Here is a 249,679-nt window from a genome sequence, read left to right on the forward strand (position 1 = left end):
CCGGAGGGCACTGGGACAGTTGACCCGGAGGGCACTGGGACAGTTGACCCGGAGGGCACTGATACAGAAGAGGCTGTGTGTGATGCCTCGTGGCGGCGGCGCTGTGTCTTTGCCTCTGTGAAGGAAAAAAAAAAAAAGGTCTGTCAGCATATATGGCAACACTGGCTGCCGGGGGAGGGGCGGGGGGAGAAAGGAAACCTGCAACCGAATCCAAATCACATAATTGTGGGAACCTACTAGGATCTGTTGTCGTTGACCCGGAGGGCACTGGGACAGTTGACCCGGAGGGCACTGATACAGAAGAGGCTGTGTGGGATGCCTCGTGGCGGCGGCGCTGTCTCTTTGCCTCTGTGAAGGAAAAAAAAAAGTTCGGTCAGCAGATTGCTGTGCCACATAGTGCTCTTCACCGTTCATACTGCCCCATAGCTGTGACACATAGTGGCTCTGCAACGTTCAAACTGCCCCATAGCTGTGACACATAGTGGCTCTGCAACGTTCAAACTGCCCCATAGCTGTGCCACATAGTGGCTCTGCAACGCTCAAACTGCCCCATAGCTGTGACACATAGTGGCTCTGCAACGTTCAAACTACCCCATAGCTGTGACACATAGTGGCTCTGCAACGTTCAAACTACCCCATAGCTGTGACACATAGTGGCTCTGCAACGTTCAAACTGCCCCATAGCTGTGACACATAGTGGCTCTGCAACGTTCAAACTGCCCCATAGCTGTGCCACATAGTGGCTCTGCAACGTTCAAACTGCCCCATAGCTGTGCCACATAGTGGCTCTGCAACGTTCAAACTGCCCCATAGCTGTGACACATAGTGGCTCTGCAACGTTCAAACTGCCCCATAGCTGTGACACATAGTGGCTCTGCAACGTTCAAACTGCCCCATAGCTGTGACACATAGTGGCTCTGCAACGTTCAAACTGCCCCATAGCTGTGACACATTGTGGCTCTGCAACGTTCAAACTGCCCCATAGCTGTGACACATAGTGGCTCTGCAACGTTTAAACTGCCCCATAGCTGTGACACATAGTGGCTCTGCAACGTTCAAACTGCCCCATAGCTGTGACATAGTGGCTCTGCAACGTTCAAACTGCCCCATAGCTGTGACACATTGTGGCTCTGCAACGCTCAAACTGCCCCATAGCTGTGACACATAGTGGCTCTGCAACGTTAAAACTGCCCCACAGCTGTGACACATTGTGGCTCTGCAACGTTCATACTGGCCCAAAGCACTATAAAAATCCATGCAGCGTACCCCCCATTCCCATGAATCACCCAATTAACCCTTCTGCGTGCCATACTTTTGGGTACCTGCGTACTGACCTCTGCGAATCTCCTGGCGAAGCTCCTGCAGGCGCTCGGGGCTTTTGGACTTGAGATCGCCCCATTTTTTAACAATCTGGGCCTTACTGCGAGTTATCCCAAACCGCTTCCTGAGGTCCTCAGACACCACACGGACAACTTCCTCCTTGTGCTGGTTGCGGTGCAGCACCAGCCCTGTGGTTTCGTACTGCATCCGATCCATTGTTCCAATAAGGAACTTGAGCTCTGGGATGCCCATAGGAGGATCACGGCGACTGGCAGCCATTATCAGGATGTCAGGGAACCAAAACAAGCTAGCGCAGGCACGCCGGAACGCTGTAACGTCATCACGCCGTCATAGATCACGAGCGCACATTACGTGCCGCTCCGGCGTTATATAACCATCCTTCGAACGGCATTTACTATGTGCGTTCCTTCCGTACCGCTCAGCCGTCACAAATGTGACCCTGTCCATAAACGGCAACACTATTGCGATGCCGATCGCGCGGCAGGACGGCGGAGTCAAGCTCCTCCTCTGGGCGTTGCCATTCAGGGTCATTCAATCTAAAATGGCGGCGAGATTGCGTTCTGCTCCTCTGGGGCAGACAGAGCTCCTTTTTTTTGTGAGCAAGATGGATGCCCTGGATTATGAGGGTCTGGAGAGTCGCCCTGCCCACCCAAACATCCACAAGCGGGAAGTGCTTGGCCGCATTAGCAGCATGATGAAGAGGAGGTTTGGCGTCCGCCGCAGTCAGCTTCAGCTGCGGAAAAAGTGGGCTGACCTCCGCTACAAAACGCCAAAAATTTTTGCTGAGTTGCGTGCGGAGGCAAGGCGAGGCAAGTACTAGTATGGGGGGATTGGGAGATGCACGCTGTCAGGAGGGGGGGGATTGGGAGGGAGGCTTGCGCTCATGGTTGCCAACTTGACCTCAAATGAATTTAAAAACATGCCCCGTTTTTGTAAAATTTACTTATTGTCCAAGCAGAATATGCGTTGTCCGTGAGAAAACTTGTCCGGTAAGGGGTTCCCTAATCTCAACCACCATCTTGAAATTATTAAGATATCCGTAATTTTTAGTTTCTCAATTGACCAAAAATATTATCTGAGGAGGTTGGCCTACTGATGAAATAATACGTTTTCCAAAGACAGGCAGACCATTGAACACCAGAGCCCACAGACATGTCAGAGTATCGCACCCCTGTAAAGTGTGATCTCCATTTTATGTTTCAGTATATTGTTAGCTTTGATCTGCAGCACTCAACATTTTTGTGTAAACATTGCGATTCTTTACTTTAGGTGTAGAGAGACAGCGGCGGCAAGTGAGACCCACCATTGCCACCAGTACCCCATCTTCTGACACCAGTGGGAGCCCACCGCCCTGGACATCACGTAAGTTAACAATCATTGATTGCATTTTTTTTAACAGCATACGGGACATAAGAGGGTAGCTGAAATATTTGAAGACATTACCGGCGCAGTAATGACCAGGCGGCCTACCACACCTCCACCATCTGTTGCGACCATGCACCCTCGCACCCCTGTGAAGTGTGATATAAATTTTCAGTTTCAGTATATTGTTAGCTTTGATCTGCAGCACTCTACATGTGTTTTTAAAGATTGCGTTTGTTTACTTTATGTGTAGAGAGACAGCGGCGTCAACGGATACCAGCCATAGCCAGCAGTACAACACCTTCCGCCACCAGTGGGAGCCCACAGCCTGGGACGTCACGTAAGTTAACAATCATTGATTGCAATTTTTTTACCTGCATACGTGACATAAGAGGGTAGCGGAAATATTTGAATACATTACAGACGCAGTAATGACCAGGCGGCATACCACGCCTCCACCATCTTTAGAGAGCAGGCGGCCTCGCACCCCTACACCACCCTCAACACCTCCCTTCCGCCACTCCTCTTCCTCCCCCGGGTCGGCGGCATTCTCCCCAGAAGCTACCATACCTAAGTGACCAAAACAGCGAGCGCTTCCCAACGGCGTGTTCCATAGTTAACCAGATCTGTTATTATTTCCTTTTAGGTGCTGGAGCAGTGGCCAGATCTCTGGGATGGGAAAGAAGCAGCTCTGGTTCTGGCAATGAAGAACCGGCGTCCCTTCTCCGTAAGTATCAAGATAATACGAGTGGTTATCTGCGGGATGTCACAATAGACAACTAAAACTGTAAAATTTAATAAAATAAACATCGCCCTGTGGGGCCAGACCAAATTGAAATTTACAACACACTAAATTTGGTCCTGCCTCAGAGGTCGAGATGTATTTTCAGCGGAATCACCGTCAGTTCTCCAACCTCTTCTATCCACAGAACCGCCCACCGTGAGAGAGCTCATGGCGAGACAATTGCGCCTGGAGCGGACAGCAGCGCTCCTGCAGCAGACAGCAGCGCTCCTCCAGGCTCAAGTAGAGCAGCAGGGCGTGACGCTGCGACACCTGTTGGGCCGTGGAAGCAGATAATTTTTTTTTTTTTTTGGTTATGTAATACTTTGTTGTTAAATAGTTAAATACCAAGAAATTGTTACAAAAAATCTTCGCATTCTTTCTTTAATGTTTACCGAGCTATAAGGGTTAACAGCACCATTTTATAGGCATCTCATCTCATTTAAAGTAATTTAGAGAGGTTTATATGATTTAAAATACGATTCTGTGTGGGTAAACCATTGTTTGGGTGCATGCATGGCAGAGCTTGAAATGGAAGGAAGTCGCCATTTGACTTTGGAATGCAATCTAGACCGATCGCTATAACGTACTATCCCGTCAATGGAGATTATCGAGTCACAGGACACCTTGACGGAATAGGACGTCATATGAGTTGACCACTTTATCTAAACTGAGCAACCAAGAATTACGGGAGTAATAAATACAATTTAATTTTATTACACAAAAGACAGTGACCTACTCGCCATATTAAATTGTGGACACGAAAGCATAACCTACATATTGTTGAGTAAACAGCAAAGCAAAAAGAAATATTTTTTTATACGGCGCGATTCTGCCAGGGTACAGCTCCAGAACCATTAAAGTGCTGACAGTATTTTTCTCGACAGTCCCTTGCATCGTCTGCCTGTCTGCCAGATCCAAGTGCTTGAAGAGCTGTTAAATTATCAGGTTGTGTACGCCATTCCCCGGGCACAATATCTCCGGTTCTTGGGTCCACTGCATCAATAAACGAAGGAGGAGAATAGGAGCTCGTATCATGACGTCTCAGGAAATTATGGAGCACACAGCATGCCAAAACCACAAAGTCTATAGACGGCAGCTTCAAGTTGATAGCTGTGTGAAACACTCTAAACCGATTAGCCATAATCCCAAAGGCATTTTCAACCACACGACGGGCCCTCGACAACCGGTAATTATAGATTCGGCGCTCCGGTGTGAGTGTTCTCTGCGCAAATGGCTTCAGCAAATGTGGATGAAGAGGGAAAGCTTCATCAGCGATGAAAACAAAATTGAGGTTTGCTTTTGTGTCTTCATTTATTGGCAACTGCAGTTGATTGTTCCTCAAGCTTTCCCCAAATGAAGTGTGTTCAAAAACACCACCGTCGGAGACTCGACCATTCATGCCAACATCCACATCTACGAACTCAGTTTGCATTGACAAGGGCCATGAGGATCACACTGAAATATCCTTTGTAGTTGAAAAAAAAGGATCCAGAGTTGGCTGGTTGCGTGATGCGCACATGCTTTCCATCTAATGCACCACCGCAGTTTGGAAACTGCCACAGCTGATCAAAATCGGAAGCAATCCTCTTCCAGTCCTCCGCCGTCTTGGGAAACTGCAAGATGAGAAGGAAACATGTACAAATTAGGTCAAATATATTGTTGTGCACATACACTCTCATGTGGACATCCTAGAGTGATTGACGCGCAGTTTTGATTAGTATAACAAAGCCAACAATCCTGAATATGCAGGCAGCCATTTTATTAGACGGCTTCACTGACAGAGGGGGTGCTAAACAATATATCGAAATAATATAACCTATTAAATTACGTTGGGCGCAGCAAATAAAAGAAGGGTGGCGCAGGATTGGAGCAGCACATGTCAGAATGGAGCCGCAAAATGGGAGCAGCACATGTCAGAATGGAGGCGCAGGATCGCAGCAGCACATGTCAGAATGGGGGCGCAGGATGGGAGCAGCTCATGATAGGATGGAGAACAGATACCAATAGAAATGCGCGCCGCCAGGGCGTACAACGGGTTACATAGCTAGTATAATATATCGACATAACACAGCAGCCCAAATAAAATAGTAGTACCTCCATATAATGCCTTAAGCTCAGCACAATGGCCTCGCATGTCTCCGGAATCACAACGCTGAGGAAAGGTCTGGAAACAGCTGCGGAAAACTGCAAATCCTGAAGAGACCTTCCTGTAGCCAGGAACCGCAGTGTCACCGCCAACCTTTCATCCACGGGCACGGCTGCACGCATCGGCGTATCACGCCTTTGTATGAGTGTCGTAACAGCAGACAGTATTATCTTGAAGGATTCCTCTGACATCCTAAGGTAGTTTCGGAAATCATGAGGGTTATTATCACGTAACTCTCTTATGAGACCCATGTGTGACAATGTGGATCTTTTCTGCAGCCAGCTCCGGGTCCACATGCGACGTTTTCGTTTAGGACGTCCCTCCTCTTGGAGACGTGCTGCCTCAAACAACAGGGCAGGAGCAACGACAGAACTCTCATCGGAAGTGAGCATACTTCCTAAAAAGAAAACAAACGTACAATAAATACACGTGCTTACAAAACAATGTTTTGACCATTGATCTAATAACTATATATGTTACTACTGGCATAAACGGGTCAGTCAACCATGCTACAGCTCGATCTGTAAAAGGATTAATTAATTGGGCCACGCTACAGCTGTGTACCTGAGGCTCTCTGGCCTTCTACCCTACTCTCCATAAAGGAACAATCGACCACGCTCCAGCGTTTATCCCCGTTGAAGCGCAACATCTGCTACGCTGTAGCGTTATACATACCTCTTGCGGTAAAAGTCTGTAGTTATAGTAGTTGTAGTTATAGTAGTTATCAAAGTCCAGGGAATCCAGCGAATTTAGGAGTTCTGTTTCCAGCACGTGCTCCAGAGAGAAATGAATAGAGCGCTCGACAGCTCCGGTTTTATCCGCTGGGAACAATAGTCCTTTGTCTGTCGAATGAGCGCACAGTATTGTACCGCCCAATCAGCACACGGGAGGTGGAGAATTTAGCGCTCCTACGTAGCCAGCTCCTCCGCCCTTTACATCGTATACAATATCGTGCACACCTTTGTTACACCATGCGATCATGCCGCCACAGCGGGACATTAGACGACGAAAGAAAGTTTCAAACGATGTGCTACGACGTACGATTCACAGCGGGGTCCCTGATCGCAGGAGCGTGTCACACACTGCGATATCGTAACTATATCGCTCGAACGTCACGAATCGTGCCGTCGTAGCGATCAAAATTGCACTGTGTGACGGTACCCTAACTAGTTGGCTGGGTTTTGGCTTAATCTCCTCTCTATTCCACATGCCCTCTAGCAATCTTATCTTTACTGAACTCAGGGCCAGGATGCAGACAAACACCTGTGTTGTGAATCTTTTCTCTTTTATGAGGGAAGCGCAGAGACTGGGAGTAAAGCCCCCATCACACATAACGAGATCGCCGCTAAGTCACCAGTTTTGTGATGCTACAGTGACCTCGGCAGCGATCTTGCTGTGTTTGACACCTAGTAGCGACCAGACCCCCGTTGTGAGATCGCTGATCGTGACGGAACGACCCGGACCATTTTCTGATCGTTCCACTCCCGCTGGGCGGCATGCATCGGCGTGTTTGACGCCTAAAGGTACCTTCACACTGAGCAACTTTAGAACGATAACGATAGCGATCCGTGACGTTGCAGCGTCCTTGATAGGGATATCGTTGTGTTTGACACGCAGCAGCGATCAGGATCCTGCTGTGACATCGCTGGTCGGCGCTAGAAGGCCAGAACTTTATTTCGTCGCTGGATCACCCGCTGACATCGCTGAATCGGCGTGTGTGACGATGTCTTCACTTAGGGCCGCACTTAGTAACCCGATGTTTACCCTGGTTACCAGTGTAAATGTAAAAAAAAAAAAACACTACATACTTACATTCCGGTGTCTGTCGCGTCCCCCGGCGTCAACTTCCCTGCACTGTGTCAGCGCCGGCCGGCCGTAAAGCAGAGCACAGCGGTGACGTCACCGCTCTGCATTACGGCCGGCGCTTACACAGTGCAGGGAAGCTGATGCCAGGGGACGCCACAGACACCGGAATGTAAGTATGTAGTGTTTTTTTTTTTTTTACATTTACACTGGTAACCAGGGTAAACATCGGGTTACTAAGCGTGGCCCTGCGCTTAGTAACCCGATATTTACCCTGGTTACCCGGGACTTCGGCATCGTTGGTCGCTGGAGAGCTGTCTGTGTGACAGCTCTCCAGCGACCACACAACGACTAAACAGCGACGCTGCAGCGATCGGCATCGTTGTCTATATCGCTGCAGCGTCGCTTAATGTGACAGTATCTTAAGCAACGACCTCCACAGCGATTTCATGGTGCCTGGCTCGTCTAACAGGTCGGCGTATGGGTCGTTACAGCGACCCATATCGTTGCTGTGTCGCTGTGGACGTCGTTTTTGACATCTCACCAGCGATCCCAACGATCATTTCATGATGTTCCAGCGATCCTGGCCAGGTCGGATCGTTGTCGGGATCGCTGGAGAGTCGCTTAGTGTGACGGGACCTTTAAAGTATGATTACAGCTTACTAACTAGTTGGCTGGGTTTTGGCCTAATCTCTTCTCTATTCCACATGCCCTCTAGCAATCTTATCTTTGCTGAATTCTGGGCCAGGATGTAGACTAAAGGTACCTACACACTGAACGATATCGCTAGCGATCCGTGACGTTGCAGCATCCCGGCTAGCGATATCGTTGAGTTTGACAGGCAGCAGCGATCAGGATCCTGCTGTGCCATCGTTGGTCGGAGCAGAAAGTCCAGAAATTTATTTCGTCGCTGGACTCCCGCAGACATCGCTGAATCGGCGTGTGTGACGCCGATTCAGCAATGTCTTCACTGGTAACCAGGGTAAACATCGGGTTACTAAGCGCAGGGCCGCGCTTAGTAACCCGATGTTTACCCTGGTTACCAGCGTAAACATAAAAAAAAAACAAACACTACATACTTACATTCCGGTGTCTGTCCCCCGGCGCTGTGTTTCTCTGCACTGTGTAAGCACCGGCCGGAAAGCAGATTACAGCGGTGACGTCACCGCTGTGCTTTCCGGCTGGCGCTCACAGTCAGTGCAGAGAAGCACAGCACCGGGGGACAGACACCGGAATGTAAGTATGTAGTGTTTTTTTTTTTTACGTTTACGCTGGTAACCAGGGTAAACATCGGGTTACTAAGCGCGGCCCTGCGCTTAGCAACCCGATGTTTACCCTGGTTACCAGGGGACTTCGCATAGTTGGTCGCTGAAGAGCTGTCTGTGTGACAGCTTTCTAGCGACCACACAGCGACGCTGCAGCGATCGGGATCGTTGTCTAGATCGCTGCAGCGTCGCTAAATGTGACTGTACCTTTACACCTGATGTGTTGTGATCCATGTCATGTCAGATCCATCACGGATCACCTTCTGATGGACAGGGGCGCAAGTGGAAACGAAGCCTAGCCCTGTACAGCTGAGTGGGGTATCTTGCCTCAGCAGTCTTTTTAAGTTTACTTATACTGCTGTAGTTTATTTTGTCTTTACTAGTTCTCTATTTACCTGAGACTATATCAGGTATACAGCAGTCCTTTTTTCGTGTATTTGACTCAGGACCCAGTGGATTACGGGTTTTATTATTATTTTTTTAGTTTTACAAGTAAGGTATGGATGCCTTTCTGTGAGTAACAATATTATGTTATAAATAACTAGATTTTACAGAAAAGTTGTTGATCCAGGGATTTAATCTGTCTGCCATATTGGGAGTCGGGAAGGAATTTTTTCCCTATGTGGAAAATTGGCTGCTACCTCATGGGGTTTTTTGCCTTCCTTTGGATCAACACTGCAGGATAGGCACACTAAAATAGGCTGAACTGGATGGACACAGGGCGTTCTTCAGCATAAGGGGTCAAAATAAGAGTGTGTGCAAATTTGTAGGTAAAAATCGAATGCAAGGAGGCGATCTGTGGGGACCTAGCCAAGATTGAGAGAAGATTTATCCCCAATATGTGACATCTAGGGAGATGCGGTATCCCTGGTATGGAACATACAATATACATATGTATGAAGCGGAGTTACGGCTCCTACACACGTGTTTTATTAGTGCGAATTTGCACTTAAAAAAAACGCACCCCATTGATTTCAATGGGTTTACACATACTAGAGATATGGGGGGGGGGGGCTAGAGAGGTAACAGAGCAGTCATATTTTGGTCAGTCAAGTGGGGAACATGTTAACAATCTTTCACCCATCTCTATTACACGTCTATCACCCACATTTATTATACATGTCAATGCCCACCTGTCACACATATCTCTCAAGTCTTCTCGTGTCAATTGTCTGCATGCCTGAAGAAATGCTTCACACTTCTATCAGACACATCGCAGGCGTGCATCACAAGCATGCACACGATATATGCAGCGCAAGCATGCTCAGGATATATGCAGAGCAAACATGTACTGAAGGCATGGGGTGCAAGTGTTTGGACAGAAGGCAGGAAAGTCCGAGCACCCTCACATTAAGTGTATACCGCGACATGCACAAAAGGCAGGAAAGTGCGAGTTGCGTGCACCAAGGTGCACCCCATACACCTTATGTGTGAAGCACAAACATGCACTTGCATGCAAGCACAAGCATGTATCTAATGCATGTAATCGCGGCACCTATATCGTACATATATCACACTGTACTTCTATGATGTAGTGTAGGCATTTACTGAAGGCATGCATGCCACTTGCATGAGATAGTTTTATTGCAAGCGGACGGCTTGCATCCCCACTAGTTGGGTTCTCTGGCTAGCATGGGGAACTGACTCTTCTTTCAAAGAACCTGCACCTATCATCACCAAACTTGGGGAAGGGGTTATAACGGATTTGCTTTGCAGGATCACGTGTGGCATATGTGGGCATGCATCACCACTAGTCGTGTTCTCTGGCTAGCATGAGCTACTACTGACACTTCTTTCATAAAGTTTTCCATTCTGTCGGCTCCATTTCGGGGTCCGTCTCTTTGCAGTTTTCTGTATAGAAGACGGACATCCAAGAGGACAACCAAGATGGCGCCTGCACATGGCGGAAGACAAAACGTGTAAGAACCTGAACTGATCATTACTTTAGATTGTAAGCTTTTAGGAACGGGGTTAGCGCTAGGTAGGAGGATAGATATGATGCAGGGTGATGAAGGCTCCCTTATGTTTCGTTTTTCTGATAGCTTCGTCTCAATGTTTGCCGCTTTGTAGTTTCCTGTAGCTGGACACCCACAGGGCAGAAAAATGAAACATAACAGACCCTGAACAGACGGCCATATTTGGTGTCAGGAAGGAACTTCCCCCATCCCCACCCCCCGAGACTCGGATCTCCGGGGGTTTTTTGTCGCCTTTCTCTGTATCATCGAGTTGTGTCTCTTCTGTCTTACAATAGGAGGATGATTTGTCTCCCGGAGCTCAGGCTCCACCAGGGTCCTGATAATAGAGACGCAGCTCCTGTCCTATAATACACGCCGTTATTAATGGCTCATCTGCTAAATGCAAATAAAAGGAGTAAAATGTAAAAAAATAAATAAATAAAAAAACGGATTTTTTTGCAATAAAACTTTTTTATTCGTAAAGCCAAATGTACATTGGCTACTCTAAATTTTGACCACCCTAGTTTAGATAGTCTCCACTTTTATTTTTTTTAGTTAGGACTCGCAAGAAGAGGAGGAGCCTTGACGTGGCTTGTGAGCTTACGTATTGCTGCACAAATTTTCAGCTACTTAGTGATCTTGAGTAGGGATGAGCCGAACCCGTCTTTTGCCGTTAGTTTGAACCATTTCCGAATACTAACTTTTTTTTATACGAATCTGAATACTAATACACACGAATACGAACATACGCAATAGGGGAAAAAGTGCGTATATACGTACGCATATTCGCTAACATGCATACATATATTCGCTAATATGCTTACACATATTCTCTCATATACGTACGCATATTCTCTTGTGTACGCATATGCATAACGGCATAGGCGGTGGAGTCAATGGGTTACGAACAGGGACTCCAGAGCTCTGGAGGAGTCCCTGCTCTTAACCCATTGACTCCACTGATGCCGGGACCTGCTCTTTCGCTGTCATCTCACCTGCTGCTGATGCCGGGACCTGCTGATGGTGCTGATGCCGGGACCTGCCGATGGTGCTGATGCTGGAAACCTGCTCCGCTGACCCCATGCCGCCGACAGGTAAGATGACAGCAAAAAAAAAATATATATTTTTTTTTGGGAACGAACTTTCAGCGTGTGTTCGTACGCACCTAAAGTGAATACGAACACACAAGGTTCGTTACTAATAACAAACCTCAGTGAACAGTTCAGCTCAACCCTAATCTTGACACATTTAAACTTCACCTTATATGTTATGGGGATCTTCCACATGTTGGCCCGTGTCAGATCTGCAATTTCCATTTTTAATTTGCTCTTACATTTTCTGAAGAACAAAATAAAATGGGCCCTAGGAGGCGCAAGTGGCCTCAGCAGGTCCCCAGGGGTTAAGCTCAACCCTGAGGGGCTACAACTACCAAACCAGAGCCTGAGGGGCACCATTCCAAAGCACTATCTGTAGTTTCTTCAGGAAATACCCATCTAGTTTGTTTTCCAGTTCGTTTGGGGGCATGGGATGGGGGTGGGTTTCACTTCCTTGGGCAAACTCTGTGCTCAGTCTTTATGGGTATAAAGGTTTGCTCGGTGGGACAGACCTTTGCCCATATGTTCTTTTCTTACTATTTCTATTTTCTGGCCTCCATGTGGGATAGGCTAATATGGCTGCATTCAATGATGTAGCTTCTCATATCAATATAGACTCTTTCAAACTTTTATCCTGGAATGTGGTTGGTCTTAATTCGCCGGTAAAGCATAGGAAGGTTTTAAACCATATCACTCGCTTACGCCCGCATATCGTCTTTCTACAGGAAACCCACTGGCTTTGCAGAGGTCACCCAGCGCTCCGTATTAGACATTAGAGTGCTTGGAGGCATCCTTTTCACGCAAGAAGAGTGGGGTGACCATTTTGTTTCATAAAAACCTCGAATACGCTATACAAGATGTGGTGAGAAATAGGGTGGGATATTTACTAGTTAGAGTCCTTATTGAACAGCGGGAATATTTCCTCATTAATGTTTATGCGCCCAGCACAGCCAACCCTTCCTTTTTTGCTAGATTAGTGGAAGTTGTTCATGGCTGGCATCCCACTAATATTTTATTGGGTGTAGATTTAACTAAACTTCATGACATCTTCCTTGATAGATCTACACCTCTGCCTGCATCTCATTCGTCAACTGGAGCTTTCTACCCTACTAGATAGGCTTGATCTAGTTGATGCTTGGAGATGCTGACACCTTACGGAGAGAAAATACACTTTTTATTCTAGAGAACATGATGTTCATACTCATATTGATTAATCTCTGACCCACTTCTTTCCTTCTTAAAAACAGTTGATATCTTTCCATTGGTTATCTCGGACCATTCTCCGGTTTTATTTACTTTGGAACTCCCCACTAGTAAAACTGTATCTTTTCGTTGGCGCTATACGACTGGTTGGTGAGAGACTTTCATAGAGGATAACTTGGAACACTTGGATGATATTAACTAGTTTTGGGCCACAGCTAAGATGGTGTTTAGGGGAAATATTTATCTCCTTTGTGTCTCAAAAAAAAAAAGAAAAAAAGGAAATTGTCCTCCCTGCGGCCTCTCTCGGACCAACTTAAGCATATTCGAATTTTAAAGCTACATAATACTCCCTTCAGAGAGGCTTATCTTTTCAGCTAAACAAAATGTAGACACCTTACTGCACGAACAAGCACACAATCAGTTAGCTCATCAACGTAACTCTAAAAGTGAACCTGGAAATTATAGGCCAAGTAAGTCTAACCTCTATTGTTGGTAAAATATTTGAAGGGTTTCTGAGGGATGTTATTCTGGATTATCTCAATGAGAATAACTGTTTAACTCCATATCAGTATGGGTTTATGAGAAATCGCTCCTGTCAAACCAATCTAATCAGTTTTTATGAAGAGGTAAGCTATAGGCTGGACCACGGTGAGTCATTGGACGTGGTATATCTCGATTTTTCCAAAGCGTTTGATACCGTGCCGCACAAGAGGTTGGTACACAAAATGAGAATGCTTGGTCTGGGGGAAAATGTGTGTAAATGGGTTAGTAACTGGCTTAGTGATAGAAAGCAGAGGGTGGTTATAAATGGTATAGTCTCTAACTGGGTCGCTGTGACCAGTGGGGTACCGCAGGGGTCAGTATTGGGACCTGTTCTCTTCAACATATTCATTAATGATCTGGTAGAAGGTTTACACAGTAAAATATCGATATTTGCAGATGATACAAAACTATGTAAAGCAGTTAATACAAGAGAAGATAGTATTCTGCTACAGATGGATCTGGATAAGTTGGAAACTTGGGCTGAAAGGTGGCAGATGAGGTTTAACAATGATAAATGTAAGGTTATACACATGGGAAGAAGGAATCAATATCACCATTACACACTGAATGGGAAACCACTGGGTAAATCTGACAGGGAGAAGGACTTGGGGATCCTAGTTAATGATAAACTTACCTGGAGCAGCCAGTGCCAGGCAGCAGCTGTCAAGGCAAACAGGATCATGGGGTGCATTAAAAGAGGTCTGGATACACATGATGAGAGCATTATACTGCCTCTGTACAAATCCCTAGTTAGACCGCACATGGAGTACTGTGTCCAGTTTTGGGCACCGGTGCTCAGGAAGGATATAATGAAACTAGAGAGAGTACAAAGGAGGGCAACAAAATTAATAAAGGGGATGGGAGAACTACAATACCCAGATAGATTAGCGAAATTAGGATTATTTAGTCTAGAAAAAAGACGACTGAGGGGCGATCTAATAACCATGTATAAGTATATAAGGGGACAATACAAATATCTCGCTGAGGATCTGTTTATACCAAGGAAGGTGACGGGCACAAGGGGGCATTCTTTGCGTCTGGAGGAGAGAAGGTTTTTCCACCAACATAGAAGAGGATTCTTTACTGTTAGGGCAGTGAGAATCTGGAATTGCTTGCCTGAGGAGGTGGTGATGGCGAACTCAGTCGAGGGGTTCAAGAGAGGCCTGGATGTCTTCCTGGAGCAGAACAATATTGTATCATACAATTAGGTTCTGTAGAAGGACGTAGATCTGGGGATTTATTATGATGGAATATAGGCTGAACTGGAAGGACAAATGTCTTTTTTTGGCCTTACTAACTATGCTACTATGTTACTATGTAACCAATATTTTCTGTGAGGTATTAAACCAGGTCATCTTTTGGTGTCCTTGACAAAGCCATTCAAAGCAGCCACTAGAGTCTCTAATATTACATTACTCAATGGCTCTATTACCCATGATCCAACTCAAAACTGTGCGTTTTTTAGAGATTTTTATGGCCCATCCCCAGACTCCCAAGAGGATGGATACAAATATTTACATAAGGTTGATCTGACAAAACTTTCTGCTTCCCAAAGGGAAACCTTAAATCAACCAATTTCTCCTCGAGAGGTGGGATCAGTCATCAAGTCTTCAAAGTTGCTTAAAGCACCTGGCCCGGATGGGTTCTTGGTTGAATTCTATAAAATACTACAACCTTTACTCATTCCTCACCTAACTTCTCTTTTCAATCATACTATTGACTCGGGTTCCATGCCTGACCGATTCAACAAGGCTCGTTTATCTTTGTTGTGAAAACCAGGCAAGGGCCCACTTCTCCCTGCCTCATACCGCCCGATCTTCCTCTTAAATGTTGATTTTAAATTGATTACCAAAATCATGGCTAATAGACTTCAGTCAATTCTTACTGATATTCTTACCCCATCTTGGTTTTGTCTATGGTCGGTCTATCCCATATAATATTTGGACAGCACTGGCTTTCATTACAGTTACCAGACTAGGGACAAGCAGCATATACTGGTCAGCAGGGCCGGACTGGGACTAAAATTCAGCCCTGGCATTTGAAGTTACACAGGCCCACTTGTCACATGGTGACTGTATAATATCTTTGTACACTTGTAGGCAGGGCCAGTTTTAGGCAAAGTGGGGCCCTACGCCAAGGCAAAGTTTAAAATGGGGCCCCAAATGCTAACATATTGCACATCACAAAAGCATTTCGGTTGTTTTTACATGCGCTGAGTTCAGGCCGCTAAATGAGTTAGATCGACAATACAGAAGTTGTTCAACACTTGTTTCCCGGCCTCTTTCCACCTGCTGAGGAATAATGATGGGACAGAATGATCACTAATAGATCACTATACAGTATCATGTTATCAGCAGCACATTTGCAGTTTACTCTGGCGATGTGCTGCTGAGAAAAATGATTTTTGTTCCAGCAAAAACAATCTGAATATGCAGCATTTTACTTGTTTAGTAAAATACACCCCATAGTCCTCCATATATTATAATGTGCACCACAGTCCTCCATATCGTATAATACTCTCCCTATGGTTCTCCATATATTAAAATACACTGCTCAGTCCTCCATATAGCATAATACACTCCTCATACTGCTCCATATAGTATAATGCACCGCCATAGTCATCCATGTAGTACAATTCACTTTCCATAGTATAATGCGCCCCATAGTTCTTCATATAGTATAACGTATTCCCCATAGTCCTCGATACAGTATAATGCAGCCCACACATAGTATAATGCAGCCTACAGAATATAATGCAGCCACCCTGTTATGACCTGGTGGTTAGGAGCACCCGACCTGATAGTTAAACTCATACAGGACGAGCTCTGGGATGTGGGAGCTCTGCTGACCGCAAGCCCTAATCCTATCGCACACACTAGAAATAGCCGTGGAGCGCTCCTGACGCTCCCTAGGCGCCTCGTCACAGCCTAAGAGCTAGCTAGCCCTAGAGAAGAAAATAAAGCCTACCTTGCCTCAGAGAAATTCCCCAAAGGAATAGGCAGCCCCCCACATGTAATGACTGTGAGTAAAGATGAAAGCCACAAACGCAGAAATGAGATAGGTTTCAGCAAAAGGAGGCACGACTTACTAAATAGACAGAGGATAGGAAAGGAATCTTTGCGGTCAGCACAAAAACCTACAAAAGACCACGCAGAGTGTGCAAAAGGGTCCTCCGCACCGACTCACGGTGCGGGGGTGCCACCCTGCATCCCAGAGCTTCCAGCTAGCAAGACAAAATCAAGATAACCAGCTGGACAAAGAAACAAGAACAATAATAGCAATCAGGAACTTAGCTTCTGCAGGAGAAGACAGGACACCAGACAGATCCAGGAGCGAACTGAACCAATGCTAAAACATTGACAGCTGGCATGGAGAAACGATCTGAGTTGAGTTAAATAGAGAAGCCAACCAAAGGATAAACCACGTCACCTGTGGAAGGAACCTCAGAAGCAGCAGCTCCACTCACAGCCACTAGAGGGAGCCCACGGACCGAACTCACCGAAGTACCATTCATGACCACAGGAGGGAGCTCGACAACAGAATTCACAACACCACCCCATAGAATATAATACAGCCCACCTCCCCATAATATATAATGTAGCCCCCATAGAATATAATGCAGCCCCATAGTATATAACACATCCTTCCCAATAGAATATAATATACCCCCACAATAGTATATAACAGCCACATAGTATAACACGGCCTCCCCCATAGAATATAATATACCCCCCATAGTATATAGCACAACCCGCATAGCAGATAACAGCTCACATAGCAGTATACAGCACAGCCCACGTAGCACTATACAGCACAGCCCACATAGCAGTATACAGCACAGCCCACTTAGTATACAGAAGAGCCCACACAGTAGTATACAGCTGAGCCCACATAGTAGTGTACAGCAGAGCCCACATAGTAGCATATAGCACAGCCCACATAGTAGTATACAGCACAGCCCACATAGTAGTATACAGCACAGCCCACATAGTAGTATACAGCACTGCCCACATAGTAGTATATAGCACAGCTGACATAGTGGTATACAGCAGAGCCCACATAGTAGTATACAGCACAGCCCACATAGTAGTATATAGCACAGCTGACATAGTGGTATACAGCAGAGCCCACATAGTAGTATACAGCACAGCCCACATAGTAGTATATAGCACTGCCAACTTCGTAGTATACAGCACTGCCCACATAGTAGTATACAGCATAGCCCACATAGAAGTATACAGCAATGCCCACATTGTAGTATACAGAATGGCCCCACAGTCCAGTAAAAAATAAAAAAAATATAACAAGCTCCTTAACTCTCCTCCTGCCCGCACTGCTCCCTTTTCCTGCCTAGGCGGCTGCTGCTGCACTGCCTGGGACACAGTAAGTGCGCGCACCCGCAGTGTCAGCGGGGAATGATGGGAGAGGGAGCGACAGCAGACGCTCTCCTCAGTCATTGCATTCAACTGTACCGGCTTCTATGACGCCGGTATAGTTGAATGCGGCGGCGCTGGGGGGTAAAGGGTGCCCACTGCTGGCACCGGCCCTTGTTATGATCTGGTGGCCTTGGAGCAGCATGAGACATACTCTGGAGAAGGTGGAACCTGTACTGACCGCAAACCCTGAAATTAACAGCGCAACTAGAAGTAGCCGTGGGGGGTACCTAACAGTCCCTAGACCCCTCGACACAGCCTAAGAACTAATTACCCCTAAAGACAAACAGAAAACCTATCTTGCCTCAGAGAAAATCCCCAAAGTAAAGACAGCCCCCCACAAATATTGACTGAGAGGAGAGGGAAATAACATACGCAGAAATGAAATCAGGATTTAGCATAGGAGGCCATACTAATGTGGCACCCCTAGGGGTATTTGCCACAAAAATAGTTACTGACAGTAAATGCAAATACTAAAATAGCAAGACTGCACTACCACCTCCGGCCAGAAGGGGGAGCTCCAGAGACTCCCCTTGATCCATTCTGGTCTGAGAGAAGAACTGGCAGTTGGGCTAAGGAGCTGAAAGTGAGAGGTCATACAGTTGAATCTCTAACAGCCCTGTGACTGTTACCAGGCCTAAATCACCGGCCTGAGGAGAAGAGGGATAGAGAAAAAGGACATTGTGAGAACCGGGTAACATTAATCACTACCCAGAACAGGCGCAAAGACGGATACCGGATCCGTGGCTGTATTCGTTACATATAATACAGCAACCGGAAAAACGTGAGGTGATATCAGCTTCACTAGGGTCGGACGCAGCAACAGACACAGAGTTCAGCGGTACTCCTGGAGGGGGTAAGCCGATAAAAGGACTCGGGTTGCCCGTCGAACCAGGACCCGGAGGGGACAGATTGGGCCGGCAGCCAGTTCACATACAGCAGCAGGGCCACACAGATATTGCGTACAATAAGAGGCGAAGACCCCGGCAGGGTCAAAGTAACTCAGAGTTCCCATACAGACTCCGGTGACAGGACTGGTTGTAAATCCTTTTTTGTTAAAGTAAACTGGTTAAACGTTTCAGTGCCTCAGTCTTTCATTTGGACAATAGCCATCTATCCAGGATTGGGATCATCACCGCTGGGAGAACCTGCTGCTGATCAAGTAAGTGCCTGTTCCCTCACAATACCCTTTACACTGTGCATTGCCTGAGGCCACAGCACCGGGTCAAGCCACCCGTGACACCCCCCTCAAGAGACAGACCCCATTGGTCCGGTGCTGGGTACCCCGGTCTCTTGGGCGTCACAATTGGCGTCACGAACAGGATCTAGCCAGCCCGTATACCGGGTATTGTGTGCCGTGATTGGAGCCCAAAACTGTGAAAACTTGGATGAAAAATCTTGAAAATTGACTTTATTAAAGAAAAATCCATTCTCCATTGAAAACTATTGAAAGTGACTTTTCCCCATTGGTTATAATGGAGTAAAGATGGCCGCCATCCCCTGAGGTAATCACTTCATAACCGTTAGGCACGAGACTGTTAATTGAGCTACGCCATCACCTGAGCCCCAGTCTAACTGAAAAACTTCAGAATCCGCCATTACAGAGCGCGGTGGGTGGGAGCAGCAGGGGGCGTGTCATTGTGGGCGGCACCAAGCTGAGCGCTCTGACATCAGAGCAAGGGGAAAATCGATCCTGCTGCACAGCGGAACGAATCTACACTATCCCGACGGAAGCGGAGGACCGGAAGGGTCCGGATTAACTAAGGGGGCACAGTATGTCGCAGCACGGAGACGTCGCAGCACGGAGACGCCGCAGCACCCGGCGACGCTAATGCAGCTGAAAGACAGAGTGTCGATAGAGAGTCCGGTAGCGCAGCGGTGCAAGGAGTGGCGCCCATCATGCCGGTGCTGATGCCATATACCCCGGGTGGCCCATGGCTTCCAATGTATGAAGGTGAGCCTAATACCCTTGACGATTTCAGAGAAAAGATGCTGGCCCATTTTGACATGTTCCCTGTGGGTGAAGTTCAGCGTGTTAGTCTCCTGATGATGCAGTTAAGTGGCCATGCTAAGCGAGAAGTCACAGCATGGGCAGCTGATCTAAAAGGCACTGTTGAACGCATATTTGCTGGATTAAAAGCTACATTTGAAACCACTGCCAGCAGCAAAGCTAAAGTACGATTCTTTAATTGCAAACAAAAAGTTAATGAGGGCGTGAGAGACTTTGCCTTAAACCTGCAGGAAGCCCTTAAATCACTTACACTGGCTGAACCCATTTTTAACACCGGAGCGGATAAACTGCTAAGAGATCAATTTATTGAGGGACTCTACACCCCTTCTCACCGGGGGCATGTGAGCATGCTTGTTTTTAAGAACCCTGAATTGACATTTGCCCAATTAAAGGAGAGCGTTATACGTCTCCAGCTGGCAGAGGCACCTCGGGATCAGGATCCTGCGCAACTCATGGCAGAGGCTCCTCAACAACATGGAGTACCAGTGACATCAGCTATGTCCGGGGCCATTGCTAAGCCCCTGGGGCCCAGTACTAATGAGGCTCTTCAACAAAAGCTTGACTCTTTAACTGATGTTGTTGCTTCAATGGCTAAAACCGTGCAGGAGATGAGAGGACCCAAGATGGAGTTGTCAAACCGTAGAGAAGGTGTTCCATGGATGAGACCCTGGAGATACCCGACATGGAGAGGACGACCCCGCGACCGCTACCAACCGGATGGACAGCCCATTTGCCGCCGTTGCCAGCAGCCAGGCCACTTTGCACGAGATTGTGATTTAAACGGGAATCCCCTGGGAATGCGGGCCGCTTCGCAGGAATGAACTTTCAAGGCCCAACACCCTGGCACGACAGGTACATCGGAGGACGACCCATTATCTCTATCGTGCTGGACGGAATGCCCCTCAACGCTTTGCTGGACACAGGTTCCCAGATTTCATCTATACCGTATATCCTTTATAAGAGGTACTGGGCTGATGCAGATATTGATAAAGGGCCCTCTGATGTTGAACTAGATATATGGGCCAGTAATGGTAAGTTGGTACCGAAACTAGGATTCAGGGAGATGACCATAAAGATTGGTAAAGTAGAATTGAAGAAACAGGGTATAATTGTTGTTGATGTTGACCGGCGGAACTGTGAACCAACTGTATTGATAGGAATGAATGTGTTAGAGAACTGCTTTTCCGAAGTCATTTCTGTCTTACAGCAAATTGCTGAAACTGCCCAATCCTGCCAGCAGAGAGTTCTCCGGAGGGAAATAAAAGTATTGATGTTAAGGCAACAGGTAGAAGTTGCAGGTGGAGAAATCGGCAGTGTGAGGGTAAGTGATCCAACATCTATTGTAATCCCACCAAAAACAGAAATGCTGGTATGGTGTAGAGCAGCCATTGGTACTAAGGGACGAGATTATCAAGCCTTAATAGAACCAGTGTACACCGACAGCAGGCCCACTATACTCACAGCACGAGGGATAGTCGAGGTACACCGGGGACGAGTGCCGGTACGACTTTTGAACTGTGGAGAGGAAGAGGTCACTTTGCCAAGGTATGCTACAATGGCAAAGCTATATACTGTTGACAACAATGCCATCACAACCATTGAGCCCTTAGAACCAACCTGTCAGGTGGAAGGCAATGGCTCAGATGGAGAAATGGAGGATTGGTGCCAACAGCTACACGTGGGCATAAATTCAACACCTACCCATCAAAAACAAGGGGTGTATAGGCTAGTGACGGAATATGAACAAGTCTTCAGTAAACACCCATTGGACTTCGGACGGATAGAAGGGGTAGAACACACAATCCCCACCAGTGACCATCCCCCAATAAAAGAAAGATATAGACCCATACCGCCCGCTCACTATCAATGTGCAAAAGATATGCTGAGGGAGATGAAACAGGCCGGGGTAATAAGAGACAGCTGTAGCCCCTGGGCGGCCCCTCTAGTGATTGTCAAAAAAAAGGACGGAACCATGAGAATGTGCGTAGACTACCGGAAGATTAATAACATCACCCATAAAGACGCCTACCCCTTGCCTAGGATAGAAGAGTCCTTAACTGCTTTGAAATCTGCTAATTATTTTTCCACCTTAGACTTAACAAGCGGGTATTGGCAAGTCCCTGTGGCTGAGCGAGATAAGGAAAAGACGGCATTCACCACACCAATGGGTCTATGTGAATTTAATCGCATGCCGTTCGGACTCTGCAACGCATCCGGTACCTTCCAGCGGCTGATGGAATGCTGCCTCGGACACAAGAACTTCGAGACCGTCCTCCTGTACCTAGATGATGTGATCGTCTACTCAAAGACTTACGAACAACACTTAATAGACCTGGCAGAAGTGTTCGAAGCCTTATCCAGGTATGGCATGAAAGTCAAGCCATCCAAATGTCACCTTCTCAAGCCAAAGGTACAGTAACTGGGACACATCGTGAGTTCGGAGGGAGTAGCACCAGATCCCGAGAAAATAAGCGCCATAAGGGATTGGCCAAGACCTACCAGCGCAAAAGAAGTGAGACAATTCCTGGGATTGGTGGGTTACTATCGCAGATTTATAAAAGGATTTACCAAGTTGGCAGCACCCTTGCAAGACACCTTGGTAGGGCAGACGAAGAAACCTTCAAACCGAAACCCTCCTTTTCAGTGGAACGACGAAAGGGAAGACTCCTTTGAACAACTAAAGAAGGCACTAACCGGAGAAGAGGTTCTGGCATACCCAGATTACCATCAACCTTTCATCCTCTACACCGATGCCAGTAATGTGGGACTAGGAGCGGTGCTGTCACAAAAGCAAGAAGGTCGGGAGAAAGTCATCGCCTTTGCAAGTAGAAAGCTCCGGCCTACTGAAAGAAATTCAGAAAATTACAGCTCCTTCAAATTGGAACTACTGGCAGTAGTTTGGGCTGTGACTGAACGTTTCAAACACTATCTGGCCGCTGCAGAATTTATTGTCTATACTGACAACAATCCGTTGACCCACCTGGACACAGCCAAATTAGGTGCGTTAGAACAGCGATGGATAGCCCGGTTATCTAATTACAACTTCAAGATCAAGTATCGAGCAGGTCGCAAGAATGGAAATGCCGATGCCCTATCCCGGATGCCACACTTGAGAGATGTAGAAGAAGAAATGGGGGAGCTTGAAGAAATTGAACTACCAGCCTTCCATCATCCCAAGGCAAAACATCATCAGTCAAGTATCTATCAGAAACAACAAGAGGTGAATTTAAATCCGTTAGCACACCATAGATGGGCTGACACCCAAGACAGCAATCCGGCTGTGAAGTTGGTGAAGGAACTGTTAACTGAGCAAAGTGCATATCCCGATGAGGATGCCCCAGAAGAGACGCATCAACTCTGGAAAGAGAGAGGCAAAATGTTCCTGTATCAAGGGAAGCTCTGTAGAAGGTACACCAATCCGAAAACACATAAATTGGTTTGGCAGATTATCGTGCCTAAACAAGATGTCAAGATGGTCCTCGAAGCTTACCATAATGGTGCTGGTCACTTCGGTTGGAAAAAGTTAGAAGTACTTCTAAGAGAAAGATTTTATTGGGTCGGGATGAGAAAATCAATCGAACAGTGGTGCAGAAATTGTGGCCCGTGCAACCTCAGAAGAAACGATCAAAAGAACCAAAGAGCACCACTGCAGCCCATAATCACCAAACAACCACTTGAACTTGTAGCCATGGACCACGTGAAGTTGACACCAAGCCGGTCTGGCTATGTCTATGCCTTGACCATCGTGGACCATTATTCACGCTTCTTGGTAGTAGTACCCGTAAAAGATCTGACAGCAAAAACAGCAGCCAAAGCGTTCCAAACGTACTTTTGTAGACCCCATGGATATCCGGAACAGGTTCTCACCGACCAAGGTACAGCCTTTGAATCAGAGATCTTCAGAGAATTCTGTAATATGTATGGTTGCAAAAAGATCCGGACGACGGCCTATCATCCACAAACAAACGGCTTATGCGAGAAGATGAACCATATTGTAATAGAACTACTAAAGACTTTACCTGAGGCAGAAAGGAATCAATGGCCAGAGAAATTGCCTGACTTGGTGGATCTGTATAATCATGTCCCGGTGAGTTCCACCAATTGCACCCCAGCTTACCTTATGCGTGCAAGACCCGGCCAATTACCAATCGATCTAGAAATGGGAATTCTGAAACCAGACGCAGAAGTCCAAGACTCCAATTGGGATATCATACGGCAAAAGCAGTATCGCCAAGTGCAAGAGAGTGTGGAAAGAAGCCTTCAGCAAACTAGAGAAAGACAAGAGCGAACTTTCAACCAGAATGCTCTAGCGACCCCATTAAGACCAGGTGACCAAGTGCTCAAGAGAAATCGTCGAACCAATAAACTGGACAATCAGTGGGAAGCCGTACCCTACACAGTTTTACCAACAAGAGTGGATAATCCTAAAATGTGTCTCATTAGCAAAAACGGAGGCTTAACATCTGTACTAGTGTCAAGAGACAATCTTAAATTATGTCCGGAAGCATTGAAAGAGCCAGACGTTGTCCAGCCAGAACCAGAAGTTATTCAACCCATACAGGTTCAACCAGTAAAGGAAAAAGAAGAGGAAGTGTATCACACCTGTATAGGAGACTTTCCCAAAACCCTACTAACATACCATGGTGCAGTAGTGGTTCCCATGGTGGCCTTTTACCCAACACCAAACCCAATACCAGAAGTCCCAAGACAGGAAGAGGCTGACCCCGTACTACAGGAGGTTCCAGGCCAGGAAGAACAGATTCCTGGTCAGAGTAATCCCATTCACGGTGGACTTGCCAACTCCATAGTCGTGGAATTATCTTTAGCAGAGCGGGCAGATACTACATCCGCAGTAGACAGTAGTACACCACATGAAGAGACACCGCTATTACGTAGATCACAGCGTAGTACCCAGGGTCAATTACCGGCCAGGTATGCAGATTACCAACTATAAAGCTCATAATGTGAATTGTATATATATTATGCCGTATATAGTTAAACAGAAAATGTAGTATAGTCATTGTTATCAGTCTGCAACGTTTAAGCCCAGTGCCTACAGAGACTTGTCTGTATGAACTTCTTGCATATTCTTGAACTTTTTATCAGCCCGGAGGCACTAAATCAAAGCTCCGGAAAGACTGCTTTTTGAACTTTGCTCCTCGCTCTTTTTGAACTTTCTTTAGACTTTATATTGATAACTCCGTTGCAAAAATGGAACTAAATTCCTGGACACTAAGTACAGTGCCTTTCCTAATACCTTCAAGGATAGAACTGTATTAATGGACGCTATTTGAAGTGACTTTGTACAGAACTATATTTTTGTTTCCTCGAGTGGTTTTTGTAACTTTTCATTTTTAAGACTCTGTACATATTAATTGTTATTTCAAAATGTTATTGTCCCACAGTCCCGGAGTACTGTTCTTAACTAAGGGGGGATGTGGCACCCCTAGGGGTATTTGCCACAAAAATAGTTACTGACAGTAAATGCAAATACTAAAATAGCAAGACTGCACTACCACCTCCGGCCAGAAGGGGGAGCTCCAGAGACTCCCCTTGATCCATTCTGGTCTGAGAGAAGAACTGGCAGTTGGGCTAAGGAGCTGAAAGTGAGAGGTCATACAGTTGAATCTCTAACAGCCCTGTGACTGTTACCAGGCCTAAATCACCGGCCTGAGGAGAAGAGGGATAGAGAAAAAGGACATTGTGAGAACCGGGTAGCATTAATCACTACCCAGAACAGGCGCAAAGACGGATACCGGATCCGTGGCTGTATTCATTACATATAATACAGCAACCGGAAAAACGTGAGGTGATATCAGCTTCACTAGGGTCGGACGCAGCAACAGACACAGAGTTCAGCGGTACTCCTGGAGGGGGTAAGCCGATAAAAGGACTCGGGTTGCCCGTCGAACCAGGACCCGGAGGGGACAGATTGGGCCGGCAGCCAGTTCACATACAGCAGCAGGGCCACACAGATATTGCGTACAATAAGAGGCGAAGACCCCGGCAGGGTCAAAGTAACTCAGAGTTCCCATACAGACTCCGGTGACAGGACTGGTTGTAAATCCTTTTTTGTTAAAGTAAACTGGTTAAACGTTTCAGTGCCTCAGTCTTTCATTTGGACAATAGCCATCTATCCAGGATTGGGATCATCACCGCTGGGAGAACCTGCTGCTGATCAAGTAAGTGCCTGTTCCCTCACGATACCCTTTACACTGTGCATTGCCTGAGGCCACAGCACCGGGTCAAGCCACCCGTGACACCCCCCTCAAGAGACAGACCCCATTGGTCCGGTGCTGGGTACCCCGGTCTCTTGGGCGTCACACTAGCTAAAAAGAAAGAATAGAACAGAGTACTATGCGGTCCGTATTAGAACACTAGAAAATATCCACCACAGAAAATACAAAACACCACATCTGACTAAAGACATGGAGGGTATATCTGCATCTCCAGAGAAATAGCTAGGCTGCAAAAAAATCCTTCACCGACTAAGCTGGACAAGACAAAAACATGAAAATGCACAGAACTATAAGGTCCACAGCAGGTGGACAGCAAAAACAAAGCCAGGACTTATCTTTGAAGAAAAGCACAGCAAACAGGAGAGACCAGAAGAGATGTGAATCCTCCAAAAACAATGGACAACTGGCACTGACTAAAAGGATCAAGCACGGCTATATAGCACAGCCCAAATTGCAAAAAATAGATACACCTGATAATTGCTGCGATCCAACTACCGCAGCACTACCACTCATAACCACCGGAGGGAGCCCAAGAGCAGAATTCACAACAGGCCCTTCTGGCATTTGCCAGAACTGCCCGATGGCCAGTCAGGCCCTGCTGGTCAGCCTTGATGCTGATAAACCTTTTGAGTGTCCTGGTCTCACCTCATTCGAACACTTAAGTATAGATTGTTTGGCTCTACCTTCTTTAACTTTGTAAGGACAATCTACACCAACCCCCAATCTTCAATTTGGCTTATTGGCATTCAGTCAACATCTTTTTCCATCTTCAGGGGTAAGAGGCAGGGATGTCCCCTGTTACCTCTATTAATATTGCCCAGGATCCTTTGCTAAGATAGCTGGAGATGATCTCTTCCTTTGGGGTATTGGGATCGGCCACCATACACTTCAGCCATTGGCTTTTGCTGATATTTTACTCATGATAGCCAATCATAAGGAATCTATTCCTTCTATAATGGATGCTTTTAATGAGTTTGGAGCAGTTTCAGGATTTCGCATAAATTATGATGAATCTCATGCTTTGGCAATCTTCAAAGCTGCTCAGAAATGGTGGTCGTTCCCTTTAGTTTTTCAATGGAGGAGAGATTCCTTGTGTTATCTTTGGGTATATTTTCCCTCAAATCCTTATCACATTTATAAACTAAATGTTCGACCCCTCATTTCTGCGGTTAAAGAAGAAATACAATCCTTGAAATCTCTTAAAAACTATCCTTTGCGGGCAAGGCCCACCTGATTAAAACGATCCCTTTCCCTAAAATACTTTTTTCCTTACAGACACTACCAGTTCTACTATCTAAAACTGATGACAGGGCTTTTCACAAAAGTCTTCCATCAATTTATCTGGGACTCAAAAATACTAATTATAGAGCCCCAGTTTAAGTTGCAACAAACTAAATCCCTAGGTTGCCTTAATCTCCCTAATCTACGCCTATATAGTATAGTTTATGTTTTTCGCCACTCCCTGGACTGGATCTATGCCTTTATCCGCTTCACTAATACTACAAAAGATGAAGCGATGTGTAAACCTTTTAGTCTTCCTGGCCTGCTTCACTTATAACAAGCCGAGGTTAGGAATAACCCCCAACTGTGGTCAGCAATCTCGGGATGGCGAGGCTAGACGAATTAGTAGACTAGACCCCCATATCTCAGTGTTTTTTCCCATCTGAGGCAATCCCTTTTTTTTCCAGGGCAGGCCACCTCCCATTTATCGTGTGCTTGAGAATAATGGTTGTCGATTGTCTGTTAACGTCTCTAACCAATCAGTAAAGGCACAGATGATTGGCCTCGGGGAGACCAAAACATCCAACACCGCGGAGACACCATCACGTGTTTCTCAACGCAGTGATTCCAGAACACTGCCCCCATCCCTTATGGGAAATATGCAGATGCATGTAAAGAAGCTGCGGAGACACCATCATGTGTTTCTCGACGCAAGCAGTGAATAGCCAGGCCTTTCCCCGGGAAGGAACAACCACGGGAAGGGCAGCATCCTATGAAGGAAAGCCACCTATGTCAAGCATGGTATCCATCCACAGACAGCTGTTTCGTGGTTTTTGCCCCTCACCAGTGTGGCGTAGGAATCTGGCTATTAGGAGCAGTGCCTAGTAAAAAGGCTATAAAGGCACAGATGATTGGCCTCGAGGAGACCAAAACATCCAACACCGCGGAGACACCATCACGTGTTTCTCAAGTTCCAGAACACTGCCTTTATAGCCTTTTTACTAGGCACTGCTCCTAATAGCCAGATTCCTACTCCACACTGATGAGGGGCAAAAAACCCGAAACAGCTGTCTGTGGATGGATACCATGCTTGGCATAGGTGGCTTTCCTTCATAGGATGCTGCCCTTCCCGTGGTTGTTCCTTCCCGGGGAACAACCACGGCAAAAGGGGAGGTATACGTTTGTTTCGAGGTGCCTTTAGGGGCTCATTTGAAACTCGAGATAAAAGAAAAAATATGAAAGGGGGAGTATGTCAAAATATTTTCACTACTCCCATTAGACTGTTTCAATTTGGATAAAGCTCGTAAAGTCTACGGGGGACAGGGTTGGCATACATATGATGAGCAATTTCGGCAACGTAAGGCGATCCGGCCGAGCATTCGCTGGGATCATAAAGATATTGCTTTATGGATGAGGGTAACAGCTCCGGTTAGGTCAGGTCAGAGATCTCCACAGAGAGAGAGAATTTTAGTCTAGGAAGAGGTTTCACATGCACCCATTTAGATGGAGACGTTTATTCTCAGCGAGGTAAGGCAAGTGTAGGACCTGGTATAAGAGAGATGCCGTAAAGGGGCTACCAGGTACACATAAAATTGGCCATTTTTATGCGCTAAACGCTCTCATTTTTCATATTTCTAGTGCAGTAATGCAGTTCAATTTTCGTGTTTCACATTTGCATGTTTCAGCGCTACAGTGTGCTGCCTTATTTACTTAATTATTTACTTATTTGGTCTCAGTCTACCACCCTACCCGTGCCCTCCGCTCCGCTGATGACCTCAGGTTAGCATCCTCAATAATCAGAACCTCCCACTCCCGTCTCCAAGACTTTACACGTGCTGCGCCGATTCTTTGGAATGCACTACCTAGGATAATACGATTAATCCCCAATCCCCCCAGTTTTAAGCGTGCCCTAAAAACTCATTTGTTCAGACTGGCCTACCGCCTCAATGCATTAACCTAACGATCCCTGTGTGGCCTATATTAAAAAAAAAAAAAAAAATTAATTAACTGGTTCATGCAGCTTTACATGAACACCCAAGCCTTACACTATGGCTGGTCCGAATAACTATAGCAATTGTTACCATCCACCTCTCGTGTCTCCCCTTTTCCTCATAGTTTGTAAGCTTACGAGCAGGGCCCTCACTCCTCTTGGTATCTGTTTTGAACTGTATTTCTGTTATGCTGTAATGTCTATTGTATGTACAAGTCCCCTCTATAATTTGTAAAGCGCTGCGGAATATGTTGGCGCTATATAAATAAAAATTATTATTAATATTATTATTATTATTTACTTAAGGTCAGAGATCTCAGACATTTCTCGGGGCACCGGGGGTTCAGGACAGTCAGGGCACTCTGTGGTCATGCAAAAAGGACTGTGTTTTGCCTTTAACGAAGGGCTTGCAGGTTTGGGGCAAAATGTAAATTTAAACACGAATGCTTATCGTGCGGAGGTAATCATGGGGCAACGAGATGTTTCAGGGGAGGAAAGCAAAAAGGATCGGATGGGTGTGAAAAAAGGAGTGACGTCAGTGCGTCTGGCAGAGATAGAGCAGTTTCTAAGTAGGTACCCCGATAGGGAGGCGGCCATTTTACAGGATGGTTTTACGATTCCTTTTGTGGATGTTAAAGTGCAGTTATCAACAAAAAAATTAAAAAAAAAAAAAAAAATCAGCCTACGAATTTCCAGAGGTGGTTACTGAAAAAATGAGCAAAGAAGTGGCTTTAGGAAGAATGGCTGGTCCATTTCGGTCTATCCCCATCGAAAATTTGAGAGTCTCACCTTTGGGGGTAGTTCCCAAAAAAGAGGCGAATAAATTTAGGTTGATTCACCACCTTTCTTTTCCAAAAGGTTTATCGGTTAATGATGGCATTGATCCACAATTGTGTTCGGTTTTATATAGGTCATTCGATGCGGCCATGAATTGGATTAGACATTGTGGGCAGGGGGCTGGGTTGGCAAAAACAGACATCGAGGCTGAGTTTCGTTTGCTACCAGTTAACCCAGATAGCTTGCATTTGTTAGGGTGTTTTTGGAACGAGGGTTTTTACGTTGATCGTTGCCTGCCGATGGGGTGTTCATTGTCATGTGCGTAATTAGAAATGTTCAGCAAATTTTTGGCGTGGACAGTGAAAGACATATCTGGACTTCGGTCTTGCATTCATTATCTTGATGATTTTTTGTTTGTTGGTTCGGCGCAGTCCGCAGATTGTTCGGTTTTGCTTCACACGATGGAGGGAGTGGCGAAGAAGTTCGGAGTTCCGTTGGCAGCTGAAAAAACCGTGGGTCCGGTAATGTCATTGGGCTTTTTGGGTATCGAGATAGATACGGTCGCGATGGAGTGTAGGTTGCCAGAAGACAAATTGGTCGATATGAGAATGGAAGTAAAACGAGTTATTGGGCAGAAAAAGGTAACGTTGCGTGAGATTCAATCATTGCTGGGAAAGCTGAATTTCGCATGCCGGATCATGCCAATGGGCAGAGCATTTTGTCGAAGGCTGTCCTTGGCTACGGCAGGGAATTAAGTACATTTTATTAGACTTCGGAAGGCTTTGAAAGATGATTTGTAGGTATGGGCACTTTTCTTGGACTTATACAATGGGAAGTCGTTGTGGATTGCACCAGTGGTGCTAACCGAGTCTTTGGGCATTCTGGTTGGTCTGGCTGGCGAGCAAGGTTTTAGTTTTTGTTTTTTTTAAGAACAGCTGGCTGGTGTGTCACTGGCCGCGATTATGGGTCGAGAGAGGTTTATCATCCAATCAGGTGTTGTGTTCGGTGTTCCCTATCGCTGTTGCGCTATCATTGTTGGGAACGAACGTTCAGAACACAAAGATTTGTTTTGGCTGTGGAACAGAAAGGGCTGTGAGAGCCATAAATTCGCTGCAATCATCCGATCCGGCGCTGCTGAAAGTGTTACAACATTTGGTGTGGATAGGCTTGCAGTGTAACCTATGGGTCACGGCGGAATTCCGGCCTAATACCAACTATCCCTTTCTTGATGCTCTTTCTTGTTCGCAGTGGGATAGTGTTCGAGAATTGGTGCCTCAAGCGGAACTGACAGGACTGGCATTCCCAGAACTCGTGGAATCTTCCGTTGGGGCAGTAAGAGATCTATTATCCAGATCCCTAGCAGCAGGGACATGGTCACATTATGTTAAGTCGTGGAACATATGGGAGGATTGGAAGACAACATTGGGGACGGGCATAGAGGATGAGGGCAAGTTGCTGTTGCTAATGGGGCATAATTGGGAATCAGGATGGTCGGTCCCGACAGCCAATAATTTTTTTATCAGGATTAGCGTTTGGCTTCAGGTTTAGAGGGTTACACGATTTAACCAAGTTGTTTATGGTCCTTCAAGTGAGAAGAGGTTGGCAAAAAGGTTGGAAGGTCATGGATGGGAGGCGTCCTGTGTCTTACGAAGTACTATTGATTTTAGGGGAGCAATTGTGGGGGGTTTGTTCTACGCCATCAGAGGTAACTCTGTTCAAACTAGCGTTTTCTTTGGCGTTTTTGGCGCATTTCGTTTGGGTGAGTTGGTTAGCCCCTCCAGACATTGTAAAGGAGGTCTGCTTAGTCGAGATGTGGATATGTATGGAGACAGGTTGGAGATATTTTTACAGTATTCGAAAACAGATATGGCTGGAAAAGGTTGTAGGGTTGTTTTTTTTCTAGGTATCCGGTTCCCCTCTATGTCCTTTACTCTGTTTTAAACAAATCTCAAGGCGTTCGTTTTTGGGAAATGATCCGTTGTTAAGATAAGAATGAACCATCCTCGTGTATTATCAGTTCATAACGGTATTCAAGCGCTGTCTAGAACGAGGGGGTATTTCGACAAATAATTTTAGTGGGCATTCATTTCGAATTGGGGTGGCTACGGAGGCAGGCAGATGAGGTTTGGAGGATGAATTAGTGCAAAAAAATGGCAGTTGGGAATCCACGAGATTCCGGTCATACATTCGCCCGTCCCTGATCTAAGGGGCATTGTTTGGCTGTTGACGGGATTTGCAGTTATGGTTGTGTTTTGTTTTCGCTTTCTATTTCAGTGACGAGGCCATTGCTCACGTGGATTATGGGTCACTCCTTCGCCTTTTGGGCAGCGCTGCGAGCGGACGTTTGTCCAGAAGGGAGGCAACTGGGTGTGAAGAAGACATTGGCAGTCTTGAGATGGATCGGAAAGTGTGGAATGTCATGGAAGCAGCTGTTGCCCGAGTTTCACAGATTTAGTCGTTTGGATCGGGTGCCGGACTTGTTGGTGATCCATTTAGGGGGCAATGACCTGGGAAAGCGTCCGAGTAGGGAATTGATTAATGATATCAAGTTTGACTTGCTGAGGCTGTGGTCTATGTTTCCACGTCTGATGGTGATCTGGTCTGATATCGTCCCCAGAAAGGTGTGGTATGGGGCACGATCCGTGCAAGGTTTAAACAGGGCTAGGATAAAGGTGAATAGAGCGGTTTCCCGTTTTATGGTAAGGAATGGGGCTATCGTGGTTCAGCATGTGGATTTGGAGTCGGGCATGGGCGAGTACTGGAGGAAGGACGGTATCCACTTAAATGCAATTGGCCTGGATCTATGATGCTTGGCGATACAAGAAGGCATTGAAAAGGGGTTGCTGGTGTGGCGGGACATAAATGTTTGAGGGGTCAGAACATTTATGCTGCTGGTGGCGGGGAGGGGGAGGTCCTCAAAGTTGGTGGTGCCAATAAATGGCGGTTCGGAGGGGGGGTTAATTTAAAGATCCTGGTCTCCCCCTGGTGTGGTTTAAAATGGAAGGGAATATAGTGGTCACACGGATAAGATGACTGGGTCTGTGGGTACTTTGACGGATATTGGCCGGGCGAGTCTCCTAGCGTCTCTGAGCTGGTGCCTAGCGGCTAGAGGCAAGACGCGACCTGGAGGCCAAATTTATGGACATTTGACCTGAGTGGATTGCTTTTTGGGGCTTCGAGGACCGCCCTCTCCAGGGTTAATGTTAAACAAATAAACTGTTTTGTTAAAATTTTAATAAAGGCTGCTGTGGCCAATTTATCCAAATGAATGTTTGACGAGAAGTCATTTGGGCGGGGTGTGCGATTTTGTTTTGGGGTGGGCTTTATAGGTTTTAAAGATATTGATTTGTATAAGTGAAACTCACAGTCATCACGAATACCTTATGTCAAGTGAGGACGTACTGGGCTGCAGGCATTTCAAGGGAGGACGACATGACAGGGTTGAGAGGGACTATAGAGAGTGAACAAAAGAAGTGGGTTAGTAAAAGGAGGGGTAGAAGATTTGAATTATGGGTCTAGGATTGGGCTACAGGGAAAGTAGGTGGGAAATAGGGCGGAGCTGGGGGGGCTAGTATAAATGGGATCATCCATCTTAGTGGAGCAACCATTTTGGTGCCCCCTTAGCAGAGAAGCAAGCTCCCCCCCCTTATTTTGAGGAGGTTTTCGGTTATTTGTAGAAATTGTAAATTGTAGCAAGGTCTTCATGGGAAGCTTGGTAAGAATTTGGTTTCGTTTTCATATGCGATTTTTGGGTGTGCTTTGTCGCGTCAGCAAGGCGGGGGGGAGGAGGTCCTCGAAGTTGGTGGTGCCAATAAATGGCGGCTCGGAGGGGGGGGGGGAATTTAAAGATCCTGGACTCCCCCTGGTGTGGTTTAAAATGGAAGGGAATATAGTGGTCACACGGATGAGATGACTGGGTCCGTGGGTACTTTGGCGGATATTGGCCGGGCGAGTCTCGCACCTTCTCTTAGTTCCATAAACTCTTCCAGTTCGGGTGCCGATCAGGATTACGACTGTCTCCAAGAATGGGGTCCTCGTTTCCGGAAACTAGCAGATATGTACGGAGGAGATATGAGCTAGTGCCTAGCGGCAAGACGCAACCTGGAGGCCAAATTTATGGACATTTGACCTGAGTGGGTTACTTATTGGGGCTTCGAGGACCGCCCTCTCCGGGGTTAATGTTAAATAAACATATGTTAAAATGTTAATAAAAGCTGCTGTGACCAATTTATCCAAATGAATGTTTGACGAGTAGTCATTTGGGCGGGGTGTGGGATTTTGTTTTGGGGTGGGCTTTATAGGTTTTAAAGATATTGGTTTGTATAACTACTACAGTAAAGCCAACATTAAGGGTGCTGAAAGAGAAAGTCCTGATGCGTGTTTAAGTGTCATGTCTCACGACTTGAGAAATCATTTAATATTTGCATTGCTTGTGTTCGTTCCTTCTTTCTAGGCAGAAGTTTGCCTTTCCCTGTATTTTGTCCCAACTCTCTCACTGTAGTCTTGTGATGTATGTTTGTTCACGCCCTTATTCTCCATTTTGTCATCATTCCTCCATCTGTATGCATCCTACTACATGTCCTCTGTTGAATATTCCTTTTTACCTGCTACTTTCATCATAATACAAGAATTTCAGTTAAAGCAACCCTCTTTTCCTGGAGTCTTCTTACATGAGATCGTGGCTGAGTTAAGCTGTCTGATTAATCGGTATGAACGTGAGTACAGGTGAATACGGAAGCGCCTAAAAAGAAGGGTCTATCCAGGCACCACTACGTTCTACATATCCATGAGTCAGAATAGTAAAAAGGAATAGCCTGCCTTCAGAGACAGTAACTCAAGGTCTGTGCTGAACCTCAGTGGAATAGGACATTTCCCAGATAGATGGTATCCCAGTTCCCAGCCAGACCCCAGCGTGCATAGAAGCACACACTGCAGATAAACAGGGAGAAGTATAACCCTCATCCTCCACTCTTCCTGCCTGCAATCAAATCATGTCTGAAGCAAGGAATACAATGTCCCTACCAGACTTACAAACACAGGAAAGAGACCCAGATCCCCATCCACCAGCTAGTGAAAGGGGAAAACGTACAGTCAAACCTACATGGAAAGTCATGGAGAATTTAGAGACTGCAAAATGTGTCGTATATAGTGATGTGTCTTCACTGTGGGAGAAAGTGCTGAATCACATAGACACTGTATCAAGGCCTGCTTCTCATGAGTTACCACTTGAGGGAGTCCTAGAACAATTATGCACAGCATACCAAATGTATATGGAGAAGACTGACCAATACATTATTCTCCTGAAAAAACTGAATCTGCCAGAGACTTTAATCGAATTGCAAAGTTTCCAGCAGCTTAATTCTGAAAGAGACTGCACCGTACGTGACATTAAAACCAAGTTAGAGGCTAAAATTGCACGGACACCAGATGCATCAACTCGCTCATCCAAATTGTCTAAGCACTCAAAACGCTCATCTAGGTCAAGTTCATCAAAATATTCCACTCTCAGCGAGCAGCTTATAAGAGCACGTGCTAAGGCTGAAACATCTAAGATACAAGCTGCCTTTGCGCAAAGGAGAGCAGAAATGGATGCAGCCACAGCACAAAGGAGAGCAGAAATGGATGCAGCCGCAGCACAAAGGAGAGTAGAAATGGATGCAGCCGCAGCACAAAAGAGAGCAGAAATGGATGCGGATGCAGCACGCAAGGAAGCTCTGGAGAAGGAATGCGAGCACGCGACAGCCATGGCAGAGTTAAGGATCCTGGAGCGAGCTATCAGTGGGAGTCAAAAAGACAGCATCAGTTTGTGTGAAGTGGAGGCAGAAGACCCTATTGAACGCACAAGAGACTACGTGCTAAGCCAAAATGGCGAACCGCAGATCATTACTAACACTCCTGGTGGCGTTCATGCTTCTCCAGGGCACCAGGATGCCGATCCACTTACAGAACCCTGCAATCAAGGTCAGTACAATGCTCCCAAACTTGAACTTCCTTTGTATTCCAGTATGCGCCAAGACCCCGCATCTCACCAAACTCCACAGGCTATTATCTACACGCAACCCAATATGCCGGTAGGTCATTATACTCTCGACAACCGCGCAGTGCCAGCTCCGCATGTAGCAGAGACTATACCCACCAAACCGGTTGCTGGACTAAATGAATATGCCACTCCATACTTACCCACGTTTCAAGGTCAGGACGTCTCCACCCCTATGTACAACACTGCTCAGCCTACATTTGTGCATCCTAAGTCAGAAAGAACAGACATGTCCGACTTCGCAAGGTACATGATTCGCCGCGAACTTACTAAAACCGGTCTCACAAGGTTTGACGACCAACCTGAAAATTACAGAGGTTGGAAAAATGCCTTTAGAACCGTAACTAGTGACCTCGGCATCACTGCTACCGAAGAGCTGGACCTGCTAATCAGATGGCTAGGACCACAATCCACAGAGCGTGTCAAGAGACTCAGGTCTGTACATATCAGTAATCCAATGGCTGGTCTCATGGCTGCATGGGAAAGACTAGAGAAAAACTTTGGCAGTCCAGAAGCCATAGAGGATGCACTGTTCAAGCGATTACAGAGTTTTCCAAAGATATCAAGCAAAGACAGTTCAAAGTTCCTAGAGCTCAGTGACTTGCTGTTAGAGCTCCAGCTGGCCAAGGCAGACACCCACCTACCTGGCCTCAGCTACCTGGACACTGCTCGTGGAGTAAATCCCATTATCTCCAAGCTACCGTACAATGTACAAGAAAGGTGGACTACACTAGGGTCAAAATACAAGAAAGACCATCAAGTGTCATTTCCTCCATTCTCCTACTTCTGTGAGTTTATAAAAGACGTGGCAGAGCGTAAGAACGACCCAAGCTTTTCCTACGAAGAATCCAGTGGCCCAGCTTCACCTCCTTCTAAATACGTCAGCGCACGCTCAAATGACAGAAACCGCAGGGGTCCAGTGTCAGTGAAGAAGACGGATATTCTTCCCTTACTAACATCAGCCCCAGGCAACAGTAACAAGGGTGAAAAGATAGAGAACCCAAATCGTGAATGTCCCATCCACAAGAAGCCACATCCCTTAAAAAAGTGCATCGGCTTCAGGAAGAAACCGCTCGAAGAACGCAAGGAGCTTCTAAAGAAGTTCGGGGTATGCTACAGATGTTGTGCTTCTACTGAACACCTTGCTAAAGACTGTAAAACTACAATTAAGTGCATGGAGTGTGACAGTGAGGACCACGTACAAGCACTCCACCCATTCCGTCCTGACTCTACACTTACTCCTTCCCTCACCATGAGCCATGGCGGGGAGGACGCAGCTCAAACTGCAAGCCATACCACAATATCTTCTTCATGCACAGAAGTCTGCGGAGAAGACCTCTGGGACAAGTCCTGTGCGAAGATTTGCCTGGTGAACGTGTATCCCAACGGTCACCCAGAGAAAGCCGTGAAGGTGTATGTCCTTCTGGATGATCAGAGCAACCGATCACTTGCAAGGTCAGAACTCTTTGATATGTTTAACTTAAAGGGAAATGCTTACCCTTACACCTTAGGTACCTGCAGTGGTGTTACAGAGGTTTCTGGGAGAAGGGCCAGTGGCCTTACAGCGACATCTCTCGAGAACACCGTCGAGATACCGTTACCTACACTGGTCGAGTGCAACCAGATTCCATCCAATCGAGAAGAGATCCCAACGCCAGAGGCTGCTCTTCATCATCAACATCTCAAGAGGATAGCAAACAAGATACCAGCCCTCAACAACAAAGCAGATATCCTGATTCTGCTGGGCAGAGACATTCTCCGGCTGCACAAGGTACGTCAGCAAATTAACGGACCACACGATGCACCATTTGCCCAACGCTTAGATCTAGGCTGGGTAATCATAGGCAATGTTTGCATACATAAGATGAAGAGACCTAACAACATCTCCTCTTACAAAACACACATCTTGTCAAATGGTCGCAGCACCCATTTCCAACCATGCCCACATCACTACTGGGTGAAAGAGAAAGTGAGCAACACCAAGTGGCAACAGGAATCCTTCAACAACATGAACACGCACCAGCCCAGGGATGAAAACCTCGGGTCATCAGTGTTCGACTCTACAAGTAGTGACAACAAGTTGGCACCCACAAGGGAAGATAAAGAATTCATAAAGGTTATGGATAAAGAATTTGCTCAAGATGACTCCAACAGTTGGGTAGCTCCTTTACCCTTTCGTTTCCCAAGAGTGAGGTTGCCGAACAACCTGCAACAAGCTACTGCAAGGTTCTCATCCTTAAAGAGTACCCTAAAGAGGAAACCAGAGATGGAGAAGCATTTCATTGACTTTATGCAGAACATCTTTGACAGAGATCATGCCGAACCTGCGCCACCACTGAGGGAGGGAGAAGAATGTTGGCATCTTCCATCCTTTGGTGTCTATCACCCTCACAAGCCTAATCAGATCAGAGTGGTGTTTGACTCCAGTGCTCAGTTTGAAGGCCTCTCTCTCAATAACCTGCTCCTAACTGGGCCCAACCTGAACAACAGCCTCCTTGGAGTATTGATCCGCTTCAGACAAGAACCTGTCGCCATAATGGCCGACATTCAGCAGATGTTTCATTGCTTCATTGTGAAAGAAGACAACAGAAACTATCTTAGGTTCCTATGGCACAAAGACAATAATGTCAACAATCAGGTCATAGACTACCGGATGAAGGTCCATGTCTTCGGCAATAGTCCCTCACCTGCTGTGGCGATCTATGGTCTGAGACGGACAGCCCAGGAAGGTGAGAGAGAGTACGGATCCGATGCTCGGCAATTTGTAGAGAAGAACTTCTACGTGGACGATGGGCTCAAGTCCTTGCCCACAAGTGAAGATGCAATCGACCTACTCTCCAGGACACAGGAAATGCTATCCACATCAAACCTCAGACTCCACAAGATTATCTCTAACAGTCAAGAGGTAATGAACGCGTTTCCATCTGAAGACCATGCCACAAACCTAAAAGACCTCGACTTGGGTTCTGATGTTCCTGCAACACAGCGCAGCCTTGGTCTACTGTGGGATATCAAACGGGACACCTTCACCTTCCAAGTGTCAGCCATAATAAATGCTAGACCTTTGGTTCCAGTATCATCCGACCCCGATGCTCCAACGATCCTTACTCCAGCTACACTTCTTACACAGAAGACTGGAGCTGCTACAGTTCCGCCTGGGAATTTCGATAACAAGGACATTTACAAACGTCAGTGGAGGCAAGTACAACATCCGGCTAACGTGTTTTGGCATCGCTGGAAGACTAAATATTTGCACTTGCTTCAAAACCGTCACAAATGGCAGACGCCCAGTCCCACTCTCCCAGAAGGAGACCTCGTTCTCTTAATGGACAAAGAGGCTCATCGCAATGACTGGCCAATGGGACTTATCGCCAAGGTCCTACCAAGTGAGGACGGAAAGACTCGTAAGGTATAAGATAAGGTGACAAAAGGGGGCTCTACCCGAATCTTCTTCCGCCCGGTCACTGAACTCGTGCTGCTTCTACGAAAGGAGGACATCACATGAACTGAACATGCTCCTGGACGTTGCTCACGGCGGGGAGCATTCCTCCTCGTCTCCCAGTTTATTGAATATTGACATTTTCCATTGGATTGAACTGTTAACATTCCCATTGGATTCTGGGTTGGTGGAAGAGTTGGCATGTTTGCGGCTTCCCCAATCTGAAGATGGGTTTAATATATTTGGACTTATCTTTCGGTTTGATCTACAGGTCGACAACAACGAGTTTGGACTTTAAAATCTTAGATGTTTATTATTGCATGCATGTTTTCTTTCCTCTTGTTTTTCATTTTCAGCTTCGAACGACTTCGAAGAATTACGGACATCGTGAAATCCAAGGACTTCAGACGGGGAGTGTCATGTCTCACGACTTGAGAAATCATTTAATATTTGCATTGCTTGTGTTCGTTCCTTCTTTCTAGGCAGAAGTTTGCCTTTCCCTGTATTTTGTCCCAACTCTCTCACTGTAGTCTTGTGATGTATGTTTGTTCACGCCCTTATTCTCCATTTTGTCATCATTCCTCCATCTGTATGCATCCTACTACATGTCCTCTGTTGAATATTCCTTTTTACCTGCTACTTTCATCATAATACAAGAATTTCAGTTAAAGCAACCCTCTTTTCCTGGAGTCTTCTTACACGAGATCGTGGCTGAGTTAAGCTGTCTGATTAATCGGTATGAACGTGAGTACAGGTGAATACGGAAGCGCCTAAAAAGAAGGGTCTATCCAGGCACCACTACGTTCTACATATCCATGAGTCAGAATATTAAGCTTTCAATATTGTACAGCTATTTGATTTTCTGACAACACGATCATGACAAATTTTGAACAAAGGATCATCACTGTTCTCAGTAAAAGAACTATAAATGTTATTTCATTCCAGAACTATAAAGTGACAATTTAATTGTAACACACATTTCCGATGACAAACATAGTATGAAAAATTCAACATCTGGCTATGAATATGTTGTAAACATGTTGACAGGCACATGTTTCTGTCCAATAGGATCCAATGGGGCTCCCTGCAAACATCAGTTTGCTGCAGCAAATTCAATATTTCTACTTCCCAGTTTCTCAGAGTTACAGATGAACGGTGCTAAGCTTACACTGCATAAGATCTTGGTGGTCTCCATAGATCTTCCAGAAGGCACGGAAGCGGAGGAGTTCCAGAAGGCTGGCATGATAAACTGCAAGGAACTACAGTTCCGTTATCACAAGAATACAAACACACCGTCATGGTAGTTGAATTAGACCTGAATGAAATCCAACGGTGGCAAGGACTGGTAGAGATCAGAATAATGAATGCAACAGGTACCTGAAGGTCATGTTCCAGGTTTTGGAAGAAAAATTAGCTGAAAGATGATATTTTTTGGCCCGCCGTGGCTACATTATATAAGAATTTTTTGTCAGTGGAGAAGCGAGATGCCTCTTTGGTTTCTGCCCTCCAAAGTTTTGGAAAATGGAATGGTCCTCCTCTTCAGACTTCAAGGAGAATTCCTGTGCAGCCCACAGCAGTGGCAAGGAGGACTACATACTTAGGTGGTCATCTGTGCAGCAAACAGGTCATCCTGCAAAAAGGACATTCACTGCAGAACATCTAAAAAAAAAAATCTGTACCAGATTGGGTAATAATGCCTGTTGGTAAATTGCAGCATGCAGCCCCACACAGTCTCTCTCACAGTGTGGAAAATGTCAAAATGATTGGAAAAAATAAGCATGAGAAAAGTCAGGCTATGTGCCCACGTTGCGGACTGGTGTGCAGATTTTTCTGCACCGTTTTTGAAAAATCTGCAGATACAAAATGCACTGCGTTTTACTGTGATTTTTGTGCAGATTTCACCTGGAGATTCCTACTGAGGAGCAGGTATAAAACCCTGCGGAATCCGCACAAAATTGACATGCTGCGGAAAATACAAAGCGTTTCCGCGCGGTATTTTCCGCACCATGGGCACTGCGGATTTGGTTTTCCATAGTGTAGCATTTCACTTACTACGTGTCTTGGGGGACACTCGCTTTGCACTCAGAGACACTGAACTTAGCAGAGTTAGGAGAGCTCATTAGTTGGGAACCCTACTTCAGATAGAGGAAGCCAGATAAAGTATTTTACACTGTCCTAGCCAGTGTTCAGGAGCATTAAACCGGAGCTTGCTAAGGGTATGTGCACACGTAGAATGGTCCACTGCGGATTTTTCCGAAGCGGATTTGATAAATCCGCAGGGTAAAAACACTGCGTTTTTCCTGTGGATTCACCGCGGTTTTTGTGCGGATTCCACTGCGGTTTTACACCTGCGATTTTTTTTATTATGGAGCAGGTGTAAAATCGCTACGGATTCTGCACAAAGAATTGACATGCTGCGGAATGTAAACCGCTGCGTTTCCACGTGTTTTTTTCCGCAGCATGTGCACTGCGGATTGTGTTTCCCATAGGTTTACATTGTACTGTAAACACATGGGAAACTGCTGCGGACCCGCAGCGTGTGAACATAGCCTAAATCTGAAAGAAAAAAAACAAAAAAAAAACAAATGAGTTACTCTTTAAAATTCCACCCTAATTGCTTATTGTTCACACAGAGGACACATGATCATTCTTATGTGTGCTTGTTGCCTAATGTATATAAAAGGCATGTCACAGTTATAATGGTTGGCACATGTAATATGATAAGGTTTTAATATTTAAAAATAAAAAATTTTAAATACAGTTTTTATTTCAGACACTTTCAAAAAATAGGTGTGGCATTGCCTGAGGGAGAGAAAGTTATTTCTGTGTGGCCCGTCTGCATGGAAATTCAACGGCAAATTCAGTAGCTAGCAAAGTGGATGGGATTGCAGGCAATCTCGTCCCCATGCTGCGGAAAATTTTCGTACAGAATCCACGCGGAATTTGACCTGCAGAAAATTTTAATTCAGAGCATGTCAATTTCTAGTGCGGAATTCACCTCTTCAAATGAGCAGAATGAATTCCGAATCAAATTCTGATGCTATATATAAGGGGGTGGGGTTGGGGGAATTATGTATGGGGGAGGAGGGAATTAGTGCTGTCGTGGAAGGTTCCTAGAAACCGCATTACCAGTAAGTCCAATTCTATTTTCTCTAGTCACGACGGCATATGGAGGAATACCAACTAATGTTGATGTTAGATGCAGCAATGTTTATTTGAAACTAGACATATACCTAGCTTATCCATTTGTTTTCCTATTTTTGCTTTTAGATGCCATGAAAACCCTCTATTGATAGGCATTTAAAAAAAAGACACATTAAAATCTTATCCTGGCATTTTCAATGCTAAAGGAAAGTTAAAGTGAGCCTCTGACCCTATCTGGAGGGAGCATGTTCTCATCCCTCCTTGCAGAAATATAGCTCCTTGATGGAAGAATCAGAAACTTCTCAGGCTATATTTTGTTGTGAATTCTGTTGTCGGGCTCCCTCCTGTGGTCATGAATGGTACTTCGGCTGGTTCTGTCCATGGACTTCCTCTGGTGGGTGTTTCTGAGTTTCACAGGTGACAAGGTTAATTCGTTAGCTGCTGCTCTATTTAACTCCACTTAGATCTTTGCTCCATGCCACCTGTCAATGTTCCAGTATTGGTCTGTGTTGTGAGTTCTATTTTTGGGCTCCCTCTGGTGGTTACTGATGGTACTGGGTGACTTGTCTTTCCTGGGTCTCTGGGTTCCACCTGTTCCATCAGGATATGGGAGTTTCCTATTTAACCTGGCTTTGCTGGCATTTCCTCGCCGGTTATCAATGTATCCAGTGTGTCTTGTTACCTCTGCTCCCTGCTCCTGGAACCTTCTGGTCAAGCTAAGTTTGGATTTTCCTGTTTTGGTGTTTTGCTTTATTTGGTTTTTAGTCCAGCCTGCAGATATGTGATTCTTGCTGCTGGTTGCTCTAGTGGGCTGAAATTGCTCCTCATGTACCATGAGTTGGCACATGAGTTCAAGTAATTTCAGGATGGTTTTTTGAAGGGTTTCTCGCTGACCGCGCAGTTCACTTTTGTATCCTCTGCTATCTAGCTTTAGCGGGCCTCATTTTGCTGAAACTGTTTTCATACTGCGTATGTGCTTTCTTCTCATTTCACCGTCATTATATGTGGGGGGCTGCTATTTCTGTGGGGAATTTCTCTGGAGGCAAGAGAGGTCTGTGTTTCTTCTAATAGGGGAAGTTAGATCTTCGGCTGGAGCGAGACGTCTAGGATCATCGTAGGCACGTTCCCCGGCTACTTTTATTTGTGTGTTAGGTTCAGGGTCGCGGTCAGCTCAGGTTCCATCGCCCTAGAGCTTGTTTGTATCTGTGCTTGTCCTTTAGTGATCCCCTGCCATTGGGATCATGACAGTATAACCGGCCCACAAAGTGTTAATTGTATTGGCTGAAGTAGGAGGATAAGTAGTCTGAGGAAGTTTTTTTTTTTTTTTTCTTTCTTTTTCCCTCAGAGTTTGCTGCCTAGCCTTATTGCAGCCTGGCTACTTCCTCCTCCTCTTAATCTTTGAATGGCTCTGATCCCAGCTGTTTATCATGGACGTCCAGGGTTTGGCTTCCAGCCTGAATAATCTTGCCACTAAGGTTCAAAATATACAGGATTTTGTTGTACATGCTCCTATGTCTGAACCTAGAATTCCTGTCCCAGAGTTTTTTTTCTGGAGATAGATCTCGTTTTCTGAATTTTAGGAACAATTGCAAGTTGTTTCTTTCTTTGAAATCTCGCTCCTCTGGAGACCCTGCTCAGCAAGTCAAGATAATTATATCTTTCCTGCGGGGTGACCCTCAGGATTGGGCATTTGCATTGGCACCAGGGGACCCTGCGTTGCTTAATGCGGATGCGTTTTTTCTGGCATTGGGTTTGCTCTATGAGGAACCTAACCAAGAGATTCAGGCTGAAAAAGCTTTGTTGGCCCTCTCTCAGGGGCAAGATGAAGCAGAAATTTATTGTCAAAAATTTCGGAAGTGGTCGGTGCTTACTCAGTGGAATGAGTGCGCTCTGGCTGCAAAGTTCAGAGATGGCCTTTCTGAGGCCATTAAAGATGTTATGGTGGGGTTCCCTGCGCCTGCTGGTCTGAATGAGTCTATGACTATGGCTGTTCAGATTGATCGGCGTTTACGGGAGCGCAAACCTGTGCATCATTTGGCGGTGTCGTCTGAACCGTCACCTGAGATAATGCAATGTGATAGAATTCAGTCCAGAAGTGAACGGCAAAAGTATAGGCGGAAAAAAGGGTTGTGCTTTTATTGTGGTGATTCAGCTCATGTTATATCAGCATGCTCTAAACGCACAAAAAAGGTTGATAAGTCTGTTGCCATTAGTACTTTACAGTCTAAGTTCATTCTGTCTGTGACTCTGATTTGTTCATTATCATCCATTTCCGTCGATGCCTATGTGGATTCAGGCGCTGCCCTGAGTCTTATGGATTGGTCATTTGCCAATCGCTGTGGGTTTAGTCTGGAGCCTCTGGAAGTCCCTATTCCTTTGAAGGGAATTGACTCTACACCTTTGGCTATGAATAAACCTCAGTACTGGACACAAGTGACCATGCGTATGACTCCCGTTCATCAGGAGGTGATTCGCTTCCTGGTACTGTATAATTTGCATGATGTTCTAGTACTTGGTCTGCCATGGTTACAAACTCATAATCCAGTCCTTGACTGGAAATCAATGTCTGTGTTAAGCTGGGGTTGTCAGGGGGTTCATGATGATGCACCTCCGATTTCTATCGCTTCATCGACTCCTTCTGAGATTCCTGTGTTTTTGTCTGACTATCGGGATGTTTTTGAGGAGCCTAAGCTCAGTTCGCTTCCTCCTCACAGGGATTGCGATTGTGCTATAAATTTAATTCCAGGCAGTAAATTTCCTAAAGGTCATTTGTTCAATCTGTCAGTGCCAGAGCATACTGCTATGCGGGATTATGTTAAGGAGTCCTTGGAAAAGGGACATATCCGTCCATCTTTGTCCCCTTTGGGAGCAGGTTTTTTTTTCGTGGCCAAAAAAGATGGTTCCTTGAGGCCTTGTATAGATTATCGTCTTTTGAATAAGATTACCGTAAAATATCAGTATCCTTTGCCATTGTTGACTGATTTGTTTGCTCGCATTAAGGGGGCTAAATGGTTCACTAAGATTGATCTTCGGGGTGCGTATAATCTTATACGAATAAAGCAAGGTGATGAGTGGAGGCCTTTCAGGAACTTAAGCGCCGGTTTTCTTCTGCTCCTGTGTTGCGTCAGCCAGATGTTTCGCTCCCTTTTCAGGTTGAGGTTGATGCTTCCGAGATTGGAGCGGGGGCGGTTTTGTCACAGAGAAGCTCCGATGGCTCAGTGATGAAGCCATGCGCGTTTTTTTCTAGAAAGTTTTCGCCGGCTGAGCGGAATTATGATGTTGGTAATCGGGAACTTTTGGCCATGAAGTGGGCATTTGAGGAGTGGCGTCATTGGCTAGAGGGTGCTAGACATCGTGTGGTGGTCTTGACTGATCACAAAAATTTGATTTACCTTGAGTCTGCCAGGCGTCTGAATCCTAGACAGGCTCGTTGGTCACTGTTTTTCTCTCGTTTCAATTTTGTGGTTTCATACCTGCCAGGTTCAAAGAATGTGAAGGCGGATGCTCTTTCTAGGAGTTTTGTGCCTGACTCCCTTGGAAATTCTGAGCCCTCTGGTATCCTTAGGGATGGGGTGATTTTGTCTGCTGTCTCCCCAGACTTGCGACGTGCTTTGCAGGAGTTTCAGGCGGGTAAACCTGATCGTTGTCCGCCTGAGAGACTGTTTGTTCCGGATAATTGGACCAGTAGAGTCATCTCCGAGGTCCATTCTTCTGCGTTGGCAGGTCATCCTGGAATATTTGGTACTAGAGACTTGGTGGCCAGGTCTTTTTGGTGGCCTTCCTTGTCGAGGGATGTGCGTTCTTTAGTGCAGTCTTGTGAGGTTTGTGCTCGGGCTAAGCCTTGCTGTTCTCGGGCCAGTGGATTGTTGTCACCTTTGCCTATCCCGAAGAGGCCTTGGACGCACATTTCCATGGACTTTATTTCGGATCTCCCTGTCTCTCAAAAAATGTCCGTCATCTGGGTTGTGTGTGATCGCTTTTCTAAAATGGTTCATCTGGTACCCTTGCCTAAGTTGCCTTCCTCCTCTGAGTTGGTCCCTCTGTTTTTTCAGAATGTGGTTCGTTTGCATGGGATTCCTGAGAACATCGTTTCTGACAGGGTATCCCAGTTTGTGTCTAGATTTTGGCGGACGTTCTGTGCTAAGATGGGCATTGATTTGTCCTTTTCGTCTGCATTCCATCCTCAGACGAATGGCCAGACTGAACGAACTAATCAGACCTTGGAAACTTATTTAAGGTGTTTTGTTTCTGCTGATCAGGATGACTGGGTTACCTTTTTGCCGCTGGCCGAGTTTGCCCTTAATAATCGGGCTAGTTCTGCTACCTTGGTTTCTCCTTTCTTTTGTAATTCGGGGTTTCATCCTCGTTTTTCCTCTGGTCAGGTGGAACCTTCTGATTGTCCTGGAGTGGACATGGTGGTGGATAGGTTGCATCGGATTTGGAGTCATGTGGTGGACAATTTGAAGTTGTCCCAGGAGAAGGCTCAGCAGTTTGCTAATCGCCGTCGCCGCGTGGGTCCTCGACTTCTTGTTGGTGACTTGGTGTGGTTGTCTTCTCGTTTTGTTCCTATGAAGGTCTCTTCTCCTAAGTTCAAGCCTCGGTTCATCGGTCCCTATAGGATCTTGGAAATTCTTAACCCTGTGTCGTTTCGTTTGGATCTCCCGGCATCGTTTGCTATTCATAATGTGTTCCATCGGTCGTTGTTGCGGAAGTATGAGGTACCTGTTGTTCCTTCGCTTGAGCCTCCTGCTCCAGTGCTGGTGGAGGGAGAATTGGAGTATGTTGTGGAGAAGATCTTGGATTCTCGTGTTTCCAGACGGAAACTCCAGTATTTGGTCAAGTGGAAGGGTTATGGTCAGGAGGATAATTCTTGGGTGGTTGCCTCGGATGTTCATGCTGATGATTTGGTTCGCGCTTTTCATAGGGCTCATCCTGGTCGCCCTGGTGGTTCTCGTGAGGGTTCGGTGACCCCTCCTCAAGGGGGGGATACTGTTGTGAGTTCTATTTTTGGGCTCCCTCTGGTGGTTACTGATGGTACTGGGTGACTTGTCTTTCCTGGGTCTCTGGGTTCCACCTGTTCCATCAGGATATGGGAGTTTCCTATTTAACCTGGCTTTGCTGGCATTTTCTCGCCGGTTATCAATGTATCCAGTGTGTCTTGTTACCTCTGCTCCCTGCTCCTGGAACCTTCTGGTCAAGCTAAGTTTGGATTTTCCTGTTTTGGTGTTTTGCTTTATTTGGTTTTTAGTCCAGCCTGCAGATATGTGATTCTTGCTGCTGGTTGCTCTAGTGGGCTGAAATTGCTCCTCATGTACCATGAGTTGGCACATGAGTTCAAGTAATTTCAGGATGGTTTTTTGAAGGGTTTTTCGCTGACCGCGCAGTTCACTTTTGTATCCTCTGCTATCTAGCTTTAGCGGGCCTCATTTTGCTGAAACTGTTTTCATACTGCGTATGTGCTTTCTTCTCATTTCACCGTCATTATATGTGGGGGGCTGCTATTTCTGTGGGGAATTTCTCTGGAGGCAAGAGAGGTCTGTGTTTCTTCTAATAGGGGAAGTTAGATCTTCGGCTGGAGCGAGACGTCTAGGATCATCGTAGGCACGTTCCCCGGCTACTTTTATTTGTGTGTTAGGTTCAGGGTCGCGGTCAGCTCAGGTTCCATCGCCCTAGAGCTTGTTTGTATCTGTGCTTGTCCTTTAGTGATCCCCTGCCATTGGGATCATGACAGGTCTGTTCACTCCTGGATCGTTCTTGTGACCTGTCTTCCCATCAGAAGCTAAGTTCCAGCTTGTATTTCTTTGGTTTGGTCTTTTTGCGACCTCTGCGTGGTCTTTTTGTTGGTTTTTGTGCTGACCGCAAAGTAACCTTTCCTATCCTCGGTCTGTTCAGTAAGTCGGGCCTCACTTTGTTAACTCTATTTCATCTCTGTGTTTGTATTTTCATCTTTACTCACAGTCATTATATGTGGGGGGCTGCCTTTTCCTTTTGGGAATTTCTCTGAGGCAAGGTAGGCTTTAGTTTTCTATCTTCAGGGCTAGCTAGTTTCTTAGGCTGTGCCGAGTTGCATAGGGAGCGTTAGGCGCAATCCACGGCTATTTCTAGTGTGTTTGATAGGTTTAGGGATTGCGGTCAGCAGAGTTCCCACGTCCCAAAGCTCGTCCTTATTATCAGTAACTATCAGGTCATTCCGTGTGCTCTTAACCACCAGGTCCATTATTGTCCTGACCACCAGGTCATAACAATATTTAAACCCAAACAGATGCATGACTATGTATTTCAAAATGGGTATGATTTGCAGACGTTCTTATGTATGGAACATAACATCTTGCCTCAATCAAGATACAGAAATTAAGGAGTTGTGGCCTGACAAGCACATCTGATGAAAACTCTTCAGAGGAACACTCTTCAGAGGGTGGCTTTGTGCGCACACAGGGACAAGAACCAACACTTCTAAGGCATGTATTAAACTCTTATGACCAATACTTGGGCTATGTTCACATTAGCGTTTTGCGGGACTGCGTCGGGCGCAGCCGCGGCGACGTATGCGTCATACGCCCCTATATTTAACATGGGGGCGCATGGACATGTGTTGTCATGCGTTTTGTGACGCATGCGTCTTTTTTGGCGCAAGCGTCAAGGCGCAGAGGACGCAAGTTGCATTTTTTTGCGTCCAAAATCATGCCAAAAAAGGACGCATGCGTCACAAAATGATGTTTGTGTTGTGCGTTGCGTCCCCGACGCAACACCGCACAACGCAAATGTGAACGTAGCCTTAGAGATCAAGCCCAAAACAGTGTTCTATAATGAGGGTGACAGCAAAAAGAGGTGCAGGGTGCTCAAAAAACCCGCATGGACTTCTATTATAAAACAGAGGTTCTTTATAAACAGCATGGACTCCCATGTGACTTCTCCTTTAGGAGGAACAAAGTTTGTATGGGTGAAAACAAAACAAGAAAGTTCTTAACTGCAGATGGGCATTGCACAGATTTCTGCAGAAGAGGAACCTGATCTGGGAAACCCTTTAATTCTTCATGTTCGAGCCCCTGACACAAGACCCATACCACATTCCAAAAAAAAAAAATCAGTTGAGAGTTGAGAAGAGAAGGAAACTTGGAGAAGAAATGTTAAAAACTTTACCCTCCAATTGGAGACGAGAAATAATTGATTCCGAAATAGCATTTGGAGAAAAGGAACCACCAGCCATGCCATCACTAAGAATTTGTCAAGATGCTAGGCAAGAAGCTATGGATAGGATGTTTGGTACACTAAAGTTGAAAGATCCAGTTTTATCACTGTCTCAGATGAAGAGCACTCATAAGTATGCAGGAGATATTCATGCTGTCATATGATGTTTTTTTTGTTCATTATTGGTCAAAGGAACAAATACATATTTTTAAAGAAGTATTGTTCAAAGCATTGCTTATCTCGCATTCAAGTAGATGCCACAGGGAGTTTGGTATTCAAAATAAAAAGAGAAAATAAATTTTCTGCTCATATTTTTTTTTTTTTTATACGAGATTGTTATTAACTTTGAGAATACACAAATGAGTGTATCTCAAATGTTGAGTGAAACTCAAGATACTCCAACTATACCTTTTTGGCTGGAAAAATGGATAAAGGATGTACAGAAATTGCCTAAAGAATGTGCCTGTGACTTTTCTCAAGCATTACTTGGTGTATTGCCATGAGCTCTAAATGACTGTAGCCTTAACACATACTTGAGGACTTGCTTGTTCCTCCTACTTGGCAATAAAAGTGAAAAACCGAAATGCTATATACGAAATGTTGCCCACCTGATTAAAACTGTATGTCGGTGGAAGTGCTTTACAAAAAATGCAAGACTTGTGAGGAAGTTCTATATACGATGTGTTGGACTTCTGGTCAAGTGTGAATCATTTGACATTCTTAAACAGCTTGTTCTCAGTACCTTTATTCTTTGTGTATCTGAGACAACAGGTAAAGTCAGTGATCGAGAAACATCAAAATATAAAACATCAAAGGCATACCTTTGCCATTGCATCGAGACTGGGAATTTGAGAATTATTGATGAGTATATGGAGAATTGTCAGGAGACTGCAATACTCAGTGATGAAAATGAAAAGAACTATAGTGAGCCACTGTCAGGTTGGCTAAATGACATTGTGCAAGAAGCAGAAACTGCAAGTCTAGAACAGGGGGGAACAGCCATACCTTACTTCTGTCCAGATTTTTCTCATAAACTAGTTCACCTTATGAAGTATTTTCCTATTTGGACAACCAGTTTTTAAATTACTAAATAAAAAAGCCTCTTCTGCATCAGTTGAGGGAGATTTGGGCCTTTTGAAGAACTCCATTCTCCAGCATATTCAAATTCCAATGCGCGTTGACAAATTTGTTGCATTGCATTTAAGTGCTCTGTGTGGGCACTCAAAAATAGCAGCTGCTGTACATGTCAAAGAAAGTAACAGTTTAGTAACACTGCAAAAGGAAGAGGTCATCGATGAATCTGCCATAGACAAACATGGGCAGCAGGAAAAAAAGTAATGAAAAAGAAGTGGTTAGTGAACACATAGAAACTGACAGACACTCTCCTGCCTCTTCAACAATCTATGAGAGAAACAAGTGTTTTAGAAAGTAGGAACACAGAACAGAGTGTGGTAGAGCTTAGGGAAGAAGAATGTTGGCAGGGTAAAACCAACTCTCAATTGAAAATTGTACATACTCCCATAGCACAAAATGAAGGTGATAAATCGTTGAAGTCCAAGGATTTACTTTCCCCACTGAACATACCTTTCAAGAAGAGACCAATATATTTAACGCCGTATCCAAATATACCGTATTTTCCGGCATATAAGACGACTGGGTGTATAAGATGCATGTAGAAAGCCGCGGAGACACCATCACGTGTTTCTCAACGCAAGCAATAAATAGCCAGATCTTTCACCGGGAAGGAACAACCACGGATGAATGACCTTGGGGAGATCAAAACATCCAACACCGCGGTGTTTATAGTCCTTTTACCAGGCACTGCTCCTAATAGCCAGTTTCCTACTCCACACTGATGAGGGGCAAATATCCCGAAACAGCTGTCTGTGGATGGATACCATGTTTTGGCATAGGTGGTTTAGGCCATGTTCACACAGTGCGTTTTTTACCGCGGAACCGCGGCGGTTTTGCCGCTGCGGTTCCGCAGCTGTTTTCCATGCAGGGTACAGTACACTGTACCCTATGGAAAACAGGACACACTGTGCACATGGTCCAGAAATTGTAAAAAAAAAAGCCGCGCTGAATAGCTCCCGGAAAAAAAGAAGGAGCATGTCAATTCTTCTTCCTGAACCGCAGCGGTTCTGCACCCATAGACCTCCATTGTGAGGTCAAAATCGCAGTAAAACACGCAGATCAAAAATATATCTGCGTGTTTTACTGCGGTTTGATGTGCAGAACCGCTGCTGCAGGAAGTTCGGGGAAGCGGGAGGAAGTGCGTGGGCGGAAGTCCGTGGGCGGCGTGTGTGGTCCCGACTGTATCACGAAGAGACTGTCACTATGGAGGCATACCGTCGCATGGGGATCGATGTCGGGCGTCTGATTGATTTGGTAAGTCTGTGTGTCCGTCCCCATGCGACGATATGCCTCTATTGTGCTAAGTCGCCGTATCGGACTACTACTCCCATCCGGTATTTAGGATGGGAGAGTTGTCCCTGTGTCCGGCGACTTAGCACAATACTAAAGTTCACACCAAACACACAATACACAAACATGACACACAGTACAGTACATACAACACATAACATAGAGTATATACTCACCATACACCACACTTGTAGGCGAAGCCCTCGATCCTCAATGAAAAAATCCCAAAATAATAAAGCAAATCCATACTCCCTGTCCGCAGAATCCATAACCGAGTGTCCCACGCCGATCTCCTGCTCTCCGGTGATACACTGCCAGGAGCGAAGCTCCTAGCAGTGTATCGCGTACTGTCCCGGAGCTCAATGGCGCCGGCGTCTCGGTTAACGGCAGTACAGCTGCGTTGAACTTTCCCACGCAGCACTGCCGTTAAGCGAGAGTACCGGGGTCAATGACCGCCGGTAAACTCGCTCGCGCATGCGCAGTGACACACCGACAGGAACTATGGCTCCTGTCAGTGTGTTGCTGCAGCCGTGGAGAGCAGACACATCTCTGGATGTGTCTGTTCTCCATGGAAGATCTTCGTGGGACCCTCGATGGATTTCTGCGGACAGGGCCAGGGAGTATGAATTTGTTTTTTTGTTTTGCCTTTTTTTCAGGTCGAGGGTCTTCAGGATGGATTGAGCGTGCAATAAAAGAATTGTCAAAAAGTGTGTATCTTTATTTCATTAAAATATTTTTTCTAGTGTTTGTGTTTTTTTTTTTAACCCTTTCATTGGCTTAATAATGGATAGGCGTCTCATTGACGCCTCTCCATTATTAACCGGGCTTAATGCCACCTTACAATAGCAAGGTGGCATTAACCCCTCATTACCCCATATCCCACCGCTACACGGGAGTGGGAAGAGAGGGGCTAAGTGCCGGAATTGGCGCATCTTTTTGATGCGCCTTTTCCGGGGCGGCTGCGGGCTTATATTTGTAGCCAGGGGGGGGCAAATATCCATGGCCCCTTTCCTAGGCTATGAATATAAGCCCACGGCTGTCTGCGTAGCCTTTCTGGCCTAAAAATATAGGGGGACCCCAACACGTTTTTTTTTCGGGGCCCCCTATATTTTAGTGCCAGAAAGGCTACGCAGACAGCCGTGGGCTTATATTCATAGCCTGGGAACAGCCATGGGTATTTTAACCCCTTCCCGGGCGTCAAATATTGGCCCACAGCTGTCTGCTTAGCCTTTCTGGCCTAAAAATATAGGGGGACCCCAACACGTTTTTTTTTTCGGGTCACCCTATATTTTAGTGCCAGAAAGGCTACGCAGACAGCTGTGGGTTAATATTCATAGCCTGGGAACAGCCATGGGTATTTTAACCCCTTCCCGGGCGTCAAATATTGGCCCACAGCTGTCTGCTTAGCCTTTCTGGCCTAAAAATATAGGGGGACCCCAACACATTTTTTTTTTTTTAGGGGGGTCCACATATATTATAGTAAACCTTATTAGGATTAATAATTGATCGGCGTCTTATTGACGCCTCGCCATTACTAACCGTGCTTAATGCCACCTTACAATAGCTTTAGGGGTAGGGTTAGGATCCCTGTAGGGTTAGGGTTAGGATCCCTGTAGGGTTAGGGTTAGGATCCCTGTAGGGTTAGGGTTAGGATCCCTGTAGGGTTAGGGTTAGGATCCCTTTAGGGTTAGGATCCCTGTAGGGTTAGGGTTAGGATCCCTGTAGGGTTAGGGTTAGGATCCCTGTAGGGTTAGGGTTAGGATCCCTGTAGGGTTAGGGTTAGGATCCCTGTAGGGTTAGGGTTAGGATCCCTGTAGGGTTAGGGTTAGGATCCCTGTAGGGTTAGGGTTAGGATCCCTTTAGGGTTAGGATCCCTGTAGGGTTAGGGTTAGGATCCCTGTAGGGTTAGGGTTAGGATCCCTTTTGTGGTTGTGTTATGTTTAGGATCCCTTTTGGGGTAGAGTGCTTAGGGTTATGAGCCCTAACCCTACCCTAACTATTTCAGTTTATAGTGTGTTTTTTAATGAATGTTGTTGATTGTCGCACGAACCACTCAGGATTGACGGCGACAGAGCTAGTGGTAAAACAACTGCACACAAGCGTTTTTATTGGTGTTTGTGTTTTCAGTTTGTGCTTGTGTTCAGTTATTAGGGGTTACTTTGAAATATTTCCAGCAATTGTGTAACATTACTTGGTCGCGCTATAGATTATGAGATGACACTATTGTATTTATTGTAGGTTCGGGATTATCCGGCCTTGTGGGACCCAGCCGATGAATCCTACAAGGATAAATATTTCCGGGAACTAGCCTGGACCAAAATTGTACGAGACCTTATCCCAGATTGGGACAAGTATCCAGGGAGTACACAGCAGCAAATTGGTAATTTTAATTAAATTTATTTAGTAAACCTTGAGTATATTAAAAATATAATTTGTTTAGATCTCACAAAAAATGTTGTTGTATTTTGTAACCTTTTTTTGGTAGATAACGATGTGAGGAAACGTTGGCGCTCAATCAGAGACCGTTTCACGAAGTTCCTGAACGAATGTTCTAAGAGTGGCTCTTCGCCGAGCAAAAGTAAATTTCCATTTAGCGAAGAGCTGCAGTTTCTTGTGTCCAGTAGGACATTGAGAAAGTTAAAATCCACTCCACATGATTATTTAAATATAATATGTTGTGCGAAAAATTGATGTTTTTTTTTTCTCCAACAGGACGGAAGGAAACATGTCGGTAGCTGATTTGGAGGACAGCGACAAAGAGGATGGAGCAGGCAGTTCCTCTGGAGTGGGAGGGACCATCTCTACCTCCACTCCCACAGCTTCTGCTGAATCAGCATCCACTTCAGCAGCTGCTGCATCAACATCTAGTTCAGCAGCTGCTGAAGCATCTGATTCCGCAGAAGCTGTGAGAGTGGAGAAGAGAGCTGTCTATCCGGTGGCAGCAGAGAAAAAAAAAAAAAAAACAAAGAAAAACCAAGATGACCAAACTGTCCAAATCGCTTGCGACACGTTAGATCTATTAAAAAAATCTAGTTCTGATGACCACTGCGACTCCTTCGCACTAACTGTGGCAAGAAAAACACGCTCCCTGCCACCGGATAGACAATCTCTTTTCATGTCCATGGTCCAGATGTCCCTCACTGCTCTGGAGGACCCTGCTCCGATATCTCCATACAATGAAGTTCTGATGGGGGTGTTGGGACTTTTCAGGCCCCGACACCGAACACCGGAAACACCAGCTACCAGACCCCAGTATTTGGCCCACAGCCAAGTTACTTCTGGAGATAGAGGAAGTTCGCAGCATATGGGGGGAGCACCATATCAATCAGAGGGATCAAATTTCCTCTATTCTCCAGAATATACTTTTCTGAATTGAACATGGGCAAAAATTTTCAGTGGCACCGAGTTTTTTTTGGTTTGTTTTTTAGCTCCAGTTGCCGGTTGGCTTTGAAAGGGGCTTTTTTTTGGTTTTTTCTAATTGAAAAATCTTTTGTAAATATTGCAAAGAATTTGTGTTCTTTTAAATATATTATATTTCAAACATAATATTCTCTTCTTTATTACAATGCGGTCAAGGCCGCTATCCTGGGTTTATGGGCTATCAATTAGTGGTTTATGTGTTGATGTGTTAACAATTGTATACGTCATACTGCTATTATTTTCATAAAACACCAAATTTTTTGTAGCCAAAAAAAACAAAAAAAAACTAATTACACCCAAATAGATTTTTTATTGATATTACAATCAATTATTTAACACAGTTTTTTTGGTAACATGAAACAAAAAATTTTTTTTTCAAACTTTTGTGTTGGTTGCTGGCGTTTCTCATTCTTCGGGATGTTGTCAAAACTGTTATCAGCGATGTCGGCAACATTTCTGGGGGGGTCAGTGTAGATGCATCCTTCTCTGCTGGTCAGGCTGCTCAACACCAGCACAGGAGTATTGCCAGTGCACGGCACCTTCAGGACTCATAAAGTAGTCAGTGAAGGATTCTCTCACACGCACACCAGAGTTGGACGGCCTACCCAGACCCCCGTTGTCAACTGGATTAAATACTGGCTGCTGGTACTCCACATCAACGTCAGTGTTGTATTCACGAGCATAGTTGTGGAGTACACAGCAAGCCTTTATCACAGCATCAACGGTGTCTGTGTCCAACTGAATGGCAGTGTGAAAGATCCTCCACTGACTAGTCATGATCCCAAAGGTGCATTCCACATATCTGCGTGCACGACTCAGCCGATAATTAAAAATCCTCCGTCGGGCATCCAGTCCCCTTCGTGGGTATGGGCGCAGCAGGGTTGTCGTTAAGGGAAACGCCTCATCCGATACCATCACGAACGGCACTGGATGTGTGGAACCCGGCAAAGGTCGTGGGGCTGGGAGCGTGCCGCCATCTCGAAGAATTTGCATCCCAATCTGTGACGTTCGCAACACCCGAGAATCCCCAGTACTACCATAGGCACCAACGTCAATGGCAACAAATTTGTAATGGGCATCAGCCACCGCCATCAGGACCACTGAAAAATACTTCTTATAATTAAAGAAGCGTGATCCTGATCGTGGTGGCTGCTGAACCCGAACATGTTTACCATCGACTGCACCTATGCAGTTTGGGAAATTGGCCACAGACTGAAAGCCTGCTGCAACCTGCAGCCAAGTCTCCTCGGTTGGGGAAGGCATCACCATGGGCTGCAACTTCTGCCAGATGACGGTACATGTACACCTCACAATGTTAGAGATGGTAGATTTACCAACTCTAAATTGGAGGTGCAGGGATGTATAGCTCTCTCCTGTGGCCAAAAATCTGAAAAGAAACAAAAAAGAAAATTAGAAATGTCACACAAAAAGGTAATTACAACATGTCACAAGTTAAGGCCGCTATTATATGCGTCCAGCACCATTCAATAATGCTGGCATTAACACCCAGCACAACACAAAGGGTGTAAAAAACATTAATAAAAGGCCTGATGGGACTTGTGCACACACGCATGCGAGATATGACCAAGTGTTGCATGGTAATCCCCGGACCTGCTGCATGCACTCCGTTGTGGAGCGTGCGGCTCCATGTATTGGTATGTGGGTGCAGACTCCGCTCCAGAGTGCAGGCGGCAGAGCCGGGGTTTACCATGCAACACTCGCCCGTATCTCACGTGTGTGTGTGTGTATGTGTGCCCCCTGTCCAACAAGATGACTGGGTGGGTTTAATCACACATACTGGACACACACACAAGTAAAATACAGACCTAACAACATTCCCCCAAAAAATTGTTACTTACCGCAAGGTGATGAGCAGCCTTTCTTCAGCAGAGATGGACTTCCTCATTACCGTGTCTTGCAGTGTTAAATGGGGTGCCAGGATGGTAAGCAGTCTGTCAAAGGCAATAATTGGTAACCGACAAAACGATATAAATTTTTCAGGATATCTGAAAATTGCAAAAGAACAACAAAAAAGGGTTACTTCACAAGTATTGCTAGCCAAAAAAGGTAAATTAGTCATTCTATATATTTCTACTTACCTCCTCAAATCATTGTACAGCACATGAAAGTGCCCCTTCTCAGTTCGGTCTTCTACAAGCGGGTGCACCCACAATCGTTTCTGCACACGTCTTCTCTACCGCCGCTAAATAGAAAAATAAAAAAATATTTCGTAAACACAACAATTAGAAAAATATATCAAACATGCAAGGAAAACAATGTCGATTATGTAAGGATACGTGTCCACATTCAGGAAGGCCCACCCCATTCTAGTACGCAATGATGCCAGATGTGTTCATTGTACAAATCCAGCATCATCACACCCGACGTATAGGGTCCTCTTTTATTCATTGCGGAGCCGCAGTTTCACAACAAGGAACACAGACATGCTGTGATCATAAAAGACGCGCAGCATGTCCGGAGTCGCAGGGCTGACGGATGACACACAGTGGACACGTGATTTCATGACATCACCTCCAGTATGCTGACATGTGGACGCTGCATGTTTGGCGCTGCGGCCACACGCAGCGCCAAACATACAACGTTTCCAGAATGTGGACAAGTACCCATAACCCAATATATAAAACAAACAGACATCTGCTTACCTGACATGCATGTCGATTCAAAATTAGAAGCATCAACCCCAGGATCGCAATCCGGTGTGGCGCGCGGAGCTGAATCCGTGGGCTGTCATCTGGACGACGCTCTGCACGTCCACTCATTTTGATGTGTAAGTTCCAAAATGGAGGATGGAAGAAGAAAAGGGTTGGACAAGGAAATGACATCATTTTTTTTTTTTCCCCCCCACTGCAGTAAACTTTATTTCTGTCAAACACAGACAATCTGCAGACAAAACTGCATCAAAAAACGCACTAAAAAACGCACCAAAAAACGCACCAAAAACGCACCAAAAAACGCACCTGCGTTTTCTGCAGAGACCTGCGGTTTCAGTCAGGAAAAAAAAAGGATGGAAATCCTGAACGTGTGAACATAGCCTTAACCTTTTGGGATGCTGCCCTTCCCGTGGTTGTTCTTTCTCGGTGAAAAACCTGGCTATTTATTGCTTGTGTTGAGAAACACGTGATGGTGTCTCGGCGGCTTTCTACATGCATTTGCATATTTCCCATAAGGGATGGGGCAGTGTCCTGGATCACTGCATTGAGAAACACGTGGTGGTGTCTCTGCGGTGTTGGATGTTTTGATCTCACCGAGGTCATTCATCCTTATGTTTATGGACGTATAAGATGACCCCCCAACGGTGACTAATGTGCCATTTGGGGGGGGGGGAGGGGAGTGGTACCAATGACGAAGAGGAGGCGTCTCACAGGAAAGTGTGAGTGGAGTGTCCCCCATTACCTCATTGCAGCTGCAGCGTGGGGTCTCTGTGCTGGGGAGCGGCGGCGGCTGCTCCTTTGTGCTGCGTGGGTGCTGTGGCAGCTCCTCTTCGTGCAGCGTCAGGGCTCTGTGCTGTGGGGCGGCGTATCTTCGTGCAGAGTCAGGGCTCCTCCGGCATTTCCCAATTCCTCAAAGCCCGGAGGCACCGGCAGCTCCATTGCTGCGATGCGTTGGCCTCCGGGAAAATGGCCACTGGGGGCGGGCGCATGCTCAGATTCAGATCTAGACTCCCGAGATCTTCCAACGCGGCACAAAAAGGAGCAGCCGCCGCTCCCCAGCACAGAGACCCCACGCTGCAGCTACAATGAGGTAATGGGGGATACTCCACTCACACTTTCCTGTGAGACGCCCCCTCTTCGTCATCGGGACCACTCCCCCCCCATCCACCATATACACATTTGTCTGCACCCGGCGTACAAGACGACCCCGGACTTTTAAGAAGATTTTCAGGGGTTAAAAAGTCATTTTATACGTCAGAAAATACGGTATGTCAAATAATTGATGATCCTTGTACACGAAAACTTTTAGGTATCCTGCGCAATGGGAATCTCTTGAACACCATTAATATAAATAATAACGTGTATAAGGTCAATAATACTTGTCCATTTGACTTTCTGCTGCATAGATTGTCGACTATGTTTGTTGATTAGGACTCATACAGAAACTTCATAACCAACTCAGACAACCCATTTTTGGGTGTTAAGTATTTTGTGGAATTTGGGGCAAATCAAAAACATGTACAGAAAGAGCTCATTTGATACTGGAAAATTACACAAGCCACACACTTGTAGGTGGAATTACGAGTTTGGCTGCAGAAGATTACATTGACCATACAGTAGAAGTGTTTTTAAAAGACATCCCCAGTTCAACAGAAATATCTACATGTCAAAATGTCATGTTAAAAAAAACGATGCAATATCTTTTGGCCAATCAACACTAATGATGTAAAACATGGTTTGGAGCGTGCTATGCAAATTTCATCTAAGGTAATTAACCCCTTTACCCCCAAGGGTGGTTTGCACGTTATGGACCGGGCCAATTTTTACAATTCTGACCACTGTCCCTTTATGAGGTTATAACTCTGGAACACTTCAACGGATCCCGGTGATTCTGACATTGTTTTCTCGTGACATTGTACTTCATGATAGTGGTAAAATGTTTTTGATATTAGCTGCATTTATTTGTGAAAAAAACGGAAATTTGGCAAAAATTTTGAAAATTTCGCAATTTTCAAACTTAAAATTTTTATGCAATTAAATGACAGAGATATGTCACACAAAATGCTTAATAAGTAACATTTCCCACATGTCTACTTTACATCAGCACAATTTTGGAACCACATTTTTTTTTGTTAGGGAGTTATAAGGGTTAAAATTGACCAGCAATTTCTCATTTTTCCAACAACATTTTATTTTAGGGACCACATCTCATTTGAAGTCATTTTGAGGGGTCTATATGATAGAAAATAACCAAGTGTGACACCATTCTAAAAACTGAACCCCTCAAGGTGCTCAAAGCCACATTCAAGAAGTTTATTAACCCTTCAAGTGCTTCACAGGAATTTTTGGAATGTTTAAATAAAAATTTACATTTAACTTTTTTTTCACAAAAAATTTACTTCAGCTCCAATTTGTTTTATTTTACCAAGGGTAACAGGAGAAAATGGACCCCAAACGTTGTTGTACAATTTATCCTGAGTACGCCGATACCCCATATGTGGTAGTAAACCACTGTTTGGGCGCATGGGAGAGCCTGGAAGAGAAGGAGCGCCATTTGACTTTTCAATGCAAAATTGACAGGAATTGAGATGGGACGCCATGTTGCGTTTGGAGAGCCACTGATGTGCCTAAACATTGAAACCCCCAAGTGACACCATTTTTGAAAGTAGACCCCCTAAGGAACTTATCTAGATGTGTGGTGAGCACTTTGACCCATTAAGTGCTTTACAGAAGTTTATAATGCAGAGCCGTAAAAAGAAAACAAAAATTTTTTCCCACAAAAATTATTTTTTAGCCCCCAGTTCTGTATTTTTCCGAGGGTAACATGAGAAATTGGACCCCAAAAGTTGTTGTCCAATTTGTCCTGCGTGCACTGATACCCCATATTTGGGGGAAACCATCGTTTGGGCGCATGGGAGGGCTCGGAAGGGAAGGAGTGCCATTTGGAATGCAGACTTAGATGGAATGGTCTGCAGGCGTCACATTGCGTCTGCAGAGCCCCTAATGTACCTAAACAGTAGAAACCCCCCACAAGTGACCCCATATTGGAAACTAGACCCCCCAAGGAACTTATCTAGATGTGTTGTGAGAACTTTGAGCCCCCAAGTGTTTCACTACAGTTTATAACGCAGAGCCGTGAAAATAAAAATTATTTTTTTTCCCCACAAAAATTCTTTTTTAGCCCCCAGTTTTGTATTTTCCCAATGGTAACAGGAGAAATTGGACCCCAAAAGTTGTTGTCCAATTTGTCCTGAGTACGCTGATACCCCATATGTTGGGGTAAACTCCTGTTTGGGCACACGGGAGAGTTCGGAAGGGAAGGAGCACAGTTTTACTTTTTCAACGCAGAATTAGCTGGAATTGAGATCGGACGCCATGTCGCGTTTGGAGAGCCCCTGATGTGCCTAAACAGTGGAAACCCCCCAATTATAACTGAAACCCTAATCCCAACGGTAACCCTAACCACACCTCTAACCCAGACACACCCCTAACCCTAATCCCAACCGTATTCCCAACCGTAAATGTAATCTAAACCCTAACCCTAACTTTAGCCCCAACCCTAACTGTAGCCTTAACCCTAGCCCCAACCCTAACCCTAATGGGAAAATGGAAATACATTTTTTTAATTTTTTAATTTTTCCCTAACTAAAGGGGAGATGAAGGGGGGTTTGGTTTACTTTTATAGTGTGTTTTTTAGCGGATTTTTATGATTGGCAGCCGTCTCACACTGAAAGATGCTTTTTATTGCAAAAAAATATTTTTTGCGTTACCACATTTTGAGAGCTATAATTTTTCCATATTTGAGTCCACAGAGTCATGTGAGGTCTTGTTTTTTGTGGGACGATTTGTTGTTTTTATTGGTAACAATTTCGGGCACGTGACCTTTTTTGATCGCTTTTTATTACGATTTTTGTGAGGCAGAATTACCAAAAACCAGCTATTCATGAATTTCTTTTGGGGGAGGCGTTTATACCGTTCCACGTTTGGCAAAATTGATAAAGCAGTTTTATTCTTCGGGTCAGTACGATTACAGCGATACCTCATTTATATCATTTTTTTATGTTTTGGTGCTTTTATACGATAAAAACTATTTTATAAAAAAAATAATTATTTTTGCATCGCTTTATTCTGAGGTCTATAACTTTTTTATTTTTTTTGCTGATGATGCTGTATGGCCGCTCGTTTTTTGCGGGACAAGATGACGTTTTCAGCGGTACCATGGTTATTTATATGTCTTTTTGATTGCGTGTTATTCCACTTTTGTTCGGCGGTATGATAATAAAGCTTTGTTTTTTGCCTCTTTTTTTTTTCTTACGGTGTTTACTGAAGGGGTTAACTAACTAGTGGGACAGTTTTATAGGTTGGGTCGTTACGGACGCGGCGATACTAAATATGTGTATTTTACTTTTATTGTTTTTTTTATTTAGATAAACAAATGTATTTATGGGAATAATATTTTTTTTTCTTTATTTAGGAATTTTTTTTATTTTTATTTTTTTTTACACGTGGGAATTATTATTATTTTTTTTTACTTTGTCCCTGGGGGGAGGGAGGGGGGGGGGAACGTCACAGATCACAGATCTGAGTTTGCACAGCACTCTGTCAGATCAGTGATTTGACTTTGAGCACTGCAGGCTTACGAAACGCCTGCTCTGAGCAGGCACTTGGTAAGCCACCTCCCTCCCTGCAGGACCCAGATGCTGCGGCCATCTTGGATCCGGGCCTGCTACAGGGAGGGAGGTAAGGAGACCCTCGCAGCAACGCGATCACATTGCGTTGCTGCGGGGGTCTCAGGGAAGCCCGCAGGGAGCCCCCTCCCTCCCTGCACGATGCTTCCCTATACCGCCGGGGGTTAATGTGCCGGGGGCAGTCCGTGATCGCTCCTGGCGCATAGCGCCGGATGTCCGCTGCGATAGGCAGCTGACACCCGGCCGCGATCGGCCGCGCTCCCCCCGTGAGCGTGGCCGATCGCGCTGGACGTATTATTCCGTCCTTGGGAATTAGGGCCCACCCCACATGGACGGAATAGTACGTCCGATGGCAGAAAGGGGTTAATAAACCATGTACACCCAACGGACTACGATTATCTACAAACCAGGACCACATCTTATAATAGAGCCACGTGTTGGTTTACCGATAAAGCGACGAATCTTTGAATTCCCCACTCAAGTGATCATATCAGATATACGTTATACATTAGGAGCCATTATAATGCATGTTCAAGGAAACCATTACATTTCATATTGTAGAAGAAAGGACAGTTGTTGGGAAGTTTACGACGACATGAGCTACTCTGTAAAAACGGTAGACCCAAATAAACTATGTGGAAATGCAGAAGTTCAAATATATGTTAAAATGTAGCTTTTCCTGTTTACAGGTATAACAAATGAGTAAAGACAATCGCTCTTTAAAGAGTAGCTAAACTTTTAAGCAAGTTTATCTCTATTGTTTCCTCGGGCCTTGTTGTTATGACTTTACTTAGTCCACTGAGAAGAAAATGGTATACCTGCACTGCTGCCTACGCGATCACCTATCTGCGTGCTGTAAAATGCTGTACCAGTGCCTTTACCTCCTACTCAATTGCATGGGCACTAGGGGTGCATAACCAAGAGAGTGCATGACATCCAAAAAAGAAGAAAAAAAAGTAGTTAGCACTCCCCAAGCCTGTTGCTGTAAAAGTCTTTATTAGGACATGGACAGGGAGAACATGATGGTCCAGGGATGACAGCTGTTTTGCGCTACATGCGCTTCCACAGATCCCGATGTCTGAGGGGGGGGGGGGGAGTGAGGCAGCGAATAACACTGACCTAGCTCCTCCCCCACTCTGACACCACACCTGACGACTCCCATTATACTGACTATGAAAGAAAAAAAACTTTTCACAAAATAAATCAACAAACAAAATGTATAATACAACATAAACCATAGACCACGAACACAGATAATAAAATAAGCAAAATATACAGAGATAACACTGTTAGCAGGAAAAAAAATTCATAAAAAGTCAATCTTTTCATTAAGACCCAGTGGTCCCTGAGCATTCGTGCGTATAATCCACATCGCTTCTCTCCTGAGGAGGATCCTATTCAAATCACCACCACTAGGTGGCAGTGAAACCTTTTCTAAGCCTGCAAAAGAAAGCAACCTCGTATCGGCATTATGAACCTGCCTTACGTGACGAATGAAACGAGGGACACCCTTGCCAGTACGTACTGAATTAAAATGTTCACGTATACGTACAAATAAAGGGCGAAAAGTCTTACCTACATAGTAAAAGCCACAAGGGCAAAAAATTGCGTAAACTATGTGTGCTTCTGCAGGAAATAAAATCACGCACCAGGTGATCGATGGGACCTATTTTGCATGACCTGCCGGTCTGATGGTAAGAACAAAAACCACAGTGCCCGCACCTAAAATTACCTTTGGGGGCGCCCTTGGATAGCCAATTCTGACTCTGAAAGCATATCCGATTACGTACCAATAGATCCTTTATATTTTTACCACGACGGCTAGCAAATAAAGGACCGCTACTTATTTTATCCAACAAATCACTGTCCCTACTCAAGATATCCCAGTTTCTTCTAATAACTGACCTGATCTCTCTGTCCATGGGACCAAATTTGAGAGAAAATACAAACCGCTCATTGCCTCCATTAGCCTTCTTTTTTTCAGAATGTACACTAGGGGCCATTACATCCACCCTTTTCAGTGCTGTATCCAAGACAGGGGATGGGTACCCTCGATTCTGGAATCGCTTATACATTTCCGAAGACTGTTGTTTATATCCCCCTTGCGTACTATTAAGCCTCCTCACTCTGAGAAACTGGCTATACGGTAAGGCGTGCTTGGTATATTGAGGATGTGCACTATCGTAATGGAGTAAAGAGTTTGTGGAGGTCGGCTTGCGGAAAACACTGGTATGTACAGTGCCCTCCTTTATTTCAACTTTGACGTCCAAAATCTCTAATACTTCACCTCCATAGTGGGATGTAAATCTCATTCATTGTGTTGATCTGTCCCAAATATTGTACGAATTGTGCAAAAATATCCTGATCGCCATCCCATACTATCATGATGTCATCGACATACCTTATAATGAGTGTAATATGTTTCAAATACGGATTAGAGACCGAATAAACAAACTTTTCTTCAAGGACAGCCAAAAAAAGATTGGCGAATGTACAAGAGACCGATGTGCCCATGGCAGTCCCTTCCTCTTGTGTGTACCATGCGTTATCAAACTGGAAGGCATTATGTTTCAAAACAAACAATAAAGTGTCACAAATGAAGTCCGTGGTGTTTGTATCCGTGGGTGTATGTACCAGAACCTCCCTAATTGCCTCCACCCCCAAAGTCTGAGGAATCCGAGTGTACAGGCTCTCGACATCTATTGAGGTTAAATTAAATCCTTCCTGCCACTGGAAGCCTCTCAATATGCGTAAAAAATGGTTAGTGTCCTTCATAAGACGGTACAATCTGCAACAAAGGTCTCAACAACCAAGGGGGGGGGCGCAATAAACGCATCACGCAAAAGGAAACAGGTCTCGTGGAGACCAATGAAATAGACCTCTTGCCTGTTCATACTGTGATGAATCTAACGGACCATGTCCTTACTCAAGCTCATTACCTGGTTCTATCAAAAGGTCTCAATTACTGTTTACCTGAACCCTTTGATTTTGCACAGTTTAAGGTGGATCTTTACAAAGCGGTGAGGAAGATTCACCTATACAAAGCATTCAAAACTACTACTACACCGGGGGGCGTGGCTAGAGCCTGAAGCATGAGGATGTAATTTCAGGAGCTCCAGAGACAATCATCCCAATCCGACTAAAAAGCGACATTAATCAAGCCATCCAGCCCCAAAAGTATGTGGGATTGATCCAAGACAGTCTAGCCCCTTTTGGGATGTTTATTTTTCATTTCTGAGGACTTTGGAAGCTGAGGCCTACAAAGCTGATGCAACACTGAGGCCGGGACCTAGATTTCCCCAGCCGGCCGGCTGCAGCAAAACCACACCTCCTCACACACAGTGAGGCGCTTCCAGGACTAAGAAAACCTAAGCGGACTAACCGGGTCCCCCCTGGTACTGGGACCGCCGAGACCGAGGTGAGACAGCCGCTGCTACAACATTTCCCTCCCTCCCTCGCAGCACCCGGCGGGAGATCAAAGGCCCCAAAGCCTGTGCCGCGGCCGAGCGCTGCAAAATCAGCAGCGACACAGAGCCTCTCAACCTGAGCTGTGGCTGGACACGGTGAAGAGGCAGAAAACCGGAGCCACCGATCGCAGCAAGAAGCCCTGCTGGGCCCCTGTCTCACCGGAGTTCCCGCTTACAGCAGGAAACAACCGCTGCGGAGAGCGCCGCTTCCCTCCTCCACTTACTTTGACAGGCAGCGCGACACAGACTCTTGCAGCCCGCGCCGTCACCAGGCACAACGAGGAGACCGAGCACCGGAGCTCCGACCGAAGCAAGAAGCAGGTGTGGCTGATAGCTCCATTTCCCCCTCCCTCCGCTGTGACTGATCCGGTGAACAAGTTACCGGAGGACATCCAACGCGGGAGAGCCTCGTCCAGGACTCAGACTGCACCACACCGGAGGCACAGACATCACTGAAGCCATCTGAACCGGAGGTAAGAGCCTCTCGTCCCAGTCCCAGCACTCGAATAACAAACTCTCCTTAGACAAGTGGCCGCAGCGTCGCGCCTGCAGTTACTGTTTACGACGCTCCAGCGCCCAACGACGCCCCGGCGATCTAATACGCTCCAGCGCTTTACAACGCTCCTGCGTCTTATCTACAACGCATCAGCGAATCATTCACGACGCTCCAGCGGACCATTTACGACGCTTCAGCGATTCATTTACAACGCACCTGCGCTCTATTCACGACGTTCCCGTGCTCTAAGACACTTTAGTGCTTTATCCATTACACCACCAACGTTCAACTAGAGGTCTTCCTCCCCTCTCTCTGCAGGCACATATATAAGTGCCATTGAGCCACATTATAACCGCTAGAAGGGCAGTAATAGCGGCGGCTCCCACACCGGGTCATCCGGTACCAACTTGTTGCTTCACAGCATCTGTAGCAGTGAATATACAATAACTGAGGCAGGATTGCCCATAAGTTCATTCCTACAATATAAGAAGAAACCTACTGGTGAAGTTAACCACTATGAGTTTCTCTAAAACAAAAGGAGGCTCCCAACCTCAACAATCACCAAAATCACAAAGCGCTGGTAAACAAAATAACTCTACAGCAGCTATAAGCCACACAGGGACCAAGCAAACATTATCAGTCCTCTCAAATCCAGATCACCCCCAAGAGACCTAAACCATCGTCCTGAAATTAAAAGGAAAACTAAATTGGATGAAAATCCCCACCAATCAGATAAAATGGATTCATCCTTTTCTTCAAAAAGAAACATGCCAGGAGCAACGGGTGAAAAATATGAGGTCCTAAAAGATCTTAGTGAGTCAGAGGACTCCTCAAACGACTATAGCCCTAATAGGAGCCCGGAGAAACAAAGAGCCCTGTAAGATTTCAATCTGCTATGAATCCGCAGAACCAAGACACCCAAGCAGATCTCATCGACAGGTTCAGTACAATGCTAGATAAAAAATTTCAAATACAAAAACAAGAAATTAATGAACAATTTGTGAAGTTCTGTGAGAAAGTCGACAAACAATTGGAAAGCCATGAAAAAAGGATTCAAAATTAGAAAAAGGAGGTGCTGAATCTTCAGTTGACTTAGAATATATCTCGGCAGAAGTCCATAAACGGAGATTAAAAATGGCAGACATCGAAGATAGGGGACACCGGAACAATATAAAGATCAGAGGGCTTCCGGAGACAATAACACAGGAAGATCTTTCTAACCATATCCAAGATATCTTCAAAACTGCAATTCCGGACTTGCCTCCCTCTGACCTCATCATTGATAGGGCACACAGACTCCCTCGACCTCCTAGAATAGCACCGGACATCCCAAGGGATACCATCTTAAGAATCCACTTTTATCATACTAAGGAGAAAATTCTTAACTATCTGAGAATAAATAAATTCTTCCCTGAACCGTACAAGGACTTAAAAGTTTTCCTGGACTTGTCTAAAGATACGTTAGAAGGCCGAAAGGAGTTCAACAGAGTTACCTCGATCCTCAGGGAGGAACAGATACCCTACAAGTGGGGCTTCCCCCTAAAACTATTGGTGAACTTTAGAGGACGGATCATCCCAATCCATTCCCCAGGAGATGGAATGGACTTTATTCATTTGATTAAAGAAACCTTCACCAAAGCCAAAGAATGAAAAAACTGTTTGTATCGCCACAATTGGGGATATGCTGGCTTTGATTTTCAGCTATTTGGATGTTGTCTCTGTTTTCCTTTTACAGGAGCTCCTTGCTGAGAGGCGGTAGTACCTCTTTGGGTCTACCTGGGCATTTGTTTCATATTATTATACATTGTTAACTATTTTTGCTTTGTAGGTTACAAGTTAAATCGTTATATTCAGAACATCAAGACAGCGGTTACTGTTTATTTTAACCTACTAATCTAAGCAACTTTACTACTGTTTATTTTTCAGTTATTTTTCTGTTATTTCACAGAAAAGATAATGGAGCTGAACGTAGTTTCATATAACGTCAGGGGTCTTAATAATCCAAGGAAAAGACACGCCCTCTGGAAAGAGCTGATCAGGTCCAAGGCTAACATCATATGCATTAAGGAATCCAAATTTCTTGAAGGTAATCATCCATACTTCTCCCACCACAAATTCCCTCATATTTTTGAGGCATGCAATACAAAGAAAAGAGCAGGGGTACTTACAATAATAGATAGTTCCATCCCATTCGAAACAATAGAAGAATACAAAGAAAATAAAGGTCGTTTTCACATCCTGACATGCAAAATTAATGACCAGGAATGTACAATAGCCAACATCTACGCACCGAACACGGGTCAAATACCTTTTTGGAATAAGGTCATGAGGTTAATTGAGGAAGTCAGGAGAGGGTACTTGTTTCTGATGGGTGATTTTAATATTACCCCAGACAACAAATTGGATTCATCTTCAAAAAATAGGCCTATCGCGGATTGCCTTAATGCTTGGCTGGATAAGAATGAGGTATTTGACACCTTCAGGTGCCTAAATTCAAATTCTAGAGAGTACACCCACTTCTCAGATGTACACCAGACAGCCTCGCGAATTGACTTGATTCTTACCGACATTTATTCCTTGACCAGAATTAAAGAGGTCTCAATCGGGGATAGAACAATTTCTGATCATGCCCCAGTCACCGGTAAAACTATAATAGGCCCCCCTCTTCTAAATAATAAACTCTGGAGATGCAGTTCAAAAATCCTACACAATCCAGTAAGCAAAACAATAATACAAAAAGTCATAACTAACTACTTTGATGACAACAAACTTGAAATGACAAACCCCTGCAATAACTGGTGTGCCCATAAGGCAGTGATTAGAGGAGTGATTATGGGTTTAGCCTCAAAAGAGAAAAAAGAGTCCAGAAAAAAAATTCAAAACTTATCAAACAAAATCCGAGAAATGGAAAACAAATTACTTAAATTTACCACACCCCCCCAAAACTTTCAGACTGAATTATCTACGCTGAGAACGGAACTTAGAGAGATACTTGTTGTGGATTCTGTTTTTGGGCTCCCTCTGGTGGTTACAGATGGTACTGGGTGACTTGTGTTCTCTGCGGTCTCTGGTGTCCACCTGTTCTATCAGGATATGGGAGTTTCCTATTTAACCTGGCTTTCTTGTCATTTCCTCGCCGGCGATCAATGTAATCAGTGTGTCTTGTTACCTCTGCTTTCCGCTTCTGTAATCTTCAGGACTAGCTAAGTTTTTGATTTTCCTGTTCCACGTTTTGCTTTATTTTCGTTTTAGTCCAGCTTGCAGTTATGTGATTCCTTGTTGCTGGTTGCTCTAGTGGGCTGATATTACTCCTCATGTTCCATGAGTTGGCACATGAGTTCAAGTAATTTCAGGATGGTTTTTTGTAGGGTTTTTCGCTGACCGCGCAGTTCACTTTTGTATCCTCTGCTATCTAGCTTTAGCGGGCCTCATTTTGCTGAATCTGTTTTCATAAATACGTATGTGCTTTCCTCTCATTTCACCGTCATTACATGTGGGGGGCTGCTATTTCTGTGGGGTGATTCTCTGGAGGCAAGAGAGGTCTGTGTTTCTTCTAATAGTGGAAGCTAGTTCTTCGGCTGGCGCGAGACGTCTAGGACTCATCGTAGGCACGTTCCCCGGCTACTGCTAGTTGTGTGAATAAGGTTCAGGATCGCGGTCAGCTCAGTTTCCATCGCCCTAGAGCTTGTTCTGTTTTCTGTGCTTGTCCTTTTGTGATCCCCTGCCATTGGGATCATGACAGTATCGCCGGCACGAAAAGTGGTAATCGTATTGCCTGAAGTAGGAGGAAAAGTAGTCTGAGGAAGTTTTTTTTTTTTCCTCCCCTCAGAGTTTGCTGCCTAGCCTTAATTGCAGCCTGGCTGCGTCTTACCTCCTCTTAATCCTTGAATGGCTCTGACCTCAGCTGTTTATCATGGACGTCCAGAGTTTGGCTTCCAGCCTGAATAATCTTGCTGCTAAGGTTCAAAATATACAAGATTTTGTTGTACATGCTCCTATGTCTGAACCTAGAATTCCTATCCCAGAGTTTTTTTCTGGAGATAGATCTAGTTTTCTGAATTTTAGGAACAATTGCAAGTTGTTTCTTTCTTTGACATCTCGCTCCTCTAGAGACCCTGCTCAGCAAGTCAAGATTGTTATATCTTTCCTGCGGGGTGACCCTCAGAATTGGGCATTTGCATTGGCACCAGGGGATCCTGCGTTGCTCAATGTGGATGCGTTTTTTCTGGCATTGGGTTTGCTCTATGAGGAACTTAATCTAGAGATTCAGGCTGAAAAAGCTTTATTGGCTCTCTCTCAGGGGCAAGATGAAGCAGATATATATTGTCAGAAATTTCGGAAATGGTCGGTGCTTACTCAGTGGAATGAGTGCGCCCTGGCTGCAAAAGTCAGAGATGGCCTTTCTGAGGCCATTAAAGATGTTATGGTGGGGTTCCCTGCGCCTACAGGTCTGAATGAGTCTATGACTATGGCTATTCAGATTGATCGGCGTTTACGGGAGCGCAAACCTGTGCACCATTTGGCGGTGTCTTCTGAACAGGCACCTGAGACAATGCAATGTGATAGAATTCAGTCCAGAAGTGAACGGCAAAACTATAGGTGGAAAAATGGGTTGTGTTTTTATTGTGGTGATTCAGCTCATGTTATATCAGCATGCTCTAAACGCACAAAAAAGGTTGATAAGTCTGTTGCCATTAGTACTTTACAGTCTAAGTTCATTCTGTCTGTGACTCTGATTTGTTCATTATCAGCCATTTCCGTCGATGCCTATGTGGATTCAGGCGCTGCCCTGAGTCTTATGGATTGGTCATTTGCCAACCGCTGTGGGTTTAGTCTGGAGCCTCTGGAAGTCCCTATTCCTTTGAAAGGAATTGACTCTACACCTTTGGCTATGAATAAACCTCAGTACTGGACACACGTGACCATGTGTATGACTCCCGTTCATCAGGAGGTGATTCGCTTCCTGGTACTGTATAATTTACATGATGTCTTAGTGCTTGGTCTGCCATGGTTACAAACTCATAACCCAGTCTTGGACTGGAAAACGATGTCTGTGTTAAGCTGGGGATGTCATGGGGTTCATGATGATGTACCTCCGATTTCAATCGCTTCATCTACTCCTTCTGAGGTTCCTGTATTTTTGTCTGATTATCGGGATGTTTTTGAGGAACCTAAGCTCAATTCGCTTCCTCCTCACAGGGATTGCGATTGTGCTATAGATTTGATTCCTGGCAGTAAATTTCCTAAAGGTCGTTTATTCAATCTGTCAGTGCCAGAGCATACTGCTATGCGGGATTATGTTAAGGAGTCCTTGGAAAAGGGACATATCCGTCCATCTTCGTCTCCTTTGGGAGCAGGTTTTTTTTTTTCGTGGCCAAAAAAGATGGTTCCTTGAGGCCTTGTATAGATTACCGTCTTTTGAATAAGATTACGGTCAAATATCAGTATCCTTTGCCATTGTTGACTGATTTGTTCGCTCGCATTAAGGGGGCTAAATGGTTCACTAAGATTGATCTTCGGGGTGCGTATAATCTTGTGCGGATAAAGCAGGGTGATGAGTGGAAAACCGCATTTAATACGCCTGAGGGCCATTTTGAGTATTTGGTGATGCCTTTTGGACTTTCTAATGCTTCTTCTGTCTTCCAGTCCTTTATGCACGATATTTTCCGTGAATATCTGGATAAATTTATGATTGTGTATTTGGATGATGTTTTGGTTTTTTCTGATGACTGGGAGTCCCATGTTCAGCAGGTCAGGAAGGTGTTTCAGGTCCTGCGGGCCAATTCTTTGTTTGTAAAAGGTTCAAAGTGTCTCTTTGGAGTCCAGAAGATTTCTTTTTTGGGGTATATTTTTTCCCCTTCTACTATTGAGATGGATCCCGTCAAGGTTCAAGCTATTTGTGACTGGACGCAGCCTACATCTCTTAAGAGTCTACAGAAGTTCTTGGGCTTTGCTAATTTTTATCGTCGTTTCATAACTAATTTTTCTAGTGTTGTTAAGCCTTTGACGGATCTGACTAAGAAGGGTGCTGATGTTGCTGATTGGTCTCCTGCGGCTGTGGAGGCCTTTCAGGAACTTAAGCGCCGGTTTTCTTCTGCTCCTGTGTTGCGTCAGCCAGATGTTTCGCTTCCTTTTCAGGTTGAGGTTGATGCTTCTGAGATTGGAGCGGGGGCGGTTTTGTCACAGAGAAGCTCCGATTGCTCGGTGATGAAGCCATGTGCGTTCTTTTCTAGAAAGTTTTCGCCCACTGAGCGGAATTATGATGTTGGTAATCGGGAGCTTTTGGCCATGAAGTGGGCATTTGAGGAGTGGCGTCATTGGCTTGAGGGTGCTAGACATCGTGTGGTGGTCTTGACTGATCACAAAAATCTGATTTACCTTGAGTCTGCCAAGCGTCTGAATCCTAGACAGGCTCGTTGGTCACTGTTTTTCTCCCGTTTCGATTTTGTGGTTTCATACCTGCCAGGTTCAAAGAATGTGAAGGCGGATGCTCTTTCTAGGAGTTTTGTGCCTGATTCCCCTGGAAATTCTGAGCCCACTGGTATCCTTAGGGATGGGGTGATTTTGTCGGCTGTCTTCCCAGACTTGCGACGTGCTTTGCAGGAGTTTCAGGCGGATAAACCTGATCGTTGTCCGCCTGAAAGACTGTTTGTTCCGGATAATTGGACCAGTAGAGTCATCTCCGAGGTCCATTCTTCTGCGTTGGCAGGTCATCCTGGAATATTTGGTACTAGAGACTTGGTGGCCAGGTCTTTTTGGTGGCCTTCCTTGTCGAGGGATGTGCGTTCTTTTGTGCAGTCTTGTGAATTTTGCGCTCGGGCTAAGCCTTGCTGTTCTCAGGCCAGTGGATTGTTGTCACCTTTGCCTATCCCGAAGAGGCCTTGGACGCACATTTCCATGGACTTTGTTTCGGATCTCCCTGTCTCTCAAGGAATGTCCGTCATCTGGGTTGTGTGTGACCGCTTTTCTAAGATGGTTCATCTGGTACCCTTGCCTAAGTTACCTTCCTCCTCTGAGTTGGTCCCTCTGTTTTTTCAGAACGTGGTTCGTTTGCATGGGATTCCGGAGAACATTGTTTCTGACAGGGGATCCCAGTTTGTGTCTAGATTTTGGCGGACGTTCTGTGCTAAGATGGGCATTGATTTGTCCTTTTCGTCTGCATTCCATCCTCAGACGAATGGCCAGACGGAACGAACTAATCAGACCTTGGAAACTTATTTAAGGTGTTTTGTTTCTGCTGATCAAGATGACTGGGTTACCTTTTTGCCGCTTGCCGAATTTGCCCTTAATAATCGGGCTAATTCTGCTACCTTGGTTTCTCCTTTCTTTTGTAATTCGGGGTTTCATCCTCGTTTTTCCTCTGGTCAAGTGGAGCCTTCTGATTGTCCTGGAGTGGACATGGTGGTGGATAGGTTGCATCAGATTTGGAGTCATGTGGTGGACAATTTGAAGTTGTCCCAGGAGAGGGCTCAGCAGTTTGCTAATCGCCGTCGCCGCGTGGGTCCTCGACTTCGTGTTGGGGACTTGGTGTGGTTGTCTTCTCGTTTTGTTCCTATGAAGGTCTCTTCTCCTAAGTTCAAGCCTCGGTTCATCGGTCCCTATAGGATCTTGGAAATTCTTAACCCTGTGTCGTTTCGTTTGGATCTCCCGGCATCGTTTGCTATTCATAATGTGTTCCATCGGTCGTTGTTGCGGAAGTATGAGGTACCTGTTGTTCCTTCGCTTGAGCCTCCTGCTCCGGTGCTGGTGGAGGGAGAATTGGAGTATGTTGTGGAGAAGATCTTGGATTCTCGTGTTTCCAGACGGAAACTTCAGTATTTGGTCAAGTGGAAGGGTTATGGTCAGGAGGATAATTCTTGGGTGGTTGCCTCTGATGTTCATGCTGCTGATTTGGTCCGTGCATTTCATAGGGCTCATCCTGGTCGCCCTGGTGGTTCTCGTGAGGGTTCGGTGACCCCTCCTCAAGGGGGGGGTACTGTTGTGGATTCTGTTTTTGGGCTCCCTCTGGTGGTTACAGATGGTACTGGGTGACTTGTGTTCTCTGCGGTCTCTGGTGTCCACCTGTTCTATCAGGATATGGGAGTTTCCTATTTAACCTGGCTTTCTTGTCATTTCCTCGCCGGCGATCAATGTAATCAGTGTGTCTTGTTACCTCTGCTTTCCGCTTCTGTAATCTTCAGGACTAGCTAAGTTTTTGATTTTCCTGTTCCACGTTTTGCTTTATTTTCGTTTTAGTCCAGCTTGCAGTTATGTGATTCCTTGTTGCTGGTTGCTCTAGTGGGCTGATATTACTCCTCATGTTCCATGAGTTGGCACATGAGTTCAAGTAATTTCAGGATGGTTTTTTGTAGGGTTTTTCGCTGACCGCGCAGTTCACTTTTGTATCCTCTGCTATCTAGCTTTAGCGGGCCTCATTTTGCTGAATCTGTTTTCATAAATACGTATGTGCTTTCCTCTCATTTCACCGTCATTACATGTGGGGGGCTGCTATTTCTGTGGGGTGATTCTCTGGAGGCAAGAGAGGTCTGTGTTTCTTCTAATAGTGGAAGCTAGTTCTTCGGCTGGCGCGAGACGTCTAGGACTCATCGTAGGCACGTTACCCGGCTACTGCTAGTTGTGTGAATAAGGTTCAGGATCGCGGTCAGCTCAGTTTCCATCGCCCTAGAGCTTGTTCTGTTTTCTGTGCTTGTCCTTTTGTGATCCCCTGCCATTGGGATCATGACAGTATCGCCGGCACGAAAAGTGGTAATCGTATTGCCTGAAGTAGGAGGAAAAGTAGTCTGAGGAAGTTTTTTTTTTTTCCTCCCCTCAGAGTTTGCTGCCTAGCCTTAATTGCAGCCTGGCTGCGTCTTACCTCCTCTTAATCCTTGAATGGCTCTGACCTCAGCTGTTTATCATGGACGTCCAGAGTTTGGCTTCCAGCCTGAATAATCTTGCTGCTAAGGTTCAAAATATACAAGATTTTGTTGTACATGCTCCTATGTCTGAACCTAGAATTCCTATCCCAGAGTTTTTTTCTGGAGATAGATCTAGTTTTCTGAATTTTAGGAACAATTGCAAGTTGTTTCTTTCTTTGACATCTCGCTCCTCTGGAGACCCTGCTCAGCAAGTCAAGATTGTTATATCTTTCCTGCGGGGTGACCCTCAGAATTGGGCATTTGCATTGGCACCAGGGGATCCTGCGTTGCTCAATGTGGATGCGTTTTTTCTGGCATTGGGTTTGCTCTATGAGGAACCTAATCTAGAGATTCAGGCTGAAAAAGCTTTATTGGCTCTCTCTCAGGGGCAAGATGAAGCAGATATATATTGTCAGAAATTTCGGAAATGGTCGGTGCTTACTCAGTGGAATGAGTGCGCCCTGGCTGCAAAAGTCAGAGATGGCCTTTCTGAGGCCATTAAAGATGTTATGGTGGGGTTCCCTGCGCCTACAGGTCTGAATGAGTCTATGACTATGGCTATTCAAATTGATCGGCGTTTACGGGAGCGCAAACCTGTGCACCATTTGGCGGTGTCTTCTGAACAGGCACCTGAGACAATGCAATGTGATAGAATTCAGTCCAGAAGTGAACGGCAAAACTATAGGTGGAAAAATGGGTTGTGTTTTTATTGTGGTGATTCAGCTCATGTTATATCAGCATGCTCTAAACGCACAAAAAAGGTTGATAAGTCTGTTGCCATTAGTACTTTACAGTCTAAGTTCATTCTGTCTGTGACTCTGATTTGTTCATTATCAGCCATTTCCGTCGATGCCTATGTGGATTCAGGCGCTGCCCTGAGTCTTATGGATTGGTCATTTGCCAACCGCTGTGGGTTTAGTCTGGAGCCTCTGGAAGTCCCTATTCCTTTGAAAGGAATTGACTCTACACCTTTGGCTATGAATAAACCTCAGTACTGGACACACGTGACCATGTGTATGACTCCCGTTCATCAGGAGGTGATTCGCTTCCTGGTACTGTATAATTTACATGATGTCTTAGTGCTTGGTCTGCCATGGTTACAAACTCATAACCCAGTCTTGGACTGGAAAACGATGTCTGTGTTAAGCTGGGGATGTCATGGGGTTCATGATGATGTACCTCCGATTTCAATCGCTTCATCTACTCCTTCTGAGGTTCCTGTATTTTTGTCTGATTATCGGGATGTTTTTGAGGAACCTAAGCTCAATTCGCTTCCTCCTCACAGGGATTGCGATTGTGCTATAGATTTGATTCCTGGCAGTAAATTTCCTAAAGGTCGTTTATTCAATCTGTCAGTGCCAGAGCATACTGCTATGCGGGATTATGTTAAGGAGTCCTTGGAAAAGGGACATATCCGTCCATCTTCGTCTCCTTTGGGAGCAGGTTTTTTTTTCGTGGCCAAAAAAGATGGTTCCTTGAGGCCTTGTATAGATTACCGTCTTTTGAATAAGATTACGGTCAAATATCAGTATCCTTTGCCATTGTTGACTGATTTGTTCGCTCGCATTAAGGGGGCTAAATGGTTCACTAAGATTGATCTTCGGGGTGCGTATAATCTTGTGCGGATAAAGCAGGGTGATGAGTGGAAAACCGCATTTAATACGCCTGAGGGCCATTTTGAGTATTTGGTGATGCCTTTTGGACTTTCTAATGCTCCTTCTGTCTTCCAGTCCTTTATGCACGATATTTTCCGTGAATATCTGGATAAATTTATGATTGTGTATTTGGATGATGTTTTGGTTTTTTCTGATGACTGGGAGTCCCATGTTCAGCAGGTCAGGAAGGTGTTTCAGGTCCTGCGGGCCAATTCTTTGTTTGTAAAAGGTTCAAAGTGTCTCTTTGGAGTCCAGAAGATTTCTTTTTTGGGGTATATTTTTTCCCCTTCTACTATTGAGATGGATCCCGTCAAGGTTCAAGCTATTTGTGACTGGACGCAGCCTACATCTCTTAAGAGTCTACAGAAGTTCTTGGGCTTTGCTAATTTTTATCGTCGTTTCATAACTAATTTTTCTAGTGTTGTTAAGCCTTTGACGGATCTGACTAAGAAGGGTGCTGATGTTGCTGATTGGTCTCCTGCGGCTGTGGAGGCCTTTCAGGAACTTAAGCGCCGGTTTTCTTCTGCTCCTGTGTTGCGTCAGCCAGATGTTTCGCTTCCTTTTCAGGTTGAGGTTGATGCTTCTGAGATTGGAGCGGGGGCGGTTTTGTCACAGAGAAGCTCCGATTGCTCGGTGATGAAGCCATGTGCGTTCTTTTCTAGAAAGTTTTCGCCCACTGAGCGGAATTATGATGTTGGTAATCGGGAGCTTTTGGCCATGAAGTGGGCATTTGAGGAGTGGCGTCATTGGCTTGAGGGTGCTAGACATCGTGTGGTGGTCTTGACTGATCACAAAAATCTGATTTACCTTGAGTCTGCCAAGCGTCTGAATCCTAGACAGGCTCGTTGGTCACTGTTTTTCTCCCGTTTCGATTTTGTGGTTTCATACCTGCCAGGTTCAAAGAATGTGAAGGCGGATGCTCTTTCTAGGAGTTTTGTGCCTGATTCCCCTGGAAATTCTGAGCCCACTGGTATCCTTAGGGATGGGGTGATTTTGTCGGCTGTCTTCCCAGACTTGCGACGTGCTTTGCAGGAGTTTCAGGCGGATAAACCTGATCGTTGTCCGCCTGAAAGACTGTTTGTTCCGGATAATTGGACCAGTAGAGTCATCTCCGAGGTCCATTCTTCTGCGTTGGCAGGTCATCCTGGAATATTTGGTACTAGAGACTTGGTGGCCAGGTCTTTTTGGTGGCCTTCCTTGTCGAGGGATGTGCGTTCTTTTGTGCAGTCTTGTGAATTTTGCGCTCGGGCTAAGCCTTGCTGTTCTCAGGCCAGTGGATTGTTGTCACCTTTGCCTATCCCGAAGAGGCCTTGGACGCACATTTCCATGGACTTTGTTTCGGATCTCCCTGTCTCTCAAGGAATGTCCGTCATCTGGGTTGTGTGTGACCGCTTTTCTAAGATGGTTCATCTGGTACCCTTGCCTAAGTTACCTTCCTCCTCTGAGTTGGTCCCTCTGTTTTTTCAGAACGTGGTTCGTTTGCATGGGATTCCGGAGAACATTGTTTCTGACAGGGGATCCCAGTTTGTGTCTAGATTTTGGCGGACGTTCTGTGCTAAGATGGGCATTGATTTGTCCTTTTCGTCTGCATTCCATCCTCAGACGAATGGCCAGACGGAACGAACTAATCAGACCTTGGAAACTTATTTAAGGTGTTTTGTTTCTGCTGATCAAGATGACTGGGTTACCTTTTTGCCGCTTGCCGAATTTGCCCTTAATAATCGGGCTAATTCTGCTACCTTGGTTTCTCCTTTCTTTTGTAATTCGGGGTTTCATCCTCGTTTTTCCTCTGGTCAAGTGGAGCCTTCTGATTGTCCTGGAGTGGACATGGTGGTGGATAGGTTGCATCAGATTTGGAGTCATGTGGTGGACAATTTGAAGTTGTCCCAGGAGAGGGCTCAGCAGTTTGCTAATCGCCGTCGCCGCGTGGGTCCTCGACTTCGTGTTGGGGACTTGGTGTGGTTGTCTTCTCGTTTTGTTCCTATGAAGGTCTCTTCTCCTAAGTTCAAGCCTCGGTTCATCGGTCCCTATAGGATCTTGGAAATTCTTAACCCTGTGTCGTTTCGTTTGGATCTCCCGGCATCGTTTGCTATTCATAATGTGTTCCATCGGTCGTTGTTGCGGAAGTATGAGGTACCTGTTGTTCCTTCGCTTGAGCCTCCTGCTCCGGTGCTGGTGGAGGGAGAATTGGAGTATGTTGTGGAGAAGATCTTGGATTCTCGTGTTTCCAGACGGAAACTTCAGTATTTGGTCAAGTGGAAGGGTTATGGTCAGGAGGATAATTCTTGGGTGGTTGCCTCTGATGTTCATGCTGCTGATTTGGTCCGTGCATTTCATAGGGCTCATCCTGGTCGCCCTGGTGGTTCTCGTGAGGGTTCGGTGACCCCTCCTCAAGGGGGGGGTACTGTTGTGGATTCTGTTTTTGGGCTCCCTCTGGTGGTTACAGATGGTACTGGGTGACTTGTGTTCTCTGCGGTCTCTGGTGTCCACCTGTTCTATCAGGATATGGGAGTTTCCTATTTAACCTGGCTTTCTTGTCATTTCCTCGCCGGCGATCAATGTAATCAGTGTGTCTTGTTACCTCTGCTTTCCGCTTCTGTAATCTTCAGGACTAGCTAAGTTTTTGATTTTCCTGTTCCACGTTTTGCATTATTTTTGTTTTAGTCCAGCTTGCAGTTATGTGATTCCTTGTTGCTGGTTGCTTTAGTGGGCTGATATTACTCCTCATGTTCCATGAGTTGGCACATGAGTTCAAGTAATTTCAGGATGGTTTTTTGTAGGGTTTTTCGCTGACCGCGCAGTTCACTTTTGTATCCTCTGCTATCTAGCTTTAGCGGGCCTCATTTTGCTGAATCTGTTTTCATAACTACGTATGTGCTTTCCTCTCATTTCACCGTCATTACATGTGGGGGGATTTTGGAGCCATAAATTTATTTATAATAACTTCAACTCAGACTTTAATTTATCCAAAAGCCCCCCAATGATTAAGTGGGAACAAGATTTAAAGGATACATACAAAATTGAGGATTGGGAGGAAGCTTTCACCACTTCCTATCAATCAACTCTTTCCATGTCTCTCCAAGAAACCCATTTTAAGGTGATCTCGCGGTGGTACTACACCCCAAACAGGCTGGCACACATGGGATCAGCAAACTCCTCCCAATGTTGAAGAGGATGCGGTCAAAAAGGAGACATGATGCACCTATTCTGGAGCTGCCCAATAGTAAACCCTCTCTGGAAAAAACTTTCTAGAGAAGTCATCAGCAAACTTACCAATGCTCCCTTCACTTTACAACCTCAAAATACTCTGCTGTCTATTGGACTTGATCAGCTCGACCATAACTTAAAATTAACTATAATTCATATATGTCTGGTGGTGAAAAATTATATTGCTTTTCATTGGAAGAGTCAACAGATACCATCATTAAAAGATATCATACTAAGAGTTTCTCAGCACAGATCCCATGAGTTTCATTTTTCAATAGCAAATAACCAGTGTCTAAAATTCATGAAAAAATGGTCCAGATGGGACGAAATATTCCCTACCCCGATTACTTGAAGTGTTAGTCAAGTTCAGGCACCATTTATTAATCATAAAGTGATTACCTTGATTCCTGTTTTATGTGGTCCTAATTTACACTCTTGGTTTCATTTCAAGACGTTTATTAACATGCTTGTAAAAATCTGTATATAGTTCTTGTTATCATACTTGTCCTATGCAATATTACTGTATGATCATGATTATACCCCATTGTTAGGGGTTTGTCTCTCCCTACCTCCATACTCCTCCCCCTCCTGATTTATCCCTCCCGGTTAAAGTTTAAAATTTAATAAAATATTTTGAAAGCAAAACTACTACACCAGGGGGTACCCACACGCACCAGGGGGTACCCACACGCACCCGTTGGAGCTTCCGTGCCATGTGGGCCCTTTGGGTTTCATGGTGGCGGATGTTGAGGGAACAGGGTTACGGGAGGATGTAAATCTGTTATTGGGTCTTATGGATACTAAGTCAGGGGAAAACCGACCTTGTTTAACCCCTTCGCAGAGACTCTCACCTGAGGTGAGCATGCGCAGGCCTAGGAGTCCCTCCAGGGACCCTGCGGAGGCTGAGGGCAGCGGTGCGGCGTTCCCCCGCTGTTCACGCTCCGGCAGGAATCCTCCTTGCCGGGCGGTGCAGGTATCAGGAGCGGCGTTCATGGAGGCAGAGCCGCACCAGAAGTGAGGCCTGCAGCGACGCGGCAGGCTGTAGCGAGGGCCAGGAGTGTAGCGGTAGGAAGACCGGAGCCCAGGTGTCGCGGCGACCAGGGCAGGAGGGAGCTCGTCCGGGGCGGCAGACAACGGCGGTACAGATGGCGGCGCGGCGGGCACCAGAGGAAAAGCCGCAGGAGCAGGGCCCGTCAGAGGGCGCGTGGGAGGACGGATTTCGGCGGGCGCTGCGGTGCAGGTGGCGTCCAGGCAGCGTAAAGCAGAAGACGTGCATCGGACGGGAGGTGCGGCGGGCAGTGGGGACTCACTTCCTGTCAGGCGTGTTGGACGTGAGCCAGATATGGAGCCGCGGATTACGGAGCAAGTACGGTCCAGGTCCAGGAGAAGGTCAGTCGGCCGAGGTTCGGCAGACGCTCCGGTCCCCCCTGGTGACGTGGAGGCCAGGGGCGCGGGCCGGGAGCAGAGCAGTGGTGCAGAAGATTCGTTTTCCGACAACGAGCCAGAGGTGGTGGATGAGCGGCGGGATTCAGGACGCACGGCTGGCAGGGACACAGCACCTGCGCAGCTCGGTGAGTGCCAATCTATGTCTAGTTTGTTGCCCATGGGGGGTTTTTGGAGCGGAGATTAGGGGTGATAAGGCGTCAGGTGGGCGGGCGACGGATATTGGAGGGAGCAGCGGGTCGGCAGAGCCTGGGCTGCGTGATGTATTGTTGATCGTGTCGCAACTGTTGAGCAGTTTGCAGAGTGGGGCAGTGAGAGTCTGGGGTCTTGCCGGCCCGGGCATGGCTTCCAGGGGCGGGGATTTCGGTGCAGTCTATACCTGACTTGGGTAGTTTGTTAGTGGGCAAGCAGTCGCCATCGGTGTCCGGAGTGTCCGTATCCGTACAAACGGAGAAGGATAAAGGGGACACGGTGATGTTGGATGACAGAGCTAAAGCCGAGGTGTACGTTTGTTTTGAGGGGCCGTTGGGGGCTCATTTGAAGGAGGTCAAGGAAAAGATTTGGCACGACGATTATGTGGAGATATTTTCCCTACTCCCGTTAGAGAAGTTTAATCTTGATAAGGGAAAAAAGGACGATAGCAAGAAGGAGGAAGAGGAGAGGAGGAGGTGGCGACTTATACCGCAGAGGTTTGTTAATTGGTTACAGGCGTTTGCAATCCTAGCTTCGGAGGTTGATAGCCTTGGCCTGGGATCCGAAGTGATAAAGCGGATTGGACGCTGGAGTTCAGGCCGTTATTTGTCTTACGTTCGGCACTAAATTTGGTAGTTGTGTAGTGTAGGGGGCCTTATGTTAACGGTTACTGTTATATTTCAGGTCAGGATCTATACCTTGTCTGGATTTTTGGACATTCCTTTGTTTATTGGGGGGGGGGTGCTTCAGGGGGGGGGGTGGCTCGGTATTCGGGGCATGGTTTGGAGCAGGGCGATTTCTTATTTTTCACGCTGCCCGCTTGGATAGTAACATAGTAACATAGTAACATAGTTAGTAAGGCCGAAAAAAGACATTTGTCCATCCAGTTCAGCCTATATTCCATCATAATAAATACCCAGATCTACGTCCTTCTACAGAACCTAATAATTGTATGATACAATATTGTTCCGCTCCAGGAAGACATCCAGGCCTCTCTTGAACCCCTCGACTGAGTTCGCCATCACCACCTCCTCAGGCAAGCAATTCCAGATTCTCACTGCCCTAACAGTAAAGAATCCTCTTCTATGTTGGTGGAAAAACCTTCTCTCCTCCAGACGCAAAGAATGCCCCCTTGTGCCCGTCACCTTCCTTGGTATAAACAGATCCTCAGCGAGATATTTGTATTGTCCCCTTATATACTTATACATGGTTATTAGATCGCCCCTCAGTCGTCTTTTTTCTAGACTAAATAATCCTAATTTCGCTAATCTATCTGGGTATTGTAGTTCTCCCATCCCCTTTATTAATTTTGTTGCCCTCCTTTGTACTCTCTCTAGTTCCATTATATCCTTCCTGAGCACCGGTGCCCAAAACTGGACACAGTACTCCATGTGCGGTCTAACTAGGGATTTGTACAGAGGCAGTATAATGCTCTCATCATGTGTATCCAGACCTCTTTTAATGCACCCCATGATCCTGTTTGCCTTGGCAGCTGCTGCCTGGCACTGGCTGCTCCAGGTAAGTTTATCATTAACTAGGATCCCCAAGTCCTTCTCCCTGTCAGATTTACCCAGTGGTTTCCCGTTCAGTGTGTAATGGTGATATTGATTCCCTCTTCCCATGTGTATAACCTTACATTTATCATTGTTAAACCTCATCTGCCACCTTTCAGCCCAAGTTTCCAACTTATCCAGATCCATCTGTAGCAGAATACTATCTTCTCTTGTATTAACTGCTTTACATAGTTTTGTATCATCTGCAAATATCGATATTTTACTGTGTAAACCTTCTACCAGATCATTAATGAATATGTTGAAGAGAACAGGTCCCAATACTGACCCCTGCGGTACCCCACTGGTCACAGCGACCCAGTTAGAGACTATACCATTTATAACCACCCTCTGCTTTCTATCACTAAGCCAGTTACTAACCCATTTACACACATTTTCCCCCAGACCAAGCATTCTCATTTTGTGTACCAACCTCTTGTGCGGCACGGTATCAAACGCTTTGGAAAAATCGAGATATACCACGTCCAATGACTCACCGTGGTCCAGCCTATAGCTTACCGCTTCATAAAAACTGATTAGATTGGTTTGACAGGAGCGATTTCTCATAAACCCATGCTGATATGGAGTTAAACAGTTATTCTCATTGAGATAATCCAGAATAACATCCCTCAGAAACCCTTCAAATATTTTACCAACAATAGAGGTTAGACTTACTGGCCTATAATTTCCAGGTTCACTTTTAGAGCCCTTTTTGAATATTGGCACCACATTTGCTATGCGCCAATCCTGCGGAACAGACCCTGTCGCTATAGAGTCCCTAAAAATAAGAAATAATGGTTTATCTATTACATTACTTAGTTCTCTTAGTACTCGTGGGTGTATGCCATCCGGACCCGGAGATTTATCTATTTTAATCTTATTTAGCCGGTTTCGGATAGAGCTTAGGTTCCAAGCTGGTAAGGGATTTGATAAGGGATATTCGTTCTGATTTTCTCCGGTTGTGGACGGCTTTCCCGGGGGTGTTAACGGTCTGGTCGGACATTGTCCCTCGTAAAAAATGGAGATGGGCGCGATCCGTTAAAGGGATCAACAGGGCTCATGTGAAATTGAATAGGGCGGTTACCAGGTTCGTATCCAGAAATGGAGGTATAAGTGTTTGGCACTTTGATTTGGAGGCAGGTGTTACGAATTTTGGAGGGAAGACGGGGTGCACCTGAACGAGATTGGTATTGATTTATGGGCCCTGTCCATTCAGGAAGGAATTGAGAAAGCGTTGGTGGCGTGGGGGCACTCACAGGCCTGAGGTGTTCAGGGCTGTGAGTTTGTGGTGGGGGTGGGGTTCTTGGAGTTGATGCGGATTAAGCGGCGAAGGAATTTGAAGGAAATTCCGGACAGTTAAACGGGTTTGGTGTTCTGGCATTTTGGTTACAGGCTCTGGACGGGGTGTTTACCCTGGGAGCTGGTGGTGGTTAATTGTTCCCAAAACGGGAATTATGGTGCCCTCGAGCTGGTGGTACGGCTGAGGGTAAGTTGAGGTGTTGGAGTTATGTTTTTTATTTGGTTTTGCCAAAATATTTTAAGCCAGAACTTTCCCGGTGTGGCTCCAAGAACCCTCCCCTCGAATTTTTGCATAAATTATGCTAATGTTTAAAGAGAATGTTTTGTTTGTTAATAAACTGGCCGCTGTGGCCATAATTATCCAAAAAGAAGTTTTTGTGTTACGTTTTTATTTGTAGTTTTGGTGTTTGTTTACTCAGTGGTGGGTGGTGTTTTGGGCGAGAAGGGAGCCATATTGGCCATACACTGTCATGTCAGTATTTTAGGATCTTGACCTGTATATTGTTTTCTGCTCACTTCTATTTTTTTTCCTTGCCATAGTTAGCATACACAAGCAATTCAGCAAAGTTCAATTTTGAGATTTCAGAATTGTGAGACATACACCCGTTTTCATTATCAATAATGTTCATTCCATGTTTTATTATATATGGGATAGATGCAGATTGGGATAAGTGTGGTAAATATCTGCGCTGCTGAATCACTAAAATTCCAGAGATTATTAGTACATGTGGTTTTATTATTCTACGCGTTTCAGAGTTCAAGACTCGGGGGGGCGTGGCTTCAGTGCTGATGAGGAAAGACACGTGAAGAGGGAGCTCCAGGGGAAAGATCCCAAAAAGCAACTTCCACCGCATTTTAAGGAGACCCCCAGCCACATAATCCCCTTTTATCAATCCCTGATACCTCTGGGAACATTCCCAACCAGGGATTTGACCAGCTTCATCGCATTTTGGGCCCCAAAGAAGCTCCAAAATAGTACCAGCCTAACTAGGCCATGAGGCCTCCTAACCGGAAGATCCAGCACACAGGAGGATCCCTCAGCTTTTCCCTACACTCCCTGGGATTAAGCCTGACTCCGAATCCCCTCCGGGAAGGCTGGGAAGCCGAAATCAAAGATTTCCCTGGCCCTCCGTCCTCGGTAAACGGGCACAGAGGACAGAAGCAGGAGTAGCGGATCCTTCCGCCGACCGCGGCACAGGATACCCCCCCGGAGCGCAGCTCCACTGAGGACCAGCTCCAGAAAGCTGCGGGAGGCAGTCGCGACGCTGCAGTGGCACCTCCCGCTCATCAAAGACCCACCGAACACCGACAGTGCTCCGCGGCGCAGGATATCTCCCGGACCGCGGAACTCCAGAAGACCGGCTCCTGAAGGCTGACAGCGGCAGGAGGCGGACAGCGGCAGGAGGCGGACAGCGGCAGGAGGCGGACAGCGGCAGGAGGCGGACAGCGGCAGGAGGCGGACAGCGGCAGGAGGCGGACAGCGGCAGGAGGCGGACAGCGGCAGGAGGCGGACAGCGGCAGGAGGCGGACAGCGGCAGGAGGCGGACAGCGGCAGGAGGCGGACAGCGGCAGGAGGCGGACAGCGGCAGGAGGCGGACAGCGGCAGGAGGCGGACAGCGGCAGGAGGCGGACGCGGCAGGAGGCGGACAGCGGCAGGAGGCGGACGCGGCAGGAGGCGGACGCGGCAGGAGGCGGACGCGGCAGGAGGCGGACGCGGCAGGAGGCGGAGGCGGACGCGGCAGGAGGCGGAGGCGGACGCGGCAGGAGGCGGACGCGGCAGGAGGCGGACGCGGCAGGAGGCAGACGCGGCAGGAGGCGGACGCGGCAGGAGGCGGACGCGGCAGGAGGCGGACGCGGCAGGAGGCGGACGCGGCAGGAGGCGGACGCGGCAGGAGGCGGACGCGGCAGGAGGCGGACGGGACACAGCGGCGGAGGCGCTCATATGGTAAGGACTCACCGAAACTCCCCGTCCGCCTACTAGACTCTGAGGTGTGGGGTGGGGTGGGACGGTGGGACCCCCCCCGGTGGGGCGGGACTCCCCCCCCGGTGGGACCCCCCCCGGTGGGGCGGGACTCCCCCCCCGGTGGGACCCCCCCCCCCAATTACAGCACCGCTAAACTAAGGCTTTGATCGGCTGACAGCCGCGGGCATCAGGTGCGGCTCTGCAGCGGCGCTGCTTAACCAGGAGATACCACCGCAGCTCCATAGACGCCGGCACCTAAGGTCTGCCTAATTCCGGACCCTCCCTCACCTGATAGCGGCTCAGCTAGAGAGCAGCCGGGGACCACCCACTGTCCCACCATACCCTCTGCAACAGCCCTGGTCTACATGGGAAGAATTTCTCCAGCGCTAAACAGCAAGGTTGGTTACTTCTATAACCAGATTCCCAGCTCCATAATAGCGTTCTCCAGAGAGACCTGGGAACAAAAATAGTCCCCTAAAAACGTTTATTTTACAACTGAAAACGCAATTATAAGGGGGAAAGTACTAGCAGCAATCACCCCTTATACCGCTAACACAATAGCCCCAGGGGAAGGGTGCATAAATATAACTATAAAGAAAATTCCAAGCCCTCAGTACAATTGCTTATAGGAAGTAGTTCCGGCCGCCCCAAACTATTATCTCTCAGCCGGCTCCATTTTGCTTCATACTACAAGAAGCTGATAACAGAGAGCAGAGGACGAAAGTCCGGGACACTGCACTCAAAATAAAAGAGAACTAAGGAGTAACCCCTCTCATATTGCCTCTACTACAACCATAAAGAGGGAAAGAACGTAAGCACTGTTTTATAAAATAACACCAGACTCTTATTACAAGTGTCTATGGGAAGAAGTACCGGCCACCTTGAATAGGAATCACTCCACCCGTGCCATCTTGCATTCTACTATAAGCTGCAGATAATAGAGGCTGAAAATCCCGGGCCACTGCACTCAATATAAAAATTACCTGACAACTAAACTATTGAAAAGACTAAATATCCCAGGCGTGCCGACCCATTATTCCTCACAGAGACTTTGTCCTGGAAAGGTATAAAATATAGACAAAGGTATTCTCTCTTTACCCTAGCTGCTCACAACTTAACAGGGAAATTCATCCACACTTACTCAGCCCCACTAGGGATCCAGTGTCCATTATCTGCCACTATGAATAACACAAGACTTAAAGGGAAAGTAGTCCCTTCCACCTTAATGAAATCCCAATATAGCCAAAAACAAGACAAAACCCAAAGCCGCAGGGATCAAGAAAGAGCCAGTCATCATACCTTCTCCTCTCCTAAACGCAGATCTAGATCCCCCAGGAGAGACTTACCTAGCCTACTGGAATGAGTCATTCACCAAATCTCCAGTTAACAAATCCTCTCCTGTAAAAATGGACTCAACTTCTAGTTTAAAGAGACCGAACCCAGGGGCTTCAAGTGAAAAATCTCTCTCTTCCGGGACCTATTCAGAAGCAGAGGAGGAGGTTGATTCCAGCGACACCCCCCCAACCCAACACCACTTTAAAGAGTAAAACAAAATATGATAGCAATGAACTACACGCAGGTTCAAATCCGCCAGATTTCGACGACTTGCTAAATAAACTAACGATCAAATGGACGAAAAACTAAACCTCTTTGTCAAAACACTGAAAACGGAAATGGATTCCAATTTCCAAAGATATTGCGACAAACTGGACAGGATCGATAGACAAATGTCAAAGCACGAGGAAAGGATCAATAGACTCGAGCACAGATCATCTACTGTATCTCTTTCGCCGAACTAGATCGGGTCAATATTGAGATGAAACATCTTCGTTCCAAAATGGCCGACCTTGAGGACAGAAGCAGGCGCAACAACCTGAAAATAAGGGGCATTCCGGAGGATGTGTCCCAAGACCAACCTTCAATGCATATCAAAAACATATTTAAATCAGCTCTGCCTGACCTCTCAGATTTAGATTTAACAATAGACAGGGCTCACCGGCTGCCCAAGCCTCCTAAGGTCCCCACAGATCTACCAAGAGACACTATTTTAAAGCTCCACTTTTTCAAAACTAAGGAATCCATACTTTCCTACCTAAAGGATAGGAAATCTTTCCCAGAGCCCTATAACGACCTAAAAGTTTTTCCTGATTTCTCAAAGGAAACTTTGGAAGGTCGCAGAGAATTCAGGCCAGTGACTTCGGCCCTAAGGGACAAAGGTATCAATTACAAATGGGGCTTCCCGCTGAAGCTATTAATCTCCCACGGGGGAAAAATCACTCCGATCTTTTCTGTTGAGGATGGTATGAACTTCATCAGATCACTGGACTGCTGAATAACAACATATCCATCATACGGATATATCTCTTTTTTCTTTACCTACACATAATGTTGGGGGGGGTCTTCCTTTCAATTTATACTTGGCATGTCCCCCCTATTCCCGTCCACTTGTATTAACCCCTATTATCCTTTCCAGGTAGTTCAATAGACCTACTTGTGTTGTTATTGTAACTTTTTATCGTTAAGGTTTCAACAAAAAATTTGTTAAGCCAGGAGTTTGCAGGAAGAAAGTCATAATACACTTCACAGGTTCTTGTTTTACTTTGTTCCAACCATTTAACTTTTCCTTTCTAGGCTACTGTGACTACAGGGCTTTCAGCATAATATTGACATTAGATTAACTAAAATGTCGTTTAAAATTTTATCATATAACATCAGAGGTCTAAATAGCCCCCAAAAGAGACATGCTCTATGGAGAGAGCTTCTTAAATCCCAAGCAGACATTGCATGTATACAGGAGACAAAGTTTTTGGCAGGAAATCACCCCTACTTTACACACCACAGCTTTCCTCACAGCTTTGAAGCCTGCAACTCTAGTAAAAAAAGCAGAGGTGATCACTCTGGTCAGAAATACAGTACCCTTTGAGACCATTGAGGAACACACAGACACCAGAGGCAGATACCACATACTGATTTGCAACATCAATGGCCAAACGTGCACCCTGGTTAACGTATACGCCCCAAATAGGAATCAAGTCAGATTTTTGTCTAAACTACTGAGAAAGGTAAATAAGGTTAAAAGAGGAATACTCATTTTCATGGGAGATTTCAATATCACCCCAGACAGGGTACTAGACTCCTCTTCTGGTTCCAGACCAGCTTCGGACAACCTAAATTGGTGGCTGGACAGAAGTGAACTATACGACACCTTTAGATGCCTGAATTCCTCTTCCAGAGAATTCACCCACTTCTCTTCAGTCCACCAATCAGCATCCAGGATCGACTTAATACTGACATTTTTTCTCTCGAGAAATTTAAAAAAGTATTCATTGGTGATAGGACACTATCGGACCATTCCCCTGTAATCGGAGAGATCCTCATTGGACCTTCTTTAAAAAATGCAAAGATGTGGAAGTGTAGTTCCTCCATTATTCACAGGGCCACAATCCAAAGCGCCATAATCACCAACCCATCAACTAATTGGTGTGCACATAAGGCAGTCATCAGAGGTACCTTAATAAAAATCTCCTCAAATATCAAAAAAGAAGAGGGAAAAAATACAAAAACTCCAAAAATCTATACGCGACCTAGAGAAAACCTTAATTAGTCTCCCCTCTCCCACACCAAAAGTCCAGTCTGACTTAAGTTCTTTCAGACAAGACTTAAAATCCTTACTTTTCTCCCCGTATGAGGCAGCCCTTAACTCCTCTAAATATAAAGTATACTCTTCCTTGAATAAGCCTACCAGATACATGGCAAATAGAATAAAAAAATTAAGGACCCAAAACAAAATTAATAGAATATCCTCCCTGTCAGATAATACCCCACTATCTCATCCTCAGGACATAGCCAACGAGTTCGCCAAATACTACACCAAGCTTTATAATCTAAACCTGGACCCCTCTTCTCCCCCCGCAAAAGAATTGGACATTAAAGCCTACCTAGCCAATATTAAACTCCCTTCCCTTTCAAAAGAAGAGGCAGAATCCCTGTCAGCTCCCTTTACCACCCTAGAAGTAGAAGAAACCATCAATCATCTTAAAACTCAAAAATCTCCGGGGCCAGATGGCTTTAGTAACGCTTACTATAAGGCCTTCTGCAAAAATCTATCCCCTCACTTGGTAAAACTTTTTAACTTCGCCTCTGAATCAGGATTTTTCCCACCAGAAATGCTAGAAGCATCAATTGTTCTGATTCCAAAACAATCAGGTGATCCCACATCTCCTAGTAACTATAGACCGATCTCCCTTCTGAACACTGACTTAAAAAATTTTTCAAAAATTCTGACCAACAGGCTTAGTCATTTCCTACCCAACCTAATAGCAAATGACTAGATGGGCTTCATTAAAAATAGACAAACAGCTGATGCTACTAGAAGGTTAATAAACTCTCAAACTCACTAATTTATCTAGGTCCCCAACAGTACTCATATCACTTGACGCTGAGAAAGCCTTTGACCGCATAGACTGGTGCTTTCTCAGACAAGACCTAATAAAATTCGGCTTTGATAACCTCATCTCCATATTTGTCACTTTACAAAGGCCCCACAGCCAGAATTATCTGTAATAACCACATCTCAACTGCATTTGACATCAACAACGGTACAAGACAGGGTTGCCCCCTATCCCCATTACTTTTTAACTTGGCACTTGAACCCCTAGTAGAACACAGACAAAATAATAATATCTCTGGTATAATCACCAACAAGCGCCAACATAAGCTCAGTCTATTCGCTGATGATATAATTTTGACACTCACCAACCCGATTACCTCCACATTGGAAACCTTTAAGGAACTGGAATATTTTGCGGCCCTCTCTAAATTTAAGATTAATAATCTAAAATCCAACATTTTACCCATACATGTTAACCAAAAAGAAATCAATCTTTTGAAAAAAAATCAACATCACTCATTTGGTGTAGTGAGGAATTTTCATACTTGGGGATTATCATCAACAAAAATTTAGAAAAAAAACTGTCTCATCAAATTTAAAAAAGCTAACTGATTCAATTTCAAAAGATAGCATTTCCTTTAAAGATAGAGACCTTTCCTGGTGGGGGAGAAATCTGGCAGTTAGAATGTTCACTCTCCTCAAAATCCTATATACTCTAAGATGCATCCCACTTCCCATCTCTACGTCCTACCTGTCGGCGATCCAATCCCAATAGAACAACATTATTTGGATTAACAAAAAACCCAGAACGGACACTAGATCCCTCTACAAAAAGAAAATCCATGGCGGAATGCATATTCCGAATGTACATGCCCATTATCACACGCTTTTATTAAAACAAAGTTCATCTTGGCTTTCAGATCAAAACATCCCTGCATGGTACGACGTGGAGATGGAAATCAACAAGGGCAAACCCCTTAAATCTCTGATTTTCCAGGCCATAACTAACTCCTCCCCCAAACCCCCCCCCCCCCCGCACCCACTATTCCAAGCAATCTCCCTTGCATGGTCAAAAATTTCTAAATTAGGAGGTAGCAGCCAAATCGGCCCTACACTTCACAAGATATCTTTATCTTTCATTTACTCAATTTTGAACAAAAACTTACACCCCTTGTGGGCAGACTTAAAAATTCAAACCCTAGGGGACATCTCAATTGGACCTAAACTTCTAGACTTTAGCTCACTAAAAAATAAATACAAAGCCCCATCATCCTCCTTGTTAGATTACATGGTCCTGAGGGAAGATATAAAACTTTTCCTAAGCCTCAAGTTGAGTTTTTCTGAGACATCACTAAAAATCTTATCCAACCCAAACCATCGAATTTTCTGGAGCCATAAATTTATATACGACAGTTTTAACAAAGATGCATCCTTTGCAAAAAGCGCATATATAATAACCTGGGAGAAATCCCTCAATCACTATGCCTCCACAGACGAATGGGAAGAGGCATTCTCAGCCTCTTACAAATCAACAATTTCTATGTCCCTTCTAGAATCTCATTTTAAAGTATGCTCCAGATGGTACTACACCCCAGCGAGGTTGTCCCACTTCACTCCATCCAATTCCCCCCTATGTTGGAGGGGCTGTGGCCATAGAGGAGACTTATTACACATCTTTTGAAACTGCCCAATCGTTGTTTCCTTTTGGTTAAACATTTCCTCAATTATTTCCAAATTAATAGGATCTACCTTCTCCCTCTCTCCACAATTAGCCCTCCTTTCTCTGGATACTAACCTTATTGATAGGTCCCTGATTCACATAATCCTTCATTTATGCATGGTAGCCAAAAACTCCATTGCCTATCATTGGAAAAAATCAATTCTTCCTAACGCTGACTCAATTATTAATTTGATGTCTCAACATAGAGAACTTGAACTTAAATTCGCCCTGTTCAACGGATTTAGCAAGTTTTATCAAAAATAGTACAAATGGGAACAGTGTTTTAAACCCTGACCTCTCAATACCCTATTCTCATGGTCTGACTGAGCTTCTTTTAGACTTCACAGCCCCCTAAACTTCTCATTGCCACCTCTTTTCCTGCCTACCTAGTCTAGACACTCTCCCTCTATTGACCTCTGCTATTTAGTTGCCAATTATAGATAAGTTCACCTCAAGGGCTGCGTCCCTAGTTCATTCTGGCAAAAATGTAGCCAAATGTTATACCTTGATGTGATAATTGCATTACAGTCGCCATCATAATGTGGCTAGTTCCAAGGGCTGCGTCCCTTGCTTTATTCATGTAAAACTGTTATGTAAAACTGTTATTATTCTCACTATTATGTGAGATCTGTTTGTTATACTTCCCTATTTCCCATTGCTCATATCCCTTCCCCCTCCTCCCCTCCCCTACCTCCTCCTCCCGGTTAAAATAAAAACCCCAATAAAGTCTTTGGGAAAACAGAGTTCAAGACTCCATCAGGAAACACCACAGGAACAGATGTGGAAAGTACGGTATGTGTCCTGTGTGGTGTAGCATATAGAGGATGTGTCCCGTGTAGTATATAATATAATCTCTGGAATTTTAGGGATTCAGCAGCGCAGATATTTACAACACTTATCCCAATCTGCATCTTAACAACTGGTCTCTCCTGGACTCGTGGATCTGCTGCAGGGAATCTTTTCAATATTTCAAATTTAACCATGTCTGGTGAGTGCAATCCTATGGATTAATCATTTAACCTTCTGAGATGACACTTTTTGAACTCTACAAATTGCCTCTTCAGAGAAAAAAAAAAAAGAGGACTTAACTTTATAGCGCCACCTGTTGGTAGTAGTGATCCTACAAGTCACAATCAACCATTCAGCGAGTCGTGCAATATGACTAAATCAGTATCACAATTCGCAGACACGGTGTTTCGGGCTGTTGGCCCTCGTCAGTGCGAAGCATGAGAACTAATTTGGCTAGTCCTCTTTTTTTTCTGAAGAGGCAATTTGTATATTAAATTCCCAGAGGAGCATTGCACGGCGAATAAGCCTCCTTACCTTGACAAGCCAGAGCTGGTATGTCACTCTCCATAAGGAGAAACGTTACCTATTTGAACTCTTTCCTTCAACAGAGTTTATGGGATTATATATGGGATTTCATTGTGTTTTTGTAAAGGCCAGGCTTCATGTTCGCATTTAGTACTGTGCATTTTGAATAATGTGAGTTTTAAAATGTAATTCCTGTTCTGTGTGGTGAGCTGCTTATTAGACCTCATCTACACTGTCATTTTGGTCAGTAGTTTGAAGAATATTGTATCTGTGTGGGTTCAGCTATGGAATTTGTCTCACAAGTACTGTTACTAGATGTTGAACAAACTACAAAAGTGTGAATGAGACCTAACTCTACATTAATTTTGTGTCCTGCTCTGTCTTTTACGTTTCCGTATCAGCCATTCCTGTAGAATTACATTGTACAGTGTTGGAAATTGGGAGTTTAGCCGAGCTATAAGCAGCATGGACTCTGGAAGTCTATGCAAATATATGCAAGTCCTGCAGAATGATAGTTTATGTAAATTACTCTTCACTTTAATAAGCTTTACATATTAAAGCATTGCATAATTATGACAAATTACAATACTTGCATATATCAGTTCCCTTAAATTATCACTCCTGGTTATTTTTTATTTTACCATCGAAGAGTTAACAAAATCGAAGGCGAGCTAAGCCCATCAGCATCAGCATTCTGGAATGCTGTAGATAAGCCCCCGATGTATAATTATAATAATATTTATTTTTATATAGCGCTAACATATTCCGCAGCGCTTTACAGTTTTGCACATATTATCACTGTCCCCCGATGGGGCTCACAATCTAAATTCCCTATCAGTATGTCTTTGGAATGTGGGAGGAAACCGGAGTGCCCGGAGGAAACCCACGCAAACACGGGGAGAACATACAAACTACTTGCAGAAGGTGTCCAAGGTGGGATTAGAACCCAGGACTCCAGCGCTGCAAGGCTGCAGTGCTAACCACTGAGCCACCGTGCTTGCCCATCCTGAAAGATGAGAAAAAGAGGTTAGATTATACTCACCCAGGGCCGGTCCGATGGGTGTCGTGGTCCCGTCCAGCGTCTCCCATCTTCTTACGATGATGACCTTTTCTTGTTTTCACGCTACGGCCCGGCGCAGGCGTACTTTGTCTGCCCTGTTGAGGGCAGAGCAAAGTACTGCAGTGCGCAGGGAAAGGTCAGAGAGGTTGGCGCCTGCGCACTGCAGTACTTTTCCCTGCCCTCAACAGGGCAGACAAAGTACGCCTGTGCCGCAGCGTTAAGACAAGAAGAGGACGTCATTTGATGAAGATAGAAGGAGCCGGACCAGACTGCGACACCCATCGGACCAGACCGGGACCGCTCCTAGGTGAGTATAATCTAACCTCTTTTTCTCATCTTTTAGGATACATCCGGGGCTTATCTACAGCATTCCAGAATGCTGTAGATAAGCCCCTGATGCCAGTGGGCTTAGCTCACCTTCGATTTTGGGGGTGACAGGTTCCCTTTAAGTAAACTAAGCTAAAATACTTAGGGGTTGTTGTCTTCTGGCACTGTGTCGTTGCTTCGGTCCTCTTCATTGCCAAAAGCAGTAGAATATGGCCACCGGTACATACAAAGAGAATACATTACAGATTCCATTCTGGTGGTTAAATAAAAAAATACTCTGGCGTGGTATTTTAAACAAGATGATATGTCAGTACTTCTGTGTGGTGTAATATATAGAATATGTGTCCTATGTGATGCAGTATATAGGGGATGTGTCCTGTGTGATGCAGTATATAGGGGGATGTGTCCTGTGTGATGTAGCACAGAGGATGTGTCCTGTGTGGTGTAGTATATATAGGCCATGTCCTGTGTGTGTAGTGTAGTGTATAGAGAACCTGTTAGCTCTCCTGTGTGGTGCAGTATATAGAGGGTGTGTCCTGTGTGGTGTAATGTATAGCAGATCTGTCGGCTCTCATGTGCGGTTCTCCAAGCAGGACCCATTTTCTCACCTGACACCATACACAAGCCAACAGGTCCCCCTTATTGATAGAACATTCTTCTTTAGTTGCAATACAGTATCTTATGTAGGACCAATTTTGTGGCCCTTGAAGTAAGCTTTGTTGCATATTCTGCATCCACTGATTCTATATGCTGCAATATAAGTTTTGCATGGCTAAGTAGAAGTACATAGTTATATGCAAAGGTTGCAGTGAAGTTTTATTAAGAGAGCAAGCACCAACTTTAATAAGCTAACATTTAGATTACATTGTTATATATATAGGAAGGAGACCACACAATGGCTACTAAAATAAATTCATATTTAAAAGACAAGCCAGAAGAAACTGCTGCTGCAAAAAGAAAAAATATAAGTCTGATGCAGTAAGGAGACTAGCGACATCAAGAATGAGGGTAGCCAAAGCCAGTTCAGCATCATGTGAGCAAAAATTATGTTAACCAGTGAATGATTTGTGCAGCTAACAGCCTCAACTTCAGAAACTGCTACTCGACCTGAGTTAGTGCCAGATGAAGCTGCATCTGTATATATAACACGTGATGCCAGGGAACCTTACACATCACATACCGTTGAACAGGATTATACAGATCAAACTTGTGAGTCAGAGAAAATAATTTACTCAGATTCAGAAAGTTCTTCAACACCTGACATTTCCATTCCTTTTAGAGCACCAGATCTGATGTACAATTTAGCTACAAAGTTGGACTTTATGAAAAAAACAATTCAACCATCATCTGATGCTACCCACAACTTGCCATTTCATGCACACAAAGTTTACTTCAGGGCTCTACAAAGTGGTAGTGCCATTCAAGAAAAAAAATGCCTACAGTTTTGCTCTAGATGCATGGCTTTTCAAAGTAAAAGAAGAAGCCATCTTATTAATGGCTGGACAGCTGGTTAAATACATGTGTATGATCACATAAAAGGAACCTGAGGAATCGATCCTACATCGATCATCTACAACAGCTTATTTGTGTGCTGTACAAAAGACATTAAAACAAATATGAAAGTAAATGTAGCCAATAAAAAATATATATATAAAAAAACAAAACAAAAAAAAACACCACACTACATAACTGTACTGTTAAAAGAGTAATTGACATTATAGTGACTGTTTACATGAGGTTGAGGCAATTAGTGAGAAAAAAAATAAAGCACTCACATAGCAAAGGACATAATGGTTTGGTGATATTTTTAAGTCAATCTTCAAATTGTAATAATGGGGAAAGTGGTGAAAGGCCAAAACTCCAGAAGGAAAAATGCTGTTCAGTGTGTAAATGACAAGCTCACACACTGTTTCTATTCAATAACAGTGCAGTATAAATTTGCGTTATGTAACGGACAGGACTGTCTATGAAACTCTTCTCAGGAATGAAAGAGCATTTAGATAGATTTTTTCTGAGTGTTAGTTCTTTTCATGGGGCTTCCAATATGAATGGGTGCTACTGGAGGGGGGGTAGAATATGTCGGGTCAAGAAAAGTTCATGTGGGGGGGCGTGGCTTCAGTGTCAATGGAGAGATACACTTGAAGAGGGAGCTCCGGGGAAAAATCCCACAAAACAGCTACTAACGCATTCTAAAAGGGGGCCACCTGCCACATAACCCATCTATATCAACCCCTTATACCATAGGGAGCACTCCCAACTAAAAATTAGCTGGCTAAACGGCGCTATAGGCCACAATCCAGCACCTGCCTGACGGGGCCTATGAGGCCTCTTAAGCCTGAAAGGCCTAACACCACAAACAAGAGACTTTCTCCCCGCTTCTCCCTGTTCCCTGCAAAACGAACCCCCACAGTGACCCTACAGGGAGTTCGGCAGGTCACAAGCAGAAGGATCTCTCGTCAGACGGATACCGGAGAGCAGGTGCAGCAGGCCTTGCGAGTCCAGAATAGGCCGCAGGCTGCGGCTCCAGGAGACCTGCGGAGGACAGCGTAGCTGAAGCGCCACATAAAGCGGCGGATAACAGAAAGCAGGAGCTGCGGTGCAGCGTCTCATCGGACGCAAGCCTTACCACAACTCCCCAGGCGCAGGCGTCATCCAACCGGCAGGTTCCGAGACTGTCAGAAGACCAGCGGCCACGGAGACTGTTGGATCGCCGCCAGAAAATCATCCCGCCTTCTCCCTGCCTTCCGACGAGGGACACGATCTTCTCGGGGAGTTCCGTAGAGGCAAACCGCAAGGTCAGTCCACAGATAAATTGAGGCCCCGGATCCAACCCGGTGGTTTATGGAGGCCTGCAAAAAAAGTCCCCTGAAAAACAAACCTATATACTGCGGGAAGCTCTACAAAAGGGGGGTAATTACAAGAGAGTGTCCTCCTCTCATCGGCCCTATAGGAAATTACTCCTGGAGAGGAGTATAAGTGTGTTTTATTATAATACAGACACGTACAGCACTTGTCTATGGGAAGTAGTTCCGGCCGTTCCACAACATTAGGAATCACTCCTCCTCTGACTGACATCATGAACAACTCAAAATTTAAGAGGAAAGCTAACCCCACTACCCCAATTAAGTCTCAATACAATCTAAAACAAGACAAACCTCAAGGCCGTAGAGACCAAGAAAGAAACAGTGCAAACTCTACTTCTCCTAGGCGTAGGTCTAGATCTCCTCGAAGAGAAATGTCTCGGTTACTTGATTACGGGCCTAATATTAAATCCTTTGGCAGTAAATCTTCTACTAAAATGGACTCTTCTACTAGTTTGAAGAGAATGAACCCAAGATGACCTAATAAACAAGTTAATGAACAAAATGGATGAAAAGCTAGACTCTCTTGTAAAGAAAATGAAAATCGAAATGGACTCCAACTGACAAGATCGAAAAACAACTGTCAAAACATGAGGAGAGGCTAAATAGGCTCGAGCATAGATCGTCAATTTCTTTTGATGAACTGGACCGGCTCAACCTAGAGATGAAACATCTACGCTCCAAAACGGCAGTTCTTGAAGACAAAGGTCGACAAAACAATCTGAAAATAAGGGGCATATCAGAGGATGTGACTCAGGAACAGCTGTCGACACACCTCAAGAATATCTTTAAATCGGCCTTGCCTGACCTTTCGGATCTGGACCCAACGATTGATAGAGCCCACCGGTTGCCTAAACCTCCCAAGGTCTCTGCGGAATTACCAAGAGACACTATCCTCAAACTTCACTTTTTCAAAACCAAAGAGATACTTGCCTACCTAAAAGGACAAGAAAACCTTCCCAGAGCCTTATAAGGAACTAAAGGTTTTCCCCGACTTTTCAAAAGAAACTCTGGAAGGCTGAATGGAATTCAGGCCCGTGACTACAGCTCTTCGCGATAAAGGAATCAGTTACAAATGGGGCTTTTCGTTGAAACTGCTAATTTCATACCGGGGAAGAACCATACCAATCTTTTCCATGGAAGACGGACTGAACTTCGTTAGATTGTTAGATCGCTGAATAGAGACTAACCAGATGATGGTTGTAGGGAAGCACTTTTTCAGCCATCCCCTAGTGGTGGGGGTCTCCATCTCAACCGCTATTTGGGATTTTTCCCTTATTCCCACCCACTCTTAACCCCATTTTTCTTTTCAGGTAGTTCTGCGGACCTACTTGTGTAGACATTGTAGACGTTCTTATCTTTCAGGTTTCAACTAAAGATCCGCCGAGACTGCGGTTCGCAAGAAGAAAGCTATAATATGCTATAACACGAGTTATCACTATATCTCGCCTCTCAGTGCAATTTTTCCTTTTCAGACTATAGAAATCCTAAAGTTTAAAGTATTATTTCCTATCATAGCGAACTGGTTAAAATTGTAGTTATTTACCGATAACGGTATTTCTCTGATCCAATGATGGCACCACGGAGAGAGGGGTCCGCCTCCAGGGACATGAAACCTACAGGTGAAAGAGGGCGTACCTCTCTCCCACATCAGTTGGTTTACAGAGCCTTAGGGTACTGTCACACAGTGGCATTTTGATCGCTACGACGGCACGATCCGTGACGCTCCAGCATCGTAACAATATCGCTCCAGCGTCGTAGACTTCTGTCACACTTTGCAATGTACGACGCTGGAGCGATAATTTCATGACGTATGTGCGATGTAGAAGCCGTTGGTTACTATGCTCACATCGTATACAATATCGTGCACACCTTTGTTACATCATGCGATCATGCCGCCACAGCGGGACACTAAACGACGTAAGTTTCAAACGATCTGCTACGACGTACGATTCTCAGCGGGGTCCCTGATCGCAGGAGCGTGTGAGACACAGCGAGATCGCAGGAGCGTGTGAGACACAGCGAGATCGCAGGAGCGTGTGAGACACAGCGAGATCGCAGGAGCGTGTGAGACACAGCGAGATCGCAGGAGCGTGTGAGACACAGCGAGATCGCAGGAGCGTGTGAGACACAGCGAGATCGCAGGAGCGTGTGAGACACAGCGAGATCGCAGGAGCGTGTGAGACACAGCGAGATCGCAGGAGCGTGTGAGACACAGCGAGATCGCTGGAACGTCACGGATATATCGCTGGAACGTCACAAATCGTGCCGCTGGAACGTCACAAATCGTGCCGTCGTAGCGATCAAAATGCCACTGTGTGACGGTACCCTTATACAGAACTTCAGCTGCAACTCAATATTTGCACAAATTAAACTTAACCAATTTAACTTAACAGAGGCACCGTGACTAAAGCTAATTACTAGTACATTATAATGTGCACACCTGTGTGTGAAAAGGGACGGAATATACGGGTGCCATCATGGGATCAGAGAAATACCGTTATCGGTAAGTAACTACAATTTTCTCTATCCCCATGATGGCACCACAGAGAGATTTGCATAGATTGTAACTCTTAGGGAGGGACCACTGCCTCTAGAACCTTTCGCCCAAAGGTGAGATCAGAGGAGGTCAAGTCTAAACGGTAATGTTTGAAAAATGTAGACTGGGAAGACCAAGTGGCCGCTCTACATATCTGTTGTATCGAAGCGCCAGCTCTCTCCGCCCAGGATGATGCTACTGCTCTGGTTGAATGAGCTTTTATGTTCGGGATGGCTGTCCCACAGGATGAGTAGGATAGGGCGATGGCGTCTCTTATCCATCTCGCCAACGTGGCTTTCGATGCTTTCTGTCCCTTCCGAGGACCCTGGAAGCAGACAAACAGAGCCCTATCCTTCCTGTACTCCCTAGTGGCTGATAGATATTGGACCAGACATCTTTTTACGTCTAGGGTATGCAGTGTTTTTCCCCCCTCATTTTTGGGGCTGGGACAAAAAGGAGGGCAAAGAGATCTCTTGTGTTCTATGAAATTGTGACGCGATTTTAGGGAGGTAAGCCGGGTCAGTTTTAAGAATGACTCGGTCTTCAAGTATTTGAGTAAAGGGTGGGCATGCAGATCACGCTTGTATATCGCTGACGCGGCGGGCCGAGGTTAGGGCCACTAGGAGTGTGGTTTTTAGAGATAAGATCTTTAAAGGAGAGTCCGCCAGGGGCTCAAAGGGAGGTTTGGTTAGGGCATTTAAAACAAGGTTTAGATCCCATGGAGGAGTGTTATGGAGAGGAATAGGCCTGGACCTACTTGAGGCCTTAATGAATATCATGATCCAGCGATTTCTGGCTAGATCATGATTATACAAAGCTCCCAAGGCTGCTACCTGAACCTTTAAAGTACTTGTAGCTAGACCCTTTTCCAATCCCTTCTGCAGGAACTCAAGAATTTTTCCTATTGGGATTTCCCCGGATGGGTCTGCACCAGATACCGACATAAATTTTTTCCACACTCCCATATATTTTGGTGGTTACGAATTTTCTACTCTGTAATAGAGTGGATACTAGATTGGGTGAGAAACCTTTATCACCTAGTAGCTTCCTTTCAAAAGCCAGGCTGTCATGTGTAGGTTCTTTACACTGGGGTGAAACACCGGACCCAGGGATAAAAGTTTCGGCGTGTCTGGTAGAACCCAAGGGCTTGATATGGACATTTTTCTTAGCCAAGAAAACCATATTCTGCGGGGCCAGAATGGAGCTATTACTATCACTGTTGCTCCCTCCTCTGGAATTTTCCTCAGCACTAAGGGGATGAGGGATATCGGAGGGAACGCATAGGTGAGACGATAGTTCCAGGGAATTGTAAAGGCGTCTATAGCTACTGGGCCCCCCCGGGGATCGATTGAGCAGAATGTTCTTACTTTCTGGTTTTGACTGTTCGCGAATAGGTCTATTTCTGGCTGTCACCTAAGTTTTACAATCTGGTTGAATACTGATTGTTTTAGCTCCCACTCCCCCTGTTTTAAGCATGTCCTGCTCAAGAAGTCTGCAGTTTGGTTTTCTGAGCCTTTTATGTGGAGAGCTGTTAAGGACTTCAAATTGTGTTCTGCTATGTGGAAGATGGATTGGGTTACCTCCATTAGTGCTCGAGACCTGGTGCCCCCTTGGTGGTTTAGATATGCTACCACTACCTGGTTGTCTTAAAAGATTTTTACGTGATGCAGTGAAGGAGTTTTAGAAAGTGCGTTAGAACTGTTAGCGGTAAAATTGGCCCTTTCATGTTTGAAGAGACTAGCTCTTGACTTTTGCTCCAATTCCCCTGTGCCACTTGATCCTCTATGTGTGCTCCCCACCCCCAGGGGCTTGCATCCGTCGTTAGGATTTTTTCCGTCGGTAGTGCCCATGGAACCCCCTTGGTTAAATTCACTGGGTCTGCCCACCAAACTAGGGAGTGTATCGTGCTTGATGAGATACTTAATTGCCCGTCTAAATTTCCACGCAGAGATAGACTTTAGATTTAAGCCTCCCATTGTAGGTCCCGGGTATGACATTGTGCCCACTGCACGGCCGGGATACAGGCCGTCATGGAGCCCAGCAGGGACATCGCTTTTCTTAGAGTAGTGACTGGAGATATCGTCAACTATAACACAGCCTGTGTCATTTTTTTAATCTTTCCCTGAGGAAGGTAGCACTTCTGCGTGATCGAGTCTAGGACTATCCCTAAGTACTCCTGTACCTGGGTTGGCACTACTCTGGATTTGGGTATGTTCAGCCAACCTAGACTCGACAGTGAAGCCATGACCAAATCCAACTGTTGTTTGCAATGTTGGAATGAGGTCCCTACCACAAGGAGGTCGTCCAGATAGGGAACTATTAGAACATTCTGTTCCCGTATGTGGGCCATCACTTCTGACATTATTTTAGTGAACACCCGAGCTGCGATGGCTAACCCGAAGTGGAGAGCCCGGAATTGGTAGTGTTTCACTTCCCCCTGGATATTCACTGCTAGTCTGAGATACTTTTGATGATCCCTGTGGATAGGCACATGGTAATATGCGTCTCATAAGTCTAGAACAGTCATGAAACACAAGGGAAAGAGTATTTTCACGCAAGATTTTATGGTCTCCATTTTGAAGTGTTGATTCTCGAGGAAACTGTTTAATCTTTTGAGATTTACGATCGCCCTGTACGATCCGTCCGGTTTCCTGCGAAGGAAGAGGGGAGAGTAGAAGCCCATGCCTTTTTCCTGGTATGGGACTTCTTGCAACACTCCCTTCTGAATTAAGTTCAAGATTTCTTCCTGGAGAGCTGACTGTTCGTGTGATTGTCTCTGCGGTGTTACCATGAAGGAATTGCCAGGAGGAATGCGGAATTTCAGTTTGAGACCTTCTCGTATTATGCCTAATATCCAGGGACTGTTTGAAATTTTTTCCCAGGCTGTAAGAAACCTGGCTAGTCTCCCTCCGGCCCGGGGAATACCTTGTGTGTTCTTATTATCGGGGGGGGGGGGGGGGGGGGGGGGGGAGGAGGGTTTATTAAACAAAAAAACTCTGTTCTTATTTCTTTTGTCTTCCCATCCATCTTTATTCCCTTCTGGGGGTCTCCTCCGCATGAACTTTCTGTTCCGAAAGGGACGCCTGTAAGACTGGTTGGGGAACCCGGGGAAAGATTTCTTCTTATCCCCGGCTTTGTCGAGGATGTCGTCTAATGTTGACCCAAATAAAAATTCGCCTTCACAAGGTATTGAGCATAGTTTGGTTTTTGTTTGCAAGTCCCCTGGCCAGCACTTTAGCCACAGGGCACGTCTTGCGGCGTTCGAGAAGGAGGCTGACCTGGCTGCTAATCTAGCTGAAGCTGCCGCACCTTTCATCACAGACACTGACTTTTGGATTGTCTCCCTTGAGACTTTTTCCTTTAACTGGGAATCCAAGTGCTCGAGCCACACCATTAAGGAGCGGGCCGTACAGGTGGCCACGATGGCTGGTTTTAGTCCACCCCCTGCCGCTTCCCAGGAGCTTTTCAAGAAAGTCTCAGTTTTTTTATCCATAGGGTCTTTTAAGGTACCCATGTCCTCGAAGGGCAGGGCGAATTTTTTAGAGGCCTTCGCTATGGCCACATCCAATTTTGGTGCCTTGCTCCAGGTTGAGTAGGCTGGGTCATCGAAAGGGTATTTTCTCTTGGGAGTCAAAAGGACTCTGTCTGTTTTTTTCCATTCTCTCTTGATTAGAGAGTAAATTTTTTCATTAATTGGGAACGCTCTTTTCTTTTGTTCCAACCCGCCAAACATGATATCCTGCGCCTTTTTTTAGGGCGTTCATCTACCAGACCCATTGTTGTCCTGACGGCTTTTATTAGGGTGTCTGTCTCTTCGATAGGGAAGCAACTGCGTCCCCCTTCTGAGGATAGCAAAGAGGTGTCAGATATTGATGAATCACTAGCATCAGATGTTTCGCTTTCCGACTCGTCAACACTAGACTCAGGAGACCTATGACTTGTTTTGCGTTTTTTCTTTGAGGTTTTAATGCCTTTGAGGGCACTCTCCACCTGACTCCTTATTAATGACTTTAGGTCTGAGGCAAATGCCGGGGACTCCTCCTGAATCGTTTTCTCTATGCAAGTGTTGCATAGCTTTTTCTCCCAGGAGGAAGGAAGCTCCTCTGAACATATAGCACATACTGTGTGCTTTGATTTGCCTGTACATTTTCTTCCCTAGGAAAAAAAGAGTAACCCCGTATTAAACTCAGCACTTTCACGTAGATCACTTACCACCTGTGGATAAGAGATACAGTCTCAGGCCTGGGGACTATATCCACCACTGGATTCGTCTCTGGTCGTGTGGTTTTCGCAGAACCCCGGCTGCGTTGTGACCCGGCTGCGTTGTGACCCTGAGCGTCCACTGCTGCTGCGCTGTTGAGAGGAAGTATTTCCCTTGCGCTGATGCTGTGAGCGCTGGAGCCGCTGTACCTGCTCTTGCTTAGGAGATAACAGTGCAATCTCCTGTGCATCCTGCTGCTCCTTGTTGCTCATAGTGGCCTCCGCACTGCGTTTAGTGCAAAGGAGGTTTGAATTGTCCACATTTTCCCGCCTGGAAGCGCTCATTATATTCACTTGCGCCGCTGGCGGAAGTGGCGATCTGCGCATGCGCCTGCCTGACTTCCGGTTTTCCGGATCACGGGTGCCCACATGGGGGAAGATATAAGCGGAGAAGATATAAGCGGGGACGCCCGCGGGGACGCCCGCGGGGACGCCCGCGCGCACGCCTTAGCGTTCCATCTGCCGGCGCCTGCCCACACACGTTTGGAGCTTCCGGTTCGGGCGGTAATGGCGCCGGCGTTTCAGCGGTCCCATATGATGCTGCGGTCCCATAAGATGCTGCGGCCCCCGGCCTCTGCCCACCATGCCGGCTTTGTCTGGGACCTCATGGAGAAATAGCCGCCGCTATCTCCATGTACCTCTGTGTCTCGTTACGGAGGCTATTTCGGTGACCGCCGCCACCTGCCTCCTTCCTCCCTTTCCCCCCCCCCTTTATTTTTTTCTTCAGGCTTGATCCTTTTCACTACCTCCCCCATCACTCACCCATAAGGCCCGCCGACCCCAGCGGTGGTGCTTCAGGGAAGGGAAAAAGGGGAGAGAAAACCCACTCGACCCAGCCGTGACAGGGCGCCCCGTCAGGAACCGACTGGACCAGCCCCTGGAATCCCACGAAGTATCCTCAGGTACGTGCTGTAGGTTCCACATCAGGGACAGGAAACCAACTGATGTGGGAGAGAGGTACGCCCTTTTTCACCTGTAGGTTTCCTATCCCTGGGGGCGGACCCCTCTCTCCATGGTGCCATCATGGGGCTAGAGAAAATGACTTTTAAAATTCTCTCTTACAACATCAGAGGGCTGAACAGCCCCCAAAAGAGGCACACTATAGGGAGAGAGTTACTCAAATCTCAGGCAGATATTGCTTGCATTCAGGAGACGAAGTTTTTGGCAGGAAATCACCCCTACTTCAAACATCACAGCTTCCCTCACATTTTTGAAGCTTGCAATTCCAGTAAAAGAGCTGGGGTGATCACTTTGGTCAAAAATACCGTTCCCTTTGAGGTCCTTCAGGAGTTTGGCGATGCCAAAGGCAGATACCATATCTTCATTTGTGTCATCAATGGTCAAACATGTACTCTGGCGAATGTGTACGCACCTAATAGGAATCTAACCTGGTTTCTATCAAAATTACTGAAGAAGGTAAATGAGGTTAAAAAAAAAAAAAAAAAAAAAGGGACTCTCATTTTTGGGAGATTTCAACATTACACCTGACAGGATTCTAGACTCTTCCTCAGGCTCTAGACCAGCCTCAGACAACATAAATTGGTGGCTGGATAGAAACGAACTCTACGACACTTTTAGATGTTTGAATTCCTTATCTAAGGAATTCACTCATTTCTCTACAGCCCACCAATCGGCTTCTAGGATAGACCTGATCCTAACAGACATTTTCTCTCTGGAGAGGTTCAAAAAGGTATACATTGGAGATAGCACGATATCGGATCATTCCCCAGTCATTGGTGAGATTCTTCTTGGTCCGTTACTAAAGAATGCGAGGATGTGGAAATGCAACTCCTCCATTACCCATGATCCCATTCATATGGCTACGATCCAAAAAGCTATTGACAACTATTTTACTGAAAATACTCCAAAATCCACTAACCCATCCATTAACTGGTGTGCCCACAAGGCAGTTATCAGAGGCACCATAATGAGCATTTCTTCCAAAATCAAAAAAGAAAACGGAGAAAATACGCAAATTACAAAAAGTCCATATGTGAATTAGAAAAGACTCTACTAGGCCTTCCCTCCCCCTCCCCTAAAAAACAGTCTGACTTAACATCTCTAAGGCAAGAATTAAGATCCTCACTTTACTCACCATACGAAGCCGCTCTTAATTCTTCAAAATATAAGTTCTATTCTTCATTAAATAAGCCTACCCTGTATATGGCAAACAGAACCAAAAAATTAAGAACCCAAAATTAAATAAATAGAATCTCCTCTATGGAGGGAAATACTACGTTAACCCACCCCTAGGAAATAGCCAATAAATTCTCCAAATATTATACCACCTAAACTCAGACCCATCTTCCCCTCCCCCTAATGAACTCGATATCAAAACTTACCTAGCAAACATTGAATTGCCATCCCTAACTAAAGACGACTTGGACTCCCTATCTACGCCTTTTTCCACCTATGAGGTGGAAGATACTATCAACTACCTCCACCTTCATAAGTCTCCTGGGCCGGACGGCTACAACAATGCCTATTATAAAGCCTTTGGCAAAAGCTTATCTCCACATCTTGTGAGGCTTTTTAACTACGCCACAAAGTCAGGATCCTTCCCACCAGAGATGTTGGAGGCATCCATTACACTAATCCCAAAACAATCAGGTAATCCCGCATCCCTTAGTAGCTACAGACCGATATCCCTTTTAAACACGGATATAAAATTTTTCAAAAATCCTGGCCAATAGGCTTAGCTACATTTTACCCAATTTAATAGCTAATGACCAAATGGGATTTGTTAAGGACAGACAACCAGATGACGCTACAAGAAGAATACTGGACTCCATTAAACTCACCAATTTAACTAGGACCCCAACAGTCTTTATATCACTAGATGCTGAGAAAGCATTCGACCGTATTGATTGGTGCTTTCTCAGACAGGCTTTAATCAAATTCGGATTTAACAGTAATCTTATCACCACATTTATGACACTATATAATGGCCCCACAGCTAGAATTACCTGTAATAACCACGTTTCGGGCGCATTTGTCATTAACAACGGTACGAGACAGGGATGCCCCCTCTCACCATTACTCTTTAACTTAACATTGGAACCCTTAGTCGAACACAAGACAAAATCCCAAAATATCTGGTATACGCACTAATAGGCGCCAGCATAAGCTTAGCCTATTCGCAGATGACATAATTCTGACCCTCACAAATGCTGTAGCTTCTACTCTGGAGACCCTTAACGAGTTAGAGATATTTGCAGTTCTTTCCAAATTTAAAATTAATAATTTAAAACCTAAAATCTTGCCCATTCATGTTAACTTAGAAGAAATCTGTTATCTAAAAGCTTCTACTTCATTTAAATGGTGTAGAGGAATTTCCATACCTAGGTGTTATAATCAATACAAAATTAGACATGACCGCGATATCAAGCATGAAAAAACTGACAATTGATTTTTAAAGACAGTATCATCTTCAAAGATAGAGATTTGTCCTGGTGGGGGAGAAACTTGGCGATTAAACTATTCACACTGCCCAAAATCTTATGTATTTTTAGGTGTATCCCACTTCCCATCTCCACGGCCTACCTGACGGCCATTCAATCTCAATTGGACAACATTGTCTGGAATAACAAAAAACCCAGAACTGACACTAGATCACTGTTTAAAATGAAAACCCATGGTGGAATTAACCTTCCTAATATATATGCTCCTTACTTTACGCTATTACTCAGAGTACATCTTGGTTTTCAGACCAAAATGTCCCCACATGGTATGATATGGAGATGGAAATTAACAAAGGCAAACACCCTAAATCTCTGGTTTTTAAAGCTATATCTAGTTCGATTCCAAACACTTCTATGCACCCAATATTTCAAGCAATCTCCTTGGCTTGGTCCAGAATCTCCAGAGTAGATGGTCGCAGCCAGAAAGGGTCCACGCTACATAATGAGTAAACAAAAGTTAGAGGCACATTTTTGGACCAAACTATGCCCCCCATTGGGTGGATTTTAAAATTCACACCCTGGGCGATATCTCAGATGGACCCAACCATCTGAATTTCAGCACTCTAAAAAATAAATTCAAGGTCCCATTATCCTCCTTTCTTGATTACATGTTACTGAGGGAACACGTTAAGTTGTTTCTAGGTTTCAAGTTGAGATTCTCGGAGGCATCTCTAAAAATATTGGTCAATCCAAACCACCAAATTTTTTGGAGTCATAAGTTTGTCTATGATAGCTTTAACAAAGACACGTCGTTTGTCAAAAGCGCTTTTTCATACTAGCTTGGGAGAAATCCATTAATTACACTGCTTCTATAGACGACTGGGAAGAGGCGTTCTCAACGTCTTACCACTTCACAATATCTATGACTCTTCTGGAGTCGCACTTCAAGGTGTGCTCCAGATGGTACTATACACCATCTAGGCTGTCACACAGATACTTCTAATTCTCCACTTTGTTGGGAGTGTGGCCACAAAAGGAGATCTACTACATATTTTCTGGAATTGTCCCATTGTCGTTGCCTTTTGGTCAGAAATCTCAATAAATCACTAAACTATCGGGTTCTACATTTACTCCCACACCCCAATTAGCTTTACTTTCTTTAGATACTAAACTCCTATATAGCTCTCTGCAACACATAGTTTTACACATATGCATGGTTGCCAAGAATTCCATCGCCTATTATTGGAAAAAAAAAAACTTACTCTACCCAACTCTGGCTTCATCAAACTTATGTCACAGCATAGAGAACTTGAGCTTAAATTTGCCTTGTCCAATAACGGATTTGATAAGTTCTATCGGAAATGGTACAAATGGGATCAACTTGGGGGGCGTGGCCTATGCCTGAAGCATGAAGACGTAGGTTCTGGAGGTCTAGGGATAAACATCCCAATCCGACTTAAAAAGCTACTTCAATCGAGCCATCCGGCCCCTAAAATGTGTGGGAAAGGTCCAGGACTCAGTTTAATCCCTTTCTAGACGCTTATTGATTAAATTGGGGACTTTAGAGGCCTAAACTGAGCTGAGGCCTACAACATTGGTGTCATAGGTCCCGACATAGGTCGGGACATTGATTAACACAGTATGCCGGCTGCAGTGAAACCACGCCCCTTTCTACACAGCGCAGCGCTCCAAGGCTGAAGACCAGGACAAAAGCGACCGAGAAGGCACACCGGAGCAAGAGACCTCGCCGGGTACTTCTGGTGCTGGAGCCGCCAGGACTGAGGTGAGACGGGCACCGCTGAGAGCGTCCCCTCCCCCCTTCGCGGCGCTCGGCAGCGGCGAGCAGGAGATCAAGGGCCTCCCAGTCCGTGCCGCAGCCAGGCGCGGTGAAGAGGCTGAAGAAGCAGACACCCTCCAGAGAATCCAAAGCTCCGACCGGAGCAAGAAGCCCTGCCAAACCCTTGCCGCGCCGGAGCCTCCTAGCACAAGAGGAGACAGGCGCTGCAGAGAGCGCCGCCTCCCCCTCCCTTCGCTGTGACCGGCGGCTCGGCGCGGAGATCAAAGAGCCTCTCAGCCCGTGCCGTATCCAGGCACGGTGAAGCGGCTGAAGAGCGGAGGCAGCGGAGACATCGATGGTGAGGTGAGGGAGCTTGCCGGAAGGCACCCGCCACGAGAGAGCTACACCAGAGGCCCAGAATGAACCCGATCGGAGCCGCAGCCATCGCCGGAGCCTCCTAGTACCGGAGGTAAGAGCCCCCCCTGTCCCAGCACTCGGCAAATAGACTCTCCATAACTAAGCGGTTGCAGCGTCGTGCCTGCAGCGTCGTGCCTGCAGCGTCGTGCCTGCAGCCGCTGTTTCCGGCGCCTCTGCGCTTTATCCACCATATCACCACCACACAATTGGAGGACTCCCTCCTCCCCCTGCAGGCATGTACATAAATGCCACTGAGCCACATTAAAGCCGCTTCAAGTGCAGCAGCAGCGGCGGCTCCCACACTGGATAATCCGGTATTAAAACCATACATTCACCTGGGGGCAGAGTGTGACGTTTCCCATCTGGGCTACTCATTGGGAAGGGTACGCCTACCTCACACTGTGCTGCTGAAATCCTGCCTAAGCAGCAAGAAATACAAACCGCACAGCTTTGGGCCTAACTAGAGAGGCTGCCCACAATCGCAAGTGAGAGAGCCCAGAAATAGCAGAACAACTGCAGCTTAAGAGGGCTGAGATACTAGACCTTCGGTGTGAAACATAACGGATTAACTGCGCACACCACATACCGTGCTACTTCACAGCAGCGTTTGTAGCAGGAAAACTATACTAACTGCTGCAGGGCTGATCCTAGGATCATCCTTATAACACAAGAAGAAATCTACTGCTGACGACAATCATTATGAGTTTCTCAAAAACAAAAGGAGGAACTCAACACCAATACTCACCAAAATCTCAAAGCACTGTAGAGCAGAGTAAACTCTATAGCAGTTACAAGCCACATAGGGACCAAGAGAACCTTATCAGCCCTGTCAAATCTAGGTCTCCTCCAAGATATTTAAACCATCGTCCGGAAATAAATAAGAAAATAAGAATGGACGGAAATCCCCACTCAGACAAGATGTACTCAACTTTCTCTTCTAAAAGAAGTATGCCAGGAGCAGCGGGTGAAAAATATGAGAACATAAAAGATCTACTTGAATCAGAAGACTCCTCAAATGACTATAGTCCTAACCAAAGTCCAGACAAACAGAGAGCTAGAAAAGAGAGCCATAAAAGAACCCAACCTGCTACAAGCCTGCAGAATCAAGGTCACTCAGAGGACATCCTTAATAAGATTAGCTTAATGTTAGACAAGAGATTCGAACTGCAAAACCAAAAAAAAAATCGACAACGCCCATCAACAATTTGTGAAGTTTTGTGACAAGGTCGAAAAACAACTGACAAATCACGAGGACAGGATCCAGAAATTAGAAAGAGGCGCTGTAGAATCGTCAGTTGACCTGGAATACATCTCAGCGGAAGTCCATAAGTTGAGAGTAAAAATGGCGGATATTGAGGACAGGGGGCACCGAAATAATATTAAGATCAGAGGACTACCGGAAACAATAACCCAAGAGGAACTCTCAAACCACATTCAAGGAATTTTTAAAACAGCTATTCCGGACTTGACACCCTCGGACCTCATTATTGACAGAGTTCACAGACTCCCACGACCTCCCAGAATTGCATCGGATGTACCAAGAGACACTATCTTGAGAATCCACTTCTATCAAACTAAAGAAAGAATTCTAAAGTACCTGAGAAAAAATAAAACTTTCCCTGACCCTCATAAGGAATTGAAAGTGTTCCCGGACCTCTCTAAGGACACACTAGAAGGTCGAAAAGAATTCTCCAAGGTTACCTCCATTCTCAGAGAGGAAAAAATACCTTACAAATGGGGCTTTCCCTTAAAACTTGAATCATCTACGAGAGCACAGCTGACCGCACCACCGCTGCAGCTGACTACCTCCGCTTCAGGCTAATTAGCCTCAGCTGATCCCCCCGATCTCGGGTGCTATAGCCAGAAAACCAGATAGCGTGGATATGAAGAAAAAGAAAGTGGCAGCACTCACCGATCTTCTTATGCAGGTGTATTTATTTGGAAAAAGTCTTCACGGCACAGGGGTGTGTAACATAGGGATGCGGGAGCAGAACGACGGCCGTTTCGCGCCGGTCTGGCGCTTCAACGGGTTCCGTTAGCGGTAGGCAATTATGTAGCGTTTGTTTTTTTACTTTAACGATGGTTACCAGGGTAAACATCGGGTTACTAAGCGCGGCCCTGCGCTTAGTAACCCGATGTTTACCCTGGTTACCAGCGAAGACATCGCTGAATCGGTGTCACACACGCCGATTCAGCGATGTCAGCGGGGAGTCCAGCGACGAAATAAAGTTCTGGCCTTTCTTCCCCGACCAGCGACATCACAGCAGGATTCTGATCGCTGCTGCGTGTCACACTGGACGATATCGCTAGCCAGGACGCTGCAACGTCACGGATCGCTAACGATATCGTCTAGTGTGACGGTACCTTACCCACTTTGACATCAGACGAACTCACAACCCTTAAAGCCCCAATTACACCTGCTGAGATAGATAAGGTGATTAAAGATACTAGTCTTCACAAATCTCCTGGCCCTGATGGGTTCACTAACGTTTATTTTAAAGCTTTCTCAAATATTCTTTCCCCACACCTGGCTGAGGTCTTTAACCATATTTTTCAAGGAGGCTCGTTTCTCCCAGAAATGCTGTTGGCTACAGTCTCGGTAATACCTAAATCTAAAGGGGACCCGGAAGCCATAGGTAACTTCAGACCTATATCCCTAATAAATGTAGACATAAAGATCTACTCCAAAATCTTGGCGGACAGGATCAGTCTAATTCTACCAAGACTAATCCTTAACAACCAGATGGGATTCATAAAAGGTAGGCAGCCAGCAGATGCGACTAGGAGGATCCTTGATATCATGAGCTGGGCGAGGCAAAACAGAACACCCTTAGCTCTAATATCATTAGATGCCGAAAAGGCTTTTGATAGAATCGATTGGCATTTTTTGAGAGCAAGCCTGGCAAAATTTGGTTTCGACGATACTTTGGTGGCTCATATTATGGCTTTATATACGGAGCCTAGAGCCAGCATCTGTTGCAACTGCCAAATATCAGACCCTTTCAAAAATTAAAAATGGCACCAGGCAAGGGTGCCCCCTATCACCCATTCTGTTCAATTTAGTTATAGAACCTTTGGCTGAACTGATTAGAACCAATAATAAAATTACAGGAATCTCCCCTAATTCACGGCACCACAAAATAACATTGTTCGCAGATGACATAATTCTTACCTTATCTAACCCAGAAATTTCAATCCCTGACACACTCCATACCATAAAAAGATTCTCCTTACTTTCAAATTTTAAACTCAACGAAGCCAAATACAATATCCTGTCAATGGGCCTAAATAAAGACCAAATTCGAGACATAAAAAATTCAACATCATTTAATTGGTGTGAGAAAGAGTTCACCTATCTAGGTACCTCAATAAACAAGACTATGAAGGGGACAATAAAATTCAACTTTAAACTTCTAAGGCTACGTTCACATTAGCGTTACGCTAATGTGCGTCGCTGTTGCGTTGGCGACGCAGCGGCGACGCGCCCCTATGTTTGACATAGGGGACGCGTGCGTTTTTTTGTTTGCGTTTTTCGACATGTGCGTCGTTTTCGACGCTAGCGTCGGACGCACGAAAATGCAACAAGTTGCATTTTTCGTGCGTCCGATTTTCGTCAAAAAACGACGCACGCGTCGCAAAACGCAGCATTTTTGCGCGCGTTTTTGGTGCGTCGTGCGTTGCGTCGCCGACGCACCGGCGCGCAACGCTAATGTGAACGTAGCCTTAGTGAAATACTAAACAAGGAAAGTATGACACACAAAGATAACTCCCTATCATGGTGGGGTAAAACCCTCACAATGGGGTTGTTCATTGTCCCTAAGCTTCTCTACATCCTCAGATGTACACCCTAACCAATCTTAGACATTGGCTTTTCTCACCTACAAGCACAGATTAACGCCTTCATCTGGAACTATAAGAAGCCAAGAACAGCTACAAAAACACTATACAAAAAGAAAATCAATGGAGGGATCAATATTCCAAATCTTAAAGCACACTACTACTCCTTACTTATTAAACAAAGTCTACACTGGCTTCAAAACTCAAATCCCCCAGTATGGCTAGACTTAGAGATAGCAATTAATCGTAACTGTCATCCAAGATCAATCATCTACAAAACTTTATTTAATAACCTACCAGATTCTGTAACATACCCCCTTTTTCAGGCGGTGGCCAAGGCATGGCATAAATTATCTCACCCTAAAAAAGGTCCAAAAAAAAAATCAGATATTATAAAAGAAATACCCATTCCACTTGCATACACCATAATTAATCAAACTCTTCCGAAACTATGGTCAGACTCTAGAATTAAAAAAAATAGGGGACATTTATATGGGACAGAAATTTTTGAGCTTTCAAACCATAAAAAACAAATTTGACATTCATCCATCCTCCTTTATGGATTTCCTGATTCTCAAAAAGAACATCGGGTCATTTATCGGAGATAAACCAAAACTTTCAGAAACATCAATTAAACTGTTAAACAATGTTGGACACCGCATATTCTGGAGTCATAATTTTATTTACAATAACTTTAATTCAGACTTTAACCTCTCCAAAAGCCCCCCTATGTTAAAATGGGAACAAGACATGAAAGACTCCTTTAGCATCGAAGATTGGGAAGAAGCCTTATCCCTCTTGTACCAATCCACTCTCTCTATGTCTCTCCAAGAGACACATTTTAAGGTGTTGTCAAGATGGTACTATACCCCAAGCAGGCTGGCGCACATTAAATCTATAAACTCTCCGCTATGCTGGAGAGGCTGTGGCCAAAGAGGAGATATGATACACGTTTTCTGGGAGTTGCCCAATGGTGAACCCTCTCTGGGCCCAAATTTCCAAAGACATTCTTAGCAAACTCATTAAGGCTCCTTTCATTTTACGACCCCAGACTGCCCTACTCTCATTAGGACTTGAACGACTTGAACAAGTAAACCATACATTGAAACTAATCATAATTCACATCTGCCTAGTGGTAAAAAACAGTATCGCTTTCCATTGGAAGAGTCAACACATACCATCTACAAAAGATATAATACAAAAAGTTTCCCAACATAGATCACATGAATCTCAATTCGCAATAACAACCAGGTCATAAAATTCTCGAAAAAATGGTCAAGATGGGATCAAATATTCCCTACCCCAATTACTTGAACTGTTATACAAGTTCATGCTTCATTTAACCCCTTTCTGCCATTGGACGTAATATTCCGTCCATGTGGGGTGGGCCTTAATTCCCAAGGACGGAATATTACGTCCAGCGCGATCGGCCGCGCTCACGGGGGGAGCGCCGCCGATCGCGGCCGGGTGTCAGCTGCTTATTGCAGCTGACATCCGGCACTATGTGCCAGGAGCGGTCACGGACCGCACCCGGCACATTAACCCCCGGCACACCGCGATCAAAGATGATCGCGATGTGCCGGCGGTGCAGGGAAGCATCGCGCAGGGAGGGGGCTCCCTGCGGGCTTCCCTGAGACCCCCGCAGCAACGCGATGTGATCGCGTTGCTCCGGGGGTCTCCTACCTCCCTCCCTGCAGTAAGTCCCGGATCCAAAATGGCCGCGGATCCGGGTCCTGCAGGGAGGGAGGTGGCTTACCAAGTGCCTGCTCAGAGCAGGCACTTGGTAACGCTGCACTGCTCTCAGACAGATCGGTGATCTGTCAGAGTGCTGTGCAAACTGGCAGATCACCGATCTGTATTGTCCCCCCCTGGGGCAAAGTAAAAAAGTAAAAAAAAAAATTTCCAAGTGTGTAAAAAAAAAAAAAAAAAAAAAAATCCTAAATAATGAAAAAAAAAATATATATATTATTCCCATAAATACATTTCTTTATCTAAATAAAAAAAACAAAACAATAAAAGTACACATATTTAGTATCTCCGCGTCCGTAACGACCCGACCTATAAAACTGGCCCACTAGTTAACCCCTTCAGTAAACACCGTAAGAAAAAAAAAAAAAAAACGAGGCAAAAAACAACGCTTTATTATCATACCGCCAAACATAAAGTGGAATAACACGCGATCAAAAAGACGGATATAAATAACCATGGTACCGCTGAAAGCGTCATCTTGTCCCGCAAAAAACGAGCCACCATACAGCGACAACAGCAAAAAAATAAAAAAGTTATAGTCCTCAGAATAAAGCGATGCAAAAATAATTATTTTTTTCTATAAAATAGTTTTTATCGTATAAAAGCGCCAAAACATAAAAAAATGATATAAATGAGGTGTCGCTGTAATTGTACTGAACCGAAGATTAAAACTGCTTTATCAATTTTATCAAACGCGGAACGGTATAAACGCCTCCCCCAAAAGAAATTCATGAATAGCTGGTTTTTGGTCATTCTGCCTCACAAAAATCAGAATAAAAAGCGATCAAAAAATGTCACGTGCCCGAAAATGTTACCAATAAAAACATCAACTCGTCCCGCAAAAAACAAGACCTCACATGACTCTGTGGACTCAAATATGGAAAAATTATAGCTCTCAAAATGTGGTAACGCAAAAAATATTTTTTGCAATAAAAAGCGTCTTTCAGTGTGTGACGGCTGCCAATCATAAAAATCCGCTAAAAAACCCGCTATAAAAGTAAATGAAAAATATGTATTTATTTCCATTTTCCCATTAGGGTTAGGGCTAGGGTTAGGGTTAGGGCTAGGGCTAGGGTTAGGGCTAGGGTTAGGGCTAGGGTTAGGGCTAGGGTTAGGGCTAGGGCTAGGGTTAGGGCTAGGGCTAGGGTTAGGGCTAGGATTAGGGCTAGGGTTAGGGCTAGGGTTAGGGCTAGGGTTAGGGCTAGGGTTAGGGCTAGGGTTAGGGCTAGGGTTAGGGTTGGGACTAGGGTTAGGGTTAGGGTTAGGGCTAGGGCTAGGGTTAGGGTTGGGGCTAGGGTTAGGGCTAGGGTAAGGGCTAGGGTTAGGGTTAAGGCTACAGTTAGGGTTGGGGCTAAAGTTAGGGTTTGGATTACATTTGCGATTGGGATTAGGATTAGGGGTGTGTCTGGGTTAGAGGTGTGGTTAGGGTTACCGTTGGGATTAGGGTTAGGGGTGTGTTTGGATTAGGGTTTCAGTTATAATTGGGGGGTTTCCACTATTTAGGCACATCAGGGGGATCTCCAAACGCGACATGGCGACCGATCTCAATTCCATCCAATTCTGCATTGAAAAAGTAAAACAGTGCTCCTTCCCTTCCGAGCTCTCCCGTGTGCCCAAACAGGAGTTTACCCCAACATATGGGGTATCAGCGTACTCAGGACAAATTGGACAACAACTTTTGGGGTCCAATTTCTCCTGTTACCCTTGGGAAAATACAAAACTGGGGGCTAAAAAATAATTTTTGTGGGAAAAAAAGAGATTTTTTATTTTCACGGCTCTGCGTTATAAACTGTAGTGAAACACTTGGGGGCTCAAAGTTCTCACAACACATCTAGATAAGTTCGTGGGGGGGTCTAGTTTCCAACATGGGGTCACTTGTGGGGGTTTCTACTGTTTAGGTATATTAGGGGCTCTGCAAACGCAATGTGACGCCTGCAGACCATTCCATTTAAGTCTGCATTCCAAATGGCGCTCCTTCCCTTCCGAGCCCTCCCATGCGCCCAAACGCTGGTTCATCCCACATATGGGGTATCAACGCACTCAGGACAAATTGGACAACAACTTTTGGGGTCCAATTTCTCCTTTTACCCTCGAGAAAATACAAAACTGGGGGCTAAAAAATAATTTTGAGGGGAAATTTTTTATTTTATTTTCACGGCTCTGCGTTATAAACTGTAGTGAAATACTTGGGGGCTCAAAGTTCTCACAACACATCTAAATAAGTTCCTTGGGGGGTCTAGTTTCCAATATGGGGTCACTTGTGGGGGGTTTCTACTGTTTAGGTACATTAGGGGCTCTGCAAACACAATGTGACGCCTGCAGACCATTCCATCTAAGTCTGTATTCCAAATGGCTCTCCTTCCCTTCCGAGCCCTCCCATGCGCCCAAACGCTGGTTCTCCCCCACATATAGGGTATCAGCGCACTCAGGACAAATTGCACAACAACTTTTGGGGTCCAATTTCTCCTGTTACCCTCAGGAAAATACAAAACTGGGGGCTAAAAAATTATTTTTGTGGGAAAAAAATTTTGTTTTATTTTTACGGCTCTGCATTATAAACTTCTGTGAAGCTCTTATTGGGTCAAAGTGCTCACCACACATCTAGATAAGTTCCTTAGGGGGTCTACTTTTCAAAATGGTGTCACTTGTGGGGGGTTTCAATGTTTAGGTACATCAGTGGCTCTCCAAACGCAACATGGCGTCCAATCTCAATTCCTGTCAATTTTGCATTGAAAGGTCAAACGGCGCTCCTTCCCTTCCGAGCTCTCCCATGCGCCCAAACAATGGTTTACCCCCACATATGGGGTATCAGAGTACTCAGGACAAATTGTGCCACAACTTTTGTGGTCCAATTTCTTCTCTTACCATTGGGAAAATAAAAAATTGGGGGCGAAAAGATAATTTTTGTGAAAAAAAAATGATTTTTTATTTTTACGGTTCTGCATTATAAACTTCTGTGAAGCACTTGGTGGGTCAAAGTGCTCACCACACCTCTAGATAAGTTCCTTAGGGGGTCTACTTTCCAAAATGGTGTCACTTGTGGGGGGTTTCAATGTTTAGGCACATCAGTGGCTCTCCAAACGCAACATGGCGTCTCATCTCAATTCCTGTCAATTTTGCATTGAAAGGTCAAACGGCGCTCCTTCCCTTCCGAGCTCTCCCATGCGCCCAAACAATGGTTTACCCCCACATATGGGGTATCAGAGTACTCAGGACAAATTGTGCCACAACTTTTGTGGTCCAATTTCTTCTCTTACCATTGGGAAAATAAAAAATTTGGGGCGAAAAGATAATGTTTGTGAAAAAAAATGATTTTTTATTTTTACGGTTCTGCATTATTAACTTCTGTGAAGCACTTGGTGGGTCAAAGTGCTCACCACACCTCTAGATAAGTTCCTTAGGGGGTCTACTTTCCAAAATGGTGTCACTTGTGGGGGGTTTCAATGTTTAGGCACATCAGTGGCTCTCCAAACGCAACATGGCGTCCCATCTCAATTCCAGTCAACTTTGCATTGAAAAGTCAAATGGCGCTCCTTCCCTTCCGAGCTCTGCCATGCGCACAAACTGTGGTTAACCCCCACATATGGGGTATCAGCGTACTCAGGACAAATTGTACAACAACTTTTGGGGTCCATTTTCTCCTGTTACCCTTGGCAAAATAAAACAAATTGGAGCTGAAGTAAATTTTTTGTGAAAAAAAGTTAAATGTTAATTTTTATTTAAACATTCCAAAAATTCCTGTGAAGCACCTGAAGGGTTAATAAACTTCTTGAATGTGGTTTTGAGAACCTTGAGGGGTGCAGTTTTTAGAATGGTGTCACACTTGGGTATTTTCTATCATATAGACCCCTCAAAATGACTTCAAATGAGATGTGGTCCCTAAAATAAAATGGTGTTGTAAAAATGAGAAATTGCTGGTCAACTTTTAACCCTTATAACTCCCTAACAAAAAAAAATTTTTGGTTCCAAAATTGTGCTGATGTAAAGTAGACATGTGGGAAATGTTACTTATTAAGTATTTTGTGTGACATATCTCTGTGATTTAATTGCATAAAAATTCAAAGTTGGAAAATTGCGAAATTTTCAAAATTTTCGCCAAATTTCCGTTTTTTTCACAAATAAACGCAGGTAATATCAAAGAAATTTTACCACTATCATGAAGTACAATATGTCACGAGAAAACAATGTCAGAATCACCGGGATCCGTTGAAGCGTTCCAGAGTTATAACCTCATAAAGGGACAGTGGTCAGAATTGTAAAAATTGACCCGGTCCATAACGTGCAAACCACCCTTGGGGGTAAAGGGGTTAACCATTATACTGTTAAAATTTCTTGCATGTTTCCAACTTGCTTTAATTCCCTTTCTAGGTTCTCACCAAGATGTTTAGTGTTTTCTTTAAACACTTACGATATCAACAATATGTATGATTGTACTATTTGTTTATTATTTCATTTTCCCTCCACTCCCTTCCCCCCCCCCCTTCCTCCCCTGCCTCCCACCACCCTCCATTTGATTTTGTCCGTTTAAATAAAATTCAATAAAATGTTTTGAAAACAAATGGGATCAACTTTTCACGTATTGGTCACTTACTCTATTGCCTCACTATCCTTCTTCATCCAGTTCGCTCTTTATCAAGGCCTCAATTACGTCTTATCAATGTACTCTTTGTTTTTTGACTTCTACACTATTGTTATTTACTATAAGGCTGTTTTTCCAAGGGCTGCGTCCCTTGCTTCATTCAGGCTAAAATGTAGCCAATTCGCATTCTTACGTTGTGTTTTGTTCTCCTTTCCTCACCTTCCTAACATTTCCCTGACCCACTTTATATTTCCTTCCCCCCCCCCCTTTACCCCTGTTGAAACAAATAAAAATATTGGGAAAAGAAAAGTTCATGTGAACAGTGATGTATATGATTGTTTTATAGTTTTTATAAAGTTTTGCATTTTATCCTTATGGCCGGTTTGTGTCTTGGTTTTCCTAGAGGTTTGCCTCAAGGCCGTTCCTGAAAATTGAGAAGTCTGTCCACTAGATGAACCATTACATGGTATAGGGATATAGTTTACATCACTCAAGTTAGTATATACTACCCTAGAATGCATAACCCGGGCCTAGGGCCTTTTAGGCCTGGTAGCGTATTTGCTATTTCCTGCAAAATTACTTTAGCTAGAATTTTGAAACTCTAGGTATTCCTCAAGTATCATATAATTTTATTTGATAGGCATTATGGTTTTTGTGGAAACCCCATATTTACAGAACCAGTATTATGTTTATCTTGTACTCATCAGTGTTTGTGTCTCAAGTTACGGCGTTATTGTAGAGGGCTTGCTGTGGGTGGGGGGGATGGATAATTCCTGTGTGTTGAAAGACCTGTGATGATGTAGCAGTCTTTTTCCAAAAGTTTGACTGACCAAGAAATTGAAGTAATCATCTTTGAAAGTGATTATGAAAGTGAACTTTGTCTGATGAAGAGTACCTGCCACCAGTAAATCACTCTGCTTTGATTCTTCTGATGAAGATGTGGATCCAGAGGAATTGATAAGTAGAATATCCAAAACTAAAGAATTTTGGGACAGTGCAACCCCTTCAGTACTTGGATATACCCCAATACATAATATTGTGAGCCAAGCTCAAGGAGCTGTGGGAAGTCCCCAATAGTTGTCCCCTAAAGATATTTTCTGTACTTTTTTCTGAAGATATTGTAGATGAGGTGTTTTTATATACAAACCAATAAGGAAGGAGTATTGCTTATGGAGAAAAAAAAATGGCAAAATATCCCAAAAAGAAGAATTGTATGCTTATATTGGACTAACACTTCTGGCAAGGTATAGAAAAAAAAAATCTTATGATGTTCCTATCACAGAGTTATTTTTGGACCTACTTTCTGATCCAGACTACAAAGTAACAATGTCAGTGGATAGATATGAGGAAATTTGGAGAAGCCTTTGATATAAGCGAACTCGTCCTGCAAGGTTGGAAACGGATCAATTAGCACCTATCAGATACATCTGTAATATTTTTAGCAAGAATTGCACCCCAAGCTCTATAATCTAAAGGTACCTTCACACTAAAAGACGCTGCAGCGATCCAGACAACGATCCGGATCGCTGCAGCGTCGCTGTTTGGTCGCTGGAGAGCTGTCACACAGACCGCTCTCCAGCAACCAACGATGCCGGTAACCAGGGTAAACATCGGGTTACTAAGCGCAGGGCCGCGCTTAGTAACCCAATGTTTACCCTGGTTACCATCCTAAAAGTAAAAAAAACAACCACTACATACTTACCTACCGCTGTCTGTCCCCGGCGCTTTGCTTCTCTGCTCTGGCTGTGAGCGCCGGGCAGCCGGAAAGCAGAGCGGTGACGTCACCGCTCTGCTTTCCGGCCGCTGTGCTCACAGCCATGCTCTGCTTTCCGGCCGCTGTGCTCACAGCCAGAGCAGAGAAGCACAGCGCCGGGGACAGACAGCGGTAGGTAAGTATGTAGTGGTTGTTTTTTTTACTTTTAGGATGGTAACCAGGGTAAACATCGGGTTACTAAGCGCGGCCCTGCGCTTAGTAACCCGATGTTTACCCTGGTTACCAGCGAAGACATCGCTGAATCGGTGTCACACACGCCGATTCAGCGATCTCAGCGGGAGAGCCAGCGACCAAAGAAAGGTCTGGCCCTCTAGCCCTGACCAACGACATCACAGCAGGATTCTGATCGCTGCTGCGTGTCAAACTAAACAATATCGCTAGCGAGGACGCTGTAACGTCACGGATTGCTAGCGACATCGTTTAGTGTGAAGGTACCTTTAGTGCTAATGTAACAGTGTATGAGCAACTTGTAGCTACAGAGGATGTTACAAGTTCATTCAATATACAGTTAGGGCCAGAAATATTTGGACAGTGACACAAGTTTTGTTATTTTAGCTGTTTACAAAAACATGTTCAGAAATACAATTAGGGTATGTTCACACGTTCAGGATTTCCATCCTTTTTTTTTCAGGACAGTTTTTTTAAAAAACTGCAGCTCTTGGCAGAAAACGCAGGTCCTTTTTTGATGCGTTTTTTTATCCTTTTTTTATGCAGTTTTCTATGCAGAGACTGTGTGTTTCCTAGGAAGCTTTTTAGGGCTAAAATGGCTGAAAATACCCTAACCCTACCCCTAACCCTACCCTACCCCTAACCCTACCCCTAACCCTACCCCTATTCTAACCTTAGTGAAAAAAAAAAAAAAAAATTCTTAATTTTTTTATTGTCCCTACCAATGGGGGTGACAAAGTGGGGGGGGTGTCATTTACTATTTTTTTATTTTGATCACTGAGATAGGTTATATCTCAGTGATCAAAATGCACTTTGGAGCGAATCTGCCGGCCGGCAGATTCGGCGGGCGCACTACGCATGCGCCCGCCATTTTGCAAGATGGCGGCGCCCAGGGAGAAGACGGCCGGACGGACACCGGGTAAGTATAAGGGGGGGAGATTAGGGCACGGGGGGGAGATTAGGGCACGGGGGGAAGATTAGGGCACGGGGGGAAGATTAGGGCACGGGGGGAGATTAGGGCACGGGGGGAGATTAGGGCACGGGGGGGGCATCGGAGCACTGGGGGGGGGCATCGGAGCACTGGGGGGGGGCATCGGAGCACTGGGGGGGGGGCATCGGAGCACTGGGGGGGGGGCATCGGAGCACTGGGGGGGGGGCATCGGAGCACTGGGGGGGGGCATCGGAGCACTGGGGGGGGGCATCGGAGCACTGGGGGGGGGCATCGGAGCACTGGGGGGGGCATCGGAGCACTGGGGGGGGGCATCGGAGCACTGGGGGGGGGCATCGGAGCACTGGGGGGGGGCATCGGAGCACTGGGGGGGGCATCGGGGCACGGGGGGCATCGGAGCACTGGGGGGGGCATCGGAGCACTGGGGGGGGGCATCGGAGCACTGGGGGGGGCATCGGAGCACTGGGGGGGGGGCATCGGAGCACTGGGGGGGGGCATCGGAGCACTGGGGGGGGGCATCGGAGCACTGGGGGGGCATCGGAGCACTGGGGGGGGCATCGGAGCACTGGGGGGGGCATCGGAGCACTGGGGGGGGGCATCGGAGCACGGGGCGGCATCGGAGCACGGGGCGGCATCGGAGCACGGGGCGGCATCGGAGCACGGGGCGGCATCGGAGCACGGGGCGGCATCGGAGCACGGGGCGGCATCGGAGCACGGGGGCGGGATCGGAGCACGGGGGCGGGATCGGAGCACGGGGGCGGGATCGGAGCACGGGGCGGGATCGGAGCACGGGGCGGGATCGGAGCAGGGGGCGGGATCGGAGCACGGGGGCGGGATCGGAGCACGGGGGCGGGATCGGAGCACGGGGGCGGGATCGGAGCACGGGGCGGGATCGGAGCACGGGGGCGGGATCGGAGCACGGGGGCGGGATCGGAGCACGGGGGCGGGATCGGAGCACGGGGGCGGGATCGGAGCACGGGGGCGGGATCGGAGCACGGGGGCGGGATCGGAGCACGGGGGCGGGATCGGAGCACGGGGGCGGGATCGGAGCACGGGGGCGGGATCGGAGCACGGGGGCGGGATCGGAGCACGGGGGCGGGATCGGAGCACGGGGGCGGGATCGGAGCACGGGGGCGGGATCGGAGCACGGGGGCGGGATCGGAGCACGGGGGCGGGATCGGAGCACGGGGGCGGGATCGGAGCACGGGGGCGGGATCGGAGCACGGGGGGGCAGCCACACTCCGCCCACGCACTTCCGCCCGCTCCCCCGCACTTCCTGCTGCAGCGGTTCTGCACATCAAATCGCAGTAAAACCCGCAGATATATTTTTGATCTGCGGGTTTTACTGCGATTTTGACCTCACAATGGAGGTCTATGGGTGCAGAACCGCTGCGGTTCAGGAAAAAGAAGTTACATGCTCCTTCTTTTTTGCCGCAGCTATTCTGCGCGGCTTTTTAAACGAAATTACGGATCATGTGCACAGCAGTGACTGTTTTCCATAGGGTTACATTGTTATGTACCCTGCATGGAAAACAGCTGCGGAACCGCAGCGGCAAAACCGCTGCGGTTCCGCAGTAAAAAACGCACTGTGTGAACATGGCCTTATATATATAATATGGGCTGAAAGTGCACACTCCCAGCTGCAATATGATAGTTTCCACATCCAAATCGGAGAAAGGGTTTAGGAATCATAGCTCTGTAATGCATAGCGTCCTCTTTTTCAAGGGACCAAAAGTAATTGGACAATGGACTCTAAGGGCTGCAATTAACTCTGAAGGCGTCTCCCTCGTTAACCTGTAATCAATGAAGTAGTTAAAAGGTCAGGGGTGGATTCCAGGTGTGTGGTTTTTACATTTGGAAGCTGTTGCTGTGAGCAGACAACATGCGGTCAAAGGAACTCTCAATTGAGGTGAAGCAGAACATCCTGAGGCTGAAAAAAAAGAAAAAATCCATCAGAGAGATAGCAGACATGCTTGGAGTAGCAAAATCAACAGTTGGGTACATTCTGAGAAAAAAGGAATTGACTGGTGAGCTTGGGAACTCAAAAAGGCCTGGGCGTCCACGGATGACAACAGTGGTGGATGATCGCCGCATACTTAATTTGGTGAAGAAGAACCCGTTCACAACATCAACTGAAGTCCAGAACACTCTCAGTGAAGTAGGTGTATCTGTCTCTAAGTCAACAGTAAAGAGAAGACTCCATGACAGTAAATACAAAGGGTTCACATCTAGATGCAAACCATTCATCAATACCAAAAATAGACAGGCCAGAGTTAAATTTGCAGAAAAACACCTCAAGAAGCCAGCTCAGTTCTGGAAAAGTATTCTATGGACAGATGAGACAAAGATCAACCTGTACCAGAATGATGGGAAGAAAAAAGTTTGGAGAAGAAAGGGAACGGCACATGATCCAAGGCACACCACATCCTCTGTAAAACATGGTGGAGGCAACGTGATGGCATGGGCATGCATGGCTTTCAATGGCACTGGGTCACTTGTGTTTATTGATGACATAAGAGCAGACAAGAGTAGCCGGATGAATTCTGAAGTGTACCGGGATATACTTTCAGCCCAGATTCAGCCAAATGCTGCAAAGTTGATTGGACGGCGCTTCATAGTACAGATGGACAATGACCCCAAGCATACAGCCAAAGCTACCCAGGAGTTCATGAGTGCCAAAAAGTGGAACATTCTGCAATGGCCAAGTCAATCTCCAGATCTAAACCCAATTGAGCATGCATTTCACTTGCTCAAATCCAGACTTAAGACGGAAAGACCCACAAACAAGCAAGACCTGAAGGCTGCGGCTGTAAAGGCCTGGCAAAGCATTAAGAAGGAGGAAACCCAGCGTTTGGTGATGTCCATGGGTTCCAGACTTAAGGCAGTGATTGCCTCCAAAGGATTTGCAACAAAATATTGAAAATAAAAATATTTTGTTTGGGTTATGTTTATTTGTCCAATTACTTTTGACCTCCTAAAATGTGGAGTGTTTGTAAAAAAATGTGTACAATTCCTACATTTTCTATCAGATATTTTTGTTCAACCCTTCAAATTAAACGTTACAATCTGCACTTGAATTCTGTTGTAGAGGTTTCATTTCAAATCCAATGTGGTGGCATGCAGAGCCCAACTCGCGAAAATTGTGTCACTGTCCAAATATTTCTGGCCCTAACTGTAGGTATCTCAAGAAATCAGTTTCCCTTCATCCCCATACAATCACTTGGTATTTTATAAGGACTTGTCAAAACTCACTCTCCAAAATAGGAAAGTCTTTTCGCAGATCACACGTGAACTACTACGAGCCGGTCTTTCTTACACCTGGACTAGATTATCGACTCTCCGGGTGAGACTCCCGTCGGGATTATTTCATGTTTCATCTCCGGACGAGGGATTTGAACTTTTTAAACGTGTTGGAATCAAGTCCTCTGTAGCCGCTTTCAGTCCATCCTCCACAGCAGGGAGGGGTATTTGCACTAGTTGACCAATCTACAAATAATCAATGATTAGTTACTTGAATAACTGCAACAACTCAATTCCACTTCAAATTTTACTTTTATTTCTTTTTTGTTTGTTTCTTGGATCAAAACCGAACTTTCCTCCACGAGTCCTTAGGGCTGCCATGGGCATCCCAGGACGTCGCAGGCATTATAACATATACTATACGACATTACAATCTACTTTTACTTCATAGGTTCAAGCGTATTAACTTTACTGAACAACATATAAAACTGAGTGGTCAGACGCTATTCAGTATTCTACTTATAGGATTTATAATAAGGTATCATATACTTAGAGTGTACTCTACGCTTAAGCTACTCTGATTTATGTTAGCAGTATTGACTCATCTATTTCTAGGTCTAGTTTAAAAGCAACACTTAATATTGTTAAAATTTCCTGTTGTTCTACTAAATTGAAAGAATGCTTTAATTTTGAAGGCTAATACGAAGTGACAGATATTTAGAGTGAATTTAAGCTACTGTGCTTTTGTTTTCTAATGCCTGCTTTACACTCCCTATAACATTTGGGGAATTCTTTCCTTTCCATATTCCCTTCCTTTCCCCTTTTTTCATATATTAAAATGTTAAAAGTTCAATAAAAATACTTGAATAAGAAAACCTCAGTTTTGTTGACAAATCTAAGCAGAAATAAAAGTGACAAATCTGCATCCAATGTGCAATGTGTGCAAAGGCCACAAATATTCACAATAAGAATAGCGGTACAGACCCTCTATTCCCACTGTCAGATGTGACTGGAATATGGGAAATAAAATTGGACATTAATGTAAACAGGATTAATGATGGACGAGCACTAAAATGCTCAAGTGCTCATTGTTCGGGTCGAGCAAATTGGAATGCTATGGGCAATGAGCCCAATGTAAGTGTATGGGAAACTCGAGCATTTTTGCCGCGGCCCCACCCAAGGGGTCATTTTAGGGTCTAAAAACAGTGGAAATCGATGGAAACAGTGCTCAGATTACATGAGAACATCATGGGAAGACCCCTGGAAGCATTTCTGACTCCAAGGTCACTGTTGTGAACAATTTGTCAGTGTCTTACGCCACTTTTACAGGTGCACAATAAAACATACAAAAACAAAAGCAAAAAGCATTTTCCTGGGAAATATGTTATGGAACATCCTTTCCAGGCTAATGCTTTATATATAAGGCAAAATAAATAACCCAAAACAAAAACGCTCCTCCACCACTTGGGCTATATTCACAAGTAGCGTTTTTGATGCGTTTTTCAACTTTAGCATTGCTTTCAACCAAGACAAATGAATTCACTAGGAAATGTCATTTTAACATTTTACAACCTTATCTAGCCATGTGGTGTGTGACACACCGTTTCATTTACGAAGGAGGGACATATTTTTATAGGGCAATCAGGCAGCCTTTACTATTCATCCACCAGCCAGCTATGCTTTGTTGTTCCCATTATTAAACAGTGGGTCTCCTATACTGTTATTGCCTATGAATTGATTGCAAGGACTGCCCCAAATTTGGATGCACCCCAATAACCCTTTGAATAGACACCCTGGATGGCCACAAGAAACTAAAGTTCCCATTATTACTCATTTGTTCCTCCTATACTGTTTTCCTATGCATTGAATGCAAGGCCTGCCCTGCCCCAAAGTTACATGAATCCCAATAACCCTTTGAACAGACATCCTGGATGGCCACATGAAATCAAAGTTCCCATTAGTACTCATTTGGTACTCCCATACTGTTTGCCAATGCATTGAATGTAAGGTCTGCTCCACCCAAAGTTACACACACCCCAATAACCATTTGAACAGACGTCCAGGATGGCAACATGTAACTAAAGTTCCCATTATTACTAATTTGTCACTCCCATACTGTTTGCCTATGCAGTGAATTGCAGTGTTCATGATCAAGAACCTGTAATGGAGCATTGCAGTGTTGAGGCTGGAGAACCTGTAATGGAGCATTGCAGTGTTGAGGCTGGAGAACCTGCATTGGTGAATTGCAGTCGTGAGCCTGAAGGACCTGCAGTGGACAATAGCAGTGTTGAGGCTGAAGAGACGGGAGTGGAGCATTGCAGTGTTGAGGCTGAACACCAGGCAGTAGAACATTGCAGTGCTGAGGCTGAAGAAACTGCAGTGGAGAATTGCAGTGTTGAGGGCAATCTTCTCGAGGCTTTTGAGTTCATCTACAGCTGTTCTTTGAACAGATGTAAGATTATCACTTAGTTCTCTTTTTTTGTAATCTGTTCAAATTCCTTTGTTACCAGTTTTAAAAACATTTAAATATTGGGGTATAAATTTAAATGGAGAAATTTTGGGGGGACCGGAGGAAATTTTTTTTTTACCTACACTGGTGGTCTCTTCTTGCTCATCACCCAAATCTTCCAATATTAAAATGGCCTGCAATTCTTTCTCAGTCCAATTTTCTCCTACATTAGATTTTTTATGAAGTTTTTTCAACACCAGCTTGGGTGCGAATAACTGCAGGTCTTTTATAGCTAAAAAAGAATCAAAGGGGGAGACTGGTGAAAATGAGAGGCCTAAGCTCAAAACCTCCAACTGAGGTTGTGAAAATTCAATCTCTGAAAGATTGATCACCTGAAGTTTAGACGTTGAAGGGGACTCGGTACGTTTATCTCGTTTCCTGGTAGCATCTCCTTTTTTCTGTTGTTATTTTTCCGCAAACTGTACATCCGTTTAGTTGTTTCGTAGTCTCCTTACCTTGCTAACAAGGATGAAAAAGAGGATCTGGAGGAATTAGATTCACCCTTTTAAGAGGCTTGCCATCTATAGATGGTACAGCTTTTAAAGTCATGAAGATCCATCTGGAACTTCTGCGCCTGTTTCTTTTACTTCTTTTTTTTTTAAATTTAATATCGCTTTATTTAAAGCTTCTACCTCCACTGCAGATAAATTCTTCAATAGTTTTTGACGCGCATTCTCTATATCTGAATCTAGTTTGTTAAGGTTTTTTTTTTTGTTATTTCCAATAAGAAGTTCCATCAGGGATTTGGAGCATGTGGTACATGCATCCTCCCACCTAGTCCTAAACGTGCTGTCCTCGACCAGAAAAGATGGCATAATGAGCACCCGTAATCCTCTAGGAATCAATCCCTTGGCTAGGTAGGTTTCTAAAAGGCTATGTTCCACCATGTGCGTGTTCTTCTTTTTAATAGATATTTCATAGAATTACTCAATTGTTTTTTTTCCCACTTTCTGTTGAACCTTGTTGCCTAGTGTTCCCACTGAAATCCGTGTCTATACAAGTTAGCCATGTTTTATCTCTTGCTTTAATATCCATCCTGGCAGACAAAAAATGTAAAGAGTACAGGAAATAATATAATACACCAAAAAAATAACCTAGATAGATGGCACTTCCAAAACTGGAGAAACCAAAAAGAAAAAGGAAGCAAAATGCCATAAAAATTGATAAATTAAAAATGAATAAAAACATGATAAAGCGGGGATAAAGATGCAAAAATAAGCTGCTTAAAAAAAGGAATACACCAATAGTAGACCAAATGTAGGTAAAGGAGTCACCCTTAATGCTTAACTCAGTTTGGGCTCCAAAAAAGTTTATAAAAAAAGGTAGTTATAAAGAACTTCAACAAGAAATGTGTAAAAGCCTATAGACTATAATAATTCATTGACAAAGCCTCTAAAAAAGATGAAAAATCAACATTCACATTAGATATCCAAATAACCCTCCACAATGCTTAGTGAGGGCTGCCTGCTGGGCCTCTAACAATTGTAAGGGCCACCTGAAGGCCCTGAAAAAATTCTGACTTTCAGAGTCCCTCCTTCATAATTTAAATAGGATGTATGTGATCATGTCTCACACACCACATGAATAGATAAGGTAGTAAAATGCTAAAATTACATTTCCTGTCCAATGTTTTTTTCACCATTAAAAGCAATGTAAATTTGCAAAACCACTACGTGTGAACGTAGTCCAAGGTATGGATGAGTATTTTTTTTTCTCTTATTTATGTTGCCGTAAATACAAGTCATTATCCTGGAAAAAAATGTTTCTTAACATTTTTTCCAATCAAATTCATTTTAGCTGCAGTTTTGCATATTTTATTATCACTCTGAAAAAATGGAGTAATACTCTGACAACATGGTTCACAGCAGCGACCTGGGATTCAGAGATGCTGCCAGGGGTCTTCCCAATCCTGTTCCCATGCCACTTCAGTGCTGTTTCCATTATTTTCAGCATTTTTTTAGACCCCCCCCCCCCCTCCAGACCTCGGAATGGGGGGGATGATCGAGTTTCCCATTGACTTCCATTATACTAATTTCTTGGGTCGAGCACCTGAGTATTATAATTTTAGTGCTTGCTCATCACTAGTTATGTACTCCAAACTGGTACCAAGAGAAGCTTCAACTCAACCCACAAAAAAACAAGCCCTCACTCAGGTCCATCATCTTGGAGTCGAAATATATGGAATTTCCACATTACAGATAGGACAAAGGCTCTGGAAAGCAACATAACTTTCACCCAAATAAAATCTGTGCTCCCAATGGCCTAATCCATGTGGAACTAAATTGTACCTAAGCTGTAGTTAGCTTCTCCAATGTTTGTCATTACTGTTGCAGGGAGAGGTCACATAGCAGTTGGCATGATGCGAGTCTACAGAAGCACAAGCTTGGCACAACATATTGGGCACTAAAATGGGATATTTGCAATTCTCACTCTGCAGCACCAATTGCATGCCGGTTTCTGGAAAATACCTGTGCGGTCATAATTGTTACAACCGTAACTGAGAGGAGTGTAATTTCCAAAATGTCTTCACTTGCAGTGGGTTTCCGCTGTTTTGGCATCCTCGAGGCTGCTCAAATGTTACATGGCACCTTCAAAGCATTTTGGCAAAAATTGCGTTTCAAAAGTCAAGTAGCCCTACTTTTCTTTCCGAGCCCTACGGTTTGCCCAAACAGTAGTTTCTGACTACATATAAGGCATGGCATATGCAGGAGAAATTTTGCTGTTACCCTTGTGAAAATGAAAATATGAGGCTATGGTAACATTTTAGTAAAAGAAAAATATAATTTTTCATGTTTTAATCCATTTTGTGCTAATTCGTGAAGTACTTGAAGGGTTAACAAATGTTTGAATGTGGTTTCAAATACCTTGAAAGGTGCCATTTTTAAAATGTGGTCTTATTAGTGGGTTCTCTGAAATCTAGGCCCCTCAGAGTCACTTCAGAACTGAAGTGGTTCATTCTAAAAGAAAAAAGGTTTGTACGTCTTATTGAAAAATTGCTGCTGAATGTTTGAACGTTTTAACATGCTAAAAAGGGATTTCAGGAATGTTGCTGATATAAATTAGACATGTAGCAAATGTCAGTAGCTATATTTAACATTTATTCTGTCCTGGCAGTTTTGAAGATATACAAAATTTACAATTTCCCAGGCGCAGTGCACGCCTGAGAAACAGAAACCGAATTACATTTTTAAAAAGGTCTTTCCAGGCTTTTAGTATAAATCATTTTATTGGTCACAGCAATAAAGATTAAAGGTAAAGATTACAAACTGGTAAATCTGTGCAATGGTAGGCGGTAATTACAAGTCGAACAAGAAGAGCATTGTTGTAACAATTAAATCTTATACTTTAACTGTCTGGTTAATAATGCTATTGGCTGACCCGAGAATATGAGATAATAATAATAGAAAACATCCGGGATAGCTGGTAACCGTTGATATGTTCTTTTGTATTCATTTAAAATACTATATATATATAATCAAACTGGATATGGGGAAGACAAACATAGAAAGTCAGAAAAGGGGAAAGGAAGAAGGACAAGAAGAAGGGAGGAATGGAAGAGGGTGGGGGAAATTCGGGGAAGGAGTGTGGCTGCCTCCGTATCCTAGCGGACAGAACACACGTCAAGAAACGGCCCGGATGTACACGAGAACAAGCTATACAATGTGTCGGGTTCTGGAAACCCAGAGATCCAGTTCAGGAGTTTCCCTAAAAGCGATCCAGGGGGCCCAAATGTTGTAGGTTTTTTCTGCGTTACCTGGTGACTGGTTTATCAGCTGCTCCATTCTATAGATGTTATTAAGTTCTGCCACAAATTCTGTACGGGAAGGAAATTTTTCTTGTTTCCAAAACCGAGGAATTAGATTTCTGACTGCAGTAAGAAAGTGTCTAAGGATACCCTTCTTGAACCTAGATATTGACAAGTCGCATAGAGACAACAATGCTATACTTGGTGAAGGTTGGATCTGTATGATAGACAGCTTGTTATGAAGTTCAAAAACAGCCAACCACAAATCCTTTATGGGGGGGCAGTCCCACCAGATATGCATGTAAGAGCCTATCTCCTTTAGACATCTCCAGCAGGTGTCAGGGGTCGTGGGGAACACCGCATGCACCATGGAGGGGCATCTGTACCATCTTGCTAGAATCTTATAGCTCCTCTCCTGTGATACCGCGCATAATGACGATCTAGATGAGAAGAGAAGAATTTTTCCCCTATCTTCAGATCACAAGGACCTTCCCAGATCGTCCTCCCACTTCGAGAAAAACAATGGCCAACCCTGCAGTGGAGCCCTCCCCTCTTGGAAGATTTTATACAGCAGCGAGACAGTATGATCCGGGGGATTTGCTGATATACAAAGCTTCTCAAAGGGAGTTAGCGGTCTGCTGATATTGGCTTGTTTAGAGATTGAGTGGATATAACTTTTTAGTTGTTCATAGAAGAACCAATCAACAGAGTGTGATTCCTCCTCTGGGAATAATTCCCGAAGGGTCTTCATACCAGTTTCTTTTAAGTAGTCATGGATGATGGGATTGGAATCTTTTCTCTTATGTAGAAATGTCTCTCTATTCAGCCCCGCCGGAAAAGCAGAATTGTCATAAATTGGAATTAAGGGGCCCGGGAGAGTTGTGATCTGAAGGTCTTTGTTTCGGTTTTTAATAAGAAGCAGTATGTTTCGTGTGAGGAAGGGTATGTAAGTGCCTGGTCCTGGCCCCCTGTCTCCTGTCCAAAGAACAACTCGGGAGTCGCATCCGTTAAGATCGTTTTCTAGGTTTACCCATTTTTTGTTGTTTTTACTGTGATAAAGGTCTAGAATACAAGTTCCCATTGATGCGTAGCTATAAATTGCGAGATCCGGGAGACCCAATCCACCCGTCAGTTTAGATCTACTTAATGTTGTATATGAAATACGCGCCCGGTTATGAGACCAAATAAAACGAGTAATCATTTGTTTGAGGCGGGAAAAGAAAGAAGCTGGTAGGTATAGGGGGATTGTTTGGAAAAAATACAAGAGGCGAGGCAGGAGGTCCATCTGAACTGCGTTGATCCTACCCAGCCAGGACAATTGGAGCCTGTGCCATTTCTCTAAATCTGAGTTTGTTTTCTGTAGGGTTGGTGCTAGGTTGGTTTCGAACAACTTAGATGTTTTGCTTGTAATTTTAATACCTAAATAAGTAAGGGAATCAAAGCACCATTTAAATGGGAAGGTCTTCCTAAGATGATTTACCAAAGGGAGTTGGAGTGAAATGTTTAGGATTTCGGATTTATGGGAATTTATTTTGAAGTTGCTTAGAAATCCGAATTTATGTAGCTCCGAAATGATGTTTGGTAGACTCGTAGAGGGGGCCGTAATATATAACAGGATGTCATCTGCAAAAAGCGCTAGCTTATGTTCTTCGGAACGAAGTTTTATACCAGTGATTGATGGGTTGTTTCTCAAGGCCACAGCTAAATGCTCCATTGTTAGAATATATAAGAGGGGAGAGAGAGGGCACCCCTGTCTTGTACCATTCCTGATCGGGAACATTTCCGATAGTGTGCCATTTACCTTGACCTGAGCACTAGGGGAAGAATACAGGGCGGAGATCCTACGCAGCATGTTCTCTTTTAGGCCAATTTCCTCTAGAGTCTGAGAAATAAATTCCCAATGGACCCGGTCAAAGGCCTTTTCAGCGTCAATTGACATGATACACAGGGGGTCCCCCTCTCTGCCCGCTCTGTCAATTAGAGAGATGGTTCGGATTGTATTATCCCTTGCCTCTCGCCCTGGGACGAAGCCCACCTGATCCTGGTTTATTAATTTCGGTAAAAGGGTACATAGTCTATTGGCTAACATTTTTGCATATATTTTAATGTCTAGGTGTATTAAGGAAATCGGACGGTAATTGTCGCAAGTAGAAGGATCCTTGCCCGGCTTAGGGAGAACTGTTATGTGAGCGATGAGTGCCTGTGTAGGGAACGAGCCCCCAAGAGAGACATAATTACATGCCTTCAGGAATATTGGGCTAAGCAGTGAGTTGAATGACTTGTAAAAGCCTGCTGAGTACCCATCAGGGCCCGGGCTCTTGCCCTGTTTCAGGGCGCTGATGGTTTCAGACACCTCCTCCACTGAGAATTCCTTTTCAAGATCAAGTAGATCACCTTCAGGCAGAGTGGGTAGTTTATGTTCCTGTAAATATGATTTGATTTTATTACGGAGAGAATGTAATGGAGCCTCTTTATAGTGTCCTGCTATGTTATATAGAGATTTGTAGTATTCGCTGAAGTTGGAGAGAATATCTCTGGTATTAAAAACTTTCTTCCCCTCTTTGTTTTTAATAAAAGGGATGTAAGTGTTGGGATTGCGTTGATTGAGAGCTCTGGCCAAGAGTCTACCACTTTTATTGCCGAGCTGGTAGAAGCGGCTCTTAAGTCTTTCTCTGAGGCATTTGGATTTTTGGTCTATTATAGATAGCAGTTTTTGTCTGGCCGAGGAGAGCCTAGCAAATGTGCTAGCCTCAAGATCTCGTTTGTGTTTGTTTTCTAATTGGTGTATTTGTTCTGTTAAGCTAAGTATTTCCGCCGCTCTTTCTTTTTTTAGCCTAGCGCCATGAGAAATGAGGACGCCTCTTATTACACTTTTCAACGCCTCCCATTTTACAGTGGGGGACGTGGTGTCTTCCTCGTGGTCAGTCAGGAAATCTGTGATTGTTTGATCAATCTTGGATTTACATATGGGATGTTGTAACAGATTTTCATTCAAGCGCCAAGAGAAACCTGGTCTTGAGGCAGAATGAAGTGAGATTGTTAAGTAAATAGGAGCATGATCTGACCACAGTATCGACCCCACATCCGCCTTTACCTGCATGTCAAGCAACCTATGAGAAACAAAAAAGTAATCTATTCTACTGTAGGTGTTATGTATTTTTGAGAAGAAGCTATAGTCCTTGGTTGTTGGATTAAGAACCCTCCAGACATCTACCAGTCTCATGCTGCGCAGCTGGGATCTTATTTTTTTAATAGAAGATGCAGGATATGAAGACTTACCCGAAGAGACATCCACCGCAGGGTTCATAGGAATATTAAAGTCGCCCCCAAGTATCACAGGAGAGGAACCGGCAAACTCCTCAAGGCGTCTTTTGCATTCGGCTCCAAACTTCTGTTGCCCTTGGTTTGGAAAATAAACGTTAGCGATTACAAGTTTATGAGCTGCCCATGTGATGAGTAGGAAGATATATCTGCCATTTTTGTCAATTTGTGAATCTAAGATCTCAGGCACAAAGGATTTGTGGAAGGCTATTGAGACACCTTTTGACTTTGAAAATGGATTTGGGCAGTGATACCATTTAGGGTAATTTTTCGTAATACAGTGTGGCACCACACCAGTTTTGAAATGTGTCTCTTGGAGCAGTAATACAGATACCCCCTGTTTGTGACTATCAAATAGGACCTGTCTTCTTTTTTCCGGTATGTTTAGCCCCTTAACGTTGAAGGAGCAAAATTTAATTTCATCCATTATCAAATACCTTTACGTCATTCCGTAATACCATGCGCCCCATCCGCCAGAACACGCGACAGCCAGGGGTAGTAGGGAAGAAACAATAGGAAGGAAGGGAAAAAGGCGGGGTAGAGAAGAAATAATAGAACATGGAAAGTATAAAAGAAGGTGCGTTGGGATTGACGCACCGGGTCATACATTACATCTGTGTAGTTAGGGCAAAAGAATGGAGGAGAGGTCTCCTCCCCTCCATTCACCCGCGCACCTTAGGTGAGTAAGGGAAGCCAAGGGAAACACTGACCCCCCCAGCCCCCCCGAACCTGGTAGGTCCCATAAACGAGAACTTATAAACACATAACGTTTGGTTAAACATGGTAATAGTCCCTGCACCGGCGAAATGTCCCGCATGCCATCAGCGAATACAAAAAAAAAAGGGGGGGGGGGAAGAGGGAGGGGAGGGAGGGAAGGGGTGGGAATTTAGGGGGGAGGGAAGAAGGACAAATTCACCGATGACAGGCAGGACACCACGTGCCCAGGTGCTTAAAAAATAGAATCAAACCTCCAAGGCGAGCCCATGGTAAGACAGGCCGCCCCACCAGGAGACTCATCTGTTTAACAATAAGTGTTCATGAGACTACTCAACTGCAGTAGAGTATCTAAATGCATTGCAGCAATGAATAAAAACTACTTGGAACTAAGAAGAGATTGAAACAAGAAAAGAGAAAAAAAAAAAACTTCATGGAGGCTCTGAGGAGCCTTCGGTAGTATGGCGATTCTTGGAACGGGGAACCTTGAGCCACTTTGGAGGAGCATCTGGGAGTGTCGGAGCCAGAGGCCAATCCGGAAGATTTATTAATGGAAGTTCAAACGTGCCCAGGAAGTTAGCCAGGTCCCCAATCCGGCGGAAATATGCGCTTTTGCCACCTTTGGATGCTGATAGTTGGAATGGGAACCCCCACCTGTATGGGATGTCTCTTTCCTTGAGAACCTCCAGCAAGGGCTTCAGAGCTTTGCGCAAAAATAGAGTGCGCCTGGATAGATCTGATAGGAGTAGGATTGGCTGACCTTCAAACTGGAGGGATCCCTTTTTCCTAGAAGCCATCATGATGGCCTCCTTAACTCTGAAGTAATGTACCCTACAGATGACGTCTCTGGGGCGTGACTCAGACGTGGGTTTAGGACCAAGGGATCTATGAATCCTATCGAACTCGATGGTGTTGTCCTCGTGGTCGCCGAGAATGTCCAGAAATATTCTCTGGACTGTACGATCTAGGTCCTGAGGACTGACAGATTCTGGTAGGCCACGTATACGGATATTGTTACGCCTATTGCGATTTTCCAGGTCCTCAAGACCAGATGACATTTCCTCCAATTTCATGGTGTGGTCCATTAAGATTTCTCTGTGGGCCTGAAGTTCCTGTGAGATATTCTCCTGGGTCTTTTCCACATCTTCTATACGCGATGTGAATTCTGTCTGCAAATTATGTATCTCCTTTTTGTACGAGTTCTCAAGCCTACACGCAAAACTGGAAGAGCTTTAATGTATTTACTCAATTCAGCTATATTCATGTCCTCCGGCATGTCTTCATCTCCGCCACTGTTGTCTGCTGATTTTTTAGGGGAGATATGTGCGGTCTGTGGCTCTTTTGAGGAGGAACTATTTTTATGCGGTGTTTGCGACATTGCTGATCTGGTGTTCCTTGTTTGGAGTGGCTGGTTTAAGAACCGTTCCATGTCCTCAATAGGAGGCTCCTTGTGTAAGCTTATGGGTTGCCCAGAAGTCTTCTTAGTTTTACCCATATATGTCTGCTGCTATTAATCGCCTGTGGTAGAGTTCAGGGGAACATGGGGGTGCAGCGATCACCGCATCAGGCAGAGCCCCCCATTAGCAAGCCCCCTCCGAGGTGCATTTAATTATAATCTTTAAATTAGTGGGGCATATACAATGTCCTGAGCCAGAAAAAGGGAACCTCTAGATGTGATAAACAGTTCCAACACTAGGTGTCACCAGAGGTCTAAGTTTGTAAATTATAAGCTTGTTAGGTAGAGTGCTGAGGCTCTGCTTTCTGATGTAATGTAGATAAGGCACGATGACAGCCCAGTAAGGGGCTATGGTAGAGTGACTGCTCTGCTTCTACAGCAAGGATGGGAGTGCCTGCCCTGATATGGTGCTTCTCTATGAGGTGCTCCGTCCCCAAGATGGCGTCTATCCCTCCAGTGGCGGGAAAACAGTCGGCACCGACGGAGCAAAGGCGCACTCGCGGCAATCTCACCGATGGAGCCCCAGGGGATCAAAGGATGAGACCGTCTCTCCCTCAACACCTCCGTGGCTCGGCGGGGGGTCTGCAGACTCCTCACTGCCGCCGCTCTCCTCACCACGTGCTGCCTGCCTGCAGGGGTTCCGGGTAAGCACGCCTGCGATGCTCTCTCCGTGGGTGTCGCGGGGAATACAGGGGCGGGATGGTCTCCCCTTCACTACCCCCTTAGCTTGGTGGGGGATCCGCGGGCTTTATGCTGCCGCCGCTCTCCTCTCCATGCGCCGCCTGCCTGCAGGGGATCCGGGTGTGCACGCTCGCGGTGCTCTCTGCGGGTGCCGCGGGGAATACAGGGGCGGGAGGGTCTCCTCTTCACTACCCCCTTAGCTCAGCGGGGGTCCGCAAGCTTCTTGCTGCCGCCGCTCACCTTGTCACACGCCGCCTGCCGGGCCTCCCTGTGCCGGTAGCTGTGCCTGAGAAGTCTTCTTTGTGCCGGCCTATGCTCGATGCGCTGTGCTGCAGAGCCTCTCTGTGCCTACGGATCCGGTATAACTTCTCCGGGGCACAGTTGGGGGTCTCCCTTAATCCAGGCTCGCTGCTAGGGAATTTCGGGTGGTCTGTGATGGTTTAAGACCTTTTATCTCCTATTTACTGGAGGAGCTCTCCACCATGCGTCCTTCTTCTCCGGCTGCTAGACACGCCCCCCGTCTTTCCAGGCTTTTATTTCTGAAGAGACGGTAAAGTGTATATTTGTGTGTGCTTGTTGTACATGTTTGTACGTATGATTTCTTGTATATGTTCTTAGATTTTGTTCTAGATCGCAGCATTAGATGGTGTTCTACTTTTGTGCATGAATTTGACTTTGGATACAGAATAACCTGCCTGGGATCCCACTTTAGTACTTAGTGTCAGCCTCCTCGTGGCAGCAGCATACACCCACAGTTTGTGTCCCCCAATGAATGGCTGGGAGAAAACGATTTTACGGTTGTTATTTTTCCATAAATTGTACATCCATTTGGTTGTTTCGTTGTTTCCTTCCCTTAATGACAATGATGAAAAAGAGGATGATCTGGTGGTATTAGTTTCAACCTTTTAAGTGGATTGTCATCTATAGATGGTACCGCTTTTAAAGTCATGAAGATCCCTCTGGAACTTCTGCGCCTATGTTTCTTTTACTTCTTTTTCCCAGACTTGAAATTTAATATCAATCTTTTTATTTAAAGCTTCTACCTCCACTGCAGATAAATTCTCCAATAGTTTTTGATGCGTATTCTCTATATCTCAATCTAGTTTGTCATGTCTTTTTTTTAGTTATTTACAACAAAAAGTTCCATAAGGGATTTGGAGAATGTGGTACATGCATCCTCCCACCTAGACCTAAACATGCTCTCCTCGACCGGAAAGGATGGCATAATGCGCACTTGTAATCCTCTACGAATCAATCTTTTGGCTAGGTCGTTTTCTAAAGAGGCTTTATTCCACCATGTGCGTGTTCTTTTTTTTAATAGATATTTCATAGAATTACTCAATTCTGTTTTTTGCCTACTTTGCCCACCAAAAAAGAATAACCTAGATAGATGGCACTTCCAAAAAGAAACAGCAAAATGCCAAAAAATACACATTTTATTGAAACATATTGATAAATTAAAAATTAATAAAACATGATAAAGTGGGGACAAAGATGCAAAAATAAGCCGCTTACAAAAAGGAATACACCAATAATAGACCAAATGTAGGTAAAAGAGTCACCATTAATGCTTAACTCAGTTTGGGCTCCAAAAAAAGGCTTATATAAAAGGTAGTTAAAGAACTTCAACAAGAAATGTGTAAAAGCCTATGGACGATAATAATTCATTGACAAAGCCCCAAAAAAGGTGAAAAATCAACATACACATTAGATATCCAAAAGAATTGGTATACAAAAAATGGAGGTAACAGATTACACAAATGCCTAAAAAGAGGCTCCCTATAAAAAAGGATGCACTAATTAATGTCCATATAAGCTATATAAATATAATAGACGAGTCACCTTCAAGTATAATATGGAAACAGAACCATTTGAAAAAAAAAGCAATATATAATCTCCATTAGTGCAACTGTATGATGTAGTCAATAGAAAGGCCCATATTAAATGCACAGGAAGTAATAGTAGAACAAGAAGTCAATAAGACATAGTGTTTAAAGAGCAGGAAGGGTTAATTGTGACGGCATGACAGACCCCGACGCACGTTTTGGTGGCAGTGACTTGTCTGAGGAGCGTCCGGTGGCAGGACCTGCGCGACATCACCGCAGACCAACATCATGTGATGCTGGGCCACTCCCCCATTCGACGCATCATAACAGGGGCCGAACAGGGGCCGGACAGGCAGCAACCGAGACGCATCTCGAGGGTGACGCCAAGCAGGAAGCAGTGAGGAGCGCACCCGACCGTGCAAATACACTGAAGACTTAGCCACAAACTCACAAAGGTGAGTCCATGGTTAGGAAAGCAAACAAAAAAGGTGTGAACTGGGAGAAGGGAAAACACATTGTCAGTGAACCAAAACTACAAGGGGAACCATCTGATGTGTATTAACATGACATCTGAATCAAATAAGTTAATTATTAAAATGGCTGTGTATACAATGCAGTTTAAAGTGACAATGTGCATAATGAAAAGTGAATAAAGGGAATTGGATTGAAAATGGTGCAATAATGGCTGATAAGTATAATTACAAATAGATTTAAAAAATAATATAAGCAGGCGTCAAAAATGGCTAATAAATCCTCTATAAAGGTATATATAAAAACGAAGTGCATTACAAAAAGTGATATGAATTGGCCAATTTATGTGCTAAACGCTCTCATTTTTTCATATTTCTAGTGCAGAAATGCAGTTCAATTTTCATGTTTGAATGTTTTAGCGCCGCAGTGTGCCGCCTTATTTATTTGACAATAACTAGGCTAATGTGTTCCAACCATAAAGAAGAGAAAATCCGCACCGCTGCTGCACTTACACCCCTTATAGATTTCCACAGTTCATAATGCTGTTACTCCCTTGTCTCAAAAAATGGGCCTTCTGGTGTGCACCATCCATGAATAAAAAAATAAAAAATATATATCCACAATAGAAGAGAAATTGGTGTGCACTCACCGGTCCCATAAAAATAGTTTTCTTTATTTGGAAAAAAACAGCAAAACACGGCAGAGGTTCTTACCTGCCTAGGCCTCCAAACAGGATGCAGTGGACCCATGTGGTTAAAATAGAAACAACATAGGTGCAGCATAACCGATGAGGCAGCCACTCACCAGCTACCAAACTAATGGAGGGGGTGGCTGCTTGGCACATTGCTGCACATAAAAACTTGTATGTGGCGCTGTTCACACAATGGAGATGCACAGCATCCAGGCTGAATATAAACTAATACCTCACATAATTTTTTATGTGTTTTTTGCACTTTTTTTCGGGGTGCAGTTGGGCCCATTTTCTGCTTGTAAACTGTGGTGTCTGTGCACATGGGGAGCATTTGGATAGGACTGGGCAGGTCCGCCTGATCTAATAGAAGGGTGTCACTACTAGGCCTGCCTGGATGCTGTGCATCTCCATTGTGTGAACAGCGCCACATACAAGTTTTTATGTGCAGCAATGTGCCAAGCAGCCACCCCCTCCATTAGTTTGGTAGCTGGTGAGTGGCTGCCTCATCGGTTATGCTGCACCTGTGTTGTTTCTATTTTAACCACATGGGTCCACTGCATCCTGTTAGGGCATTTGTTTGGAGGCCTAGGCAGGTAAGAACCTCTGCCGTGTTTTGCTGTTTTTTTCTAATTTTTGCAGGATCTCTGAATCCTCTTTTTGTGCTTTTCCTTTATTTGGACATATGCGCGGTTACAGACAGAGAAATGACATGCTGGATAAAGGACGACAGCTGGATAAAGGACGACAGCTGTTTCGCGCTAGTGCGCTTCTACAGGTCCCAATGACTGAAGGAAATGGGGGGAGTTGGATTTATACTCAATCCGACACCAATACCCTCCCCCTTTACCTCCATCATCAGTGCAATAACACACCTACTTACAAAACGTGAAACTTTCTATAACAAACATATACTGAATTGTTTAAAAACATGTGATGTCTGAACAGTTACCATAAGCAATAGAAACACAAAAGAACACAAAAAAAAAAAAGTAACAAGGAATAATTAGCAAAGGGGAATTTTTCTACAACCCTTGCTTCTGGGGAATCTTATAGAAAGACTGACATGTCTATTCTTTCATTCAGGCCAAGTGGCCCTGTTGCGCATGTGCGCAGTATCCATCTTGCTTATCGTCTCAGGAGTAGCTGATTCAGATTCCCTCCTTGCTGTGGTGGATTCACCCTTTTAATGCCTGCAAAGTGAAGTGTTACCTGCATGATATTGCCTTACGTGATTTATCAGGCGAGGAACTCCCTTCCCTGTTCGTATCGAATTGAAGTATTCCCTTATTTGCACGAACAGGGGGCGAATGGTTTTGCCTATGTAGTAAAAACCACAAGGGCAAAAAATGACGTATACCACGTATGTTGTTTTACAAGAGATTAATTCCCGAACTACATGATTGATGGACCCAATTTTTAAAGTATTACCTATCAGGTGATAGGAACAAAAATTGCAATGCCCACACTTAAAATTCCCTTTTGGGATACTTCTATCTAACCAGCTTGTGTGGTCATTGCTGACACGATTACGCACTATCAAATCTTTTATATTTTTGCCATGCCGACTAGCAAACAATGGGCCTTTCTTAAATCTCTCAATTAGATCACTATCTTTCCCCAAAATATGCCAGTTTTTCCTAATTATAGATCTAATATATGTGTCCATAGGACCATACTAAACACAAACTGTTTTTCTTCGTTTGTTTTTTTATCTGTTTTTTTGGGGGGAAAATCTTCTTTTTCTGCCCTTGCTAGAGCCGCATTCAGTAAGGGACGTGGATAACCCCAATTTTCAAAACGTTTATAAAGCTCCTGTGATTGTTTTAAAAAACCACTCTCGCTGCTAACTCTTTTTACTCTCAAAAATTGGCTGTATGGTATAGCCTGCTTTGTGTAATGTGGATGAGCGCTATTATAGTGGAGGACCGTGCTAGAGGAAGTGGGTTTTCGAAAAACCTCAGTATACAGTATGCCTTCTTGTATTTCCAATCTCACATCTAAGAATTCTAATTTTTGACCACCATATTGAGGTAAATTTCATGTTCATCTTATTAGTTCTCCCCAAAAAATCTACAAATTGTGTAAAGCCATCTTGTGTACCGTCCCATATTACCAGGACATCCTCCACAAATCTTATGAACAATTTGATACGTTTTTAAAAAGGATTAGTTATTGAGTAAACAAATTTTTTTTCCAAAAGCGCCAAAAAGAGGTTTGCCAGGGTACACGCGACTGGCGTACCTATGGCAGTACCCTCGCATTGTGTGTACCATTGGTCATCAAATTTAAAGGCATTGTGTTTCAGGACAAATGTCAGGCCATCGCAAATGAAATCAATAGTGTTACTATCTGTTGGTGTATTTGATAGAAGTTCTCTTATTGCTGTTACCCCTAGATCCTGCGGGATCCTTGTATATAGGCTTTCCACGTCTATTGACGCTAGACTGAAATTATCTTGCCAAGTGAAACCTTTAATTATACGTAAAAAATCATTCGTGTCCTTGACATATGACGGAATGTAAGAGTGGTCGTAATAACCAATCTAAGTATCGGGATATGGGCTCCGTTAAGGAACCTATCCCTGACACAACTCCCAGAAATTGTCAAAGACATGTTGCTTCAATTTGGTCTGTAATCACCCCAAAATTCTATTTTTTCATCCAGATTCTCTTGAGAAATTTAACTTTTGAACCAGAACACATTGACATAAGGGAGGTACTCCCACATTCTCTTATGTAATTTATCTCATATCCCAGGATGTGTTTGACAACCTATTGTATAACTCACATTTCTGCCAGTTTATTTTAATGCTTTATTTCCTTTGATCTTGTACTATAAAAGAACACCCTAACCCTCCCATTAAACAGAGACTATTTGGAAAGACAACAAGCAGTTGCTTCATCGCTTGGGTACCTAAGACAGAGAACACCTGAGTAGGTTATAAATCCCTCCACTAACAACGAAGATACCCCCACTTTCAAATATCTGGCCTGTATCTTTTTTCCAGCAAATGGGTGTCAATAACTAGGCTAAGATACAGCAAAAAAAATAAAATGGAGCCCTGAAATGGCACAATTTTGAGCACACCGATATGCGACCCGTGTGGCGGCCAAAACCCAGTGTAAAATATCTGCCCTGCAGTTAACTTCTCTTTTTTTCACCACACTGATCTCAATAAATTGTATGACACACTCCAACAAAATTTTACAGTTGCACAGAAATGGCAGGATCAGATGTGATCGCTGTGACGGCCAAACCCGTTTAAAATAGCTGAATTTTCACGCTGTACTATGTTAAGGATCTGGCTGTATTCTGCAGTGTCAACAAGCTAGGGCTACTTTCACACTAGCGTCGTACGAAGCAATGCGTCGTTTTGCAGAAAAACGCATCCTGTAAAGTTGTTTGCAGGATGCGTTTTTTCTCCATAGGCTTGTATTAGCGACGCATTGCCACACGTCGCAACCGGTTGCGACGTGGTGTGGCGGACCGTCGGCACCAAAAAACGTTGCTTGTAACGTTTTTTGGTGCGTTATGTTTGCACACCACATCGTCGGCGTAGAGGCCAATTTTGTGTTCCTGACTTCCCACCATTACCCCCCTAATGTCAGGGCATTGCCTCACCGCAGCCGCCAGGGGCTCCATGACTAAAGCAAAGATGATGGGGGAGAGGGGGCAACCCTGCCGGGTCCCATTTGAAATAGAAAATATACGGGATTTAAAGCTGGCTGAGCGAACTGAGGCACAAGGATTGGAATACAAAGCCATAATAGCTGAAAAAATCTGGCCAGTAAGACCAAATTTGTGCAAAGTAGATGCTATATAACCCCAGTGCACCCGATCGAACGCCTTTTCCGCGTCGAGAGACAGGAACACACTGGGGAGGCTCCCCCTCTCCACCACATCGAGCAGGTCGATCAAGCGTCTCGTACCATCTCTAGTTTGCAGGATGGTACCTACCCGGGACAAACCCAACCTGGTCTGAGTGAACCAAGGATGGGAGCACCGACAATAACCTATTGGCCCAGACCTTAGCATATATCTTTACATCACAATTTAGAAGGGCGATGGGACGAAAATTGCCAGGAGAGGTCATAGGTTTCCCAGGTTTAGGAAGTGTCGAAATACAAGCCTCCAAACCCTCTCTCTCAATAGTACCCATAGAGCGCCAGTAGTTAAATAAACGAATGAGAAAAGGAGAGAGGATAGTGAGAAAATGAGAGTAGTATGAGAAGGAAAAGCCATCCGGACCCGGGGCAGAGCGTTTTTTGGCCTCTTTGATTATTTGGGAGATTTCAATTGCTTCTATAGGGTCGTTAAGGAGCGACAACTGCTCCGGATTAACAGTAGGGAGATTCGCTTTATTCAAAAAAGCGTTAATTGAGTCCTGAGAAGGTTGAGGAGTATTTACGTCAGAATCTAGGTTATATAATGAGGAGTAGTATGAGGCAAATTCTTCAGTGATATGGATTGGGTTATAAATCCGAGAACCATCCGACTTAAGAAGATAAGCAATTTTGGTTTGGGCTTCTTTTTTTTTAACGCGTTTAGCTAGTAAGGCGCCTGCCCTGTCACCCATGGAGTAGAATTTGGCTTTCGATTTCCTGAGCGAATTTTCTGCTCTATGGAGGAGGAGCTGGCGAAGGCGCAGGCGTGCATCAGAAAGATTGGAAAATAATTGAAGGGAGGGGCAGGCTTTGTGGCAAGACTCCTGCCGGGCCACTTCGGCCAAGGCAGATTGAAGGCTTAGGTTATACTTGCGTTTCGCTGTCGCAGCCATCTTAATGAAAAGGCCACGAGCCACTGCCTTGTGAGCGAACCAGAGGGAGTCCTCACGCACATCCGCCGAGTCATTAAAGGCAAAGAATTCCTGCAAAGAGTTTTCAATTAGTGTAGAGTTTGCTTGCTCAGAGAGAAGGTGGTCATTAAGGCGCCAGTGTGAAGGTCTGATTGCAAGAGGGTCTTCTAGGGAGACTGACACAGGAGCATGATCAGACCAAGTAATATTCCCTATATTTGCAGATATGCAGTGGGGAAGGGCGACGTCATCTACTAAGATATAATCAATTCTACTCTAAGAACCGTGACGAGGGGACCAAAATGTGTAGTCTCTCTCATTACAATGGAGATATCTCCAAAAATCGTGTAAATTGTAGGAGCTAATCAGCTGGGCCGCATCACCCCTAGCCACAGCAGCCGACAAACAGTCCAGATTCTTGGATACTGGAATGTTAAAGTCTCCAGCAACTAATTTATGACCATGCTGATAATTACCTAAGATTTGAAATAAATTATTTAGAAATTTAACCTGACCAAAATTTGGGCCATACACAGAGGCAATGGTGTAAGGGGTATTATTGATTAAACATAAAATTATAATGTATCTGCCCGCGGGGTCGGCTGTAGAGCTAATTAGCTGGAAAGAGTTAGCCTTGCTAAAAAAAATTGCCACCCCAGCCTTTTTGATCTTCCCATTCGCAAAAAATTGGTGGGGGTATAGATTCGAATACATTTTTATATTATCCCGTTCTAGTAAATGAGTCTCCTGTAAACATATAATATCGTGTTTGGATTTAGCGAGCTGACGCCAGACAATCGATCTCTTACCGGGGGAGTTAAGGCCGTTAACATTAATAGAATATAAAGAAACACTCATTGTAAAATGTTATACAATTTGCGGAAGAAGATATGCAAACCCATTACCCACAAAAAAAGCACAAACATGTCGTGGGATACCTCGCAAACTCAATCTGCAACGAGGAAGGGGGAAGAGGGAAAGGAGGGGGGAGAGGGAAAGGAGGGGGGAGAGGGAAAGGAGGGGGGAGAGGGAAAGGAGGGGGGAGAGGGAAAGGAGGGGGGAGAGGGAGGGAAGGGGGGGGAGAGGGAAAGGAGGGGGGAGAGGGAGGGAAGGGGGGGGAGAGGGAAAGGAGGGGGGAGAGGGAGGGAAGGGGGGGGAGAGGGAGGGAAGGGGGGGAAGGGAAAAACAAACATACAAAATCCAAACATTTAAACAAGGGAACATCCAGGGAAATCCTGAGTCCGAGGTGAAAATAGAAAACAGTTCACCAATGGGGCAATATGCTGAGGGGAGTCCTGCCAGGAACCAGCCTCAGCAAAAAAATCAGCAAGCAAAAAAAAGAAGAGAGAAGAAAAAAAGAGAAATAGAACTGAGCGGGAAAAAGGAAAAAATAAATTCTTCCAGCCAGGAAATGGACAATAGAGACACTTCAGGCGACCTTCCAGTCAGGGGTAATACGGCGCCTCCGGGGACCAGATCCTCCAGGTTTGGTGGAAGCAGAGGCAGGCGTGGGCGCAGGAGGGTCAAAACCCCATTGGGACAGGGTCTTGGCTGCTTGCGACGGGGATAGGCACGTGGTAAACGAACCGTCTTTACGAATGCAAAACTTGGTGGGGAAACCCCAGCGGTATAATATACCCTTTTCCCTCAGGATTGAGGTGTATGGTGCAAAAGCCCTGCGGAGGGCTAGAGTTCCTGGAGACAGATCAGGGAAAACTGCAATGGTAGCAAATCGTTCAGGTAGCGACGGTTTCAATCTTAGTGCTTGCAGAAATTCCTCCTTCATAACAAAAAAATGGATGCGAGCTAGTACATCTCTGGGTACCGCAGGGTCAAGGCCTGAGGGTTTAGGGATCCGATGAATACGGTCGATCACAACGTCATCTTTGGAATAAAGTGGGAGAACAGATATGACAAAGTCTTGTAGAAAGGCTCTGAGATCACCAGCCCCAATTGATTCAGCAATGCCTCTTAGTTTCACATTATTTCTCCTGGATCTGTCTTCCAAATCCAGGGTTTTAGCATGAGTTTTGGTAACAAGCAGCTGCAGGTTATCATGAGCTTCCCACAAATCATGGTGAGAAGCTACCAGTTCAGACATTTCATTTTCAAGATGATCCGTGCGGCCTCCCAGCTCCTCCACCTCCCCCCTGAGCTCTGCCATCATGGAACGCATATCCTCCTGCAGGGAGGTACGGAGGTCACCAAGCATGTCCTTAAGCAGCGCTGCTGTAACTGGAGCCTCTGAGAGATCAGCCGCTGCTGTGCTTGAGGCAGAAGACTGAGAGCCTCGGCGTGCAGCTCTGGAGGATCTTGGAGAAAGCGGCGCCATCTTGGACCTCTGAGGCTGCTGAGGGGTGGCTGCAAAGAAGTCCACAATGCACCTGGAAGGGTCCCCTGCGCCGGCTTTAGATTTCCCCATACACTCACCGAACGGTAAGGAGCAGGAGTGGGGCGTTCTGGAGGAGAAAGCGCCGTCTGTGCGCTGCTGTGTGCCGCTTTATGAGTCCTGGGAACGGAGCTCCCGCACTATGCGACCTGCACCATCAGAAGTCAGGCCACGCCCCCCAGGTTTTGATTTTTTTACATTCAAACAAACTAATTCAAATTAATTAGTTTTCATGTGTAATGACCATACGTACAGTGGGTAAAATATGTATTTTTATGTGTTGCAGATTTTCCTCTTTCCACACCTACAAAGAATGGAGTGATCTGTAGTAATTTTCATATTAGCTTCACTTCTAATGTGAGAAATAGAATTAAAAAAATCGAGAAACTACCATTGTAAGATTTGTAAATAATTATTTAGCATTTTATTGGATTAAATAAGTATTTGATACAATAGAAAAATATAAATTAATATTTGGTACAGAAACCTTTTTTTGCAATTGCAGATGTATTATGTACTTCTTGACCAAGTTAGCTCCCAAGGCAGCAGGGATTTTGAACCACTTCGCCATACAGATCTTTCAGGTTTCCTGGCTGTTACAGGGAAACATTGAGTTGCAGCTCTCTCAAAATATTTTCTATTGGGTTCAGGTCTGGAGACTGGCTAGGCCACTCCAGGATATTCAAATGCTTCTTACGGAGCTACTCCTTAGTTGCCAGGGTGGTGTGTTTCGGGTCTTTGTCATGCTGGAAGATCCAGCCACGACCCACCTTCAATGATCTTGCTAAGGGAAGGAGCTTGCTGGCCAAAAGCGTGGGACATATGACACCAACCATCCTCCCTTCAATACGATGCATTTGTCCTGTCCCCTTTGCAGAAAAGCACCCCCAAAAGCATGATGCTTCCCCCACCATGCATCATTGTGGGGATGGTGTTATTACAGTTAATAGCCCTCTGTGTCTGTACTGTTACATACTTAGGCAGTTAACTGGTTCATGCAGCTTTACATGAACACCCGAGCCATACACTATGGCTGGTCCGAATAACTATAGCATTTGTTACCATCCACCTCTCGTGTCTCCCCTTTTCCTCATAGTTTGTAAGCTTGCGAGCAGGGCCCTCATTCCTCCTGGTATCTGTTTTGAACTGTATTCCTGTTATGCTGTAATGTCTATTGTCTGTGCAAGTCCCCTCTATAATTTGTAAAGCGCTGCGGAATATGTTGGCGCTATATAAATAAAAAAAATTATTATTATTGTTACAGTTGTGTTCATCCTCCTTCCCCCAAACATGGAGAGTGGAGTTAATACCAAAAAGGTCTATTTTGGTCTCATCTGACCACATGACCTTCTTCCATGCCTCCTTTGGATCTTCCAAATGGTCATTGATAAACAACCCACGGGCCTGGACATGTACTGGCATCAGCAGGGGGGCACTGCGTGCCCTGCAGGATTTTAAGCCATGACAGCGTACTGTGTAACTAATGGTAATCTTTGACAAAGTGGTCCCACTTCTCTTCAGGTCATTAACCAGATCTTCTTGTGTAGTTCTTGGCTAATTCCTGACCTTCCTCTGAATAATCCTTACCCACAAAGCGAAATCTTACATGGAGCCCCAGACCAGGAATTATTGAGTCATTATAGTGTTTCTTCCATTTTCTAATAATTGAGCCAACAGTTGTTGCTATCTCACCTGCTTGCCTATTGTACTGCAGCCCATCCCAGCTTTGTGCAGATCTACAATTTTGTCCCTGGTGTCTTTAGACAGCTGTCTAACAAATGGTGGAGAGGTGGGAGTGTGATTGATTGAGCATGTGGACAGGTGTCTTTTATACAGGTAATGAGTTCAAAAAGGTGCAATTAATAAAGGTAGTGAGTGCAGAGTAGAAGGGCTTCTTAAAGGAAAACTAACAGGTCTGTGAGAGTCAGAATTCCTGCCCATTGGTAGGGATGAAATACTTATTTTATGCATTAAAATGCAAATTAATTATTTTAAATCTTTTTCACAATCCCCCTTGCTAACCAAACTGTGTCTGCACCCATACCTCTCAACCCCCCTCTCAACCTCTTGTAACCACCGATTGACCAAACCGCTGCACGGCCAGCTCTACCCTCACCTACTGTATCCTCACCCATCCCTTGTAGATTGTGAGCCCTCGCGGGCAGGGTCCTCTCTCCTCCTGTACCAGTTGTGACTTGTATTTTTCAAGATTATTGTACTTGTTTTATTATGTATACCCCTCCTCACATGTAAAGCGCCATGGAATAAATGGCGCTATAATAATAAATAATAATAATAATAATAATAATAATAATAACCCCCATACTGTGTCTGCATCCATAACATACATATTTTGTCCACACACGCATCATCTCTATTACAATTAAACTTTGGTGTCTTCATCTCCTCCGGAACATTTACTACTAATGCTGTTATGATCCGGTTCAGGTTGGAGTCAGAATTACTGCAACCCCTAGGGGGAGCAGAGGAAGGTAACATAGAGGATTGCGGGAGTTGGTGTACAGGAGAAGCGATACGCTAGTAGAGGATAAGGAGGGTAGCGTAGTCAGATGGAAGCCAGAGGTCGGTACACAGAAGTGATACGTTAGCAAAGAAGCAGGAGGTTAGCGTAGTCAGATGGCAGCCAGAGGTCGGTACACAGGAGAAGCGATTATTTTAGAAGAGGAGCAGGTGGTTAGCATAGTCAGATGGCAGCCATAGGTCGGTACACAGGAGAAGCGATACGTTAACAGAGGAGCAGGCGGTTAGCTTAGTCAGATGGCAGCTAGGGGTCAGTACACAGGAAACAGCAGTATTCATATAAGGAGCAGCAGGAGGGGAAAAAGCTTGACTGGAGGCTAGGGGCACAATAATCTCACAATGCATGACTCATAAGGCCAGGTTTATATAGGGCGTGTAATTATCAATCAGTGGGCCAATTAGGAGAGCACAGGGTGGAGCTGATCAGAAACATTAGTCACTGGTATCTGGGTTTATCAAGGATTTGTCCAGTGAGGCTACTTTCACACTAGCGTCGTTCGACGCACGTCACAATGCGTCGTTTTGGAGAAAAAACTGCAAAGTTGCCCGCAGAATGCGCTTTTTCTCCATAGACTTGCATTAGCGACGCATTGCCACACTTTCGCAGTCCGTCGGGACAAATAAAGTTGCATGCAACGTTTTTTTGTCCGTCGGTTCCGCTTTTTCAAACCGCACATGCGCGGCCGGAACTCCGCCCCCTCCTCCCCGGACCTTACAATGGGGCAGCAGATGCGTTGAAAAACTGCATCCGCTGCCCCGTTGTGATTTTATTTCACAGTATGCGTCGGTGCGTCGTACCGACGCTAGTAATAGATCAGGAGGCAGGGCTGATGGCTGGTGGACAGTAGTTACTGGGTTTGATCCCTGAGAAACGCTGTATGGGGGTGCTGGAAAGTGATCAGATCATCTGGCAATCAGAACTTAAATTTTACTCGTGTCTTACAGTCATGATGTCCAAAACTTGTTTGGACCAGGCTGGATTAACCTGAATTTGATGTGTGGAATTACTGTGTATGTAATGGTGCTGTGAGATCAGTGGCCCAACATCATTTAACCCTTTAAAAAGATCAGTTACTTATCCAAATCTGTGAAAAATTGGCTGTTTGCCCACTTTGATGTCATTTCTGATGCCCAATATCTGTGTATTTTTATAGTGAGATCAGTGACCCCAAGTAATTTAACCCCTTAACCGCTTTACCCCCAAGGGTGGTTTGCACGTTAATGACCGGGCCAATTTTTACAATTCTGACCACTGTTCCTTTATGAGGTTATAACTCTGGAACGCTTAAACGGAGCCCAGTGATTATGACACTGTTTTCTCGTGACATATTGTACTTCATGATAGTGGTAAAACATTTTTGATAGTACCTGTGTTTATTTGTGAAAAAAACAAAAATTTCGAGAAAATTTTGAAAATTTCGCAATTTTCCAACTTTGAATTTTTATGCAATTACATCACAGAGATATGTCACACAAAATACTTAATAAGTAACATTTCCCACATGTCTACTTTACATCAGCACAATTTTGGAACCAAATTTTTTTTTTGTTAGGGAGTTATAAGGGTTAAAAGTTGACGAGCAATTTCTCATTTTTACAACACCATTTTTTTTTAGGGACCACATCTCATTTGAAGTCATTTTGAGGGGCCTATATATGATAGAAAATACCCAAGTGTAACACCATTCTAAAAACTGCACCCCTCAAGGTGCTCAAAACCATATACAAGAAGTTTATTAACCCTTCTGGCGCTTCACAGGAATTTTTGGAATATTTAAATAAAAATGAACATATAACTTTTTTTCACAAAAAATTTACTTCAGCTCCAATTTGTTTTATTTTACCAAGGGTAACAGGAGAAAATGGACCCCAAAAGTTGTTTTACAATTTGTCCTGAGTACACCGATACCCCATATGTGGGGGTAAACCACTGTTTGGGCGCATGACAGAGCTCGGAAGCGAAGGAGCGCCATTTGACTTTTCAATGCAAAATTGACTGGAATCGAGATGGGACACCATGTTGCGTTTGGAGAGCCCCTGATGTGCCTAAACATTGAAACCCCCCATAAGTGACACCATTTTGGAAAGTAGACCCCCTAAGGAACTTATCTAGAGGTGTGGTGAGCACTTCGACCCACCAAGTGCTTCACAGAAGTTTATAATGCATAACCGTAAAAATAAAAAATCATACATTTTCACAAAAATTATCTTTTCACCCCTAATTTTTTATTTTCCCAAGGGTAAGAGAAGAAATTGGACCCCAAAAGTTGTTGTACAATTTGTCCTGAGTACGCCGATACCCCATATGTGGGGGTGAACCACTGTTTGGGCGCATGGGAGAGCTCGGAAGGGAAGGAACGCCATTTGACTTTTCAATGCAAAATTGACTGGAATCGAGATGGGACACCATGTTGCATTTGGAGAGCCCCTGATGTGTCTAAACATTGAAACCCCCCACAAGTGACACCATTTTGGAAAGTAGACCCCCTAAGGAACTTATCTAGATGTGTGGTGAGCACTTTGACCCACCAAGTGCTTCACAGAAGTTTATAATGCAGAAACGTAAAAATAAAAAATCATTTTTTCACAAAAATTATCTTTTCGCCCCCAATTTTTTATTTTCCCATGGGTAAGAGAAGAAATTGGACCCCAAAAGTTGTTGTACAATTTGTCCTGAGTACGCTGATACCCCATATGTGGGGGTAAACCACTGTGGGCGCATGGGAGAGCTCGGAAGGGAAAGAGCGCCGTTTGACTTTTCAATGCAAAATTGACAGGAATTGAGAAGGGACGCTATGTTGCGTTTGGAGAGCCACTGATGTGCCTAAACATTGAAACCCCCCACAAGTGACACCATATTGGAAAGTAGACCACCTAAGGAACTTATCTAGAGGTGTGGTGAGCACTTTGACCCACCAATTGCTTCACAGAAGTTTATAATGCTGAACCGTAAAAATAAAAAAAATCATATTTTTTCACAAAAATTATCTTTTCACCCCTAATTTTTTATTTTCCCAAGGGTAAGAGAAGAAATTGGACCCCAATAGTTGTTGTACAATTTGTCCTGAGTACGCTGATACCCCATATGTGGAGGTAAACCACTGTTTGGGCGCATGGGAGAGCTCGGAAAGGAAGTAGCATATTTTGACTTTTCAATGCAAAGTTGACAGGAATTGAGATGGGACGCCATGTTGCGTTTGGAGAGCCACCGATGTGTTTAAACATTGAAACCCCCCACAAGTGACACCATTTTGGTTTATAATGCAGAGCCGTAAAAATAAAACAAAAATTTTTCCCACAAAAATTATTTTTTTAGCCCCCAGTTTTGTATTTTCCCGAGGGTAACAGGAGAAATTGGACCCCAAAATTTGTTGTCCAATTTGCCCTGAGTGCGGTGATACACCATATGTGGGGGGAACCATTGTTTGGACGCATGGAGGGCTCGGAAGGGAAGGAGCGCCATTTGGAATGCAGACTTAGATGGAATGGTCTGCAGGTGTCACATTGCGTTTGCAGAACCCCTAATGTACCTAAACAGTAGAAACCCCCCACAAGTGACACCATTTTGGAAACTAGACCCCCTAAGGAACTCATCGAGATGTGTTGTGAGAGCTTTGAACCCCCAAGTGTTTCACTACAGTTTGTAACGCAGAGCCGTGAAAAAAAAAAAAAAACTTTCCCCCAAAAATTATTTTTTAGCCCCCAGTTTTGTATTTTCCCGAGGGTAAGAGGAGAAATTAGACCCCAAAAGTTGTTGTCCAATTTGTCCTGAGTACGCTGATACCCCATATGTAAGGGAAAAAACCATCGTTTGGGCGCATGGGAGGGCTCGGAAGGGAAGGAGCGCCATTTGGAATGCAGACTTAGATGGAATGGTCTGCAGGCGTCACATTGCGTTTGCAGAGCCCCTAATATACCTAAACAGTAGAAACCTCCCACAAGTGACCCCATATTGGAAACTAGACCCCCCCAAGGAACTTATCTAGATGTGTTGTGAGAACTTTGAAGCCCCAAGTGTTTCACTACAGTTTATAACGCAGAGCCGTGAAAATAAAAAATCTTTTTTTTTCCCACAAAAATTATTTTTTAGCCCCTAGTTTTTGTATTTTCCCAAGGGTAACAGGAGAAATTGGACCCCAAAAGTTGTTGTCCTATTTGTCCTGAGTACGCTGATACCCCATATGTTAGGGTAAACCCGTTTGGGCACACGGGAGAGCTCGGAAGGGAAGGAGCACTGTTTTACTTTTTCAACGCAGAATTGGCTGGAATTGAGATCGGACGCCATGTCGCGTTTGGAGAGCCCCTGATGTGCCTAAACAGTGGAAACCCCCCAATTATAACTGAAACCCTAATCCAAACACACCCCTAACCCTAATCCCAACAGTAACCCTAACCACACCTCTAACCCTGACACACCCCTAACCCTAATCCCAATCCTATTCCCAACTGTAAATGTAATCTAAACCCTAACCGTAACTTTAGCCCAAACCCTAACTTTAGCCCCAACCCTAACTGTAGCCTTAACCCTAGCCCTAATGGGAAAATGGAAATAAATACATTTTTTTAATTTTTCCCTAACTAAGGGGGTGATGAAGAGGGGTTTGATTTACTTTTATAGCGGGGTTTTTAGCGGATTTTTATGATTCGCAGCCGTCACACACTGAAAGACGCTTTTTATTGCAAAAAATATTTTTTTCGTTACCACATTTTGAGAGCTATAATTTTTCCATATTTTGGTCCATAGAGTCATGTGAGGTCTTGTTTTTTGCGGGACGAGTTGACGTTTTTATTGGTAGCATTTTCGGGCACGTGACTTTTTTGATCGCTTTTTATTCCAATTTTTGTGGGGCAGAATGACCAAAAACCAGCTAATCATGAATTTCTTTTGGGGGAGGCGTTTATACCGTTCCGCGTTTGGTAAAATTGATAAAGCAGTTTTATTCTTCGGCTCAGTACGATTACAGCGACACCTCATTTATATCATTTTTTTATGTTTTGGCGCTTTTATACGATAAAAACTATTTTATAGAAAAAATAATTATTTTTGCATCGCTTTATTCTCAGGACTATAACTTTATTTTTTTGCTGATGATGCTGTATGGCGGCTCGTTTTTTGCGGGACAAGATGACGTTTTCAGCGGTACCATGGTTATGTATATGTCTTTTTGATCGCGTGTTATTCCACTTTTTGTTCGGCGGTATGATAATAAAGCGTTGTTTTTTGCCTCGTTTTTTTTTTCTTACGGTGTTTACTGAAGTGGTTAACTAGTGGGCCAGTTTTATAGGTCGGGCCGTTACGGACGCGGCAATACTAAATATGTGTACTTTTATTGTTTTTTTTTATTTAAATAAAGAAATGTATTTATGGGAATAATATTTTTTTTTTTTTCATTATTTAGGTTTTTTTTTTTTACTATTTTCCTTTGTCCCGGGGGGAAGGGACACATCACAGATCGTTGATCTGACAGTTTGCACAGCACTCTGTCAGATCAGCGATCTGTCTCAGAGCACTGCAGCCTTACCAAGCGCCTGCTCTGAGCAGGCACTTGGTAAGACACCTCCCTCCCTGCAGGACCCGGATGCCACGGCCATCTTGGATCCAGGCCTGCTACAGGGAGGGAGGTAAGAGACCCTCGCAGCAATGCGATCACGTCGCGTTGCTGCAGGGGGCTCAGGGAAGCCCGCAGGGAGCCCCCTCCCTGCGCGATGCTTCTCTATACTGCCGGCACATCGCGATCATGTTTGATCGCGGTGTGCCGGGGTTAATGTGCCGGGAGCGGTCCGTGACGGCTCCTGGCACATAGTGCCGGATGTCAGCTGCGATAGGCAGCTGACACCCGGCCGCGCTCCCCCCGTGAGCGCGGCCGATCGCGTATGACGTACTATCCCGTCGGTGGTCATACGGGCCCACCCCACCTCGACGGGATAGTACGTCTGTCAGAAAGGGGTTAAAAACAAGTTATTCAAATTTGTGACAATTGGCTGTTTGTCCACTTTGATGCCAATTCTGATGCCCAGAACCCATTTGGTCCAGGTTGTAAGGACCCAAGTTTGATGTGGGGGATCAGTATCTGTGTATTTTTAGAGTGAGATCGGTGGCCCAAAGTAATTTAACCCCTTAAAAACATGTTACTTATTCAAATCTGTGAATGTGGGCTGTTTGCCCACTTTGATGCCAATTCTGATTCCCAGAACCCATTTGGGCCAGGCTGGAGAGACCTGGATTTGATGCGGGGCACCACTAGCTGTGAATTCTTAGTGTGAGATCAGTGGCCCAAAGTCATTTAATCCCTTAATAACATCACTTATTCAAATCTGTGAAAATTGGCTGTTTGCCCACTTTGATGCCAATTCCGATGCCCAGAACCCATTTGGGCCAGGCTGGAGAGACCTGAATTTGATGTGGGGCTCCCTGTTCTCTATATCTGCAGTGTGATATCACTTGCCCAAAGTCATTTAACCCTTTCATTAAAACCCGTCGGTTTGATGCCCAATTTTGTGCCAGTTTTATAATTTTTGTAGCTGTTTTTATGTGTATTCCCATCAGGGCACCTCGCTGCATTGCATGTTATTATTGTGATGCTTATTTTTTGTTGTTAAACCTATAAAAAAAACAGAAAATTGCTGAATAAGAAACTGACGAATAAGAAACCAACTTCAGCATCATGATAACAACCGTATGGGAAAAAATTGAGTCCAAATGAGCACTTTCATTAAATTTAACTAGAAGTCTTGACCATACAATCGCTCTGATAATACATTCCAGTACTTCTATATTGTAAAGCCTCAGGCTGCATTAAAAACTTATCAGCACGCCTGTGATGGGGGTAATGGATCACAGAGGTAATAACACAACTTTTCTATCAAACATGAAGATACCCAATTTCTGATTTTACCTAGAATAATGCAGCATGTTACTGTCCTAAGTAAATGAGATTTCTAAGCTCTCATGCACACACTGCCTATTTTTTCTGACAGATTTTGAGCAGTTTCAAATCTTCAGGATGTTAATTCTTTCAGCATTTTCACCCATTCTAACAAATAGCAATATTTCTGGAATTCAGTTTCCTGGAATAATTTACTCTTCATTAGTGGTTTTAGTAGTTCCACATTTCTCTTTCTCTACATTTATTAAGTTGTCTTCCTTTTAAGTCACATTTTCTGCTTCTTCTCACTTCAGTCCCTCCTGTAGCGAGGTTTCTGGTAGACTTTTTATTTTGGAGATCAGTCTTACAAAGTGATAGCTTAAGGGATTATGGATCTTTCTGAGCTTACAGTGATTAAAAACATAAATAGCTTATTATAGCTCACATTTTTTCATCTGTTAAATTCAACCACGTGCCCCATTTTTTTTGTATTTGACGCCAAAAAAAATAGTAATTGAATGCCACAAAATAAAAAATGGCATCTTTAAAAAAAAAAAAAGCACATCATGCTGCCTGTTCTGTCAGCTGCTGCAGCACCACACAGGTACAATGGCCGGCGCTTTATATTACTGACGTGGCCACAGCCGCCTCATCCTGAGCACATTGTGTGGTGCACAGCACGGAATTACTGATTCTTTGCTGCTGAAATTGGAAGTTGCCGCTAATCCGGGCAATACACATAACATGGCGCTTATAGCTGAGGTGAAAGTGTGCGGGTCACTGCTGCCATAACAGAACGTCCTTTCCAGCACATAACCCCCGCTGTGAACTAAACACTATGCACAGACACGGTGCCGCCGGTCTGAAGCGGAGAACGAGACGAAAAGATAAACGTTCCCTAGCCCTACGAGAGCAGAGCGAGCACTGAGTATCTGACGGGAGAACAGTCACCACAGGCGCAGTGCGCGCTCACAGCACAGACACCGCGTGACCAAGCGGGGTCACATGACTCTTCCCGCCAGAAGCAAGGCGGAAACTAGCAGCGCTGGTCACGTGTGCGAGGTAAGGGGCTGCAGCACGTACTGTCCAAGGGACACCGCTGAGGAAGGGGGCGTGGCCATACGGACGTAAGGCGAAGTGTCGTGTAAGTACCCCATACATAGTCTCTGAACAACCATAAACATTGTCAGAACTTTCTTCAGCTATTTGGGGCGGGGCTTTTATCTGTTTATTTGCATATTTGTGTGTTTACCAGGTGCCATTTGACAGTAATTATTTGAGGGAGGGGGTGTCTGATACTGTATACAGGGAAATGCAGGCTGAGCAGTTTATGGGGCACTAAGGTGCTGCTGAGTAGTTTTTGGGGCACCTTACTGCTTGTCAGTACTTCCAGTTACGCTCGCTGACACTATGAAAAGGGCTTCTGAATGTCCCCCCCATCCCCGCTGTGGGGTACACTCCCACGTTCATTAATTGTTGCTGGCTTGACGCTGCGTATTTATGCAGCGTCAAACCCACAGCGGCCAGATATTACAATATATTGCACCCAATTGGGATTCGTGTGCCACTTACTGAATTACAGAAAAAAAAAACAAGATTCTACATCGATGAAAAATGAGGTATGTATAAAATGTCACATTTATTTACAAAATTCAAAATCCGGCATTTTCAACAAACCACAGATAATCCAATAAACCAACACGTTTCGCCTTAATCATGGCATGTTCTAAAAGAATAAAGCAGTCTTAAATATCTAATAATACAAATCATATGTGCAACTATTGAGCAATCACAATATATCTCTGAGTGCCATGCACCTGTTGCTGCAAAACATAAACTCAATTAAACACAAGAAACATGCAGTGTAAATTGTAGAATAAGATCTTGTATGACATTAGTTCCTGTAAGGATTCTACACCTGCTGCCGCTAATAACAGCGAGAGCAGGTAGCGACTCGGAGAAGTATTCATCAGCCGGCGCCTGCGCTCTAAATTAATACCGTATATACTCGAGTATAAGCCGACCCCCCACTAATTTTGCCACAAAAAAATGGGAAAACTTAATGACTCGAGTATAAGCCTAGGGTGGGAAATGCAGCAGCTACCGGTAAATTTCAAAAGTAAAAATAGATACCAATAAAAGTAAAATTAATTGAGACATCAGTGGGTTAAGTGTTTTTGAATATCCATATTGAATCAGGAGCCCCATATAATGCTCCATAAAGTTTGATGGGCCCCATTAGATGCTCCATATTAAAATATGCCCCATATAATCCTGCATAAAAGGTAATAAGGGCCCCATAAGTTGCTCCATACAGCCACTTGACCCATATAGTGCTGCACAAGTGTTATGGCCCCATAAGATGCTCCGTACAGTCACTTGCCCCATATAGTGCTGCACAAGTGTTATGGCCCCATAAGATGCTCCGTACAGCCACTTGCCCCATATAGTGCTGCACAAGTGTTATGGCCCCATATAGTGCTCCGTACAGCCACTTGCCCCATAAGATGCTCCGTACAGTCACTTGCCCCATATAGTGCTGCACAAATGTTATGGCCCCATAAGATGCTCCGTACAGTCACTTGCCCCATATAGTGCTGCACAAGCGTTATGGCCCCATAAGATGCTCCGTACAGACACTGCCCATTATAGTGCTGCACAAGCGTTATGGCCCCATAAGATGCTCCGTACAGCCACTTGCCCCTTATAGTGCTGTGCAGCGCCCCAGAGACCTGGTCGTTGCATTAGTGTCGCTCTGCCACTAAGGGGAGTGATGGTACGTCTGATGGCACTAAAGGAGTTCACCTGACCAGGTATCACAAGCACACATTATACTTCACACTCCGGCCACTAGGGGGAGCAAAAGGTTTTATTTATTAGGTGACTCCTCACACTGGTAAAACTTTGTCCAGGCAACATCCCGTGGCAGGGGGTGTTGCGGGGAAGATTCAGAGGGGTCCCTGTCAGGCGTGGGAACCTGGCAGTGACTTAGCGACAAGGACAGATCGTTACAGAGCCGCGCCTGCACTACCTTGCGGCGGCATCTAAAGAAAGTACGCGAAGCGAAGGATATTGTGGACAGTGAAAAACGAGATCAAGCACAAAGAAGAGCCAGTAGGAGTCGTGCCCCGAGAACGGCAACATCCTACTGAGGCACGTAGCCGGTGACCGGAACACCGAGGAAGTAACTGACTTTATGCCTTACTTCAAATACCGCAGGGCAGTTAATTATAGGTTGGCTGTCTACCTTACATCACCTAAGCAGACATAGGGGGCAAGCGTGGAGAGGGGCGTCTCTAGGGTCCCAGAATAGTTCCGAGCCTTCCCGTCAAAACGGGTGCATCCTAGCCATAACAAACTTGGGGGACGGAGAATAGAAAGAATGAGAAAGAACGAGAACAGAAGTTGTGAGGACTATCCCGAATGCTCAGCAGGGAAGCACTACAACACACAGGCGCTAGTGGTAGGCAACGATTTCCACCTGCAAAGGGAACTCTGGATGTGCCTTTGGACCGGCCGGTCTCAGACAGCCCTGTTGACAGTGCTCTGGATTGAGGATCCTGGAGTCACCAGTAAAGAGACTGCAAACCTGTGTCCTCGTTATTGACTGCACCTCACACCATCGCCGCCTACACCACTGGGAAGCCCTGGGGACTCACTTCACCTGTGGGAAGGAATACCATCTAGCTGCCATCACATCACCCCAGTGGACCACGAGCAGCGTCGGTCGACCTGACCGAATACCACAGGTGGCGTCACGAAACCTTAGCCGACTTTCATCACCCCTTTTATTGAACGCCCTTTAGCAGGGTCACGGACCGGGTCCAGCCACTGTGACGACCCCAGAACTGAGACAGAGAGGACCGGTACCGAGTAACCCGCGGCCCTGCGTCTGGGGGTGCTCCAGCTGCACAAGCGTTATGGCCCCATAAGATGCTCCATACAGTCACTTGCCCCTTATAGTGCTGCACAAGTGTTATGGCCCCATAAGATGCTCCATACAGTCACTTGCCCCTTATAGTGCTGCACAAGTGTTATGGCCCCATAAAATGCTCCGTACAGTCACTTGCCCCATATAGTGCTGCACAAGCGTTATGGCCCCATAAGATGCTCCGTACAGCCACTTGCCCCATATGCTTTTGCTGTGATAAAAAAAAAAAAAAATCACATACTCGCCTCTCTTCGCTCGGGACCCCCGGCACTGGCAATATTTACCTGCTCCTCGTGCGGCTCTGTCTTCGGCACTGATGTTCAGCAGAGGGCGCGCACTGACAACGTCACCGCGCCCTCTGACCTGAGCGTCACAGCCAGAGGACGCTGAAGACTGAGCCGCACTGGAACGAGGAGAGGTAAATATCGCGCAGCGCTGCGCTCCCCCTCCCCGTATACTCGCCTACTGCTGGCGCTGCGTCCGTGCTTCTTCCACCGCTGCATCTTCTTCCTGTATTAAGCAGTCACAGTTACCGCACATTACAGTAATGAATATGCGGCTCCACCTCTATGGGAGGTGGAGCCGCATATTCATTACTGTAATGAGCGGTACCATGTGACCGCACAGTACAGGAAGAATCTGCAGCGCTGGAAGAAGCAGGGACCGCACCAGCAGTAGGTGAGTAAAATTAGCCCCCGCTCCCCCTCCCCTGCCGACCCCTGGGTATGACTCGAGTATAAGCCGAGAGGGGGACATTCAGCCCAAAAAATGGGCTGAAAATCTCGGCTTATACTTGAGTATATACGGTAATAAAAAAAAAAAACACTGTGGGTGTCTCTGTACTTTTGATAACCAGCCAGTCAAAACTGACATATGCTGGCTGCAACCCTCAACAGTCAGTATTAGCAAAACTGGTTATTAAGAATAGAGGGGTCCTACGCAGTTTTTTTTTCAATTATTTAAATAATTAAAACTGGCATAGGGTCCCCCCATTTTTGACAACCAAGCTAAAGCAGACAGCTGGGGGCTGGTATTCTCAGGCTGGTAAGGAGCCATGGATATTGCCTCCCCCCAGTCTGAAAATGGCAACCTGGACTAGCCCAGAAAAGGTCGCATCTATTTGCCAGACTCTTTCCACTTGCCCTGTGTCGGTGGCAAGTAAGGTTCATATTTGTGATGTTGATGTCACCTTTGTATTGTCCGGTGACCTTAAACCCACAGCTTAGTAATTGAGAAGCGCCTATAAGATACTCATCCATTACTAATTCTATAGTTATACTGTAACTAAACACACAGTATAAAGTCCTTTATTTGAAATAAAAAAAGTCACTTTTATTTTTTATTTAAAAATAATAAACAATTATACTCGCCTTACGCCCAATTCCACTGAAGCCTTGGTCTCCTGTAAAAAACAAAAATAAAAAACAACCACATCCCACACCTGTCCGTCATTCTGTCCCACGCCGTAATCCACGTCTGGGGATCAAACAGTTTTCAACCTGAATGATACCAAGATGCGACCGTCCAATCTGAGAACCACTGAGGAATGAGCTGCTGCAAGCATAGCGTCAGTGACTTGCGGTGACATCATCGAGGTTACCGCAGGCCACTGAAGCTGCATTCCCTGCTAGGCCCCTGAACTTCGTTGATCTCAGTGAGACCCCACTAGCACAGAAAGAAAAGGTCTCACGGTGCGGCGGTGAGTTCCCCCTGTGAAAACGTTCCACCGTGAGACGTTTTCTCAATGTGCTAGCAGGAATTTCACTGAGTTCACCATAGTTCAGGAGCCCGTCTGTGAACACAGCCTCAGTAACCTGGATATCACCACTAGTTACTGAGGTTGCAGCTCATTCTTCAATGGTGTTCAGTTTGGACGGTTGCATCTTGCTACCGCCAAGGTTGAAAACTGTTTTATCTCCAGACATGGATGCCGGCTTGGGACAGAACGACGGACAGGTGAAGGGATATGGTTGTTTTTTATTTTGTTTTGTTTTTTTTACAGGAGATCATGGCCTCAATGGAATGTCATTAGGCAACTATAAGGGTAAGTTCACACTGGACGTTTTTGCTGCGTATTTTTACTTCATCTTTTATGTTAATTTTCAGCTGCTTTTTACAGTACCAGCAAAGCCTATGAGATTTCAGAAATCTCATGCACACACATTGGTTTTTTATTTGATCAGTATTTTGTGCTTTGCTGCGTTTTTTTGACATAGGGCATGTCACTTCTTTCAGCGTTTTTGCTGCATTTTTTCACCCATTGACTTGAGTGGGTGTTGAAAAAAACGCAGCAAAAATGCAGGTATCATTATTTGCTGCATTTTTGCTGCTGAAAATCCAAGGACATTAGCCTGGACAAAGAGGAGAAAAAAAAACGCACCTAAACCTGCGTTTTTGACGCAGCTTCTTTCCTGCCAAGATGATCGGCAGGAAAGTTGTATTTACAATACAACTATAGGATTAGTAATGGAGAGGCGTCTTATAGACTTGGCTCTCTGACCGGTGGTATTAATCTTACTGTCGATCAGAGAAACACCTGGTGCTGAACCCAAACAGTAAGGCCGGGGACACTCACAACGTATAAAAAAACGGTCCGTATATTACGGCCGTAATACGCTGAAAAGTCCCGAAAATAGTGGTCCGTAGCTCCTCCGTAGGCAGGGTGTGTCACCGTTTTTTGCGCATGGCATCCTCCGTATGGCATCCGTACTGCGTGTTTTTATCGCAGGCTTGCAAAACCGACATACGGCTGGCTATACAAGGGATCCATGTTTTAAAAAAAAAAAAAAACATATATACTGTCTCTCTCTATCTCTCTCTCTCTCTCTCTCTCTATATATATATATATGTCAGTAGACACATATATGTATATATATTAATATTTCATCCAGCGCGATATAGCAGAAAGCCAGTAATTCAATTACCGGCTTTTGCTTTCTCCTTCCTAAAACCCGACATGATATGAGACATGGTTTACATACAGTAAACCATCTCATATCACCATTTTTTTTTTGCATATTCCATACTACTAATGTTAGTAGTGTGTCTATGCAAAATTTGGGCATTCTAGCTATTAAATTAAGGGGTTAAATGGCGGAAAAAATTGGCGTGGGCTCCCGCACAATTTTCTCCGCCAGAGTAGTAAAGCCAGTGACTGAGGGCAGATATTAATAGCCTGGAGAGGGTCCATGGTTATTGGCCCCTCCCTGGCTAAAAATATCTGCCCCTAGCCACCCCAGAAAAGGCACATCTGGAAGATGCGTCTATTCTGGCACTTGGCCACTCTCTTCCCATTCCCGTGTAGCGGTGGGATATGGGGTAATGAAGGGTTATTGCCACCTTGCTATTGTAAGGTGACATTAAGCCTAATTAATAATGGAGAGGCGTCAATTATGACACCTATCCATTATTAATCCAATACTAGTAAAGGGTTAAAAAAATACACAAACACATTATTAAAAATTATTTTAATGAAAGAAAAACAAAGGTTGTTGTAATATTTTATTTAACGCCCAATCCAATCCCTGAAGACCCTCGTTCTGTAACCAAAAAAACATAATAAACCAACAATATCCTTACCTTCCGCAGATCTGTAAAGTCCAACAATGTAAATCCTTCTGAAGGGGTTAAAATATTTTGCAGACACGAGCTTTCCTAATGCAACGTTGCTCATGGCTGCAAAACCCCGGCGAATGAAGGTAAATATAGGTCAATGACCTATATTTACCTGCATTTGCGGTGAGGCGCCCTCTGCTGGCTGTTCCTAGATCGTGGGAACTTTCCTAGAAAGCTCCATGGCTCGAGTTCATATGAGGACAACCAGCAGAGGGCGCCCTCTTATGATCTCGAGCCAGGGAGCTTTCTAGGAAAGTTCCCACGATCTAGGAACAGCCAGCAGAGGGCGCCTCACCGCAAATGCAGGTAAATATAGGTTATTGACCTATATTTACCTTCATTCGCCGGGGTTTTGCAGCCATGAGCAACGTTGCATTAGCAAAGCTCGTGTCTGCAAAATATTTTAACCCCTTCAGAAGGATTTATATCGTTGGACTTTACAGATCTGCGGAAGGTAAGGATATTGTTGGTTTATTATGTTTTTTTGGTTACAGAACGAGGGTCTTCAGTGATTGGATTGGGTGTTAAATAAAATATTACAACAACCTTTGTTTTTCTTTCATTAAAATAATTTTTAATAATGTGTTTGTGTATTTTTTTAACCCTTTACTAGTATTGGATTAATAATGGATAGGTGTCATAATTGACGCCTCTCCATTATTAATCTGGCTTAATGTCACCTTACAATAGCAAGGTGGCATTAACCCTTCATTACCCCATATCCCACCGCTACACGGGAATGGGAAGAGAGTGGCCAAGTGCCAGAATAGGCGCATCTTCCAGATGTGCCTTTTCTGGGGTGGCTGGGGGCAGGTGTTTTTAGCCGGGGGGGGAGGGGGGCAATAACCATGGACCCTCTCCAGGCTATTAATATCTGCCCTCAGTCACTGGCTTTACTACTCTGGCGGAGAAAATTGTGCGGGAGCCCACACTAATTTTTTCCGCCATTTAACCCCTTAATTTACTAGCTAGAATGCCCAAATTTTGCATATACACACTACTAACATTAGTAGTGTGGAATATGCAAAAAAAATGGGGATATGAGTTGGTTTACTGTATGTAAACCAGGTCTCATATCATGTCGGGTTTAGGAAGGAGAAAGCAAAAGCCGGTAATTGAATTACCGCCTTTAAAGCTGTCTAGCGCTGGAAGAAATATTAATAAATAAATATATATATATATATATATATATATATATATATATATATATATATATATATATATATATATATATGTGTCTCACTGACATATATATATATATATATATATATACAGTGGGGCAAAAAAGTATTTAGTCAGTCAGCAATAGTGCAAGTTCCACCACTTAAAAAGATGAGAGGCGTCTGTAATTTACATCATAGGTAGACCTCAACTATGGGAGACAAACTGAGAAAAAAAAATCCAGAAAATCACATTGTCTGTTTTTTTATCATTTTATTTGCATATTATGGTGGAAAATAAGTATTTGGTCAGAAACAAACAATCAAGATTTCTGGCTCTCACAGACCTGTAACTTCTTCTTTAAGAGTCTCCTCTTTCCTCCACTCATTACCTGTAGTAATGGCACCGGTTTAAACTTGTTATCAGTATAAAAAGACACCTGTGCACACCCTCAAACAGTCTGACTCCAAACTCAACTATGGTGAAGACCAAAGAGCTGTCAAAGGACACCAGAAACAAAATTGTAGCCCTGCACCAGGTTGGGAAGACTGAATCTGCAATAGCCAACCAGCTTAGAGTGAAGAAATCAACAGTGGGAGCAATAATTAGAAAATGGAAGACATACAAGACCACTGATAATCTCCCTCGATCTGGGGCTCCAAGAAAAATCCCACCCCGTGGGGTCAGAATGATCACAAGAACGGTGAGCAAAAATAACAGAACCACGCGGGGGGACCTAGTGAATGAACTGCAGAGAGCTGGGACCAATGTAACAAGGCCTACCATAAGTAACATACTACGCCACCATGGACTCAGATCCTGCAGTGCCAGACGTGTCCCACTGCTTAAGCCAGTACATGTCCGGGCCCGTCTGAAGTTTGCTAGAGAGCATTTGGATGATCCAGAGGAGTTTTGGGAGAATGTCCTATGGTCTGATGAAACCAAACTGGAACTGTTTGGTAGAAACACAACTTGTCGTGTTTGGAGGAAAAAGAATACTGAGTTGCATCCATCAAACACCATACCTACTGTAAAGCATGGTGGTGGAAACATCATGCTTTGGGGCTGTTTCTCTGCAAAGGGGCCAGGACGACTGATCCGGGTACATGAAAGAATGAATGGGGCCATGTATCGTGAGCTTTTGAGTGCAAACCTCCTTCCATCAGCAAGGGCATTGAAGATGAAACGTGGCTGGGTCTTTCAACATGACAATGATCCAAAGCACACCGCCAGGGCAACGAAGGAGTGGCTTCGTAAGAAGCATTTCAAGGTCCTGGAGTGGCCTAGCCAGTCTCCAGATCTCAACCCTATAGAAAACCTTTGGAGGGAGATGAAAGTCCGTGTTGCCAAGCGAAAAGCCAAAAACATCACTGCTCTAGAGGAGATCTGCATGGAGGAATGGGCCAACATACCAACAACAGTGTGTGGCAACCTTGTGAAGACTTACAGATAACGTTTGACCTCTGTCATTGCCAACAAAGGATATATTACAAAGTATTGAGATGAAATTTTGTTTCTGACCAAATACTTATTTTCCACCATAATATGCAAATAAAATGTTAAAAAAACAGACAATGTGATTTTCTGGATTTTTTTTTCTCAGTTTGTCTCCCATAGTTGAGGTCTACCTATGATGTAAATTACAGACGCCTCTCATCTTTTTAAGTGGTGGAACTTGTACTATTGCTGACTGACTAAATACTTTTTTGCCCCACTGTATATATATATATCTATTCTATGTGTACACATTTATTCTACCTATTCTACTGGAAGCTGTCAGTGTGATTTTACTGTACACCGCACTGAATTGCCGGCTTTTCTGTCTAACAGCGCTGCGTATTTCTCGCAAGTCACACTGCTGGTCCGTGTGCTGTGCTATTTTTTCTCACCCCCATAGACTTTCATTGGCGATTCTCGGCCGAGAAACGCTGACAATCGCAGCATGCTGTGATTTCACTCGGATCCTGAATACGGCCGAGAAAATATCGGATGATGGGAGCTGCCCCATAGATTAACATTGGGACGAGTGCTATGCGATTTTTTAGCGCATTGCACTCGTCCGTATTACGGTCTAGTGTGACCCCGGCCTAACACAGATTTCCTGGTGAAGTCCGTGTTCAGGGTCCGTACCCGAAAAGTAGGTGTTCAGTACGGACCCCAAACTTTATTGTTCGGGTTCACCCATCTCTAGTCACGGTTTCTCATGTGGCCCCTTGGGAAAATTAATTGCCCACCCCTGGTCTAACAAGCTTGTGTGTCAGTGCAGAACTGACAGTTATAAAGAATTGCAATGCTCGTTCATTGCAATACTTCATAACACCTGTGGTAGATCGACAACCTCGGCTTGACATGGAGGTAGACACATGTCCACTGTCTCTTTAAATCTTCTGTTGGTTTATTATGCATGTAGAATAAGCCAACACAAAGTGAAAATAAACACTGCCCTTTGGGTCATTTCCACATCAATCCCTAATAGGTTGGCTCCATGCGATGTTTCCTGTTTCAAACCAGGTGCAACCAGATCTGGTGAACTGACTCTCCTGTTTACTGACTGAAGTAGGTGCTTCTTACAAGCGCCATGCGCCACCACTAGGGCTGTGGCTCCAGCTAGGATCTGGCACACAGTTTTAGCCTAATTAGTTCATTTTATGGTGTTAATTATAATAAACTTGTCAGAGGTGCTTGGTCACATCACAGCTTTTCCCACTTTACAAAATGTTCCCAGCATTGTCAAGGACTGGAGAGAAAATGACAAAATTCACAATTTTGAGTTGTCCAAAAATGTCACATTTCAAGTAGTTCTACGAACTATGACTGGAGATTTTGGGCCTATATGTGGAATCCATGAAGGACCCTGCCCCCGTTTTTAGGTTGAACAAGTAACATGTTTTCGAACAAACCCTTTTTATGTAACACCTTAGACAAGTTGATTATTGTTGAATTTATTATTATTTACATGTACAGAAAATCGATTGGGTTGAGAAAAATGTTCATGATAGAAGCCTTTAATCAAGTATCCCACAAAGTGATTTCCGTGTATATTCCAGGTAACCCAATTGACAGAAAGATGGCCCCGAAACGAGAAAGGACTGTGAAGTTGAGCAGTGATACACGAGTAAGCCTTTCTCTGTTACTTTGGAAGCAGTGCTAACATGTTGTACATAAAGGTCTGCAATGAGTTCAGTGTGAGATATCTGGGCTCAGAAATGCCCCTCTAAATTTAACATTCAGGCAGGACTGTGAAAGATTGTGACAAATGATGTGTGCAGTGTAATGTAAATTCTGCTTAGGTGCCCAAATAAAAGCGGCTTTAGTAAATTATTGTTCTTTTGCTGATACAACTGTCATTTTTCACACTAAACTACAAGTTATAAGGTATGCTTTCCTGGTGATATGGCTTATAACTAGGCAACCTTAGAGAGGGACCTCTGGGACACTTTAAAGGGGTTGTCTCAAGTTCATAAATGGGTAAAATTGCAAACTGCTTGTGAAAACAAGCAATTAACCCCTTATTAAAAATCGTTTCTGTTCCCAAAAATAAAGCAATTTTAATGTACATGAATCTCATTGCCTAAGTTACTGTCTATCATCCAGTGCCAGTGTGGCTGGTTACCTAATCAAGGAGCGCATTGCACAAGCAGGCTCTATGCTTTACAGCAATGAAGCTGTGCAGATTGTTAGATCTGTTCTGCTTCAACCGTCCTGTACTTTACCCAAAGACAAAATTTACAGAGCAAAGAGCACAGTTTGAACCACCGGCGCAACCATTCAACTGGTCTAAACTGTGATTCTTCAGGAGAATACAAACCTGGGAGCGGTGTGCTGCTGAAGATTTATCTTGGCAGTCTTCCTAAGCTGTCTGTATGGGTATGCAGGCCATAGGAAGCTGAATACAGTGATACCTTGATATCTGTAATCCGATGTCTTATTTCAGAGAAACTTATTTATTCCGGTGCCAGTAGTGGGGCCCATCGTGCCAGTAGTGGGCCCCCAGCTCGTCATCACAGGTTCAACTGTCGGCTAGATGTCGATACAGCTGACCGCATTGATGAGAAAAGGAGCATTACTCTCCTCCTATCATCCCTCTCTCAGCGTCTGACGACACTGACAGGGGTCGCAATGACGTAGCTGTGGGGGATTGCATTATACAATATAGAGTCTGCTTATGGGGAATGCAGAATACTTTAGAGTCTATCTATGGGGGTGCATTATACCCTATAGAGTCTGCTTATAGGGAGTGCATTATACCAAATAGAGTATGCCCATGGGGAATGCATTATGCTATAGAGGCCTATGGGGAGTACATTATACTATATGGAGGCCTATAGGGAGTACATTATGCTATATGGAGACCTATGAGGAGTGTATTGTACTATATTGAGAACTATCTGGTGCATTATAGTATATGGAGGCTATCTACGGGGTCATCATACAGTGTGGAGATTACAATTAGGGAGCCATCATAGTGTTGCAGCCATTAAACAGTTTGGTGGCTATTAAGGGGTTAATATACTGTGTGGGTGGTACTATACAGCAAAGGGTCATTATACTGTGTATGGGGAGCTAACTATATGGCAGGAACAGTATCAGTGTTGGCTTTTGTATAAAGATTATTTTCAGCAACATCTGCTGTCATCTGCTGAGGTTCTCCTAGGAGACCCTCGGAGCAACGCGATCACATCGCATTGCTCCGAGGGTCTCAGGGAAACACACAGGGAGCCCCCTCCCTGCGCAATGCATCCCTGTGCTGCCAGAACGCTGCGATCATGTTTGATCGCAGTGTTTCAGGAGTTAATGTGCCAGGAGCGGTCCGTGACCGCTCCTGGCACATAGTACCAGATGTCAGCTGTGTTAATCAGCTGACACCTGGCGGAGATCAGCCGCGCTCCCCCCGTGAGTGCGGCTGATAGCATATGACGTACTATCTCGTCGAGGTCAGATAGGCCCAGGTCACCTCAACGGGTCTAAGGTCAGAGAGGGGTTAACCTGCATACCAAAGAGTGCCAAGTCTTTCACCAGAGGCATAGCTAGGGTTTTGGTTCGGTGTGACGCACCCTAATAGAGGATGTAGGAAAACCTTTTTTTGTGAGGTAATAGTTTTTACTTTGGCCAAAATACGCAAGCTCGTAACCCGCGTCAAGGGTCCCCACGCTTGCAAGTCCTAATTCTAGATAGCAAGAGCACAAGAAGAGGATTCGGAGATCTAATAGAAGGGTGTCACTACTAGGCTTGCCTGGATGCTGTGCATCTCCATTGTGTGAACAGCGCCACATACAAGTCTATTATGTGCAGCAATGTGCCAAGCTGCCACCCCCTCCATTAGTTTGGTAGGTTGAGAGTGGCTGCCTCATCGGTTATGCTGCACCTGTGTAGTCTCCATGTTAACCACATGCGTCCACTGCATCCTGATGCCATTTGAAATGACTTTAGTTTTGTGCCATGTCTGCGATCTTTTTTTTTCTACAAAACGAAACAACTGAATGAACATCCTCCAAGGCCGGTGATTACATAATTTTTGCCGCACCTTCTACTGTATGAGCGGTCACGTGGGGCCACTCATTTACAGTAATGAATATGCGGCTCCACCCCTATGGGAGGTGGAGCCACATATTCATGACTGTAATCGGCGGCCCCACGTGACCGCTCATACAGTAGAAGGTGCGGCCACGACAGGAAGCAGCGCCAGCCCGCGAGGGAGCCGGGTGAGTATTTTAATTACAGTGGGCGGGCGCACAGGGGGTGGGGTCATGGATCTTCATTTTAAACACGAGAAACAAAAAAAAAAAAAGAATATTCATATCTTCTCTACAGCAAACGCTGCTGCAGGGAAGATATGAATGGGGCTTCAGCACCATTGGGGGGGGACAGCGCTTACTGTAGCGCTGTCTCCTGCACGGCATACGGACTGCACACGGACAACGTCCGTGTGCGGTACGTGTTTTACACGGACCCATTGACTTTAATGGGTCCGTGTAATCCGTGCGCTCCCACGAACACTGACGTGTCTCCGTGTTTGGCACACGGAGACACGGTCCGCAAAATATCAATGACATCTGCACAGATGCATTGATTTCAATGTGTCTACGTGTGTCAGTGGCTCTGGTACATGAGGAAACTGTCACCTCACGTACCGGAGCCACTGACGTGTGAAACCGGCCTTAAGGGTATGTGCACATGTCAGGATTTCTTGCAGAAATTTTCCTGACAAAAACCGGACATTTCTGCCAGAAATCCACATGCGGGTTTTTTTCGCGTTTTTTCATGCGTTTTTGGTGTTTTTTCCCAAATGCATAGAATAGCGGGAAAAACGCAGAAAATCCGCAAAATTAATGAACATGCTGCTTTTTTTTACCGCGATGCGTTTTTTTTCGCGGAAAAAAATGCATCATATGCACAAAACATGCAGACTGCATTCTAAATGATAGGATGCATAATGTTTTTAATGCGTTTTTAATGAGTTTTTACCGCGAAAAAACCTGAACGTGTGCACATAGCCTTAGTGTTTTTCTCTGAAACACTGCATTGTTTTTGAGTGAAACATACTTGGCTGAAATCATACAGCCAGTGCATGATAAATTCTGCCTATTCATCTGGCAGTACGTATCCACTGTCTAGCTCCCTTTAGACTGTGTGCACACGTTCAGGATTATTTGCGTTTTTTTTTTTCGTGATAAAATGCATACATTAAGCATTCCATCATTTTTAATGCATTCTGCAATTTTTGTGCACATGATGCGTTTTTTTTGCGCAAAAAAACCGCATTGCGGTAAAAAACGGAGCATGTTCATTAATTTTGCGCATTTTTTGCGTTTTTCCCGCTATTTAATGCATTGGGAAGCTCCGGGGGAAAAAAGTGTGCAAAAAACTCGAAAAAACCGCATGCGGATTTCCTGCAGAAAAAGTCCAGTTTTGTTCAGGAAAATTCTGCAGAAAATCCTGAACGTGTGCACATAGCCTTAAGAGGACAATTGCTTTCACCTGGTATTCTTGCACACAGTGCCCCCCTGCTGTGGTTGTTGATTCTGTCACTGGGCTGTATCTCGCTACACTGGACTGATTAATAGGTGATCGTATTTCATTAAGTCAGTGAAATCAGAACTTATTTTTTGTCCACAGGTCAAAAATCGTAAGATGCAAGGCTCAGGAGAACAAACATCTGGGAAAAGACAAAGTAAATGACAAAACACGTCATTATTTCTGGCACATCAACTTAGGTTGTATGTATTCACTGGTGTTAAGATTAGGTTTCACACTGACATATGTGATCTGCCTACAGGTAGTAATTCAACTAATGACAAGGATGTGTGGCTGTTAAAAAGACAAAATGCAGGTCCCCTTCACACTGCCGTTTTAGAGCATATTGAGGCTTGTTTGACCGTTGCAGAGATGTAAGTTATATTTGTTTATAAATATTCTATACTGTGCACTTTGCCATATGTTCTAAAGATGGTTATAGGTCTGACAATAATTTGATTGATGCAATTACACCGTATTTTCCGGACAATATGATTCACCAGACCATAAGACACATCTAAGTTTTAGAGGAGGAAAATAGGGAAAAGAAAATTTAAAGCAAGAAAAAATGTGGTAAAATATTTCATAACATGTCTGCTGTCACTTTTATGGCAGATATGTTGCTGGAGGGCCACATCAGCTGTCGTGCCCATGGGAATTGCAGCTTCATTGACCGGCGGAAACCTTTTATGATGTCTCCACTCGTCACTAGTGTTGAGCGGTACCTTCCGATATCGGAAAGTATCGGTATCGGATAGGATCGGCCGATATTCAAAAAATATCGGATATCGCCGATACCGATACCCGATCCCAATGCAAGTCAATGGGACCAAAATATCGGAATTAAAATAAACCCTTTCTTGCCTTGTAGGTTCATTCTACATGAAGGAAAACAACTAAGAATAATGTAGGATGTATTGTGGGAGGTGGCGGAGACATTAAAGGCAATGAGGTTTAGCCCAATCAAATAGAATAGCATGTTTTGTTTTTTTTTAAGACGTTCGGAGTGAAAAAGATATTGACTATGTAAATTTTTTTTTATTTTGTCAGATATTGATGTTTCACTATTCCACGCCCTTCCCCTTCTTTTTTTTTCTTTTTTTTTTTTACTTTTCCCACACTTTCATCTTCATCATCATCAGCATCTTTGACATCAACTTCTTCTTCTTCACCTTATTCATCTTCTTCTTCATCTTCTACCTATTTTTTTTTTTTATTACACTCTTCATATTCATTTTATTCAACTATTATTATTCTTCCTATTCTACATATTCTTTTTATTCCACTGTTATTATTCTTCCTATTCTACTTCTTCATCATATTCTCATTTGTGACAGGCATTCCCGTAGTTGTTATCTATAAAAGTTGGAAGATTACACCTTCCGTTCTGCCAGTCACAAAAGTTACATTTGTCCGCGTTCAGTTTGGCCTGCAGCATCAGGCTTTATCCAGGGGCACCACGAGGAGGAACGGACTCACCCCCATACACTGCTTAGTCTTCTTCTGCATATAATTTAGATAATATCTTTTGCTCTGATATTAAGTCTTATGCTTAACCCCTTCCCGACCCATGACGCCACGTAGGCGTCATGAAAGTCGGTGCCATTCCGACCCATGACGCCTATGCGGCGTCATGGAAAGATCGCGTCCCTGCAGATCGGGTGAAAGGGTTAACTCCCATTTCACCCGATCTGCAGGGACAGGGGGAGTGGTAGTTTAGCCCAGGGGGGGTGGCTTCACCCCCTCGTGGCTCCGATCGCTCTGATTGGCAGTTTCACTTTCAACAGCCAATCAGAGCGATTTGTAATATTTCACCTATTATAACGGGTGAAATATTACAATCCAGCCATGGCCGATGCTGAAATATCATCGGCCATGGCTGGAAATACTAGTGTGCCCCCACCCCACCCCACCGATCGCCCCCCCAGCCCTCCGATCTGGCCGGTACACTGCTCCGGCTCCCCTCCGTCCAGTGCTCCGCTCCCCCCCGTGCTCTTGTCCGCTCCCCCCGTGCTCCAATCACCCCCCCTGCACTCCGATCCACCCCCCCCGTTGCTCCGTTCCACGCCCCCCGTGCTCCGTTCCACCCCTCCCGCACTCCGATTCCCCCCCCCCCCCCCCCCCCCGTGCTCCGATCCCCCCCCGTGGTCCCCCCCCACCCCATCATACTTACCGATCCAGCCGGGGTCCCGTCCGTCTTCTCCCTGGGCGCCGCCATCTTCCAAAATGGCGGGCGCATGCGCAGTGCGCCCGCCGAATCTGCCGGCCGGCAGATTCGTTCCAAAGTGCATTTTGATCACTGAGATAGATTATATCTCAGTGATCAAAATAAAAAAAAATAATAAATGACCCCCCCCCTTTGTCACCCCCATAGGTAGGGACAATAAAAAAATAAAGAAAATTTTTTTTTTCCACTAATGTTAGAATAGGGTTAGGGGTAGGGGTAGGGTTAGGGGTAGGGTTAGGGCTAGGGGTAGGGTTAGGGTTAGGGTTTCGGTATGTGCACACGTATTCTGGTCCTCTGCGGATTTTTCCGCTGCGGATTTGATAAATCCGCAGTGCTAAACCGCTGCGGATTTATGGCGGATTTACCGCGGTTTTTTTGCGCATTTCACTGCAGTTTTACAACTGCGATTTTCTATTTGAGCAGTTGTAAAACCGCTGCGGAATCCGCACAAAGAAGTGACATGCTGCGGAATGTAAACCGCTGCGTTTCCGTGCAGTTTTTCCGCAGCATGGGCACAGCGATTTTTGTTTCCCGTAGGTTTACATTGAACTGTAAACTCATGGGAAACTGCTGCGGATCCGCAGCGTTTTCCGCAGCGTGTGCACATACCTTTAGAATTAGGCTATGTGCACACGGTGCGGATTTGGCTGCGGATCCGCAGCAGTGTTCAATCAGGTTTACAGTACCATGTAAACATATGAAAAACCAAATCCGCTGTGCCCATGGTGCGGAAAATACCGCGCGGAAAAGCTGCGTTGTATTTTCCGCAGCATGTCAATTCTTTGTGCGGATTCCGCAGCGTTTTACACCTGTTCCTCAATAGGAATCCACAGGTGAAATCCGCACAAAAAACACTGGAAATCCGCGGAAAATCCGCAGGTAAAACGCAGTGCCTTTTACCCGCGGATTTTTCAAAAATGGTGCGAAAATATCTCACACGAATCCGCAACGTGGGCACATAGCCTTAGGGTTAGGGTTGGAATTAGGGTTGTGGTTAGGGTTAGGGGTGTGTTGGGGTTAGTGTTGTGGTTAGGGGTGTGTTGGGGTTAGGGTTGTGATTAGGATTATGGCTACAGTTGGGATTAGGGTTAGGGGTGTGTTGGGGTTAGTGTTGGAGGTAGAATTGAGGGGTTACCACTGTTTAGGCACATCAGGGGTCTCCAAACGCAACATGGCGCCACCATTGATTCCAGCCAATCTCGTATTCAAAAAGTCAAATGGTGCTCCCTCACTTCCGAGCCCTGAGGTGTGCCCAAACAGTGGTTTACCCCCACATATGGGGTACCAGCATACTCAGGACAAACTGCGCAACAATTACTGGGGTCCAATTTCTCCTGTTACCCTTGTGAATCAAAAAAAATGCTTGCTAAAACATAATTTTTGAGGAAAGAAAAATGATTTTTTATTTTCACGGCTCTGCGTTGTAAACGTCTGTGAAGCACTTGGGGGTTCAAAGTGCTCACCACATATCTAGGTAAGTTCCTTGGGGGGTCTAATTTCTAAAATGGGGTCACTTGTGGGGGTTTCTACTGTTTAGGCACACCAGGGGCTCTGCAAACGCAACGTGACACCCGCAGACCATTCCATCAAAGTCTGCATTTCAAAAGTCACTACTTCCCTTCTGAGCCCCGACGTGTGCCCAAACAGTGGTTTACCCCCACTCATGGGGTATCAGCGTACTCAGGAGAAACTGGACAACAACTTGTGGGGTCCAATTTCTCCTGTAACCCTTGGGAAAATAAAAAATTCTGGGCTAAATAATTATTTTTGAGGAAAGAAAACGTATTTATTATTTTCACGGCTCTGCATTATAAACTTCTATGAAGCACTTGGGGGTTCAAAGTGCTCACCACACATCTAGATAAGTTCCTTTCAGGGTCTAGTTTCCAAAATGGGGTCACTTGTGGGGGGTTTCTACTGTTTAGGCACATCAGGGGCTCTGCAAACGCAGCGTGACGCCCGCAGAGCATTCCATCAAAGTCTGCATTTCAAAACGTCACTACTTCAATTCCAAGCCCCGGCATGTGCCCAAACAGTAGTTTACCCCCACATATGGGGTATCACCATACTCAGGAGAAACTGGACAACAAATATTGGGGTCAAATTTCTCCTGTTACCCTTGGGAAAATTAAAAAATTCTGGGCTAAATAATTATTTTTGAGGAAAGAAAACGTATTTATTATTTTCACGGCTCTGCATTATAAACTTCTATGAAGCGCTTGGGGGTTCAAAGTGCTCACCACACATCTAGATAAGTTCCTTTCGGGGTCTAGTTTCTAAAATGCGGTCACTTGTGGGGGGTTTCTACTGTTAAGCCACATCAGGGGCTCTGCAAACGCAACGTGACGCCCACAGAGCATTCCATCAAAGTCTGCATTTCAAAACGTCACTACTTCACTTCCGAGCCTCGGCATGTGCCCAAACAGTGGTTTACCCCCACATATTGGGTATCAGCGTACTCAGGAGAAACTGGACAACAACTTTTGGGGTCCAATTTCTTCTGTAACCCTTGGGAAAATAAAAAATTCTGGGCTAAATAATTATTTTTGAGGAAAGAAAACGTATTTATTATTTTCACGGCTCTGCATTATAAACTTCTATGAAGCACTTGGGGGTTCAAAGTGCTCACCACACATCTAGATAAGTTCCTTTGGGGGTCTAGTTTCCAAAATGGGATCACTTGTGGGGGGGTTTTTACTGTTAAGCCACATCAGGGGCTCTGCAAACGCAACGTGACGCCCACAGAGCATTCCATCAAAGTCTGCATTTCAAAACGTCACTACTTCACTTCCGAGCCCCGGCATGTGCCCAAACAGTGATTTACCCCCACATATGGGGTATCATCGTACTCAGGAGAAAATGGACAACAACTTTTGGGGTCAAATTTCTCCTGTTACCCTTGGGAAAATAAAAAATTGCAGGCTAAAAGATCATTTTTGAGAAAATAATTTTTTTTTTTTTCATGGCTCTGCGTTATAATCTTCTGTGAAGCACTTGGGGGTTCAAAGTCCTCACCACACATCTAGATTAGTTCCTTTGGGGGTCTAGTTTCCAAAATGGTGTCATTTCTGGGGGATCTCCAATGTTTAGGCACACAGGGGCTCTCCAAACGTGACATGGTGTCCGCTAATGATTGGAGCTAATTTTCCATTTAAAAAGCCAAATGGCGTGCCATCCCTTCCGAGCCCTGCCGTGCGCCCAAACAGTGGTTTACCCCCACATATTGGGTATCTGCGTACTCAGGACAAACAGGACAACGATATTTGGGGTCCAATTTCTCCTATTATCCTTGGCAAAATAGGAAATTCCAGGCTAAAAAATCATTTTTGAGGAAAGAAAAATTATTTTTTATTTTCATGGCTCTGCGTTATAATCTTCTGTGAAGCACCTGGGGGTTTAAAGTGCTCAATATGCATCTAGATAAGTTCCTTGGGGGGTCTAGTTTCCAAAATGGGGTCACTTGTGGGGGAGCTCCAATGTTTAGGCACACAGGGGCTCTCCAAACGCGACATGGTGTCCGCTAACAATTGGAGCTAATTTTCCATTCAAAAAGTCAAATGGCGCGCCTTCCCTTCCGAGCCCTGCCGAGTGCCCAAACAGTGGTTTACCCCCACATATGAGGTATCGACGTACTCGGGAGAAATTGCCCAACAAATTTTATGATCCATTTTACCCTACTGCCCATGTGAAAATGAAAAAATTGAGGCGAAAAGAATTTTTTTGTGAAAAAAAAGTACTTTTTCATTTTTACAGATCAATTTGTGAAGCACCTGAGGGTTTAAAGTGCTCACTAGGCATCTAAATAAGTTCCTTGGGGGGTCTAGTTTCCAAAATGGGGTCACTTGTGGGGGAGCGCCAATGTTTAGGCACACAGGAGCTCGTCAAAAAAAACGCGACATGGTGTCCGCTAACGATGGAAATAATTTTTCATTCAAAAAGTCAAATGGCGCTCCTTCCCTTCCGAGCCTTACCATGTGCCCAAACAGTGGTTTACCCCCACATGTGAGGTATTGGTGTCATCAGGAGAAATTGCCCAACACATTTTAGGATCCATTTTATCCTGTTGCCCATGTGAAAATGAAAAAATTGAGGCTAAAAGAATTTTTTTGTGAAAAAAAAGTACTTTTTCATTTTTACGGATTAATTTGTGAAGCACCTGGGGGTTCAAAGTGCTCACTATGCATCTAGATAAGTTCCTTGGGGCGTCTAGTTTCCAAAATGGGGTCACTTGTGGGGGAGCTCCAATTTTTAGGCACACGGGGGCTCTCCAAACGTGACATGGTGTCCGCTAAAGAGTGGAGCCAATTTTTGATTCAAAAAGTCAAATGGCGCTCCTTCCCTTCCAAGCCCTGCCGTGCGCCCAAACAGTGGTTTACCCCCACATATGAGGTATCAGCGTACTCAGGACAAATTGGACAACAACTTTCGTGGTTCAGTTTCTCCTTTTACCATTGGGAAAATAAAAAAATTGTTGCTAAAAGATAATTTTTGTGACTAAAAAGTTAAATGTTCATTTTTTCCTTCCATGTTGCTTCTGCTGCTGTGAAGCACCTGAAGGGTTAATAAACTTCTTGAATGTGGTTTTGAGTACCTTGAGGGGTGCAGTTTTTAGAATGGTGTCACTTTTGGGTATTTTCAGCCACATAGACCCCTCAAACTGACTTCAAATGTGAGGTGGTCCCTAAAAAAAATGGTATTGTAAATTTCGTTGTAAAAATGACATATCGCTGGTCACATTTTAACCCTTATAACTTCCTAACAAAAAAAAATTTTGTTTCCAAAATTGTGCTGATGTAAAGTAAACATGTGGGAAATGTTATTTATTAACTATTTTGTGTCACATATCTCTCTGGTTTAACAGAATAAAAATTCAAAATGTGAAAATTGCGAAATTTTCAAAATTTTCGCCAAATTTCCGATTTTATCACAAATAAACGCAGAATTTATTGACCTAAATTTACCACTAACATGAAGCCCAATATGTCACGAAAAAACAATCTCAGAACCGCTAGGATCCGTTGAAGCGTTCCTGAGTTATTACCTCATAAAGGGACACTGGTCAGAATTGCAAAAAACGGCAAGGTCTTTAAGGTCAAAATAGGCTGGGTCATGAAGGGGTTAATGTTCTTCTGCTCTTTGTTCTGCAGCCTCTTGTTCTTCTGCTTCTCGGTCTTCCATGTCGTCGTCTCCAGGGTCGTCGTCTCCAGTGTCGTCATCTCCGCCGTCGTCGTCTCAGCCGTCGTCGTCTCCGCCGTCGTCGTCGTCGTCATCGGGGTGGTCTTCCGGGTCGTCGTCATCGGGGTGGTCTTCCGGGTCGTCGACTTTAGGGTCTTCAACTTGGAAATGTAGCAGAAGGTACAAGAAGGCTGAGAAAATGCCAAGAACCAGCTGATGGAACTGGAACTCGGATGGCTACCCGAAGGTTCAAGAGCCTATGGAACTACCGAGGACCAGCTGACGTTACTGGAACCCGGTTACTAAGCAGGAGGTACCCGTGCTAAAAAGCACTACCAAGGACCGCCTGACGTTGGCGGAACTCGGATACCCAGAAGGAGGCACCTAAGCCAATGGCTCTGCCCGGAACCAGCTGACGGTACTGGAACCAGGATGGGGAGCAGAAGGTACAAGAGCAAAAGACACTGCCGAGAACCAGCTGACGGTACTGGAACCCGGATGGGTAGCCGAAGGTCCAAGAGCCAATGGAACTACCGAGGACCAGCTGACGTTACTGGAACCCGGTTACTAAGCAGGAGGTACCCGTGCCCGAAAGCACTACCAAGGACCACCTGACGTTGGTGGAACTTGGATACTCAGAAGGAGGCACCTAAGCCAAAGGCTCTGCCCGGAACCAGCTGACGGTACTGGAACCAGGATGGGGAGCAGAAGGTACAAGAGCAAAAGACACTGCCGAGAACCAGCTGACGGTGCTGGAACCAGGTGGTGGACCTGAAGGTCCACAGGAGAGGAGAGAACAGCTAGGCCGCGAGGCAGCCGCAGTTACCGAACCCCAACAGTCCTACAGGGGGAGCTGGGCCTACTGGCACTACAGAACCAGCCTTGACTACCAGTTCACGCAGCCCACATAGGAAGCTCCTAAACTGGAGGCACCCTGGAGTTGGCTAACCCGACCGCACCACGACGGGGCAAGCATAGGCGTCTCAGTGAGCTTGACACAACCCGGAAACAGCTGGCGGTGCTGAAACCAGGCTTGGCACGAGGGAGTACCTGTGTCAAGAACACTGCCGAGAACCAGCTGGCGGTGCTGGAACCCAGATGCGTTGCCCCAGTGTGCAAGAGCCAATGGCACGACCGAGGATCAGCTGGCGGTGCTGGAACCCGGTTACTAAGCTGTAGGTGCCCGCGCTTAAAAGCACTACCAAGGACCGCCTGACGTTGGCGGAACTCGGATACCCAGGAGGAGGCACCTAAGCCAAAGGCTCGGCCTGGAACCAGCTGACGGTGCTGGAACCAGGTGGTGGACCTGAAGGTCCACAGGAGAGGAGAGAACAGCTAGGCCGCGAGGCAGCCGCAGTTACCGAACCCCAACAGTCCTACAGGGGGAGCTGGGCCTACTGGCACTACAGAACCAGCCTTGACTGCCAGTTCACACAGCCCACATAGGAAGCTCCTAAACTGGAGGCACCCTGGAGTTGGCTAACCCGACCGCACCACGACGGGGCAAGCATAGGCGTCTCAGTGAGCTTGACACAACCCGGAAACAGCTGGCGGTGCTGAAACCAGGCTTGGCACGAGGGAGTACCTGTGTCAAGAACACTGCCGAGAACCAGCTGACGGTGCTGGAACCCAGATGCGTTGCCCCAGTGTGCAAGAGCCAATGGCACGACCGAGGACCAGCTGACGGTGCTGGAACACGGTTACTAAGCTGTAGGTGCCCGCGCTTAAAAGCACTACCAAGGACCGCCTGACGTTGGCGGAACTCGGATACCCAGGAGGAGGCACCTAAGCCAAAGGCTCGGCCCGGAACCAGCTGACGGTGCTGGAACCAGGTGGTGGACCCCAAGGCCCACAGGAGAGGAGAGAACAGCTAGGCCGCGAGGCAGCCGCAGTTACCGAACCCCAACAGTCCTACAGGGGGAGCTGGGCCTACTGGCACTACAGAACCAGCCTTGACTACCAGTTCACGCAGCCCACATAGGAAGCTCCTAAACTGGAGGCACCCTGGAGTTGGCTAACCCGACCGCACCACGACGGGGCAAGCATAGGCGTCTCAGTGAGCTTGACACAACCCGGAAACAGCTGACGGTGCTGAAACTAGGCTTGGCACGAGGGAGTACCTGTGACAAGAACACTGCCGAGAACCAGCTGACGGTGCTGGAACCCAGATGCGTTGCCCCAGTGTGCAAGAGCCAATGGCACGACCGAGGACCAGCTGACGGTGCTGGAACACGGTTACTAAGCTGTAGGTGCCCGCGCTTAAAAGCACTACCAAGGACCGCCTGACGTTGGCGGAACTCGGATACCCAGGAGGAGGCACCTAAGCCAAAGGCTCGGCCTGGAACCAGCTGACGGTGCTGGAACCAGGTGGTGGACCCCAAGGCCCACAGGAGAGGAGAGAACAGCTAGGCCGCGAGGCAGCCGCAGTTACCGAACCCCAACAGTCCTACAGGGGGAGCTGGGCCTACTGGCACTACAGAACCAGCCTTGACTACCAGTTCACGCAGCCCACATAGGAAGCTCCTAAACTGGAGGCACCCTGGAGTTGGCTAACCCGACCGCACCATGACGGGGCAAGCATAGGCGTCTCAGTGAGCTTGACACAACCCGGAAACAGCTGACGGTGCTGAAACCAGGCTTGGCACGAGGGAGTACCTGTGACAAGAACACTGCCGAGAACCAGCTGGCGGTGCTGGAACCCAGATGCGTTGCCCCAGTGTGCAAGAGCCAATGGCACGACCGAGGACCAGCTGGCGGTGCTGGAACCCGGTTACTAAGCTGTAGGTGCCCGCGCTTAAAAGCACTACCAAGGACCGCCTGACGTTGGCGGAACTCGGATACCCAGGAGGAGGCACCTAAGCCAAAGGCTCGGCCTGGAACCGGCTGACGGTGCTGGAACCAGGTGGTGGACCCCAAGGCCCACAGGAGAGGAGAGAACAGCTAGGCCGCGAGGCAGCCGCAGTTACCGAACCCCAACAGTCCTACAGGGGGAGCTGGGCCTACTGGCACTACAGAACCAGCCTTGACTACCAGTTCACGCAGCCCACATAGGAAGCTCCTAAACTGGAGGCACCCTGGAGTTGGCTAACCCGACCGCACCACGACGGGGCAAGCATAGGCGTCTCAGTGAGCTTGACACAACCCGGAAACAGCTGACGGTGCTGAAACCAGGCTTGGCACGAGGGAGTACCTGTGACAAGAACACTGCCGAGAACCAGCTGGCGGTGCTGGAACCCAGATGCGTTGCCCCAGTGTGCAAGAGCCAATGGCACGACCGAGGACCAGCTGGCGGTGCTGGAACCCGGTTACTAAGCTGTAGGTGCCCGCGCTTAAAAGCACTACCAAGGACCGCCTGACGTTGGCGGAACTCGGATACCCAGGAGGAGGCACCTAAGCCAAAGGCTCGGCCTGGAACCAGCTGACGGTGCTGGAACCAGGTGGTGGACCCCAAGGCCCACAGGAGAGGAGAGAACAGCTAGGCCGCGAGGCAGCCGCAGTTACCGAACCCCAACAGTCCTACAGGGGGAGCTGGGCCTACTGGCACTACAGAACCAGCCTTGACTACCAGTTCACGCAGCCCACATAGGAAGCTCCTAAACTGGAGGCACCCTGGAGTTGGCTAACCCGACCGCACCACGATGGGGCAAGCATAGGCGTCTCAGTGAGCTTGACACAACCTGGAAACAGCTGACGGTGCTGAAACCAGGCTTGGCACGAGGGAGTACCTGTGACAAGAACACTGCCGAGAACCAGCTGGCGGTGCTGGAACCCAGATGCGTTGCCCCAGTGTGCAAGAGCCAATGGCAGGACCGAGGACCAGCTGGCGGTGCTGGAACACGGTTACTAAGCTGTAGGTGCCCGCGCTTAAAAGCACTACCAAGGACCGCCTGACGTTGGCGGAACTCGGATACCCAGGAGGAGGCACCTAAGCCAAAGGCTCGGCCCGGAACCAGCTGACGGTGCTGGAACCAGGTGGTGGACCCCAAGGCCCACAGGAGAGGAGAGAACAGCTAGGCCGCGAGGCAGCCGCAGTTACCGAACCCCAACAGTCCTACAGGGGGAGCTGGGCCTACTGGCACTACAGAACCAGCCTTGACTACCAGTTCACGCAGCCCACATAGGAAGCTCCTAAACTGGAGGCACCCTGGAGTTGGCTAACCCGACCGCACCACGACGGGGCAAGCATAGGCGTCTCAGCGAGCTTGACACAACCCGGAAACAGCTGACGGTGCTGAAACCAGGCTTGGCACGAGGGAGTACCTGTGACAAGAACACTGCCGAGAACCAGCTGGCGGTGCTGGAACCCAGATGCGTTGCCTATTAAAGATTGTCTTCCTAGAGCCCCAACTAGCGGTGTTGGAGCTAAGGGTAAGCAGGGGGAGCAGAGTGTAGGCCGAAGCCTGCACTGGAGGCAGCTTTGTGTCTGCGTTGCGTTTGCAGGACACTTTGCCGGCTACACAGTGGGGGAACAGCTGGCGTTGCTGAACCCCACTAACACAATGGCGTGTGTTTTTCTCTGTGCAGCTAGCACTTGCGGTCAAAAACTAGCGATGTTAGAGCCCGTGTTGAAGCAGGAGGAGGAGGAGAGGAGCAGAGTGTAGGCCGAAGCCTATTTGAACCAATTTCAAAGGAAACCTTTAACCCCCCCTCAGGTGTTACAAAGTACAAGAGACACACCTTGTGCAGTATTAATGCTGCACAAGTGAAAGGTTGCTCTATTAATTTGTCTACTTGCACACGCTGAATGAAAGACGTACACAATTTAGCCCATTCTACAGTCAAACTGTAGTGGATGCGTGACTTGGCTTTTTAAGGAGACGCAGCACAGGTGTCCCAAATAACGCCTTGGTGCTTGGCGCAGCTTCCTGAGCGTTGTTATTTGCTGTACAGGAGTCTGCGCTCTTGTTATCCCTTGGCAATGCCCTGTTAGAGCTGCCCGTCTTATGACCTCATTTCATGTTGGCCGGTGCGGTTAACGATGGCCATAAATCCCAGACCCACAGTGGCTTTTCCTAAAGTCACACTGCGGTGCTGGGATTCGTGGCCTTGTGCAGTAAATATGTTCGCCGCTCACACATGTCCTTACACCTGCTTCAGACTGGGCGGCCTCAGCTGATCCCTTATCGCATGCCGCGGCCATGAGGCCGCACAGTCAAAAGAAGGCGGAAGGAGGGGAGTGAAGACAGGGGAACATATGCACTGCTCGTGCCCATCAATCACACCCTCGCAGTCAAAATATATGAGACAACGGGGGGCGTTGTGTCGGGCAGGGGGGACGCACAGGCACAGCCAGCCAACCAATGATGTCAGGAGACGGGCAGCGCTAACAATGGGGGTGCTGCGTGTCATTAAAAAGGAAAGTCACACCTCAGGGACATTGTAATGGTCTGTAATGAGACACATTTTGTACTTGTTGAGTTCCACGTGTGCAAGGAGAAAAAGTCAGCCACCTTGTACAAATGCAGCAGTACTGCTGTACAAGGTGGCTGTTATACATAGAAACACCTGGGGGGGTGGGGGGCAGGCTCCCTTCAATTTCAGTTCATGTGCCTGCGTGGCGTTTGCAGGACACGTTGCCAGCTACACAGCAGGGGAACAGCTGGCGGTGCTGAACCCCACTAACACATTGGCTGGTGTTTTTCTCTGTGCAGCCAGCATGTCCGGGCAGAAACTGGCGTTGTTTGAGCCCAGGGTCAGCAGGAGGAGGAGAGGAGCAAAGTGTAGGCCGAAGCCTGCACTGGTGGCAGCTTTTGGCCAGTTGTGCCAGCGTGGCTTGTGCTGGACACGATGCCGACTACACAGCAGGGGAACAGCTGGCGGTGCTGAACCCCACTAACACATTGACTGGTGTTTTTCTCTGTGCAGCTAGCAGTTCCGGGCAGAAACTAGCGGTGTTTGAGCCCAGGGTCAGCAGGAGGAGTAGAGGAGCAGAGTGTAGGCCGAAGCCTAGTTGAACCAATTTCAAAGGTTACCTTTAACCCCCCCCTCAGGTGTTGCAAGGTACAAGAGCCACACCTTGAACAGCATTAATGATGCACAAGTCAAAGGTTGCTCTATTTAATTTTGCTCCTTGCACACGCTGAATTAAACACGTACACATTATTTAGCCCATTATACTGTCAAACAGTAGTGGAGGCGTGACTACTAGTCTTTTTAAGGAGACGCAGCACAGGTGTACAAATTTACACCTAGGTGCTGTGCGCAGATTCCTTACCGTTGTTATTTGCAGTACAGGAAACTGCGCTCTTGTGTTATCCCTTGGCAATACCCTGTTAGTGCAGGCCGTCTCATGACCTCATTTCATGTTGGCCGTTGCGGTTAACGATGGCCATAAATCCCAGACCCACAGTGGCTTTTCCTAAAGTCACACTGCGGTGCTGGGATTCGTGGCCTTGTGCAGTAAATATGTTCGCCGCTCACACATGTCCTTACACCTGCTTCAGACTGGGCGGCCTCAGCTGATCCCTTATCGCATGCCGCGGCCATGAGGCCGCACAGTCAGAAGAAGGCGGAAGGAGGGGAGTGAAGACAGGGGAACATATGCACTGCTCGTGCCCATCAATCACACCCTCGCAGTCAAAATATATGAGACAACGGGGGGCGTTGTGTCGGGCAGGGGGGACGCACAGGCACAGCCAGCCAACCAATGATGTCAGGAGACGGGCAGCGCTAACAATGGGGGTGCTGCGTGTCATTAAAAAGGAAAGTCACACCTCAGGGACATTGTAATGGTCTGTAATGAGACACATTTTGTACTTGTTGAGTTCCACGTGTGCAAGGAGAAAAAGTCAGCCACCTTGTACAAATGCAGCAGTACTGCTGTACAAGGTGGCTGTTATACATAGAAACACCTGGGGGGGTGGGGGGCAGGCTCCCTTCAATTTCAGTTCATGTGCCTGCGTGGCGTTTGCAGGACACGTTGCCAGCTACACAGCAGGGGAACAGCTGGCGGTGCTGAACCCCACTAACACATTGGCTGGTGTTTTTCTCTGTGCAGCCAGCATGTCCGGGCAGAAACTGGCGTTGTTTGAGCCCAGGGTCAGCAGGAGGAGGAGAGGAGCAAAGTGTAGGCCGAAGCCTGCACTGGTGGCAGCTTTTGGTCAGTTGTGCCAGCGTGGCTTGTGCTGGACACGATGCCGACTACACAGCAGGGGAACAGCTGGCGGTGCTGAACCCCACTAACACATTGGCTGGTGTTTTTCTCTGTGCAGCTAGCATGTCCGGGCGGAAACTGGCGTTGTTTGAGCCCAGGGTCAGCAGGAGGAGGAGAGGAGCAGAGTGTAGGCCGAAGCCTAGTTGAACCAATTTCAAAGGTTACCTTTAACCCCCCCCTCAGGTGTTGCAAGGTACAAGAGCCACACCTTGAACAGCATTAATGATGCACAAGTCAAAGGTTGCTCTATTTAATTTTGCTCCTTGCACACACTGAATAAAACACGTACACTATTTAGCCCATTATACTGTCAAACAGTAGTGGAGGTGTGACTACTAGTCTTTTTAAGGAGATGCAGCACAGGTGTCAAAATTTACACCTAGCTGCTGTGCGCAGATTCCTGAGCGTTGTTATTTGCTGTACAGGAGTCTGCGCTATTGGGATCCCTTGGCCATGCGCTGTGAGCGCTTCCTGTCTTCTGACCTCATTTAATGTCGGCCGTTACGGTTAGCGATGGACATGAATCCCAGACCCACAGTGTGTTTTCAAAAAATCACACTGCGTGGCTGGGATTCGTGGCCTTGTTCAGTAAATATGTTTGACGCTCACACATGTCCTTACACCTGCTTCAGACTGGGCGGCCTCATCTGATCCCTTATCGCCTGCCGCGGCCATGAGGACACCCAGTCTGAAGAAGGCGGAAGGAGATGAGTGAACACAGGCAAACATATGCACTGCACATGCCCATCAATCACACCCTCTCTGTTCAAAAAAATAAGACACCGAGGGGCGTTGTTTCGAGCAGGGCAGACGCACAGGCGCAGCCAGCTAACCAATGATGTCAAAAGACGGGCAGCGCTAACAAGGGTGGTGCTGCGTATCATTAGAAAGGAAAGTCACACCTCAGGGACAGTGGAATGGTCTCAATGAGACACATTTTGTACGTGTTGAGTTCCACGTGGGCAAGGAGAAAAAGTCAGCCACCTTGTACAAATGCAGCAGTACTGCTGTACAAGGTGGCTGTTATACATAGAAACACCTGGGGGTGGGGGGCAGGCTCCCTTCAATTTCAGTTCATGTGCCTGCGTGGCGTTTGCAGGACACGTTGCCAGCTACACAGCAGGGGAACAGCTGGCGGTGCTGAACCCCACTAACACATTGGCTGGTGTTTTTCTCTGTGCAGCTAGCACTTCCGGGCAGAAACTGGCGGTGTTTGAGCCCAGGGTCAGCAGGAGGAGGAGAGGAGCAGAGTGTAGGCCGAAGCCTGCACTGGTGGCAGCTTTTGGTCAGTTGTGCCAGCGTGGCTTGTGCTGGACACGATGCCGACTACACAGCAGGGGAACAGCTGGCGGTGCTGAACCTCACTAACACATTGACTGGTGTTTTTCTCTGTGCAGCTAGCAGTTCCGGGCAAAAACTAGCGGTGTTTGAGCCCAGGGTCAGCAGGAGAGGAGCAGAGTGTAGGCCGAAGCCTAGTTGAACCAATTTCAAAGGTTACCTTTAACCCCCCTCAGGTGTTGCAAGGTACAAGAGCCACACCTTGTGCAGCATTAATGCTGCATAAGTAAAAGGTTGCTCTATTTGTTTTGCTCCTTGCACACGCTGACTAAAACACGTACACTATTTAGCCCATTATACTGTCAAACAGTTGTGGAGGCGTGACTTGTCTTTTTAAGGAGACGCAGCACAGGTGTCAAAATTTGCACCTAGGTACTGGGCGCAGATTCCTGAGCGTTGTTATTTGCTGTACAGGAGTCTGCGCTATTGTGATCCCTTGGCCATGCGCTGTGAGCGCTTCCTGTCTTCTGACCTCATTTCATTTCGGCCGTTGCGGTTAGCGATGGACATGAATCCCAGACCCACAGTGTGTTTTCAAAAAATCACACTGCGTGGCTGGGATTCGTGGCCTTGTGCAGTAAATAGGTTTGCCGCTTACACATGTCCTTACACCTGCTCCAGACTGGGCGGCCTCAGCTGATCCCTTATCGCCTACCACGGCCAGGAGGCCGCACAGTCTGAAGAAGGCGGAAGGAGATGAGTTAAGACAGGCGAACATATGCACTGCTCGTGCCCATAAACCACACCCTCGCTGACAAAATAAATATGACAACGAGGGGCGTTGTTTCTAGCAGGGCGGATGCACAGGCGTAGCCAGCTAACCATGATGACAAAAGACGGGAAACGCTACCAAGGGGGGTGCTGCGTATCATTAGAAAGGAAAGTCACACCTCAGGGACAGTGGAATGGTCTCAATGAGACACATTTTGTACGTGTTGAGTTCCACGTGGGCAAGGAGAAAAAGTCAGCCACCTTGTACAAATGCAGCAGTACTGCTGTACTAGGTGGCTGTTATACATAGAAACACCTGGGGGGGTGGGGCCAGGTTCCCTTTAATTTCAGTTCATGTGCCTGCGTGGCGTTTGCAGGTCACGTTGCCGGCTACACAGCAGGGGAACAGCTGGCGTTGCTGAACCCCACTAACACATTGGCTGGTGTTTTTCTCTGTGCAGCTAGCACTTCCGGGCAAAAACTAGCGGTGTTTGAGCCCAGGGTCAGCAGGAGGAGGAGAGGAGCAGAGTGTAGGCCGAAGCCTGCACTGGTGGCAGCTTTTGTTCTGTTGTGCCAGCGTGGCTTGTGCTGGACACGTTGCCGACTACACAGCAGGGGAACAGCTGGCGGTGCTGAACCCCACTGACACATCACCTAGTGTTTTTTCTGTGTAGACAACACTTCCAGGTGGCAACTGACAGTGTTGAAACCCAGGGAATCAAAGAGGAGCAGAGTGTAGGCCGAAGCCTGCAGTGGAGCAAGTTGAAAGGGAACCTTTAACCCCCCCCAGGCATTTGTTGCTGAAAGAGCCATCTTGTACAGCAGTAATACTGCACATGGAAAATGGTGGCTCCAAAAATCATGCTCCTTGCAAACGCTGAAGTACACACTCATATAATGTGTCCCCTCACACCGTCAAACCATCCCGGAAGTGGGACTTTCCTTTGTAATGTGACACAGCACAGCCGTCATTCCAACCCCCTTGGTGCCGGGCGCCACCTCCTCAACGTTGTTTGGTTCTGTCACGGAGCCCGCGCTGTAATGTTATCCCTTAGCCATGCACAGTTAGCGGTGCCCGTCTTCTGACATCATGTAGGTGTCAGGCTGGCAGTGCCTGTGCGTCCAAGCTGCCCGAGATCCAACCTTGCAGTGTCATCTAATGTAGTCCCACTGCGGGCCAGGGATCCATGGGCATGCGCAGTGCATATCATCGCCTCTCACTCACCTCCTTCCTGCTTCTTCAGACTGTGCGGCGTCACGGCCGTGGCATGCTATTAGGGATCAGCTGACGCCGCCTAGTCTGAAGAAGCGTGAAGAAGGGGAGTGAGAGGCTAGTATATGCACTGCGCATGGCCATGGATACCAGGCCCACTGTGGGATCACATTAGACGACACTGCGAGGTGGGATTTCGGGCAGCGTGGACGCACAGGCGCAGCCAGGACGACAACAAATGATGTCAGAGGACGGGCAGCGCAAACTGTGCATGGCCAAGGGATAACATAACAGCGCAGGGTCCATGACGGAATCAAACAACGCTAAGGAGGCAGCGCACGGTGACAAGGGGGTAGCAATGACGGCTGTGCTGCGTCACATTACAAAGGAAAGTCCCACCTCCGGGACGGTTGGACGGTGTGAGGGGACACATTACATGAGTGTGTAGTTCAGCGTTTGCAAGGAGCATAATTTCAAGAGCGACCTTTCCCTTGTGCAGTATTAGTGCTGCACATGGTGGCTCTTTCAGTAACAAACGCCTGCGGGGGGGGGGGGGGGGGGGGGGACAGGTCCCCTTACATTTTAGTTGTGCCAGCGTGGCGGTCGCATGACACGTTGCCGGATACACAGCTGGGGATCAGCTGACGTTACTGAACCCCAATAACAGAGGAGCGACTGTTTACTGTGCACACAGCACTTCCAGGCACCAACTGGCGGTGTTAGAGCCCAGGGACAGCAGGAGGAGCAGATTGGAGGTATTGCCGCACACACAGCTGGGGATCAGCTGACGTTACTGAACCCCAATAACAGAGGAGCGACTGTTGACTGTGCACACAGCACTTCCAGGCACCAACTGGCGGTGTTAGAGCCCAGGGACAGCAGGAGGAGCAGATTGGAGGTATTGCCGCACACACAGCTGGGGATCAGCTGACGTTACTGAACCCCAATAACAGAGGAGCGACTGTTGACTGTGCACACAGCACTTCCAGGCACCAACTGGCGGTGTTAGAGCCCAGGGACAGCAGGAGGAGCAGAGGAACAGAGTGTAGGCCGAAGCCTGATTGGAGCAAGTTGAAAGGAAACCTTTAAACCCCCCCCCCCACCCCAAGACGTTTGTAGCTGAAAGAGCCATCTTGTGCAGCACTAAGGATGCAAAAGGAAAAGGTTGCTCTTTTAATTATGCGCCTTGCAAACACCGAAGTAAACACTAAAAATGTGTCCCTTTATACCGTTAAACCATTCCGGAAGTGCGAATTTCCTTCGTAATGGGACACAGCACAGCTGTCATTCCTATCCCCTTGATGCCGTGCGCTGCCTCCTCAGCGTTGTTTTAAGCTGTCACGGAGCCTGCGCTGTTCTGTTAGCCCTTGGCCATGCCCAATTAGCGCTGCCTGTCTTCTGACATAATTTGGTGTCAGGCTGTCAGTGCCTGTGCGTCCACGCTGCTCCAGATCCCACCTCGCAGTCTCGTCTAACGTAATCCCACTGCGGGCCTTGGAACCATGGGCATGCACAGTGCATAACCTCGACTCTCACTCCCCTCCTTCCCTCTTCTTCAGACTGTGCGGTGTCACGGCCGTGGCATGCTAGGGATCAGCTGACGGCGCACAGTCTAAAGAAGGCGGAGGGAAATGAGCGAGAGCCCGAGGGGAAGATATGCACTGCGCATGCCCATGGATCCCAGGCCCGCAGTGTGACTCAATCAGAAGACACTGAGAGGCGGGATCTCGGGCAGCGCGGCCGCACAGGCGCAGCCAGCCTGACACCAAATTATGTCAGAAGACAGGCAGCGCAAATAGGGCATGCCCAAGGGATAACAGAACAGCGCAGGCTCCGTGACAGCTTAAAACAACGCTGAGGAGGCAGCGCATGGCACCAAGGGGGTAGGAATGACGGCTGTGCTGCGTCACATTACGAAGGAAAGTCCCAGCTCCGGGACGGTATAACGGTATCAGTGAACACATTTTATAAGTGTTAAGTTCTTCGCAGCAGGCACAGAATCACCACGTCCTCTCCCTGCTCCTCTCCCTGCTCCGCGCCCACGCCCACGTGCCTTACTCCCTGCCCTCTTCATCTTGGTTGACAGATAAAGATAAGCAGAAAAGTACTAAGGCCTTAGTGTGCTTATTCCTGAAATGCTCCTCCTAACAGGTGTAAGAAACACTAATGTTGTAAATTGTGGACTAAACTTTATTATTTTTCAAATGTGGCCTACACAAGTGTTAAGTTGTGTTTGGTGAACTTAACTTTTTTTTTGGTGCAGATCGGGCTACAGAGCTAGTTTAAATCACACGGAGACCGTGTAGACAGCCGTAAACGGCGCTGCAAGGCCAACAAACCCTCCTCTAGGTTATCCTATATAGTGTTTTTCCACTATTTAGCTGGATACGAGTGGAAAGACACTAATAGGAATTTTTTTTTTCAAATTTTAATCAGGCTGCACTATTTGAAAAAAAGTAAAATTTTTCTCAAGGTATGAGGCAGTAACGAACCCTGAGCTGAATCCAACCGGCTATGGCTGCACACAGACTACAGGGCGAGCTGGGCTCACACGGAGACCGTGCAGACAGCCGTAAACGGCGCTGCAAGGCCAAAAAAACCTCCTCTAGGTTATCCTATATAGTGTTTTTCCACTATTTAGCTGGATACGAGTGGAAAGACACTAATAGGAATTTTTTTTTTCAAATTTTAAACTGGCTGCACTATTTGAAAAAAAGGAAATTGTTTTTCAAGGTATGAGGCAGTAACGCACCCTGAGCTGAATCCAACCGGCTATGGCTGCACACAGACTACAGGGCGAGCTGGGCTCACACGGAGACCGTGCAGACAGCCGTAAACGGCGCTGCAAGGCCCAAAAACCCCCCTCTAGGTTATCCTATGTAGTGTTTTTCCACAATAGAGCTGGAGACTGGTGGAAAAACACTAATAGGAAATTTGAGAAAAAATGTGCAGCAGGCTGCACTAAGAGCAAAAAAGGACAACTGTGTGAGGCAGTGTGAACCCCCCCCTGAGCTGAATACAACCGGGTATATGGCTGCACACAGACTACAGAGTGAGCTGCACACACACACACACACAGAGACCTTGCAGAACGTTGTTAAAACAGCGCTGCAAGGCAAGAGCAAGGTGAACAGTGAAGAACACACAGCGTTTTGCTAAATTAGCCTTTGGAAAGGAAAATAAAGCAATTAGCTAGCTCGACTGGCCCTCAGTTAGAACACAGCGTCCTGTCCCTAACTGAAATCACAGCAGAGTGAGCGCAAAATGGCGGCAGCGTTTTTTATAGTGCAGAGTGACATCATTTCAGCAGCCAATCCAAGCCTTGCCAGTACTTACATGCCCACCATGCTAAACAGGATGTGCCCACACTTCCAATCATTCCTCATTGGCTGCTGCGTTCAGTTTGAATTCTGGGAACTTCCGATTCCGGTATCCGATACGCGGGAAGTATCGGAATTCGGTATCGGAATTCCGATACCGCAAATATCGGCCGATACCCGATACTTGCGGTATCGGAATGCTCAACACTACTCGTCACTGAAGATGCACTCTCAGTGTCTCCAGGGTTTCAGCCTGAACGGTCGCATCATGCCACCGTTCAGTTTCAAAATCCGATGTCGCACAGATGGATTACGGCGTGGGACAGTATGAATTATCTTTACGTCGGACAGGGGACAGGGATATGGTTGTTTATTTTTTTATTTTTTATTTTTACTGGGGACATGGGCTTCAATGGGTTTTAAGTGTAAAGGTTAGTATAACTTTGTTTTTTATTTTTAAAATGTGTAAAACAGTGCGAGTTTCATTTCAAATACAGGATTTTATTCTTGCTGTTTATTTCCAAACTTACTATGGGGGTAGATAGTAGTCTTTATAGATGGGTTTCCATTACTAACCCCTTGGTTTGATGTCAGCTGCCGATACAAAGCTGACATCAACCCCAACTCCATTACCTCACTTGCCACCGCCACAGGGCAAGTGGGAAGAGCAAGGCCAAGTGCCAGATTTGTTGCATCTTATGGATGCATCATTTCTGGGGCGGCTGAGGGCTGATGTTGGTAGCCTGGGAGGGGGGCAATGTCTCTGGCCCCTTCCCAGGCTATTAACCTCTTTACCCCCAAGGGTGGTTTGCACGTTAATGACCGGGCCAATTTTTACATTTCTGACCACTGTCCCTTTATGAGGTTATAACTCTGGAATGCTTCAACGGATCCCAGTGATTCTGACAATGTTTTCTCGTGACATATTGTACTTCATGATAGTGGTAACATTTCTTTGATATTACCTGCGTTTATTTGTGAAAAAAACGAAAATTTTGAAAATTTTGCAATTTTCCAACTTTCAATTTTTATGCCCTTAAATCACAGAGATATGTCACACAAAATACTTAATAAGTAATATTTCCCACATGTCTACTTTACATCAGCACAATTTTCGAAACAATTTTTTTTTTGTTAGGGAGTTATAAGGGTTAAAAATTAACCAGCAATTTCTCATTTTTACAACACCATTTTTGTTTTAGGGACCACGTCACATTTGAAGTCATTTTGAGGGGTTTATATGAAAGAAAAACCCAAGTGTGACACAATTCTAAAAACTGCACCCCTCAGGGTGCTCAAAACCACATTCAAGAAGTTTATTAACCTTTCAGGTGTTTTACAGGGATTTTTTTAATGTTTTAAAAAAAGATCATTTTTTTTTTCACAAAAAATTTACTTCAGCTCCAATTTGTTTTGTTTTCCCAATGTTACCAGAAGAAATTGTACCCCAAACGTTGTTGTGCAATTTGCACGGAGTACACTGATACCCCATATGTGGGGGTAAACCACTGTTTGGGTGCATGGCAGAGCTCGTAAGGGAAGGAGCGCCGTTTGACTTTTCAATGCAAAATTGGCTGGAATTGAGATGGGACGCCATGTTGCGTTGGGGAGCCCCTGATGTGCCTAAACATTGAAACCCCCCACAAGTGACATCATTTTGGAAAGTAGACCCCCTAAGGATCTTATGTAGATGTGTTGTGACAGCTTTGAACCCCCAAGTGTTTCACTGCAGTTTATAACGCAGAACCGTGAAAATAAAAAAAATTTCCACAAAAATTATATTTTGGCCCCCAGTTTTGTATTTTCCCAAGGGTAACAGGAGAAATTGGACCCCAAAAGTTGTTGTCCAATTTGTCCTGAGTACGCTGATACCCCATATGTGGGGGGTAACCACCGTTTGGGTGCATGGCAGAGCTCGGAAGGGAAGGAGCGCCATTTGGAATGCAGACTTAGATACTTAGATGGATTGGTCTGCAGGCGTCACATTGCATTTGCAGAGCCCCTGAGGAACCTAAACAGTAGAAACCCCCCAAAAGTGACCCCATATTGGAAACAAGACCCCCCCAAGGAACTTATCTAGATGTGTTGTGAGAACTTTATACCGTTTTGCGTTTGGTAAAATGGATGTTTTGGCGCTTTTATGCGATAAAAACTATTTTCTAGAAAGATTTTTTTTTTTTTTTTGCATCGCTTTATTCTGAGGACTAACTTTTTTATTTTTTCACTGATGACGCTGTATGGCGGCTCGTTTTTTGCGGGACAAGATGTTTTCAGTGGTACCATTATTTATATCCGTCTTTTTGATCGCGTGCTATTCCACTTTTGTTTGGCGGTATGATAATAAAGGGTTGTTTTGTGCCTTTTTTACGGTGTTCACTGAAAGGGTTAACTAGTGGGACAGTTTTATGGGTCGGGTCGTTACGGATGCGGCGATACTAAATATGTGTACTTTGATTGTTTTTTTTTATTATTATTTAGATAAAGGAATGTATTTAGTGGAAACCCCCCAATTCTAACTCCAACACACCCCTAATCCTAACTTTAGCCCCAACCCTAACTTTAGCCCCAACCCTAATGGGAAAATGGAAATACTTTTTTTTATTTTTCCCTAACTAAGGGGGTCATAAAGGGGGTTTGATTTACTATTTATAGCAGGTTTTTATAGCGGGTTTTTGTTTGGCAGCTGTCACATTAAAAGACGCTTTTATTGCAAAAAATAGTTTTTGCATCACCACATTTTGAGAGCTATAATTTTTCCATTTTTTTGGCCCACAGAGTCATGTGAGGTCTTTTTTTGCAGGACGAGATGACGTTTTTATTCGTACCATTTTTGAGCACATGACATTTTTTGATCTCTTTCTATTCCAATTTTTGGGAGGCAGAATGAACAAAAACCAGCAATTCATAAATTTCTTTTTTTTTTGTTAGTGGGGGGGGGGGGCGGGGGTTTGCATTTACACCGTTCCGCGTGTGGTAAAATTGATAAAGCAGTTTTATTAATCGGGTCAGTACGATTACAGCAATTCCTCATTTATATCATTCTTTTTATGTTTTGGTGCTTTTATACAATAAAAACAATTTTATATAAAAAAAAAAAAAATTATTATTTTTGCATGGCTTTATTCTGAGAGCTATAACTTTTTTATTTTTCTGCTGATGGAGCTGTATGGTAACTTGTTTTTTTGCGGGGCAAGATGTCGTTTTCAGCGGTACCATGTTTATTTATATCCGTCTTTTTAATCGTGTTATTCCACTTTTTGTTCGGCGGTAATTCAAATATTTATTGATGGAATAAATAGGTTTTTTTTATTTCATAATTTTTAAAATATTTTCACAATTTTTATTTATTTTTATTTTTTTTATTTAATTTTTACTTTTACACTGTATCCCACTATGGGACACTCATTTCCTGCAGGTTAATCGCTTCTATAGCATGTAGATCTGCATGCTATAGAAGCTGTCAGCACTGCAGCTTTTGTTCACTAATCTGAGAGACTTGCTGACATGCACTGCACATGACAGGATGTCTCTCAGCTCTGGAGAGCCGGATGTTGTCATGGCGACATCGGTTCTCCATGGCAGCGATCGGGACCCTGTGGTGTGCCGTGGGGTCTCCGATCCAAAGGCAGAGGTGCTGTCAGCCCCTGTGCCCGCTCCGGAACACTGCGATCATGTTTGATCACAGTGTTCCGGGGGTTAAAGGGAACCTGTCACCCCGTTTTTTCAAGGAGAGTAAAACTAATCCCAAACTGTTCTTCAACTATATCAATAGTAAAAGAATAAAAACTGAAAATGTAGGCCCCTTAAAAAATAGTGAGGAAAGAATGGTTGTAGATGACGAGGAAAAAGCTAACATATTAAACACCTTCTTCTCCACGGTATTCACGGTGGAAAATGAAATGCTAGGTGAAATCCCAAGAAACAATGAAAACCCTATATTAAGGGTCACCAATCTAACCCAAGAAGAGGTGCGAAACCGGCTAAATAAGATTAAAATAGATAAATCTCCGGGTCCGGATGGCATACACCCACGAGTACTAAGAGAACTAAGTAATGTAATAGATAAACCATTATTTCTTATTTTTAGTGACTCTATAGCGACAGGGTCTGTTCCGCAGGACTGGCGCATAGCAAATGTGGTGCCAATATTCAAAAAGGGCTCTAAAAGTGAACCTGGAAATTATAGGCCAGTAAGTCTAACCTCTATTGTTGGTAAAATATTTGAAGGGTTTCTGAGGGATGTTATTCTGGATTATCTCAATGAGAATAACTGTTTAACTCCATATCAGCATGGGTTTATGAGAAATCGCTCCTGTCAAACCAATCTAATCAGTTTTTATGAAGAGGTAAGCTATAGACTGGACCACGGTGAGTCATTGGACGTGGTATATCTCGATTTTTCCAAAGCGTTTGATACCGTGCCGCACAAGAGGTTGGTACACAAAATGAGAATGCTTGGTCTGGGGGAAAATGTGTGTAAATGGGTTAGTAACTGGCTTAGTGATAGAAAGCAGAGGGTGGTTATAAATGGTATAGTCTCTAACTGGGTCGCTGTGACCAGTGGGGTACCGCAGGGGTCAGTATTGGGACCTGTTCTCTTCAACATATTCATTAATGATCTGGTAGAAGGTTTACACAGTAAAATATCGATATTTGCAGATGATACAAAACTATGTAAAGCAGTTAATACAAGAGAAGATAGTATTCTGCTACAGATGGATCTGGATAAGTTGGAAACTTGGGCTGAAAGGTGGCAGATGAGGTTTAACAATGATAAATGTAAGGTTATACACATGGGAAGAGGGAATCAATATCACCATTACACACTGAACGGGAAACCACTGGGTAAATCTGACAGGGAGAAGGACTTGGGGATCCTAGTTAATGATAAACTTACCTGGAGCAGCCAGTGCCAGGCAGCAGCTGCCAAGGCAAACAGGATCATGGGGTGCATTAAAAGAGGTCTGGATACACATGATGAGAGCATTATACTGCCTCTGTACAAATCCCTAGTTAGACCGCACATGGAGTACTGTGTCCAGTTTTGGGCACCGGTGCTCAGGAAGGATATAATGGAACTAGAGAGAGTACAAAGGAGGGCAACAAAATTAATAAAGGGGATGGGAGAACTACAATACCCAGATAGATTAGCAAAATTAGGATTATTTAGTCTAGAAAAAAGACGACAGAGGGGCGATCTAATAACCATGTATAAGTATATAAGGGGACAATACAAATATCTCGCTGAGGATCTGTTTATACCAAGGACGGTGACGGGCACAAGGGGGCATTCTTTGCGTCTGGAGGAGAGAAGGTTTTTCCACCAACATAGAAGAGGATTCTTTACTGTTAGGGCAGTGAGAATCTGGAATTGCTTGCCTGAGGAGGTGGTGATGGCGAACTCAGTCGAGGGGTTCAAGAGAGGCCTGGATGTCTTCCTGGAGCAGAACAATATTGTATCATACAATTATTAGGTTCTGTAGAAGGACGTAGATCTGGGTATTTATTATGATGGAATATAGGCTGAACTGGATGGACAAATGTCTTTTTTCGGCCTTACTAACTATGTTACTATGTTGCTAATATGAGCTAAAAATAGCGTTCAATAGGGTCTGAGCTGTGCTTTACAATAGTGCCTTTATTATCCCTTGATTCGCCACCTTTGCTGCCAAAATACCTTAGTAAACTCACCGTTTTCGGCTGTCAATCACCCTGGTCTGGTCCGATGGGCGTTGACAAATCGCTGTTTCTCCCCACCTCAGGCTTTTCACTAAGAAACTTCTTCCCGTCATTGGCGTTGTATTTCACGCCTGCGCATTAAAGTCTAATCTCACTCCTGCGCATTATGCTTTGCCCAACTGTGGGCATAGCATAGAGCACCTCATTGCGCTTGCGCGGCTCTTCACTGTAACTGTGTGCCGCGGAAGTCTGGATATGCAAATTGTTGTCCTGGACGCCAGTAAACTTTTCCCATCCAGGACTGCTAGCGTAAGTTTTGTGACAAAATCGCCTATCTAATCTATCTATCTTTCTATTTCTTTACATCTATCTCATTCTGTCTATGGTATTCCGTCTAACTTTCTCATTCCTTCTTTCTATCTATTAATCTATCTAAGAGCAGATTACATACAATATACACCCTGCGACATACACCCTGCGACATACACCCTGCGACATACACACTGTGACATACACCCTGCGATATACGACTTGCAACCTACCACATGTGACATGCAACATGTAATATACCACATGCAACATACCAAATGCGACATGCAAAACACGTGATATGATACATGCGACATCATGCAACATTCGATGACATGTGACATGCAGCAACAAGCTACATGCAACAACATGCAACATCATGCGGCAACATGCTACGACATGCACCATGTGACAACATGCGACCACATGCAACATGTGACCATATGCAACATGCGACGACATGCGACATTCAACAACATGCTACATGAATCAACATGCGACATGCAATGCGCAACATGCGACGACATGTAACATGTAACATGTGACTTGCAACAACATGCTACATGCGACAGCATGCGACGACATGCAACATACTACGTGCAACATACTACGTGCAACATACACCATACAACACATACATACAATACATACCTATAGACATACAGTGCATATAACATAGAGTACATTCTCACCATCACTTGTCACTTTGATCCCCGAACCCAGTGTCATCTGTAAAAAATATTAAAAAACAACCAATATACTCCCTGTCTGCAGAAATCCAATGTAAACAAGTGTCCCTCGACGATCCCCCGTGGAGTACAGCTGATGTGACCGCTCTCCAGGGGCTCCAGGAATACAATGATGGAAGGTATGCTTCCACACTGTATTCCCCACAACGTAATCCTACGCCCCTGTGAGAAAATAGTCGCTAGTCTCACTTCTGGCACTGCTGTTCAGGCAGCTTTGCCAGAAAGTGAGACTGAACTAAGGTTAACCTCTTCAGTGATTCACTGCAGGAGCCATTTTCTCCCGTCAGTGTGTCACTGAAGGTCCTATAGAGCAGTGACATCACCCGATGTCACTGTTCTATAGGGGAGATCGTCGTGGGACACTCGTTATTAATTGAACTACGGCAGACAGGTAGTATACGGTTTATTTTACGTTTTTTGCTGGCGCTGAAGAATAAAATGAAGAATATTAAAATACTTTTTTCCTAATGTGTGTGCTTTATTAACCCTTTAATAGTATTGGATTAATAATGGATATTTATTAACGCCCCTCCGTTATTAACCCGGCTTAATGTCCCCTTACAATAGCAGGGTGACATTAACCCCTTATTACCCCATATCCCACCGCTACACGGCAGTGGGAAAAGGAGGGCTAAGTGACGGAATTGGCGCATTTTTGGGGCGGCTGCGGACTGGTATTTGTAGCTGGGGGGGGGGGGGCAATATCCATGGCCCCTCTCTAAGCTGTGAATATCAGCCCACAGCTGTCTGCGTAGCCTTTCTGGCTATAAAATATAGGGGGACCCCACGTCATTTTTTGGGGGTCCCCCTATTTTAATAGCCAGTAAAGGCTACGCAAACAGCTGCGGGCTGATATTCATAGCAGGCTACAAATATTGGCCCCTGGCTTTCCCCCTGTGGTGCAGAAAATTGCGTGGGAGCCGTGCAGTTTTTTCTTCAACACTCATTAAGGCCTCTTTCACACTTGCATCGGGCCGACATACCGACACACGTTGTGAAATTTGTGCACGACGTGCTGCCCATTCTGAAGTCCAGGGAGGAGGGGGCGGAGTTTCGGCCATGCATGCCTGGTAGAAAATAGCGGGTGCGACGGACAAAAAACCTTCACTTGAATGTTTTTTCATGCCGACGGTCCGTTGCACGATGGACGCGACATGTGGCCATCCGTCGCGAATACAAGTCTATGGGTAAAAAACGCATCCTGCGAGCACATTTGGAGGATCCGTTTTTTTCCCAAAACGACAGAATACAACGGATTGCTAAAAACGCAAGTGTGAAAGTAGCCTTGGAAACATCGGCCTTTCTATTATATATCTATCCATAGATATATTTATAGATCTATGTATCTATAGATACATAGATGTATCTATCCATATATCTGGCTGCTTTCACACATCAGGTTTTTGCCGTAAGGCACAATCCGTCGCGTTTTGAAAAAAACGGATCCAGCGGGGGAAAAACCGGATCCGACGAAGAAGAAAAAACTGATCCGGTGGGAAAAAAACGGATCCGGTGGGGAAAAAAAGGATCTTTTTTTTTTTTTTTCAAAACTCGCTGGATTGTGCCTGACGGCAAAAACCTGATGTGTGAAAGCAGCCAGATATATGGATAGATACATCTATATCTATAGATATATCTATCTATAAATATATCGATAGATAGATAAATAATAGAAATGGCGATGTTTCTAAGGCTACCTTCACACTTGCGTTTTTAGCAATCCGTCGTTTTGGGAAAAAAATGGATCCTGCAAACGTGCCTGCAGGATGCGTTTTTTACCCATAGACTTGTATTAGTGACGGATGGCCACACGTCGCGTCCGTCGTGCAACGGATCCATCGTGTTTTGGCGGACCGTCGGCATGAAAAAACATTCAAGTGAAGGTGTTTTTTTTTCATTGCGTCCACCATTTTCTACTGCGCATGCGTGGCCGAAACTCCGCCCCAAATTTCACGTGTGTCGGTACGTCGGCCGACTCATAGCGACGGACCCGTACCGACGCAAGTGTGAAAGAGGCCTTAATGAGCGTTGAATTTTTAAAAAACGGAAAAACTGCGCCAGAGGGGGAAAGCCGGGGGCCAATATTTGTAGCCTGCTATGAATATCAGCTCGCAGCTGTCTGCATAGCCTTTACTGGCTATTTAAAATAGGGGAACCCCCCCAAAAAAATGATGTGGGGTCCCCCTATATTTTATAGCCAGAAAGGCTATGCAGACAGCTGCGGGCTGATATTCATAGCCTAGAGAGGGGCCATGGATATCGGGTGATGTCACTGCTCTATAGGACCTTCAGTGACACACTGACTGGAGAAAATGGCTCCTGCAGTGCATCACTGAAGAGGTTAACCTTAGTTCAGTCTCACTTTCTGGCAAAGCTGCCTGAACAGCAGTGCCAGAAATGAGACTAGGGACTATTTTCTCACAGGGGCGTAAAAATACATTGTGGGGAATACAGTGTGGAAGCATAGCATCCATCATTGTATTCCTGGAGCCCCTGGAGAGTGGTCACATCAGCTGATGCTGCTGCTCTCCACGGGAGATCGAGGGACACTCGTTTACATTGGATTTCTGCGGACCAGGGAGTATATTGGTTGTTTGTTATTTAAATATGTTTTACAGATGACACTGGCTTTGGGGATCAAAGTGACAAGTGATGGTGAGTATGTACTGTATGTCTATATGTGTGTATGGTGCATGTCGCATGCTGTAGCAAGTCGTCGCATGCTGTCGCATGTTGACGCATGTCACATGTCGCATGGTGCATGTTGTCGCATGCAGCTTGTTGCATGTCGTCGCATGTAGCTTGCGTGTGGTCGCGTGTTGCATGTTGTTGCATGTCGCATGTTGCTGCATGTTGTGTCATGGAGCATGTTGTTGCATGTTGTGTCAAGGAGCATGTTGTTGCATTTTGACGCATGTGACACGCATGTCGCCGCATGTTGCTTGTAGCATATTTTCGCATGCTGTCGCATGTTGCATGTAGCTTGTTGCATGTCACATGTCGTCGCATGTGACATGTCGCATGCTGTTGCATGTCACATGTTGTTGCATGTCGCATGGTGCATGTCGTCGCATGTAGCTTGTTGCATTTTGACGCATATTGGATGTTGCATGTCGCATGTTGTTGCATGTTGCATGCTGTCGCATGTTGCATGTTTCATATACCATGTTGTGTTTTGCATGTGGTATATTGCATGTCGCATGTAGTATGTTGCATGTCACATGTGGTAGGTTGCAAGTCGTATTTCGCAGGGTGTATGTTGTAGGGTGTATGTTATCGGCTCTTAGATAGATGAGATAGATATAGATAGAAAGAAGGAATGAGAAAGTTAGAAGGAATACCATAGAACGAGATAGATAGCTGTAAAGAAATAGATAGATAAGCGATTTTGTTACAAAACGTACGCTAGCAGTTCTGGATGGGAAAAGTTTACCGGCGTCCAGGACAACACAATTTGCATATGATGACTTCCGGGGCACAAAGGTTACAGTGGAAAATCGCGCATGCGCAATGATGTATTGTATACTTTGCCAACAGTTGGGCAATGCATACTGCGCATGCGCTAGTGCCTAATGTACTGCACAACTGCAAAAGATGAGCGCGATCCGTGCTATTCACAGATCGAGTTATTTCTGACACGCCGAGGAGCGGGGGGAGAAACAGCGATTTGGCAACGCCCATCGGACCGGACCGGGGTGATTGACAGCCAAAAACGGCGAGGTTACTAAGGTATTTTAGCAGCAAAGGTGGCGAATCGGGGATAATAAAGGCACTATTGTAAAGCACAGCTCAGGCCCTATTGAACGCTATTTTTAGCTCATATTGAAAAAACGGGGTGACAGGTTCCCTTTAAAGTAACGGGAGTGGTCCGGGACCGCTCATGGCACTTAGTGCTGGGTGTTAGCTGTGAGAATCAGCTGACACCCGACCTCGATCGGCCGCACACCACTCGTTTGCGCGGCCGATCGGCTATGACGTACTATCCCGTCCATGGTCAGACAGGCCCAGGGCACATGTACTGGATAGTACATCTACTGTCAGAAAGGGGTTAATAGCCTGTGAACTTTTTGGGATATTGTCCCTTTTCCCAGATAATTAAAATCAGCCACGAGCCATGGGCTTTCCCTCTGCTGGTTTTAAAAATTGCACTAGAGCCCATGCCGTTTTTATTTTTTTTTTTTAATTTACCGTAATTTTTATTTTTACACAGAATGTACACAGCGGGTGCTGATTACAACTAATACAACTCCCATCATTGTTGCCTGGCTGCACTGATCTCAGGGAGACCAAATCAAAATTATGAGAGCTCTTTATAGCAGCCGGCGCCTGGGAACAGTGCAAACTATACCTCTTCTTCCCAGGCGATGGTATGTAACACATGGATAGCAAATGGATACATGGATGTCACATACATACATACGGATGGCACATGGACCACAGATCTCATTTTCCTGTACAAGAATCACCAGGGCGTGTGTAAGAGGCCTAAGAGAATTTTTAGCTGTACTTTCTACTGAAAAAAGTTTTCTGAACTGCATGACTCCTACCAAGACGACTTTCCACCTTACCATTTTAGAACATTCTTGTCGTATTTGAGAAATGTGGTGTTGGGTCTGTTAGTTGTGGTAAAGTTTGGTAGGACTGCCTTAGGCTAAGTTCACACTGGGCGTTTTTTGATGCGTTTTTTTTAATGTAAATTTTCAGGTGCGTTTTACAGTACCACCAATGTCTGAGATTTCAGAAATCTCATGAACACAGCTTGTTTTGTTTTTTTGTCATCAGGATTTTTTGCTTTGCTGCGTTTCTGGAACAATAGAGCCTGTCACTTCTTTCAGCGTTTTTTCAGCATTTTTCACCCATTGAAATGAATGGGTGGTGAAAAAAGCATGTATCAGGTTTTGCTGCGTTTTTCATGCCAAAACCTGATTCTATAGAATAGGACTTTTTTTTTCAATACTAAACTTTATCAGCATGCACAAGAGACAAATCTAGCATGCTATAATCGCAGCAAAAAACGCAAGAAAAACATGCCTTTCTTCTCCATCTTCTTTCCTGTCGCAAGATCAGGTTTTGTTGCAGAAAAAAAACCTGGTGTGAACTTACCCTTAAAGTGCACCTGTCACCAGATTTCACAATGAAAATGTTACAAAGGGACAGTACCATCCAAGTTTTTGCTTTGGATGCAAGATTATCTTCTTATCCTACAGGAGGAAGAGGAGGTGGTGGTCCTGTAGCCCGCATTGCTGAAATATTAAACACAGATTGTGGCCAAATTAGAATTGGCCCATGGAGCAATAGAAAAAGGTGTCTTGGTCTGATAAACCATTTAACTCTAGTTTTCCCAATAAAGGGAATCTGTCAGCAAGTTTCTGCTATGTAATCAGACCGAACCATGATGTAGGAGCTGAGAATGACTCCAGTGATGTCACTTACTGGGCTGTTTAAATAAAATCAGTGGTTTTATTGCAGGAGATTCACCACAGGACAAGCTGCCTACTAGTCCAACCACTCCCTCAGCACTGATTAGCACCATTCTGTCAATATACAGTGTACACAAAAATCTGCCAGTTAGTGGTGTGGCCAGGGATACACAAGGCTTCGTATTCTTAGCTCTCCTATATCTGCAGCAGAGAAAACTATAATTCTATCACAAGTGCTGCACCTAAGTGATACAACACTGGAATCATTCTGCTGTCAGATTACTTAGTAAAATCCTTCTGACGGATTCTCTTTAAAATCATAACCACTATGACAGAACCAGACCGCATTGTAAGTTGATAGAGAATGTTGATATGTGTTATATGAAGGAAATGACACTGCATCAACTGTGTGACATAATGTGTTCAACTAGTAGTTCCTACAATTTTAAATTCCACTAAAGAATTCTTTGGCTTCATGGAAGGTTCTTGATGATTCTTATACAGTTAGGTCCATATATATTTGGACAGAGACAACATTTTTCTAATTTTGATTATAGACATTACCACAATGAATTTTAAACAAAACAATTCAGATGCAGTTGAAGTTCAGACTTTCAGCTTTCATTTGAGGGTATCCACATTAAAATTGGATGAAGGGTTTAGGAGTTTCAGCTCCTTAACATGTGCCACCCTGTTTCTAAAGGGACCAAAAGTAATTGGACAATTGACTCCAAGGCTATTTCATGGAGAGGTGTGGGCAATCCCTTCGTTATGTCATTCTCAATTAAGCAGATAAAAAGCCTGGAGTTGATTTGAGGTGTGGTGCTTGCATTTGGAAGGATTTGGTGTGAAGTAAACATGTGGTCAAAGGCGCTCTCCATGCAGGTGAAACAAGCCATCCGTAAGCTGCGGAAACAGAAAAAAAAACATCCGAGAAATTGCTACAATATTAGGAGTAGCAAAATCTACCATTTGGTACATCCTGAGAAAGAAAGCAAGCACTGGTGAACTCATCAATGCAAAAAGACCTGGGCGCCCACGGAAGACAACAGTGATGGATGAGCGCAGAATAATCTCCATGGTGAAGAGAAACCCCTTCACAACAGCCAACCAAGTGAATAACACTCTCCAGGAGGTAGGCGTATCAATATCCAAATCTACCGTAAAGAGAAGACTGCATGAAAGTAAATACAGAGGGTTCACTGCACAGTGCAAGCCACTCATAAGCATCAAGAATAAAAAGGCTAGACTGGACTTTGCTAAAAAAAAATCTAAAAAAGCCAGCGCAGTTCTGGAAGAACATTCTTTGGACAGATGAAACCATGATCAACCTCTACCAGAATGATGGAAAGCGAAAAGTATGGCGAAGGCGTGGTACAGCTCATGATCCAAAGCATACCACATCATCTGTAAAACATGGCTGAGGCAGCGTGATGGCTTGGGCATGCATGGCTGCCAGTGGCACTGGGTCACTAGTGTTTATTGATGATGTGACGCAGGACAGAAGCAACCAAATGAATTCTGAGGTATTCAGAGCCATACTGTGTGCTCAGATCCAGCCAAATGCAGCCAAACTGATTGGTCGTTGTTTCATACTACAGATTGACAATGACCCAAAACATAAAGCCAAAACAACCCAGGAGTTTATTGAAGCAAAGAAGTGGAATATTCTTGAATGGCCAAGTCAGTCACCTGATCTCAACCCAATTGAGCATGCATTTCACTTGTTAAAGACTAAACTTCAGACAGAGAGACCCACAAACAAACAGAAACTGAAAACCACCGCAGTGAAGGCCTGGCAGAGCATCAAAAAAGAGGAAACACAGCATCTGGTGATGTCCATGAGTTCAAGACTTTAGGCAGTCATTGCCAACAAAGGGTTTTCAACCAAGTACTAAAAATGAACATTTTATTTAAAATTATTTAATCTGTCCAATTACTTTTGGTCCCTTTAAAAACAGGGTGGCACATGTTAAGGAGCTGAAACTCCTAAACCCTTCATCCAATTTTAATGTGGATACCCTCAAATGAAAGCTGAAAGTCTGAACTTCAACTGCATCTGAATTGTTTTGTTTAAAATTCATTGTGGTAATGTCTATAACCAAAATTAGAAAAATGTTGTCTCTGTCCAAATATATATGGACCTAACTGTATATTCTGGATGGCCTATTGACATGTTTTTACAAAACTAATTGCCTTTTACAAAGGCCGTTTTAATTGCAAATTTTACTTATTGTGTCCTAGGTCCGTATTGAGCAGGAAAAGATTTTCAGCCATTAAATATCGACAACATCCTCTCTCTAATCTTAAGCAAAGGTAATTTCCATTGTGCTCCTTGGTACAAGTCAGTCATGCTGCCATCCGTCTAACCTGTGTTTTAAAGGATGCTGTTAATCATTGGTGCCTGATTCTGCTAACCTCACTATGATCATTGAGGTGTATGTATATATACATACAGTACAGACCAAACGTTTGGACACACCTTCTAATTTAAAGATTTTTCTGTATTTTCATGACTGTGAAAATTGTACATTCACACTGAAGGCATCAAAACTATGAATTAACACATGTGGAATTATATACTTAACAAAAAAGTGTGAAACAACTGAAATTGTCTTATATTCTAGGTTCTTCAAAGTAGCCACCTTTTTGCTTTGATGACTGCTTTGCACACTCTTGGCATTCTATTGATGAACTTCAAGAGGTAGTCACCTGGGAATGGTCTTCCAACAATCTTGAAGGAGTTCCCAGAGATGCTTAGCACTTTTTGGCACTTTTACCTTCACTCTGCGGTCCAGCTCACCCCAAACCATCTCGATTGGGTTCAGGTCTGGCGACTGTGGAGGCCAGGCCATCTGGCGTGTTTGGGGTCATTGTCCTGTTGAAAAATAAATGACGGTCCAACTAAACCCAAACCGGATGCAATAGCATGCCACTGCAAGATGCTGTGGTAGCCATGCTGGTTCAGTATGCCTTCAATTTTGAATAAATCCCCAACAGTGTCACCAGCAAAGCACCCCCACACCATCACACCTCCTCCTCCATGCTTCACGGTGGGAATCGGGCATGTAGAGTCCATCCATTCACCTTTTCTGCGTAACACAAAGACATGGTGGTTGGAACCAAAGATCTCAAATTTGGACTCATCAGACCAAAGCACAGATTTCCACTGGTCTAATGTCCATTCCTTGTGTTCTTTGGCCCAAACAATTCTCTTCTGCTTGTTGCCTGTCCTTAGCAGTGTTTTCCTAGCAGCTATTTTACCATGAAGGCCTGCTACACAAAGTCTCCTCTTAAGGCCGGAGTCACACATGCGAGAAACACGTCCGTGTCTCGCATGTGAAAAGCAAGCTCTGGCGCCGGTACTTTGGAGCGGAGCGTGCGGCCACATAGCAACACATGGAGCCGCACGCTCCGCTCCGAAGTGCCAGCGCCAGAGCTTGCTTTTCACATGCGAGACACGGACGTGCTTCTTGCATGTGTGACTCCGGCCTTACAGTTGTTGTGGAGATGTGTCTGCTGCTAGAACTCTGTGTGGCATTGACCTGGTCTCTAATCTGAGCTACTGATAACCTGCGATTTCTGAGGCTGGTGACTCAGATAAACTTATCCTCAGAAGCAGAGGTGACTCTTGGTCTTCCTTTCCTGGGGCGGTCCTCATGAGAGCCAGTTTCTTTGTGGCATTTGATGGTTTTTGCCACTGCACTTGGGGACACTTTCAAAGTTTTCCCAATTTTTTGGACTGACTGACCTTACAGTAATGATGGCCACTCGTTTTTCTTTACTTAGCTGCTTTTTTCTTGCCATAATACAAATTCTAACAGTCTATTCAGTATGACTATCAGCTGTGTATCCACCAGACTTCTGCACAGCACAACTGATGGTCCCAACACCATTTATAAGGCAAGAAATCCCACTTATTAAACCTGACAGGGCACACCTGTGAAGTGAAAACCATTCCCGGTGACTACCTTTTGAAGCTCATCAATAGAATGCCAAGAGTGTGCAAAGCAGTCATTAAAGCAAAAGGTGGTTACTTTAAAGAACTTAGAATATAAGACATAATTTCAGTTGTTTCACACTTTTTTGTTAAGTATATAATTCCATGTGTGTTAATTCATAGTTTTGATGCCTTCAGTGTGAATCTACAATTTTCATAGTCCTAGTCATGAAAATACAGAAAAATCTTTAAATGAGAAGGTGGATACACAGCTGATAGTCCTACTGAATAGACTGTTAGAATTTGTATTATGGCGAGAAAAAAGCAGCTAAGTAAAGAAAAACGAGTGGCCATCATTACTTTAAGAAATGAAGGTCAGTCAGTCCGAAAATTGGGAAAACTTTGAAAGTGTTCCCAAGTGCAGTGGCAAAAACCATCAAGAGCTACAAATAAACTGGCTCACATGAGGATCTGCTTCTAAAGATAAGTTTATCTGAATCACCAGCCTCAAAAATTTCAGGTTAACAGCAGCTCAGATTAGAGACCAGGTCAATGCCACACAGGGTTCTAGCATCAGACACATCTCTACAACTGTTAAAGGGACTCTGTCACCTGAATTTGGCGGGACTGGTTTTGGGTCATAGGGGCGGAGTTTTCGGGTGTTTGATTCACGCTTTCCTTACCCGCTGGCTGCATGCTGGCTGCAATATTGGATTGAAGTTCATTCTCTGTCCTCCGTAGTACATGCCTGCACAAGGCAATCTTTCCTTGCGCAGGCGTGTACTATGGAGGACAGAGAATGAACTTCAATCCAATATTGCAGCCAGCATGCAGCCAGCGGGTAAGGAAAGGGTGAATCAAACACCCAAAAACTCCGCCCATATGACCCAAAACCAGTCCCGCCAAATTCAGGTGACAGGAGGTTCCCTTTAAGGGGAGACTTTGTGCAGCAGGCCCTCATGGTAAAATAGCTGCTAGGAAACCACTGCTAAGGACAGGCAACAAGCAGAAGAGACTTGTTTGGGCCAAAGAACACAAGTAATGGACATTAGACCAGTGGAAATCTATGCTTTGGTCTGTTGAGTCCAAATTTGAGATCTTTGGTTCCAACCACCGTGTCTGTGTGACCCAGCAAAGGTGATCGGATGGACTCTACATGCCTGGTTAGCACCGTGAAGCATGGATGAGGAGGTGTGATGGTGTGGAGGTGCTTTGCTAGTGACGCTGTTGGGGATTTATTCAAAATTAAAGGCATACTGAACCAGCATGGCTACCACAGCATCTTACAGTGGCATGCTATTCTATCCGGTTTGGGTTTAGTCGGACCATCATTTATTTTTCAACAGGACAATGACCCCAAACACACCTCCAGGCTGTGTAAGGGCTATTTGACCAAGAAGGAGAGTGATGGGATGCTACGCCAGATGACCTGGCCTCCACAGTCACCAGACCCTGAACCCAATCGAGATGATTTGGGGTGAGCTGGACCGCAGAGTGAAGGCAAAAGGGCCAACAAGTGCCAAGCATCTCTGGGAACTCCTTCAAGATTGCTGGAAGACCATTCCCGGTGACTAAAGGTACCGTCTCACAGTGGCACTTTGGTCGCTACGACGGCATGAACCGTGACGTTCCAGCGTCGCTCTATTATCGCTCCAGCGTTGTAGACTGCGGTCACACTTCGCAATGCACGGCGCTGGAGCGATAATTTCATGACGTATTTGCAATGTTGAAGTCGTGCACTCCTACGTATCAAGCTCCTCCACCCATTACATCGTATACAATATCGTGCACACCTTTGTTACACGATGCGATCATGCCGCCACAGCGGGACACTTGACGACGAAAGAAAGTTTCAAACGATCTGCTACGACATACAATTCTCAGCGGGGTCCCTGATCGCAGGAGCGTGTCAGACACAGCGAGATCGTAAGTATATCGCTGGAACGTCACGGATCGTGCCGTCGTAGCGACCAAAGTGCCACTGTGAGACGGTACCCTAACTCTTGAAGCTCAGCAAGAGTGTGTAAAGCAGTCATCAAAGCAAAAAGTGGCTACTTTTTAGAACTTAGAATATAAGACATATTTTCAGTTGTTTCACACTTTAAGTATATAATTCAACATGTGTTATTTCATAGTCTTGATGCCTCCAGTGTGAACGTACAATTTTCATTGTCCTGAAAATACAGGAAAATCTTTAAATGAGAAGGTGTCCAAACTTTTGGTATGTACTGTATGTGTGTGTGTGTATGTGTGTGTGTGTGTGTGTATATATATATATATATATATATATATATCCAAAAATGAGGCAGCACTCCATAATTCAGTATAAAAACGTGCAGGGTTTAATATACCCACATATTGTGGCAACGTTTCAGCTCGCAATGAGCTTTTCTCAAGCAGTGAGTAAGTCTTAGTGCCCTATATTTATACATAGCTTAATCATCCTTAATTGTGTGCCGCTTAGTACATTCAATGCAGTGCTTCTCAAATTCTAAAGTGCATGTGTGCAATATGTCATGTGCAAATTCATACATACATATGGTACATAACTATATAATGCCTGTTACTTTACCCTGTGGACGCATGTTCCGTGTGGAGGACGCCATTCCTTCGGCGTCTCTTAGCGCCTACTGCGCATGTCTCATTACGTCACTACTATGTGATAGATGGCCGGCCAATCCCCTAGACTGTGCGGCACACTTTCAGCGCGCCTGCGCGAGTCGGCGCCATATTTGTTGTGGCTTCTTTCTCTTCTCATGGTGCTCCTTGTAAGAGAGCACTCAGACCACGCATGCGCGACTCAGCGCCCCGTTTACTGGGGATTCTAAAACCCTCCCATAGAGTTCTTTACCTCTCATTCACTCCTCACAGAGGAACATGAGTCGGGTGCCCATTCATTGTATTATGGCATGCCATATGGACCAACATATATGGGAGCAGTTTCCCACCCTGACCCTCCGGATGGCACCTTACTCAGGCTGTCTCCGGGGGTCATGCGTTATAGCGACCCAGCACCTAACCCTCTCAGGTCCAAGCGCTGCAGCCACACTCGCAAAGGGTGATAGCGCCCTAGTCCTGGCTAATCCTTAACTTCCCTGCATGCACCCACATAAATAAACACTCTAAGTGTTAAAAGTAACATGTTCTTAGTATTGCGCTTGATTGGCTTGCCATCTATTCACCTATGTAAATAAAGATCAAAATGCATTTGTTTCATTTCGCAGTGATTTATTATAATAGTAGTATAATTTTAATTATAGTATAATTTTAATTGTCCTCTACACAGTCACGTTCCACTTGGTATCAATCTTCACAATTTGGTGCATCTAAAAAGTAAAGAATACAGCAATAAATAAAAAATAATAAAAGTGCAATACATAAAAATTGGGTCCATACCCATAAATAGGCAAAAACACCAATACAGTACCAACAGAGCTTCATATTATGCTGTTAGACTAGGTATCCATACTGTACTATTCTTTTATATTGTCCCATGTATACTAAAATCTACATTTAACCCCTTAGGTTTGAGGGTGCTCAACTCGTAGATCCACATGAGCTCTTTTTTCTTAAACATCTGTTCCCTATCCCCCCCTCTCCTTTGGGGAGGCACTGCATCTATTATTTTAAATTTAAGTTCTTTCTCAGTGTGATTATGTTCAGTGAAGTGTTTTGGTACAGGGAGGTCCATTCTTTGCTTCCTAATAGTGTACCTATGCTGGTTCATCCTTTACTTTAAATGCACACGTCGTTTCCCCAATGTACCACAAATTACAAGGGCACATCAGTAGGTAAACGACGTAATCTGAGTTGCATGTAAGGTAATGTTTAATCTGATACACTTTATTAGTTTCCGGGTGTTGGAATGTGGATCCTTTTATTATGTGTCCACAGTTGACACATCCTAAGCAGGGGAAACACCCCTTTTGTTTTCTACCAGTTAAGGTTGCCTGCATGTTCTTCCTAATCGGTCCTATGTCTGATTTAACAAGATAGTCTTTGATGTTTCTATTTTTTCTATAGGAAAATAGTGGTGACATTTTGAATTCTTTAATATTCGGGAGACATTTTCCCAACATTCCCCAATGCTTTTTAATTATATTGGCCACTTCTCTACTTTCTTCCACATACGTTGTTACAATAGGGATACGTTCAGGGTATTTTCTCTTACTTGTGTTTGTTTTATTTCTAATTAATTCACTCCTTTCTAGTTTTAACACCTTTTCTTTAGTGTCTAGCAAGAGTTCCTTTGGATACCCCCTATCCTTGAATTTTTTAATAAGGGAGTCCATAACTATATCCACTTCTTCCTCATTCTGAACCACTCGTCGCACTCTGAGTAGCTGTCCCAGAGGTATTGACCTAATCATTCTCCGTGGATGTTGACTATCATATGTCAATAGATTGTTCCTATCGGTACTCTTTACAAACAAAGTAGTGTCCAGCCCACATTCTCTCTGTCTAATTAGTACATCCAAAAATTGTAGTTCTGTTTTAGATGACACTAGTGTGAACTTGATCGTTAAGTCAATGGTATTAAGGTACCCCAAAAAGTTCTCCGATGCTATTTGTGTCCCGGTCCAGAGGAGGAACACATCGTCCACATATCTCCACCATACCAGCACTTGCTGGAAATGGCAAGACGGGTAGATGTGTTCCTCCTCTAGGATTTCCATTACGAGATTAGCATATGAGGGGGCCAATATGGCCCCCATGGCAGTCCCCCGTTTTTGTGCATAAAACACATCTCCAAACAGGAAATAATTACGTTTAAGTATGATCTCCAATAGTTGTAATATGAACATCTTGCTTTCATCTGTGTATTTAGCTCCATTTAATTTCTTCCCAACTGCCTCCAGTCCCCGTTCATGATCAATGAATGTATACAGTGATATGGTGGAGATATGTGGACGATGTGTTCCTCCTCTGGACCGGGACACAAATAGCATCGGAGAACTTTTTGGGGTACCTTAATACCATTGACTTAACGATCAAGTTCACACTAGTGTCATCTAAAACAGAACTACAATTTTTGGATGTACTAATTAGACAGAGAGAATGTGGGCTGGACACTACTTTGTTTGTAAAGAGTACCGATAGGAACAATCTATTGACATATGATAGTCAACATCCACGGAGAATGATTAGGTCAATACCTCTGGGACAGCTACTCAGAGTGCGACGAGTGGTTCAGAATGAGGAAGAAGTGGATATAGTTATGGACTCCCTTATTAAAAAATTCAAGGATAGGGGGTATCCAAAGGAACTCTTGCTAGACACTAAAGAAAAGGTGTTAAAACTAGAAAGGAGTGAATTAATTAGAAATAAAACAAACACAAGTAAGAGAAAATACCCTGAACGTATCCCTATTGTAACAACGTATGTGGAAGAAAGTAGAGAAGTGGCCAATATAATTAAAAAGCATTGGGGAATGTTGGGAAAATGTCTCCCGAATATTAAAGAATTCAAAATGCCACCACTATTTTCCTATAGAAAAAATAGAAACATCAAAGACTATCTTGTTAAATCAGACATAGGACCGATTAGGAAGAACATGCAGGCAACCTTAACTGGTAGAAAACAAAAGGGGTGTTTCCCCTGCTTAGGATGTGTCAACTGTGGACACATAATAAAAGGATCCACATTCCAACACCAGGAAACTAATAAAGTGTATCAGATTAAACATTACCTTACATGCAACTCAGATTACGTCGTTTACCTACTGATGTGCCCTTGTAATTTGTGGTACATTGGGGAAACGACGTGTGCATTTAAAGTAAGGATGAACCAGCATAGGTACACTATTAGGAAGCAAAGAATGGACCTCCCTGTACCAAAACACTTCACTGAACATAATCACACTGAGAAAGAACTTAAATTTAAAATAATAGATGCAGTGCCTCCCCAAAGGAGAGGGGGGGATAGGGAACAGATGTTGAAGAAAAAAGAGCTCATGTGGATCTACGAGTTGAGCACCCTCAAACCTAAGGGGTTAAATGTAGATTTTAGTATACATGGGACAATATAAAAGAATAGTACAGTATGGATACCTAGTCTAACAGCATGTTATGAAGCTCTGTTGGTACTGTATTGGTGTTTTGCCTATTTATGGGTATGGACCCAATTTTTATGTATTGCACTTTTATTATTTTTTATTTATTGCTGTATTCTTTACTTTTTAGATGCACCAAATTGTGAAGATTGATACCAAGAGGAACGTGACTGTGTGGAGGACAATTAAAATTATACTATAATTAAAATTATACTACTATTATAATAAATCACTGCGAAATGAAACAAATGCATTTTGATCTTTATTTACATAGGTGAATAGATGGCAAGCCAATCAAGCGCAATACTAAGAACATGTTACTTTTAACACTTAGAGTGTTTATTTATGTGGGTGCATGCAGGGAAGTTAAGGATTAGCCAGGACTAGGGCGCTATCATCCTTTGCGTGTGTGGCTGCAGCGCTTGGACCTGAGAGGGTTAGGTGCTGGGTCGCTATAACGCATGACCCCCGGAGACAGCCTGAGTAAGGTGCCATCCGGAGGGTCAGGGTGGGAAACTGCGCCCATATATGTTGGTCCATATGGCATGCCATAATACAATGAATGGGCACCCGACTCATGTTCCTCTGTGAGGAGTGAATGAGAGGTAAAGAACTCTATGGGAGGGTTTTAGAATCCCCAGTAAACGGGGCGCTGAGTCGCGCATGCATGGTCTGAGTGCTCTCTTACAATGAGCACCATGAGAAGAGAAAGAAGCCACAACAAATATGGCGCCGACTCGCGCACGCGCGCTGAAAGTGTGCCGCACAGTCTAGGGGATTGGCCGGCCATCTATCACATAGTAGTGACGTAATGAGACATGCGCAGTAGGCGCTAAGAGACGCCGAAGGAATGGCGTCCTCCACACGGAACATGCGTCCACAGGGTAAAGTAACAGGCATTATATAGTTATGTACCATATGTATGTATGAATTTGCACATGACATATTGCACATATGCACTTTAGAATTTGAGAAGCACTGCATTGAATGTACTAAGCGGCACACAATTAAGGATGATTAAGCTATGTATAAATATAGGGCACTAAGACTTACTCACTGCTTGAGAAAAGCTCATTGCGAGCTGAAACGTTGCCACAATATGTGGGTATATTAAACCCTGCACGTTTTTATACTGAATTATGGAGTGCTGCCCCATTTTTGGATACCTATAAATGTGGATGATCGCTGGACTGATTGTCTTGGGGCTCAAGCAGTGAGTAAGTCTTAGTGCCCTATATTTATACATAGCTTAATCATCCTTAATTGTGTGCCGCTTAGTACATAGATGCCGCATATATATATATATATATATATATATATATATATATATATATATATATATATATATATATATATATATACACATAAGAGAGTAAAGCAAAACATTGATCATTTCACACAAAACTCCAAAAATGGGCCAGACAAAAGTATTGGCACCCTCAGCCTAATACTTGGTTGCACAACCTTTAGCCAAAATAACTGCGATCAACCGCTTCCGGTAACCATCAATGATTTTGTTACAATGCTCTGCTGGAATTTTAGACCATTCTTCTTTAGCAAACTGCTCCACATCCCTGATATTTGAAGGGTGCCTTCTCCAAACTGCCATTTTTAGATCTCTCCACAGGTGTTCTATGGGATTCAGGCTGGACTCATTGCTGGCCACCTTAGAAGTCTCCAGTGCTTTCTCTCAAACCATTTTCTAGTGCTTTTTGAAGTGTGTTTTGGGTCATTGTCCTGCTGGAAGACCCATGACCTCTGAGGGAGACCCAGCTTTCTCACACTGGGCCCTACATTATGCTGCAAAATTTGTTGGTAGTCTTCAGACTTCATAATGCCATGCACACTGGCAAGCAGTCCAGTGCCAGAGGCAGCAAAGCAACCCCAAAACATCAGGGAACCTCCGCCATGTTTGACTGTAGGGACCGTGTTCTTTTCTTTGAATGCATTTTTTTTCTCCTGTAAACTCTATGTTGATGCCTTTGCCCCAAAAGCTTTACTTTTTTCTCATCTGACCAGAGAACATTCTTCCAAAACGTTTTAGGCTTTCTCAGGTAAGTTTTGGCAAACTCCAGCCTGGCTTTTTTTATGTCTCGGGGTAAGAAGTGGGGTCTTCCTGGGTCTCCTACCATACAGTCCCTTTTCATTCAGACGCTGACGGATAGTACGGGTTGACACTGTTGTACCCTCGGACTGCAGGGCAGCTTGAACTTGTTTGGATGTTAGTCGAGGTTCTTTATCCACCATCCGCACAATCTTGCATTGAAATCTCTTGTCAATTTTTCTTTTCCGTCAACATCTAGGTAGGTTAGCCACAGTGCCATGGGCGATAAACTTCTTAATGACACTGCACACGGTAGATACAGGAACATTCAGGTCTTTGGAGATGGACTTGTAGCCTTGAGATTGCTCATGCTTCCTCACAATTTGGTTTCTCAAGTCCTCAGACAGTTCTTTGATCTTCTTTCTTTTCGCCATGCTCAATGTGGTACACACAAGGACACAGGACAGAGGTTGAGTCAATGTCAACTGGCTGCAAGTGTGATTTAGTTTTTCTTTCTCGCCTCATTTGGGGACACAGGTAACCATGGGTGTATGCTGCTGTCACTAGGAGGCTGACACTATGCAAATGAAGAAGTAACTCCTCCCCGGCAGTATACACCCTCCGACAGGCACCAGGCAACTCGGGTTTTGCTTAGTGTCTGTAGGAGGCGGACCTGGATCTAACCCCAGATCCGCATTTCTTTTACAGGATTTTGTTGTGTGTTATTCAATCATTTCTCCTTTCTTTTTCAGATACTTTCTTCAGGGTAACAGGGTGCAGTTTTTCTCACCCTGTTTTCCTCACTTTGAGCGATGAGAGAGCAGTGTGGTTTCACCCACATCGCACTCTCTCGGGCCCGCTGGGCAGGACTTTGTCCCCTGTCACCCATTCAGGTGTTCAGGGAGACTTCTTCTTTGGTGGCCAGTCCTGCCCGCTTTCCCCTCCTCATCCCTCTCCTCGGAGTGGGCTGAGAGGAAGACGGCGGTCACTTCCAGTGACGCTCTCCCCTTGTTTAGGGGTCGACGCCGTCTTCTGCGCCGGAGTTCGTGGCGCGGGAAGAAGGACTTCTTCCAGGACCCTCCATCCTACAAGGGATCCTGATGTGTTCCTCAACCCCAGGTAGGGGATCTTTAAGCAACAGTACGAAACATCTAATCACCCCAGCCCGCCCGCCCAGCGATCTTCTAAGGGGGGTCATCACATGGGGGGTCATCACATCTCCAGGCCAGCAGTTTATTAGGGGAGTGGGTTGCATCAGGGAAGAAGGGTCGCTACCTTTTTGTTCTGGCGCCTTTTTTTTCTATTTCTGTTTCTCAGTCCCTGGTCCAAGCACTTGAACGTATCCCACTTCTCTCTCATGCCACCAGTGCCACGAACGCCTCACACGGCGATTCGCTCGCACCTCTCCAAGACCCTCACAGAGGCAGACCGGACAAAAGAGACAGAAAAAGGACCTTATCTAGTTCCTCTTCCATTTTGGCTCCTGCTGAGGAACTGTCTGATTTGGCGGATCAGATTTCTCTTGCGGGAAAATACCTCATGAATGCTTCCCATGATGCAGCGGCCTGCTCCACCAGGGCTAATAGCAATATTGTAGCCATTCGCCGGATTCTCTGGCTAAAAGCGTGGAACGCTGACCCAGCTTCTAAGAAATCTCTCACTGGTCTGCCCTTCCAGGGTTCTAGGCTCTTCGGCACGCAGTTGGATCAAATGATCTCGGACGCTACAGGGTGTAAGAGTACCTCCTTACCCCTGTCCAAGCCCAAACGTCACTTCAACAGGAAAGGCCCCCAGTCCTTTCGCCCTTTTCGGTCCTTCGCCTAAGGAAACTCCAAACAGGACCGTTCTTCCTCGCAAGGAGACCAAAGAAAACCTTCTTTCAGGCCTCCACCACGCTGGAGGGCTAAGAGCCACCCTGCAAAACCATCGGGATCTCGGGGCCATAGGTTTTCTAATAAATGACGGGTCGCCCCCACCTGGAAATCCCTCCAGGGTGGAAGGCCGGCTTCTTCTGTTCTCAGAGGTTTGGCCATCAGTAGTCGACGATGCCTGGGTCAGGGAGATCGTCACTTCAGGCTACAAGATAGAATTTTCTTCGCCCCCAGGAAGACGTTTCCTGCTCTCTCGTCCTCCCAAACAGCCCTCCCACCTCTCAGGACTTCTCCAGGCCGTCGATTCGCTCCTCGCCTCAGGAGTCGTAGTTCCGATGCCTAAGGGGGGGTTTTTACTCAAACCTGTTCGTGGTTCCAAAAAAGGACTGCTCTCTCCGTCCAATTTTGGATCTCAAGCAGCTGAACCGCCATCTCCGGATTCAGCGCTTTAGGATGGAATCTCTGCGCTCGGTGGTTGCGTCCATGGAACAGGGAGAGTTTCTGTGTTCCGTGGATATCTGAGATGCGTACTTTCCCGTTCCTATTTGTGTGTACGGCATCAGAGATTCCTCCGGTTCGCGATCTAGGGTCATCATTATCAGTTCATGGCCCTCCCCTTCGGTCTGGCGTCTGCGCCCAGAGTCTTCACGAAGGTCATGGCAGCTGTCATGGCCATTCTTCGTTCGAAGGGGATTCTGGTAATCCCATACCTCGACGACCTCTTGATCAAGGGTCCATCCCGTCAGGATTGCAGCCAGAGCCTCCAGCTTACTCTGGACACGCTTCTTCGCCTCGGCTGGTTAATCGATTATCAGAAGTCTTCCCTGATTCCAACTCAGCATCTGGAGTTCCTGGGCGGAGATCTGGGGGATCAGAGCTCTAAAGAGCCCGAATCCTCTGTCTCTCCGCCTCGCTATGAGGGTTCTGGGGAAAATGGTCGCTTCCATGGAAGCGGTCCCCTATGCTCAGTTCCACTCTCGTCCCCTCCAGCTGGCCCTTCTGTCTGCCTGGGACAGGAACCCACTTTCCCTGGATTGTCCGATTCGCCTCTCGCCCAGGGTGAAACAGTCTCTCTCTCTCTTGGTGGACGCTGTCCACCTCCATTCTGCGCGGGGGGTCATTTCTCCCTCCCCGCTGGCAGGTGATCACCACCGACGCCAGCCTCCAAGGTTGGGGAGCGGTTTTTCTCCACCTCACGGCCCAGGGCCGCTGGACTGCTCAGGAGGCGTGCTTCCCTATCAACCTTATGGAAATCAGAGCCATCTTCCTAGCCCTCATACGCTGGGAGTCTCTCCTTTCAGGGAAACTGGTCCGCATTCAGTCGGACAACGCCACAGCCGTGGCTTAAATAACCCATCAGGGAGGGACTCTCAGCAGGCGAGTCAAGGCGGAAGTGGCAAAAATTCTGCGTTGGGCGGAGGGTCACGTTCCCTCTGTCAGCCGTCCACATCCCAGGAGTGGACAATTGGGAAGCCGACTTTCTAAGTCGCCAGGGCATCGTGGTGGGCGAGTGGTTTCTTCTTCCCGCAATCTTCAGCCAGATTTGCCAGTGGTGCGGCGTCCCAAACGTCGACTTGATGGCTTCCCGGGCAAACCACAAGGTTCCCCATTACGTCTCCAGATCTCAGGATCCGATGGCCGTCGGATGCGACGATCTCGTGGACTCAGTTCCAGATGCCCTATCTGTTTCCACCCCTCCCCTTGATCCCAAGGGTCGTAAAAAGACAGAAGGGGTTCCCGTGTTCTTAGTAGCTCCAGATTGGCCTCGCAGGGCCTGGTATGCGGAACTGGTGAACATGCTATCGGACGTTCCGTGGAGGCTTCCGGATCGTCCAGACCTTCTTTCGCAGGGGCCTCTCTTCCACCCGAATTCTTGGTCTCTGAATTTAACGGTATGGCCGTTGAAGCCGCCATCCTGAAGGATGCGGGTTTTTGTAATAGCGTCATCCAGACTATGATAAGAGCAAGAAAACTGGCTTCCTCGCGTATTTACCACAGATGTTGGAAGGCCTTTTTCCGTTGGTGTCAGGACACCAATCTGTTTCCTATGACCTTTTTCCTTCCATCCCTTCTCGGTTTCCTTCAAGCGGATCCAGATTCGGGTCTTTCCCTTAGCACCTTGAAGGGTCATATTTCCGCTCTTTCCATTCTTTTTCAAAGGGACCTGGCCTACCTGCCTCAGGTGAGGACCTTCATCCAGGGAGTCGCTCTTATAGCTCCCCATTATCGTCCTCCTGTCAAGCCTTGGGATTTCAACCTTGTGTTGGACGCTCTCCAGCGTGCGCCCTTTGAACCAATTGAGGACATTTCCTTTTCGCTTCTATCATGGAAGGTAGCCTTTTTGGTCGGAGGTAGGAGGATACTGCAGGCGGCTGTTTCTAACCGGCCGACCTAGCTTCTCTTTTTCTGCAGAATATCCCGCCCTAGGGACTGCTTTTGGACGTCCCATGGTTACCTGTGTCCCCCAATGACGCGAGAAAGAAAGAGGGATTTTTGGTTCTTACCGTAAAATCTTTCTTGGAGCCTTCATTGGGGGACACAGCACCCTCCCTTGAAGTTGTACCGTGTTGGCCAACGTGCCGTTGTTGTGGGTTGGTACTAGGTTGAGTTTTATAATACCTGTTCCTACTACTGCTTTTGCACCAACTGAGTTGCCTGGTGCCTGTCGGAGGGTGTATACTGCCGGGGAGGAGTTACTTCTTCTTCATTTGCGTAGTGTCAGCCTCCTAGTGACAGCAGCATACACCCATGGTTACCTGTGTCCCCCAATGAAGGCTCCAAGAAAGAGATTTTACGGTAAGAACCAAAAATCCCTCTATTGCCAACACCTGTTAGGTGCCACAGGTCAGTTACAGGTGCTGTTAATTACACAAATTAGAGAAGCATCACATGATTTTTCTAACAGTGCCAATACTTTTGGCCACCCCTTTTTATGTTTGGTGTGGAATTATATCCAATTTGGCTTTAGGACAATTCTTTTTGTGTTTTTTTTTCATTGAAGACAAATTAAATGAAGATTAAAAATACCAAATAATTTGTGATTGCAATCATTTTCAGGAAGAAACTGAGTATTATCTGACAGAATTGCAGGGGTGTCAATATTTTTGCCCACAACTGTGTATGTATATATATATATATGTGTGTATATGTGTATATAGTTAGTGTGTATATGTGTGTGTGTGTATATATATATATATATATATATATATATATATATATATATATATAATTATACTCCTCTAGGGAACAACCACTGACATCTACTTGTGACAGTGTTTGGGGAAGGTTGTTCCTAAAATGGGACATCATTTCCTAAATGTACTTATTTTTGGAGCTAGTGTATGTATTTTATAAATGTGGTGCAGGTTCTCATAAAATCTTTCTGGTATTTACGGCTTAGTGTTTGATGGTTGGTTTAGGCTTCTAAAGTTCTGTAAGAAAATCAGATTGCCGGTAACTAAAGTGCACAAGGTGAAAAATCTGGCCAAAGACATTCTGGAAGAGCAGCATAAAATGAATGTGTATGAAGACACTCTGGAGTGTCTGGAGGTAGGTGCTGCATTTTCTGAATAATTTCTTTAGCTTTATCCCTCTGATTGCTGGTGTTAATTGATCAATAATTATCTGGATCAATGTATTTGTATGGGAATGCAATGAACATTTAAAGGGAACCTGTCACCTGAATTTGGCGGGACCAGTTTTGGGTCATATGAGCGGAGTTTTCGGGTGTTTGATTCACCCTTTCCTTACCTGCTGGCTGCATGCTGGCCGAAATATTGGATTGAAGTTCATTCTCTGTCCTCCATAGTACATGCCTGCACAAGGTAAGATTACTTTGCGCAGGTGTGTACAACGGAGGACAGAGAATGAACTTCAATCCAATATTGCAGCCAGCATGCAGCCAGCGGGTAAGGAAAGGGTGAATCAAACACCTGAAAACTCCGCCCATATGACCAAAAACCAGTCCCGCCAAATTCAGATGACAGGTTCCCTTTAACTGGGAAATTGCAGATGTCTCCAAGCTTTAAAGGGTTTGTCTTTATCAAATATATTAGTGGCATATTGCTCTGGTGCACCACCGATGTGCCGTTGGCTGAGTGTGGAGGTGGAGGCTGACTTCTCTGATCCTCACCAAAAATTATAATGGCATACAGACCGACCTAATGACTGCAGAAGTGGACCACTATGCATGTTGTAAAACTTGTGCTTTCTCTTTAGCATGAAATTGAAAAAACTGTGGTGACTGTAGAAAAGATAGAAGACTCTATAGTTGCTTTAGAAGGAAAGGTTGAGGCCATGAAAAAACACGCATCAAAAACGTCACAGTTCCAGGTACGTACCATTCACCATTAAAAAGTAAAGCAGGGTATCATGGGAGCTTATGAATATTGCAGGTGTTATGTCAAGCAATGTTTTCCATTTTCCAAAACCTGAAGAGTTAAGGAAAATCCCTAAATTCACCCGATCCCAGAATATGACATGCATGTGTGTCATCAATGGGAGATTATTCCTGAACGGTATCGTACAAGAATGTTAGTGTTTCCATTTGCAATAATGTATAGTGATATACTGTATAAACTATATCACAAAAGTGAGTATATCCCCTCATATTTTTGTAAATATTTATTATATCTTTTCATGGGACAACATTGAAGATATGGCACTTTAATACAATGTAAAGTAGTCAGTGTACAGCTTGTATAACAATGTCAAATTGGTGTATCCTCTAAATAACTCAACACACAGCTATTAATGTCTGAACCACTGGCAACAAAAGTGAATCCAGCTCTAAGTGAAAATGTCCAAATTGTGCTCAATAAGCCATTTTCCCTCCCTGATATCATGCGACTCATTAGTGTTACAAGGTCACGGGTGTGTTAACCCCTTTCTGACATCCGATTTACTATCCCATCCATGTGACCCGGGCCCGTATGACCATGGACGGAATAGTACGTCGTAGCCGATTGGCCGTGCACACGAGTGGTGTGTGGCCGATCAGGGCCGGGTGTGTGTGTGTGTTTTCATGAATATTTGAGCCCATGGATCCATTATATATCCATTTTGCAAGCCGGCGAGAAAATCTCGCCATATGCATGTCACACGGATGCTTACATGCGAGAAAATCACATCCTCGCTTTGCACACGGATGACATACGGATCACTGTTCGGGGAACATTTCGGCTATTCTCGTCCGTGTAAAACGAACCTTTTTTTTTTTTTCTTTTTTTTATACGTTGTGTGTGACTCCAGCCTAAATGAGATCCCCCAACCTTAAACATAATGGTATTTTACTTACTGATCAGAAGGGGTCTGATTGTCATGACCTTGCAAAAGAACAGAGGCAGCAGCATTTTTTCCCCTCCACCGCAGCACTGCCATCTGCAGTGTAGGGAAGTGTAACACAACCCTATGTATGTGAACGGAGCAGCTCCCTGTACAGCAGTGCCACTTTGACAGTAAAAATGATGGAGAATAGACTGCCTAACTGAGCATATTTACACCATTGTATAACAATTGGGAATATCCCTTTAAAAAAAAAATATATATATATATATATATATATATATATATATATACACACATATACATACATATACACATATACACTACGTGGCTGGGCAATTAGTATGTGGCTGGGCAATATACTACGTGGACATGCATATTCTAGAATACCCAATGCGTTAGAATCGGGCCACGATCTAGTAATAATAATAATAACCTTAGAAGGAAGATAGACTTTTCAATGACTGTCCAATAATACGGAAAATCTGATGGCTCAGAACCATGTTCGGTCCCTTTTAGGCTGCGTTCATTTATATCTTCAGTTTTAAAGCTGAAGTGTTAAACAGGTAAAGTTTTACTTTTATTCTACTTCCACATAAGTAGCAAACATTTTATATGTACCTGCATGAAATCGACTGGGCAAGGAGTTCGGCAAGCTGGAAAGCCCCCAAGGCAAATGTTAGGATTTGTTTCAGCTTTGTGGTAGTATGCTTTGGTGTAGTGTGGTGCCACCTGCAGGTCACTTTTCCTTTCTGCAGGTTTATGAAAATTAATGTTTAAAGTGTATTTTGTGATCACATCGTGGATGTGTGGTTTGTTTGGCTATTTTCTTGCTGAAGGGTGCAAGTTTACATTTCAAATGGTTTATCATTTTTGTGTGTGGGTGCAGTATGAACGGAGATACAAAGTATTCACGGAAAAAGAGTGTTTTGAAATAATATAGAAGGTTAAAAGCAAGTCATATCAAAGAAATGTTACCACTGTCATGAAGTACTATATGTCACAAGAAAACAGTGTCAGAATCACCGGAATCCATGGAAGCATTCCAGAGTTATAACCTCATAAAGGGACAGTGGTCAGAATTGTAAAAATTGGCCCGTCATTAACGAGCAAACCACCCTCAGGGGTAAAGGGGTTAAATGTGAAAGTACAACATGGCACCTTATGGCAAATAACTCTGAGGATCTGAAAAAAAAGAATTGCTCTGCATAAAAATAGCCTAGGCTATAAGAAGATTGCCCTCCGCCTGAAACTGAGCTGCAGCACAGTGGCCAAGGCCATACAGCGGCTTAGGCTTCTTTCACACTTCTGTCGGTACGGGGCCATCGCTAAGCGTCGGCGCGACGGACGTTGTGAAAATTCGGCACAAAATGGGCAGCGGATGCAGTTTTTCAACGCATCCGCTGCCCATTCTAAAGTCCCGAGGAGGAGGGGGCGGAGTTCCGGCCACGCATGTGCGGTAGGAAATACAGGACCCGACGTACGAAAAAAAACTTCCCTTGAACGTTTTTTCATGACAGTCTGCCAAAACACAACGCATCCAGAGCACGACGGATGTGACGTATGGCCATACGTCGCGATCCTTTGGCAATACAAGTCTATGGGGAAAAAATGCATCCTGCGGGCACATTTGCAGGATGCGTTTTTTTCCCAAAACGACACATTGCGACGGAGGCCAAACTACGCAAGTGTGAAAGTAGCCTTAACAGGACCTCTCAGGATCCTCTCAGAATTGACCTCACCCTGGTCGACCAAAGACGACGTGTGCACGTGGTCAGCGTAATAACCAGTGGTTGTCTTTTCAAAATAGGCGTATGAATACAGAAGTTGTTTGGTTCAGGTGGTGTCAAGCTTGTGTGGCGGCTACCAGGTGAGGAGTAGAAATACAAGTATGTCTTACCTACAGTTAAGTATGGTGGTGGGAGTGTCATGGTTTAGCGCTGCATGAATGCTGCCGGCTGTAGGGAGCTACACTTCATTGAGGGAACTTTGAGTACACAGAAGTACTGTGACAAACTGAAGCAGAGCATGATTTCTTCGGAAACTGGGCCACAGGGCAGTATTTCAACATTATAATGACCCCAAACACGCCTACAAGACAACCCACTGCATTGATAAATAAACTGAGGGTAAAGGTGCTGGACTGGGAGGTACCATATGTCTGCTGACCTAAATCGTAATGAGCATCGGTGGGGCATCCTCAAAGGAAGGTGGAGGAGCTCAAGGTCTCCAACATTCACCAGCTGTGTGATGTTGTGGAGGAGTGGAACAGGATTCTAGAGGCAACCTGTGAAGCTGTAGTGAACACCATACCCAAGAGAGTTAAAGTGAACCTGTCACCAGGATTGTGCTAAGTAAATTACAGCCACTGTCAGGTTGATGCTGTCATACCGATTAAAATGATACCTTGGTTAATGAAATCCACATGTGGATTTTGTTTAATCTGTATTTGCAGTTTTCAGTTAATGAGATTCTCGTTCTTCGGGGTGGCCTATGGGTGGGGCTTTATGTGGTGCTCTGCTTACATATGCATCCTTATGAGCTTATGACAGGTCACTGATCCTTCAGTGACCTGCTTCCTATTTTACATAATGCAAATAAATTGTGGGCTTAGAAAAAAGAAATTGACATATAGCAAAATGGTGGCGGCGCTTGCACAGTAGCATCTCTCTCTCACCGATAGATGCTGTTGCACAAGCGCTGGTGCCATTTTGCTGCTGTTTTTTTTTCCTCCAGAAAAATGGCCGTGGCACATGCGCAGTAGTATCTAACGCTTCCCGATAGATGCTACTGCGCAAGTGCCACCACCTTTTTGCTGTACAGGAAAAAATATGGATGCAGCAAAATGGCGGCGCCTGCGAAGTAGCATCTATCGGTAAGAGATGCTGTTGCATAGGCGACATTTTGCTGGATATAAAAAAAAAAAATTCCCTCCTTGTCAAAAATAATCAGTCATTGTGGCATGGATATTGGTAGGGTGTCATTAAATTGACTCAGGCCTTTGACAGTGTACCCCTGCCTCTACTGTACCTGGTGTGTATCTCCTTCACCTCTCCTAATTGGTTTGACAAGGAAGCTTACCCCTGCAGCTAGCGTTTTCTGAATTTTTTCAACATATTTTCCACAATGGAAAATAGCACCTCCTGAGGCGGACTTCAGGAGAGCGTGGCTTGGGTCTAGCAGGATGAACAACCAGTACTCTTTTATTTGGCCAAGCTGAATGTAATACAAGGGTCCGGGAAAAGCAGTGATACACAAAGTCTGCCGTATGTGCCAAGGTCCCTACAGCCAACAGTTCACTGTCTCCACCATAATGACTACTCTCCATCTCCTCTTCCTCATTCGTCTCCTCAGCCCATCAATGTAGGAGAGACAGATAAAAGCTTGTTTGGCTACTATCATCTTAGCCAGCTCCTGTTGCTCCTCTTCTTCAGCCTCCATCTCCTCATTGTTACCCAATCTGGGCTGATCAGTTGAAATGAGGCTCGTTAGTATCTCCCTGTCTAAGGGTACCGTCACACTATACGATTTACCTACGATCACGACCAGCGATATGACCTGGCCGTGATCGTAGGTAAATCGTAGTGTGGTCGCTGGGGAGCTGTCACACAGACAGCTCTCCAGCGACCAACGATGCCGAGGTCCCTGGGTAACCAGGGTAAACATCGGGTAACTAAGCGCAGGACCGCGCTTAGTAACCCGATGTTTACCCTGGTTACAAGCGTAAAACTGAAAAAAAAAAAACAGCACATACTTACATTCTGGTGTCCGTCAGGTCCCTTGCCGTCTGCTTCCCGCACTGTGACTGCCGGCCGTAAAGTGAAAGCAGAGCACAGCGGCTGTACTTTCACTTAACGGCCGGCAGTCAGTGAGTGCGGGAAGCAGACGGCAAGGGACCTGACGGACACCAGAATGTAAGTATGTGCTGTTTGTTTTTTTTTTAGTTTTACGCTTGTAACCAGGGTAAACATCGGGTTACTAAGCGCGGTCCTGCGCTTAGTTACCCGATGTTTACCCTGGTTACAAGCGAACGCATCGCTGGATCGCATCGCTAGATCGGTGTCACACCGATCTAGCGATGACAGCGGGAGATCCAGCGATGAAAGAAAGTTCTAAACGATCTGCTACGACGTACGATTCTCAGCAGGATCCCTGATCGCTGCTGCGTGTCAGACACAGCGATATCGTAACGATATCGCTGGAACGTCACGAATCGTACCGTCGTAGCGATCGAAATTGTATAGTGTGACGGTACCCTAATGCCTTCCTTTGTCTCCAACTGGTTAACATGCAATGCTTCATGTTTAATTATCAGCAGGGACTGTTTAAGCAGGCACAGAGGTGGGATCGTTGCGCTGATGATGGCTTCATTGCCGCTCACATCTTTGTCAAGTCCTCAAAGTCTTGGAAAACCATTCATGCCCATTCTTTAATTGTTATGTGTGTAGACTGTCCAAAATACCGAGGGTGTGTATTCGGGGAGCTGGTATTCCACAACTGGCCTCTGCTGCTCATAAAGCCTTTTCCAGCATGTGCAGTTCCAGTGTGTGTGCACGTCACACAGTTGTCGGCGAGCTGGCACCTGCATGCACTGCTGCAGTACTGCCAGAGCCGCGGCAGCTTTACCTGATTTGTGGAAATGGGCGTTGACACGGCATACCTTGACCAGAAGCTCTAGCAAATCTGGGTATGTTTTCAGAAACTGCTGAACTACAAAGTTGAGCACTTGGGCCAAGTATCGAATGTGTGTGACCTTGGCAAGCTTCACAGCAGCCACCAGGTTACGGCCCACGAGCATGCCTGTTTGGAGATTCAGCGGTGAGAGCCACAGATCTGTCTGGTCTGCTATTCCTTTAAATAACTGCTGCGGTGTGCGATTTGTCTCCTAGACAATTTTAGATTCAGTAGAGCCTGTTGTCAGTTCGCTGAGGCATTGAAGCAGAGCTTCCAGCTGATGGGTACGACGTGCTCGAGATAGCACATTGGGGTTGGTGGAAGAAGCCCTGAAAGAAGTAAGGCTAGCAATCCTTGCCAGGGTGGGACTGTGCCCCGGCCTCCAAAATGTTCACCCAGTGTGCCTTCAGGGAAGTGTACCGTCCCTGGCCACAAGGTCTTGTCCTGTGTCAGTCGTTAAGTGGACAATCCCAGTAACCGCATTGATAAGGTCATGGGCGATGTTGTTGGACACATGTTGGTACAAGGTGGGGACACCATAACTTGAGAAATAATGACGGCTTGGGTAGCGAGGGACCACATTTTTACACCTGTATTAGGCCATTTTTTGTTTATATCTCAAACCAATGAAGTTTCACATAAATCAGGTTCTACAGTATATATGAGAATAGTCAATTTTTGGAACAAAAATATTTTGTGAACTATACCAGGCCAAGCGGTTTATAAAAATGTTAACCTACCGTAATTTTACATAAAGCACTTTAAACTGTATGGATGACTAATTAAATCCAGAAAAAAAAATTGAACTTAAATATTTTGTGTAGCTGATGTACTCCTATACTCAAATGCTTTGCAGATGTTACGCCCACAGGGCGTGACAAAGTATAGTGGACTCACTAGACCACTGATGGTGCTGCGGCGACTGTATGCCCAATACTCAAAAGACAGGAGAGTGGATCTCATAAACCAAAAGATATTTATTAACAAGGTTAAACAAAAAGGGAAAAGTTGTCAGAGGAAAAGAACCTCTGGATCACGACCCTGTACCACGTAGTGGAGCATCGGGCAAGGTGTACCCCTATACAGGGATTCCCCCGTCACAACACCAGGTGGCCTGAATGCCGCGAATCCAGGACCAGAGGACGACCCATATTGACAGACTAGAAATACAGTGAAATACTTGGCTCTGCTGGTGTAGAGAATCCCATTTTAACCCCTTAAGCCCCGAGGGTGGTTTGCACGTTAATCACCGGGCCAATTTTTACAATTCTGACCACTGTCCCTTTATGAGGTTATAACTCTGGAACGCTTCAACGGATCTTGGCGATTCTGACATTGTTTTCTCGTGACATATTGTACTTCATTTTAGTGGTAACATTTATTTGATACAACTTGCGTTTATTTGTGAAAAAAACGGAAATTTGGCGAAAATTTAGAAAATTTCGCAATTTTCCAACTTTAAATTTTTATGCCCTTAAATCACAGAGATATGTCACGCAAAATACTTAATAAGTAACATTTCCCACATGTCTACTTTACATCAGCACAATTTTGGAACCAAAATTTTTTTTTGTTAGGGAGTTATAAGGGTTAAAAGTTGACCAGCAATTTCTCATTTTTACAACACCATTTTTTTTTAAGAACCACATCTCATTTGATGTCATTTTGAGGGGTCTATATGATAGAAAATACCCAAGTGTGACACCATTCTAAAAACTGCACCCCTCAAGGTGCTCAAAACCACATTCAAGAAGTTTATTAACCCTTCAGGGGTTTCACAGGAATTTTTGGAATGTTTAAATAAAAATGAATATTTAACTTTTTTTCACACAAAATTTATTTCAGCTCCAATTTGTTTTATTTTACCAAGGGTAACAGGATAAAATGGATGCCAAACATTGTTGTACAATCTGTACTGAGTACGCTGATACCCCATATGTGGGGGTAAACCACTGTTTGGGCGCATGGCAGAGCTCAGAAGGAAAGGAGCGCCATTTGACTTTTCAATGCAAAATTGACAGGAATTGAGATGGGACGCCATGTTGCGTTTGGAGAGCCCCTCATGTGCCTAAACATTGAAACCCCCCACAAGTGACACCATTTTGGAAAGTAGACACCCTAAGGAACTTATCTAGATGTGTGGTGACCACTTTGACCCACCAATTGCTTCACAGAAGTTTATAATGCAGAGCCGTAAAAATAAAAAATCATATTTTTTCACAAAAATGATCTTTTCGCCCCCAATTTTTTATTTTCCCAAGGGTAAGAGAAGAAATTAGACCACAAAAGTTGTTGTGCAATTTGTCCTGAGTGCGACGATACCCCATATGTGGGGGTAAACCACTTTTTGGGTGCATAGCAGAGCTCAGAAGGGAAGGAGCGCCATTTGACTTTTCAATGCAAAATTGACTGGAATTAAGATGGGACGCCATGTTGGTTTGGAGAGCCCCTGATGTGCCTAAACATTAAAACCCCCCACAAGTGACACCATTTTGGAAACTAGACCCCCTAAGGAACTTATCTAGATGTGTTGTGAGAACTTTGAACCCCTAAGTGTTTCACTACAGTTTATAACGCAGAGCCGTGAAAATAAAAATTCTTTTTTTTTTCACAAAAATGATTTTTTAGCCCCCAGCTTTGTATTTTTACAAGGGTAACAGAATAAATTGGACCCCAAAAGTTGTTGTTCAATTTGTCCTGAGTACGCTGATACCCCATATGTGGGGGGGAACCACTGTTTGGGCGCATGGCAGAGCTCAGAAGGCAAGGAGCGCCATTTGGAATGCAGACTTAGATGGATTGGTCTGCAGGAGTCACGTTGCATTTGCAGAGCCCCTGATGTACCCAAACAGTACAAACCCCCCACAAGTGACCCCATATTAGAAACTAGACCTCCCAAGGAACTTATCTAGATGTGTTGTGAGAACTTTGAACCCCCAAGTGTTTCACTACAGTTTACAACGCAGAGCCGTGAAAATAAAAAATCCTTTTTTTTCCCCACAAAAATGATTTTTAGCCCCCCAAATTTTTATTTTCCCAAGGATAACAAGAGAACTTGGACCCAAAAAGTTGTTGTCCAATTTGTCTCGAGTACGATGATACCCCATATGTTGGGGTAAACCCCTGTTTGGGCGCACGGGAGAGCTCGGAAGTGAAGGAGCACTGTTTTACTTTTTCAATGCAGAATTAGCTGGAATTGAGATCGGACGCCATGTCGCGTTTGGAGAGCCCCTGATGTGCCTAAACAGTGGAAACCCCCCAATTATAAATGAAACCCTAATCCAAACGCACCCCTAACCCTAATCCCAACTGTAACCCTAACCACACACCTAACCCTGACACACCCCTAATTCTAATCCCAACCCTAATCCCAACCGTAAATGTAATCCAAACCCTAACCCTAGCCCTAACCCTAATGGGAAAATGGAAATAAATACATTTTTTTTAATTTTATTATTTTTCCCTAAGGCTAGGTTCACATTGCGTTAGCGCAATCCGCTAGTGCTAAACGGATTTCCCTAACGCAATGTCTTTTTAGGTGTCGTGTTTAGTGGTCGCATTAACGTCCCCGCTCTGAAAGATCGGGGATCGGACCTTGGGCGCGCCGCGGACGCTGCAAGCAGCGTCTGAGGCGCGCCACAAAAGAACGGCACCTTGCTAGCGCGAGCCGAAAATGGCTCGCTCTAGCGATGCGCTACACCCGAAAATCACATTGCTGTCAATGGTTGTGCTAACGGACCCGTTGCACGGCATTAATTGTGACATTTTCGCCGTGCAACGCTGTCCGTTAGCGTTAACCCATTAACGCAATGTGAACCTAGCCTAACTAAGGGGGTGATGAAGGGGGGTTTGATTTACTTTTATAGCGTTTTTTATATCGGATTTTTATGATTGGCAGCCGTCACACACTAAAAGACGCTTTTTATAGCAAAAAAGTTTTTGCGTCTCCACATTTTGAGACCTATAATTTTTCCATATTTTGGTCCACAGAGTCATGTGAGGTCTTGTTTTTTGCGGGACGAGTTGACGTTTTTATCGGTTACATTTTCGGACACGTGACAGTTTTTGATCGCTTTTTATTCCGATTTTTTGTGAGGCAGAATGACCAAAAACCAGCTATTCATGAATTTCTTTTGGGGGAGGCGTTTATACCGTTCCGCGTTTGGTAAAATTGATGAAGCAGTTTTATTCTTCGGGTCAGTACGATTACAGCGATACCTCATTTATATCATTTTTTTTATGTTTTGGCACTTTTATACGATAAAAGCTATTTTATAGAAAAAATAATTATTTTGGCATCGCTTTATTCTGAGGACTATAACTTTTTTATTTTTTTGGTTATGATGCTATATGGCAGCTAGTTTTTTGCGGGACAAGATGACGTTTTCAGAGGTACCATGGTTATTTATATCCGTCTTTTTGATCGCGTGTTATTCCACTTTTTGTTCAGCGTTATGATAATAAAGTGTTGTTTTTTGGCTCGTGTTCACTGAAGGGGTTAACTAGTGGGCCAGTTTTATAGGTCGGGTCGTTACGGACGCGGCGATGCTAAATATGTGTAATTTTATTGTTTTTTTGGTTTTTTTTTTAGATAAAGAAATGTATTTATGGGAATAATATTTTTTTTTCTGCTTTATTTAGGAATTTTTTTTTTTTTTTTTTTTACAAGTGTGGAAATTTTTTTTTTTACTTTTTCACTTTGTCCCAGGGGGGGACATCACAGATCACCGATCTGACAGTGTGCACAGCACTCTGTCAGATCGGTGATCTGACATACAGCCGGGCAGGATTAGAGCTGCAGCTGCAGCCTGGTCCTGACCCGGAAGTGCTCCCTGCAGGACCCGGATGCAGCCCGGCGGCCATTTTGGATCCGGGGACTGCAGGGAGAAGACGCTCGGTACACGGTGAGTACATCACCGTGTACCGATCGTCTCAGGGAAGCCCGCAGGGAGCCCCCTCCCTGCGCGATGCTTCCCTGCACCGCCGGCACACCGCGATCATCTTTGGTCGCGGTGTGCCGGGGGTTAATGTGCCGGGAGCGGTCCGTGACCGCTCCTGGCACATAGTGCCGGATGTCAGCTGCGATAGGCAGCTGACACCCGGCCGCGATCGGCCGCGCTCCCCCCGTGAGCGCGGCCGATCGCATATGATGTACTATCCCGTCACTGGGAATTAAGTCCCAGGTCACCTGGACGGGATAGTACGTCATATGGGATTAAGGGGTTAAGGAACGTGACTCTGGTTCCAGCCATCAGTTCTTGCAGCCTTCTAGGCAAGTGTTCTGTCTCTACTGCCTGTTGGGGAACTAGATGTCATGATGGGTCCCAGACTCTTCTATGGACTCCATCTCCACTGCCAGTCATAAGTAACTACCTCCCACCCGGGTTGCCAGCTATCAGTACCTTGCAGCCAACAGGCCCTGTAGCATTTCTTCAGTCCTGGTCCTGGCTTGCCTCCTTTTCTCTTCTGACCAGCCTAGGCCCCGCATTCTGCTCACAAGTTTCTGGCTCATGGCTCTCCTGTCTGCATTTCGCAAGAACCCCAGCAGTGAAGGCTGTGGCCTGGGTTCGGGCCTTGGTGGTTCTGGGAAAGCGTCCACTTCTGGATCAAAGGTTACTGCCACCTCCACTGTTGTGACAGCTTAGTCTTGCTCCGATATTTCTCCTGTTACTTCCCTTTGGGAGGCTTGCGGGATTCTACCATCCTTGACGCTCACTAAGCACGTTACACTGTATGAATTACTAACACAATCCAGAAAAACTCTTTTTTTTAGTGTTATATTACACTGAAATGTAAACAGGGCACATAATACTCTATGGGTGAGTAATTGAATCCAGAAATATTTCTAAAGTTTTTTTTTTTTTTTAATTTTACATACCACCATAATGTAACAATAAACATGTTACACTGTATGGATGACTAATTGAATCCAGAAAAAAATGTTGAACACAAAGTTGATGTACTTCTACACTCATAAAGGCTTTGCAGAAAGTGCAAAGCCAGGCAAAAATTATAAGGACGGTCATCCATAGACTGCGGGGCTGAGATTCAAGTTCGAAATTGAGCACTGTCTAATGCTCGCCGAGTACCGAACACTTTCGAGCACTCAGATACTAGAGTGATAGCTGAGTATCACCAAGCACGTTTGCTCATTGTTAGTGGCCACACAAAATATCCACATTTAGGGGGTGTACTCCCCTATGTTTCCAGCGGTTTAGACATTAGTGGCTGTGTGCTGAGTTATTTAGAGGGCGCACCAAGTTTACACTGTTATACAAGCTGTACACTGACTACATTGTATCAGTGTCATATCTTCAGTGCTGTCCCAAGATAAAATATTTACAAAAACATGAAGGTTGTAATCACTTTTGTGATATACTGTATGTGATTATAATATAGTTGACATTTGTTTAAAAGATTCAAAATGGTATTAAAAAAATACATTCAATTTGATTTTAAAAATACTCTCAAAAAAAAAAAAAATCAGTAAACACAATGAAGTCTTTTTTTTGTTGTTAAATAAGTAATAAAACATGTTTTAAATGTACTATACCAGTTCTCATGATGACCTGAACAATAAAGTTACACTGTGTATTAAATGGTAATAATAGAAAAGTGTTTTGTCTGAAATGCTTGTTTATGCATTCTGTATTAGCAGGTCCATATCCTTGAAGAGTCATTATTTCACCCTTTGTATGCAGCTTTAGGATAGGGCTTCCTTTAGTTTCTTTCCTAGCCCCATTGACAAGGCTTGGTACAGGCGGTCAGCAGTGACAAGTAGCCCTGTCCCACCAGACGCATTATAAGCTGCTCATGCTGCCACCTTAGTTGTCCCGAGTGTCACTGTTGGACCTGTCTTTCATTCATTATTTGCCCAGAACCACCTTGTTAGTGTTGTTCAGTTTGTTTCAATTTGTTGAATGTTTCATCACATTAATTCTGATTTACAGGATAAAATCTTATCAAATATAGACCCCCTGGAACTTCCACAAGGGACATTTGAGGCTCCAACTATGCAAGTATGTAGGTCTTTATTTTAAAAAAACGCTAGTTTAATCCTATTCTATGTATAGGAAAATATTTTTGTTGCGTACTTGAAATGCAAAGAAAACCTCATACTGATTTTACATGATTGACATGTAGTGGACATTTAGCTTTCACCCTATTATTCCTGACCTAATGGAATTTTTTTTTTATAAAATTGGGATACATTTAGACAACACCTAAGTAAAAAAAAATATAAATAACCATATATTAAACCTTCTGCAATATCGCTATTCCAGTTATAATGGGCCAGACCTCCTGATGCTTAAATGACCGTTAAGTCATGTGAATGTTGCAGCCAATCAACGGCTGGTAATAAGCTTCCTCGCTCACTTCCCTTGGACGTTCAGAAGTATAATTTCCGTTTATTTTACATTGGGTACTACAGCATTTAAGAAATAGTTGTCCAAGTAGTGGAGATCTCCTTTAATGTAAGTAAACTACACCCTATTTTCTCAGTGCTGAGGCCTTTGTAGCCGCAGGATTTTATTAGCAAGTTTCTTCTAAAGACACACTCAACTCTTGCAGTTCAAGCTATTTGATATCTTTGCCAATAACGTGCTAAGCGCATCTGTTCTTTTTAGATTAGAATAGAGTACCATATATACTCGGGTATAAGCCGAGACCCCTAATTTTGCCACAAAAAACTGGGAAAACGTAATGACTTGAGTATAAGCCTAGGGTGGGAAATGCAGCAGCTACTGGTAAATTTCAAAAATAAAAAAGGATACCAATAAAACAAAAATTAATTGAGACTTTAGTAGGTTAAGTGTTTTTGAAAATCCATATTGAATCAGGAGCCCCATATAATGCTCCAAACAGTTCATGATGGGCCCCATAAGATGCTCCATACAAAATACGCCCCATATAATGCTCCGTAAAGTTTATGATGGGCCCCATAAGATGCTCCATACAAAATATGCCCCATATAATGCTGCAAAAAGGTTGATTATGGCCCCATAAGATGCTCTATAGAAACATTGGCCTAATACAATGCTGCATAAAAGTTGATTATGGTCCCATAAGATGCTCCATAGAAAATGTGCCCCATATAATGCACAAAGGTTGATTATGGCCCCATAAGATGCTCTATAGAAACATTTGCCCCATATAATGCTACACAAAGGTTGATTATGGCCCCATAAGATGCTCCATAGAACATTATGCCCCATATGCTGCTGCAGCAATTAAAAAAAAAAAATGACGTACTCACCTCTTGTCCTGAGCAGGCGGGGACATCGGCACTTGCGATATTCACCTGTCCCTGTTGCACCGCCGCACACCGCTGTGTCTTCCAGCTCTGACTGTTCAGGCAGAGGGCGTGCACTAAGCACGTCATCGTGCCCTCTGACCTGAACGTCACAGTCAGAGGACGCGGAAGACGGAGCACGGCGGTGGAACGGGGACAGGTGAATATCACAATGCTCACCCTCCCCCGTCATACTCACCCTCCCGGCGCGGTCCCTGGCAGCTTCTCCGATGCGATAGTCTCCTGGCTCCGGCAGCTCTTCCTGTACTGAGCGGTCACATGGTACCGCTCATTAAAGTAATGAATATGCGCTCCACCCCTATGGGAGTGGAGTCGCGCCCATATTCATTACTTTAATGAGTGGTACCACGTAAGAGCTGCCAGCGCCCGAAGACCACCGGAGAAGCAGAGACATGCAGAGATGCATCGGGAGCAGGTGAGTATGAAGTGACAGCTGCCACTTCCCCCGCGGACCCCCTGGGACAATGACTCAAGTATAAGCCGAGAGGGGCACTTTCAGCCTAAAAAAATGGGCTGAAAATCTTAGCTTATACTAGAGTATATACAGTAATCACAGGACTGCAGTAATACATGTGCCTTCCTATTTGGCACACAGTGAAATAAAGAGTCTGCAGCCTGCACCGGGACACTCATAAATTTTATTTATTTTCATTTTAGTCTTGAAATATGTGCATGTCCTGAGTGGTTTGTAAGTGGATTACTTGAGTATGCTTTGGTTTACCTTTCCTGTTCTTTTAAGATTTGAAACATTGTTTTGCTAACAATTTAGTTGCCCTTTGGCACTGTTTTCCAAGGGCCTTTGAATATTGAGCTGCAATATTAGACACTGTCCATAGGGCGGCACTGTTTCTGTTGAAATAAAAAAAAAAATGACCTTTTAATATTTAATCCCTTAGACTACTTTCACACTTGCGTTTTTAGCAATCCGTCGCAATCCATCGTTTTGGGCAAAAAACGGATCCTGCAAATGTGCTTGCAGGATGCGTTTTTTGCCCATAGACTTGTATTAGCGACGGATCGTGACACGTCGCGTCCGTCGTGCGATGGATCCGTCGTGTTTTGGCGGACCGTCGTCACAAAAAAAACGTTCAATGTAACGTTTTTTTGTCCGTTGCATCCGCCATTTTCTACTGCGCATGCACGCCCGAAACTCCGCCCCCTCCTCCCCGGACTTCAGAATGGGCAGCGGATTTCTTATGGAAATTTACCAAATGTATTTTTTTTTTTAGTGACCTATCCAGGTTTCAAGTGACTTTAGGGGTCTTATATATTGGAAATCTCCCAAAAGTGATACCATTTTAAAAACAGCACCCCTCAACATATTAAAATTTTCCGTCACAGTTTATTAACCCTTCAGGTGATTTTCAGGAATTAATGCAAAGTGACATGACAGAATTAAAAAGTGTATTTTTCGACCTAAATGTCGCTGACTTTTGAACAGGCCACTGTAGCTGGTAGACTAAGGCCACTATTTGGTTGTGAATTGCCATGGCAAACATCAGGACCACACAATCATGATCTCAGGGTGCCAATGGGGATAAAGAGGAAGCCGCCCACACTCTTTTAAACATGTATATGATATACTCATTTATTGACAGCAGCATCTAAGAGGTTAAACAGATATGGACGGTGACAACACTGATCATGGCTGAGGCAGCAAGTTGTGAGCTATAGTGTACAGCCGGCAGCTGCTGGATTGTTACCTGTATGGGGATGTTATTCTCTTATATCTCAGGTCAGTTAAAAGACGTATTGATGGTCATTAAGGGGTTAAATTAAAATCCGCCTCTCTAAGAAGTTTCTAGTATGGTATAAAATTCAGGGTAAAAACTCAAATGTCATCAGTTTGTTACATACGCATGAAGCCAACAGTATAGCAAACGTGTAATATATTAGAGAAGAGGAAGAGGCAGGGTTTTATTTTATTTTGACTAAGGGTTTTTAGTTCCTCTACAGTTAATCTGCTCTTTTCTCTCCAGGACATGGCAAAAAAGCTGAAAAATCCTAAGCTACTTCTGAAGGCAGTTTCTCGGGTCCAGTCACGTCAGATCTATAAAAATGCACTGAATCTTCTAAAGATGTCTTATGCTGAGACCTCCAGCTTGTTACCTGTTTGATGAAGAGGGGACTTGGCTGTCTATATCTGGAATGTAGCCAAAATGTAGCTTCAGATCCACTTTTACTTTTTTCTATTTATACTAAAAATATGTTTACATTTTGTTGCATTTTTTGAATGCTATTCAGTTAGTTATACAATTATGATGATCCACACACACAGTATGATGGCCCACCCAGCCCTCTGTAATTATTGATATTTTAGAAATAAAGCGACTAAACTCTTCCTGTTTCTCCATTTCTATGGCCTGTGCAGTGTACGGACTAAGCGCTCACACATATTAGCGTACAAAAACTAGCTCTGAAATTGCTCTTGAAAAGTTGGACGAATGGAATCCATATGGTTCAACTTATGCTATGCAAGTGTGCTTTTTTTTCTTCTCACCTAGCATCCGTATGTAATGTGTTTTAACATCTATTACATTCTGTAATTTTTCTATGTAATTTAAAGCTAGTTTTCAAACTAATAAAGCAATCTTATATATAGATAGAATAAATATACAATGGGGAAAATAAGTACTCGATACACTGACGATTTTACAAGTTTTCCCACCTACAAACAATGGAGTGGTCTGTAATTTTTATCGTAGGTACACTTCAATTATGAGAGACAGAATCTAAAAATAAAAAATCACATTGTATGATTTTTACATAATTAATTTGTATTTTATTTCATGAATTAAGATTGATACAAAAGAAAAAGAGAATTTAATTTTTGGTACAGAAACCTTTGTTTGCAATTAAGGAGGTCAGATGTTTCCTTTAATTCTTGAGCAAGTTTGCATATGTCAGTCGTTAAGTGGACATTCCCAGTAACCGTGTAGGTAAATGCACGGGTGGTGATATTCCTGGCATACGCTGTGATCCAATATTCATCTAAATTAGATGTATAGTTATATTTTTAGTATAATCAGAATTATAGCTATTAACCCCTTCACCCCAAAGCCTGTTTTCACCTAAGTGACAGGGCCAATTTTTACAATTCTGACCACTGTCACTTTATGAGGTCATAACTCTGAAACGCTTCAACGGATCCTGGTGATTCTGACACTGTTTTCTCGTGACATATTGTACTTCATGGTAGTGGTAAAACTTCTTCGATATGACTTGCATTTATTTGTGAAAAAAACTAAAATTTGTCGAAAATTATGAAAATTTAGCAATTTTCAAACTCTTAGTTTTTATGCCCTTAAATTAGAGAGTTATATCACATAATATAGTTAATAAACAACATTTCCCACATGTCTGCTTTACATCAGCACAATTTTGGAAACATAATTTTTTTTTGTTAGGACGTTATAAGGGTTAAAAGTTGACCAGCGATTTCTCATTTTTGCAACAAAATTTGCAAAACCATTTTTTTACGGACCACCTCACACTTGAAGTGACTTTGAGGGGTCTATATGACAGAAAATGCCCAAAAGTGACACCATTCTAAAAACTGCACCCCTCAAGGTACTCAAAACCACATTCAAAAAGTTTATTAACCCTTCAGGTGCTTCACAGGAATTTTTTGAATGTTTAAAAAAATTGAACATTTAACTTTTTTTTCACAAAATTTTTACTTCAGGTCCAATTTGTTTCATTTTACCAAGGGTAACAGGAGAAATTGGACCACAAAAGTCGTTGTACAATTTGTCCTGAGTACGCCGATACCCCATATGTGGGGGTAAACCACTGTTTGGGCACATGGCAGAGCTCGGAAGGGAAGGAGCGCCATTTGACTTTTCAATGCAAGATTTGCTGGAATTGAGATCGGAGCCCATGTCACAATTGGAGAGCCCCTGATGTGCCTAAACAGTGGAAACCCCCACAAGTGACACCATTTTGGAAAGTAGACCCCCTAAGGAACTAATCTAGATGTGTGGTGAGCACTTTGAACCTCCAAGTGCTTCACAGAAGTTTATAATGTAGAGCCGTAAAAAAAAAATTATATTAATTTTCACAAAAAATGATCTTTTTGCCCCAAATTTTTTATTTTCCCAAGGGTAAAAGGATAAATTGGACCCCAAAAGTTGTTGTGCAATTTGTCCTGAGTACGTCGATACTTCATATATGGGGATAAACCACTGTTTGAGCGCATGGCAGAGCTCGGAAGGGAGGGAGTGCCATTTGACTTTTCAATGCAAAATTGGCTGGAATTGAGATCGGACGCCATGTCGCATTTGGAGAGCCCCTGACGTGCCTTAACAGTGGAAACCCCCCACAAGTGACCCCATTTTGGAAAGAAGACCCCCTAAGGAACTTATCTAGATGTGTGGTGAGCACTTTTAACCCCCAATTGTTTCACTAAAGTTTAGAATGTAGCATTGTGAAAATTAAAAAATCATTTTTTTTTTCTACAAAATGATGTTTTAGCCCGCAATTTTTTTTTCCCAAGGGTAACAGGAGAAATTGGACCACAAATGTTATTGTCCAATTTGTCCTGAGTACGCTGATACCCCACATGTGGGGGGGGAACCACCGTTTGAGTGCATGGCAGAGCTCGGAAGGGAAGGAGCACCGTTTGAAATGCAGACTTAGATGGAATGGTCTGCAGGTGTCATGTTGCATTTGCAGAGCCCCTGATGTACCTAAACAGTAGAAACCCACCACAAGTGACCCCATATTGGAAACTAGACCCCCAAGGAACTTATCTAGATGTGTTGTGAGAGCTTTGAACCAACAAGTGTTTCACTACAGTTTATAACGCAGAGCCGTGAAAATAAAAAATATTTTTTTTTCCACGAAAATATTTTATCCCCTATGTTTTTATTTTCCCAAGGGTAACAGAACAAATTGGACCCCAAAAGTTGTCGTCCAACTTGTCCTGAGAACGCTGATACCCCATATGTTGGGGGGAACCACTGTTTGGACACACAGGAGAACTCGGAAGGGAAGGAGCCCTGTTTTACTTTTTCAAAGCAGAATTGGCTGGAATTGAGATCGGATGCCATGTCGCGTTTGGAGAGCCCCTGATGTGCCTAAACAGTGGAAACTCCCCAATTATAACTGAAACCCCAACCCTAACCCTAGCCCTAACCCTAGTGTTATGATAGGAAATTCAGTACCACTATGGACATAGCGGTCAGAACACATACAGTGATCTGACAATAAGCTAAAATCATAGAACGAGCAATGAGACGTGGGAACTCTGCAGACCGCAATCCCTAATCCTCTCCAAACACAACTAGAGGCAGCCGTGGATTGCGCCTAACTCTGCCTATGCAACTCGGCACAGCCTGAGAAACTAACTAGCCTGAAGATAGAAAAATAAGCCTACCTTGCCTCAGAGAAATACCCCAAAGGAAAAGGCAGCCCCCCACATATAATGACTGTGAGTAAGATGAAAAGACAAACGTAGGGATGAAATAGATTCAGCAAAGTGAGGCCCGATATTCTAGACAGAACGAGGATAGGAAAGATAACTTTGCGGTCCACACAAAACCCTAAAGAAAACCACGCAAAGGGGGCAAAAAGACCCTCCGTACCGAACTAACGGCACGGAGGTACACCCTTTGCGTCCCAGAGCTTCCAGCAAAACAAATAGACAAGCTGGACAGAAAAAATAGCAAACAAATAGCAAAGAAGCACTTAGCTATGCAGAGCAGCAGGCCACAGGAATGATCCAGGGAAAAACAAGTCCAACACTGGAACATTGACAGGAAGCATGGATCAAAGCATTAGGTGGAGTTAAGTAGAGAAGCACCTAACGAGCTCACAAGATCACCTGAGGGAGGAAACTCAGAAGCAGCAGTACCAGTTTCCTCCACAAACGGAAGCTCCCAGAGAGAATCAGCCGAAGTACCACTTGTGACCACAGGAGGGAGCTCTGCCACAGAATTCACAACACCCTAGCCCTAATGGGAAAATGGAAATAAATACATTTTTTTACATTTTATTATTTTTCCCTAACTAAGGGGGTGATGAAGGGGGGTTTGATTTACTTTTATAGCGATTTTTTGGCGGATTTTTATGATTGGCAGCTGTCACACACTAAAAGACGCTTTTTATTGCAAAAAATAGTTTTTGCATCACCACATTTTGAGAGCTATAATTTATCCATATTTTGGCCCACAGAGTCATATGAGGTCTTGTTTTTTGCGGGACGAGTTGACGTTTTTATTGGTAACATTTTCGGGCAGATGGCATTTTTTGATCGCTTTTTATTCCGATTTTTGGGAGGCGGAATGAACAAAAACCAGCAATTCCTGAATTTCTTTTAGGGGGGGCGTTTATACCGTTCCACGAGTGGTAAAATGGATAAAGCAGTTTTATTCTTCGGGTCAGTACGATTACAGCGATACCTCATTTATGTAATTTTTTTTATGTTTTGGCGCTTTTACACAATAAAAACTATTTTATATAAAAAAATAATTGTTTTTGCATCGCATTATTCTGAGAGCTATAATTTTTTTATTTTTCTGCTGATGATGCTGTATGGCGGCTTTTTTTTTGCGGGACAAGATGACGTTTTCAGCGGTACCATGGTTATTTATATCCGTCGTTTTGGTCGCGTGTTATTCCACTTTTTGTTCGCCTGTATGATAATAAAGCGTTGTTTTTTGCCTTGTTTTTTATTTTTTGCGGTGTTCACTGAAGGGGTTAACTAGTAGGATAGTTTTATAGAGCGGGTCGTTACGGACGCGGCGATACCAAATATGTGTACATTTATTGTTTTGTTTTTTTTTACATAAATAAATGGATTTATTGGGAAATGTGTTTTTTTTTTTTTATTTGGGTTTTTTTTTTTTTTTTACACATTCTATTTTTTTTTTTTTTTTACTTTCTAACATTGTCCCAGGGTGGGACATCTCTGTATTAGATCAGATCGTTGATCTGACACTGCATAGCACACTGTCAGATCAACGATCTGACAGGCAGTTTAGGTGGCTTTCTGGCGCCTGCTCTCAGCAGTCGCCGGCTAGCCAGGTCACTTTATGACCCGGAAGGAGTCCGGCGGCCATCTTGGATCCGGGGACTCCTTCCGGGTCACCGGAGCAACGCGATCTCATTGCGTTGCTCCGGTGGGAGAGCGCAGGGAGCCCCCGTCCCTGCGCGATCCCCCTCTGCCGCTGTCACTACTGACAGCGGCATCAGAGGGGTTAAATGCCCGCGATCGGCGATAGCGCCGATCGTGGGCATTGCTGCGGGGTGTCAGCTGTCATATACAGCTGACACCCGCACCCGATCACCGCGGCGCTCAGCATGAGACCGCGGTGATCGGTGCGCCGTACTAGTACTGCTGCTGGCACAAATGCAGTGCCGGCAGCGCAGTACTAGTACGGCGCATGGCGCAAAGGGGTTAAATAACACTAATAAAGGTTGAATTTTAAATTCACGTTCCTTCCCGCCTTCCTTCCCTTGATTACTAATCTCGGTAGTGTCCACCTATGTGAATTGTGTCTGATGAAATTGTACTTTGTTATAAAGTATTTTGGTGTCCTAGTGTGCTGTTCTGTGTAAGTCATGCTATTCAGCTTTATGTGTTTTCATGCTATGTGTGTTCTTACATTTCTGCTCTGCTGCCATCCAATGGCCTTTTTCCGTATGGCAGTTATTAATTTATTCTTGTGGGCATGTCTTCCAATTCCGGTTCAGGGGTCAAGTCTTCTCTTCCTCTGGCAGCCATTTCATTTTTAGTTTACATGCTGTTGTGAGAGGACACGCTTGAACTGGGCTTAGGAAGGCATCAGTCTTTCAACCTCTTGCTATTCACTCTTGCTGCTCACTAATTCACTTGCTGTACCTGACTCAACTCTGGAGAAGTTACTGTATATCATCCTACGCTGTATGTCCAGATTTCCAAATAAACAAATCTGGATTGCACAATCCCTGGTGTGCATCATCTCTTCGGACGCTGAACAGCATTGGTCCTGTCTGCCCTACAGCGAGGAAAACTGAAGGCATGATTCACTCTCACAACCCTTATTAGTCAACTACACCTCCATTAGCCTCATGTGGGGACAGAACACCTAGGCAAATTAAGCTAATGGTGCCACCCACCCCAAAGGAATGGTTCAGAGACTAAGGTAACACAACCCCTAATGCACATCACCCATTACCCTCATGCACGTCACCCCTTTCCCTCTGATGGGTTAGGTAGCAAACTCTGATGTTCACTTCCACTAGAATTGTTACCTTTTCGTCAAAAAAGTTATCAAAAGTTTAAAAAAAAGTGTACTTTGGGGATGCGACTTAACAGGGAGTGCAATTTCAAAATTCGTTACAGAATTAATCATTTTTTTAAAGTATCCACCATTTGGCAAATACCCTAATGCAAAATAAACAGACCTCCATTATGAAAAAAGGTATATGTCAGTTCAAGCGTACCAGGTAGAACAGAGGGAGAGTTGCATGGATTCAGGGGTGCAGTGGGTATTCCAGGTTAGGAGACAGTTCAAACGTACCAGGTGTCACGCTCACGCCCTGACTGGTGGGCGTGAGCTCGGGTTTGTGGCCCCACTGTGCCACGAACCAAACTACCCTGGAAGGGGCGTGACTATGACAGCTGCATTGGTCTTCTTTGGAGCCTCTGATGGTGAGGTCAGACTTGTGCGGCAGACAGCTGCCAGGTGCTACTCCAGTGTAGTGTCTGGCTGTGGCTGCTGATCCCACTTGGAGAACAGGAACACTAGGACAGGTGCGGACATCAGGCAGGACCTGTTCACACAGGA

The 249,679-nt window shown here is 45.1% G+C and overlaps 3 protein-coding genes across 5 annotated transcripts; 2 read left to right on the forward strand and 1 right to left on the reverse strand.

The window, feature by feature from the left end:
* Nucleotides 1-30,628: 30,628 nt before the first annotated feature.
* Nucleotides 30,629-55,850, forward strand: LOC138666767 (uncharacterized). Its single transcript, XM_069754940.1, has 5 exons — nt 30,629-30,688; nt 31,416-31,499; nt 54,638-54,779; nt 54,885-55,035; nt 55,112-55,850. Exons 1-5 carry the CDS (start codon nt 30,629-30,631, stop codon nt 55,773-55,775), a joined length of 1,101 nt encoding a protein of 366 aa, XP_069611041.1. The 3' UTR covers nt 55,776-55,850.
* Nucleotides 55,851-56,114: 264 nt separating this feature from the next.
* On the reverse strand, nt 56,115-58,022 carry LOC138665320 (uncharacterized). Its single transcript, XM_069752688.1, has 3 exons — nt 57,919-58,022; nt 57,679-57,825; nt 56,115-57,206 (listed from the first exon to the last, which is right to left on the reverse strand). The coding sequence occupies exons 2-3, from the start codon at nt 57,723-57,725 to the stop codon at nt 56,285-56,287; spliced, it is 969 nt and encodes a 322-aa protein (XP_069608789.1). The 5' UTR covers nt 57,726-57,825; nt 57,919-58,022; the 3' UTR covers nt 56,115-56,284.
* Nucleotides 58,023-94,203: 36,181 nt separating this feature from the next.
* Nucleotides 94,204-243,249, forward strand: LOC138665321 (centromere protein Q-like). 3 transcript variants are annotated; one of them, XM_069752689.1, is made up of 10 exons: nt 94,204-94,250; nt 94,325-94,446; nt 171,470-171,537; nt 175,539-175,593; nt 175,699-175,810; nt 210,975-211,046; nt 226,057-226,186; nt 226,856-226,969; nt 239,545-239,613; nt 242,888-243,249. In XM_069752689.1, exons 1-10 carry the CDS (start codon nt 94,237-94,239, stop codon nt 243,023-243,025), a joined length of 894 nt encoding a protein of 297 aa, XP_069608790.1. In that variant the 5' UTR covers nt 94,204-94,236; the 3' UTR covers nt 243,026-243,249. The 3 variants fall into 3 exon arrangements, with proteins under 3 accessions (XP_069608790.1, XP_069608791.1, XP_069608793.1); XM_069752690.1 differs by lacking the exons at nt 94,204-94,250; nt 94,325-94,446 and adding an exon at nt 150,283-150,355; XM_069752692.1 differs by lacking the exons at nt 94,204-94,250; nt 94,325-94,446 and adding an exon at nt 160,727-160,859.
* Nucleotides 243,250-249,679: the final 6,430 nt, after the last annotated feature.

The sequence above is a fragment of the Ranitomeya imitator genome, chromosome 2 (genome assembly GCF_032444005.1).
Source record: "Ranitomeya imitator isolate aRanImi1 chromosome 2, aRanImi1.pri, whole genome shotgun sequence".
Classification (NCBI taxonomy): Eukaryota; Metazoa; Chordata; class Amphibia; order Anura; family Dendrobatidae; genus Ranitomeya; species Ranitomeya imitator.

Bases quoted from the DNA above. Each gene is read 5' to 3' on its own strand.
- LOC138665320 (XM_069752688.1), bottom strand. From the start codon at position 57,725: ATGAGGAAGTCCATCTCTGCTGAAGAAAGGCTGCTCATCACCTTGCG. The intron at 57,207-57,678 runs GTAAGTAACAAT...GTTTCTTTTCAG, and splicing joins AGGCTGCTCATCACCTTGCG to ATTTTTGGCCACAGGAGAGA.
- LOC138666767 (XM_069754940.1), top strand. From the start codon at position 30,629: ATGGAGGGAGTGGCGAAGAAGTTCGGAGTTCCGTTGGCAGCTGAAAAA. The intron at 54,780-54,884 runs GTAATTTTAATT...TTTTTTTGGTAG, and splicing joins GAGTACACAGCAGCAAATTG to ATAACGATGTGAGGAAACGT. The intron at 55,036-55,111 runs GTTAAAATCCAC...TTTCTCCAACAG, and splicing joins TCCAGTAGGACATTGAGAAA to GACGGAAGGAAACATGTCGG.
- LOC138665321 (XM_069752689.1), top strand. The intron at 175,594-175,698 runs GTAAATGACAAA...ATCTGCCTACAG, and splicing joins AACATCTGGGAAAAGACAAA to GTAGTAATTCAACTAATGAC. The intron at 211,047-226,056 runs GTAATTTCCATT...TGGTTGGTTTAG, and splicing joins CTCTCTAATCTTAAGCAAAG to GCTTCTAAAGTTCTGTAAGA.